Raw genomic sequence first — 276,789 nt, 5'->3', positions numbered from 1 at the left:
TAACTCCTTCTTGCCAGCCCTCAGACACGTCCAATATTTTGAAATGGTAGAAAATGTGAAATATGGATAAAACATTTTTTTTTTTTTTTTTTTTTTTTTTAAAGCTGGAGGAAGTGGAGCTGCCAAGTGCCCTTCAACTCACTTACTCATCCCAATCCTGAACAAACCCTCCTCCAGGCAGGTGGGGTGCTCATGATGTCAGGCCCCATCGCTGATATCCGTTCTAATATCCCTCAACACTTGGCTGTCGCATCACCACCCACCATTAAGTCAATGCTTGTGTCCGACACAGGGGCTGATCTGTGTGCTCTGGCCCACTCCCAGCCCTGTGCCTTTATCACACCCCAACCTCTCTGTGACAGACAGGACTGATCTCCCCTGCAGCAACCCTCCACCCTGCCAGTAAAAGGACAGCAGTGGAAAAAGCCCCCTAGGGCCCACTAAGGATGGACTCATGAATCAAACATGCGCCCGAAGCTTCCTTCTTATCACTGAGGTCAGCCCAGGCATTAATACGCCATGGCTCGGGGGAGCTACCTACTGTGACCTCCCCCAGTTTCCCTGAACAGAAGGGCACAGTCCTCAGGAGCTGGTCCAGTGAGAGAGGGCCTCCCTCCAACACAGTCACTTCACATTACGTCCACACACTGAGAGAGGGGGCGACAGAGAAAGATAGAGATGGGAGAGAACAAAAAGAGGTGCAGAAATGAAGCATGAAAGATCAAATAGACAAAGAAGGAGAGGAAAAGAAAAACAATATTCCTCGGTGCAATGTTGGGCAGGGAGTAACACGTGGGTAAAATCGACTGTGTATACAGACCCTTTCAAACACCACCAATCTTCATTGGCCAGACGGGGTGTGATATATGTGACTGTCTGCCAGCGTAAATTAGGCAGTCCAGCCCGCTGTGTGGTAAAGCATGACGGGGCCGGACAGTGCACTAACTCAGGCGGCCTGGTGCCATGCACACCAGCTTCTCTCTGCTTTGCCGTGCCATAAATCACCAGCTGGGGGAAATGAATCGCTGTCCGTCCGAGCTGGATGCACCAGCTGGCACCGCCATCACCTGACCAGCAGGAGCCCATGCCGACACTGAAGCAGCTGAAATCAAGAAAAATGAGGCATGGAGGCAGACGGAGCCATACCCCTGCGCTCTCTCATTAGTCTCCTCTGGGCTTCCTCCACACTGAGCTCGTCTGAAGTGAAAGGGCACACAAAATATATTTCAGAGTGTCACCTGAGGGGAGAAAAAAAAAAAGGGGAGAAGAAATGATCACCCTTGGTCCCCTCACAAATCTATGTAGAACTGAACTGGCAGACAGTATTAGCGTTTCTGAACCCAGAGCTCTGGGAGACAGCAGGAGGGACTGCAGCTCGGGGGGAAAGTAGGGGCTGCATGCGGGGGACAGCTTTGTGTTCGCTCGCATTTAATGGAGTTATTTTACTGAAAGTAATGACTCAACCCAAATCGGGATTCCACTCTGCATTCAGATGTAGTTAACGGAAAAACATGTTGATGAATAGATTTACACTTTTCAATATTGCTGAGTTGCTGGTGGAGAGCCCACTTATATGCTGACCGCTGCGATTATGAGAAGCTGTGTGGGCGTCAGAACTGAGGCACTCATCAGGAAAACGGGTTGAAACTGCATCAATACAGCCACATAGAGAGTTGGAGAGATCTAAAATAATATATACTTGATCCTCTAGTGTGGACATAGGGTTGCTGTTTACTGCCGATGTCCGCGAATTATGGATTCAAAACATTTGCTGCATTAATCTCTACATCATGTTAGAGAGAGCAACAACTTTGCAGCGAGAGAGCAATCAAAATCAGACAGATACATTTGTATTATGAAAATAGGGCAGAGTAAATGAACAGATGCAGGCTCGATTGACATTAATTTTGAGGCTTGTGGTACAACACTGGGTTGCTGTGTATGATTGGCAAGGCCAATTTCCTGTGAACCCCCACAGCAGTTTTAGCCTAATTTCATCGGTCCTGCAGCAGTCCTGTGGAGCAGCAAGTCTATCACTGTCTCAGATATAGAGGATCAGCTCCTCCTTCCTGCTCAGATGAATTTGCCTGTCATGGCGTGGTGATGAATGGCAGGAAGGCTGAGGAAATGTACTGTGGGCTCATTGGAGGTGGCAAGGTGAAGTCTGACCTGGCAGCCTGCCCCAGGCTTCCACCTCACCACGGCTGTGACCCCCCACAGATGTCCAGGTGTACGTTCACATATCTGCTGCCAGCTCATCAGTCGGCTGGCCGGTCAGTAATAGACCACAGCATCAGTTTGACATCTGTTTTGACAAGGAATCCGATTCCATCAGCTTGTATCAAGGTCCCCGGATACAGCAGCAAGTGTCCACTGCTTCTCCTCCATCCATATGAAAAGGGTATGTTTAAAGGTCAGGCATACTTTAAGCACCTGCACCTGCCTCCACCTTAAAAGCGACACATTTGATCTTATGGTGGATAACAATCTATTGACATTAAAGCTCAGTTTAACTCAATCTTTAATAAAAACCGAGTCTTAATGAGAAGAAAACGTTATTGAAATGTAATTACCTCAAGCTCAGTTTTATTATACTTCTCACTGGTGTCAAGGTATCGGTTCTTTCTCATCAAAACATTCCCGTCATGCCTCTGTGGATGTGGCTCAATGGCAAGAAAAACAACTGCTCTCCATTTCCTGTCATCTTCTCTGCAGCTGTTACTGTCACCACCTTCCACCCCCAGCCCGACCCTCACCACACCTCCTCCATTTCAGCTGTAATCATGTGGCCATGCAAATGCTGTGCACTGAGAGGTTCATGTTGCTCTCTCCGGGACATCATTCCCAGCTGCCTGAGCCCTTGAGTTGACCACTCAGGGGAGGGAGAAGAGGAAGTCATTACTGCTATCACAGTCAGGCACAGTCCCTCCACTGCCAGACAGCCCCTCCAACTCATAAAGTCCTTGACGACTTCACTAAAACATCCAATTTCAGTCGGACCCTATTTATAATGACGAATAGAAATCAATCACTCCAACCGCTTCACACTCCTCCTGAATCTGTCTGCTTATTTGGACGCCCAAAATGGCACAGAAAAAAAAAGGAATCTTTTTCCCCTAACGCTGGTATCCTATCCACATCTCCGGGATATTCATAATTCATCATCTTCGATTCCTGACATCTGCCACTGATTGTGCCGACGGGCTGGCTGGAATTAGCCACTCCTGGGAGCGGCGTTAATGTGCTGGTGGGCCAGCACATGCACCCCGACTGGGGAGGGGTTGCTGGTTGGGTGGAGGATTGAGGCCGGAGCGGCAGGAGCCTTTCACACTCCTAATGTGTAATTAGGAGCCATTTTGGAGCGCTGCCTTCCTCCACTGAAATTAGCTGCCTTTTATTAATCAGGCAGACCAGTTCAATGGCATGATGGGTCTCCCTGTAATCTAACACAAAATGTTGTTTTTAATTACAGAATGGGAGAGACAGCGCAGAGAAGGGCTGTAGCTTCAGCGTGGTCCCCTCGGCTTCAATTTCTGAGCGGCAGAACGCAGGCAAATTGAACATCTACTGCAGTATGTATAGTCCACATGCTGTGATAAAAATAATAGTCAATATTTTGTCAATCATTCTTCAAACCTAAGCATTGCAGGCTGCATTTGGCATGTCTTCCATAAGGGATATATACAGCACATCACACCAAGCGCACAGAGAGCAAAACTCTCACAGTTACACAGTCCATGAAATCCATTTGCATTTGCCAAACGTCAGCTCCACTTGAATGAGAGATCATACATATTATGTGATTACAAGCACTGGTCCTCCTTTAGAGAGTTAAGTGCTGTGACCCTGACCGCGCTCATCAGCGCTGATGCCCTCATGACTACAGATGAGGACTAAATAGTTTAGTGTTCATCCTCAACGGTTGTGATTTTTTTTTTTTTTTTTCCGTCGTCTCACTTCCTATCTAATAAAAAAGATCACAAGTACACGAGAAGCAGTCCAGGCAGGAAAAATAATCACTGGATTCCTGTTATGTATGTAATGTGTGATTGGTTAAGACATGATACTTTAAAATGTATTCCGCAAGTGTTGAATCATTTTCTGCTAAAAGAAATCGGTAACAATCTCTTGAACTGTTAAAGTGATTTGAATTCATTATCACTTCCTCGAAATAGAATATGAATATATTTAACTGCAAAACACATAGCGGTGAAAGGAACAGAAGGAAACATGACATCTCAGTGTAGTCCATCAAAATAACTGAGACATTGTTTGTGATTTTCAATAAGACGGTAATTAAATTAATATTTGATGTTGTACAGATGTTTAATATGATCATAAAATGTCCTTGCTTTCAGGGAGACATGATCAGTGTGAAAATCATCTGCATTCTGATTTTCTTTTAACCGCTACATTTGGTTTACATTTTATAATCACATTATTATTTGCATTTAATCCATACACTATAATCTGAACACACAATCTTACAGGCATCCTCCACACTGATAAACACTTACACTTAAAAGTGTCTTGTTTGTTTCCAGTCCTAAAGAAATCCTTTCTTCCAAAACAGTCAGAGATTATGTTGGGCTAATCAAAGAGTTGATTCTTTAAAATTGCTTCCACCAGAATATTATCCTCCTGTAAGTGAATGTAATCATGCAAAATGGTCACTTCTGCGTTTCTAGTGTTTAACAAAGCCCGATGCATATTTATGAATATTGTTGTAGTGCCAGCTATCCCTGTAATCTTCTCGGAAAATGCATGAAAGAAAACATGACAAAATCCTTAAAATGGCTACTTGACAAAAGTTTCATTGGCGACCAAGGACCCTAACAGCTGATTAACAGACAATCATCACACACAGAGAGAAGACACACCACTAATTTGCCTTGGATGACAGAGACCCCTCCTCGCCTCCTGAAGGCACAGCAGCAGGACGATCACACAACGGAGGTCATCTCTCGCTGCAAGGCCGAGGTCGCTTTAGCATTCGACAGAGCGGCTGAATGAGAGGAGAGCCTGCCACTCAAGCCTTATTGATGGAATCCAGAGCACAAAAAAAAAAATAAAAATCTGATGTGGGGTCAGTGAGTGAAGGTCCTGGCCTATCTCTGCTCAGCTTGAAACGGTGTCCAGTGGAACAGCAGCTGTCACAAAATGCTCACACAAGCATGGACAGCAGTTCAGAGAAATGGGAAAATGTCAACACAATTTATGGATATGCAAGACCTGAAGGCCAAACTGTCACTGAATCATCATCCTCTAAACTTATGTAAACACAAACAGGGAGCCGGACTAAAAAAAAAAAAAAAAGCCATCTGAATTTAATAAGATCAAACATAAGTAACTAATTATCAAAATGTTATCAAGTCATAAAACATTTTTTTCCTAATTGACAGTATTAGCACTGGGTCATATGGTTAGAATTATCATAGCAATATGAAATATCACACCTAAAATAATCAAACTGATTCAAAGTGTCAGGAGCAAGTCTTCTGATCCATTAGAAGTAAATGCAATGCTTTAAATGTTACTTAGGCCATAATAGTGTATTATTGGAGTGTTATTATTGATTGTAAGCAGCATTTTAATTTTGCAGCACATTGAGGAGAAAACAGTTGGGTAGTTTCATCAATAGCAAAGAGTCATATCTTACAAGAAGATCTTGTTTTGTTCTATCCAGCAGAAAATGCTGAGACTAAAGTGAAGCTGTTCTTAAATATAATACTTGTGTAAATGTACTTCATTACTTTCCACCAGTGTCCACTATGATGCATTACATGAGACGGGACTCTTTAAATCTGGAACAAAAACCTCACTGTCTAGTTTTGTTCTAGGTTTGTTTTTTGTTTTTTATCAAAACTTTACACTGAACTAATCATTTGGACAAAAGTAAAGTTGTAGACTAGTAAATAAATAATTTGACATGCTATAACTCACTAAGTTTTTGGTTTCTTAGGTGATGTACGTCTAATATTCACTCTCCTCTGAGCTCTGCTTTTGGTCTTCTTGAACTCCTGTGCCTTTGGCTGCTAAATGCTCCGCTATGCTCACCAGCTAACTTCATCTGCCTGCTGTTGCTGGTCAGGTAGTGTTCAGTTGGTTTTTCACTAAAAACAGCTGCCTGATGTGGATGAAAACAACACTAGAAGAGTGATAAGAGTGAACCAAAACAGTACGGGTGCAGGCCGTAAAGCCACAACAGTGAGCTCAAAGACATCATTTGATGCATTGTTATTGGAAAAATGTTCAACTGCTTTAAACTGTTCATCATCAGCTTTAACGCCCCATTACCTACAGGGATCTAAACAACACAGCGTCAGTTCTCATCCACCCTATGCTGAAACCTTTTGACCCCCTCAGCAGCATCAATCACTGAATTTAGGGACATGCCCTACTTCTTTGTTTCTTACAGAAAGAAGCAGCAGAAATAGTCATAATGGTGGTAGAAGTAGCAGTATAACAGTTGGGGTGTTATAATTAGCATTCAGAGTGAAAGCAGGATCATGTGACCGCTGGCAGAGTTTCTAAGTTCTGGCCCAATGGACAGAGAGTAAACTCTACAGGGGATTCCCCGGGGAGCGAGACATGCTGGGTTATTGGACTGTGCTGTCTCTCTGACTGTAAGCCACTGGGGACCGGAGCAGAGGTGCCTGATGGTGCACTGAAGCCTGAGTGTGACACCTGGGCTGTCTGTCACGGCCACAAACACAGACAATGTGACACTTGACAGGATAGGAGCTGAGGCTGCAACACCAGAAGCCAAGACCCAGCTGACAGTGAGGATGAGAGGCGTGCAGTTCAACTCAATAATTTCCCTGACACACTTAAATCCAAGCCTGTTTGTCTCCTTCCTCCTTTCTCCTTTCTTATCATTTCTTCAGTGTTCATGGCCCTTTAAATAAATCAGGGTCCTGAGGAGGCTGAACCCATCAATTAGAGTCGTCTGATGAGACTGTGTGTGTATTAATCAACAGTATGAGGCGTGTGACAGGCTGAGAAGAGACAGGATGAAGGGCTGCAGTGCCAGAGAGCTTTAAGAGGAGCTCTGACGAACAGGCTCTTAAGATGAATTTCCTAGTATGTATCGCTAAACTAAACTGATATCCAATTATGTTCTCCACATCGACAAGCTCGCGGAGCAGCTGTGAGCAGCATAGGCTCGCAGTGTCAGAATTGGCCAGGCGCGAGGCAGAGAAACCCAGGACCTTGAAGGAGATGTCACAAGGAGGCCGGAGTCAGCCGCTTGAGTGAGCGATGGTCCACACGCTTGCCTGAAAGCATGACATTGCCGAAGGGGGAAAAACACCATTTTATCATTCAGTGCGGTTCGCACCCTCTCTCCCTGTCAAACATGCCATATGTCCTCGTCACAGGTCGTCTTGCTGGCTTATCGAGTGTGACAGGGCTATTCACACACTGCTCCCAATCAGACACCATCTCCTGCAGAAAAAAATCACCACCATAGCACAGTGACAGGCTGTCAGGCAGAGGGCAGCAACCTCCACAGGGCCTTGGTTGAGAGTCTGCCCATCTGGGGGAGGGGGCAAAGGCCAAGGGTTACAATGGGAGATACAGCGCAGGCATCCTGACATGCACACACCTCATTCACACTCATACTTTTCCTTCGTTATTCAATCAGTGCTACGGCAGAGCTAAAATTCAAGTCCATGCACATCAAAGCATCCGACAAAAGCTTTAATTAAAACTTCTAGCAAAGCTTTTATGTATGAGAACTTTTAAGTTTAAAAAAGCAGCGCTGTTTCATGTTGAGTCTACATGCTGCTCTCAGCAACATTAAAACAATGACAGTTGCACTGCTCGCACTGTTTATAAAACTCTCTCTGAAATGCATTTGACTTGACGTTTCACTGGATGATGTAGATCATTGTTAAACAGGTTATTTGCCTGACAGGAAACTAAAGTGGTATGTAAACCTTACCTGGGACTTTGCACTGCGACCGGCCACCAGCCTATTTTCCTAACCACTAGACCATACGAGCCCCTCATGTGTTATGCCAATCTGAGGCTACAAGTCAGGACAAGCAGAGGTCACTAAAATCCATATGTAGGGCTGACAATCTCAGAGGTTGGAAGATTTGCTTTTTTCATTTCACTTCTGGAGTCTGCAAATGTTTACTTTGATGCCAAAGAATCTCGGTGGTACTTTGGAGCCACTTGGCTCCAAACACAATAACACTGCAAATGCTGAATATATTCACTAAGTGAGCAATCAGTTGCAAAATTACACTTATCCCCCCCCCCCATGACGATATACATAGAGAAATAAATCAGAGAGCAGGGGAGGGAGCAAGGGGGCAAGGGGGAGAAGTGGTATCACCTGATCTGTCTTATCTTAAATAGCGGCAGGATGTGTCACCTCAACTCTTCAGAAAAAGAGATAGAACCCTCCTGGCACATTTTTATATGAAAGATTTCTGTGAAATGATTGCTAATCTATGCAAAAAAGCAATCAGTGACTCATTCATAATGCATGAGCAACGAGATACCAATTTTGCAACGCTTTCGGATTATTAGATGTTATCGTGAATGCAGCAGATGAAATATGAACACTCCTACCTGTCCCGCTGTAATTACATGACTGCAGTGGTCGAGAGATATACTGGGAGAGGGAAAAAAATGTGAAGAAATAAACATACAGAGAGACAGACAGACAAGCAGATAGAACATCCATTACTATCTGACTGCAGATAGCTCTAGATGGGAATATTTGTTTCTAACAGCTTTATGTATCCATTTGTGCTATGATTTATCAACCTAAAAGCTGTGGTTTTAAGTACATCTGGCTGACATTTTAATGGTCCATCAATCACATGGTGTCATTTGATAACATTTGGAGATCATCCTCCTCCCCGAGCCTCTGATGAAAAAAAAAAAAAATTGAATCCAATAAATTGGCTGCAATCCCAGGGAAATGATGAGAACCTATTTCTAATTCAAAGCAAGTTCAAAGTATGAATGTTAGATAAGCTGCTTCTCATATTAATGCAAATCAAATTTCATTTAGGATATTTTTGTTCTATATAGACCTAATGTACTGAATATATTTTTGAGCCAGTTTCTAAACTGCAGTTTAAAGCCTGACAAAAAGAATTACCATTCCTGTTTGGTTTACTGGCTTCGGATTATTCATGCAATATATTATTAAAGTATAATGTGATTCTTTTACCATAAATGTCATAAATGCATACACATCACAAACAAAAGACTGATTTAACATATCTCCTCTTGGATACCAAAAAAAATAATAATAGAAAAACACTGATAAACCTCTGATTTATCCCAAAATACTGGACACACCTTTTTTTCTCCCAAAATTGGTTCATCTTTACAAAAACAATCCAAACAGGCAGAGCTACAGTGATGAACTTTGACCCGCCCAGTCTGATCGGGGTGTTTACAACACCACCTCACATTTAACTAGTCCCATATGAGATTGAGACTAGAGATAGAGACTTGCAGAATGTAGCAGCCCACCCCCTTTTTCTGATTAAATGTTTTAAAAAAAAAAAATAAAACACACAGAAGCTTAACTTTTTAAACGTCACCGTCAACGTGTCTGGGTTGCACCTGGAAGCCTTGTGAAAAGCGTTGACAGATTTCATACTTTTACATTCTGGGCAACTTCGACACAAGGGATTTGCTCTTAAAACTGAGCACAGCAAGGATGAAGGGTGGTATAAAAATCAATGAGGCTCTTCAAAGGCAACAAGAAAAAACAGCACCTTAGCCTGCAATTAAACAAGAGCGTTCGTGGCACCGAGGGGATGACAGAGTATGTTGCAGGTGCCCTCAACTTCACAGGATCAATTACATGATCAATACAATGACATGATACAATTCCATGGAAAACGGGTTGTGGATGGGAGTCGGTCTGTGTCATGTGTTTCAGATGTTTACACTAACACAGCTCAAGCAGGGCTACACGCTGTGGGCCCATTTTATAAACATGAAAGAATCCCAGTTCTAGACCAAACAGATCCTCCAGGTGGAAACCTCATTTGAAATATTTTGTCTGAGGGTAGGAGTTAAGAAGGGGGTCGTGAGCACCACAAAGGGGATTGCAAAATAAATCTGAGGGGTCAGAGATGATTAGCAGGACGGGAGAGAAGAAAAATAAAAAACCTTCCCACACAAAATCACTTATTTTTTGAGTCCTTCCTCTAATATTTGTTGAGTTTGTTTTTTGTTTTTTTTGCCTCACAAGCATCATGGTTCTAATGTCAGCCTGTCAGTCAGCTTGTCCACCCTTTAATCCAAACTGAAACATTTCTCAGCACAGACATTCATGGTTTCCAGAGGCTGTAACCTGCAAGTTTCTCCTGTAGCACCACCATGAGGTTGACATTTGTGGTTTTGAATCAAATGTTTCAAGAACTGTTTTTGAAATTTTAATTGACACTTTTTGTTTAGTGCTAATAACAAATGTCAGCATAACACACTAAGCTACGATGGTGAACATGGTAAACACTATACCTGGTAAATGTCCATGTTAGCATTGTCAATGTGAGTCAACTACTGGATGAAGTTATTATTCCAATAAAACAAAGAAAAAAGAAAATATTTCTTTCTATTTCTTTACAACCAGTAGACATAAGCAACCAGTGACTAGCAGACACTGTTACTTTAGCTGTAAAGCAGCTACTGTGGCCACAAACCGCAACTACAGGATAATAGTAAAATGCTAAAATGTGACAAAGCACAAGTTAAGAAAAGTCAGCATACTGACTCAGTGATGTCAGCAATATTTCTCGAAAATTTGGCAACATTAATAGTCACTACAAGCCCCTGAGCAAGTATGGCTGCAGCAAGTCCCTTAGTGAAGCAGTGATGTATTTTATTGCTCATGAATCTGTCATTTGCTTGCTGTGGAAAATAAATAAATAAATAAATAAAAGCCCCTTTCACTGAATAAACGCAATTTTAAGAGCTGGCACTATCGGAACAATACGACATTTCTCCCTAAAACTAAATCCTCTGAGTTCTTTGACAGCACCCTTGTACCCCGCTGGCTTAGTCGGACCCCTGCTACTAACACCAGCCGCCACCCCCCACTTATCGAAAGGGCAAACACCCCCAGGAGGATCATACAGCCCATCATGACAGAGAGGAGCTCATGATGTTGATGTTGCCTCTGTCAGTGTGTCTGTGTGAATGCTGGGAGAGGACAGTCGCAGTGATCTTCCCCGCTGCGGCCAATTCCACATCCTCCTTTGACACAGATATCATGACATAAAACACAATCAACCCACAAGTAATTTTCCATAATAACAACCAACGACATACTGTGATCCAGAGATCCTATTTATGTAAATGAAAATGCTCACTGTAGGAAGTCATACACACACCGACTCCCTGTTAGTAAAACCAGTGGCCATGAGCAACATGATATCTTGTCAGTCAAGTCTAATTCTGTATTCAAACTTAATGGTTCCTGACAAGCATTTCAAAAGTCGACTGACGGACCAGAGGGACTGTGCCACAGTGAGCATGACCACTCAGCAAATTCACATTCAACATTTCCTTCCTCCTGCTTGGACAAAATGAATTATACATCCTTGATTCTCCCGCATTGATCCATGCAGACGAACTGTCTAAATGTTAAATGTTAAATGATTTGTTCATCTCCCTCTTCACTCTTGGGACAGCACACTGTTTTCACTGTATCCCTCTGATTCTGACATTCTCCCTCTATCCTTGACCCCCTTTCCTCACTCCCTCTGTTATCTGAAATAATCTCAGGGCCTCCTTAGATTCTATTCATCAGAGCAGAAAGAAGCAGGCGCTGACACTGATAAAAAAAAAAAAAAAATACCATCTGTGCCTTCCAGGGGTAAAAGGAGTGAGAGAGAATAAGACAGAAAAAGAAAGAGAGGGGCTTCAAATGAAACGGGCTCTGTTGTCTCCCTCTTGTCCCCCCTTGTCAATGCCATTTCAATGGAAAAGCGCAGTGGTAATTAAATTCCAGCAGGGGTTAGGGGCAACTGTGCAGTGCGCTGACGGGGGGCTGCCCTGACATAAAGATGACACAATTCAAGAGGACAGAGGGGGCGCCAGGCGGAAAAGGAGGGAGGGTGACGAATGTCATTTATTCACGTACACTGCCAGATTTGTACTACTCAATCTTCATGACATTTAAAAAATAGAAAATGAAATGGATATTCAAACTCAACTGAATCCCACAATGACCTTTTCCCCAAATCAGGCATATTCTAAACAGATCCGTCTTCTGTATCTGCGGCATTTGCAGAATATTTTGTAATGCTTAGGAGGATGAGCGATTAGGTGGAGAAGAATTTGGGAAAGCTGGAGTGAGTGTGAGTGAGTGAGTGTGTGTGTGTGTGTGTGTGTGTGTGTGTGTGTGTGTGTGTGTGTGTGTGTGTGTGTGTGTGTGCGTGTGTGTCAGCACAAATGTGTGACTCACAGAAGGACGCTGGTTGTTGTTGATTCACATTATAGTGGCGCTAATCCAGAGGCTCCAGAGAGGCCACACACTCCTGCTGTCCCCCTCTCCCCATCCTCTACTAGCACAACAAATCAGCCACTTACTCTTTAACTGCAGAAATGAACAACGCATAAAACTGAAATAGGAAGAATATTTTACCAAATTATTACAGATCTTTAAGATAGAAAAGAGACTTGAATTTAGTTTTAGCATACATTTACATTTCAACATATCTACATGTTAAATTTGGAGCAAAATTGAAGAGCAATGCAGCATTACACAGTAATGTTTTTAAGTTATGTTTGAAGCAGTCTTGATAATGATAATTCATTAGTGTGAAGTCTGACATTACATGTGAATAATTCTCTGAATATATTCATGACATTATTATTTCCTGGCTTTGGCTTATTGAGAGAAATATTCTCACCATCACTGTTCATGAGAAGAGAAATATCAATGTACAGTTACTTTCATAAATCTCTTTGTAGAACTATGAAGAAAAAAAATTGAATAGTAGTCATTGTGTTTTGTTAATGCCCCTGATCCCTCCAAAGAAAATTATTTCATCAATCTTTTCCTCCATTGTTATCATTATTTATGAAATAAATCCTACAAAATGATCACTTTCACAATAGCTGTTATCCCACAACACTTGCATGATATAATGTCAGGAGTGGGTCATTAATGACTGACGATCATCTAATCCATTAAATTAGGTTGGCCCTGCTACTTTAAACATGGATGAAAATATAAATGAATCCTGCCAGTGCTTCACTTACATATTCATCAATTTTAACAGAGCCTCTTAACATAACTCCTGTTTAATAAAAAAGCACTTGTGCAACTCTGCTGCCATCTAGCGGACAAAGAGCTCAGCACACGGGTTTGCAGCCCAGTAAATTTTACAAGCAAGCACTCAACACAGTTGACTTGTTGTTTTCTACACTTTAGATTACATTGTTTTTCAGTCAGGAAAATCTAAGATTAATCACTCCAGGCAGCTCTGTCCAGCTCTGCTCAGTGTCAAACGTCCCTTGGCCCACTTCATTAGTTCAGCACACCTCAGGTCCTGACAAGGTACCGACAGACAGTCAAACAGCCCGTCTGTCCTCTTGTTCAGCCACGGGTGAGTGTCAGTATTGGTTTAAAATCTCCAGAACTTCCTCCTTAACAGACAAAGGAGCGTGCTGCTGGACACCCGGTCCCCCAATACTTGTTTCCCAGCAGTCAAAGCCGCAGTCTCTCAAGTCCTGCACTGTACTCTGGACAACGACGGAGTCCGTTTCTACAAAATAAACAAGTCATGTCAAGGTGGGCTGTAGTTACACATAAAAAGGAAAAAACTGTATTACAGTGGGATAGATGCTGTGGACATTTAACAATGAAATCAAGTTGTTATGACTGAATGTGCTACAGTGGTGCTTTCAAGGACAGAGCATAAGGTTGTCAGGACTCAACTTGTAAAGTCTCTGTCACTAACTGCAAAAGGACAACACTGGAGCCACTCAGACAACCCCCCCCCCCCCCCCTTACCACTTTAACATACTGTATAAACTCTCTAAACGTAGAATAAAAATTGTTCTGCAGCTCTTCAGCTCAGCAGGGAGGACACAGCTGCACAGCAACACTCATGCTAACCACAGTTGAAAATTTAATGCTACAGCAGCTTTTAACGTAATGATAAAATAACTTAACTTAGCGCTTGTTTAAAAAACAAGCCTTATCACATAGACTCTCTGAGAACATTACAGAAGACAGATGCTAGGCAATCTATTTGAAAATAGCTGCAATTCACAGAAAGGGAAATGCTTGCTGAGAAAACAAATAAAGAGCATTTTGAAATCTATTTGAAGGATTTTAAACTTATTAAAATTCTGTATGCTACAGGCTGCAGGCATAAACAAAGACTCAGCTCACAGGTTCTTTGCTTGTTTGCTTTGTCAAAGGGAGGATGATACAAAGTTTCCTTATAACCAATTGCATTGTAGTACCCACACACCAAAAGACCCTTCTTTTGCAGCCTTCTCATCATTTCCTGCCACTCAAACTGTTGTTTCAGAAAGGAAGAGTGAGGGAGCGTTTGAGGAAAAACTGAACAGTTGTTGTCAGCAGGAGTCTGACAGTTTGGCTCATCAAACTTCCTTCATCAAATTGAGTTCATCATAGGACAAATCCATCACAGGAATAGCGGTATAGCCTTGACTAAATGAGGGATTCATTTCATTTATATGCATCACTTAAAGTGGAGAAGTAATTACAACAGCAGGTACAGTATGTTCCTTTGGGAAAAAAAAAATAGACAAACCTTTGACTTTACCCTTTTTGCAAACATTTAAAATGCACACTGTTATGACATTCACAGCACAGCGATTGGCCAACAGTACCTGGTCTCAGAAGTGTAATGCCACAGCCTCCACCCCCTGCACCGGTTAGCTTGCTGTGGAGCCCTCTGGTCAGCGTGACCCGACACAGTGTGTCCAGGGCAGGGTGTCCCACCCCCATCACATTCAGATGGTGCTGGTTAATGTCAATGAGCTCCTATAAATCATATGACATTCACATACCTGTTGTTAATACCTGTTGCTCACTGGAGGGATTTGCTGCATGAAAATGAATATGGGGTCTTTGAACTATAAGCATGCAATTACATTTAACCATCTCGACAAATTATCTACAATGTGTAGATGTATGTAACGTACAGTGTGCACAATGTGTTTTACACAACCTATAAATATAAGGTACCTCTAGAATATTGTAGTGCTCTCCTGTGATGGGCTCAGAGGTCATCTCTGAAAGGACTTTCTCACAAGTGCAGGAAACGGCATCAACTGAGTCAAGTACAGGGGTCATGATTGAGGGAAACTGCAGGGGGGAGGGGGGACAAAAAGAAAAGAAATCATCATCTCCAACGTAGCAGCAGGTCTCCATAAAGCCTTTACTGCAGGTTATATGCAAAACAAGTGCCTGTGCCTGTTTGTTTAAAACATCCGAACAGGTTTATGATGGATAAGCTGTATACAAATACAGACTGTAAAATGTCAGGTTTGACTTTGGCTGTGTTCCAGCCTGATCACAACACTGCCACAACACCATCCAGGCCTATCTATGTCTGAGGCAGGAATCTGCACACCTGCTGGTGTCACCAAGGCAACAGCACACAGGGGTGCTGGCTAAGAGTTTAATTTCAATATTTTATGAAGGCACTCGACGCCAGACTCTGGAGTATCTGCCATGCAAAAGCACCGCCTATTATATTAATTACAGTGTCGACAAGTAACACACGGGGGAGGAAGAAACCATTTAGTACCTTGTTAATTTTGTCCTTCACCCTGGCAACAAGTACCTTGGTGCTACGTGGTACTTTGGTGTTAGTGAGGAGGATTCTTAATAATGGCACCCTGGAAGTAAAGTGGAGAGATCACAGAGTTCATACAGACATATTATTCAGATGCACACATTTTATTCAGATTATATTTGTTTTCTGTGAGCAAAAAAAAAAAAACTGATTTTATTAATTCACTTGCTTTAAATTAAATAAAATTAAAAACTGTTCATCAGTGTCAGTACCTGCTCAGTGGTATTATCTTCCCAGCCAAGAATCTCAGCATGCCCCCTACATAGAGGGAAATCAAAATCATTAAACAGATAATCATCGGATGATAATGAAAAGTGGTGGTACAATACTCTGATGATTCCACTAAAGAGTGCCGAGAGTCCACAGAGACGAGGGGAAGTATAACACCATATGTACTGCCAGATAATTTCAGACCTCACCCCATGTTCCTACAGCGTTGTCTACTCCTGAAGGATTCCCGTGGATGATCATTTCCCCTTGAAAAGCCCAGCTGTTGATCAGCTCCAGGTCCTCCTGACACCACCTGCAATCATTTTAAAATGAAAGGAAGAGCTTTAAAGCCCAAGAGACTCTCTGACCTGACCTCTACCTTCCACTCTATCACCTAACCAAACACTGGTATATGGGCCAGACTAGGCATCTCACAAAATGCGGGTGTTGACAATAATTTCTGCAAAGTCCTCTGTTACTACCAAGAACCAAAGAGGAACAATGACAAGAATTTATCTAAAATGTGACATTTTGGGAGGTACAAATGGAGTTACATACAGGGAGTTTACAAAATTGAGCTGTGAAGTGAAATATCTTAATAAAAATCTAATATTTGATGCAAAGCTTTTATGGCTAAATAAGGAATTAATAAAAACAAAATAGTTGACACATTCATTAAAGATGTTACATTATACACTTCTAAAAGATAGTATTTATTGACCCCCAACCACGTATCAATGTTTGTACTAATTATAACATGAATCAAAGTCTTTAATTCTCCATTATCTTTATTCGGGAAAGGCTGTTTACATAATCTGGGAAATGTGAGAAGTAAAATCACCTCTGTGATTAAATATACTGGTTAGTTTTTGTGTCTTTTTAGAGCATACTGATCAGGCCTAATGATTCTTTGTGTGCAGAATTGTCTATGTAGACTGTATACAGACTGCTACACAGCTGGAGACCTTTTTTTTGTCGTTGTTTTTTTTTTTTTTTTTTTACCTGCCAGTGTGATCCCACTCTTTGAGAGGAGTGGGAATGGCTCCTCTTGCACTGAGCAGAGCTGCAGCTAAACACACTGAGTAGGCAGCACTCGAACCCAGTCCCGCTCCAGTCGGAAGCTCCGACCACACAGACAAGGTCAGGCTGGGCAGCTCGCTGAGAATAAAGTATAAACATAAAAAACAAACATAAAAATTGGGCTTCTCTTTGTACATAAACACTTAAATACTGCATATATAACTTATTACGGTTATTAAGAGATGAGTGCAGATGATTGTGATGACTGATGATGGTGACAATATAAAAGTATTTACTGCATGGGCCTTTGGAATTTGTAATTGTGTCCACAACCTATGAGCATTTTTACACAAAAAAATGAAGTAAATAATGTATCATGTCCTCTTCTTTACATTTACATTAACTGGTACAATAACTGTTTTTCATAACTGTGTCAGGCACAACAATCCATACACTACTATATCTAACAGAAGAAACTTGCTTGACACTGACTGTCCATGTCTGTCAGGGAAGCTGCTTTTGGGCAGACAGGAGAATACTCTAAACTAATTGTCCGGCTCTTCTCTCAAGGGGAAAAACACATTCAGACTTGTTAAAGGCTGCAGTGTGGCCCAGTGCCAGACTCTCATTAGTGACCATACTGTCAGAACCCATCACCTCTCTCAGACACGCCAGCACCGTGTCAGCGCCGATTAAACCTCTCGACAACCTGCAGCTCTAATGTTCCTGAGCATCTTCCCTGTTCACAGCTGCTCGTGCCGCTAACACTAACATCCGGCCTTTCTGTCTGTTTCTCTTTAATATCTTCGTTTGCAAGTGGAGGGATTTTTTTTCTGCTTTTTTCCTGAACACATCTACATCAAAAAGGAGCACATTATTGCAAAGCAAGCTTTATCAAAAGAGCTGCAAAGAGTAACGACATAGAAAGTACACTGAGAATGGGACTGCATGAGAGCAGTGTAATAAACCTTCAGATGATGACAAGTACTTGTGACCTTTGTTGTTTTACGTAAATGTTGTTTACATTTACAGCTTTTAGTTGACACAAGAGCTGAACATTACAGCATCGTTTCAGTTCAAAGTCACAGTGCAAAGTGTAAAATGTCTACGGTACACTACAGTTCTCATCACTTTACATAATGCTACACATGAGCATCAGCATGGCATCATTTAATTTGAACTGGCTGTAGCTCATATGCAAAGTTACAGTCTCTCAAATTCAGGTGTGGCAGACAGAGTTTCCACAAGGTGGAGGTGTTTTGTCAATATACAAATTTCCTGCACCACCTACACTACAGCCACATAAAGTTCTCACTGCTGCAGTTTTAACAGTTGCACCAACTTCAGCCAATGAGTGTTACAGCTTCATTTTTTTTGTCTCTCTTACACCTGTTTTTTATTCTATGTGTGTCTTTTAGATTTTTACATCTTACACTTGTTTTAGTTCAAATAAAATGCTAGAAATGAAACATCATTATGTTACACTATCCTCCAGAGGACATAAAACGAGCAGAGGACTGATGATGATATGACCAGAATCCACACTAGCCAATATTCAGTAAAAAACAAAATCAAATCAAATTCTCTAACACATACTCACAATCATTGGCTATTAAATAAAGAGATGCAGCTGCAACACTTTTTGCCTGAAGGTGATGGAAATGTCAAATCTACATTCTGTTGCTTCCCATTGCCTGTTGATGGAGCACATTCAAACTGCTAGCACCACATCTCTGCAACTGGATGATATGTTCTGGGCCTCGTCTCTGGTTTTCCTTTTATACCTTTTTTTGGAGTCATCCTAGCTAACAAGCTGTAATACTAAAATGAACAAATGCTTAGAGGAACAGTAGTGCTGTCTCACCTTGATCCAAACAGTGAGAGGTAGAGGTAGAGGAAGGATAAGGTTGCCATGTTGCAAGTATCCAGGTTTCCATTTGTTACACCGACAAATTCACGCAGTCTCTGCACAAGTTCAGGATCCAGACGTTTCATCTCCTCCCCCTTAGCTGCTATTAGATACAATAACAAGACAACAATCAACAACACACACTTTAATATGTAGATGTGTGAGCAACATGGACATTTTTCAGTATGTGCTGGACTATGTGACGCATGACATAACATTAAAAAAATCCAGTGTGTGTAGGCGGTTACAGCCTCCAGCGCTGCATCATCCCTTACCACAAGAATAAGGAAGAAGCTGCTTCAGCTCTGTCAGGTTCCAGCAGAGAAATGTGTCGATATTTGGGAGGTTGATGCACACTTTGCCAGTAGTAGTGGTCTCCAATCGTAAATATGTTCTCAGGTTCAAACTGACAGCAAGAGCCACCTGTGCAGGAGCAACAACAGAGGTCAAAGGGTTATGAAAGAATCACGATGATCAAGTTTTAGCCTAGGCTAGTATTAGCTGAAGTTTATTTTTCAATACTACCAGATTGCTCCAAGGTATACCATGGCTTTGTGATTATTGAATGTGTTTTCCATACAGTGCAATAGCAAAATTAACATGAACCACTGGCAGTAGTAGTAAGAAGAGACATCCTCTGGGAGAGAGGCAAATAGCAGTAAAATACACAACACACAAAGGTTTTTGTGTGGTATCTGGACAACTGTCCTGCAAACCCGTGGTTCTACAATTAGTATAACATCGTAGTTTCTGTTGAAATACTTACAACAGAAAAAATCTCATAAACTCCTTATCTTGATTGTTAGCAGTACACTTTTCCTCACAGGTTACCTTTCCATGCACAACTGCATGCTCTCCGTGGAGGATCGCCTTCCCAGGAGCAGACACGAAGAAGTCATTGGCTGGCATTTCTGTGACAAAGTGCACAACGTGTCTGGAGCTGCTTCAACTTATCTCTGACAGTGTTGTTATTACAGGCTAGCTCGGCCACCTCTAGCTAAGGTTAATCCTCTACAGCAGCAACAAGCAGTCGACAGCTCTGCCCAAGAGGTCTGCGCTTTTCAGGAACGCTCGACGAATATAAGGGGCTTAGCAAAGCTAGAAAAAAACTTTTACGGTCTAAAACCAGGGGGATGCTCTAAGATCACACTCCTTTCAGCGCGGCGTGATAAAACCATGTTAAAAACACAGCTGACACACCAAGAGCAAGACAGGTTCCGTTTCCAACATCCAATCAGCGCCGCAGCTACTTGAACATATATTCTTCTGTCCAATCAGCGTCCGGAGCTCTTCCACCACCCGGTGAGTTGACCAATCGTGCGATTAAAAAGAAACGCCCATAAACTACGGACACCACGGAGGGACATACAAGTATTACATATCATCCGTCTGCCTTAGCTGTTAGCCATTAGCTTGAACATGGCTTCGTTTATTATCAAATCTGCCCACCTCCGCTGTGTTGCAAGGACAGGCCGGCTCATAAGCGAGCACCGGACAAGGAAAACGTTGTGTTCAGACAGAAGGTAGTCGTGCATCCCTGCTCTTTGTCAAAGTACTTGTGCAAAGTGTTGAGCCCTGATAATGTCATTCATGTAACTGTCAATGTACTATAGCAGAGTGATAGCTAGTTAGCTGCTACACAGGGATACACATGTATACATGTAGATAAAATAAAGGTAATTTTAGCACAAATGGCATTATTCTTTATACTGACCCGCTGTCCTTTTCCCCTACAGTTATGCCACCGAGGTAGACAACAGGGTTCCCAAAATATACACCAAAACTGGAGACAAAGGTAGCTACAGAGTTTTACTGGGAAAACAATGTTACAGTAAATAGTTCTTTAAAAAGTTGACTTGATTCTTACTGCACCCCTTAAAGGTTTCTCAAGCACATTTACAGGAGAAAGGAGGCCAAAGGAAGATCATATTTTTGAAGCCCTAGGAAATACAGATGAGCTTTCATCAGCTATAGGGTAAAATCTCAACTATTCAAATGTCACAGGTCATTTTAAAGCTTCTGCCTCACCCAAGTTGATCATGTTGAACTGTACATTACAGCTTGGCCAGAGAATTTTGCCTCGACAAAGGTCACACGTTCACAGATCAGTTGGACAAGGTTTGATTTTCATGTTGCATTTATTAACTTCTTGAGTGCTGCAAGTTTTACATTCAGCAGAAATCAGATTTCTGACTTTATTTTTGCAGATACAGTGCATTTTACAAGATGTGGGCTCCAATATCGCCACCCCTCGATCATCTGCAAGAGAAAGTCACATAAGTATGGACATGTTGCAAATCTCATGTAGTGAAATTGTCATTTTACTATGTCTTGTGTGCTTCATGTTTTTTCTCTTCTGTTCTCGCTAGAGAAAACCAAATTTACTGCTCAGCCAATCACAGACCTGGAAACCTGGATTGATAACTTTACAAAAGAACTCAGTCCACTGACCAACTTCATTTTACCTGTAAGCCCATTTGTGCTTCTGTATATATGGAATTCTTGTGTGTGTCCAGGTTTTCCTGTTGCACTAACATTTATACTTTGTTTCATAGTCTGGAGGGAAGAGCAGTGCAGCTTTGCACTTAGCTCGGACAGTCTGTCGGCGAGCAGAGCGCAGGTCAGTTATAGCATGTTCCTAGGTTGTAACATTATCTTGATTGACTTAAATGTATCCATTTGTCTTGCTTCGCCAGTGTAGTTGGCTCTGACAGCTCTTTGCTTTTGTCATAGTGTTGCTCCAGTTGTGCGGTCAGGGGAAGCCGATCCAGATGTTGCAAAGTTTCTGAACAGGTCAGTCTATTGCTTTAAAATTAAGTATGAGAACATGGTTCCTCCTCCACATGTCATTAATGTCCCTACATTTTCACTCAGATTGAGCGACTACCTGTTCACTGTGGCCAGATATGCAGCCATGAAAGAAGGCAACGAGGAGAAAATCTACAAAAGACCCCAATGACCAGTTTGTCACATGAGGATTACGACAAAGTTTGATTTTGTTATGGTTGATGCAGATACTTCAGTTATATTGTAAATATATAAATAAATCATAATGGGGTCCAAAATTGTTTTCTGGTTTTGATCCAACTTTTTTCTTAGCTTAATGTGAGAATGTAAGTCATAATAAAGTAGTGGCTAAATCTTTAACCATTCAGTCAGTACATATGTGCATCCAAAATACTGGTATCCAGTCATTTAATTTTGCACAGATAATGTTTCAATGTACATTCAGTTGAGATAATGTACACAAACATTAAATAATTGAGATTAACCCTCGATGTTGTTGGTCCCACATAGTCGTACCACACTGAGATTAAACTACTATGGATATCCTCTGTTAGACATGGCCGTAGATTTTGCTCTCATCTCTTTTTCAATGCACTAGTAATACATTTGCATGTAAAGACTGTTCGCAACCTAGGGGGCACTTGCTTGTCTTCCAACATGGCTCTGCTACCACCCTCCCACACAGTCACAGGATCTGGCACCAGCCCTGGCTCTTCTGGGACAGGCTACTGGCCCATGTCATTAGAGACAGATTGCGGTCCTCATAGGGCGGATAACGCAGATAGGTGACACAATCGAACCGTGTGCCTCTTAGCAGGCAGGATTTCCTGTGAGAGAAGGTATCAAAGCTGTAGCGGCCGTGGTAAGAACCCGTTCCACTGGCACCTGTCAAAAGAAAAATGTTGGGAGAGTGGATAGATTGCTGGAAACATACCAGCACTATGTTTGACACATTTTATACAGTGACACAACAGACTTACCTACTCCACCGAAAGGCAGAGCCACCATCAAACTCTGCAGGACGCTGTCATTAGAGCAAAAGCTTCCACTAGACGTTTCACTCATTAGTCTTGAAATAACCTGCAGCGCCAGGAAGGCAAACCTGGTCAGAATGCTTGTTGGCTACCCAAGGCGGGGTAATTCATACAGAGTGTTTTAATGTTAATTGTTGCCATGTACCTTACTGTTGCTGGAATATGCATACACACAGAGGGGTTTCTCTTGCTTATTAATGAAAGCTATTGCCTCATCCACATTGTTCACAGTCAGAACCGGGAGAATTGGGCCAAAAACGTCCTGTTGCATAATGGGGTCTGATTCTGCCACCTCTGTCAAAATTGTTGGAGCTTCAGATAGAACAAAATAAAAAAGTGAGTAGTGAGTTTACAACACGATCAGATAGTTTGCATGTATTTGCTGGCTTTATTTTGACAGATCCAACATTGAGGATTCTTACCAATATATTTCTCTGCTTCTATCACCTGCCCACCCACAGCCACCTTGCCAGATCTCCACAGCATGTCTCTTGCGCGGTTAAAGATCTCCAGATTGACCATGCGGCCAAGGCTGCGGGATTCTCGGGGATCAGAACCGTAGAATTGCATCAGGCAGCATTTCAGGGCCTGCACGAGCCGTTCTTTGACATCCGCGTGGCACAGGATGTAATCTGGAGCCACCAAGCTCTGTCCGGCATTGTGGAAACGAGCCCAAGCAACGCGCTGTGCGGTGGTGGCAATGTCACAGTGTTTGTCCACGTAACATGGATTCTTGCCTCCCAAAATCAGGGTGACAGGTGTAAGAGTGCGAGCTGCAGCCTGAGCAATTCTGCTTCCCTCCCCTCTGTTTCCTAGGGATCGATAGCCATCCTTTTATACATTAGGAATAATTCAATAAATGTGCATTACATTTGTTTTGAGTGTGATTTCATCTTTACCTGTGAAGAGGACATGATCAAATTTGAGCTCCACAACTTCAGGCAAGTCATTTGTGCCTGCAAGAATCACATGGAAGCATTCCTTGAGGAAAATAAGAATTTTAGATCAGATCGTTACATTTTAACTGGAGTATTGTAGTACATCTGCAAAATCATAGTTTGAGAGTCAGATCTTCAGTCAGTCTTGGATAACAAAAAGGTGGAGGTGTCCATACTTCCAGATTTGACAGTATCCAACCTCTATACAATCTCATGTCACATAAATCTACTCATTTGGGTCAGAACATATGACCCCCTTGAAAAGCACACAGACTAAAAGGCGTCATTTTAAGTTTTTAAGTAAATGAGTCATTAAGCTACCTTGCTGGAATCTACAATTAGAGTGGAGGGTTTTGCTCTGATTGCAGCCACCAAAACTGACAGTTCTCCATTTATCTGACCTCATTATTTGTGATGAGAGGAATCAAAATACAGAACCACCTAATCCATTAGATTATCTACTTAAGACTCAACATTAGATCAAAGAAACAAATGTTACTCTTTGTGATACATCAAGGGTCAAGTGTCACTTGCAAAATTGCACCCATTGGAGCAAGCCATCCTCCCTGCTCACTTGAAACTACTCACATTGTCCAAGTAAAAAGGAATGAGACGATGGAGGAGCTCTGATGCGTGAGCGGTGCACTCAGACGGACTGATGATGGCGCAGTTTCCTGCACAAATGAACCAAACATCATTAGCGTCTGTCAGATCCTTTCGAAGCTCATGTAAAGAAAAACTGAATGATTGAATGAATGCGTTTGCTGCACCTGCTGCGATGGCCCCTACCAGCGGCACCAGACACATTTGGACAGGATTACACCAGGTCCCCATGATAAACACCACCCCCAGCGGCTCACTGAGCACCAGACACTCGTCCAACGTGGTGGACTAAACCAATCAGACAAAATGAGGTTAGAGGTGAAACATGACACTTAGGAATTTATCAAGTTGAAAGAGTTGATCAGTGCACAGGTTGACGAACAGAGAGGAGTAAAAGGCATCAGCCCACCTTGTTCATATAATAAGGGCAAGGCAACTTAAGTTTTAATCTGCTTTGGCGAGCTCAGCACAATACATTTCTTTGTACCAGCAAGAAGGAATGTGCTCTCGAAAAAGGTTGTGCAAATCATGAATAATCCCAGTATTATTGTGAAGATGTTTTTGGTAAAAATGGGCTTTTCAAAGTGCATAGTCTCACCAGGTTTCTTTCTACATGCTGTGGCTGCATCCACTTCTTCAGATTGTTAATGGCATGAAGTGCTTCATTCTTCACAAGCATCAGTTCTGACACAACTGTCTCAAACCTTGGCTGATTAAAAAAAAAGACAAAAGTGCCAAGGAATTACTGTTTGGATCTATTATGTCAATACTTGGGTATAAAAATGAGATTATTACACAGCACATACACATTTCCTCTCCTCCTTACCTTGTGAAGGTCCCTTCCAAGAGCATCCACAAAGTCACACTCGTGTTCCTCCAGCATCCGCACCATAGCCTCCAGCTGAGCCAGTCTGAAGTTCTCCTTGACGGTGCGGCCAGCTTGAAAGGCAACTCTGGCCCTCCTCAGTAGATCCACACACTCCAATGGATACGTCTTCAAACACGGCTCCCCCAGCCTCGTCCTGGAACAGTAGCCAAATCACTCATTTTACTACTCTACAAGGCAATTCAACACATTCTCAGTCCATTTCTTATCACAATACCTTCTGCATGTTAACCGGCCATTCCTCTGACAAGCATTGCAGGCCCTAACTTTTCCACTCATGCTTATTCCAGTCAAGATTTCTCCAGTGCTGATCTCTCTGAATGGAGTTACTGTGCAGTTAAGCCTATGCACCAGTGGCAGGGAGGATAGTGAAAACCCCAATAACTCCAGCCAGTCAGGTGATGCACATACACTAACAAGTCTAATCTTTAACCCAGCTCCTGCAGTGCATCGTGCAGAGGAGGACCACAACTGAAAAAATTACTTGGCTGCTTGTTTTGCAAGTTTTGGTTATGTCATTAAATTCAACAAGTCATTTACCTGCGTAGCGCTTTGAACCATCGGGCTGGAGATGGGCTCGGCGGACTGCTGCTCATGGATATTCTGCAGGTTCAAGTTGACACAGCTGAGACAGTTGCAAATATTGTTGTGGGAATCCTCACAACAGCGGCCGGTCACCTCGCAGGAAGAGTCGCACAGTGCAGGGACCGAGCACAAAGAGAAAATGACTCAGACGTGCGCATTTACACCATAAGCCGCCCTGCACGTTCTTCAGGAAAACCACAAACTTTGGTGTTGCGAGACATTCCCAATCCCACAGCCTCTTGTTAAGGTTTCAAACTAATTTCTAGAGCAATAAAATACTTGAGTCCCGTGCGTAGCTCCACAGTGGAGTTGTGAGCGTCCTGCCCAACTCAGCAGGTGTTTGCAATAAACTAATTATTTTTTTCAAATTAAGAGTTGAGGCAGTGTCAGTTTGTTCTGAGAAAAGGAAAAAAAAACCACCCATTATGTGTGAATAATTTAAAGAAAATGATTTATAGAATACTGGTGTACATGATTTAACATTACAGGGGGGGAAAAAAGTATCTTACACATGGACAAATCTTACATGAGGAATCTCCTATTTTTTTTTTCTTTTAACAACACACTCCATACTGTAGTGCAGCCAGTTTTAAAGACACTTTTAAGAAGAGATGAAAACTTTCACAGGGAGGGTGGGAGCATTTCTATGATCATTTTATTTTTTTTATTTGTACTAAAAGAGAGGATATCCAAAGTCAGCATCAGCGGTCCATACTGGTACATTTAAAGTCTAGCCTACTCTTGACATCATTTGAAACAGATGAGTGACCTCATCAGACAACACAGACAAGCTTGTGAGGTATCTTTCATCTCTCTCGCACATGAACACACGCTCAGTGTTGTGTGTGTCTTGTAAAATCCATTCGCAGTGTTTCATTTCTTGCTTGATTGGATTACTCGGAGGAGAGCTGAAGCAGGATCCTCCTGACTGATTTGTCAGATTTAGCTTAATGTCATTAGTAGACTGCAGGTAAATTCTATACAACCAGTGTTATAATATATATATATACATATATATTTATATATATATGTATATATAAATGGTTGCATTTTAATTATAATCATTTTTTGGTTAGTGGCCATGATATCACTTAGAAACATGGCAACAATGACCAGTATGTTCTATAGCTTGTTACTTATTAACAAAAGTATTCATACTCATTCATGACAGAAAACATTTTTTTGCATAATAAAGAACTTGGTAAAGATATTTTCTTTTAACCCTTTCTTTGAAAGTTGCAGTCATCTTTCTGGTAAATGACTAAAAAGTCTCTTCCTTAACTGTATGATGTAATTGAACCCTGTGTAAAGTGATATTTAGGCTTTTAAGGTAACATTCACCCTCACGTCCCTTTTCCCTAAAGCCACAAACAGCAGAAACGTGCGCAACATTTCCATCTAAAGGGAACATCAGATCGAGCAGTCACATTTGGTTAATGAACCAGTCCATGACATCATGTTGAGAGGTTTTTACACCTCAAATTCTTTTCAGCATGGCTTAAGAAGTCCACAGAGATCGGAGAGCGTCATAGTAAAACCCTCCTCGGTTGACGTTGTTGTAGTGTTAGTAGTGTTTGGGTTTCTGCATCTTGTTAGTAGTAGCAGAGAACAAGTCCAGGTAAAAAGCCCCCCGTTGTATGGCTTGTTTCCAATATACGTGGTTACTGGTTACAGCTGAAATACAGTCAGAGACGTGACAGCGAGGGGGAATGGTAACACATGAGGCACTCAGCATTATTGAAAGGTGTAGTGAGAAATCTTCATTTTTACATTAAGTACAAAAACATCACTGATTGTTGACTTTACACTGTAGGCCAAGAATTCGTGTGACAGGCTCTGTCAGCTCTACTGGGCAGATACAAATAGGGACAAAACATTTCCAGTTCCAGGACACCTTTTCCTAAATCAAACAACAGCATTGTCAGATTTTTTTTTCACGTCAAGAAATCCTCTGCTGCTTCACCACAACTGAGGCAGATGTTTGGTTTTCAAACATACTGAGAACACACGAACCAGCGGGCAAACATTCCTCTCAGGTGACCGCAGTGTCTTTTGGTGGCAAGAGATGGAATGAGGTCAATGTGATTTTCTCAGAAATGGGACATAATGTAATCAACACAGGATTACTGTTATGAGCCGCTCCTCCTTCAAGGAGGCTGAACACAAGACATTGATTTGTCTACCATTTATAAAAGATGCATTATGTTCAACAAAACATCCAATATCAGCTAAAAGTTGCTTGGATAATGGAGTCCAAGCATATAAGTATGTTAACAATGCATCGCTTGGTTTCACTCGAGTGAGTCAACCACGTGTCTGATGGCTTGCATTGCATCTGTATTGCTTTCCAGTTCGCTTAAAATGGTGTGTGTCAGGTCCGAGAATGATTTTGTTAAGCCTGAGAAACTGATCTAGCCACTGTATATCCGACATATTGAATTTTTGGAGTGGCAGAGGGAGATGCTTAAAATTGGATTGTGCTGCAGAAACAGCATCCCCTTTGATGTGGGGGGTGGGGGGTGGGGGGGGTGAGCTGTAGTAGAGCAGAGCTCATCCAGTTTTAAAGAGACAAAAGGAGACTTTGTAGTTCGTCATCATTCCCCTTTTGTTCAGATGATGCCCCTTTGACGTGACAGGCTCTAGTCCAGGTAAGCCGAGCCTCTTGCTTGGTTCAGGCTGTTCAACACAAGCTTCCTGTGCAGATTGTCCTGATGCATATGAGTTAGGAGAGCTCAAAGCCTGTGTTCATACTGATAGCGTAACGCAGCTTGTCACGCAGGATGCTCTTCTTGCTGTAGTTGGGCAGCTTGAGCAGGTTGAAGCAGGTTGATGAAGTGGGAAGTCGACCACCGGGTTCCTTCTTGCGGATGGTGAAAAAGCCCCTCAGAACACTGCCGAGGGTGTCTCCGGTGTCCTAGGCACAGGAAATGCTCTGTTAGTAAAAATGTAACACAGCGATGCCAGCTACAAGACAAACGCAACAGCTTGTAAGCAGCGTTAGTTTTCTCCATCTTCATCCTCACCTGATCATCTGAAACTTCCACACAACGGATGGAGAAAGGTGGTTTGAGGTAGGCGAAACCTAGAAGAGGTGGCCTTGAACAGCTGGTAACAAACTGTAAACATACATGAAAAAGTGTAAGAGACACTTAAAGCACCTCGTGTTAGAAATGAAATGCTTTTGAGTGTGACAAACAAAGGACAGCTTACTTTAAGGAACATAGCCCTCTCTTCAGCATTGAAGTCACTGGACAGGATATCCCACAGCCAGATGATGACACGATGGCTGCTGTGAAATCCTCCATAGTAGACTGTGTGTTTCCTGAGAAAAGGAGGAAAACATCAGTGATGAGCATCTTAAACTGCCTCTATAAACAGATGGATGAATGAATGAAGAAAGCATCCCTATTTGTCTTCAGTAGACAACTGAAGTAATGGAAACATGTTGCTGTACTCGAGGTACATTTACTAACGAAATAATCAGTATAAATGTTGTGGTGAGAGGGTACAGTATGAGACTATACCAATCAAATTAAACCATCCATATTAGAGACATGTTGAACGAAGACAAAGATGAAATGTTACGTACTTGAGGTCATCTAGATCAATCTCAGCATTGTCTCCTGAGACAAGGCGCTGAACCTCAGGTGTGGAAAACATGTGCAGCCACTCTGGGTTAATGATGCTGCGGAAGCCTCGAATGAAAGCTGCAGTTTGCTCCTTAATCTGCGTGTGCATCCGGAAGTGAGCCATGAGGTGGATGTAGCTGATCCTATAGGAGATGGAGAGCTGAAAGTTAGATGCTGATTTGTATTGAGTACACAACAATCAGCAAAAGATCCAACATTTTAAACTTAAGATGGTTCAGTACCCTACTATTTTTTCACATGCATCTGTATTTACATACTTGTTTTCATTGGTGACTGGCATTGTTTTCCCCCCAGGTATCAGCTCATGACAGACAAGCTGTTAGGGAACACAAGAAGTAACTTTAAACTAATGATTTTAAATATTCAACTACTTATTCATATCTTCCACGTCCATCCTTACCTGCCCCATGACATCCTCATCATAGGATAACGTTAGTCCTAGATCCCCTACATCTCCATCATAGCGCTGAAAAATCAAATATAAGATGTCCGTTTGATATTAGAAACCACATACAACAGTGTGAGCTTGAGATGAAAACTTGGCAAATTGAAGTAAAAATAATAAGTGACAGTCCGAGTGTAATGTTTCTCTGACCTTGATGGACGTGAGGTTCTTGTAAAACTCAGAGTCCAGTGAAGGAAGCTCGTCGATGGAGCTGTAGAAAGTGCTGTGGTGGTGACCCAAGACTTGACTGAGGAAGAAGGAGGCAAACGGGACGTCCACAACGATGCCCTGAATACACAGAGTTAATGAAGATATAATTGTTGAAGATCATCTAAAACACTTCATTCAGAGTGAGAACAAGAAATGAGGCGTTTATTCATAAATTAAATGTACCTCGTAGACAGCTTTCCCAAGCATCTTCCCCACAAACTCAAACAGCTGCAAATGGTTCTCATGGATGTAAGAGGTGGGTGAAGGATACAGCCTTTCATTTCCACTGGTAGTCTATGGAAAAATAAACATCATATCATACAACACATATATAATCAAAGTCAGCAGCAGAGGTGTGCTGGTTTAGAAGTAGCACACTATTTGCCTTAATTACCTTGAAGAGGTTGAGAGCAGGATTGAACACTTTCTTAATGATCTCCTCTAGGAACTCTTTGAAGACACCATCCTGGTCGATACCAGCCTCGTCCACTCCCAGGTCATTAACAAACTTCACACGAATTACGCCTTTTATAGAATTCACTGGCAGCCGACGGAGCTGGTCATATCCATCCTGAGAATAGCAAAGTAAGCATTATTTTGGGATGACCAATATAGTATAACACATTCAAACTCTGCTCTAAAAATTGATTTGTTTGTTACCTCCAACATCCGTGAGCGACGAATGGTAATATGGGTGACATGTGGTGAAGCAGAGCTTGTTTCTACCAATCCTAAACTTTCTTTTTCCTTTGTAACGATGTTCCTGAACAGCAGCACCCTCTAAAATGAAGAGGCAAAGCAATTATACAACTGAAAATGAAAATGACACTGGTTTAAATGAAAGGATCCTGTTTACTCACGTTTTTATGTGGAATGACGTGTGGGATGTACTGCAGTAAAAGCTGGGCTCTTTTCTTTCCTTTCTCCAGCTCTTGGAACAACAGACTGGGCTTCAGGTCCCTGAATTCAACACCACAATGACATAAAGGTAAGATTTCATCACAGAGCAGTCTTTCCTGAAACAGAAGGCTGGTGGGTTGTAGGACATCAACAGCTATTCTGTGTTTCAGTGTTTGTATTTACTTGCGTAGCCAGTGGTCATCAGGGGTGAACCTTCGCCTGCAGTCTCGCTCATAAAGCACCATGAGCCAGCCATGAACACTGTGGAACAACTCCAGTTTCTCTCCCTTTGCATTTTCTATTAAACACAAAACAGTTTTTCAGTAAAGAAACAGCTACAATCATCATAACATTCGAGATTCAGTGAGGTCACACACTCACCTAAGATGCCATCCCATATCATCTTGTACACAAATGTGTTCAGAAATGAGGAGATAGTGATGAGTTCCTCTATCTTGAAAGATGTTTGTTCCTCATAGACTTCAATGTCATCCAGAATTCTGTAACATGTTTACAGTATGTCACAAAAATGTGCTGTTGAAATTGGGCATCTTATGCACAACACAGTAAAAAAAAAAAAAAAAAAAAAAAAAAAAGAATCAGTGAAATTACGTGATTAGGTGCCGTGAGCAGTCGCAGAAAAGCATAAGCATAGACAGGAGCTGCTTGGACTCTTCAGTGTCATTGTTCAGACACTCCATGAAGAGTTTAAGGCCTCCCTGAGGACCAAGCTCACAGATGAAGGCCCACAGTTTGGGCAAAAGATCATCAAGATGTGTCAGACCTGCAAAAAAACAGAGTACAGTACAATGTACAGTGACAATGAACTTTCCAGGAGGGTGTTTCAAAATACTGTATAACATTAAAAACAAATGTAAGATTCTGGGACTGACCAGTGAGGATCTGGAGGCGTATTTGTGTCAGCGTAGACAGAGCTGTCTGGTAGAGCACACAGATGCTGCACACCTTCTGAACTTCAGCAGAGTCGACTCGTTTCCCTCCTACTGGTTTCAGGATGTTTCTCACAGAAGCCGACTTCTGAAATGCTCGCTTGAAGAGGTCTATCAACACACAGACACAACACACAGGGGATACAAAGGACCTTCAAGAGACTTTCAACCTTTTTTTTTTTTTTTTAAAAACCCAAAAGATTGTACTAATTTTAAAACATTAGAGTAGGTTTGGGTTTATAACTCACTTTTAACTGGTAGATTGTTTTGTGATGTGCTAGGCTGTGGAGGTGGGGGAGTGGGCTCCTGGCTCTCCAGCTTTTTAGAGAGGACATCACTGAAGAGCGTTCGAATGACAGAAACACCCCACAGGTACTGAAGCTGCTTGGTGACCAGCGGCATCGACTCATTCAGGCTACGGAGAACAGAAGAGGCAGAGAGGAGACAAAGTCACGTATATCTGCCATTATTCTTTTAACAAAAGAAAAGTGAGCTGTTCCCCAGGAACCATCAGGCAGCCTGATGCAGTTTATTAAGCCATCTTTGTAATATACATCTTGAAGTGTTATATTTGTCCAATATATTAAGTTAAATGAGAGTCCAGCTTATTATTTAAATAAACAATATCTCTTTTACTGACCCGTAGTCCACTGTTTGTGAGAACCATCCCAGGACAGGATGCCAGTGGGTAAGGTTAGACTTCTTTTGGGATACATATCTCTGGCAGTAGGACAGCATGTCAGTCAGGTCCTTCACAAAATGACTGGCCTCCTCTTCAAGGACTTTCTCATTAAGGTAACCCAAGTGAATCAGGTTGCCTATCAAACATGAGAAAGACACAGTAACAAGGGTAAAGGGACACCCAATGATTCTCTCATCTGTACACAACTAGATCAGATCGGTGAAAGTGCAAGCCCATATTTATCCAAAATAATATACCAAGTAAGCAGAGTGTGTGGCTCCCCTCGAGACAGACACAGATGTCCGAACACTGTTCTTCCCGGCTGAGAAACAAGATGAACTTCCGCAGGAGGTCATGCGTCTGAATGGACGCCATACACTGTTGAGACAGAGCAGATGTTAAAACCTCCCTCTAATAGTTCAAATGATCATAAACGTTGATATGACATATGACAGGGCTTTTACCTCTGGAGTGAGCACATTGAGGTGGTATACAACAGCTGGAACGGACATGATGTGGATGAGGAATGATCTTAGCAGGTTATCGGAGAAGTGAGCAGCGATGACAGGCCTAAAAAATATTAGATGTAATTAAAAAAGCCAGCAAATAAAACCTTGAAGACACAAGACACTGGATATACCATGTCTCCTGCACTTCATGTATTAAAACTGGAATATACAGGGGTTTTTTTGCTTTTATTTTGAAAAGCAGTTACATTGGTGAAATCACTAGCTCCTGACTCACCTTAATGACAAAGTGAAAATAGCCGTTAGAGTGCCTTTGGACAGAGATGGTTTAGAACGAGCCAAGCCATTGGTCAGCAAGATCTAAATAAGAAAAATTAAAATGACATACAACATGAATTATTAATAAAATTACAGTTGGCACTGAGGAAGAAAATGGGTAACACATTACTTAAATTATTCTCTTGATAAAATTGAAAAAGTATGAGCTGTAATACTGAACCTGGAGTATTGAATAGAATCCCTTTTGATTGAGATGGCCCATGATATTTTCACAGATCCTCATCAATGCAGGTCTGAGAGCTTCTCCTGAAATAACGAGGGGAAAATTTCATGTTTTTCTTTGCCATGCCCCACAAAAACAAAAGATATGTTCATAACAACAACCTCAGCTTCACGTGAGACATACCCTTCCCTCGGATTATCCGCCAGGTTGAAGTGTCCGTGAAGGTCACCAGCACAGTGAGGTACAGAGTTACCAATTTATTGTCCTGAAGTATGTCAGGCTGCAAATCACAAAACGCAGAGTGATCCTATGTACCGTGTATATAATGAGATGAATGTCAAAAACACATTTTCCACATCGAGACTAACCTTTAAATTTTTCAGTAGCTGACAGCAAGTCCACAGTACATCTTTTATCTGCTTGAGCCAGGGAATAGTGAGGTCTTTGGAGAGAGCCAATGAGACATACCAGACCTGACAGCCAAATGTGAAAACAGTCACTGAGACAAAAATTACATACAAGTGTGATTAAAATGTGGAGGGTAAAATGTGAGCACACTCACTTTAGGCTCATTTTCAACCTCCATGCTGGCAAGAATAGCACGACAAAGCTTCTCGAACCTCTGTGATGTACAGAATTAGAGTCATTCAAGTCAAATAGCCCAGTACCAGAATCTAAGCTATGACCGTCATGTTTAAACAGTCTCCCCAAGCTAGAGTCTCCACAAAGGATGAGGAAAAACATTTTTATAAAATGAACTAACTTGTACTAATGCTAACCATTGTTATTATTAATGTCTTAACCAAATCAGCATAGCTAGTAACTCACCATCTTATCCTCTTGGCGATATATGAACAGTAATTTCCGAGCAATTCTGAAAATTGAAAGTGCATTTCTTTTTGACGTCCCAGTTTCAGAGGCATGAAAATAGTCATCAACCTCTTTCCTGGTGAGACACAAACAAAACATAGAGCCAATGATAATGCAAACATAAAACTGAGCTGTAATAGTTCCATTACAACTTAATATTTCTTAAGTCACTCATGATCATCACAACAAACAGATCAAAATCAAAGATCTTCAAATCACAGGTGACTAGTATATCTGAAATGAAAAATAATGACACTACCTTATTTGCTTCTGGAGTCTGCAGCGACAGAGAAATCTCCTGACCAGAGCTTGGATGTTGATTGCTGCCTTCTCCTTGTCCTTCTGCCCCTTCCTCTCCTCCCTGGCCTGCCGGGCTTTGTCCAGGAACTCGGACTTGGAGCTCTGAGGCACACCGAACATTGTGCACCCTAGAAGAGAAGACTTTAAACAATTTGGCTGCTGTACAACAAAACTGTAAACTGATAATCCGCTTGTTTTTATTGATAACATTTTGACAGCGGCTTTAGAGCAATTGTCTGTGCTTTGTGAAGACTGTGCCTGGGATAAAACAGCATCCTAGCAACTGCACATCTTCACATTGTTTTGAGTAAACAAAATAGTAAACTTACCTGCGATATTCCTCAAATGAAGATCTTGTCTGGCCTTCAGGCTCACCTAACGCTATACCTCCTCAGTCATTTGGTTGTCCTTGAGATCGGAGCAGGAGGAAAGCCAACTGAAACATGAAGACTAACTTGCCATCGCTGGATAAACGGGGCGATACAGTAAAGATGGAGCTGGGTTAGTTAGCATACAGGGCTAGTTCGCTGCTTGTCGGCTTGATACTGCCTCGGGGAGAATCTTTTCACATTAATTTTGTGACATTTATAGTCGTTGCGATGTTATGTTTGATCCTGTATCAATGACAGCCTCGAAAACACAGAGAACATACCGTTTCGAAATGTAAACAATGAGAGGAGATCCGTACATTGACTGCAGCCATTAATCCAAAGTGTCGCATTAAATGATTCCGGGTAGGGTCTGTCCTCACGTATAAATCGTTAAATTAGACTATTTCGCTTTAAAAGGTCTGGGATATGACAAGCTATTTTTGTTCGTGTTGTAACTATAAAAAACTTTGGATTTCTGGTGATAGATAAAGCTTTGAATATGGGTGTTTGGCGAGAGGGACTGTTATCACTGTTACTCCTTCAACAGCGGAAATGGGCAGGCTAAGATTAACACAATTAAAGCAATTTTCTTCAACAAGTGAATTAAAAGTAGTAGGACAGAAAGTGGGCTGAAGTAAGGCGCTGCATTGTTTCCTATGTGTCATTTACTTCGTCTTGAACACTCCGTGATTCTCTGTAACCTTTAACAAAATTATGTGAACTGTCCCTTTAAACACAGCACGGGATAGTTGACGTCATTTTTATAACTGCGCAGCGTTGACCGGAAGGAAGTGGGTGTTAGCTGACTGACGTTAGCGAGCTACATTTACGAAGTCTGCTGCGGCTTCTATGGTAAATATACTTATGTCTTAACAAAAGCCAGATACAAACACACTACTAACATTAGGCGGAAAAAGCTTTAATAGTCAGTGACATATTAGGTCTATTTTTGGTAGATTTGTAATAATAAAGGTAAGTTTAGTTAATGCTATCTAGCTAGCTAGCTCATTAGCCGTGCTGTCTACAATGAAATTACCACTGACTGAGCTGAGAGAGACGGTTCAGTGTTTTACTTTATATCTAGAAAAAAAAGCCGCCAACAATTCTACAAATGCAGTAACGCTGTTTTTTTGTTTGTTTTTTTTTTTAAAGAAAGTTACCTTATAGACAAAAGTGTGAAGCATTGTTTTTGAATTGTCTCTGCCCTGTTAGTCTTTCCATAGCTTTATCATGTCAAGCTGAGCAGAAACACTACTTCTCATCAAATTGTACTAAAAGTATGAAAGTTTAAAGTCCGTACTTTTCATCATAGCTGTTTTGTACAAGTGTGTTAGTTTATGCCACAAGAAAGCTATTATATTAACAATTGCATCCGCTATTGTAACAGTCTGAGAGTTAAAAAGACTTGCTAATAAAATACATGAGTCACTACATATGTCATTTTGTTCCTTCATCACAATGAACATGCACACACTAACTTATGCTGAGTCAATATACTTAAGCCTTTTTTTAAATTAAACTCTGTATTTGTGGCCTTATTTTAAAAAGTAAGACGTTAAATAATAACAAATGGATTTGGGACTTAGGACCACAGACTGGTTAGGGAAGTTCAAATATACTGAGGGATTGGTCAAGGGATTTGGATATCTTCATTAACCCTTAAACAAACTAATCCAGTGAGATACTACCCCTGATCCAGGTGTCATTTTATTCTTTATCTTGTTCTTTCACAGGAAGAGATGTCAGGAGAGAGTGTGGTGAGCTCGGCAGTGCCGGCAGCTACAACCCGGACTACATCCTTCAAGGGCTCCAGCCCCAGCTCTAAATATGTGAAGTTAAATGTAGGTGGGGCACTGTACTACACTACAATGCAGACTCTAACCAAACAGGATACAATGCTCAAAGCCATGTTCAGTGGCAGGATGGAGGTCCTCACAGACAGTGAAGGTGAGCTGTTAGTGAAAATGTTATAAGATAAGCAATAAGATGTGGGGTTTACGTCATCTCTTCGCTGGTCGTAATCTATTACTAAGTAATGACTCACCATTTCATATTTATAGGTTGGATCTTGATTGACCGCTGTGGGAAACATTTTGGAACAATCCTCAACTATCTTAGAGACGGGGCAGTGCCACTCCCAGACAGCCGACGGGAAACTGAGGAACTGCTCGCTGAGGCCAAGTATTACCTTGTCCAAGGCCTAGCTGATGAATGTACAGCTGCCTTGCAGGTACCATCAATACAGAGGGCTGTCAGTTAGGCGGGGAAATATATCAGTTCTTCATCTACTACCATGTCATCATTGTTAAATTAACTCCTCAGAACTAATACTAAATGTACTTCCACAGGCTAAAATACAGGTGTAAATCTGTTTTTTGTTCTTTTACATCATGATGGACATAAAATCTGTGCAAGATTAATTTTAAACCAATCATTTCTTGGTGACAGTTGGTAACTGAAACAATGAGCCGTAATCATTTATGGGTTGCATGTCCTTCATCATCTTTGTTACTCTGGTCCACCTGGTGGCTTCCTTCCTCTTATTATATGTATTTTGCAGTTTGACATGTACAACTCTTATTTTTTAATGGAAAAACTTTTTTTTCCCTCCAGAACAAAGAAACTTATGAGCCCCTTTGTAAAGTGCCTCTGATGACATCGTCTAAGGAAGAGCAGAAGCTTATTGCAACATCTAATAAGGTATGTTACGATGTTTTCTACATAACATGCTGAATTTCAATTTTTAATTTCTGTCATTTAGATTTTTCTTTGTCTTCACAGCCTACTGTCAAACTGCTGTATAACAGAAGCAACAACAAATATTCATATACCAGGTGAGTTCTCTTCAACTAAAATCAGGGGCCAGCATATCTAATTCAAGAGGAAATATAATGTTGTGAAATCTTAATAAGTTATCTTAATAAATGACTGTCCTGTAACTCATCCCCTTCCAGCAATTCTGATGACAACATGCTAAAAAATATTGAGCTGTTCGACAAGCTTTCATTGCGATTCAACGGTCGGGTCCTCTTCATCAAAGATGTGATTGGGGATGAGATCTGTTGTTGGTCATTTTATGGCCAGGGGCGTAAGATTGCCGAAGTGTGCTGCACCTCCATTGTTTATGCCACAGAAAAGAAGCAGACAAAGGTACTTTTTTTTTTTTTGTTAGTTGGTTGCTTTCTTTTAAGCATACTATATGTTGTTTAAATATCTCTAATCTCTTGTACAACACCCTACTTCTCTCCTAGGTTGAGTTCCCTGAGGCGCGCATCTATGAGGAGACCCTCAACATCCTCCTGTATGAGTCCCATGATGGGAGGGGTCCAGACAATGCCCTGCTGGAGGCCACAGGAGGCGCTGCAGGACGATCTAATCATCTGGATGAGGATGAGGAGCGAGAACGAATTGAACGAGTCCGTAGGATTCATATCAAACGACCTGATGACCGCACACACCACCACCAGTGACCTTCCTCCCTCGACCCGTCAGCCTGTGTCTCTGACCCTGGACAGTCTTTGCACCACGCTTGTGCCTTACAACACCCAGCGCCTCTCTGTCTCACTTCTACTCTTATTTTACCAGCTTTCTCTTGGAAACTACTACGAAATGAGTGTCATACAACAGTGTGTAGTGGTGAAGTGATTTTGTGCGTGTTTGTGTGTCCACTTGTCATCTTTCTTGTGTGGTCTCACAGGCTGTAATGTTTGTTAGTCATGATAACTCCTATCACTGTTTTCTGCTAGAGTGCAGAGGCCCATAGAAATGGATGTTTGCATTCAGCACTGCGGGTGACCACAGTTTCACCTGAGTGTGTGAAGAAAACGAAAATGATATTGTCAGTATACATTTGTTAATTGCGCTCGTAACTAGATTACATCCGGGAGAACAAGAATTATATAATGTAAGCAGCTAAAAATTGATGCACATCATTTTTGCTTCTCCTTTCGAGATCCTGACGGGTCCACTGTAAGTTCACCAGTGGATGAACTAGGTGTTGTACACAATGGGGCCACATGGTGGCACTGTTTTACTCTTAGAAGATGTTACCATGGCTATTTCGTAGCCTGCAGATAAGAGCAATTAAATCTTTTTAAAAAATTTAATAATTTTTGATACAGTAAAGATATCACAGGTGGATGCAGCATTTCACTGTAGTGCTTCTGCTATATTTAGTTTTAACATTATGCATTTTCCCTTCACTTCACTAAATGATTATTATTTTCAGTGGAGGCAACTTGAGCTATGACCTGAGGTGTTAAATGTACTGGGGTGATTGACTGATGGATGCTGAGGTTGAAGTGAATGACTGTAACCAGAGATCTCACAGGCAGGAAGGGAATCCTGTCTACAAGCTTTTAACAGGGAGAGAAATTAGACCTGTCCTTCACCACAGCATTCATCAGAGAATGTACCGTTTGCACACAATAGGTTTGAGTTGAAATATGTCTAACAATCGCAGTACTTGTAGGTCTGTTGTACAGAAGTGAACATATATGTATGTTTTATATTTATACCTACTTTATCACAAATAAATTTCTACAAACAGTCTTTTGTTGTGTTTAATTCTCATATTCACATCATTTGTGAACATATAAAATTATGACACATATGGCTTCATTGTTCAGAAATCAGAATTACACATTCTTTTAAGCAGTTATTGAGTAATGTTGAGTGTTTTTTACATTAAAATAGTTTTGTAGATTTAAATTTGATAGATTTGATTTACAGTCCAGTGTCAGCCTTTGCTTTGAACTGTAGTGCTAAAAACAACAGAGACAAACCCTTAAACATAAAATGATGCTGAAACTATCTTTCAACGCTATTTAACATTTTCCAGTGGAAAGTTAGTTTGATTAACTGCAATGTTGCTGTCCAATAAACAGGCTCAACCAGGGTTCCTAAGTGCAGTTCTTTCTGCTCAGTTATAGACATGTTGATCCTCTCTTTAGGGGTCTCCTGATAAAATATGCAGGGGCTTCTTGTGTGTCTCCTCAGCCCCACACGTTACCGTGTCCGGGCCCGAGTGGCAACCTGTTGGGACAAATAATTTGATTTAAAGTGGTATCTTTTCTTCCTTTAATTCAACCCCTTTCAAAATCTGCACAAAATAGTTTGAATATCTGGGATTCTGGATTAACCATAGCCTAACTATAGACTATAAGACCTCACCAATGGTAACTTCCTGCCCATGATAGCTGGTCTGAAAACAGGACACATTGTGACTTGCTGCCCTTTTCTCTGAGTGGAAGGATCAGTATCATCAAGATCAATGTATTACCTAAGCTCCTTTATCTGTTTTAAAATCTTCCTATGTTTCTCTAAAATCTCTCTAAAATACTAAAGGTGTCAGTCCCCCTCTTATTGCTTTATTTGGTGTTGCACCACAGGGTGTGCATCTAAGCGATCATAAGTGCAACACGCTAGCCTTTTGCACGTTGTTGGCTGGTCAGCTCATACTGCTCAGATGGAAAGACCCTTCCCCCACCTACATCTTATCATTGGATTAAAGATATTATGCAACATCTCAGGCTAGAGAATAAGATACTCTCCCTGTTGTATGCAGAGAATGTAACCCCATAATATGTATGAACATTTGTTTTTTTCTCATTTGTGTGTTTCTCCTCTTCAGAAAGTGCTTAAAATGTGGTGCAGGTCTGGTGGGTGTGTGGATGGAGAGGTGGGTGTGCAGGCTGGGCAGATACTTGGGATGAGAGTGGACACAGTTTACTGCTTGCATTTTGTATATTGTGAAAATCTTAAATAAACAGACTTTGGTCAAAGTGGCATCTCTTCATCTGCAGATTAATTTTATATCAGAGCCTCAAACAGCACATCACATAAATTCTTCATTATTACAGGACTCAACTCACCACCATGAGGTGTCCATTCTTGGCCTTGTATACCATGGGCTCCTGTCCGGTGCTGAAGTCCACTGCACTCTCTTTCCCTGCCTGGATTTCAATCTTGATACTAAGAATCAATGCAAAGATGTCAACGTGTTTTAGGTAAATGTACTCATGAAATTTAACCTTTACATTTGTTATATAGATACACGCTCACCTGCCCTGGACCACTTTGATTGCACTTTGTTTGTTAGCGATGACACTGAGTTTGGTCAAAAACTCAAACAAGTGGTCACACTGCATTACCAGATCCCCCTGAAACAGCCACAGAGTAAAATACAATCAGACAAATGGCCTTGAATTAAAAATACCATTTTGTATCTGGCTTTTAAGAAACTTCCAACTGAAAATCTTTGAAGACTGAAATGAGCTGTTTAATTCAAGTGGTTTCTGTATCTCTATGAATCTATAGTGACAAAACACTTTTATAAAAATGACAAACCCAAATATCTACTGAATATTGTATATCTACATACCTTTTCTTTAGGGTCCTCACATGTTATGTGGAATACAATCATGCCATCAGTCAAATTACTGACGGAAATACCTGCATTGAGTCAAACAAATTTTTAACCAAACATGAAAACATCCCGGATGGCAAGTAAAGTGTGTATTAACATACTGATCTGACCTTTGAGGAAGGTGTAGAGCACTCTTTGTTTGATCTTGGCTTCCTCTACCACATAGGCAGCTGCCTGGGTGAGGATGACCTGTCGTGGCCTCGGTTTGAAACCATTCCTGTCATACTTGATTACGGGGACGCTGTACTACAGAAACACAGGATGCAACACAGTGAGTTGTGTTTGATGCGTTGCTGTATTTCCTCTGGGTGTGTAATGACATTTTATTACCTTGATGTGCTCATTGCGAATCATCTGGAGAACCCTCACATTTATATCTTGTTCACCTAGAGATATTAAATGATGTAAAAATGATTGTTCAAAAATAACACGGCATTGTGGGAATGTATACGATACTTAACTGATTCTGGTGTCTACAAACGGCTGAGCGACACTATGTGGATAAGTGTCCTTCTTGCCCTTGAAGATGGAGCTGGTGACAAGCTTCAGTTGAAGCTGAAGGGACAAAAAATCGAAAGCTGATCACTACAAAAAGGACATATGATGATCCGGTCTAATACAACGTGTTTGACATGTGAGGTACCTGCGCTTTTTTCTGGGGTGCGATTCCTCTCACATACTTCCGCACCATAAGACGGTAGTGAAGCTTACGCAGGATCTCTGAAGTCTGACGAGAATGAAAAACGTGCACCGAGTCTAAATAAAATGTCAGCTTGCTTTGCAATGAATCTGATGAATCATTGTACCTCTGCGAGCACAGCTGGTGGAGCTTGCCAGGAGGTTTTATCCAAAACGGTCTTTGGCAGTTTTTCTTTAAGCCGGTTCAAGTAATTTTGCCTCACAAAGGCCAGGTACTCCGAGTTATCTGTGGTTTTTGCTTGCCCTCTGGTCATGTAACCTTTGATGAATCTGATACAGGTTGTTAGATATTGAAGTAGTAAAAATGTGACACTAACCTTGAGAGGAGCTGTGTGATGATATTGCACGACTTTTCATCTTCTGTCTCACCTCTTGATGACTTTTACAGCCCAGGCTCTTCTCTCTCGCTCCTTCCTCGCCTGCACTCCTCTCCAACAAGTTTCAATCTTAGTGGCTGAGGGGAAAAAAATATAATGAGATGTGCGTGTAGAGGGTGTGTAATTTTCTATTACGTACATGGCAAAGCAACATAGAACATCCTAATCTAGATCATGTGTTCTGACACTTACCAGCTTCTTTTTGTTTTCTGAATTCTCCTTTTGCTTTGTATCCTTTGTATTTGGCCTGGAGTCTTGTAGCTGAAAATTTATAGCATCAAATGAAATAATTGCGCAGGTATCAGTGATGACTGAAATATTTTCATAGCGGATTTGCACTCACCCAGTTCATGTTTACATTTCTCATAAGCATCCTCTGTGGCATAAAGTGTCCTCGGATGACGGATGAATATTTTGGTACTACAAAGGGGAAAACATTTTTTTGGTTATTCTTGGCTCAAAGGACATTTGCTTTGTTGAGTTTAGGAAGTCTTGTCCTCACCGGCCCATTTTGTATTCATTTGGCAGGTAGCCCAGATGTTGAACCAGCTCTTCCACTCCATCAGCAGGCATTCCTCTCCAGTGAGGCCAGGTGGCCGGGCACAGCGGTTTATATCTGTAGGAAGCAGCAAACAACCCACTCAGCAGAGTGACTGTAGCAGAATGGATTCACTCAATTCAACATTTAAATTTAATTTAAAGAGGATAAATCCCAGCCTCTTTGCTCCTGCGTACCTCTTTAAGAAGACCTCATATTTGCGTCTGTAAGCAAAACCAGCTCGTCTGACTCTGAGGTGCTCCATCAGCCCCAGGTACTTCACCTGGTGCCTGATCAGTGCTTCGTCAAATTGACCTGTGATTATGTGGCCGAGAAAAGGGTGAAATTCAAATGACTCCATCATGTTACCAAAACAGCTACACGTGTCATCTCTTGATTAAAGTACCTGGCTGCTTGGACTCATTAGATTTAAGACAGCGTATGTACCAGGCCTCTTTAGCCATGAGGATCTCTGTCAGCTTCAGCAGGCTGCTCTTAAACTGGGTCGCCACCTACGGACACAACATGAGGGTCATAATCCCCAACAGTTCATCTGTCAAATCCATATGGCTTAATGATGACACGGTCAGACTGCTATTGACTTGTTTAAAATGATTTGTCTTCGTCTCAGTGGTCACTCTAGACAGTATAGACCACTTATTCATTTGTAATCTCTACATTGTGCACATTTTTGCTCTTTAAATGCATTGCAAGAAATGTTAAAATGTGTATCACATATTATATATCACACAGTCCTTTCTTAAGTACAAACGATATTTTGGATGCTTGCTCCTTTTTTTCACTCTGGATAATTCACATGACAAAATATTCCAGGCTTTTGGCATATATATATATATATATATATATATATATATATGGCATGTAACTCTAAACTATAGCGCAGTGCTGCTGCTTACGAGGTGTAGTGATACAGTTGAGCATGGTGAGCACTCACTGTTTCTGGTCTTCGCCTGCTGTCTGGATCCATGTTGGTGAAACACTCTCTGACTATGGCATTTTTAGACTGACACATCAGCTGTGAGAAGCAGGGATAACACACACAACACACTAATTTAACATAATGTTGGTATCTAAACGTTCATCCATTACCCTCTTTAATATTCAAGGAACTAAGCCTCCTCTCCAGCGCATATTTTCTGTCTCACATAGCAAAGTACAAAACTGTAGACTTACATCTTTTATGTTTCTGTATAAGAGGTCATTATTTTTGTCCAGGAAACCTAGAATGTCACAGCAACAAAAAAAAACAAAAAAAAAGTAATTGGGCTGTTTGGCAGCTGAAAGTGAAAAGATTTAGATGTTTGAGGGCCTGAGATAGTGATTCCTTTTACCCACAACACAGTAGGTGACCTCCCCGGCATAATGTAAAAGACGGAAATCTCCCCTCTCAAGAGTCTTACGTGTCATTTTGTCAGCCAGTTTGTGCCTACAGTCAAAGAGGTGGAGATAGAGACACAGGGATGAAGAGTGAGAGGCTTTGTAGACGAATCCTAATCCTCCATCTCTATCGGCTCACTGTCGGCTCGCTCACAAGACACCAGTCAGCACAACATTGATACTGGCACAGCGTCGTTTAGATGGAGTTTGTATTTAAAACAACTGCTTCATTAGCAAATGTGAACGTGACATAATAAAAAAGTATTCCGTGGCCAAATAGTTTTAGGTTTTTATCTCTCAAAATACAAATAAAATGTCAACATACTCTCGTGTGGATTTGTGTTAGATAGTTTGAGTAGATTAAGTCAACTCACGTGACAAAGTGAGGGTGATTTCCCATCTTTTCTTCCAGTCTCTCCAGGAAGGTGAGGTCTGTGGCATCTCCCGGCCTCAGACACTCCTCGTCCTGCAGGATATTTATTAAAACACTGACCATAGTTTCACGTGGCAATGTTTTTTTTTACAGTAACAGTGTGTTTTATAAACTGCTGGCCAGGCTTCAAGGTCTATTTCAGTGAGTACACACCAGTATTGATATGATTCCTCTGTGTTTCTCCTCAACCAGATCACAGATGATTTTGTTATTGAAGAATTGCACTGGCTCCCACTGGGGAAAAGTGATTATTATTTAATGCAAATTAATGTAAACACACTTTTATTCCTCCCGAGTTTTTGTTTTTCAGGTTAACAGGAGTACCTCAATATTCTCTGCTTCATATTCTTCCTGCTCGGCCTTGAGTGTCAGCTGGATGAAAAGCTGCTGCAGCTTCTCATTGCAATAGTTTATACAGAACTGCTCAAAACTGAGGGGAAAAGTGAACACAAACAGCTCAGGTAGAATATTCAGAACTGGTAACATTTTCCCCATGAAAAACAAATTGTTATACTTGGTTACAACAGCCCTGATCACAATATGAAGCTGTGACAAAATGCAGGAAAACGGAGAAAAACAACTTCCTACCTGTTTACATAGAACACTTCAAACCCATATATGTCCAGAAGCCCTATCACAGTCTTTCTTGAAGAGTCCTGTCAGGAAAAAAACAAACAGATGAGTTAAGTCAGTATAGTCAACTTCACCACCTTCACTTTGTGATTTGTTGCAAACGCTTCCTCTCACCTTGTTCTCCATGGACCCATTGATCCTGTTGACCAGCCAGGTGAAGGTCAGTCCATAAATGGCTTTAGCCAGGGCATCTCTGGCATAGATGGCGTGATCGATTGTGAACGGGCTGAGGACCTTTACAAAGGGACAAAATCATAGCTGTTTCTCAAACACAACGTTGGAAAGTTTAAATCATAGATAAATAAAACTTTAGGACATTTTGACACGTTTGCACCTGATCTTTGTTGGCTTCTATCTTCCTGAATGTCAATCCCTCTTGGAGAATGTGAGCATCAACCCCTAGCAGCTGCAAGGAAGAATAACATTAAGATATTTTGTTCTGTGACTTTTTGTAATAATGCTACATATCTGGAGAATACCACAGCGCTATTTTCTTACATTTGAGACCCAGCGTAACTCTGCGTTGTTGTTCAGGAGGGCCTGGCCTTTACTGTCAGAGTCAAACTGAACGTTCCCCAAATGGAGGACGCTCGCAACAATCCCAAACAAGTGCTGCACAGAATAAATATTCATAAAGCGATGCAAAACTACAAGGGAAGAGTGAGTGCGTCAGTAACAATGTCCAACTTACATCAGTGTTAATCTCATCGACGTCGATGACTTGCAGTGCATTTTTGACTGTTTTCCAGTCATTTTTGTCATTAATGGAAAACACAATGGCACACTCTCCCTGTCAGAAGAAAGTAAACACGGTAACATAGTGTCAAAGTGTACAATTATCTCATAAATTGAATTCATTAAAACGTGGTCACATACTTGGGTTAGATAGTTGTAATGCAGGGAGTCTCTCTCCAGGCCCAGCTGGTGCAGCAGGTCGTCCTCTCCTCCCTCCACTAGCTGGTAGAAGATGTGGAAGTTTCTCTCCCCATGATTCTGATGCACGACCCTCGACTTCTCCAGCAGGTAATTCAGGATGTGGCCTCCGACAGCATCCCCCTATGGGCATCATGATCCTAAAGACAGCAGCTCTACAACTTACAGAAAAAAACATAGCCTATGGTCCAGTGGCCAGATTTAAAATATTTTTCTAGGATAAATGTTTTTCCTTGAAAGCTACTTCTTCAGTCCCATGAAAGGAAAGTTAATACTCATCAATTATTTTTGCTGAACTTTCTCCTGGCTGACCAAATTGATCCTTGAGCAAAGTTGTGCAATTTGTGCCGTAAGTAATTTTTAGGCTTCTAATTTATTTTTACACATTTGTACAATTAAACCGAACATTTAAACAAAACATTTTATTGTTAAACTTAGATTACCAAATACACCGAGTATTTTTTTCTCCCAGTTTTTTGAGTAAAGTGCAGTGGGTTGCAGCCCACGAGGCTAGATTATGGCACACTTTTAAGAAGAATTTAAAACAGGAGAACTGTACTTAAAGGGTCTCTCATAAACCTCCTGATTTTTTCTTTCTCATCTATGATTTATTGATATATTTGTCAGAAGCACCTCTGTTAATTTGCCTGATTAAACTGATTCTCACCTGGCTGTCAAACTGAATGTCCATGTACTTCCCAAACCGACTTGAGTTGTCATTTTTCAGCGTTTTGGCGTTCCCGAAAGCCTGAGAGAAAACACAACCATATCACACAGAATAATTAACAACCTGTTCTTTGATGCATCATTACAAGGATATAACACTAAGTAACGACCAGACCTCGAGGACAGGGTTGGACTTGAGCATTTTGTCCCTGACAGTGTTCAGCAGAGTGGTGCTCGGACAGCTGATGGCGTAATACTGCAGAATCTTCTTGGAGGCCTCCGTCTTCCCTGCACCGCTCTCACCAGAGATGAGGATGAAGTGATTGTTGAACTCTGTCAGCATGGTGTGGTAGGCGTTGTCTGCCAAGGCATAGCTACAGGGTTGTACAGCAATCACAATATTTCACAAATGAACTTGGGCTACAACAAGAGTTAGATTATTGTTTAAGTCAGGTACATGCACCCTCAAATTCACATTACAGATGCAGATTATACACTCACATGTGTGGTGGAAGCTCAAAAAAATTGACACCCATGTAGATATCCATCTGTTTCCTATTGTAGATGTCCAGCTCTTTATAGGGATTGACAGACACTAACAAAGTGCCGATGTAGGTCTAAAAGAAAGAGTCAAAAGTTGTCATATTTATTGTGAAAATGCACATACATTTGTTGACAGCAGGGTTTAAATAGTCCCTTCCCAGACTCACATAGATGAGATCCTTGCTGAAGCGTTTATTGAGGTTGCTGAGGAAGGCTGTCTCTGTGGTTTCATCCAGAAGGACAAAATCCTGGATTCCCACCCGGTCCCTGGCAGTCAGGGCACCCTCCATATCCAGCTGACCCTGTGCAACAAGTTGCATCAACCATAAGGAAGCTAAATGCACAGCCTCAGAGATGCAGAAATATCTTTTAAAAGTGTAAATTCTTGTTCCTGTTGCACCATAATCTGCAGATCTCTCTATTTCTAAAACACCTTTTCAACACCATTACACATTCAATGTTTCACAGTTATACATTTTGTTAGAGTTAATAACTTTATAAATGTGTGTATTAATCAGTTAGATTAATCCTGATTATTAGAGGAAGCAAACTCTGCCAAAGTAACAATAACAAAGTGTAACACATTTTTACATGCATAACAATGATATCCAAATTCTCAGCCACGTATTTTGACAAATGCGGCCGGATGAATGAATGTTTGAATAAAAAGCTCCATGGGGGAGGACGACGCTGAAAAAAGCCCCCAAAAAAGCACAAACATGGTCCCTGTTAGTTCAATTGAAATAAGAGGTCTAGAGGTCCTATGTGTCTTTGAAGCAAAGCTCTGTGATTGTGCAGACGAACAGACAGAAGCTAATGATCACTACACAGCACACAGGGACCTTGGCTGGCAGCCCACAGTTCACTAGAGCTGACGCACCAAGCAAACATAACACACTGTGCAAATGGACTCGGGGTGCCCAAAACAGCGGCACATTTAAGAAGCATAGTGGGAAAAATTCCACCAATCTGTTTTGCATTCTCAGCACCAACACTTAGACCAAAGGTTTTCACAGCTTTTGTTGGTTTTGTTTTTTTTCTCTCTCTCTCTCTCTCTCTCTCTCTCTCTCTCTCTCCTTTGGAAGCAGAAGTCCTTTGATTCTCAACTCTCTCTGTAAAAACATTAAAAAAGATAATCCATTGGATCTAATTGACACAAAGCCCTCCGTTCCCCCTCCTCCCCTGCTTCTATCCTCCGCCTATGGCCCTCATTTCTTCTGAGAAAGGCCAAGTGTTTTTGTCCTGTAAATACCACGGAGCAGAGACAAAAAAGACGTCTTTAAAATGCAGTCTACAATCCATTACACATATTCCCCCTGCATATCCATTCAGTAATTATTCATTAGAAAACATTTAACGTCACAGTGAATTTCACACTAGGCAGTCGAAACACAATAGAGGAGATTTGGCCTATTTTGGGGTGAGGAGTTGGGGAGGGGTTGGCTGTACAGAGGAAGGGTGAAGGCGAAGGAGGGAGGAGGAGGGGAGCAGTATTTGTCTGATCTGAGAACCTCTGAAACGGGGCCATCTTGAGACAACGGGACAGACTAAATAGTGCAGTAACGGTCTGTGCCCCGCTGCTTGCTGTGACACTCATTTAGTGTGCCCCGAGGGGGAACAATAGAGGCTTGTTCTTAGCAATCCTGTGCTGTAATTTGGACTTCATTACTTTGCTCACACAGGGCCCCATGGAAGGATAGAGGAGGCTAGTCAGATGAGAGTGTTTTTTTCCACCTGTCAGCCCCACACCCCCAGTGCTCTCACCCCTCTCCCCAACAATACCCCTCACCCCGTGTCCCCACCAATAACCCTCACCCGACCCCCTTCCCACACCCACCCCCTCCCACCCACCCACTTTAAGCCAATGAGACAGGTGAACAATATCATTGAAGGAACCCTTTTTTGGACGTCAGAATCAATCTGGCGATGTAATGGTAGTGGTGCTGGTGTGGGGTATCTGTGACACCCCCTTTCTTCATGGGAACAAACTTCTCTCGGGGCAGCACAAGCAGACAATATGCTGGGACAGCGTGACTTAGGGATCTGCCATACAGTGTTACAAGTAATAACATGAACTGATAAGCCCCTGTCAAGAGGAGGATTCATGAATTCAGTGGTTATAATAATGCCAATGTCTTAGGTTTTCATTCAGTGCACTGACGAAATCTAAATGTTTGCTGGTTTGCATTCAGGTTTCCTCTGGTGTCCTGTAGGTATTTCTTTTTAAGAAATCCCTCTGCAGCATGCAAACGTGTTTCTAATGACACTGTGCTAGAAAGGCCGAACACTGAATGGGCGTTCAGACTCTCTTGTCCAGGACAACAAGAATAGTCTGAGTTGAATAAAGCACCTGACTATAGAAAGAAGTTTTTCTTATGCATGTGTTATTCGTGGCTTTGTATAATACAAAGTGGACCGGATTGTAATTGTAGTTATAATTAAACAATCGACAGCCCAATCTGATGCACAGCGGAAAGAATGATTATGTAATGAATCCACTAAGCCACTGTCAGATCAGGTGAATTGCCTTGCTACCTCAGAGCACAACCAATTGTATTTTAATTAAGAGATGGTCCCTCATCTTGGTCTAGAGTGTCAGTGTTGCCTGAGACAGAGTGACCTCATCTGTGTGAGAAGAAGAAGTAGCTTTAGACCAGGGAGGGAGGGAGGGAGGGGGATATAGCAATTTACCAACTAAGTAACAGGAAAGTTCTCCCTCTCCCTCTTAAAGAGGATTCTGCCTGATGATCTGGTACATTAGTAAAATCTCCACTTGACCCTAAAGGTCTTCATTTGTCAGTACAACTAGAAGTTACTTCCTTTACTTCTGCATAGTTTCTACTGTTTCCCTTAGTTCAACATTTTGGTAAATGTGCTGATTCACTTTCTGGCAGAGTTCAATGAGAAGAGTGATACCACTCTCATATCTGTACATTACACACATAACAATCAAACTAAACTTTCAAGCTCTGAACCACTTTGACATACTGCATTATGATATCTGAACTTTGAAAAGCAACAAAACAAGAGGACGAGAAATCTGAAATTTGTATGACACAAAAGAAAATTCAAACCTGCATATCTGAAGCCGTCTTATTCTGCTGCATGATGAAGAATCTCAATGAGGATCCACTCTGCAACAAATGTCCTTCTCTCCAGAGAAGCTAGACACGAATAGTGTGTCCTCCTGTGTCTGCTTGCATGGAGACAATCAGTGAACCTATAAACACCAGATTATTGACAGTGGTCCAGATTGATTAATAATACTAATGAAAAAAAACCCCAAAAAAACACATTTACTGTCCTCTCTGCTCTGTCTGGCGGTTCACTCATCCAGCATGCTGTAGCAGTACAGTGTTGGTGAAGTTGCATCCAGGCCTGTGCGCACATATGCTTCTCCACAGCATCCTGACCCAGGCTCAGGCCACTGTGGGCTAGGTGCTTAATCATTCATGTCGTGGGAGGTGAAGGGACAGAGATCTTATTCAGTGCTTACCTGGGTATCTACTGCTCTACTGAGTGTAACATAACGATACAGAAACAAGATCCAAACCTCACCAATCCAACCATCCCCCTTCCCTTCTCTCCTTTTTCTCCGTCTCTCCTTCTCTCTACCTCTAAGCTCCATTACATCAGAACCAGCGGCAAAAAAAAGCCCCAGTTTCTTCCTCCTTGCTGGCACAGTCTAGGTCTGGTTACTGATCATTGATTAGGTGGTCACACTAGCAGCTCAACTGAGCTTTGAGCTGAATGCCGACATCAGCATGCTAACATGGTCACAACATAAATGCTAAATTGCTGATGTTTATCAGGTACAATATTTTCCATGTTCACCATCTTAGTTTAGCCAGTTAGCATGTTAACATATGATAGCACCAAAAACAAAATGTAGTTACCAGTAGCAGACAGCGTGGTTTAAAGTCTTTCCTCTAAAGTATGTATTTTATAGACAGTAACTGTTGCTTTCAACCAGGTGCAAGTCACAGGCTGAAATTATTGATCTCAATATTTTCTAAGGAACCAATAGTCTGTTTTCTTCTGTGTACAAACATGACCATGCCTTAAAGTAGCTGCACCTTGTGGTGAGATCCTGGGTGGGAGTGTGTTAACCTGTGTAACCTGGTAACCACCATTAGAAGACACACAGTCTCCAAGGTAACACAGGTGTCCATTTTCTCAGCTCTGGTGACCTAAATGTGAGAAAAGCTCAGGTTTCACCCATTTTATGGGTTGATTAATGTTTGGAAAGCTTTCAGTCATTTGTCTATTAGGGGTGACCAGTTGAGTGTTCAGCATATTTGAATTATTCACTCTCCACTCCAGAAAAGTTGTCAAGGTTACCTCTGCCGTCGTCCCACCTCTCCCCCGGCCCAGCGGCCCAGCAATGCTTGTCCAATCTTAACAAGCTTTGTGCTACCCACTGGGCTCTGATTCAGCACGAGACCCGGCAAATCCAATTACACAGGAGTCAGAGAGGTTGATTTTCCCATTATAGATTCCATGCTGAGAATGAGAGCTGATGATAACACTCACATCACACCACTACTGCCCCCTCTCCCTCGCTCCTCTCCTTATTTTGTCTCCATTTCACTGTGTCCCTCCCTTTATTTCTCCCTCTCTTCCTATCTAATTCCTCTTTTCCCAAAGACCGTCTTTCTTCCCCCTGTCCCTTTCTTTGGATCTCTCCTTCTTTCATAGTCCATGATTCTAATTTTTCAGAGCAGCGTAACGAAGGCTGGGACCTGTCATCATTTCAGATCCAAAGTGCTGGGTCAGTGAGGTTACTTCATACCCCACATTGGATATTTTTTACTTCAAAATAAGAATAATGTACATATAACATCACTATGTCTCCCTCGTAATTGTGATTTTTACTTTTGTCTCATTTTTTATTCACTGTTGCTTTAAACATCTAACTGCAATTGACTTATTTCTTAACACAGTACCCAGCAGTTCGTCAGCCTGGATAACCTCAGAAGGGTCACTGCAAAAACTAAATGCAAAGCAAGTTAGACAACTTGACTTAGGGGTGTCTGAGTGCCATCCTTAGGGGACGCCATGTGCCTGCTGTGCCACATAAAAAGTAAATGAGAGCTCTTTTGGAAATGAGGCTCTTTTACATTCAATCGGCTGTGAAAAAGAAGAGGACTTTTGCTCCATCTTAACCCTTTAGGATACTAAATAGGACTGACCTCGCCTCAGACCAGAGGCTTTGGTGTTGACACAGGCCAATCAGAGATCAATACCATTGACCCCTCTAAACCCTGAAGATAGGGTGCTCTGTGATCCTTAGGGACAATAGGATTGGGAAGTCCAGCAGTCCAGTCTGTCCAGAGAAGTCGTCTGATGGAGAAGATGGTGTGATGGGACCAATACTGACCAATACCCTGTCAGTAGTATATCTGCTGCAGCGCACCCTCTCTGTTCTTCAGTTCGATGCAGACAGAGGCTGATAGTAAAACCTTGAATTAGAAGTTGAAGTATTCAGATTCTTTACTAATGTAAAACTAACAATAAAACACTGTGTTGTTGTTGTTGAAACTATACTTCAGAAAAACTTTGTAAGTATTTTCAGTCTAATCAAAGTATCACAAGTGAAGTATCCATAATGCAGGAAAATGGACCCTGTCACAGCAAAGCTATTATAATTTACATGTATATTTATATATAAATGTTTTAATTAGTTCATATATTGTTGGATAATATACAATGCATCATATTTTATAAACTGATCATAAGTTTTGTATATAAACTCTTCATCTGTGAAGTATCTAGCAACTGCACCTGTTATTCAAAAAGAAGTGTAAAGTAGAATGAAAGGGAAATACTCAAATAAAGTAGAATAAATGTACATTTCAGCCCTGAAGACTGATGAGTCAGCAGCATGCTGAGGGACAGTTCATCAAATCACAAAAAACAAACAAAAACACAAACAAAACACATTTTCTTTCTCACTCCTTGGGGTATCCACAGTATTTGCCATCTTTGTATTGTAATCTCCACTACAGTTTTGCCAGTTTTGACATCTGTTAAAAGATGTTAAATTTTGACATGTCACATTGGGTGTAAATAATACGGTTAATGATGGCTGAATTCCATTTAGTTGCTTCAGGTTCAGGGTCCTGGTATTGTGCATGCATGGCTTACTGGGACATTTAAATAGAGCTGAGCCATAATTAATGTCATTACTAACACCTGAACTTTACCTGCTATGACAAGTCAAAATGTTTGCTGCGAAAAAAAAGGTCTATTTCAAAACTAAATTCCTATTTCGAAATGAAGTTACACCTATAGTTCTCTGTGACAGGTGATGTCACAGTGAATTAGCCATGGGAATAAATGTTGCGATGAGAACAACACCTTTCACCTCCACTTTACTGAGTAGCAATGTAATAGCATGAATTTTTATCTCTGTTGTATTTAATGGCAAAAATCTCAGCAGTGGACCTGAAAATCTCCCCAGATAAAACTAAAAACCTGGGGTTTAAATGGTGAATTGGGTGAGCTGACCTCAGACCCGGCTTGGAGCTAATTATGCAAAACACCAGGTTTATTATATAATAACTACAGTAGTGTTGAGCTGCACTTAGGGTTTAAATGTTCAGTCTCAATTTGTACCTTTTAAAAAAAAGTTAATTCCACTTACAATAAAGATGTAAAGTGATGACACACAGGTAACATTAGATGCACAACTTGATAATGGTGTTGCCATTATAAATTTGTTCAGTTTAATCGTTGCTCTGCCAAGACTTCCCTCTGTGAGGGTGTAACTACACTGAAACTTCTTGTAAGTCATCTCTGACTGTCTGACCTTTGACGGGGCAACCTGAAGCCTGACAGTCTGGACACTCTGCTCCCTTCGGGTTGAAGCCTCGGTGAGAAAACAAAGTCTTTGGCAGGACACTGATGCTGCTCCTTGGCTAAGCATGGCTGACGGCAGCTTCCTCTGTGTGGCCAGAGGGTCACTCTGGGTGACATGCTGTTCTGGGGGGACACTGTGTCTCTGCCTGCAGAGGAGATTAGAGGGGTGAGCTGACCTCGTTCTCAGAGGGGCCGATGTGTTTTGAGTAAACACTTGGTGCAAGACAAAAACACAGGCTAAAAACACAGGCCAATCCTCAGGCGGTGATCCCATTGTTTCACAATTACTCCTGAACAGGCATGAGAGAGGAGAGCAGTCGCTCTGTGCTCCTGAACTGCAGGGAGTCCTCATGTCTCTCCTGAATGCAGCACTCTCAGAGCCATTACCTTAATATTCCTACACATGCCACTACCTGGCCATATATAAAGTAATTAAGTAATAAAGTACGGTGTTTCTTTTATTTTGTTGGTGATGTTAGCATGATGCATGATGGTGATATTATCAAGATATTTCCTGATGGCCAGGTAGTGACATTTTACGACTTTCAAATTGAAAAGACTGTATGATGTATAAGTGACCATTACATTGATTTGAAATCTTCTGTAAAGCTCATCAAAACCAGTAAATTCAGTTAATGAATCTCTCTAATCAACTAATCAATTCAGATCTATGTGTCTGTTATTTTGTCCACCCCTGCAGAACAACCAATGAATGAACAGTGGGTCAGTGTCCTGCTCAGGGACCTTTTGATGTGAACCTGTGGCACTTACCATCACCATCACCTCACTGCCCCACAGTGCCCCCCCCCCCCCCCCGTTTCCAGATCCTAACCCTGCGGGCTTTAGGACCTCCAGCATCTGCTCTCTAAGGATGGTCTTGTTTTTGTCCGTTACGTTCATGCATGTAATCATTGATTGAGCCCATTGTGACAGGCCGATTTACCATCTGTAGGGTCCCATGGGCCTGATACTGCTGTCACTAGTCTCCCTAAAGACTTTTAGGAATTCCCCTTTAATTTCCGGCCGCAGATTTAATCTCAAACAGGTTTCACATTTAATCCTGGTGTTTAAAAGACCATACCTGCAGCCTGTTCATCTGTACCGGTGCACAAACGTTCACTCACAGCGTCTCGTAGCTCTTCATTAAGGTTTTTAATCATTGTCGATGTCCTATCAAATGGTAAAACAGGTTAAAGTGAGACATCATTTGGAAGACAATCAATTTTTAATTAGAAAATGCTGAAATGTAACTTTTACCTTGCTGGGAGCTGGAGCCCCGTGGGTCCTTGAATACGAGAGTTAAACCTATTCATTCCTTTTCCTCAGAAAGTGTGAAAAAATAAACAAACAAACAAATAGCCTCCTGATGCTGTGAGCTGCTTCTACAAATTCATGAGTCACTTATTTCCTCAATACTGGCAAACGGAGAGGGTATAGATCTTTTTCCGCCTTGAGTAAAATAAATTCTTTGCTATTGTAGCTACAACTCAGTGAAATGCTTACTTATGAAAAACAGCAGTTGGAATTGGGATTTCATTTTATTAAAGCTTGAGTGAGCAAATGATGACACAGTCATTTCTTATCGCGTTACCAACCCAAGACACAACTCCTTCATGCCACACTTTTTTTTTCTTGTTCTTTTTTTTTTTTTTTTTGCAAGTGGGCTTGCTCTCCAGACGAGTGTGAGCCTTTGCCGCCTCCTGCTGTAGCCCACCCGGCGCCCTGCCCTCCCTACGCGCCTCCCCGGCTCTTTTTCCCACTGCTGAGAGGAGCAGGACGCGGCCATAGCGGCGGGAAGCAAATTATCTACAAGCACTTCCCAAAAAAAAAAAAGTTCACACTCACATACACAGATGCCACCACAAGCAGCGACTCACATCGTCTTAGACCCGAACGAGGGAGCTTACTAGGAATAACCTGACAGGAGGATATAGTGGAGCAAAATGGATATCTAATTATTATTCTTCCTTTTTTGTTTAATTCTATTTGTTTCTTTTGCTTTTATTGCGCATTGTCTGGTTCAACTATTTTAAAATACAGAAAACATTTTTTTGCTCTAAATTAAATATCCTGAAAAGGAATTAGTCCAGAACTCGTGTTCTTTTGTGTTTTATTAAGACGCACAGGGCGCACCTGTGTGCCACTGGTTGGACAAGCGCACAAGACGGTGTAAGACAGACAGGGAACTTCCTTTCAATACATCAACTTTATCCCTTCAATAATCATCCGCCAAGAGGACTACAATGTCTGGAGGGAGTATGGCCTGACTTTTAACGCAGCAAACGTGTGTCTGGCTGCTGTTGGACGCAGTGGAGGAGCGCACCACATCTGCACTTTGGCACCAGAAAGTCCACAGAAACTGAAAAAAGCCAAATAAAATCTCAGCATCGCTACTTCTGCGCTTGCCGTGGGAAGTGTGGATGTTGTCGGGACTGTTAACAGGCACTGCATTAAGAGCAGCTGTCAAACTCATGGGGTCCTCCTGCCCCCCGGGCCACTGCTGAGCTCTGCTGAAGTCTCCACTGCGCATGTCAGAGCGCTGGACAGCTCCAGAGAGGGAAATTTAAAAACGGTTTTTGGAGAATCAAGTGCAACACAGTGAAATACAGTACAGGGGCTCACGACCGGCTCTCACACTCTTCAGTATCATCCAAAACAGGTGAGTTTTTACCACTTCTTTCTTTCAGTATCTCAGTCTTTGTCGGACTGTTCATTTTTATTAGGCATTTGACGTTTGAATGATTTTAAGCCTTTAAGAGTAGTTTCACTGCAAGCAGGCTGAATGATAAACCATTTATATCTATAGGCTGAGTAAATGTGACCAAACTGTTATGTAAACATTTGAACTGAATGCTTATTTATTACAAACTTTATTAGTTTAATCACTCAATGCATTTTTTTAAGCTACAAAAACTCAATTATTGAGAGTTAAGGGCAACAGAAACCATTCAAACAGTGAAATGGGCTCCAGCTACAACAAAGACATACTGATGCCAAACTGAAATTTTACAAGCTGCTATCAATTCATGTTTGAATTTGCTTATTCTTGTATAAAATTCTTACTGAACCTTAAATTTGAGTTTAAAAAGTTTGCCTGTGATTTTATATTTTCAGAAATAGCCCATGCTGCTCCACCATTTACTAAAGAGGACACTATTTGAATATTTACTAAGACTGTAATAAACAGGCTACTTCTACATAGCTTGTTTACTTCTGTTTGAATACTCACAGAGGACAAAAGCTAAAGTGTGTTCATTTGATTCATTTCAGTGCAGAGGCACCACATATCCCAGGAAATGATAGAAGGTGGAATTACATCCAGGATGTCAGGAATAATTGAGAATGCTGGGCATCATCCGTCTCCACAGGACTACAGGTGAGACTTCTGACTGAAAACTTGTTGTATTATATCAGGACAATAGTTACACAATCTTTTAAGGATAAACAGTGCATATCATTTTTGTTGCATATTGTCAAAAACACTCATGATCAACTCTGAGACGCCTCAATAGATAAAAGGCATATTTATATGAATCAAATCCCTTGAGGTGTTTTGCAAATAGACATGGAACAAATTGTCTAACCCCACTATGTTTAATCTAAAGGTAGATGGACAGCTCTTTTTGTGCGTGGGGGGTTGCATGAAAAAGGCGAGAGGAGAAAAAAATCCTGGAGAATAAATGATTTTCAGTCTGAATGGATCTGTCAGAAACCATCAGCTCTGTTTACACTCCCGCTGTCGGCACACGGAGAGCCTGAGCCTCTTGGCCTGCCGGCTCAGGGGGAGATGGGGCGCTCTGGGTCACCAGTGTGCACAAGTGGCTCCCAATTAGAAAAGGAGGGAGGTAGGGAAGGAGGGAGGCAGGGAGGGAGGGAAGGAGGAGGTGCAATATTTAGTGTTGTTGAACCTCTGGGAAGGCTCGGATGATACATGGAGACACCGGTTCAACATGTTTTGCATCAGTGAGCAATTTCTATGCTGCTGGTAGAAAGAGAGGAGGGGAGGTGGAAATCCCCCCAGCATGTCACCTATTCTATGGTTTCTATCAGCATGTATTACACATTTATCATGAATGAACTGCAACCTTGAGTAGATTTGTGAAGCAAAAGTGTAAAAGACCAGCTACAGCAAATATTGTACTATGATTTGATTCGCTTGGAGTGTATGCACATCTACTTTTCATGCATTAAAAAAAAAAGCATCTCTGTTTCAGTCAACAATCCATCAGTTAAAGTTCTCTGATTGTTATGCTTGGACAGTATTTCTTCATTTTGTCACAAGTAAAAGAAAAACTCAGAGACAGAAAGGAAGAATGAGGGCTAGTCTCACAAAGGCACACTAACTTCAAAAGCTCCAGCTGTGATATTGTGATACTTTAGAGGGTGTTAAATTCACATTGCCACCCGCTTCTAAAGGATGATCACTCAAAATCATTTACTGGCACATGCAAGGTGTTTGAGGATGTGTGCTGCTGATTCCTGGCTGCAATGATGTCACCCGTTCGGACGGCAGACACAGAGCCCTGACCTCAAACTACATTTGCACCCCCTCTGGCCCGAGGCTCCGTTGATTTCCCCGTTTAGGGAGGACGAGGGGAGGGGGGGGGCCAGAGGGTGATGGAGGGGGAGTTGGGGGCGGCAGTGAGGATAGAGCCTGGAAAGGGATAGGGAAGCAGATGGCATCCTATTTGTCCCTCTTATGTGAGGGCTGTCATTCCAACAGATTAATGCAAGGGCTGGGTAAAGAAAAGAAACGACAGAGACAATCAAGGAAGGGTCTGGGGAAGACAATAGAGCCACGTGCCACTGGGCAGATTTGTCGTTTGGGACACAATAGGTGATCATTTTTCAATGGACAAGGCCAACTGTTGCAGGCAACATGTGCTGCTGTCCCATGTTTCAAACGATCTCATGCGTTGTTTACTTATGATTCAGCCAATGGTTACGGCCAGACCGTGGTCACCTGACACAGGGTTGATTTTTTATTAGGAGATTTGTAGTGTGTGTGTGTGTGTGTGTGTGTGTGTTTGAAGGGGGGGGTACTCCTACACTGTCAACAGACCCACAAAGTAACTGAATAGTATGTGTTGTCATAGCGACCCCAATTACTAAACCCTTGCCCAGTAAGTGTGTGTGTGCCGAGGAGACTGGAGAGGATTCAAGAGGATTCCTCCCTTTTCTTTCTTTCTCTTGGAGGCTCTCCACATAACAGACGAAATGACTGAAAGCTGATTGGTACTGGCAGTGCACTGGTTAAACAGAAAACCTGCATCTAATCCAGTTTATAGCACAACATTTATAAAATTATGGGTTGTAAAAAAAATCTTTAATGAAAAATCATTTGTGTAAAATTAATTTGCTATTTTTTGTCTATTTTATTTTTTATATTTGTATTCACAATTTACAAAGAAGCAAAAATTAAGACAAACAAAGATCAGTGTGGCACTAAGGAAAAAAAACAATAATCTCAACAGATGATTTACTCTGAATGGAAAGCTTGTTTAACTCCCTCATTGTTGATTAAAACTGTCACTGCTAAATAGCACTTGTAGTTAATCTTCTTATGGGAAATCCTGGATGGCACAGCTAATACACGGCTTCACCGAGCAGCTTTCATCTCTGCTTCCCCACATTCACACACTTTACAGCGGGTTTGACTTTGAAGGACAAAATTTTCTAAGTGTTTACATTTAAATTCCACTTGTGGTCTATGTGTGTCTGTGCTGACAGCCGTGTTAACCCCTCAATCCCCCCCCCTCCCTCCCCCTTCCAAAAAAAAAAAAAAAATCTCCCCCTACCCCCTCCTCTCTTGAAGGCTTCTGACCACGGACCCCTCCCAGCTGAGGGAGGAGGACCTCCCTGGGGACCTGCAGTCTCTGTCATGGCTCACCTCTGTGGATGTGCCCCGACTACAGCAGATGGCTGATAGCCGAGGCCACAGTAACGGGCCCTCCCAGGGCAGCTTGTTGGAGCAACAGGCAGGTGAGGTGACAGGGAGGGGGACAGTGCAACATTCAAAAACCGCATCATCTCTCTGATTGGATAAATCAGGACTGCTGGATTCTTCTGGATTTCTGGCCCTTGCAGATATGAACACAGTTTTATAGGATTATCCTCAGAGATAACAATGAAATGGACGATGTGCTCTTCTAACCATTGGGATTTTTTTCTATCATAGCTTAGGTTTCCAAACATAATGAAAAGGTTATTTAAAACACTAATCCAGATACATTATATTGAACTATTTAATTTAATTCATCTCTGTCACTGTGCAGAAGAAGTCTGTAAAAGTCTATAAATGTCATGTGTAGTCATACCATCCTGTTTTTCATTCTGTTGCTGAACTTATTACAAGTTTCTACTGAGCATCAATGTATCATAAGCCACAGCAAATATCTCCAGACATGAAAGATAACACCACAAATATCTGGATGAATAGAAAGCACTCCACGTATAAATAGTTTAAATAGGTTTGTTTGTGTTTTTTTTTTTACTTTAAACTAAGATGAGTGTGGATGTTCATCCTTACAGCTCAGCTGAGCAACATGACGATGACAGCGGGACAGGGCTCCATGCTCCAGCTCCAGACCAACATGCAGCACAGCCCTCTGGGAATCAGCATCATCAACACCCACAGCGGAAGTGTAAGTTTCAGCAGAACTACAGCAACAAATCTTTTATGTTGTATGACGCTTAGATAGATAGATAGATAGATAGATAGATAGATAGATAGATAGATAGATAGATAGATAGATAGATAGATAGATAGATAGATAGATAGATAGATAGATAGATAGATAGATAGATAGATAGATAGATAGATAGATAGATAGATAGATAGATAGATAGATACTTTTTTCTTTTTTTTCTTTTATATATGTTTATATATTTTTATATGGTTTAATGTAAAATGCCCCTGCATTTGTTTCACAGATGTCTCCATTCTCCATGAATGGGCTGCCCTCTCCAGGATATCAGTGCCCTACCTCAGTCTACCAGCCCACACCCCAGCAGGTGTACTCTCTAACCCAAACCGGACAACAGGTAACATACCTAACGACGAGCCTGATTTTATCAACAGGAAAATGTGATGGATAAGGTCCTAATTATTCTCTTCTCTCTCTCTTAGTGTTCAACAGGTGGGCTTTATAGCAATGTCTCTTTCAACGACCAAAGTCTATTCACACAACCTCGCCTGGCTCCACAAGACCAGGAGCTGCAGCCCAAGTCTTTCCCCAAGCCAATCTACTCCTACAGGTCAGGACACAAATATTTGGCTATTAAATAAAAATATCCACCAAATGTATTTCACCCCATCTGCTTTGAGCTGCATTCGAATAAAAATGTAATCTTTTTTTTTCTTCAGCTGTTTGATTGCCATGGCTCTGAAAAACAGCAAAACTGGCAGCCTCCCAGTCAGTGAGATTTATAGCTTTATGAAGGAACACTTTCCTTATTTTAAGGTATGATATTCTATTAATATTACCAGCAAGGACTAAAAGAGAAGATAGATAAAGAACGTGACTGATAATACACTGCTTCTCTCCCTGCAGACTGCACCTGATGGATGGAAGAACTCCGTCAGACACAACCTGTCCTTAAACAAATGCTTTGAGAAAGTGGAGAACAAGACGAGCAGCTCATCCCGTAAGGGCTGCCTGTGGGCACTGAACCCTGCCAAAATCGACAAGATGGAGGAAGAGATGCAGAAGTGGAAACGCAAGGACCTGCCAGCCATCCGCCGCAGCATGGCTAACCCTGGTCAGACACGTATTTGCTTACTTAAAAGTTAAAGGTCTAATGCTTAGCCAATGTCTAGTAAGTCTGATTATCTGTCGTGTTCCCTGCAGATGAGTTGGACAAACTGATCACAGACCGTCCAGAGAACTGCAGACGTAAGGCTTTAGAGCCCGGCATGACCCGGCTGCCCAGCTGTCAAACCGGCCTCCCGCTGCCCGTCCCTACCCAGATGCAGCCGCAGCCTATAGTCACGCTGTCCCTGCCATGTTTACCCATGCACCAGCACCACCAGTTTCAGGCCCAGCTCCAGGCTCAAGCTCGACTGGCCCCCATGTCCCCTGCCCCGGCCCAGACACCTCCCCTCCACACAGTCCCCGACCTTTCCCACAGTCCACTCACCCATCAGCCCAGCAAGCCCCCTGACGATTTCTACAGTGTGCATGGCGATACACACACAGAGGTGGATGCACTGGACCCAAGCATCATGGACTTTGCCCTTCAAGGTAAATACTTATTTTTTTTTGACAAGTGTCAGGCGTGTTTTTTGTTTGCTGGATAAGTGTTGTTGCAGCAGCACATTGACCTCTCTATCTATCTGCTCAGGTAATCTGTGGGAGGAAATGAAGGACGACAGCTTTAACTTGGATGCTTTGGGCACCTTCAGTAACTCACCCCTCCGACTATCAGACTGTGACTTGGGAACAGCTAGCCTCCCTCCTGCCTCCACTGGAGCGAACCTGCCACTGTCAGATGTGCAGGTGACGGGCCTCTACACCTCCTACACCACCCAGGATCCCCTGACTTCCCAGTACATGGGCGCACCAGCCAACAGCAAGCCCATCGCCCTGCTTTAAAGCAGCTAAACTGTCTCTAACAGAGTCAATGTGATTTACTCAACTGTCTGTGGATATCTTTGGACGCCGGCTGAAGGAGTCTGATGTCCGGTTTCTTTTGTGCTACTAAAAGTACAAATCACACTGCTTTCCTACAGTCACCTGGGAACTACCTGGAGAAGGATGTTTGAAAATCATTTCACATGCATTCCACAACAAAACTGCTCATTAAGAACTAAAACCGCTGATGAATTAAGATGTGGCTGTAAGAAAAAGTATGTAAGACTTAAAATATCTAGCTTTGCCAAGCAAAGACTCAAAGCCTGTATGAGTACAAGGACTCTATGTGGAGAAGTATGTGTATGTTAGCATCCACCAGATTTTCTACTGTTCACTCTGCATTTTAAGGCCCTTCCATACTGTAGCTCCCCGTCTCTTGTCTTTTGTATTGTGCTAGACATTATTGCTGTGATGTTTTATTTATATTTATAAAAAGGCAGCTGGAGAAGGTGATGACTCTATCAGTCTTTTGCTGTATATATTTGAATGTTTCAAATTGCTATCGCCACAGAAAAGCTTTCTTTTGACTGTATTTACCCACTTCATTCCAAAATGCAAACGTGTGCCAACCCTTCAAGATTTTACACATTATTCTTCTACACACTGTGATTAACATGTCTGAAAGTCAGATGTATATTATGTTCATTAACTTGACCATAATAAAAAAAAATCAAATGGGTAAATAAAAGAGGCTTCTTTTGCCAAAAAATATATCAATGACATTTATTAACAACTGCCCTTGGTAGAAAGCCACACACTGGAAAGAGTTTATATACATTCAAATAAATGTCACAGTTGATATTTCTGGTTTTGTGATCAGAGGTAAGGCAAATCCACACATTATCTGGGGACCACTTTGGCAATTAATGTCCACCTTTGACAAAACCTGAGCGTTAAGAATTGCTTCTTTATGTCTGAGATATTCTGACAAAAATGAAAGAAACTCAGAAGTATCACATACAGTGTCAAAACTATCTCCTGTCAATCATACCATTGTCATTAGCACACTAAAACAAGACAGATAAACAGACTGAAAGTGACAATGATTGACGCTCGATTCCAACGTCAACAGTGAAATGACACAACTGGACTCATGATACTGATGTATTAGAAAAAATAAATTGCGCTACTGCATTACAATACTGATAAAAATTTTATATTTTTCAGTCCATGCAGAAATTAAACTGAAACTTTAATTCACCACTTTACTGGGTCAGGAATTTGACATATGTTATTTCTTTGTGTTTTATTTGAAGACTGATTAAAGAATTGATCAGTTGTCTGGGCTCATTTTTACATCAACTACATTCAAAGATGAACACAAACTCTCTATTTAATATCTTTAAATAAACGTTGCAACCAGCACCAAAATAAAATGAAGTCTCCCATTTCATGTAGCTTGTATAACCCTGACCTCAGTAGACTGCACAGAGCCTATCAAGACAGATTTAATACTGACACACCACTATGTACAAATGCAGCGGAGTGAAATGTGCGTTACAGCAATAGCTTCTGAACCAGAAAGTTCCTGGACTCGGCTGCTGAAATGACTGACAGCTTAACTCGCAGATGTAAAAGACAAGCAGTGGAACGGATTAGGACAACCCTGTGAAGACAGACAGAGCACTGTAGTGGTTTTGGGATCACTGAGGAATAAGTCACTTTGTGCATGTGTGCATTATTGCAAAGACCTGCCCCAACTATAATCCTTTAAAATCATTTTCAGCCTATACAATACAATCAAACTAGAACCGACCGTTTTGTTCTCTTTAGTATTATAACCTGAAGCTACCTAAAGCTTCTCAGCTTAACTGGTGCTGGTGCTGTCCACAGTTGCGAGCAGATGCAAAAGCTTGGCCCTCTGGGACGGAGTGATGTTCTGGCTCATGTGGATGATGCAGTCCATGGCTACGTCAGGGTTGGCCTGCACCAGGCTAGAACACAAGAGGGAAACAGTGACACAGACAGACAGCTTTTAAACACGCTAACACGTGAAAATGAAGAGACACTGAGACTGGTCTGGAAATTTTGTGTCCTGTCCACCGATATATCAGACACTCACTTTTGGTTGCCGACCACCATGACGCCTTATCAATATTAAATGAGTGTGCCAAACCCAGAATGCATCCCGGCGAGGGTGCAGCTATGAGCAGGACTCTCCAATGAGGAATATATGGGAATTCCTACAGGCAGTTTTAGCTGAACATGACTGAAGAGATAAAGTGACTCACTGAGCGATTGACTGAGTCATTCAGTTAAGATAACATTTCACCTTCACTGATTCCTGAGTTCATTAAGATGCAACACATCAATCATGCTGTTAATGGTCCACAAAACGTGTGTGTGTGTGTGTCTGCATACCTGCGGATGTGTTTCAAAGTGTTTTCACGTTTCAAGTACTTGATGTTCTCTCGGATAGCTGATCGAGTGCCGTCCTCTGTGGACAAATGCTTCTCAAGCCACTCAACTACTGCTTGGTTATTATCCCAAAGGTAAGCCTGGGAATGCAAACAGACACACCGTCAGATTTCTAATCAGTTCAGTTTTTAAGAATGAAGTGCTCAAAAATAAAAACTGGCTCATGATTTATGATCCACAACCTAAAACTGTCACTGGGTATGACCAAGACAAGCAACAAATCGGCTTTAGCCTTTTAAGTCTCTCAGTATGTCATGATTGCTGGTCATGTTAACAGTCACATACAGGGGTTACAAATAAGAACGACTTCACAAGTGTCATGGTAGATAAACATACAGTACCAGACAAAAAGCTATTCTCAAAACTATACTCAATACTTAAATTGCATGTTTGGCATTGGCAGAGAAAGTAACTCTTGGTGTCATTTCATACCTTGACTGTTCCCTCTGTTTCAACAAACCAGCGTCGCAGCATGGACTGCATGTGTCCGTCACCGAGGTCCTTGTTGGCCTGCAGAATCTCATATTTCACCACCTGCTCCAACAGGAGGCGACGCAGACGCCAGTAGAAGAAGGTCCGCACATTCTTCCAATCCAAAATATCCTGTCAAGAGGCCATTGTAAAATATGTTACAGCAGCTTAATTCTCCTCTGAGTGCAGTTTCATTTTCTGCACCTTATGTTACACACATATTCCCAGACTTAACATCAGTGTGTTCATGAAGTGTTCACTCACAGTGATGACACCCTTCTCCTGCATCCTCCCTGGGGTGTCATGGAGGTCTGCAAACTGCACTGCCACCTGGTGGTAGATGGGCAATAGGAATTCCTCTCTTGCTTTGAGCTTCGACTCCAGCTCTTTGCACTGTTTGTCAGACAGCTCCAGGGAAGCTGATGAAAATAGAGGAGTCACTCTGTGTGTATGAATATCCCAGCAATATTGCAATTATAAAGAAAACAGGGAAATACAAGTGGCTGCATGAGTTGAGCTTTTACCAAGCTGCTCAACCAGACTGGCATAGACTGAATCTAGTCTTCTCATGGTCTTCAGCAGGTCCTTCCTCCTGAATTTGATCTCCACTGTACCTTCAGCCTCCAGCACACCCCCTCTGGACAGAGAAAGCAGAACAGACAAAAAGACAAACTTGTAATCACACAAATCTGTTGTTTAGGTTGGAAACACAATTTTATAACTATTAAAACTCATGTACCTGCTCTCCCTGTCAGCATAGAGCTCCATACACAGGGGGTTGATGGTAGGGTCAATCACCACCCAGGACCCTCCCCTCAACTCAGCATGCGGTGGGATGTACACCAGCACTGGCTGGTGGAAACCATGCAGGGCATCAACAATATAGGCCCCAAACTTCAATATTTGGTCATACATATCTGAGGGAGAAATGGGCATAAGAAGTCACGTCAAGTCTTGTATGTTATACAGTTTCTCTGCGACATTTAGTATTCATCCTATACCCTTCATTCCCCCAGAGAAGCCCCTCCAGTTGGCAAACACCATGAGAGGCAGCCGTTCACGGTTGAAGTCGCAAATGGCCTGAGCTGTTTTAAAGGCTGAATCTGGGAACCACACCTGGCCCGCCTGCTGCAGAACCTGACGAGAACACACAAAAACACACGGGCAGAGGTGAAATGCTCTTCTACTTAGAATCACAGTCTATTATGTATGTGTATGTATGTTATGTTGTGTATGTATGACGTGAACATGTGGAGAGATTTACTCACTTTAGATTCTGAATCCAGGTTGGCTGGATCGGCAGGGACAGTGAACTCAACTGTGCGTGTTTCAACAGCAATGACACCGAGGGGGATTCCCCCTAGCCTGTATTCATTCAGGTATCATTCATTCATTCAGTATTAATAATCAGTTCAAGTGTAAGGTTTAATAATCATTTAACAAATAGTGTATACACTGAGTATAAAGTGATTTACCGTGCTCTTCCCACTACCACTGTCTGAGCCCAAGACTCCATGATCTCCATGAAAGAACCGTGGTCGAAGAATCCACTCTGCCAGGCACCTCTCACCGCTAAAGACACCAATAATGAATGTTCATAACAAGGAAATTTATTTGGTTCACTAATGAAAACTAATAGAAAAGTTTCAGAGTTTAGATCCTGCAACTCACTGGGGTGAGGTCTCCCAGCCAGAATCCAGCGAGGGTCGTACGGTGCTTTTGTAGGAGCGAATTCTATTTCTCTGTCTACTGGATCTGTAGTTGCTATAACAGGCACAGGGGAGTGTTTGTTCTGTGAGGAGAGAGGAAGAAGTTAGTGATGTGGTTCAGTTACTGCATGTAGATCTGGATGTAACAATATATGAACCTTTGGCATGTAGGAGAGCCACTGCAGGATAGTGAAGACGCCCTCAAAGTCATCTGGCACAGTGGTGTGAGTGACTCCATTATTGTGCATGATCTGGACTCCTCCCAGCTGGTTGTTAGAAGTGTAGACCTCTCTGCCCAGAACCTGTACAGACACAGGGACGTAAATGACCATGGTCATGGATTTCTTCAGTTAAAATACTGGAGTATAAAAGCTACACTATAAAGCCATTATTTGCCTCAAGCCTCAAGCAGTTTTTCTACCAACTGTCACTCATCTGGAGCTGGAATTTTGAAATACACTGCAAAAACTCAGTTCTCAAAAACAAAGGGAAAAAAGCATTAAAATGGGGAAAAGTTTGTTTTCACTGTTGCATTAAACTGCAACAAATCAGCCTAGTATGGGCTAAACATGGTGGCTGTGATGTCCACAACAAAATTTCCTTAACATAATTGAAAAGCCAATTTCTGGCAAACAATTTCTGTTTATTCATTAAAAACAAGACGGGTTAATCTAGCAAACCTTGTTCAGAGCGCCTGCTCCAGTCAGGATAATGTGAGAGTTTTCCACCTGGATCACTCGCTGTCCCAAACGGACCAGATAGGCTCCAATTCCAATAGCGCGACACGTCACCTGCAAAAGCATAAAGCTGCTTTAAAAAAGGTCCCAGAGACGTTGACTGGCCCTGGTGGCTGAAAGAAGTCAGATCCAGATTCTCACCATACTGATTGTAATAATCTCCTCATACGCCTGAGAAGATTCTCCAGCGATCATGCCAGAACCTCGCAGGTTCTCAACACCGAGACCTTCATCTTTCCCGATGATGTCAGTGATGATGTACCTGTAACGGATGGGCATGTCGGTATTATCAACAAATCTCTATTATCCCAAAGAGAAAAGTTATGGGTGTCATATATTTCAGTTAGCTGACAGTGTTTACTTCATAAGTATAGAGAATGTACCTGGACTCTCCACCTTCCTCTACATGGTGACAGTGAACAGCGTTGGTGGAGCTGATGCGTGTGTAGTCCTGAGGTGTCAGGTAGAGGTACTTGAAGCCCTGCAGAACGATATTGCCATTCCCTGTGGTTCATTTTTCTTCTACGACCACAAAGTGCAAATGTGATGAGAAACATATCTCAGAGGTTACCTTGTAGGGGTCATTGGGGTCAATCCACGCCACCTGGAACATGTGTTTGATTTCTTCAGCGAGGCCGATGCGTGCGCCACTGTTGGCTGCGATGTAAATGCGAGGGATGCCCTCAGCCCGAGCCAGCTCAGATGCCCTGAGGAACAGCTCATCCTCCTGAGGACCAAACGAGCCGATCATGTGAGTGATGTCATTACAGATGACAATGATGTCTCTGCTCTCTGGGCACTCTGGAGTCTTCATCTTCATCCTAAAGGCGACCATTCCCACCTGGTGGAGAGGTTATAGTGGTTATCAGTATCATCACACTGAGTGAGAATTAATTAAGAGTGTAGAAGTTCATGTAAATTGTTTAAAAAATATATCATACGTCATTATCTCCAGGCAGGCGGTTCATCTGCACCAGTCGACCTTGTGGGTCCAGAACCAGCTCAGTGCACATCAGCACGTCTTGAGGGCATTTGTCCCCTGGACCCCAACGCTTTAATAGTGCCTAAAAGAAGATTTTCAGTTGAGTCAGACACCTTTGGAAAATTAAAGAAAGAAATAAGTTTAATTCAGTGAGTTAGCAGTACTTGTCTGAACATCTCAGGGAAGTCATAGACATATGTAGTGCCCAGAGTTTGAGCCTGGAAGCGTTTGGCCTGCAGCAGGTCTTTGGTCACATAGGGAGTGTTGATCAGCATGCCATGCAGAGGACCCTGCTTGTCCCCATATGACTGGAACATGATCTGCAAAGGCAAAGATGATGAGGTGAATGAAGTTATTCATATGACCATAAAAAAGCAGTCATAAAAATACACACACAGAACAAATACCCTGCAACATAACATGAAAATCTTCAAATGGGCTTCTTCTGTCCACTGTCCTCACCTGTCCAGAACTTGGGTCGTTGACTTCCTTGTACAGGCTGATGTCCAAATAATAGCCGGACTCATTAGTGAGAAACAGGCGGATAGGAACGGCATTTCCTGTTGGCGTCAGGCGGATGTTGATCTTCAGCTCGGCCTGCAGGACACGCAGCTTCCAAAGACGGCTGCCATAGCGCATCACCATGGAGCGGACAGACTCTTCTATCTGATGGTCCCCAAGAAGAGAACGAGGATGTTAAAGAGACAACTGAGTGTTGAATCATATATATTTTTAAGATTCAATTAGTTCGATGAATGTGAACTTAGTTAAAATTAGTTACTTAGTTAAAATCCCAACAAAACATTAGCATCACATCTACTGTTTGAACAGTAAAAACATTTATAGGAGTCACACCTAAGGTATTAACCAAAAATAAGTGAAAGAAAGACGTGAAAATGTAGAGAATGTCGATATAAACGTCATAAAAAAAGACTCTGTTTTGCTGTAGATGAAATAAATTTGCCATGTATTCTGATAAAAGCAATTATGATAAGATTTGACTAAGTTAGCGTACACAGCATGTGCTGGACACTGACTTTGGAAGGGTCCATGATGACAGTTGGGACAAAGTTGAGGAAGATGTGGTTGCAGTCTGTGCGGACACTAGTGTTACTGAAGGCCACCTCCAGCTCATCCATGGCCTCCAGTAGAAGACGTTCTCCCTCGTTCTGAAGGTATTCAAAGGAGGCCTCCTGGTTGTGTATACAGGCAGATTTTAGTTGTGTGTTACTGCAAACATCAGGTAGAATCTTTACTCGAGCAATCAAACAGCTTACCTTTGTAATGAGATCTGAGTGGCGGATAATAGCTCGAATGAAGAAGCGGTAGTCAGTGACTTCAGTACCCTCCTGAACACGGGCAGCACCTAGGTATAAGTGCATCTTGTGGTTGGCACAGGGAACAGCTGTAAGGTCAAAGTTCCTCATGCGGTTGAGCTCCAGCTGAAACGCTAAAGCTGGCTCCAGATTGCGGTAAATGCGATCTTCCTGGAACTGAGGAGAAGCACAGAGAGAGGGCGGTCATCATCTCCTCAGACAGCAGCATGTCGGCTCATTAATTGTATCCAGGTTACTAAGCACTCACCCCGTCCCTCGCTCTGAAAGTGAAGAACTTGGGAAATTCTCTCTGTCAAAGTGAAATTTAAAAAGAAGAATAATGAGAGAGCAAAAAGGTACATGGCTACATTGTGCAGTGTTACTGACTGGGATATGGATAATACGATTCATAAAAGGTTGAGAGGACAGCTATGCTAGGAGCAGACTATCTGTTATATCTATTTTCATTAAGTTCATTAAGCTTTAAAAGGGTCGCCAACCAGCGGTATAAAGCAGCACAAACAGTTTTTAAAAGAGTAAATAAAGATTTTAATATTCTCTATCATGAAAGCTAGACGCATTACAAATGCATTGGAAGTAGCAGAATGTATAGAAAAAAACTTCAAATGAGACACTGATTCATTCTCTTTAGTTTTAGCACAGTAACAAGTAAGTTGTGTGTTTTCATATGAAGGCCATGTATGATCTACTGTACATCAAAAACACAAGTTGAAATTTGGTCAAAAACACTGAAGAGAAAAGAGCCATTTATGGCTTCATGGAGTTCTTTAAAAATGAATATTATATACATATGTACGGGTGATAATAGTGGGTCTAATAAAAATAGTTCACTTGCTGAATTACCTTCTGTGCAATCAAAAATGTGATTCTCCTGATTCCATACTCAAACAGGATTGCTCTCTGTAAAAAAATAAAATAAAATACATCATATTCATTTCATTAATACACAGTCATAAGAATCAGCCATGTGTTAACTTACATCTGGAAACTGACCTTTGACTGGGCGAAGGCAGTGAAGGCTGTGACCAAGGCGTCATCATCCTCTGTGTCTGCTGTTTTTATGGACACATTAATGATGTGGATTGGGTTCTCCTTTGTATTCTGTGGGGGATGGAAGAGAAACTAAATGGCTGCAGAGACACAGATGAAAACGGCCTTTTTATTCGTAAGCCAGTGACCTGTACTCAGCCCTCACCTTGCAGTTCTCCTCCTCATAGAGATTGGAGCAGGACTCTGAGAACGGAGCACTCTCCAACAGTGGTTCAGCGAAGCTGGAGAGAACTTCATCAAAATTCCTGCAAAAGAAAAAGTAACGCATCAACATGAAAATCTTATTTGTACTTTGATCTACATATCTTTGGCATTAATAAATAGTTAAAAGTGACCTTTTGAAGTCATCAAAACACTGGAAAGCCACCATGGCACCCATGCGTTGGCAGGGTGGAGACAAAGCTCCCTCCAGGAAGAGCTCACTGCCCTGCCGCCTCATTTTAAATTGGCCTGATCCATTCACTGGCACAGGAACCCTGAAAAAGAGACACACACAGGTAGTGACAGCAAGATAGGACCACTGAATGATCACATAGAAAGCTTTGCTTTAGGAAGAAACACTGAACAGCCAAGAGTACAAATACTGGTATAGAGAGCAATTAAAGCAAGTCTGGATTGTTCTTATCTATTTATATTATAATTACACAGAGGTGATATGTGCATTTCATGTATTGAATTGAAAGGGAATTGTGAATTGTTGTTATCGAGAACAATTGTTACCATATCCGACTGAGAGTTGCAAATCAAGAATCAAAATCTGGTGCTGGAGAATACAGGCTCCCCATTCGGTGGCAGTCATTTAAATCTCAGGCTTGAAGTTTTTAAGAGGAACATGAAATAAATAAAAGATGTTCCTGTCAAAAAGCTCAATATTGCTTTAAAAGTAGAAAGAAGCAACAAAAAATATGGAGAAGCTCAGATAAACAGTGAATTAGGAAGGACTTGTTAGAGGAGTCCTTAAGCAAATCTTTCTGGTTTCACAGGACGGAGGGAAAAAGCAACACAGTGCATCCAGCATGCATTGTACACACGATCGGGAGGTTTGGCTGGCTGGGAGGAGCTTTACTCTACCTGTTCAGAGTAGGGCTGCTCCCTCTGAAATAAGATGATTGACAGGTGAATATTAGCAGCGGATCAAACTGCACTTCTAGCTTTAGGCATTATGATTAGATATAAGCACTTTCTTATGCTTTGCACATTCATATTAATGTCCAGTGGGGAAAAAAAACACTGCACTCACAGTTAGCCATAAGCTGTTACAGCAGTGGTTTATAGATCGCCCTGCACCTGTACCACTATACTGAGGGTGACTATAATGTATACTGAAATAATGTTTAATGATAAGTCAGGACAATTTAAGCGAAATGATGCCTGAGAGCTGAGGGACACTTAATAAGCCTGGATTTCTTCATGTGAGCCTGAAAATGAACTATATATATCTCTTTATCTTTATAACAAGTTTTATTTGGTGTAATGAAAAGCTGCTCTATCAGTTAAAGCCCATTCTGTCATCACCACAAGTTAAAGGTCGGCAATATGTGTTGAAGCGATATGTGTCCAGTTCTGGTGGTCAATATAAAAATTAGATGATAATGCGCCATTCGTCTGTGGCTGAAGAGACTTTGCAGTTCAGTTTAGAGAGGGCAACATGTTACCTGTTTGGATGTGATGATGGCAACATGAACTGGAAGTCTACAGCGCACGTTCTATCCTGCAGCTGGTGATGCTGGATGCTATTTAGCTCGTAGGCGATATAACCTCTGCGCACATACACCTGAGAGTCAAGACAGAACACGTCATTCTCACTGACTGAGAGATAAAAATGCACAAGAAAGAAATCCATCGGTGTGAATCCACTAACCATACCTCCAAAGCAGCCATGCATACAACTTGATTGGCGTGATAGAAGAAATTGGGCAAAACATCAAAAATGGAGGTTTCGGAGAGAATGAGTTTCTGTGGGAAATGAAAACAAGTAGAATTAATTTGACCTGCTGCTAAAAATGGATGATCACAGTGAATGTGTTTCCATACACGGCTAACCTTCAAGTTCTCTGGGCAAAACTGGTGGCCGTACATGTCGATGGCTGACAGGAAGATGGATTCCACCTGGTTGTGTCTCAGTTCATATGATGGTAAATGGGAGGCAATCAAGACCTATGAGAGATTTATAAAGATAATATCAATATATACAGCAAGAATAATCTGACGGGAAAAAAAATTGTGTAATTTCTTTAAATTTCTCAAAAAATATCACTTAAACACAATTTGAGGTATCGCGCCTGGCAGATCATTGTGCTTAAACTATATATTCTAAATAAACAGCACATGTCTAAGTGAGATGTAGTCTTACCTGTCTGGCTCTCAAGGCCACCTTTGAATTTTCCATCTTGCTGAGCTGTGTGAGTTCATTCAGAATAACCATCAGCTCATCTGCCAGGGTGGGATCTCTTCCACACAGTTGGTCCTACACACAGTCAAAGACATACATCACATCACAAAGAATTCACGTAGAGAGAATGATCAATGCGTCCACGTCAGTGAAAGTCTTACTATGAGCATAGTGACCAGGACGTTCTTCTTGGAGACCTGGGCATGAGAGAAGATGTACTCCAGGACGGGACTCATGTCAGGTTTGTGCTGCTCTCTCAGGTTGATCACACACTTGTCATAGTGAGCTGTTTGGGAGAAAAAGAGCAAAAGTATTTCAACTAAAGCTCAACTGCACTCACAATAAAGAAAACGCCACATTTAGAGCTGTCATCTAAAACTGAAAGAGTATTAATGTCACCTTGCTGAAACTGCATCTCTACTTGCAGGTAGCGCTTCAGCAGATCGAGAACCACAGACTTCATATAACCACGGATTCCACTGCGATACCTGAACAGAGCATGTGTCAGTCAATGCAATACCAATATCATTCATTTATGTTATTACTGCTGCACAATCTGCATGTGACAAAAATGAAAAAACAAACCTCTGTACCAGCTGTACAATACTCTGAGTGTTCATGAAGAAAACCTCTCGGTCAGACTTCCTCTGTAGGGTCGCTGCATGGCTGTCTAGAATATTTGCAATCTGAAATAAAATAATATAATATAAACATCATTATAATACACTGGCAAGAGCCTTTAAAGAACTAGCTATGTGGCACAAGTTCAACCAGCACTGTGTTGTTGCGTGGCTTTTACCCTCTGACTGGGGAACTGGCAGAGGACAGAGGTGATGTTGCTCGCATACTGAGCCATGACTTTACGGATGTCTTTCTCAACACTCGGTGGAATACGACCGGCCACGCTGGTCATGATCTCCTGGAGTTCCAACAGCGGCAGGGAGGGGTCTCTTAGAGTCTTCATCAGGGTAGCCACCCACTGTTTCAGCTGCAGAGGTGAACACGCAAACCCAAACATGCTCATTGAGTCAATAAAACGTACTAATGTCTGTAGTTCAGAAACCTGCAGTGGCAGAAAGTCTGTACCTTGCTGCTGAAGTAAGGTTCTTCCAGGCAGTAGCCATCCATGACTTTAACCAGGTTTTCAAGCACACTGTGGAACACCTGGTGAAGCTTTTCCCCAACCATGGGCAACGGTTGCTGGGGTGGAAGTGTGGCTGTGTTGAGCTCCACCTATGACAGAGAGGGAAATGGGAAAGCACAAATATTATCTGAAATTAAAAAGAAGAGAATGTTTTTGTTCTCCAACCGGACTTAAACAACCAACAGTGTGCACATGCAATATAATATCTGAGTTAGATCTGGACATCAGAATGTGTTAGAAAGTGTTAGAAACAACTAAGATATCCAGTGATTTGGAATAATCTACCCTGTGTATACTGCTGGGGTCATCCAGGTCCATATGTGCCACCACACAGCCATGCTCCAGTACTGCTCCAGGTCTCTTGACAAAGTGGATGCAACCAGACTGCTGCACAGTCAGAGTCATCACCATCTTCATCACCTGAATCAACAGCACAAACAGCCAGTCAAGAAAATACCAAAAGACAAGGCATTGACTCATGAAATCACAGGCACTGTACATTTTGCCCAAATCTCTCAAAGTCACCTCAATCTCAGCATAAGTCTCTCCTGCAACGATATGACCCCCATCCTCAACTACGTACTGCAGCAGTTTGCCAGCAGAGGGCGACCTTAGCACCGTGGGATCCTTCTCCTTCTCAAATACACAGGTCTTATTGCCAACAGTGATGCGGTAGCTGCAGGGTTTAAGTAACATTAGAAACGAGTAAACAGATAAAAAAAGGAAGGAAGTTAAGAAAGTGTTTTGTACACAGTCACAGTCTTGCCTGTCTACTTCCTCTTTCATGTAGGTGGTGTGGCTGCTGCCATCGTAGGACAACAGAAGACCTCCGTCGCTCAGCCTGTGAACATCTATCTCAATGTTGGAGCCGTTCATCATGATGACATAAGTTGTTGGGGACTGGCGAGCCACCTGCAAGCAGAGACAGTGATCATTCATTGATTAAAAAAGGTAAGTGGCTGAGTCAAATGAGGAACTTGTGAAGGGAATAAAGCAGATACCTTGAGGCAGAACTTGACTCCTTCATATATAAGGTCCACATTGACAGAGTTGAGGAGACTGGCTGCAGGCAGGACTTGGCCTCTAAGGATGCAGCAGAGAATGTTCTTAAAAGTCAAATTATATGAGTAAGAATTGTTGTGAGACATTAATAAGAAGGGACTGTGTCTACTGACCTTTCCAGGGAATGTAGGTAGTCAGACATGCTCTTCCTGAAGCTGGCATCAGTAACATGCAAAGCCCCACAGACGATACCCAGCATGGTGTCTGGTCTCTCTGCCTGCAGAAAGAGCAAGGGGCTCAAATGATCCAATAAAACATAGAAACCACACAAAGGTCTGGCCATCAGGTTCAGTGTCTTACCTGCACTTTCTCTGCAATCAGATGATCCAGCCAGCCAGTGTCAATGTCATTGTTTCTGAAGCTTTCTGTCTCTAGTAACTTAATGAGGTATTCAACCGTTGTCCTGAAGTCACCTCTGATAGACAGCTCTTTCATAGCCACCACCATGTTCCTGAAGCATATGGCAAATGTTACACTTGATGAACAAATGTATAATGAATAATTTATAATAATGATTTATCATGTTTTAACTATAGAATTTAGCCAACGTTTCTTACACTTCCTTCAAAAAACATACATAACATATAACATTGTTATTATGATATGTTTTATGTTATTACTATGTTATTATAAAATATTTTGAATAACACTGAAAAATGTAAGACAACTGCATTAGTTGCAAAAGTATATAGCATTTTTGTCTTCTAAGATTTTATTGTATGATTGGCAGGTCATTGCATTTCAACATTTTAGTTTTATTACATTTTAGGGAGTTGCAGCATTGGAGCAGATTAGCTTTACTGCCTGTTGCCTCAGGGTTCACACCCAACAGCTATAATTTCTAAATATCATACGTATTGGCCTCATAAATTTTTTTTTTTTTTTTTTTTTTTTTTAAAACAGGCTTACGAAATGGCTTCTTCACGGTTCTCGCCCCAGGAGAAACAGTGTCCAAACTGTGAGTCTGCAAATTCATGCAGACCACCAGTCGCACCCACACTGAAATAACCCCACACGTTTTTACTGCTGCGGAAGTTCAGCTCCTGCACGGTGCCAGAACTAGGCTTGAATCCCTGTGAGTGATGGCAAAAGGATGACAAGAGGGTTTATGCAAGTTAAAAGTATGTTGACAAAACTGTGTTTTGAGTGTTGATGAAATTGGGACTCTACCTCATCAGGGTTCTCACTGGTGATGCGAGCAGCTATGACGTGCCCTCTTGGACTTGGTATGCAGTACGGAGTCTCAAAGTTAACGATGGTGTCACCCCATGGAGTTTCTCCATAAAACAAGCGGATGTCCTTAATTCTATGAAGGGGGATTCCCATCGCAATCTATCAGAGATGAAACACTGAGTTTTAACAGCAGGCTTTAATCTGTAGCTATATTCTTCTTAGATGCATGAGGAATAATTCTGCTGCTGTGGTATAATAATTGTTGAGCCAGTGTCCGCTGACAGAGGTTTACCTGAAGCTGGGCAGCAGGTAGGTTCACATCTCCGATCATCTCTGTACAGGGATGTTCAACCTGCAGGCGAGGATTCAGCTCCAGGAAGTGGAAATTTCCGTCTTCAGAGAAGAGATACTCCACAGTACCTGCACTCACATAGCCCACCATCTTGGCCAGACGCACTGCATACTGGCCCAAACAGGAAAGAGGAGACTAAATGTAAAGCTGAGTTAATTAGAATGGGACAAGACATGCATGCAGTGATGTGAACTAACCCGTTCCATTTGCTCGAATGTTGAGGGAGCAGCTATGGTGGCAGGAGCCTCCTCTATGATCTTCTGGTGCCTTCTCTGGATGGAGCAGTCTCGTCCAAACAGAGAGATGGCATTTCCATACTCATCAGCCAGTATCTGAACCTCAAGGTGTCTCGCATGCTGAGCCAGCTGCATGATGAAGATGGGTGACCCGGGTACCTCTGTCTGAACCTGAACTCAAAGGAATTAGAGAAGAATTACATCTAATTCAACTGTATAAAGTCAGGGCTAAATTACATAGAAATCAGTCATTAGGCTATAAAATGTAAACCAGAAACCTGTCTGAAGGAACTCGGAAAATCCTCAGAACTTTCTACTTTCCGGATACCCTTTCCACCACCACCCTCAGAGGCCTTGATAACAACTGGATAACCAATTATCTCAGCTCCCTGCAAAGAAACAACACATAAAATATAACTTATCAAAAGACACTTGCTTGAAGGGAATAATTTGAGGAAAAATGAAGCGAATGTGTAGATATTATTAAGATGACTTTGCTTAATATGCTTACTGCCAGTCCGTCATCTACATCATGAACACAGCCCTTTCCATACACCTCTGGAGGAACACTGATCACATTGCCCAGTCCTTGGTCCTCCTCCGCCCAGTTCACTCTCAGACCTGGAGCACAATGACACACCAAGTAAGAACATTAAAACACTGCCAGATGTTGACATTGAGTCTTTGTACTGTACAGACATACAACACATATCACATCGGGGAGTCCATACCCTGTGCAGACAGCACAATATGTCCTACCCCACATTGTGAAAGAGACAGTGTGTGGAGGTAAATGCATCACCTGATCCGCTCCATGGTAGTGTGGGAATGTCAGCACTCTGGGCCACAATGGAGGAAGCCACCTTATCCCCTAGAGCCCACATGGCTTTACTGGATGGCCCTGGCAGATACGTTAATCATCATTAAACAAAGAGATGTGACACAGGTATAAATGAGCCAAATAAAAATAATGCAAATATTCTGCATTTTAAAACATCTTTATATATATGTACCTAAGAATGATATTCCTGCTTTGTTCAGGAGCTCAGGCAGTTTGGGATTTTCTGAGGCATGGCCCCAGCCGGCCCACACAGCCTGTAAAGAGTAATAAACAAACCGACAGAAAAATCCTTTATCACAGTTTTTTATTAACAGGTCAAAGAGGAAAGGTTTAACTCACAGGCCACAAGACACAGATGTGTAAATGTTGAAACGTACCTGGACTGGGATTCTTTTTGCAATGTCCACTATGAGCTCTACATTGGCATAGTTGTTATTGTTGGGCCCACCAGGTACAGGCACATAATGGTCTGCCATTTTAATGTATTCTACAAGGGAAAAAGAGTAACACATAACAGTTGAATATTTATTCAGTAAGGGTTCACAGGGAATCACTTGAAACAGCTGACTCTCAGTTAAGACACAGTTTCCAGTGTTTTCCTCTAACGCACACCCAGATAACTGCTGGGTAATAAAAAATAAAAAGATAAGGCTCAAGCTAACAATTACCTGCATTGGCTTTCAAGTCTTCTGGGGTTACCATGACCACAAAGCGGATGGTCCTCTCATTGCGAAACATTTCATAGGACCAGCGACGGATAGAACGCATACATTTGACTGCAGCAATGCCATTGTTTGCTATCAGCACCTGTGACAGAGACAAAAGCCTCTTGAGTAGCACTTAAGACAGACAGAAATTGGAAAATTCTGCAATGTCATTAATTAATGAAAAATAAGAGATTCAAAAATACAGGAAGGATTATCTTTCTTACTTTTTCAATAACACGGTTGCCACCAAATCGGGTGACAAACTCAGCAGGAGAGGCCACAGTGAAGTCCCTCTGTAGATCCATCTTTCTGTGTTCACGTCCTTTTTTCACCAAGTGAGGACCTGACATGCTAGGCCTGGAGGGGAGAGCTCGTGGTTAGTTGTCCTGCTCAATAGCACAGCAAAACAGTTACCTGGGTCTACTCTGTTTTGTATATTAGCTGCAACATATATTAAATAAGACAGAAAACAAAAGCCTGAAATCATCCTCCATAATGCCACACCCAGACAAGCAAGACAGACACAGATTACAGTGCTCCTCAACAGCCATAATCGTGACCTGTTAAGAAGCTACATGATAACAAGAAGTAAACAAGGAGGACTCAAAATCAAAAACTCAAGTCAAAGTTCAGCCCGTCTCTGCAACAGGCAAACACAAACTGTAGACCATCCCATTCATTTCTGACCTTATCTTCAAATTGACACTTAACCACTGCTCTTCACAGGAACATGTAATTTCAACAAACTATTTGTGTCAGAAATTAGACCAATACTATCAGTCTTAGTGTCCCTTTTTATCAGTTGTTCACCACCGCAAAGTCAATAAAAGTAAATGTGTCATACAGACTTGCACCTTAGCCCAGTCATGCAACAGGTGTACAAGGCAGATTCCAACAGTCACAGCAGAAGTAATAATTGATAAACATATATTCAAAATTATTTCAAATGCACCAGGCAGGTTTAAACAGACACCTATATCCATGAGGCAGTATTAGTTATACATATTATACATAGCAGTCAGTGATAATAATTACTGATAATTATTGATTTCACTGGAGTCTACAAGTCTTTCTAACACTCGATACTGCAGAGACCACGAGCAAGGAAATGTACCTCTTTGTTGTGCTGGGTTTTAAATTCGGTATAATCATGTAATCACATAAAACAGCTCAAGCTGTTGGCAAGTTTAGGGCTAGAATCACAGGCTCCATTTTTATGCTACAAAAGTGGATTATCTAATGGTTTACTGTTTGACTATAGATTCTTGCAAGATTAAAAGAGCAGCTACATCATTAAAGTAGTAAAACTGAACACACTGGGGTGATTATTTTACCGTTTGAAATCCTTTACCATTACAAATACCACCAAGTTAAGACAATAAAGGCAAAGCATTTTTTCATGCTTTGCTATACACAAATTGAATAAATGGTGCAATAGCATGAGGTAATTTACATACCATCACTATCTGTCCTGCTCATTCCAATGTCTCACTGCAATTGCACCACAAGCCACTTGTACCTTCATAGTAATTCTGTGCCCTGTTAAGATATCATTGAGAAACAACTGCGTTGCATTGGTGAGCTATATTGTGGTGTTGGAGTGCAATTCTGCCCGGGCTGATATGAACTTTAAACTTAGCTCTGTATTGTACTGTTCACTGTGGAAATACAGATTGCACTTGGTTATTGAGCTAGTTTTTGATAACCTTTTCCAGGTCTGTGTCATGCACTTTCAGTTCACTTTTATTCTGATCTTTTTCCAGCACATGGTGCATGATGTGACAGGGTGAATTTTAATAAGACACAGTATCTAAGTATCTATTTAGAAACATGACTTCGGGACAAGTCAGTTGTGTTAAAACAGCCTTTTACTATCCCGTTTCATGATGTCACCAGTCCTCGGGTCTGTTTTACACCTCCCCCCACCAGCGAGTACACATTGTTGGAGCGTTTTTTTTTTATTTCCTCAAACTTATATGTGCCAAGACAAGCTCTGTACGGTTACATAACAACCACACAAGCGAATCTTCCTGTTAAAAAATATGTCTGCAGGAGTTGCTACGGCATTTGCTGAATTTTACCACAAAGTAACTGTGCATCATTTTGTGTTATTCCTGCTGCTCTGAGATAAAGCCTGTGATAACTGTCCAAAGAACAAACCCTGCAGCGAACGTATCAAATTACAAACAACAGTATGAAACATCTTAATGGGACTTGCCTTCGGAGATATGGGAACAAGCTGAGACTTTGGCAGTCTTTCTCCTCCATGATACAGCCAACCTTATTGTTCTTCATTAGTTAGTAGTAAAAATTAATTTCAACATTTAAGGCCAAAAAAAGAGACTGTTAAAAAGTGCTTCCTCTGAGGCGCTCCCTCCCTCTCCCCTCCCACATGTGCAGCAAAATATCAACAGATCCCCTGTGACAGATCACAGGCTGTTCATTACAAATACACACACAGCTGAGGCCAACACCAGCACAAAAGGATTCATTCTACTTCATTTACAAAGGAAGGAAACAAGTATCCAGACAAAATCTGTAGTCAAAGATCTGGATATGGAAAAACTAAAACCTTGCACCCACATACAAACATTTCTTTTATTTTTTTTTTAAAGGTGCATATTCCTTTGAACTCCGGGAAATGCTTCTAACCTGCAGAGGAAATTCTCTTACCTCTCTGCCTTTCATGATGATTCCCACAAGTCAAGCCAGCACACATAACTTTATGCACGAGTCAATCCAACTAAGCCTGTAAAGTTGAACACGTAGCTGTGTGCACTAAACAAATCCTCTGATCCTCCATCATATCGTATACCATCACTGGGTTTAAAAAATAACTCAACTATGCCAACCGTGACCAAAAATAACGAGCAAAAAAAATTAGTGTCTAAGTGTTTTTGTTTGCTGTGTTGTGACCTGGAGTCACACCACAGGTTTCAAAGTCACTGGTTGAAGTTCTTGTTCCAATAATAGAACCGAGGTGTTTGGCATGTGACAATAACACATAATGCAGTCAGGTGATAATGCACAGCTCGTGGAGACAGGGCAAGTAGAAGCATTTCACCTATGAATAGTCACATGACCTAGTGCTGAAAAAAGGCCAGGCCCTAGATAGTTGACATTAAATTTGCTTAAATAAAAACTTACTTGATGCCTGAGGAGCTGGACTGCGGGACTGCAGAGGACGCCTGCTGAGGGGAAGTTTTCAGGGTGGAACTCAGAGGCTGAGATGTACCACTTGGAGGTTTGGTGACAAGAGGCTCCTCGTCTGAGGAGTTATCCTCTGATGCTCCAAGAATGAACTTCAGGCGTTCCCTCGCCTGGGGCCCTGAGCTGAACTTTGGCACATTGGATTTGTAAGTTTTCTGGGTGGCCGGTGGCAACGATGACAGCTCTGAATTTACTTCAGAGGAAGACTGTGGAGCCTCAGAGTCCACTGTTTTGATGTCAAGACCTGCAGAGGCACTGTTAGCCAGAGGACTGTTGTTCTCATTGTGTGTTGAGGTAGTGGGTACTATTGACAGGAAATGTTCGTCTGGATGAGGAGTGTGTGTAGCAGACATGTCTTCCTCGGCTGCTGGGGGACCACAGCCAGACAGAGATCCCTCTCCTTTCACATGCATCACTACTGTCTTGGTATTAATCCTCCACAGCAGCAAAAATATCCATAGGATTAATCCCAAAACTGCGAACGGGAACATTCAGACATCCTCCTGTGACTGCAACAAGAACAATAACAATGATTATAATTTATACCAGAGATGAAAATAACATCTACACATCTTAAAGGGAAACTCCATCCAATTTACACAAAATTTGTTCACAGGTCCTACTGCTGCATATGCCATAAAGACTTTTGTGGCTCCAGAGGGAGCTGTGCAAAATCTGATAAATTGCCTCAAGTGATGTCACTTGAGTCAGCATTGGTTGGGCTGAAAACTACAAGTTTGAAAACAACCAGACCTCTGTAGCCTGCTCCCCATCTCTGCTTGAGACCAGCAGCTCAAAACAACACATCGAAATCTGTCGAATGGCTTGAGTTGAGCTGTATTGTGGGTAATGTAGGCGTAAGGTTTTGATGAGGAAGAAGAATGTGTTGAATAAAAAAAGATGAAATCTCTGGTGTATGGATTACTTTTTTTTTGTAAAATGCACATCATGAGTCTGACAATGTCATGGGAGTACAATACTAAATCAGTGGATTACTCTTTAAAAAGAGCAGGATAACTATGACATATCTTTTTGACCACACAAAAAACAAGAGTACTGTAGGCAGAACTCAATATATCGATCCAGATTAATTTATTGCAAACATATCAGTAATGTCGTATTATCAAGTAATAGCTTGATATGCTAATATGAGTGAGCCTATTTAAAACTGTCATCAGTACATACTTTGCATGAGTATCGACCAATATATGCATCTTTATCAGATGTTTTTCAATTCGTTGTCTTTGCCATTAGAGTTAGGTGAATTGAGAAAATATTATGGTATATAGCATTGCTCTCAGTGTACTATTCTAGTCCAAGGACATTTATCTTGAGGTGAGGATCAGAAGCCCTCTCAGGACAGGGGCACTCTGGGTAATTTGAGATAAGATCTGTGGGTTAGAAAAAAGAGAAAAAACAGACAGAAGTTCTCACTTTTATATCAGTTCAATTCTAAGAGGACAACATCTATACTACTAAAGTGCAAAAAGTATAATATTAATTATTAAAAAGTAAAGTAATATTTAGTAAACCAATTAAAATCATATAATGACCAATGATTAGAATTTGTCATATTCACAGTCTTCTTGACTGTGATTCTTACAAATCAGTGAATCAAGACAGCTAAGCAGGTTACTGTGCCAGGAGGACCTGGCAGGCTACATGTCCCACCCAGTGTCCCATAAACAGCCTGTCTGTAACAGCTGACATGAGAGCCAAGTGTGGCTGCTTCATATGGGGTAAAGGTCAACACTAAGGGAATGAAGGCTGAGGAGGAGGAGGACGCAAAAACATCCACATAAACAGCATTAATGAGCATCTGGAGGCACCCAAATCAAGAAGTAAACTTAAAACACCTATCAATGTGCAATCCATGTGAAACAAATACAGATTCCTGACGTGATTCAAAGTCCACATATCAAATAAAAACCAAAGATAAATTCATATGCAGCCCATGTGAAAGAGGCAGACAAGGAGGCATTTGTCCTCCGCAGCCACTTTGACTTTGAGGCTTAACAGAAACAAAGGAAAGGCTGAGCAATCACTTTCCATATGAAGCACATTATTTTTTATGTCATATGGTATTTTTTTTGTCATATTATTAAAAGGCACTGCAAATGTTTCCTTTATAAGCAATCAATACTTCCAGTAATTAATACTGCAAATTTGAATTAGAAGGTAGTTATTCCACTAATTCATAAAAAGGATAAATTAGATTAAAGTGTGATGACATTAGCTCCATGCTGACCTCAACCAACTGTCAAACGTACAGTGTTAACAGACTACATGTGGTTTATCACCTGCAAACTGAACTAAATACATAAATGCATGTGCTGTTCTTTTCTCACAAAACTTATCGACCTGCATGACAGAAAAAAGACTTACAAAGCAAAGCAGGATGTTAAACGCAGGTCAGTTCTGAGAGAACAACTAGAGATTAATCCATGTTTCACTCAACAGGAAAACTAAGCTGCTTGTAAAGATTAAACGCTAGGTCCGTTTGTATCAGCGAGATGCAACTGAGGTTTAAATGGTAAAAGTGAACTATACAAGCGGTATTTAACTATAAAAACATGTAACTTACACTCACCACAACAGATAAAAGACAGCATTGCTCTGGCGTTGTTGTTGTTGCTGCTGCAACGACACTTGGCTAGCGAGCTAGCTGACAGGAAAACCACTGAGTATTCTTCATAACTTCACACTAGTCAGTTATTTTGAATTAAAACAATTTCTTCACAGTCTGTTTAACTCGACCGACAGTTCAAACTCCAACTAAAGTGAATTGAGCGTTGTTTACGCTTTTAACAATTGTCATGCCAGCAGCAGCAAATGTCAAAACCACCTACCACCAGTCCAGTCTCTGAGCACCTCAGCAACCCACCACTACCACCACCACTGTCCACCTCCTCACCCCCTCCTCGCTGAGATAGTAAACACACGCGGGGGAGGGGCTTAGGAAGAAGAAAAGATCGTGTATGTGCAAGATGTATCGGTCTGTGTTTAAAATCTGTGCTCACAGACAGTACCAATAACAGTGTTCAGGAATATACACATGGACACACAGAAAAAAGGACATCGAAGATAAATAAACATAAATGTATAACAATAACGTACAATCAAATAGGTGAAAAATAAAGAAATTAATTCTAGTCCTTCCAATTATGCCAACACTGCGTGAGCGCAGCATAACATCCTCAAAGATCCTCCGGATTTTCTGTTTGAGTGATTCAACTGTTGAATAAACGATCTTCGTTCTTCCTCCTCTCTGCGCAACACTCGCGGGAACTGCAGTAACGCGCCAAAATAAGAAAACAGCCCGTGTCAGTGACAGTGACAGAGAAACGTAGGAGACAAATAACTTAAAAACCTGTTTCAAATGCGGCTATGTTCACTAACTTATAAAAAACTGAGCGGGTATTTAATTTATCTGGCCTCGTTGTAGCCTTTAGCTCGCGATAAAAGATGGTTCTGCAAAACAGTGGACGGTACAGAGCGGACCGAGGGCAGAGTGGAGGAGATCAGGAAAACCAGTAAGTTCACCTTATTTTTTCACACTTGCTTTCATTTACTCTAGAGTCTAGACATATACATAATAGAGCAGATAACGCCTTTTAAGCAGGTTAGTGGATGACAGAGAGAAACCATGTGTGTTTGAACCAGGGACGATGGATCCGCGATGTCGGCTCTCAAGCGGCTGGAACGCAGCCAGTTCACCGACGAGATGGACACCCGCTTCGGCTTCGACAGGATGAAGGAGCCGGGGGAGAAAACGGGCTGGCTGATGAACATGCACCCTGTAGGTCCACACAGTGTAACGTCAGGCCTTTTGGAAGTGCTAGTGGAGGAGAAGTGACACTAACTATGATACTGTTTTTTTTAATATTTGTAGACAGAGATCCTGGATGAAGACAAGAGGATGATCAGTGCTGTGGACTTTTATTTCATTCAGGAGGATGGAAATAGGTTTAAGGTGTGTTGGAGAAAAAAAAGCCCAGGGCTGTGAGACAGTGAGGAAGTTTATTCAAACTGGTTACCAGCTTTACAAGCTGGGTGCAGTTATTATAATTATGAAAAATGTGCAACAAACCTCTCGCCTTTTCCACTGTGCTAACATATTCCTCCTAATATTTAATCTGTCTGCAGGTGGCTCTCCCCTTCAAGCCATATTTTTACATAGCCACTAAAAAGGTTAGTTACCGCCTGTCATTTTGTTCTCATGCCATGTAAACATATTCTCAAACTCCTTCCCTGAAGACAACTGTATTTCCAGAACTGTGAGAGAGAAGTCATCTCATACCTGTCTAAGAAGTTCCAAGGAAAGGTGGCGAAGCTTGAAATTCTCCCAAAAGAGGATCTAGACCTGGTGAGAGTTTTGTTTATAGTATCCTTTTGTTTAATGGAAAATAATAATTAGTTGCAGGGTTAATTTGCGCTACAGAATAGGAAAGTATTGACCATGCTAACGTGTTGTCTTGCTCTCCCCAGCCAAACCATTTAGTCGGACTGAAGAGAAGCTACATCAAGCTGTTGTTCAACACCGTGGACGACCTTGTCAAAGTAAAGCGTGAGATCGCCCCAGCAGTACGCAAAAACAGAGAGAGGGAGCAGTCCAATGATGCCTACACTTCAATGTTATCAAGGTATCACCAAACCACCAATCGCATTACCTTTTTTTATCATCTTTACTCAGTTATTTCCACTTTTATATTGATCTGTGGATACCTGTGTTGGTTTTTCAGCGCCTTATCGGGTGGCAACGTGACCTCTGCAGATGAAGATGGGATGTCAAAGAGTATTTCAGACCAGTTAGACAACATAGTGGACATGAGAGAGTATGACGTGCCCTATCATGTGCGAGTGTCGATCGACCTGAAGATCCATGTGGTAAAGACAGATTTCTGTTACTCCTGTGTTTCAGAAATCCTCTAAGATGCATGTGCTGTCTGTTCTTATCTTTATTGTCTTTATGTGTCAGGCTCACTGGTACAATGTTCGATACAGAGGCAGCGCTTACCCACCAGAGATCGTACGGAGAGATGATCTTGTGGAGCGACCAGTATGAGGATTTTGTTCTTTAGCTGTCATTTAGTCAGAATTATCTTGAAGGCTTCACCTGTGACAGTTTCCATAAAACATTGTTTCATGTTCTTTTAGGACCCTGTTGTTTTGGCTTTTGACATTGAGACCACCAAACTTCCACTGAAATTCCCAGACGCAGAGACAGACCAGATTATGATGATCTCCTACATGATAGACGGACAGGTGAGTTTTATTTACTTTAAAAGTTCATGTTATTTATTTTCTGTTGATACTATTACTTACGTTTCCTACCTTTCTTTTTAAAGGGGTTTCTAATCACAAACAGAGAGATCGTCTCAGAGAACATTGAGGACTTTGAGTTCACTCCCAAACCTGAGTACGAGGGGCCTTTCACTGTCTTCAATGAGGATGATGAGGTGTGTAGCTGCATAATAGTAAATATACTACAGTGTAAATAAATATTAAAGCACTTGAAAATGATTTCATTCCTATAAATGTGATGCTCCATTTTTGCATCAGTGCAATAACACGTGTTAACGTGACTTTGGCTGCAGGCGGCCCTCATTCAGAGGTGGTTTGACCACGTTCAAGAAACCAAGCCAAACATCTTTGTGACGTACAATGGAGACTTCTTTGATTGGTGAGCTGTTGTCTTGCTGTTTCTATCAAACGATCACATGTATTACTCATATTCTACAATGTTTACCTTTCACCTCTCCTGCTTTGTTTCCTCAAGGCCTTTTGTTGAGACTCGGGCTGCCCTTCATGGTCTGAGCATGCACAGGGAGATTGGTTTCCAGAAGGATAGCCAGGGCGAGTACAAGTCCAGCCAGGCCATCCACATGGACTGTTTAAGGTCTGCACATCTCAGACACTGTTACGATGACATCATTATGGTGTATGTGAACATACACCTTAGGGCTAATTTTAGGTTTATTAATTTCAATCATCTTTCAACCTGTTTCTCCTGTGGCAGGTGGGTAAAAAGAGACAGCTACCTGCCAGTGGGAAGTCATAATCTGAAGGCAGCAGCGAAAGCTAAATTGGGCTACGACCCAGTGGAGCTGGACCCAGAGGAGATGTGCCGTATGGCAACAGAGGAGCCACAGGTACAGAAATAGACTTCAGTTTTTACAGCTCTGGAAGTAAGGAGGCAAATTGTTTTGAATTGCGGCTGCAATTTCATTGACTTTTTTCTTTTTCTACCTTTCTGTCAGACTTTAGCAACCTACTCTGTGTCAGATGCTGTGGCCACGTATTACCTGTACATGAAATATGTTCATCCCTTCATCTTCGCTCTGTGTACCATCATCCCAATGGAGCCTGATGAGGTTTGTCTATTGTGTTTGTTGTAATGGAGGCTGAAAAATAACTTGCATTTTGATAGTTACTCATCTATAGGTCCATCTGTTACCAGGTGCTGCGTAAAGGTTCGGGGACTCTGTGTGAGGCCTTGCTCATGGTGCAGGCCTTCCACGCCAACATCGTCTTCCCCAACAAGCAGGAGCAGGTCTTCAACAAACTGACAGATGACGGCCATGTTATGGACTCTGAGACCTATGTGGGCGGCCACGTGGAGGCGCTGGAATCTGGAGTGTTTCGCAGTGACATCCCCTGCCGTTTCAAAATGGTACAGTCAGTCACAGTTGTACGTCATGGTTACTCCTTACTTTCATACTTCTATGATGTTTTTAATGTGACGGTTCCATCTGATCTGTTGACAGAACCCAGCTGCATTCGACTTCCTGCTGCAAAGAGTAGAGAGGACGATGCGTCACGCCATTGAGGAAGAGGAGAAAATCCCCTTGGAGCAAGTCACAAACTTTAATGAGGTTTGATTTGTCATTGTTTCCTTTGGTGAAGTCGTGCCTTTCAAAAGTCGTGCCAACTGTTCTCAGCATTCTCAGCTTGAAGATATAAAACATGCCTGGTGTTTTCTCAGGTCTGCGATGAGATAAAGAAGAAGCTGACTTCCCTGAAGGAGGTTCCAAACAGGATCGAATGCCCCCTCATCTACCATCTGGACGTCGGGGCGATGTACCCCAACATCATTCTTACCAACCGCCTGCAGGTAAAAAGAAAACAAAAGACATGAAAGTGAGCAAAAGTTATAGTAAAGCATTAAACTCAATACCTTATTTTCTGTTTTTTTTAAAGCCATCTGCAATGGTTGATGAAGCCACTTGTGCTGCCTGTGACTTTAACAAGCCTGGAGCCACCTGCCAGAGGAGAATGGCCTGGCAATGGAGAGGGGAAATCAGTGAGTTAATATGTTTATTGTGTGTTGCTGTGGGTATGGATGCATCCAAGCAGACACAAAACTGTAATGCTGACCAAATAGCTGTGAGTTTTTATTTTCTGTAAATGTGAACAAAATTCTAAAAACATCTTTCACTTTAATCACACTTGTTCAATTTGTGAAAGTTGTTGACTTAAGACAGTAGCACCTCATAACCTCTTCGGATTAGTATTTTTATCGAAGAAATAAAATGTCAACATAATGTCATATTAAAGGCTTATCTAGCTTTATAACACGTAATGAAGTGATCTGTTGTCTCTATCTGCAGTGCCCGCCAGTCGCAGTGAGTTTCACCGTATCCAGCAACAACTCGAGTCTGAGAAGTTCCCGCCGCTGTTCCCAAACGGACCGCCTCGGGCCTTCCACAACCTCAACAGAGAGGAGCAGGCCAAACATGAGAAGAAACGTTTGGCAGGTACTTAATTTTTTTCCAGCCTTTATAAAGGTTTTCAGTAATTCTGCTGAGCCAGCTTGGTTCCTTTGGTTTCCGTTATGATTATAAGTTGTCAAATTTACTGGGAACCAAAAGTTGACTTATGTATTCCTTGTCTCAGACTACTGTAAGAAAGCCTATAAGAAGACACACGTCACCAGGCTGGAGGAACGAGTCACCACCATCTGTCAGAGAGAAAACTCCTTCTATGTCGACACTGTGAGAGCTTTCAGAGATCGGCGATACGAATTCAAAGGACTCCACAAGGTACATTTTGGTATCATTAGCAATGACAATAATAATCATCCCCACACAATTTGCAGTTCACACACAGAAGTTCAAACACATTTCACTTGAAATTGTCTCGTCTTGCCTGTTAAATGCAGTTATTTTCATGCTCCTTTGGTTAAGGTGTGGAAGAAGAAGCTGTCCTCAGCTCAGGACAGCGGAGACGCCGCTGAGGCGAAGCGCTGCAAGAACATGGAGATCCTGTACGAGTCTCTTCAGCTGGCTCACAAGTGTATTCTCAACTCTTTCTATGGCTACGTCATGAGGAAAGGGTAAGAGTCAATTACTGTGCAGTTTTCCTCAGGAGATTTTTTTTTTTGTGGTTTTATAAAATGATACGATATCATCTTATACTGTGGACCTGATGTTGTCGGTTCGGTCTTTGTGTTTCCATCAGGGCGCGCTGGTACTCCATGGAGATGGCTGGCATTGTGTGCTACACTGGAGCCAACATCATCACTCAGGCCAGAGAGCTTATCGAACAAATAGGGTGAGTGATTTGATAATTTGATAATTATTTTCTCAGTCAGAGCGAGGGCAGCGAGAGTGCAGGGTCAGCACAAAAGGAACAGGAAGGGATCCACTGATTTGTTCAACCACGTTTTATGAGCAGATTCCTGTCAATATGTAGGAATGAATCTAGCTCCGACAGCATGGTTTTTATTTCTTATTCTGAATTGTTGCCTCTTGAAATGCACTAAAGTTGCCATGGAGAAGAAATCAAGGAAATTCCTAACACGTAATCTAAAAAATGCATTTTTCACCTCTGCTTCTCTGCGATTCAGGAGGCCTCTTGAGTTGGACACTGATGGTATCTGGTGTGTCCTCCCCAACACCTTTCCTGAGAACTTTGTGGTGAAGACGAGTCATGAGAAGAAGCCCAAGGTGACCATCTCCTACCCAGGGGCCATGCTGAACATCATGGTGAAGGAGGGATTCACCAACGACCAGTACCACGAGCTCGTCGACCCCGCGTCCCTCACTTACACCACCAGGTCAGAGAACAGCATCTTCTTCGAGGTGGACGGCCCGTATCTGGCGATGATCCTCCCTGCCTCTAAAGAGGAAGGGAAGAAGCTGAAGAAAAGGTATGACAATAGTGGAAATGTAACATATAAGTCCTGTGGCCAGTGGATGATTTGTTTAGAAATTTAGGGAATCAGCTTCCTGGTTAGGAACATAGTAAATTATTAAAAAATAAAACTCTCTTTGTTTTAGGTACGCTGTGTTTAATGAAGATGGATCTCTTGCTGAGCTGAAGGGTTTTGAAGTGAAGAGAAGAGGAGAGCTCCAGCTCATTAAGATTTTCCAGTCATCAGTGTTTGAGGCTTTCCTCAAAGGTACCACTCTGGATGAGGTCTACGCCTCTGTGGCCAAAGTGGCCGACTACTGGCTGGACGTTCTATACAGCAAGGTAAAGATCTGTGAACGGAGGTTATGAAACAGCATTCTAGTATTGCAAGATATTTACATCATGCTTTCAGATGTGTTTTGAGTAACTTGGATTAACCAGCCGCCTATCAGATTTGTTAAAATGCAGTATTGTTTGCGGAGAAAGCTCAGTCAAAATGTTGATTCCTGTTCTTGTCATCTTCACAAAGAAAAAAAAAAAAAAAAAAAAGCTTTATTTCACTGGTTTTCCAGGCTGCCAACATGCCAGATGCGGAGCTGTTTGACCTGATTTCAGAGAATCGGTCAATGTCCAGAAAGCTGGAGGACTACGGAGAGCAGAAGTCCACTTCTATCAGCACAGCGAAGAGACTTGCTGAGTTTCTGGGAGACCAGATGGTGAAAGATGCTGGTCTGAGCTGTCGCTACGTCATCTCCCGAAAACCAGAGGGTTCACCCGTCACAGAAAGGTGGGGCAACAGCTCTGAAAACACTTAAACTTAAACGTAAACATTTAATTATCCTATAATTATTATGGGAGTCCACGTTCAGCCTTGTGTATCAAAGACAGCAGTGTGTGCAGGTTCAAGGTGAGACAGATCAGAGGTGTGTGTGGCTGGTGTGGTCTCCATGTGGGACACATGTCAGCAGGTCGCTCCATAAACAAAAGCAAACATAACACAGCATGCTGAGCATAGATTTTGTGGTGTTAGCTGGACCAAATAAAGTGAATTGTTTTCCCAATGTTAAATGTTTGTTGAGAAGAAGCACTTTATAATATTACCAGAAGTAAAAGCCTTTAGTGTGACACTGATTGATTTGTGTTTCTCTCCATCAGAGCCATTCCCCTGGCCATCTTCCAGGCAGAGCCCAGTGTCAAGAAGCATTTCCTTCGTAAGTGGTTGAAGATGCCCAGCCTGCATGACTTGGACATCCGCTCTGTGAGTTTTTGTTTTTTTGTTTTTTTTAGAAACAAATGCACTCAGATTCAAGCCTTTGGTTTCCTGTGTGAATTTGCTCGTGTGCTCCATCTGACATTACAGTTTGTGTTGTGGGCCTTTCCAGATACTTGACTGGAGTTATTACATAGAGAGGTTGGGTAGTGCCATCCAGAAAATCATCACCATCCCTGCAGCTCTGCAACAGGTACAAAAAAAAAAAAGTGCATTTAATGTGTCTCAGTATTTCCAAAATTTATTTGAAGTTGAATTTTAGTTGGTTCATTTCATCATTAGGTGAAGAACCCAGTACCCAGAGTGAGGCATCCCGACTGGCTTCACAAGAAACTCCTGGAGAAAAATGACATTTACAAGCAAAAGAAAATTAGTGAGCTGTTCACCAGTGAGGGAAAGAGACAGGTAAGTTCACCTCACAGCAAAATATCCTGTCAAGCTGTCAGCACAGAAAGTTTCCTCTGCTCCCGTCTGTGGATTTATTGTGTAGTTTAGAGATTTCTTTGAACCTATTCTGTGATATACGCTGACTTTCCTCTGGTGGAAGGTCAGGCTCTTTAACTCACTCTGACACCCCATTATACACTTCGCTAAATGACCTCTTCTCTCTCAGGTTGCCCATCAGCCTCTTCAAGCAGGCCAAGCCGCAGACATAGAGGACTTTGGGATGCCAGCCAAACCTCTGCAGCCGGCCATCCTCATAAGCACCAAGCGGAAGCGGACTTCTCAGGGAGAGGACAGCCAGGTGGAGTCTCAGGATGTGGAGCTCACACAGTCCTGGAGAGAGATCCTGGGACCGCCCCCACCTATGGGAAAGACACGGGTAGGAAAACAGCAAGAACCACAGAGTCTTGACTGTTGTGTCACGGTGTACTGGTTCCTACTCAGCCCTCGTTGGTTCCACCATTCCCCGAGAAATATTACATTTACACTGGATCTTATTTTAACCACTGTGTCTGCATACAGGAGGAGCGTCTTGTGTGGCTGCGCTACCATAAGAAAAAGTGGGAGCTGCAGCTGAGGCAGAGGAAGGAGAGAAAGAAGAGGAGGAGGCTGCTGGATGGTGAAGCTCAGCCCGTAGGTGGAGGAGTGATCAGAGGTGGCCCCACCACCGGCCTGGGAAGCTTCCTTCGCAGAACAGCGCGTAGCATCCTGGACATGCCATGGCAAATTGTGCAGGTGGAGTATTATTGTTTCCACCTTCTGCTCCTTTAAGAAATAATTGACATGATACATAGAAAATTTTTGAATATTAGACACTGAATTCTAGTCTTATCTGATGTGATATCCTGCTACCTTCCTCACAGATTGCAGAGACTAGTCACCCCGGTCTGTACAAGTTGTGGGCTGTGATTGGGAATGACCTCCACTGCATGAAGCTCAACATCCCCCGTGTCTTCTACGTCAATCAGAAAGTGCCAAAACAAGAGGAGGGAGCCACATACAAAAAGGCACGCAAAAAGAAAATGCGGTGACTGTAGATTTTAAAAGTTTGAAAGCATGTGCTGTCATAATAAATGAACCTTGTAAATTTTAACATTAAATCATTTGGCTTCAGGTGAACCGCATGCTGCCTCGCTCCAACATTGTGTACTACCTTTATGAGTACTGTGTACCAGAAGACATGTACCAGGAGCACATCAATGAGATCAACGCAGACCTCTCTGCACCAGACATTGAAGGAGTCTATGAAACACAGGTATCATATATTTATACACCTCCAGTATAACGTATAATGCGTGTGTGAAGTGGGTTTATCTAATAGTGCATAAATGATGCAGTGTTACTGTGATTGTCACTCTTTCAGGTCCCCTTGCTGTTTCGTGCTCTGGTGCAGCTTGGATGTGTGTGTATGGTCAATAAATATGTTGTGAGGGATCTGGCCGGCAGGGAGGCTGACACTTTCGACCTGGAGCATTTGGAGATGAGGTCTCTGGCCCAGTTCAGCTACTTGGAGCCCGGTAAGCGCTGTCTCACACACTGGTCATCTGGAATTGATGTCAAAATGGATCCGAATGGGATTATAGTTTAGTTTAGTTTTTTTTTTTTTTTTTTTTTTTTTTTACCAATTTCTTTACCTCTAACCTATAGACATATTTTTATATTATTTGTCATGGTCAGATTTTTTATTTTCAGCTAAATGTTATTCTGAGTGCTTTAATGGGATGCCACAGCTTAATGCCAGCCCATCTAGAGGTGTTTTTTAGCTTCTCAAATGAAACATCTGTGATTGGACACCCTCATGTGGAAACACACGTATTTATAGAGACCTAAATAAATGTTGGACTATTTGATTAAGTTTTCCAGTGGAACAGCGCAGTGTTACATAGTAGGATTTTGTGATTCCCTGGGCAGGACTATGGATTTTTGTTCTATGTTACAAGTTTTATATAATTGTTATGTTATTGTTACGTTTGCTTTCTCCTCAGGGAGTGTTCGCCACATGTATTTGTATCATCACCGCCAGGGCCACAAGGCTCTGTTTGGCCTGTTCATCCCCTCTCAGCGTAAAGCCAGCATCTTTGTCCTGGACACAGTAAGAATAACGCGACTCTTTATTTCTTCCACTGCCTTTGTGTTCTCATTTCACAACACACATCTTACTGTACTGTTGTTATTTCACTCTCCCTCTCAACACCGTTATCAAAATACTTTCCTCCCCAATTTATAGAGAATAACACTTCATTAAATGATCTTCTTTTTTTTTTTTCTTAGGTTCGAAGCAACCAGATGCCCAACCTGAGTAACCTTTACACAGCTGAACGCACTGCCCTCCTAGAGAAGACTACAGAGGAGCTTCTGCCTCCAGAGAAACACAACTTTGAGGTCCGAGCTGAAAACGACGTGAAGGCTATCTACCGTGCACTGCAGCGCATACTGCTGAACTACAAGGTAAAATACTCTGTTCCTATTTAATACTTTTCTTGTCCTGTAATACATTACATACAGGGACATTACTAATTATTTTCATGTGACTAAACTGGCGAGCGTCTGCTGTGTCTGCCGCTGTTTACAGGAGGAGCGTCGTGGGCCCACCCTCATCGCTGTGCAGTCAAACTGGGAGTTGCGACGATTGTCGGCAGGGATGCCGGTGCTTTCGGAGTTCCCGGTCGTTCCAGTACATGTGGCTGATGAGATCAGCTATAACGTGCTGGATTGGCAACGCCACGGTGCCCGGCGCATGATCCGCCACTACCTCAACCTGGACAGCTGCCTGTCGCAGGCTTTTGACATGGCCAGGTACAAACTACATACTCTCTGTGAATCCTTTCTTATTTTTTATTTTAATGACCTGTTTTAGTCAGAGGTTTGTCTAACATGCTCTATTTGTAGCTGCAGCTGTATTTTCAGTCACTAGTTAGTTTATTGACAGCATTTTGTTGCATGAAATGTGAGCTTTTCATACTCACATAATGTCTCTCACCTTCAGGTATTACCACTTACCTGTTGGGAACTTGCCTCAGGATGTGTCCATCTTTGGTTCGGACTTGTTCCTGGCAAGACATCTACGGAAACACAACCACCTGCTGTGGCTTTCACCCACGGCCAGACCCGACCTCGGAGGAAAAGAAGCTGATGACAGCCGCCTGGTCATGGAAAGTGATGACAGGAGCTCTGTGGAGATAAACGCTCAAGGATGCTATTCCACAGGTACATAGACACCAGGAACTCGCACCGGAAAAAGCAAAAGATCATAGAGCAAGTCGTTTTTGAATTGTCTTTCTCTACGTTTATGGATTATCCTCCTTCCTTCAGTGTGTGTGGAGATGGACCTGCAGAGCCTGGCGGTGAACACCATCCTCCAGTCACAGCATGTCAATGACATGGAGGGCGGAGCCAGTCTGGGCGTCAGTTTTGATGTGATCCAGCAGGCCTCGTTGGAAGACATGATGTCAGGAAACCAGGGAGCGACCGCTCTCGCTAGCTACGATGAGACGGCTCTCTGCTCCAACACCTTCAGGTGTGTGAACATCTGATGTACACTACCATTCAAAAGTTTGGGGTCACCCAGACAATTTTGTGTTTTCCATGAAAACTCACACTTTTATTTATCAAATGAGTTGCAAAATGAATAGAAAATATAGTCAAGACATTGACAAGGTGAGAAATAATGATTTTTATTTGAAATAATAATTTTCTCCTTCAAACTTTGCTTTCGTCAAAGAATGCTCAATTTGCAGAAATTACAGCATTGCAGACCTTTGGCATTCTAGCTGTTAATTTGTTGAGGTGATCTGTAGAAGTTTCACCCCACGCTTCCAGAAGCCCCTCCCACAAGTCGGATTGGCTTGATGGGCACTTCTTGTGTACCATACGGTCCCACAACAGCTCAATGGGGTTGAGATCTGGTGACTGCGCTGGTCACTCCATTACAGATAGAATACCAGCGGCCTGCTTCTTCCCTAAATAGTTTTGCATAATTTGGAGGTGTGCTTTGGGTCATTGTCCTGTTGTAGGAGGAAATTGGCTCCAATCAAGCGCTGTCCACAGGGTATGGCATGGCGTTGCAAAATGGAGTGATAGCCTTCCTTATTCAAAATCCCTTTTACCTTGTACAAATCTCCCACTTTACCAGCACCAAAGCAACCCCAGACCATCACATTACCTCCACCATGCTTGACAGATGGCGTCAGGCACTCTTCCAGCATCTTTTCAGTTGTTCTGCGTCTCACAAATGTTCTTCTGTGTGATCCAAACGCTTCAAACTTCGATTCGTCTGTCCATAACACTTTTTTCCAATCTTCCTCTGTCCAATGTTTGTGTTCTTTTGCCCATATTAATCTTTCCCTTTTATTGGCCGGTCTCAGATATGGCTTTTTCTTTGCCACTCTGCCCTGAAGGCCAGCATCCCGGAGTCGCCTCTTCACTGTAGACGTTGACACTGGCGTTTTGTGGGTACTATTTAATGAAGCTGCCAGTTGAGGACCTGTGAGGCGTCTATTTCTCAAACTACAGACTCTAATGTACTTGTCTTCTTGATCAGCTGTGCAGCGGGGCCTCCCACTTCTCTTTCTACTCTGGTTAGAGTTTGTGCTGTTCTCTGAAGGGAGTAGTACACAGCGTTGTAGGAAATCTTCAGTTTCTTGGCAATTTCTCGCATGGAATATCCTTCATTTCTAAGAACAAGAATAGACTGTCGAGTTTCACATGAAAGTTCTCTTTTTCTGGCCATTTTGAGAGTTTAATCGAACCCACAAATGTGATGCTCCAGATTCTCAACTAGCTCAAAGGAAGGTCAATTTTATAGCTCCTCTAACCAGCAAAACTGTTTTCAGCTGTGCTAACATAATTGCACAAGGGTTTTCAAGGGTTTTCTAATCATCCATTAGCCTTCTAACGCAATTAGCAAACACAATGTACCATTAGAACACTGGAGTGATGGTTGCTGGAAATGGGCCTCTATACACCTATGTAGATATTGCATTAAAAACCAGACGTTTGCAGCTAGAATAGTCATTTACCACATTAACAATGTATAGAGTGTATTTCTGATTAGTTTAATGTTATCATCATTGAAAAAACAGTGCTTTTCTTTCAAAAATAAGGACATTTCTAAGTGACCCCAAACTTTTGAACGGTAGTGTACATGGCTATTTTAACCCTACACTTACACAGTATGACCTAAATTGGCGGTGGGTTTTTAATTATGTTCCTCATTGTTTGCTCATCTTACTGTTTCCTCTGTGGTGTATGAGCAGGATCTTGAAGAGCATGGTGGTTGGATGGGTCAGGGAGATCACTCAGTACCACAATGTGTATGCAGACAACCAGGTGATGCACTTCTACCGCTGGCTGCGCTCCCCGAGCTCTCTGCTCTATGACCCCGCACTGCACCGCACCCTGCACAACATGATGAAGAAGGTGTTTCTACAGTGAGTTCAACATCATTCTCCACACTACAGCAGCCATCTGTCATTTACTTAGTCACGTATTTAGTCTTTGTTTTTGAAACAAAGGTTAAATCTCTCTGGTTTATTTTTTTTTGTACAATAATCTCAAGGTAGCTCTGTTCCCATCATTTGGTGACATGCTCAAGCTTTTTTGGAAATCAGCTGTGTCCCTGCACTCAACAAAGCGCTTGAATGAAATTAATTGTTGCAATTAAATATAGTAATGAACACAATTGGACATTTTTGGTCCATCTTTTGTGTTCAGTGTATTATTAATGTTTGCTCTCATCTTTGTTTCTTGCACTGATTTATCCAGATCTTCTGTTAAATGCATAACTTCTACAGTGTCCTGTCCCTCCATTAATCATTCCCTCACTTTGCTGTCAGGTTGGTTGCAGAGTTCAAACGTCTTGGCTCAACTGTGGTGTATGGAAACTTCAACAGGATCATCCTGTGTACGAAAAAACGGAGGATAGATAATGCCATCGGCTACGTAGAATACATCACCAACAGGTCAGACATTTACCCTCTGCACTCATGTCTCTGCAAGACCTTGCATTGTAAAGGGATATTATCACTAAATCTCTCTCTTTATTCATTCCCCAAGCTCTAATTTATTATTTGACATAAATCTTTGCATATGTAGATACACTGATTTAAAAATTGTTAAATGCAGAAGTACCTGCATTCAATTTTTAAAGAACTATGTATTAACAGACTGCTCAGTAAGGAAACAGCTGAGTCAATAAAAAAGGGGTTGTTTCTGTCTTCAGTACTAATCATCCATTTGACCAGTTTGATGTTTGCCAGAGATGGTGTTGAAGTTCCTCTTGAGAAAACTTAAAAGAGGTGCACTGCCCATTATACTCACAGGAGAAAAACTAAATAGTTAAGTTAGGCCAATGTATAAAAGAATAAAACCAATACTGTAATACAGAAGTGAAATATCTCTGGGTTTGGCAGTATTGTTGTGGCTACCTCCAAATGCTTTTCTGGTCTTCGAACAAACAACAATACATTTAACAGTTCAGTTGTTGGTTTCCGCTTGAAAGCAAAGTAGCCATTACCTACATATTACATTCTTAATATTAAGATCCAAAAAAAAAAAATCTTTTCAGTCTCTCTTTCATATTCTAAGTTGATCCAATACCTGACAAATCTCCTCCCTAACTCTTCTTCTTCAAGCATCCACTCCAGAGAAATCTTCCACTCTTTGTCCTTGTCCTTCTCCCGATGCTGGGAGTTCCTGCTGTGGATGGACCCCGCGAACTACGGTGGTGTGAAGGGCAAACTGCCCTCCAGCCTCTTGTATGGAGAGGTACCTCACACTGAAACTTCTGCCTTACTGTTTATTTGCTTTAATTAAAGTTTATCAAGCTGAATACTGAGAACCCCCCCATATGGACATTTTTAGGAAGGAACCAAAAAGAAGAAAAACAGACAAGGTGACGGCGATGAGGACGGCAGCGAAGATGAAGATGAGGATGAGGCCGATGTTGAGGAAGAGGATGGTGATGGAGAGACGGATGAGGTGGAGGAACTGATTGAGAGCAACTGGAACATCATGCAGTATCTACCCCAAACTGCCTCCTGTCAGAAATACTTCCTCATGATTGTCTCAGGTAAAAAATAATCTACACAAAACAGCTTATGTGCTTTTAATTGGCTTTTCTCTCTACCAACTCTTACACACACATCTCCTCCACCCCAGCCTACATTGCAGCAGTCTACCACAGCATGAAAGAGGAGCTGAGACGTAACGCTCCTGGAGCAACACCAGTCAAGAGACGTGGAGGCAGCCAGGCTTCCCAGCAGGCAGTGGGGGACTTGAGTGCTCTTCCTGGTAAGATGCTGTTTGGGAATCCGCTTCAGTTACTAAAGACTTAACTTGTGTCTCTCAGGAACGTCACATTACTCACATTAGAGTCACTACAGACTAGTGTCTGTTACACTTGAATCATTAATGGGGAGTTTTTAATCATATTTAGATAGATTTCCTCTCAGGTGTGTTTTTTTCTTTAACTCTCTGGCACAGGAATGATCTCCTTCTCCCAGGAATATGTGTCAAGTGAGCTGACACAGAACTTTTTCACCATCACTCAAAAAATCCAGAAGAAGGTGACGGGCACCAGGAGTGTGACCCAGCCCTCAGAGATGTTCCCCGTCCTGCCTGGATCCCACCTGCCACTCAACAACCCAGCACTGGAGTTTATTAAATATGTTTGCCAGGTATACACCTAAATGCCACATGACTGGTAGAACATGTCAGGGGCTGGTGTTGTATGTAGTCATGATTTTTCCCTTTGCCACACTGATTTTGCAGGATTTGCAACTGATGCAGATTTCTCACTGTCTTTTCCCCCCTCAGGTCCTTTCACTGGATGCCAACATAGTGAACCAGGTGAACAAGCTGAAGAGAGACCTCCTGCGTCTTGTGGACGTTGGAGAGTTTTCGGAGGACGCCCAGTTCCGTGACCCCTGTAACTCCTACATCCTACCAGAAGTCATCTGCCACCAGTGCAATTTCTGTCGTGACCTCGACCTCTGCAAGGACCCATCTGTGGCACAGGTAAGAGCTGAGCAAAAGAAGAGTAGCATCTGATGATAACAAGACTAATATCCCTCCTGTTTGAAGCTGCTTTATTAAATTGTATTTCAATTCCAGAAGAAATCTAAATGATATAAACTGTGTTTTCCTCTCCTCAGGATGGGTCTGTCTTGCCTCAGTGGTTCTGCTCCAACTGTCAGGCCCAGTACGAGACTGAGTCTGTTGAGATGGCTCTGGTAGAAGCCCTGCAGAAGAAACTGATGAGCTACACGCTGCAGGACCTGGTGAGTAAAAAATTCAGATTTTCATACTCAACAGATAAAACTACGTAGTCCTAGTGGTTAATACATATAGCGTAAACTGTAATGTCCCCAGTTCGATTTCAGCAGAGGAGCTTTGTTGTATGTCACCACCCTCTCTGTCTCTCTCTCTCTCTCTCCATGTTTCCCGTCTGTATCTCTCTCTTTATAAAGCAAAATGCCAAAAATAATCTTTAAAAAAAAAAAAAAGTCTCAAACAGCAATATAACTCCTCTGTTGCAATGGGTAAGACCGTGATTTCATTGGTGTCATCAGTGTCACAACATTAACAGCAGAACATCGTGATGAAAATGTGCATAAGTTTCACACACTTTCCTCTTGTGTGATTTTAGGTGTGTACCAAATGTAAAGGGGTCAAGGAAGCAAACATGCCCCTCTACTGTGGATGTGCAGGAGACTTTGACCTCACTTTCTCAGCCAAGGTTTCTACTCTTAAATACATTACATCGTTCAGTGTAGTGATGAAAGTGTATGATCGTCCCCATTCGACACTGTTCTTACAGCTGTTTTGTTTTGCTTCTTTCTTCTATTTAAAGCGCTTCTCTGAGCAGATCACCGTTTTTCGGAGCATAGCGTCCCACTACAACATGAGCTTCCTGGAGGAGACCATTGACTGGCTGCTGGCAATGAGCCCACAGATCAGCCAGAGCGCTCACTAATGTGACATCTAATGCAGAGGTCTGACACTCCCTCAGCTGCATCTGTGGCAACTGTTAATTCTGTTCAATCTGGAAAACACTCAGCACTGAAGCCTTCCCAGCTGATGCAATTGATGATGTCTGTTTCAGTGCTGTTTGATGTGCTGTGTGCGGCAGGTTGGAAGAGAAATGTCTGAATTGTAAATATGTTTGAATTCCTTATTATGTCAAATTAAGAATGTGTATTGATTTCAGCTTTTTACTGTCAATAAATGGTTTTTAAGTGTTTTAACTGTGAGCCTGTTTGTTATTGCTGCTCAGTTATTTGACTCAGGGCTGTAGTTTGGACTGCAGCCCTGCCACAATGGAAAGAGCATAAACATCCTGATTGCCACTTACTCTGGGGACCCTCATTAATCGGCAGTCACTAACCATCTGAGCTTCCTCCTCACGTAGCTGCTAATGTGTCTGCGGCTTGTGCACAGCTTGTGACCTGAACTGCCCCCACTTTACCCCCACCTTCTCTGGCAACTTGCAGTGAAGTGCATGAGACATGTCAGATGCTGCTTTATTGCAACTCGCATAATAGCTAACTGTCAAATTTTACTTTGTTGTGGCAAATGAGAAGATGATTTTGTTTCTCTTGCTGTTATTGATTTTTCTTTGAGGAATTGTGCAAATCTGAACCCTCAAGTTCATCTGGTGAGAGTGCGTTCCTTCACCAGATTTCATAGTGATGACATGAAAAGATGAGGTGTTTCTGAGGTGGGTGGTTAGTGATTACTGCGAGCAAGCCAGCATCACTATAATCTTAAATCATGCACCTCCATCTCTTTAACCTCATTGCCCCACAGATGACTCACTTTGCCTGCTGAGACAAAGTGAGTCAAGTAATCACATTTCAGACTCTGAACTGAGGCACAATTAGATTGGCTGCTTGGAGCTTCCCATTGACACATGCTGTAGATGTCAGTTGACGAATGAAGGTCTATTAGAAGGACAGTGACTAAATCCTTTACATTTTCACTTGTTACCTTCTCAATGCATCGTAAACTAAAGACTATGAGCTTAGTAGTGGAATAGATTAACATAACCACTATCCTTTTAAGATATAATACACTAAGACTTTTCAGCTCTTTGTCATGTCATAAGCGTAATTCCCAAACTGACATGTGGCTGTCCATTGTGCTCCTCCATCCATCATGGCAGATATCAATCCATTAGAATTGAGTCTTAAGTATTTTTTTCTCCACTGACATTTGTATTGCTCTCAGGCATTCAGATGGATTCACACTTCCCCCACAATCTTGTTAGAGAAACCATCTTATGGGAAATGTCAGTGTTATTTGATTACTGCTCATTGCTCCCCTCCTCGTGGCTTCCTCTTGTGTCTTCTCGTTATGCTGTCAGGTTGAAAAACGAAGGAACAGAATCAGAGTTGCACAATCTACTCTATTCTTTAGTGAGATGATGTTATAATAACACCCATGTCTGGAACACAAGTTAGTAGATGACTTTTTATTGTTGAATTAAATGCAATACATGGGCAAAATTTGTATTGTTTGTAAATCTGTTTCTCATGACAAATATTTTTCTGCTATGAAATACTGTTTGGTTTGTTTTCATACTGAGGAAAAAAAACACATCTTCTAAGTGGAGTCGCTGTGGTCTGAGAAACGGGTAGAGGTCCATCAAGGTTTGAGACGATAAATGTCCACTGCACAGGCAGGAGGCCAGCTGATCGTGTCACTGTGGTGCTCTATCAGTATATTCCCATTGACACCAGCAAAGCAGTCAGTGGTAGTCCATCACTGAGCTGCTGCAGACACCTGAGAAACCACTCAGAGTTGTTGTCTTTGCCACAGTCAACTGACTTTAGGAGAGTCCATACACACACACACACACACACACACTTGGCCGGTGAGGACTGTGACGACATCACAGTGGTACACCGTCTGACAGGTCTGAATGGTTTGAGCCATAGCTGCTGATGTAGCTGAGCTCTGTGGGGATGGGCACCGTGGGCTCCTTGATAACCTGCGAAGAACAAATATCCTGCATTTAGAGAGGACGTTGTTCACCAAAGAAGTTCAAACTTTGCCCTGAACATGTTTACACCATAGCTCATTAAAACTTTATCTATAATGCTGCAGAAACAATGACCAGTGTTGTGCTTTGTGGCACAGAGCAGCATATTGATTTCTATGGAGGCGGTTTCAGACATAATGCAGCAAAATACCTTGTATATTTAAAATGAATGTCCCCTCTCCTGTGTTACTCCTGATCTGGTTCTGGCAAATAAAGAGCTAACGGTGATGAGACAAAACTAACAAACAAATTAAGTAAAACTACACAAATTATTCAGAAACTTTTTGAGATTGTCATAAGTGAGCAAGTGAATTAAAAACTCAATAGCTACTTTGGTAAGATGATTTACCATTTTTTGGCACAAAATACGTACTGGAACGGAAATAATGAAATAATGAATGAAGCGTAGTAGAAATTGTGATGTAATTGTTAGTTTTGTTCTAAATTATCATTGTCATCACCAGTTAGATTTTCCCCTTACTTATTCCATGATAAGTACTAACAATTTCACGTACCATGTTGTAACCAGATTATGTACTTAGATCTGTAAGTATTCTTAAAAACAGATTGTTGAGAATGTTTGAAAGTCATCTTATCTATTCTTTGTGAGATATAAAACCTTTAATGATCAGTATCTCAAAGCTGCCGTGAACACAGATGATACCATGTGTTAAGATTGAATACACAATGCCTCTTGCTCACTTCATCAAACTTTCTCTCACTGTAGACTTCATTCTTGTCAATAAACGTCAGCATGATCCAGTCACAGATAATGGTACACTAGAGGGGGTGGAATGAAAAGAAGAAACAGTTTGTGGCGCAAAGAGCATTAGCTGTCACATCAAAGTGTCAAGATTAGAAAGGAGTGTAGTAATTTCTCACAATCCCAACTGAAGTCATCGCAGTCACTGTGCTGATGATGGTTGGGATGGGACTGAATTTACCAGCCTGCAAAGAAATGACATGCAAATGTTATAATGACAGTCACCAAAGTAAGCATAAAGTAAACTGTAGTGATGCTTTGATGCACTTGCATGTCCGTGAACAATGACATCCAGACGGATGCCATAGGCCTTGATAAGTGTCCGAGACTCTACCCCATCCTTGCTGTAATATTTGGCAAATCTGGACAGTTACACAGAAATAACAGGGGTAAAGATTGACCACGAGCCAAAGTAAAGACCACAGTTTAAAATACTGAATGAAAAAGTCAGTGTTTGGTGATGTAGCTCACCTGTAGTAATATCCAGAGTTGGCCTCATCCTTTCGGAGATCAAGACGTCGGAAGGAATATGTAGGTTTACAATTTGAAGGATCCAGGTCCAGGTTACACTTCCAGTTAATGAAAACCCCAATCACTCCTCCCTGAGCAAAAACAGCAGAGATAATCCACATAGGAAGCAATGCTGCACTGTCACAAAGTAGGTCCTTTTTGAACACATCTGTGTGCCAACTTTAAAACATCATGGAAACAGTATGTGCTTTGCAAAATAAGATAAAAAGACTTGTTTCAACAATGTACACATTTTTAAAATCAGACATCTTCATTAATCAAACCATTTTGTGATGCAGAACTCATACTCACAGTCCTGCAGAGCTCACTGAAATTCTCCCTGGCTTGATCTGCGATGTAGCCCAGGCGGAAGTTTGGACAGTAGGGCTCTTTCTCCTCGTCGTAATGACACTTACTGAGGTATTTCTGCATGTCACGCTTATTTGAGGCATCTTTGATATTTCCCCTGCCAAAGATAAGAAGAAAAGTTCTTCTGAATTTCTGCTGAAAAGGCAAAAAGCACTGGCTCCAGTGTGTGTGTGTGTGTGTGTGTGTGTGTGTGTGTCTGTGTGTGTGTGTGTGTGTGTGTGTGTGTGTGTGTGTGTGTGTGTGTGTGTGTGTGTGTGGAGGTACTTTACCTCAGCACTTTAAACTTTGGGAAGTGGATAGAGTTCCTGATGAACACTGTGAAGTTGACGGCCTCCACTAATGCTGGTTCACTGTTGAGGACATCAAATAACAGTCACAGTGATAATCTGCCACCATCAGTTTGTTTCATTGTGTTGCTAAGCAACCACAGCTGGCAGAGTTCCACAGCAGTTTAACTGATATTCTTACAGCCACCATTTTGTCAGATCAGTGACCAAGCGAATATTAACAGACATCTTTTGTCCACTCATCCGTGGGTCTAACTGTTGTTTGTGGCAGTGGCTCTCATCCTCTTTGGCTTGCGACCCCTTAAAACTAAGCTGTGTCTGTTTGTGACCCCTCGTCACAGGTTGCATACAATGGCCAATTCAACCAACCTTTCCTTCTCAAATTGTCTTTTTTTAAAGACTTTGTAAGGGCCTGAATGTAAAAACAGCCAATCATTCAATCAATCATCATCAATCAAGAAGCAAATACTAGAGAAAACTTTGAAAAAATAAATATAATTTTGTGAAGCAGGAATTTGATTTTCAGATTTTTTTTTCTGTTAATCATTTGAGATGGGCCTTTGATCAGATTTAATGTGTGACCCTTTTGCGGGGTCCTGGGAACCACTGGTTTATGATGTATCATCTTTTTTCTGATTTGTAATCACTATCACTGACACAAGGGTTTTCTTATTTTGTTTGTGCATGAAGGTATTTGGGGACTTTTCCTGGTCTTCCAGGTCCATTGAGACCTTGTATGGACTATTGGATGATCCAAATAAACCTGAGTTTAACCAATCAACCGGGTGGTGATTAAGTGTCACCTGCCTTACCGTACTACTGCGTACTCCTCAACAGGACACCAAGTTTGGATCTCACAAGTTTTGAAGGTGTGGTTATAGTATTGAACACATTTGCCCGTCCTTCTGCCTGTAAGAAAGTGTTAAAACAGAGAAAAACTCAGGCAAATTCAAGCCAACCAGGCATGAAGAAAGATTTCCTGAGAAATAAAAACCTTACCATGGCCATCAAAGTCAACCTGCCCCTGGACACAGTCAGAATCTGTTGTACAGTTCGCATTGGCAACATTGAAATACTAAAGTGAAATAAGACAGATGTTCAGTCATAGGAAAAGAAAAGGTGTCTGAGTTACTGATACACTTATTCAATCGTATTTTACTGCATACTAGGCTTTAGTTGACCTCTCACCTCAGCGCAGGTCCCTTGCCTCTGATCATACGTGACTTCTCGTCTCAATATTGTACTAATCACATCACCACCCTATGTAGAGAAAATGTCAACAAAAATACTCAGTGGCGTTTACTCCAGCATGAAGAGATACTGAAATGATGCTGACAGAGTATATTTGGTGAGAAGTTTCTTGATCATTCTGCAACATTTATTCTCAATTCACCTCTGAGGGTCGAGTGTACTCCACAGTGTCCAGGATATCATCTCCATGAACTGCTGTGCCCTTCATGAGAGTGTAAACGGAGCTCTCTGGACGGGTTTCACTCTCTTGATATGCTTTCTCATTTATAAAGACATACCTTCAGGATGATAGAACAGACAGAAGCAATATCAGATTTTGTGTTATGACGTCAATTTTTATTGGAGGTATCACGTTACCCTGGATCTGTTCAGCCCTCTTCGCTGAAGCCAAGAAGAAAAAGGAAAGATGACGCACACTTTAATCATATAACCACAGACATCTAATCTAAGAAATAATTTAAGATCTGTAACAACAAGATGAATAATAAAATCTTCACAAATTCTTAATATACTGAAATTGCTCTCCTCAGATCAAACATGTCTGATGATAGAGACTCAACCACACTTGTTGTCATCGTTATGTTTCCATCAATTTTGCTGTTTATTTTTCTTCAGGTAATTGCAAATGGGAAGTATTTCCTCCCCACAAAGCTGCAATTTATGGGTTTGAGAATTTAAAGTCACAGTGCATTTTTCCTAATATGATCTTTTTACACACAAAAGCATATTGTTGGCATATTAAGATTTTAAACTTTACAGTTATTCCTAAAAGAAGCAATGAAATTAACATACATCTGTTCATATGTAGAAAAATAAATAGATTGAAATTACCAAAGCCTTTGAATTTCATAGGTTGTCCCTTTTAACACATAAAGTGGACATGCAATTACACAAACATGAAGCTTACCAGATGAAATAGGTGATCACAAGAAACTGAACGCCTCTGTAAATGACTCCAAGAGTTCTGTTTTTAACCACCATCACCTTTGGTGTCTCATAGTCCCAGAAACCAAGAAAATAATCCTTCATAAAATCACGTAGTCCCATGATGAATTTATGAAATGTTTCACACATATTTTCAGATGCCCCTGTGAAGTCTAGTTTCTATATGTTTCTGTCTCTCTGTATCTAGCCTTTTTTATGTCTCTCACTACTTCTTTTTCTCACTCTCTGGTCCTGCTCAGCTCCAGTCTGCATCTCTCTCAAGCATCCCTGGCACCAGTGAGGGTGGAGGAGAAGAGAAGGGGGTGGGGTTCAGATGTGGTTAATTCATGCATTTTCTTTTATGTCACTTTACTCTGATGACAACAGCTTTGTAATGTTTCTCGTTGATCACACTTAATATCTAAATCAGGTGCTTATAGTTCTGCACAGGAATTCATTTTGTGGGCATTTTAAAACCTTTGCCTATGAATAGGTTGAAAATATTTTTATCATATTACTATAATCTTCTTGTTTTAAAATTCCACTAAAATTCAAAACTTATTTTGGAGTCATTTCTGCAGAATAACTAAATGTAAGGTAGAGCATTGTGTCGATACATATGCCATGTCAAATTTAAAGAGATTTAGCAAAACGGGTGTGAGTTTGCATTAATATATAGCAATGGTTTAAAGAACAGTGACCGTGGCTTTGTGTTTATTGGCTTTATTTTGAGCAGGCGGACACACGGCCTGCCTCTGGGTCCTGCACACTGCTCGCACCGCCTCCACAGCGCATGTCAGACGACACGTGCATCGCCTGCTGATGGTGGTAGCGAGCATTGTGTACGCCTGTGTACTGCATAATTTGTAGACAACTCAATTTCCCTAAACTTGTGAGGAGGGTCGCATATTGTTTGTAAATGGGGGGTCTTCAAAAGAAAAAGGTAAGAGCTGACGTCGGGCTAATGTCAGGCTCAGGCACATTAACACCGATACCAACCAGGCTAGCTAGTTAGCAAACGGAGCTAGCTGAGGTTTGTTTTTCTGCATTGGCGTTGGTGCAGTTGAGCATTTGAAGTATTTTGTTAGCCCGTCTATGAAATAAGGTCATTGTGGGAGTATAATATGGACGTCTGTTCTTGTGTTCCAGTTTGAGAGGGGCTCTGCCACCAACTACATCACCAGAAACAAGGCTCGTAAGAAGTTACAGCTGAGCCTCCCGGACTTCAGGTAACGTTATAGAGCTCAGTGGTTGTATCACAGGGCTGTAATGTCAGACCACGTTAGTTTTAGTTAGGTGAAACTAATATACTGGCAGCTGGATGTAGACTTACAGTTAGTACATACTCTGTTAATTTAATTGAAAAGCCATGTACAGACTAAATAAACTAGATGGGAATGTTTGTTTGTGGCCAATCATGTGAATTAGATATTTATGCAGGAAAACTAAAGAAAAATCTCTGATGGTTGTTAAATTTCTATTAGCCCATGGTATTAGGGCTGCAAACAAAGATTGAGTGTTATTTTTCATTAATGTCAGAAAGTAGTGAAAAATGCTCCTTACAACTTTTGGGGAAAAAAAGAAAAAGACACATCGACACATCTTCACATCCACTTAATCCGCTGATTATTTTTTTCAAAGGCGCATCACAAATTTTGAAAACCCCAAATTTAAATTGATTAAAAATCCAACAGTCTAAAACACGACTAAAATTATATAAACCAGAGAAAAGCATCACCACACTTAAGAAGTTGCAACCAGCCAATAGTTGGATTTTTTGCTGGCTGAATTGATCATTGTTAGCCATTATTTTTCTGTCATCAATCCATTTTAAGCACTACATAGTATATACATGTATATTATCAAAACATCTAAATTACTCTTGAGCACATAAAACGGTTCAGAATTAGTTCCATATCACGAATCCTGGTTGGCAAGACACACTCAGAAAGCAGCTGTGTCACAGACAAATAATTCCCCATCTCTCTCTCTGATTTTCAGGCGACTGTGCATTCTCAAAGGCATCTACCCTCATGAGCCCAAGCACAAGAAGAAAGTGAACAAGGGCTCTACAGCCCCAAGGACTTTCTACCTGCTCAAAGACATCCGCTTTCTGCTGCATGAGCCAATCGTTCGAAAGTTCAGAGACTACAAGGTATTACAGGCATTTTTTTCCCCTATTTTTTAAATTTCAGCACCAATGTATGAACTGTCATGAAAGTAAGAGTTGATATGTTTTGCCATTTATGTAGTTTGTTTTGGTCCCTGTTTAGCAGTTTATCGTTGAAGTTCCACTGAGATTTTGTTTAATAATGGTATGGAGTACGAACCCTTTTTTTTCAGTTGTCAAAATGTTTTGTCTTAACAGGTATTTGTTCGCAAACTTAAGCGGGCTTATGGAAAAACAGAATGGTCTGCAGTGGAGAGACTGAAAGAGAACAAACCTACCTATAAATTGGACCACATCATCAAAGAAAGGTGAGATAGTCTTATTCTCCACACTCAACACAGGAGGGCAGAGTTGAGCTGATTTTCTCTGTCAAATTAAATTAGATCATATTAGTAGAAATTACTAGGTAACTACAAAAGAGCACAATTAACATGTTTGAATTTGTTTTGGCTTTTTTCTAAGAGAAGGGATAAAACAATCACATTGTATGAAGTTGTATTGACTCACTGGTGCTCTTTTTTGTGACAGGTACCCCACCTTCATTGATGCCCTCCGTGATATTGACGACGCCCTTTGCATGGGCTTCCTCTTCTCCACCTTCGCCCGAACGGGAAAATGCCATGTGCAGACAATCCAGCTGTGCAGGCGCCTCACTGTGGAGTGGATGAACTATGTGATCGCAGCTCGTGCTCTCAGAAAGGTGCCAGTGCAACTGGGGGGGTATATTGATATGACTTATGTGCAATGACCTCTGTCCTGCAATGCACTAAACATTTATCTGTTCCTGATAGGTTTTCATCTCCATCAAGGGAATATATTATCAAGCCGAGGTGATGGGACAGCTCATTACATGGCTGGTGCCATATCAGTTCTCCCATGATGTAAGTGCAGAGTGATGAAATACAGTCCATGGTGATTATGCTAATAATAAGCAGTCATGTTATTATTATCGAGGGATTGCACTGAAGGTTGACACAGCTCTTTCAGACCCATCATAAAGTCAACAAAATAGTGCCTCTGTCAATACACAAACAGGTTATGTCAGTGTAGTCTGGAGGGGGTTTACTCTTTTGTATAAAGACTGTTCAAATTAGTTCACTGATACCCTCTGCTGTTTGTGTTCCCTACAGATCAGAAGTTACTTTAGATATTGACTCTCAAATTTATAGATTTTACCATTGAGACTTAATTTAATGCTGGTTTTTGCCTTGGCAGCACCCAACAGATGTTGACTACAGAGTCATGGCAACTTTCACAGAGTTGTACACCACTCTTCTGGGGTTTGTCAACTTCAGACTCTACCATTCCCTCAACCTGCTCTACCCACCAAAGGTATCTTGGACTCTGAAAATGTCACAAGGGCTTTTCTCTGTATATGTACATTCACACATTTATATATTGTTATATTTATTTTTATTGTGACAGTGTTATAGTTTTGTTACTTAGAAATAAATTCAAAGCTCATATTCATTACATTGATTCAAATGGATATTTTGTATTTTAGACTAAAATCTTTCTAAAATGTGTGGATTCTCAAGTATTTAAAATCTATTGTGACAGATTTCAGTAAAATTCAACTTGTGGTGATATCGAGTTATAAACAATGATACTGCATGATTACAGGTTTATGGCTGTTTGATCACCTGTTGGCAAACCTGTGCTCTTTTAATGTCATCATTCCTTTTGCAGCTGGACAGTAAAGCAGAGTCAGAGCTGAAGGACGAGAATGAGGACGACTATGCCATGAATTCAGAATGCTACTTAGAGGTGAGCCTCATTATCTTGAATCCTTTTAAAGGCTCCATTAAACTACTCACTCTTTTCTCTAGTGGTTTTTATTTTTTAAATATATATTTCTTAGATATCGGTCCTAACCTCATCACAATGAAGGTGGTAGAATATTGTTTATGGTCCTCATAGCACTGAGAAATCACAGTGTGGTCCGTCAATCGTGACATTAATTCTTCAAAGACTCACTTTTCTGGAATGTGAGCAGCACAAAGAAAGTTCTACTCACCCATTGTATTGAGGTGGAGGCAGAAACCTGGGAGTCATATATGTCAAAAATCTGATGAATAAAACTAATACTATCTGTTTGGGGAGATATTAGTCAGAAGTGACAAAATATTTTTGTAACTGGGAAATTGACCTTAAGACATTGACTGTAAGTATTTATATATTTTTGTTATAACTACAGTCCAGACCACAAGTATTTGGACAGTTAAAAATATTTTTTTTATATCTTTCGGCTGTGTGCTTCAGCACATTCAAATTGAAATTAAATAGTGCCTACAACAATAAAGTGCCAAGTCTCTGCTTTAGTTTGAGTAGTTTTAAATCGATATGAAACTGTGTGGGAGATGTAGCCCTCAAGACATGTACCATTCCTTTTTTTACAACTCTAAGGAGATAATCATATTAATCATTTTAATCCTTAATCAAATCAGAGCTTTTTGATAGATGATATCTATAGGTATGCATGCATGTGTGTTGTATGTAGTATGGATGATGGGTGGGTTGGTTTTTGTTGACAGGCCCCTCTGCATCAGCACCCCTGCTGTGCGGTTGCAGTGGTTTCCTTGAAATGAATGAGGGAGACACATTATTTCATACAGTGCTGTCTGTCACTGTTTATCACTGTTCTTGTTCTCTCTGATTGCATTTGTTGGTTTGATGCTGTTCCTGTGCCATGTGGGACATCCACTAAAACTGATGGAAAGCAGTGTTTCTAAACACGAAAAGTGTAAAAATGCATTCATCAACTTTGAAAAACAGTACACACATGGTCTTTTATTTTGAAAAAATAAGATATTAGTATGTTGCGTACCACAAATTCCTCTGGTCATAACAAAGAAACTATGTAAACTTGAAGTTATTCACAGTAATGACGTGTTAGTGTGCATATAAATAACAAAATTTGGAATTGTTGCTCCAACCCTGTTGTTTTTGACTTTGCAGAAACTCTCAGCTCTGAGTGCCAGTCTGTCACGGGTGGTTTCTTCTGCAGAGGAGGAGGAGGCTGAACTTGACCAGTTTCCTATTGAAGGGGTAAGAAAATCATTTCTGTGTATTTTATGTTTTAAATGGACTAAGAATTAAACATCACTGTCATAGTCATAATACTAAGATGTGTCAAAACATGCAGAAAAACAACATAGGATAAAGTAATTGGTCTCTGAAGGAAGAGGTAAGAAGTCACATGGTTGTCAGAGGATTCACAGATTTTGGAGGTGTGAAACTGGGGATTACAACCTTCATGTTTGGTTGCTAAAGACGAGGTGTCTCCACCCTGGGAAGCTTGTTTTACCCAACAGGTTTTTAGGTGCTAAACTATTGGCCCTGTTTGACCACAGGCACTTTCCAAGAACCATGAAACGTTACCTGCATTTCAACAATATGTGCCAGTTCAAGTTTTGGTTGACAGGCTCCTATTCAACTTTTTGACTGTCCACGAAAATGTAGGGTGGAGGTTCCTGACGAGTTAAATGCAAGCATGAAGACCTGCTGCAACCTGTGTTCATCATTCTTTCAGACTTTGTGTAACAATGAATTCAGAGAGCTACTAAATGGCTCCAACAAAACTTTGGCTTTTAAATCCATCATTGATCTGATTTCACTCATTTTCATGGTTCTGCAGAAGTAATGGAAATGAAAGCCCAAATGCAGTAAACAGACTTTTAGTCCGAGTTGAGCTCCAAGAGTTTATTAGTTATTGGGACAGGATGAATGGGCCATAACTTTGGTTGTATTTCTTTTTTTTGATTATCTTTCTTATGAAAGGACTGCCATCATTGCAACAATTTTGCTTTGTTGTTATAAGTCTTGCAATAATCTTGTAATCATAATTTTATAATGTTTTTATGGGATTATTGGCAGTATTTGCATCCGTGGAAACAAAATAAATACACAAGTGTCACACTATTTATCCTTTCAATGTTTTTTCTTCAGGAGGACATTGAAAAGATGGAGGCAAGAGAGAAGGAACATACACAGCAGGAAGCCCAGAAAAAGCTTTTTGAGGGCCTCAAGTTCTACCTCAACAGAGAGGTTCCCAGAGAGTCACTGGCTTTTATCATCAGGTGAGTGAGATGTGCTGCAGTGAAACTCTGTCAGAGCCCTTTACAAACATGAATAAACATTATATATAATGTTTATTATAAACCTAAAATTGATGCAAACCCTCTTTAAAATATTGTGTTAATTGCTGCTGCCTTCCAGGTGTTTTGGTGGTGAGGTGTCCTGGGACAAGTCGGTTTGCATTGGTAGCACATATGAGATGACAGATGAGACCATCACACATCAAATTGTTGACAGACCCAACATCGACAAACAGCACATCAACAGGTAACATCATCTTGCTTTTCAAAGATGCAGAACACATCACTTTTTATTTTGGTTGTCAATTCTATGAAGTCCTCTACCTGTGTCTGGTCCTTAATTACTCTCACTCTAATGTGGCCCTTTGGGGACAATAAAACAAACTATCAATTCATTTTTCAAAAGAAAAGATCATTCACAGCCACTCCAGTACCGAATTTCTTTTCCCATCCATTTGAAACGGCAAATATCTACTCTCTCACACAGGAATGGCTCAGGCTCAGTTTATGTGACCGAGATATTGCAAAGAAAGTAACGCCATGTATTTCTGTATGTACTGCTCTTTATGGGGCCCAACATTTGCAGGGGAAAAGTACACGAAAAGCTTGTGAATGAAGCATAAAGTACACAGAAACGGAGAACTAAAGTAATCGCAGCGTCACATACCTTATGTTTACATTTGTAAATATATTATTTGGTGCACTACTTAACTTGCCTCTGATGGCATGATTGATATATGTTATTAGTATAGATTTATTCATCACAAAGCATGTAATTAAATTTTTTGGGGTTTATTTATTTATTTTGATCGCTCAGCCGCCCTACTTTTTAAACAGGAAACGATAATTACAGTGTAGCTCTGAATCCTAAATACAGGAAGTCTCTGCAGACTGTGATCCTCTCTCTTTGTACATTACCATATCCTTTACAATGCATCCTTTCAGAGTCATCTTTCTGCTCTCTTGCCTCAAAGCAACCCCATTCATCGTGTTTGACAGACTCTGTCCTCTTTCTTTGGCAACTCCCTCATCTATTACTTTAGCAAACAGGAAAAACCTCCTCTCCCCAAACACTGAGATATTTGCTCATTATTTCATATTAGGACAGAGAAATATACAAAACTTGTTAGCTTCATCAGAAGCTAATATCATAACTTTTACTTGATGTTTCAGGTACTATATTCAGCCCCAGTGGGTGTATGACTGTGTCAACGCCAAAATCCGCCTGCCTGTGGAGGACTACTTCCTCGGAGTGACTCTGCCCCCTCACCTCTCTCCGTTTGTGGAGGAGAAGGACGGCGACTACGTGCCCCCCGAAAAAGTGAAGATCATGGCCTTACAACGGGGAGAAAAGCCTGGTACGAACTGAGGCATTCCTCTGACGTCTCAGCTTTCATTCTTTATAAAAACTTTTTACTCGCTTGTTTTTTTTTTTTACAACATTGAATCACAGTGATTGTAATTAGGATTTAGATGTATTTGGTGGTCACACCTTGATCACACACAGGTGAGTGCTATTCAGTTATGCAACTTCTAAAAGCAATTGGATGCACCAGTAATAAATTAGGTGCATCATTGTAAAGGGAGTGAATAGATGTGAAATCAGTCATGTTGCGTTTGATTTTTGTGTTAGATTCAGATCAGTTAATAGAAATGTGATACTAAAGAATGTTTTCTATGAATAAGGTGAAAGATTTTTATAGGGACAGTGGATGCAGAGATCATGAACACAAAATTTAAATATTTTTTTTCCATCATAGCCCATGAACAGGAGGATGACGATGAAGAAGATGAGGAGGGTGAGGATGAAGAAGAGGAGGAGGAGGAGGATGATGATGATGATAACAACGATGATGATGATGAAGAGGCAGAAGAGAAAAACCTAAAGAAGATGGAACAACAGAGATCCCAGGGCAAGGTAAGAGATTCCTGATCCCCCTTTTTTTTTTTGGCAATTGTGTCGTCTCCTGTTTTTATAAACTTTTGTGGAGCCTTCATCGACTCATCTCCTCCTTTTAGTCTCTGCAAGTCAAAGTGACGCCTGGAAAAGTGAAGGTAGAAAACACAGTACGCTTGGAGCAGGAGGAGAAAGCAGAGGAGAAACGTCTTGCCATCATGATGATGAAGAAAAAGGAAAAGTACCTCTACGACAAGATCATGTTTGGAAAGAAAAGAAAAATCAGAGAGGTCAGTTTCATTTTTCTATTGATTGAGTATGGATTAACGTGTAGATAACATAGTTTGTGCAGCTTTGTGAAAAGATAACATTGTGACATTTTTAACACAGGATTCTTTATTTTCTGTATCTGGCCTCTTATCTCCGGCCATGAATGTTTAACAGTACTGTGTGGTAACTGTCTAGAGAACAAGAAAGCCCAGAGATGACCTGTAAAATGCTAGTGCAACTGGTGCTGAGCATCTGTTCATTAACTGCGTTCATTCTATTCTTCTTACAGGCTAACAAGCTTGCTGCCAAGAGGAAAGCCCATGATGATGCAGAAAAAGCAAAGAAGAAAAAGACACGAAAATAACTCGTGATGATGTCTTCTTCAGATTGACTTTTTGTGTATTTAACTTCATGAGATAGAGTGCATTGCAGGTTGACATGTCATGAAACCTGAGCGTGCATTAGACAGCCCTGTGAGTGAGTTACATGCCCCATGACGTGGGTGTGATAACCTCTGCATAATCTCCAGATGAAATGCAGGATGTGGCATATGCTAGTTGTGTAATTATTGATGTAAAAGTGACTTTGTCCTCATTTTGTTTGTATGAATTCTGCTCTACTATTCTACATTACACAATGTATTCCACTTTTAAAATCTGTACTTAAAACCATCTGAATTTTAAAGTAAAGACATTATGTTATTACGCCTGTTAATTGTGATCTTGCATTAGATGAAAGTTTTATGACTGCTGCTAAATTGCTATGTTTCTTCACACTGCGCCACTGGTTGGTATATTCAAGGATTATATATGGTTCAAGCAAGCCATTAGTCTCTTCATGACAGATGAGCAGCCGCCGGTGTCACGTCCCACTGGATCAGAAGAGATGCAGAAAATACAATGTCCCACAAGACCCAAGAGTCCACATTCATGCAGTGGATGGAGGCTCAGGTCACTGCGCTGCTGTTGGTGGGTTGTCTCGACTGATTGGTCCACACATAAGCAGTGGGTGCTGATGACGAAGGAGCATAGATCCCTCTGCCCCCTGAGTTGCTGCTGTGATCTTGGCGGGCCAAAGGCCAGGCCGGTCATGCCCGGCACTCCTCAATCTCCTCATTCAGCCTGAGACACTCCCTGCCCCCTCTCACACCTCCCATCGCACCCTGATCTGCATTCCACGCATGCCCACCCAGTCCAGATCTCAGCCTGGCACTCTGGGTGCCTGCAGGCAAAGGCACGCTCTGCTCAACAAAAGCAGCAGTGTCATGCTTGAGCATGACGACTGTGGGATGAGCCGCACAAATCCAGTGTGCCTTCCAGGAATTGGGGCCACAGTGTAGAGAGAGAGAGAGCGAGTTCACGGGTACTGTAATGGCTGAAGCATTATGACCACATATTGCTACATCCTGGCACGCAGAGGCAAATTGACTTGTCACTCGTGGTCGAATGTTCATTTCATTCTCTATTGAAGTCTGTGCTGTGTTGCACAAGAGAGTCTACTTACTGAGAATGGCACTTAAGCAAGCATAAGATACTGGCTGCTGTGTCATAATTTACATGTCTGACATATTAAAATATTGAACGCTTTTAAAGCACAAACTGCAGAAAAAGATTTTTGAGGAAAAAAAGTTTAATTCCTTATAAATAAATGAAATATTTCAAGCATATACACTACTGTTGTGTGACAGCTTAGGGTGTGTAGTGTTTCTCAGTTTGTCCAGATAATTGTTTAATTGGTGATGCCAAATTTAATAGCTGTCCTGTGTACATTCGTCCTCAGCACATGTAGACACAGCTTGCTAAATAAGCGTTTCAAACAATACACAAAACAGTCTTGATCAAGTGGTACAATTAGAGCCTTTGTGCTTTGGGTTTCTGCATTTGTTCTTTTTATGCTGTTTTGTACCCCTCCTATCAGCTTGCAGCTCAGACTCCAGTGTCTGCACTCAATAGCCCTCTGTATGTAGACACAGAATAGGGACTATACAGCCTCTCTCCCACCCTCCCCTCCTTTGCACTCACTGACAAGTGAACATCCCCTGACAGTCCTTGACGTCACTGGAGGCTAGATGAGCCTCCCTGCGGTGCTTTATTCAGCAAGAGCAGTTTTGGAATTGAAAGTTGAGGGGGAGGCGGCAGGTAGCCCGAGGCATCAGGTGTGCATGCAGAGACGTAGAGTAAAAGAGAAGAGGACCAGCAACCAGATGCATGAGCTCCGCGGCACCGGACGTGTGATAAGGGGAGCGCAGGACTGTGCTGGGTCTGAAACAGTATGTGTATGTCGAGATCAGACATAAGAACAGCTGTAGGAGGGAGAACGACTTACATTAGGGATCTGGAAGTGGATTGGAAAGGAAGAAGACAATGCAGCTGGACAAGAAACACTACCATTAGTTTTTTGTTGGATTTATGTATGAGGGTAAGAACTCCTTCTCCAGTCTATTGAAAGTTTTCTCTACAAAATGATCCTTTTTGTGCTTTGTAATATTGATAATTGTCTTTATGATAAACAGGAATGAGACGTTATACTTGCCAACACCTTCAGCTATGTCACAAAAATGCAGACAAGGAAACCATGTCAACATAAGCCTGAATCCAGTTGTGTTTACTCTTGCTTAAAACTCAATTTACTCTTGAGTTCCTATTATAACCAGGAAAGCAAATAAATCTGTCTTTGGGTTTGGTGTGGAGCTATACAAAGCCCAGGGTAAACATTTTCAGGCTAAATGTGGCTTGTTACATTGCATGTAGTTACTGAGTAGGTGGAAGGACATTTCAGAATAATGGGGAAAGTTATACTAATATATATCCAGTAAGGACATACATTAAGGTTACGTGGCACTTTGGGGGAAAACTTGACCAAACAATGACATCTGCTAGCATCAAAAATAACAATGCCTTTCATTGTTTCAAGAGGACCTCAGGTTTTGAGGTTATTACTGGAAAATAATATTGCTTATGTAAAAAATCACTCCACATTTGCAGACCAAACTGTTCCACCTGAATTAGCCTTGTCCTCCGAATGTTTCTCCTCAGAGTTGGTTCTCATGGCAGAGAGAAAGCTCTCCCGCATGTCTCCATTATAGCCTCTTCATGGAGTCCAGACGAAGAGCAGGAATAGTCCATTTAGCTGTGTTTGGAGAGTAATGTTTGTATAATGCTCCGATAAGACTGAACCTAAAATGTAACTCTACGGCTCATAGGACCAAGGCACACATAATAACTCAAGCCAGCATGAGGGTTTGAGACATCTACCTCAAGCCACAACCCCAAAGCTGGACTAAATCCAAACATGAAAAATAAATGACTCATGTCTGGTCTAAAAGGGCTATTACATTTACAATTCAGCCTGGATTCATTAAAACTGGTGTGTGATTTACAAACATGATCATGGCTAACAGTATTTTGACTTCAGGTATTATCCCGAACAGAAAAGGAGGGAATTGCCTCAAATAGCATATCAGATGATGGACAACACACCCAGCTTCAGACACAGAGACACACATGGGGAAAAAAAGAAAATTTGGCTTTAATTTGTAGTTACTTGCCACATTGCAAAGATTTTTACCAAACTTTAGTTTTAAAAAAAACTGTAAAATACGTATTGTTTGAGATTAAACCACTAGTTATGAACCTCATCAGTGAAGAGACATTTCCCCTCTAAACTTCTCAGATTGTTTCACTTAAATAATTGGTTTGAGGGGTAAAAAAAATAAAAATAAAAATCTGTTATTTTTCAAAAAAGCAAAGATTAGAGAAAAGTTTGAAGAATGAATTGAATTTTTTGTGTCTTAACTTTGGTTTTTCATCTTCCCTCTCCCCTTTTCCATCTCTGTTCAGATTTATCTGGTGACCCTTCAGACAGGCCCAACCCCAAGAATGGGTTATTACTGTTAATAAACTATTTAAAACTAGCTCCACCTCATCTAGCTACAAAAGTATTAAGTATAGGAGTATAGTATATCAGGCACAGGGGCCATTTGACAGCAGAATGAATACTCTTAGTTTTGATATTTTAAGTATGTTTTGCTGATAATAGCCGTCTTCTGTACTTTTACTTCAGTAGCAGAGGACTTTTACACTGTAGTACTGGTATTTTTTATTGAATCTGAATACTTCTTTCACCACTGGTTGTACTAGGTCACAAGTCCAACAAATACGGAACAAAGACTTTTTGTTTTCTGAAACTGAGCTTTAATTGATTTTAACCCATAATTTTGCTCTGTTCCCTGCAGCAAAAGGACATTGTTCATCCTAGTTCAGTGATCAGGGTCCTCTGGTGGTGAAGTTAGCTCAATATATCATTCTTCAGATAGAAACTGAGCACTAAAAGTTAGGGAAAACTCAATGCATTTGCTGATTATGTTGCAGATCAGTTTCTGCTAAATTATAAATACATGTAAAAACAGAAATGTTACATCGTTTATTCAAAATACGTATTGATATATTCTCTGAGTTTTTTTTTTTTTACTTGTAAAAGCCAATAAGAACTGAAAATCTTCACAGGCTCTGCTCTGTATTGGGGTCACCTTGGGTCACATAATGTCACAAATTCCAGGTGGTGAGTGTCACTTTGTGACTTGTATAGCTGAGTCAGCGGGTGGCTCGTCTTACTGCAGTCTGCAAGGGGGAATGCAATATCACTTTCCACGGTGCTGCATTATTCATCTTATGGGGCAGTGGAGAAACACAGGGTTGGTCATTTCAAGTTGCAAGTGTGTCATTTTGTAGTTCACCATACAATTTTTACTACACCCGGTGTTTAAAATGTTTATGGGGAGGACAGCCAAATGAAATGAGGTTAACACAGAAACTGTGTCAAGTAGAATCTAAGTCCCTGTGGTAAAATATTCTTGAGCACCTCAAATTATGGTCCACCTGATGACAATAGTGTAATACTCTACACAAAGATTACAGTTCTTGGAGCTGCCATTAGAGAATCACTTTTAGTTGTTTTACTAAAATAACAGGTCATGTGAGAAAATTCTCAACCTCTCCTTCCCTGTCTGTCGGAGTGAGCCATACAGGAGAAGTCCAGTTCATAACAGAGTTTAGATTGCTTATATAAATGATTTTGGACAAATTAATTTAATATGTTGTTTGTGTTTAGTAGTGTGCATCCCCACCAGAGCAGGGTGGTGGATACAATTAGATTAACACCAAAAATAAAACGCAATCCAACATGAAAGCTCTGCATTAAATACTACCTTTTGTGAATAACAGAGATAGTATAGTATAGAGATACAATATTGAACCAACATATCACAGACTATTGCATTGGATTAGTTTGTATTTTACAGCTGTTTATGTTATTGTGTCCACTCAGAAACCAGAGAAGATTGTAATCTATGGAGTCACTTTACACTTCAATTTATTTCCAAGTTACCATCTAAATAAATGATTCACAGTCTTGTCCACAAAGCAGAGAACAATCTAGAAAATGATGGCCTACTTCTTGTAGAGAAGACTAGGACAACTAGGAACTAGGATTCTTAACCTGATGATGATGATGATGATGATGATGATGATGATGATGATGTTCTGTATTTTTAAGGTAATCCTTGAAACTGCTGCACCATGACTGGCAAGCAAGGGAGGCAGTGGAGGTCCATGTGCAAAGGCCTGGTCCTGGGTACCCTCCTGACCAGCTGCATGATCCTGCTCTACTGCCTCTCCACACCACAGATCCACTTCAGTCTGCCTGAGTAAGACTCATCACACTGATGACTGTGAAACATTCAGTATATCAGGTTTCTTCAGTAATAACTGTGTTTTAGAGGTGAAGTCATTCTTCAAGAAAAAAATGCCAAACCTTTTCAGACTCTCAAATGTGATGGTTTGCTGATTTTCTTTATTTTGTGTGGGAGTAAGCATTATCAACGCATTTATCATTTGATTGTTCTCCCTGTTTTCCTCTCTGTAGGGTTCCAGTGCCTTACTCCTGTGCCCACCGTCCATCCCATCTCCACCCTAAACCAACCACAAACAGCTCACACCAAACTCATGGCCAGACCTGCGCTCCTAAAGTCGATATAATGTTCATGAAGACCCACAAAGCAGCCAGCAGCACCTTCCTCAACATCCTCTTCCGCTTTGGAGAGAAGCACAGGCTCAAATTTGCCTTTCCTAACAGCAGAAATGACTTCTTCTATCCATCTCTTTTCGAGCGCTCCCAGGTAAAAGACTACAGACCTGGAATGTGTTTCAATATTATCTGTAATCACATGCGCTTCAATGCACCTGAGGTGGCCAAGTTGCTCCCTATGGACACTTCCTACATCACTATTCTGCGCGACCCAGCAGAGCTTTTTGAGTCGTCCTTCCACTACTTTGGCCGGCTGGTGCCTTTTACCTGGAAGATACCAGGTGATGACAAGCTGACTGAGTTCCTACGTGACCCCCATTACTACTTTGATCCACAGGGCTTCAACTCTTTCTACCTCAAGAATCTGCTGTTCTTTGACTTTGGACAGGACAACACTCTGGAGCTGGATGATCCTCGGGTAGAAGTAGGAATCAAATCCATCACTGACCGTTTTCAGCTGGTCATGTTGGTGGAATACTTTGAGGAATCACTCATCCTGCTCAAGGATGCACTCTGCTGGGAGATGGACGACTTGCTCTTCTTCAAGCTCAATGCCCGCAAGGGATCCACTGTGTCTAAACTTACCCCTGATCTGAGGGCCAGGGCCCTCAAGTGGAATGCTATTGACTGGAAGCTATACCAGCATTTCAACCAAACCTTTTGGAAGAAAGTAGATGCATATGGACAGCGGCAGATGGCTGAGGATGTGGCGGAGCTCAAGAGAAGGAACGCGGAGATGGCATCCATCTGCATTGAGGGGGGTCGTGCTGTGGAAGCTGGCAGCATCCAAGAGACAGCCATGCAGCCCTGGCAACCCATCGGAGAGAAGTCCATCATGGGCTATAACCTGAAGAAGAATGTGGACAAGGCACATCGGAAGTTGTGCCGTAAGATGTTGATGCCAGAGCTTCAGTACTTAACAGAGCTTGGGGTGAACCTGTGGATCACCAAGCTGTGGGGCCATGTCCGAGATATCATTAACTGGTAACTAGACATGTAAGAGCAAGAGGGGCCAATTCAACTCTGAAAGACTGTCTTCAAAGAAGAGAAATCTGACTGTGTGGCTGACAGAGAGCGGTTAATAGCTTCTGTCACATTTCCTGTCTCATTTTGTCGCAAATGTATTTGCATTTCATATGATCGTGCACTGTAATGTATCTGATGGGTGCTTGAGAAAAAAAAAAAAAACTGTTGACCACACAATCGACAAATACTGAACCAGTTTACTACATGCAATTGAGGCCTAGTATTGTTCTCTGTGTTTATGAGTCAAATTTCAGACATTAAAAAGTTCTTACTTTCAGATGTGACCTTGTCCTAATGGAGCAGTTGATTGAACTACAAAGTTGAGGACAAAATTTTATAAGCCCTTTGATGGAATCAAGGCCCATTGTTGCCATCCCTGCCAAATTGTTAAGGTCGTTTGAAGACATGGAAAGAATCATACTTCACTTTGAGCTAAATGTTGTCCAACTTTTTAGTGTCCATCCCCCAAAGTTGAAGCATTTAAATTCTGAGAGTCCCTTCTAACAGCTAAAATACAGATGTGAAAATAGTGAATGTATATTTAAGTATTCCATCCCACATTATTGTCTATGGAGGACAAAATCAGCCATCATTAAAAAAAAAAAAAAGATAGGTGAGTAAACACTGACATTTCTAATAACACTTGTCACTCGTCAGAACAGGGAAACCACAGGTGCAACTAATAGCATTAACGATCACTCTGTTCCACGGCCCCAGAGCTACATCATCTAAATCAAATGTGGCCATAATTATTGTTATTAATTACACCTGTGCTTGCCCTGCAATGACATGACAAATGAAAAAGGTCTGATGAATAATATGCAAAGAAGTGAATCAATTAAATACAGAGTACAGCACTATTCAATCAAGAATAAAAATAATTTCTTTATTCATTTACTTTCCTTATCAGTTTTTTCAGAATATGAAATATTAATATTATGTTATTATTATTTTGTTTTCTGCTATATTATATAACATTTTTGCTGTTGTAGCCAATTCTCCTCTTTCTCCTGATATCACAATGTTAATCCTAATAGCCTTCGCCCTTGCCAGGTGTCGTACAATTGGTAGGTACAATGATGATGTAGTGGGACTTTGTTGTGTAGTGAGCCAAAAAAAAAATCATTGTCAGCCAAGTAGGGTAAATCCTTTCTAGAAAGGCACTATGACAATGACTAACAGCATTAGACACCACCTACAAGTGTTTACACAGCATCGTAATCATAGCCTGCAGAAATAAAGGGAATTAAATTGAGAAATAAATAGATGTTTTTCCTGATAATGCACTGTATCACTTATTTATTTCTTAATTTGTGCACATTCACCTACATATTATTTTTGTGTATTCTAGGCATTTAATATTTTGTTTATAGTCTTTTGTATTCATTAATGGATTCAGTTATTGATTAATTTATCTGTAATTTACTGATTTTGTCCTCCATACATTTCCCCATCGCTCCCAGCAATATGTGATAATCTTTTTATCCTCAAAATAAAGTGAAAATTACATGTAATACTGCATGTATTAAATGTCTGAGTCATAAAGATTGACAGCTTCGTTTCTCTCTGTCTGTGATTTCATCCTTTAGATGTATAAAATTAGCAGGATTGTTCTTGATTTAATATGTATGAAGGTAGCCTATATGACATCCCAACATCTTTGAATAAATAGTTGGGTCTCTGTAAATAATAAAGAGAAGGTCTAGACCTGCTCTATTTGGAAAGAGCCTTGAGATAACTCATGTTGTGAATTGGCGCTATACAAATAAAAACTGACTTGACTGAGTTGAATAAAAAAATATTGAAAGTATGGGCCAGGATAAATGACCCCCAGTTCTTCAGTAAGTATGTTAGCAGTGCCTATTGGGAATGAATACGTAACAGGATTGTCTTGTTAAAATTTGTTTGTAACGCAGATATTATACCAAAGTGGCAAAGCGGCATCAGGAGTTCCCCATTGACCCATTACATTTTTTTTTCAGTATTAGAAAATCCTAATTACACCCACTGTAATTTACTGTTGTAAAAATAAAACATGAAAAATCCAAGGAAGGGTGAGTATTTTATATGCAACAGTTTAATATGCTTGGATTATGCAAATGCCTCTGAATAGTTAATACAGAGCTGTAGAGAAATGCACCAAAAGTCATGTATTAAATAACAGCTTATCAAAATTTACATCTGATGACCTGAACGATTATGGTACAAACCCTTTGTTAGTGACTCGCTAACAAAGGGTTAGGGTCACTCAATTTCAGATAACTCAAGTTTGTCTGATGGACTAGTCTACTAGAAAATGGGAGACCAGTGACTGAATGAACTCATTATCTAGGCTACATTCAAAAACTGTTGATTTCATGGCTTATTGGAGATGATGATTTTGTTGCCCTTTATTAACGCGTTGCACATTTGTGCAAAAAACGCATACTTACTTCTCTTGCCCCTGTTCAGAGTGGTAGAGAGGCCGAGCAGCAGTTGTTACCCTGACTGTGTATTGTGTGAGATACACAAGCAATCATTTCTCAATATAGACGAAATCACAGCACAGTCTTTGTCCTTTACTTATGTGTATGGTGATTTTGTCAGACATACTAAATAAGGATTTTCGCAGAGCAGAGCAGCAGAAATGTCTTGGAAGTTAACATTTAGTCTTAATGGGCTTGTTCCGTTGTCTGACAACATAAACAGCAAAACGTGTGAATGAAGTGCAAACAGCTGTATTAAAATAGTCGCAGTGTTAAACAGTATGTGTGAGCGCAGAGAGCAGGAAAGCAGCAAATAGATGAAGAGTTGAAACCAGCTAACACTAGGCAAAAAAATCCAAATCGGATAAAGTCATGTTCCTCAATAGTTTTCAAATACCTCCTAAATTTCACACCTTGAGCATAGCGGCCCAGCCATGTACTAGATTTCTTGATTTTACATAGAGGAAGTGAAGTACTCACCAGGCTCACGGGGGCGTGGTTGGGCAATTGTGCGCTTTAATGTCAATCAGCACCGTTGTTTTGCCAGTTTAGTCTCGGAGGCTAATGCCTTACAACGACTTCATTCAATTATTGTACATACCAGCTGGATTTTTAAAAGGTTACGGAGGCATTTTAGTGTAACGTTAGTCGCTATAACTTTTCATTCGCTGTTTTTGTTTGTCTTGAAGCTTAGCAGTAGCATAAAGCTAGTTAGCTAGTCAGGGCTAGCCATGTTAGTTTTTAGCATCGCTAGAAGCTAACTGTTAGCCGGAAGACCACGGTGCTCTAACGTGAAATACGGACTGTAGTTGAGTAAAAACAGGCAATACAAATGCCCCACCTAAATTAGAGGTGGCAGAAACATTAGCTCTCACACTGGAGGACTGACATTGACGATGGCGTTAATTGTGGACGTCCCAGCAGATGAGTGGCCCTGAGAAGTGATTCAGCCCGATGAGTTAGCAACAATGTCTTGTAAATCAACTAAAGTTGCCCCAAGTGTTGATTTCGACCACAGTTGTTCCGACAGTGTGGAATATTTGACGCTCAATTTCGGCCCATTTGAGACTGTCCATCGCTGGAGAAGGCTCCCTCCGTGTGATGAGTTTGTGGGTGCAAGGTAATATGTTGACAGATGAGTAGAAGCAGCTTCACTTAACCTGGCTATTTACTGTCTTATATTCACCATATAATATTATACTCTTATTAAACTCGCGCTGAACTTTATGTGGATATTTGCAGGCGCAGCAAGCACACCGTTGTGGCATACAGGGATGCCATCTACGTGTTTGGGGGAGACAATGGGTGAGTACTAATGCACTGTGACATGCACTTTTACTTATTGTCCACTACATGCAGTTAAATTCTGTGTCACCCAACAGGAAGAACATGCTGAATGACTTGCTCCGCTTTGATGTGAAGGACTGCTCATGGTGTCGGTAAGATTGCAGCCTCTGTATTCCAGTAACTATAATATATGAAGTATAGTATAAATATAGAACATGGCCTGATGCCTTCTTGTAATATATTTTACAGAGCTTTCACCACTGGAACTCCACCTGCTCCCAGATATCACCATTCAGCTGTAGTCTATGGCAGCAGCATGTTTGTTTTTGGTGAATTTTTACACTTGTCATCTTCAATATCAGTTGTCATTCATTCTGCGCTTTTCAAACTCATGTGATATTGATTGTTGTATTGTTGGACTTTAATATGTTCCAGGGGGATACACTGGAGACATTTACTCAAACTCAAATCTGAAAAACAAAAATGACCTTTTTGAGTACAAGTTTGCCACAGGGCAGTGGACTGAATGGAAAGTGGAGGGGAGGTAATGTATTTTTTAAAGATGTTTAAATGTGGTAGTTTATTTGTATTTAGGGTAAGGATGTGTTTCGGGTTTTGAATATTAAAAATCAAGGGAAATGTATTAAAAATGCTATTTAGTATTTAGTAGTGCCACCAGAAGTTAAATTATCAACATTAGCTCCCTTTGCATATTCTTTCGAATGGAGCACAACCACTTTATTTATTCATGTTCTGTCTCTGTTTAAGCCTACCAGTGGCTAGATCTGCACATGGAGCCACAGTCTACAGTGATAAACTGTGGATATTTGCTGGCTATGATGGAAATGCCAGGTATTTTTAAATTTGTTTGTGGATGTCTCAAAAGATAAAAACACCCACTTTGTTTTATTGCACATAATAAAAGATATTTTCCCCACGTGCAGGCTGAACGACATGTGGACCATCAGTCTGCAAGATCGGGAACATGCATGTTGGGAAGAGGCTAGTATAACGAATTTCCATAGTTAATGAGAAGCTCATTATGAGTAAAATGCCCAGAAACACGGTATATGTTTGTGCTAGTATCTTTGTCTTTGTGTCCATCAGATCGATCAGAGTGGTGAGATTCCTCCATCTTGCTGCAACTTCCCTGTAGCCGTATGCAGAGATAAGATGTTTGTGTTTTCTGGTCAGAGTGGAGCCAAGATCACTAATAACCTCTTCCAGTTCGAGTTCAAGGGCCACATGTGAGCAAAGCCTTTCCTTGCATACTTCTGACACTCATCCCTGAAGTTGCCAATGTTACATGGCACTAATCATTGCTGTTACTCCATCTTCTCAGGTGGACACGTATCCCAACCGAACATTTACTGAGGGGCTCCCCTCCGCCACCTCAGAGACGATATGGTCACACTATGGTTGCTTTTGACCGCCACCTGTATGTATTTGGCGGTGCTGCTGACAACACTCTGCCCAACGAGCTGCACTGCTACGATGTGGACTCTCAGACCTGGGAGGTGATCCAACCCAGCCTGGACAGTGAGGTACAAACCAAATAAATTTCAAAAAAGTTTTTAAAAACTGTGTCAATAGATAATGAAACCGGCTGAATTATATAAAAAATATGATTAGGCAACAGGCTGAATTTTAAAACAACTTGTACTCCTGCATTTTCCTGCATTTTCTAATGAATGCTAACTTTGCTCACTTTGCCTCTGTTTGCCTCCTCAGATGCCCAGTGGGAGACTCTTTCATGCTGCTGCTGTGATTCAAGATGCCATGTACATCTTTGGGGGGACAGTGGACAACAATGTGCGCAGTGGGGAGATGTACAGATTCCAGGTTAGTGTCTTAACATTGTTGTCACTGAAATATAAAAAACTTTAGCTTTACATATTTGGCATAATTTCAGCATTGTGGTCAAAAGCCTCCTAAAAGGAAAGATTGTGGGCTTGATATACAGTACATGATTCTTCAAGCTTGCTTGGAGAATAGATATGATAGTTACTCCAATTACTCCTAAAACAATAATTTTCTTCTTCTTTGCAGTTCTCATGCTATCCAAAGTGTACTCTCCATGAGGACTATGGCAAACTGTGGGAGAACCGTCAGTTCTGTGACGTGGAGTTTATTCTCGGAGAGGTAGGCTTTTTATGTGACAGTAGGATTACACTGATATGCAGCTGAGAAAAATTAGAAAAATTTCACATTACTCTACTAACATGTTTTGTGGCATTATGTTTGCGGGTTGTCCATCCATCCATATGTCCATCCTTCTCATTCTCGTGAATGCAATATCTCAAGTGAATCCCTTTAAAATTTGGTACAAACATTCCCTTGGACTCAAGGATGAACTGATTAGATTTTGGTGGTCAAGGTCAAGGTCACTACAAATTACAAAACACAAGTTCATACTCTAATTTTGACACAATATAACACAAATGTCTTAGTAGGATAAAATTATGAAGTGATGACATTTTATGTTCAAATGGTCCAAGGTCAACTTCATAATGTTCTACAAAAACACTTCTGCCCATTATTAAACACTGCAGCTCCGGAAGGGGACAAGATTTCCTGAAACTTGGCTGGTTGGCTGAGGCATAAAACTGCTAGGTAGTAATTCTGGTTTCCATCTGTCTGACTCCTTCTTTGTTTTGTTTACAGAGGGAGGAGAGAGTCTTGGGGCACATTGCCATAGTGACTGCAAGATGTCAGTGGTTGCGTAAGAAAATCCTGCAGGCTCGGGATAGGCAGCGACAGGTCAGAGCCACACAGCAAGTACACCCCATTTCTGCTGAGACAAAGGAAGACTGTCAGTGTTGTCAGAATATGTTTATACTCATGAAACATTTGATAAGAAAAGTCAGACAGAGGCATTTCTAGTTCATGTCACTCAACTATCACACAGACCTAAAGACGAGGAAAACACAAATTCACGCCGTATCATGAAATAAAATATCATCAAATTCACAGATGATCTCTAGTCACATATCAAAAGACTGATGACATACTGATATCATTCTTTTGTGCAAAACAGCAATAACAACATAATTTATGAGGGTCACACATGCTTGTATGTCGGATGCAAAATCAACATAGCTACTATTAGAGCACTAAACATTTCCATATAAACAATGGTAACAGTAAGAGGTCATTGGTGTATAGAGCTGGAATGTTAAACAGAAAGAGTTGCATAATTTGCTGTCTCTCTGTGCAGAAGACTAAACAGGAAAACAGCGAGGAGAATGATGAAGGGGCAGCTGGAGGCCCGAGGGATATCCCAGCAGGCAACAGGCCATCGGGCACACAGCCGATGCTAGAAGTATCCATCAGGGAAGCGGAGGCCCAGCCTTTTGAAGTCTTAATGCAGTTCCTCTACACAGACAAAATCCAGTATCCGCGCAGAGGTAGCTCTCTCCTCATGCCTGTCATGTTTGGATGGGGCAGTAATCTCAAAGAGAGAGAAAAAGTATTGATTATTTGTTCTTGTCTCTACCTGTTTACATAGGTCATGTCCAGGATGTTCTCCTGATCATGGACGTTTACAAACTCGCTCTTAGTTTTAAGCTTTCCCGCCTGGAGCAGCTGTGTGTGCAGTACATTGAGGCATCTGTCGACCTGCAGAACGTTCTCAGTGTTTGTGAAAATGCCAACAAACTGCAACTGGACCAGCTCAAGGTACAACCAGACAAATGAATGAACACCAGCTGCAAATTTCATTTTTACTGCCAACCAGTGGTTGAAGTTCAGAGTGTCTTTAGTACAATACATTTATACTTTCAATCAAAATAGTCAAATAAAGATCTGCAGTTCTGTGTTACATTACTTTTTAAAAACGTTGATGCTAAGGAAAGAGAAATTATCATTTATTTCAACATTCACTATATTTTTTCTATATTTTTTTTTTTCCCCTCAGGAACATTGCCTTAATTTTGTAGTGAAGGAGTCACACTTCAATCAGGTGATCATGACAAAGGAGTTTGAGCATCTGTCCACCCCTCTGATAGTGGAGATAGTGCGGCGAAAGCAGCAGCCTCCTCCCAGGTTGTACTCAGACCAGCCTGTGGACATTGGGACCTCCTTGGTGCAGGACATGAAGGCTTACCTGGAGGGAGGCGGCCTGGAGTTCTGTGACATTATTCTACTGTTAGACGGACACCCACGACCTGCACACAAAGCCATACTGGCAGCCCGATCCAGGTAGCGACAGCTCAGGTTTTATGATCTGCTTTGTGCACATAGAGCAGCCAGAGCTGTTTTTGTACGTTTTGCTTGTAAAAACCTACCAACCACATAACCAAGTATTCAATCAGACTCAACTCTCACTTTCATCATTTATGACAGTTTACTTAAACTAATATGTACTTGGTCCAATATGAGGACAGGGATTACCAATAAATACATTTTACATCATGTGAAAATGTGCAAGAATCCAAGGGGGATGGCTGCATTATCAGTCATTATAGTTGTAGACACTGGTCAAGTTCAGTGAAGTGATGATTCTGACATTTTGTACTTTTTGCACCTGTGTTCCTCAGTTACTTTGAGGCGATGTTCCGCTCCTTCATGCCCGAGGACGGTCAGGTTAATATCTCTATTGGTGAGATGGTTCCAAGTAAGCAGGCCTTTGAGTCCATGCTGCGTTATATCTACTATGGCGATGTCAACATGCCTCCAGAGGATTCCCTGTATCCTTCTCAGATTCAGACAGCCTTACTTTCATGCCTCTCCTAGGCACAGCCCTCAAAATAAAAAAATAAAAAAACATCTCAGAAATTTAATCAAAAGAAATTATGAATGAGTCGTTTGAAGGCAGTTCCTGAGTTGAGACGCTGCTTCTATTCCTTAAGCCAGAAAATACACATTTTGGTAGCAGAGTGGAGCTGTGGTGAGGTGGGATGAGAAAATCTTAACCATAATGGCTGAGTGTGATAAACCTGTCAATCAAGGTTTTGTCTTATAGAAAAAACGTCTTGATTTTGTTTTTGTTTTTACTTCAATGTGTTAAGTTTAGGTATAAATTTGGAAAAGGACATGTTTAAGTCAAGATGGGAGGAAGTTTAAGAGGTAATGGTTTGGCACAGTTAAGTTTAGGTTCACTATAGGTTGTCAACAGTCACCATCTAGTGGCCGTTATAGAACTGCATCCTAATGCACCGCTGCTTTGGCTTCAACTTCAAGGCATTGTGGTTGCTGCTTGTGCAGGATACAAGACACGAAACAAAGTATAGCTTTCACTGGTTTTATTATCATCATTATCACCTCAAGAGATTTGCATGAGTTGAATGAAAATCAATTTTTTTTTTTATTGCATTGTTGCATAGAGAGAAAACTTTTCTTTCACTTCCTTGACTCTTGCCAAAAACAGCTATCTGTTTGCTGCACCATATTACTACGGGTTTTCTAATAACAGGCTACAGGCTTACTGCAAGCAGAATCTGGAGATGAACGTCACTGTGGAGAATGTCTTGCAGGTATTTATATTTTCACTCGGGGGGGGGGGGGGGGGCAGTGACTTAATGTGACAATGCTGTCCCTTTCTTGAAGATTTTTTTTATGCAGGCTGAATCATTTCTTCACTCACTTCTCCCTTGATATTTTCCCCCTTTAGATTCTGGAGGCAGCAGATAAGACCCAGGCTCTGGACATGAAAAAGCACTGCCTGCACATTATTGTCCACCAATTCATTAAGGTGGGTGGGCTTGTATCCGGAGCCCTGGGTGTTTGCTGCCCACTCACTGCAGCTGAGCTAACCCTGTAGCCCCATCGTCTTAGTGGGAGGCCGACACCTTTGGCCTCCTAGTGGATCACTCTCCATCTTCTACGTAGAAAGGAGACTGTTTACAGTCCAGCCGGCTGTACAAGCACCTCATCACATACCGATCAGGGTCATAGTATCACTCTGATTATTGTTTGTTATTCAAAGAAACAGCAAAGCACTCAATTCTCACCCCACTTTGCTGGAGTGTTAATATTTATGTTAAGCTTCTTTCTGTTTATCTTCATTTTTTGTGCATGAGCAATCAAGTGCTGCTTATTCCTCTGTTTGACTCATCATTGTCTTTTCTTAATTTATTGCTCATTTTTTTCTTTTGTTTGCTCTCCTCCCCTCCCAAAGGTATCCAAGCTCCCCAACCTGCGGTCTCTCAGCCAGCTGCTGCTGTTGGACATCATTGAGTCTCTAGCTACACACATATCAGACAAACAGTGTGCTGAGATGGGCTCCGACATTTAGGATGACGCCGAGAGCCGGGCTCTTTTGTCCTCTCACAGAAGCCATACACCTCTGCTCCACCTACTTCTAGTCATTCCCTCCTCCCCAGCAAACATTACTTACCTTTATGTTGGACCTCGCATGTCTCGACCCTCATACAGTAGATGCCTTTAATACATGCAGTATCAAAATTGTTCTTGTTTCTCAGTCTGCATCTCAGTGAGGAGTGAAACTAGTGAAGAAACCAAATTCTAGCTCAATGACAATTGTTAGTTGACCTGAAAAATCCCCTTTATGTTTAGTTTGTAATTTATTAATTTTGTATACACAGAACAAAGCTTTAGCAGGTTTTTTTCTGCTCAGTATTGCTGCTGCATTTTTAAAAGATATGCAGTGCACTGTAATAATTCACACTTGTGACACTATAGAAAGTTCAAGTGTTGCTCTCAGCTGTCCTGAGATATCTGCTCAGATACATTCTGTCATCCAAATACAACTTAATCAAAGTATACCATTAAATGGATTATTTATCTAAATATGTATTCATCACTTGTATTATTCGCAGCTCTGTCACAGTTAACAAACCTGCCGTAAAGAATCAAGACCATTATATGAAAATAATGAGAATGTATGTCTGTCTTACAGCTGTTTTTGTTTAATATTCTTGTCATTGGCACACATCTTTGTAATACTAATCATCTCTTACCATCACTAACAGACAAGCTCTCTTCTTCCATACGATATAGCAATGATCATTTAGTGACACCAGTATGCTGTTGTTAAATATTTACCCACACAGGTTTCATATATTTAAAGCCTTAATAAATCTTATCATACAAAATAAGTCATAATATACTGAGTCTTTATGTCCCCCCCACCCTCCACTCTAACCTTTAGTGCCTCTTGTGAAATGCAGAACCAGTCGAGTCTTAACTCATCTTGATGCCCATGCGGAAGTCTATCATTTCTTGAATATGTGCCTCTATAACTACCTAGTATATAATTACAGTTTTTGCATATCCATCATTTGGCAGTTATCATTACTCAGCAAAAACACACCTTGAAGTTGCCTTTAAATTGTCCTGCAATCCTGCAAAGAGCAGGCACTGGCTTGACCCAGCCTCATGTCTACAGTGTATCAGCTCAGGCTGAACTACAGTACGATGGCCGGCCACCCACTGGCTTGATAGGCAGTTCCATCTGTTCATCTCAGTAGTGCCTCTGTCATCCCTGCCTTGTGGTATTTATGATAGCTTGGATTAAAACTGGAGGTCTCAAAGTTGTAAACAACTTAAAGATATATGTTTTAAAAATAAGCAATTAGACTATTTCTTCGGAAAATCTCAATTTCCAGTGGAGTATTCGCAAATGTTTTTGTATGGAATAGTGGCACAACTCTAAAATTCTTATACAGACCCCTTGGCTTAATTAAAGCTATTGTAACCTATACACTATGTGAAAAAGCTGAAGGTTAAACCTTGACCTTTCATCAAATTAGCCATGTCCTTTAGTGGTTTCAGTTTCCACAGATCTGTGGTTGATAAGGTCAGACAATGTGCCTTGTTTTGAGAGAATGAATTCCTTCAGCTTTCTTGAGGATTATTGAGTGAGATAAATTAATATTTGTTAGGTTAATTGCAACCTCTTCCAACTTCCTTTTTTTAAAATGCTTGTTCTCTTTAGGCCTTTTTGACCATTTCATTTGGAAGACGTAAAGTAAATTGTGTCCATGGGATTAAGAAATAAAGGTTGACCTAAAAGCTGAGGCATTAGACCGGGTTTGCAGTTAGCTGCAAGATCTGTAGAGACCCGCAGTGGAATTCACAAAGTGTTGGACTATTTTGGATCCGAAAGAACCGTTGCAGTGAGCACAAAGTGCTATTCATAGCCCAGATACCTGAGACACTTGGCAAATAAAGAAGCTCTGACTTGGATTTCTTTAGAGTGTAAAGGTCTTAACTAAAATAATGCCTGACTCATCAGTGATACTCATCTGAAATAACTGCAACTTTAAAAGATGGAGTGAATTTCACAGCCACACAGAAACAGGTCATTATACTCATGCCTGGGATAGTGTTTAATTATTCTTTATTATGTGTGTACCCCCCATGCCCAGCTTGCTCATGTTTCATTCATTTAAATCCACTTTCGTGTCCACACACACAGCCCAGAATCCCACTGGACGTATCCAGTTTCATGTAAAAACAGAGTTCATTGTTCACCTTGGTGATATTGAACACTGAAACAAAACAGTATGTCTGTTGTCTGGATTATCTACCACTGGTGCCTTTTATTAAGGAGGCTGAATAAGTGGGCTGTTCAGGTTGGTCCAGCTACCTCAGGAGGTGGGACGGGCTATACGGAGGCACTCTGGATCTCCCAACCTGTAACATAGACCTGAGCAGAACTGAGTGTGTATACACAGAGGCAGAAGATGGTTTTTCTAACAACTAAAATAATGCAAAGGACTGCACTCTTTGTGACGTTCGGGGGTTTGGTTACTTCTCTGGTCACCACCTTCCTTCCCCTGTGGAAGACAATGAACTCTGACCTGAACGAGGTGGAGAACTGGTACTCTGGGTTGTGGCACACCTGCCTCTACACGGAGGAGGTGGGAATTCAGTGCAAGGCCTACGAGTCCGTCCTTGGACTCCCGATGGACCTGCAGATCTCCAGGGTGCTCATGTCAGTGTCTATAGGTACAGGAGGTTTAGCCATGTTTGCTGCTTTTCCAGGTCTGGAAGGGGTTGAGATGTGTGTGGGGCAGCCTGGCCTGAAGAGAGGGCTCCTCATACTCAGCGGGATGCTGTCCTGGGTGTCGGGCCTCACCACTCTGGTTCCCGTCTCTATTGTGGCCTACACGACTGTGGTGGAATTCTGGGACGAGGGTTTTCCCGATGTGATGCCACGCTGGGAGTATGGAGAGGCAATGTTCTCTGGATGGTTTGGAGGTCTGGCTCTGGTCATCGGTGGGACCCTGTTCTTTGTAGCGGTGTGCATGAGGGACTACGAGCAGCGGCCACCGAGTGTCCCAAACAGCCCGCAAGTGAAGCAAAGGACACAGCACTACCTGAAGACAGAGGTTTTATAGATTTCTTATTGTCAAATGTGTGTCATCTGCACCTTGATGTACTTCATATGGAAGCCTGTTGGCTTGTGCGCTTGAGTGATGAGATAATGATGTTACTTGTGAACTATTTCAATAGCTCTGACAAGAACAACATATTTCTGACAGAAGTGACATGGAGAGCAAAAAGATTGTCCCCATCAAGTGATGCAACTGTGATGAGAACTAAGAAGTTTTCACAAACTATTAAAGTAATCTGAGATGATGAGCGACTGAAGTAGTTCTTATTCCTTTAAAGTCTTCAGTGTGTGGATATATAGGATAAGATGGCTTTTTGTATACCAGTATACATGCACCGTGGTGCAGACTGAACTATTCTTGAAATAAGCTGCAATGCAAAAAGCAAACATTAACATTTAATATTACGTATTTATGACCATGGAAGCAATCCATTTATCTGTAGGCTGATTTAACAGGAACAACCCATCACCCAAATTAACAGGAGATGCATTCCAGTGCTGCAGCTCCTCTGTGTTGGAGTTTGTTTCAGGGAGAGACTTGGCACCATCAGCTCCTCTTAGTCCTTAATGCACAGTTTGGCTTTGGTGTACTGCTGTACATTGTGGTGATTAGAACTGATCTGAAACATTTGTGTCAGCTTTTTTTTTGAGAGAATAAATGACTATTAAATGATATAATGAATATAAATGAATAAATGTGATCAGTTTGTGTCATATCAAGCCAGTTGAGTTTAACATGCCCATTTGCTTAACTGGCACTGTTTAAATCTAATTAACAGTCAGCTTGAATCTCCCCCAATAACTTCTGACATTAATATTTTGGCAGGCAGTTGATTGTTTTATTTTAGCCAATGATGACATTCACTTCTCTCGCTTCGCTTAATCTGGGTTTTTGGATGCTGCAGCCCTCTCCGGTCCCTGCAGAACAGAGCCCCCCTGTCATTCAATTAAACTGAGTGATGTGTGAGTGATGTAAGGCGGCCCTCTCCACACACTGGGAGAGTCTGATCACTCATCTTGTTGTACATGTGCTCGCCGCCCACTCTGGCATCCACTCAAACATGCTTTTACATGTGCTCGAGCACACGCAGAGAGCAACACAAACATACTGACACTGGAGCACATGTGCACGTGTCAGCTGTCAGTACACTGTAGAAATACAAGTACTCAATGTGGTGAGTGGAAATCTCTTATAATTGTTTTAACATCTTTGTTATTTCATTTGGAGACAGCAATCTGAAAACAGTGTAAAAGTTTTCGATGCTGCATCCTAATCATCATCCTGTGTCAATGCTGTCATCATTTCCATGGAAACGAATCTGAGATTATAAGGTGAATGACCTTGTCCCAGCAGTTATTTAAAGGAGAAGCACAGTTGCTCCCACAGTGGGAGCATAAGGAATGGAAATATCTCGGGAGCTCATTTCTATAATACTCAGTATACCTTTTTAATCCTGCTCCACCCTACCCCCTGACTGAAACTGGGATTTACTGCACCAACTGCACTTTCACTCTCTCTCCCTGTGCTGCACACCCTCGAAGAAGTGTAGCACACACATTTACAGCTTTCATCAGTCTGGAGAGTATTTTTCAGTGTCTCCTGGGAGGTCAGTATAAATACAATAAATGTCACACTGCTGAATTTTAACTAGAGCTGATACTCCTGCAGCAGCACAGGCATGCAGCACAATGCATGCACAGTTAGCAGGCAGTGTGATAAGTAGGCAGTCAGACCAGCCAGTGCAGTGGGGAGAGTAGCAAGGTTTTGATCAGGCTTAACTGGCAAGTCAGGTCTTTGACATTTGAAGGGGAGGCTGGACGGATCTGAACAGAAAAGCAAGAGAGAGAGAGAGAGAGGTGGGGGGGTGGGGGGTGGAGGACGAGAGCAGAGAACGGTGAGAATTCCTGCTGTGTTAGCATCCCCTCAGCAACTCCATCAATACTGCATACAGCTGAGAAACTGGCAAAGGTCCCCCGTGCTGCATTTTCAGGCTCGGCCAGCGAAAGAGTGCAACTCCCACGACCGGTCGGCTCAAGTCTGCTGCTGGGGGGTGGGGGGCTCTGCAAGGGGCAGTGCGCACGCACGCGCGCCCACACACACACACACACACACACACACACACACACACACACACACACACACACGCACGCACGCACGCACGCACGCACACACACACGCACCAGAGCCTCTGCTGCATCAAGAGGCAGAAGAGGAGAGCGGAGGAGGGTACAGAGGGACACACAGACTGGGAATACTCCAGAGGACAGAGCCAATCCCGGAGAGAGACTGGACTGTAAGGAGACTCATGTGCTAATATGCTACCGTGTCCCGCAGGGGAAGCTGAGCACCGGGGAGTTTGACAGGATCTCAGTGCACCTGCTCCATGCTCACCGGTAAGCTGATTTATTCCTTTTACAGTCAGGGAAATGTAGCTACTTGTGATTTATTACCATTAACACGGTGTGTTTAGGTGATGCTGTCTTATTTCTTCAAGTGGATTTTGCCTGCATTGGTGCACGGTGCACACACACAGCACTTGAATGGAAGTTGTCTCAGGTACCAGCACTCTTCCCTGGAAAGCCATGTACTGTGGTGCAGTGTAATAACTGAAATCACAACAACAACAACAACAAAAAAAGACTGAGCCATGATACATGGCAGGCTGTTAATCTTGTATCAAATCTGATCAGTTCTGCTACACACTTATGAAACGGGATCAAACACTCCTTCTACAGAGCTGGCCAAGTTGTTAATAGTCAGTATACATCAGTAGCTCATTAAGATGCTGAAAAACAAATTAAAATGCTACAAAGCACACCTCAAATTTTATTTTTTGCTATTGGTTTTGACATCAACTATGTGTGTATTTGTTGTTGTTGTTGTTGTTGTTGTTGTTGTGTGTGTGTGTGTGTGTGTGTGCGCACTGAGAAAGTGGTCAATAGCAGAACTGTTGTATGGAAGCACAGCTCCTCTGTAGGGGGGTACACCCCTCTATAAACCACAATTCTAGTTTTCCATGACATCATGGAGAGGTTATCGCTCAAAGCAGCAGCAAAATGACCTGACACACGTCGGTAGTGCCGTTGTTAACTGACTTTAGCTTCACAGACAAACATAACATACAGAGGTTTGGGTCAACTTGATGTATTTAAGCAGCTCGATTTAACCTGCTGGATGAACTCCATTGTGTAAGTCAGTAAACAGTGAGGTGTGATGGTATCATCTTTGTTGTCTTCAGCCACGTGGCATCTACAGTATGTATTATTTTATTCTACACTTTGTTGCTGAATTCCTTTTAAAGCTGAACTACAACCTCTGATAATAAGATAAAAACATGGTTTACATTACATTCAATCCTTCGAGACGACAACAGTAGGCAAGCCTGGTAAGAGGGCACTTTTTCTCAACAATTGTATTACACAATCTGGGGATGATTCCTTGGGCTTATCTTGCATTTCACAAACCAGGAGAACTGAGTGAAGGAAAGAGGCGTGGTCAGATATTAAGACTTGTGAGCACTTGTCCTTTATCAGCTGAGGATCAGAGAGTCCTAATCATTAACCACAGGTTAACATACCCACCAAGCAAGTGTCTGAATTAAAACAGAGATCACCAATTTGGATTGTAAGGAGGTGAATGAGCCACTAAACCAGCAGCTCTTCTTTAGCCCCGGTGGTGCTGCCTGTCCAGGGCCTAGGCAGTGCTGTAAAGTGACATGTAATGAACAAGAATTGATTAAATGTCCACTGCATTTACTTTATGTAGATGTTGCGGCATCTGCTCCTCTGCTGCTGATGTTTATTGGTGAGGATCCGGTTTGTTTCTATGCATGCTGCTGTGAGAGGATCATGTAGAGCAATACAATTGGTGTTTGCACTCGTAGAAAGAAGTTTTGTTGAAAGTTTGATTCCAATTTTGAGTGATGGAGGCGAGCGCAGCCACTTTGCTGTTTTTTCTCCCTCGGCCTGTCTATAGATCGGCCTCCTCGCCACCGACCAGGAGCTGCATTTTGCTAATTCTCCCCAACATTCCAGTAACAAGTATTACATTTGTAGGGGAGTGAGTGAAACTGACAGCTTGTTTGCAGGCAGGATTATTAGCACTGCTTGGGGACAGGCCCAACAGTGAGAGAGCGGGATCTGCGTCATATGTTGTGAGGACCAAATCTGCTTAACCTACTTTAGTTTTGCACAAAATATCTTGGACTTGCCGGAGCTGTTTGCGATCCAATTCGTTATTCATCAAATTTTCAGTGGTGACAAATAATTAAAGGGACAGCATGTGAGAGTGAGGCGACACTCCTCATGAGCCTTCACCGCCCCTCTGAGCAGAAAGTGATTTAACATGTTGCTCTCTGTATTTAGTCAAACACACAACATCAAAGGCTCTGCTGTGTGAGCATGGCTGTTTACTAAGTGCTTGGCACAGAGACTTGGATGAATAATGCAGGAATACAGCCCAAAAAGTGGCTTTTCTCGCTTGTGGGTGATGCTCAGTTTGTTAAATCTTATTTTGACTTCATATTAGTTTCAGCAACAACTTGTTCAGTCTTAGTTGAGTTTATTCCAGTGGCTCAGGGGTCACATCCCTTTAAGGGGTCACAAGATACTCTACTTATATTTGCAGTTTTTTGTGAAAATATTGCATATATTGCATATTGCATGAAACCATCAGGGAAGTTTAGAGGGAAAAATGTCTCTTTGGTGGAACTGCTAACAAGTCACAGACACTTGAGATGTAACAAGGCGACACAACTGCACATTGCTTTCTGTAAGAAGTCATGAAAGAGGTTGGGAATCACTGATTTAACTTTTGACAGTGTGTTGATATTTTTAAACCTTTTTAACCTAATCTATAAAGTAGCATAAAAGGAATATATTTAAGTGCATGTACCTCAAAACTGTACCTGTATAGTACTTGAGTAAATGTACATAGTTGCTTTCACCCACTCCAAACAAATACATAGTTTAGCTTCAACAACTTAATCTCAGCTGCAGCGTTGCGGACCAGTCAGAGGAGATCTTTCCATTTCTCATTTGTTCTCAGGAACTTTTTTCTATGCAGCGCTCCATTCAACACTGCACACTTTTCTTTTTTTTTTTCTCTGAAGTTCAAGGACGCTAAGATGTGCTCAGAATATCAAGCAGTTCTTTTGGTTGTACCTCAAAAGGATAATTTGGTGATGGATTGCACCACAAGTGTTATACCTGCCATCCTAGCAGCCAGTGCCCTGTGAGTAACTAACTACTGTACGAGAGGGTGAAATACCAGAGCTGGCAGAAATGTGAGGGCAACGTGGCAACAAAACAAGGGGGATTTTGAAACTCAAGGGGCCCCTGCTTCCTTTTAAAGTGCAGTGTGACGAGAAAGTTAATAGGTGTCGGAGCGCTGTTAATATTTAACGGTTTGCCATGCAATATGCATGAACAAAGGTAACAATGTGTGTGGAAATGTTCCTAATTAACACAACTGCTTCCTTTTTACAAGCACTAACATGTTACACACACACACACACACACACATCACAAATGATTTGAATAGCTCTCCTCAGAACTTGAAGTCTGTGTCTTTCTGACACTTAAGAGCAACACCAGGAATTTTTTTGATAAATAACACAAATACAATCACTGTTCATAAATCAGGACCTTAAAAAACAGACGAATGGATTAGAGATGTGAAACTGAAAGCAGTCAAAAAGCAGACATTTCTTTAAAATCAACATAAACATAGAAACACACATCTTAACCTTTTATATCATGACAACACGACTCATCCTAATCAGACTTTACACTCATGTAAACCAGTGAGTCACATCAGTGTGTGTGTGTGTGTGTGTGTGTGTGTGTGTGTGTGTGTGTGTGTGTGTGTGTGTGTGCATGTGTGTTTGCGTTGTTGTTGACGATGTCGTTCCCTCTGTCCATGCAGATTATGTGGAGGAGCTGATGTGTGCGATGGCCAGCTTGGACCTGCAGGTTCTCATACACACAGTCCTGTGTTGTCGTTACCTCCCAACCAAGCAGCCCAGCCCGAGGATCTGACCGCGCCTCCCCTCCCTCTCCCCCTTCCCTCCCTCTCCCTGGGTGTCCCTCGATCCTGGGCCCACCATGGGAGGATGCTTCTCCAAACCCAAACCAGGTAACCAACACGTTTTCCTATGCTCGCTCCATCTGTCTCTCTCTCCTTCACCCTGGTTCATTTAGTCTGAAAGGAAACATGCACCAATCAATCTCCATAGCAGCTTGTGAAGGTGAGGATAAAGAGGCATATTGTACTGTAATACAACAAACTGTAATGTTAAATCCTTGTTAAAATGGGATCAAAAAGCTGCTGAAACACCTCTGTGGTGATTAGTTTACTTGTGCTGTTGTGGTAGTGGATTGCAAAGTGCTGTAAGTTGTTATTTTGTCCTCCCTGACCATGTCATCTTGCTGTTAGAATTTCCAGTGCGGACGCTGCGCGATGCGGTTGAAACCATTCTCACAAGATTTCCTCTTATCCATATACATTACAATATATAAATGTAAATTTCCACTCCACAAAATACTGTAATCAAAGTGATGTTTACAGCAATGAACAATATTTAATTATTTATATCCTTCTCAGACGCTTCATTAACTCAATTTGTTCATCTTACTCCGAAACATTAATTTGGGAAACAGACATTAGCAGAACAATCAGACGATAACATCAAATCATCACATTATGATTCCCCTGAAAGTCCATAAATGATAACATTGAACTATTGCCAAGCCTGTAATCTGCAGCATTGCTAGAATTTTGTTTTAGGATTGAACCTGGACAGAAGTGTTAACTGTTTGTAGATGAAAGTTTAAGTCTGATGAATAGTTCATGTTAAATATGTAGAGAGCTGATGGTTTGAGAGAGTGTTTTCTTGCAAGTCCTCTCTGCTGTTGGTGTATTGTAAAAAAGAAAAAAAAAGGTTTTCATACACTGACACAGAAGTCCATGTAGTTGTAGTAAAGATGAGGTACAGGAAAATATAGGTGTAATACAGTGATAATATTGATTTGTGTTTTTTTGTTGTGATAACTAACGTGTTTTAAAAAATATATTTCAGGACAGTTTGTTCAGTTTGACTCATTTTCAAAGCTTCCTACTGCCTCCAAATCCTGTTATACACGTCCTCTCAGCCGCCTCTGTTTGCACTATAGCGTTATGTGTGGGAGGAATTTTAATGCTCTCTGTGGTATCTTCGGTCAAGAGGATTACATACTGACACATGAATATCAAATTTTGACACTGTGTGTGGATCCATTTCAGTGTTAGCAAGGCCGGGGGATTAGCTATCATGCAGTCTTGCAGGTGATAATCGCACACTGTGCTGCTCCATGTTCATCTTTAGTGACACACAAAAGCTTTCAGACCAAATCGACTGTTCAGTGCATCACGTGGAGGTGAAGTGAGAAAGATGAGGGTCGAGATGTGTGATGCAAACGACAGAACAGAGGCTGCTGCCAGTCAGGACCAAGTGTCTGTCACAGTGTGACCTCCAGCTGCTAAACATCTGTGACAAATCAAACTTGACAGGAGTATCTATTAAAGTGGTCTTTCATACAGTGGGAAAGACAGTTCTTCTTTATAATTTATAGATTCACACAAGGAATCTGTTCATAGGCATGAATTCTGAAATGAGCCACTAGCACCAACAGTAAGTTCATTTTCTCTGTCACGTCAATCTTGTGTTGCTGATAAAGACGCTTTGAGGAGACAGTGGAAGCTTGTTCAGTTTACCATACACGTGCTTTACTATAATGTCTGGAGGAGCTCGATCAAGCACCTCATGATTTATGGTTCATTATGGTGTGAGGAGAGATTTTGTGAATGTTCAAAATGAATTCTCAAACATTTGAAATCCAAATTGTTGAATGTAAAACATACACACACCTCCTAAAAGGTCTTTTTGTGATACTATTTTATGGATAAACAAAGATGTTTATGTTGCTTTGCTAAGGAGAGATGTGGTGAATAAATCAGGCCAACATCCACTGTAGGCAGTGACTACAGGCTCAGTCTTACAGTGAGTCATTTTGTCATTTTTCTGGGTTATGTACAACTTGTGATTATTTGGGCGAGGGAGGACATGGCAGTCACCAGTCCAGGGCTGGAGTCACTTATAGGTTTGAATTGTAGTCTTAAAGCATTAGATTTAAAAACATTACATTCACATATTTCCTTAAAAATATAAAAGCAGCCCGTTCTGAGACCTTAAACTGTGCGTGTGAAGTACAAATGTAGATTACTCCCACTGAGTATACTGTAAATATATAGTTACTGTGTACATTGAAGTGTTAAGTGGGAGTAAATTGGCATGGTGACAGGCTCTATGAGGGAGGGAGAGCTCGTAGACATGGCACTTTGCCCTCTTCATTTGCATAAAAATGTGAAGATGTGTAGAAAGCTTATGAATACTGCAAAATTATACATAAGGGTGAAGTGATCACATAAATAAAATGTCTGCGTTATAGCTCTTAACATTGAAAAAATCAGAATAAAAGCATAACATAAAATGTTCTGGTTCTGAGCCAGATCACTTTTTAGTGCTGATCAAATGAGGCGTCAGTGTGGTGATGTCTCGTTTACTGCGGCAGCGTCTAGAGATTCTCTTCAGCTGTGGAAAGCTTTCTCTTTCTTTTCTCCGGCAATTGCTCTCACTATTATGATTTTCCATTGATTTTAATTAAGACTTGCTCAGCAGGAGAAAATTCCAGCCAGATTACTGTGTAAGAACCGGATGATCAGCACATTTTTCCAGCCCAACAGATAAAGCCTGCTGCAGTGAAAAAGGAGTTACACAACCATTTTCTTAAGGTTCAGAAATATAAACCCGACAGCAGCGCATCACATGTCATCAAGGAGAACTGAATGTCTCCCGAAAGACAGATTAATATGCTCCACTCAGTTATAGTCTGTTTTCTTAACTGTCTCTGTAGGAAAGCAGTACTTATATGGATTTTTTTTGTCTTTATGTCAGTTTCTTTAACAGAAATCTCATTATTAATGGACATTATTATGACTGCATTTAAAGGCATTATTACCCTGTCAAAACCATATTTTCCAACTTAGTAAGATAATTTAGGTCAAGACAGAATGAGTAATATGTTAATTGTTAAATATTTAATGGCAAAATGTTGAGCTATCTTTCTGCATTTTTGTGGATTTTCTGCACCATAAAACTGGGGAAACTAATATGAACAGCAACAGTATTAAAATATGTCTGCACAGGAATGATTTGATTGATTTCCTGCTCTTTAGAAGACAGTCGTGGTGTGTTTTTTATAGTATTTAGAAAATCTGTATTCATATTGAATGTTGAAGAATCAAATGATAGCTGTATTCATTAGAAGGTAGAAAACAAAACAAAACAAAGCAAAAGAAAAAAGCAAAAGAAAAGGAGGTAGTGCACTTCGACAGTCCTCCCTTCACACGCTGCCTGCTTTCATTTGTTTCAGTTGTGGAGTTGTCGGACTCAATTCGTCCCAATGTTGTAGACGTTTCTCTGTGGGGGAGGCAAATTACTCTTTCAGGCAGAAATAAAATAACAGAGGATTGATGGAATATAATGCACTGGTAATTAGTAGCAAATATGACATCAAACTGATTTCTATTTGAAAGCTTTGCAGCATCATTGTGACATTTTTGTGTTCAGACATTTTCTTAGTGAGATGTGTCTGTGTTGTGCAGTTGAAGTTAAAGTGGAACTCTCTCTCCTGGAAAAAGAAAAAGAGGTGGACGGGCTGTCACCTAATGGTAAAGCGAGTCCCTTTGCTGACTGCAGACCTAACGGGGCCCTGGGACACGGCTCTGATGACGACTCCACCCCGCTCCCCCCCTACCACAAACCACGGGACTACGTGGAGGCCTCGGTCTGTCATGTTAAAGATCTGGAAAATGGACAGTAAGAATATGAAAAATACAACTTTGTTTTTTTCTCCTCCATACACCCTGAGCACACAGTCTCATGCACACATGCAGGCAGAGATAATTAAACAGTTGCGTATCCTTATGATGCACATCACGCCAATTTTATTTCCAGGATGATCAACTGAAAAACATATTCAAGTGAAATCAAGCTCAAGAATCCAGAGGGAAATACGCTCATATGTTAAAGGACCAGTTCACACAGAAACACAAATAAACCATTTTTTCCTTTATCGACTCATAAGAGACTCATTCACATCAGTGTTTATGTTAGATTATTAGTAAGAGGACATTGCAGCAGAGAAATACTTAATATATGTTTGCATTCATTTAGAAACAGTGGCAGGATTAAACAGTCTTTCCAGCAGGAAACACTGAGAAGTTCAGTACAGGCTCTATTACAGCAAGACAAGTGATTGTTCTTCAACAGCAACCACCGTATGGGATAATGCTGAAAACTAAAAAGTACTATGACAGTAGCACAATAGAGAGGAGTCATAGAGTCAAAAGTTTCATAAAGTCTTGTTTTACTTGTCACTGTTTTTTAATAAGCTGCTTTTTTTGGTGTTTTTGAGTGAACTTTCCCTGTAAGTTATTTGACTCATCGTTGCTACCAGAGCGTAGCTTAGATAGATGGATTTACATGCTGAATTGCGGAAGGTAAGTTGTGGTCCTGATGCGTCAAAATGACCTCTGTGTGTTTCTTTGGAGGTTTTAATCAAAACATAGCGAAGAACACACAACACCTCTTTGCTCTTCTGTGTTTGACAGGATGCGAGAGGTTGACTTGGGAAGTGGCAGAGCTTTGTTGATCAAAGAGCACGGGGAGTTCTCGGCCATGGGCCACAAGTGTCCGCACTACGGAGCTCCCCTGGTCAAAGGTGAGTGATATGTTGTCGGTCATGATTTTAACATATACTTATTAATACACTAACATACATTTGACGGACTTATCCATTTTCTGTCATGCCAGGTGTGCTGTCAAAAGGACACGTGCGCTGTCCCTGGCACGGTGCGTGTTTCAACATTGCAACAGGAGACATCGAGGACTTCCCCGGTCTGGACAGCCTGCCTACCTTCCAGGTGACCTTCCCCGCCGGTGCTGTCTCTTAACACATTCCCTGCCTTATCATGTCTCTAAGCACCGTCAGAAAGTGTACCCATGGCTCATGTCTGTTTGCTCCAGGTCAGAGTTGAAAAGGACAAGGTGATCATTCGTGCAAACAAGCAGGTAACAAGAAAAAGAATGTGGAGAATTTATGCAGGAACATAAAAGCGACCACCGGACTGATCTGAGAACTTTCTCAAACATTTCCAGGCTCTTCAGTCACAGAAAAGGTCAAAGCCCATGGCTCGATGTTCAGCAGTCATTAACTCCAGCACTGGCTTCAGCCATGTTCTCATCATTGGCTCGGGTCAGTGTGTTTTTGTCCCTCCTCATTCATTTCTATAACAGGGATGCAGTTCTATCTGTTTAATGTCTCACATTTAACCCTTGATATCAGTCAATTACCTCTTTGTTTTGATAAACTGGTGAATGTGTCTGCAGGTCCGGCAGGTCTGGTGTGTGCAGAGACTCTGAGGCAAGAGGGCTTCACAGATCGCATCGTCATGTGCACCATGGACAGACATCCTCCCTATGACAGGCCTAAACTGAGTAAGGTTTGTACACAGACCCCGACCACTTAAAAGCTCAGACAGAACTGACTTTGCCAAGAAAGTTATGTAACAAGACTGCAGAGGTGCTGCTTCAGTCAGTAGTGCTAAAGCAGGAGCTGTTTGGGGAACAGCTACAGCAGCAAAGCTTTGAAGTGGCTTGAGCAGAAGGAAACAGACATTAATAGATCAGAGGGAATATGAGTTTTGCTTGAAAAATACTGTTTTGGATTTATTTGACATCATAATCATAGATTATTATTATTACAAATGACAGTTAAATATCACTTGGTTCGTTGTTGGACTTGGTCCACTCAGTGCCTCCCCTGGAGCTTTCGATCGTACCAAATGATCTTCCTCAGCAGATGGAGTTACCCACTGTTCATGGAAATATAGATATTCAAATATCCCACCTTTTTCAGAGCACTGAAAGGACTCCTCGTGCATGTTAGCTTAAAAATTGAGAAGGACAGTTCCTGCTTGACCTTGGCAACAAAGTTGACAAAAAAAGAAAAGGAAGAAGGTTTTTGGATTCAGTGGTTTTTATTTTATTTTTTTACTGATGTGCTCAGCACTAACTCGCTCACCCTTAGTCCCTAGACAGCACAGCAGAGCAGCTGAGACTGCGCTCCATGGACTTCCTGCAGGACCATGACATTGAACTGCTCACAGAGAAAGAGGTGAGAGGTGGTAAAGACTGATTAATTATGGTTAATGATGTAACGATGGGTAATGGTAAATGGTATAGCCTAAGGCAGTTAATTAATCAGTTCAATTAATGATTAATGACGGCGTTTTATACTTTTTATTCTGAAATCTGAGCTAAAATCAAACTTGTATGACTGCGTCTCTATCTTGTTTATTCGAGGCTGTGGCAATAGATGTGAAAACACGATCTGTGACCTTTGAAGACGGCTTGAGGATGGAGTACAGGAAACTCTTTATTGCTACAGGAAGCAAGTAATGAAACACTTTTATTTTGCATGATTATCAAGAAGCAGAGATACATTTATAAAAAACTGACACCTGACTGCTTTCATTTCCTGCCTGAAAGACCCAAACCAATGAACTACAAAGGCAAAGACGTCAGGAATGTGTTTCACCTCAGGACGCCCGAGGATGCTAACAGTATAGCAAGGCTGGCCAACAACAAGAACGCTGTGATTGTGGGAACATCATTTGTTGGTGAGAAAAAGAAACATTTATAAACACATATTTGTCCCGATTAAGGTGGGTGACAAAGAAAAAAAACAGAAAGTGAGTTAGTGAAGTGTCAGTGGTTCAGAAACTTGAAAGATATGTGAATTACACTAATTCACACTAAGAATTACACTTAAGACTGATCTGAAGAGCCTTTTTAAAAAAAGTTATTTGCTGAATGTGAACATCTGTAATTTACTTTTTATTTCTTTGAAATCCTTACTATATCCAGTTACAATGAAAATGAAATTAACGACAATCTAATATATAGTATTTATAATATGAATATAGAGATTTGAACGAAATAAAATAAAATTGGCTGAAATGGAAACAAAAAGAAAACCCAATTCTGCTGCTGGTAGACAAGGTGCGTGACATTTACAGTGTTTTTTAGTAATAAGACATTTTGCTTGTATTCTTCAGTTTGCTAATAGGAGTAATGGTGACAGATATTTTTTTTAATTTTCACCTTCAGTTGTTTGATAATTTCAAGCCCCGGTGATAACAAAAGCCATAATGTTTCAGTCTCATCTAACCATTGAGTGACCGCTGTCTGCTCTGTTTGGAATAATCTGCATTTGTTTTACGTCTTCACTCGTGTTTCCCTAAGCTTTTTTTAAAAAACATTTCACATTAACTGCAACACACATTAACTGTTTTTTGCTGTGCTGGCAGGTATGGAGGTGGCTGCAGCTCTAACTGACAAGGCCCACTCGGTCTCTGTCATCGGGATCGAGTCAGTCCCCTTTAAAAAAGCTCTCGGGGAGAAAGTAGGGAAAGCCATAATGAAGGTAGGTACGCACTCCTGGGAAATCAAGCTTTTCAGAACATGAAGCACCTCCACAATACTGTCATCAGCACTCTTCCTGAGAGGGAGAAAAACTTACTAGTTAAAATGCAAATTGTGCATTTCTGGTCAATACTGCAGGACCCACAAAGGAGAATGTAAATCTTCTCATTAGCAGTGATTGATCATGCAGACACAGTCCAGCCGTGAACCCCCCCCCCTTACTGTTTTCATGTGTTTACTGTGGCTGTGGTGTGTCTTGTCTTTGCAGCTGTTTGAAGCAAACAGGGTGAAGTTCTACATGTTGAACGAGGTGTCCGAGATGATTGGCCATCATGGACAAGGAATTCAGAAAGTGAGAGAAACAGCATGACATGATGCTCAGAAGTGCTATCCTATCCTGTTTAATGTAACGAAGAAGATGAGCCAGATAAGAAATAAGAATATTCACCAAAATTAAAGCCATTTGAATTGTGTGCCAACTTTAAATACCCTTTAAATTTGGTTTCAATGTGCAACAGAATTTAGATTTTGAAAAGAAACATCCCACGTTTTATTATTATTAAGAGTTTAAGAGGCACAAAGTCTGCTTCGTCAGGAGTGTGTGAGTGTGGTTTGATCAGATGTAATTCCCGTTATACACAGCTGAAAGAGGTGGTTCTGAAGAGTGGAAAAGTCCTGCGGGCAGACGTGTGTGTCATCGGAGCAGGTGATGACAAACGTGTCCTCATTATCTGCAGAGACGTATAATTACAGCATATGATGAAACTCCCCATTTGATGACTTTCTATTTGTGGTTTCCATGTTTAACCTCCTTCCTTCATGTGTCTCCTCTCCTGCAGGAAGTGTTCCTGCAACAGGCTTCCTGAAACAGAGCGGTCTCCACATGGACTCCAAGGGCTTCATCACTGTCAACAAGGTAATCTGCAAAGTGCTCTGCTCAACAAAAAAGCTGCAAATGATCCCAAATCCCCGAACTTGATAATTGTTATCCGCTAAACTTTTTCCCAGATGATGCAGACAAACATTGATGGGGTCTTTGCGGGAGGAGATGTGGTGATGTTTCCTTTCCCGCCACGCAACAACAAGAAGGTGAACATCCCTCACTGGCAAATGGCTCATGTACACGGTGAGTGTGTTACAGATTAAATCTGACAATATTTCACCTGCATATCTAAGGCTATTATACTTCACTGCGGTGATGACGTACATGCTAACATGTTTTCAACCTCACTGACAGGAAGGGTGGCGGCGCTCAGCATTATGGGCCGAGCCACTGAGATCAAAACTGTGCCTTACTTCTGGTCAGCCATGTTTGGGAAGACCATACGTTATGCAGGTAAGTAGGCCCTCCACCTGTCGTTAGTTTAAAGCAGTGGTTCCCAACCTGTGGGCTGGGGCCCAATGGTGGGCCATGAAGGTATTGCAAGTGGGCCGACAAATCATTTGCAAAACGGTACAATTTTGGTGAAAAGAAATAAAAATATATCTATTTAGATCATGTTTTCAAATGTTTGAAAATGAATTGATATTTAAGAACATTAAATTTTAAAAATGCTAAAAAATTATAAATAACTTTTTTTTCACTGTGGTAAGCCAATGATAGGAACTGTTGTGTTGTTGCCGCCGGACCACATTTTATACTTGTTTGCTATCTCAGTCTGATTGCGTGCTAAAACATTACATTCATGGCAACAACTGGAGTATCAAAATGGACAGCTGGTGAGCAACAGGAGGAATTAAAAGGAAAGAGTCAAGAGGCAGATGGTGAATCGACAATTGATGTCTGCTTTCAGTTCAGTCCTGAATGTTCAAATTGTTATCATTAAAATAAAAAGAGCTCTGAGAAGGCATTATTTGGCCTGGTATTGTTATGGGATCAGACATGGGCCGCCAATATTTTTGAGATTTTCAATTGGGCCATGAGTTAGAAAAGGTTGGGAACCGCAGGTTTAAAGAGTTTTTGCTTCATGGGGCAGAAAGAAAGAAGAGAGAAAGAGAAAGAAGCGTTGCCACAATACTGCCATCTAGTTGTACAACTGAAAATAAAAACACAAATCAAGAAATTAAGCCTGAATTGGATTGGGTTTTTTTTTTCTATTTGTGAAGGTTATGGTGATGGATTTGATGATGTCATTATACAAGGAGATCTGGATGAGCTGAGATTTGTAGCGTTTTATACCAGGTAAAGTTTATTTACTGTTGATTCTTAGTTTATTCTTCACAATACACTGGAATATTTAAAATAAAGATGCATTTGGTCTTAATACATTATTTTCCAATTCTATTTGTGAACTAATTATAATCTTTTACTGTGAGTGTTCATCTAGTTTAATGATAATTTCTCATTGTTTCTTCCTCCGGTCGGACTAAAGGAGTGAGGAGGTGGTTGCTGTCGCCAGCATGAACTATGATCCCATTGTATCCCGAGTGGCAGAGGTCTTAGGATCCGGAAAGACGATTAAGAAACGAGATGTGGAGTAAGTCTGCTTCCCAGACCTAAATCTGGTCATGGTCACAATAGCCGTTATGTTCTTTATGTTTCTCAGGTTGACAAATGTTTATCACTCTGACAGAAAACATGACAAGTTGCAGAGCTTGTGACTTTAATCACATGGAAAGTATTACACAAGTATTACATATACACATAGTATTATACAAGCAAACACCTAAGATTCCTGTAAAGCAATAGCAGCAGTTGTTTTTTTGCAGGCTTAACTAAAATGGTAACACTTTATTTTGTGGGTAACATAATTTCCCACTAATTTCCGTAAATATTTCTTGGAAAAAACTGTCATTTAGCACTAATTACCGGAAAAAACGAATTTATTTGCTTTTTTAAGAAAGAACTAAGAAATTATATAGTAATTACACAGTTGTGTAGTGCTCATAATTAGGTAATATTTTTTAAAAGAATTGCTGATAACACTTCACTGTTAATAAGCAGATGTATATAAACATGTAATAGTTGGACCGTTTAACACACTTAAAGTTGTGAGCAGACATTGAAAAAACTTTTTTCTTTATTTTAATTTAATTTCAATTTTATCCTTAACAGGTGTATAAACAGTAGATAGATGATAAATAACAATAACAATAACAGTGCAACATCGCTGTTCCTATAAAATACTAAGAACATAGTGTTAATATTATATTGTCATTCAATATCTGTTTATGCACAAGCCAGTCATGAATTATAGCTGTTGACAGATACATTCATAAGTATTTAAACTGTCCTTATATCTGCTTACACCTACATTACAGTGTATGGTGGTGTGTTAAAATTGTTTATATACTCCTAATAAATGCTAAAGTGTAAAAGCTGATAAAATAAAGTGTTGCCTTCTCCATATCTGTTGAAATACTCACACACAGAAAGTTTGCATGTTCAGACTCTCTTGGCTTTGCGAGGAACAAATTCATTTTTTCTATTATTAGTACCAAGTTACATATAGTAGTCTTTTTTAATAGAACCGTTTTTAAAGTTTACATCACTGTTTCTTGACTGTTATTACACTAGTATATTATTACAGAACCGCTGGACCTGTGGTTTTAAGTGTTACTACGTTATAATGTTGCTGTTGTTGGACACATTTCTGTCTGTTGTGTCGTTGTGTTTTTGGTCTAATTTGACTGTAGTGTTTTCCATGTCTTCCATGTCTTTCATTTCTAATAATGCAAACCAAAAAAATCGAAGGATGTTAGCACGACTTGGCAAGTACGGAAAAACATGAGCTTCTCCTCTTTTCCATTTCACTCATACTGACCACCCACTCGTTGGGAGTTGTCACTTATCGACTTGATAACCTGCATGTGTCTGTGTCTCAGGGCTGTTTTTCTTTTTTGTTTTTTTTGTGTTGCAGGACTGGAGACATTTCTTGGTTGATTGACAAAGGCTCTCAATGACTTCACATCTGAAGGTCCCAAAGGACACAGATAAAGTCCACTGGACACCTCAATATGGACACTTATGGTGCTGAGACACTGAGCAGCTATCCCGGTCTGGACACACACACACACGCTCTCTCTCTCTCTCGGACACACACACACACACACACCCTCTCACTCTCTCTCTGTCTCTCTCTCTCTCTCACACACACACACACACACACACACACACACATTGGGAACAGGACCGTGTCTGTTTGAGACACACTTCCCTGAGGACGACTCTGAAACTTGCTTTTGTTCCTGAGAGACACAAACGGAGCCATACACGGTCTGAAAACCCTGAATCACTGTGTTGGCAGGTCTTTTATGATCATGTTGTGTTATATTTCACAACAAAGCAATACTGGTTTCAGCCTCTGTTCTGCTGCAAGATGTATCTACCTGTACACTTTGTTTATATGAAGCCAGGGATGGGCATTGGCATTTTTTTTGTACAAATAACATTGTATATAGCTATAATCCTGAATGCACTGTAACAACATAAGAACATACAATTTGAACTGAATTTTTCTAAGTTTTAAATAACAGATTTGGTTGTATTCTTGCATACAGACCTTAGATCTGCATGGTATAACTTTACTATAACAGGAGTTTAAAAAAAAAGAGGCCCCAAAACAGAGATATGTCAATGTAGATGTATCAGCAAATAAATCTTTAATCTGCAACAAGACAAACTGCATAATCACCTCAGCAAAACCTTGAATGCAGCTTTAACCGACTCACTAACACACACACACACACACACACACACACACACACATACGCAGCTTTAATTTGTGATGAATTACAATGTTTAGGATTACAAAATACCTTGGTTGCCTTGCTAGTAGACTGCACAAATTAAATTCTAATCATACTTTGATTGTACACTAGTGCTTGCACAATAGATTCATGTGTTTTCTAACAAACAGATCACTCCTTTAGACAAATCCAATAGTAGCTTAAGGTTATTTTTGATTTGATTTTACTGTCACCTCCATAGGGACATTACTTGTTACTAACTCAGGGAACTGAGGTTTGAGGCCTGGGCTTACTGGGGTTATTGGTCCTTTTGCAAGCAGAAATGAATTTGTTGCTTTAATATATATTTTCCCATTTATTGTAATTTCACTGGTTCTTTCATTTTCATTCAGAAATGCTTGTAATGTGCTTTTGGGATATGAAGCAGATGCTTGATTACATCCTGGTGTGCTGACGATCCCGAAATACTTGAGCCCTGACACAGCATTTTAAAAAGCATTGTTCTTCCTACAGAGACGCCTGGAATGGCATTTTTATAACTAAAACTTTGAAATAAAAGTCTTCCAACAATAACCACTCACTGCTTTATAAAATCGTTCAATCTCCATGTTACTTCATCTGTTGTGTGCGTGTGCATTCATTAACCAGGAAAACAGAAAAGAGTTACAAGAGTAAAACTAAGTAGAAAATATTTAATAATTTCCAAGGAAGTGACAGAGCATAGTTTGCATTTCATTCTTTGAGTCTTGTTAGCTTAAAAAAACAAAAAAAAAACTCTAAACAAGTCAGTGGGATCCAGGTTTCAGACAATGAAAATCCTTTTTGGAAAAATGACAATTGATAAATTCACACACAAATTTCACACATTTATAAATGAAATATCTCATAAAAACAGGATTTCTCTAATGAGGACACACACAATACAAACTGACAGTGTTTACAATAATATTGCAAGCACCCTGCACATGATTTTCAAAATTTTGGGGGGTAAAAAGTAGGGATGCACCTTTTCCTCTTCAGATACAATTACCTAAACTCACGTTCCCCTACCGAAACAGCTTACTGATCCAAGTGCTCTTTTTTTGGACCAAATTTGAAAGCCAGTGGGTGACCATAACTCAATGATAATGGAAACACTGAATACTATAATGAGACTGACATAGTAAGTGTAGATCAGGCAGGGCGTTTCTGATACCCAACCCACTTCAAAAAAGGTCAGGTCAGAATCAGTCAGCCCTGATACGGATCTGGCGTATCGCACTGGCACATCCCTTGAAAAAAGCACCTTAAAAACACCTAATAAATATATCTACAAACATCGGAGTGAAGGCATTACATGGTGTTTGTTGTTGTAACACGAGTTCAGTGGATCCACAGACAGCATGAGGGGTTCAGCGTTCATTAACACAGCTAGGAGATACACATCAGTGCAGTGACAGACTTACACTCACCAGTTTTACTGCACTATTGTGGTGCTTAAAATCACCAGTCTTGACTCTATGTAAATACACTCACATGACAACGGTGGCTTCACAGATCACACAGCAAAACTGTCTAAATGTAGGACAGACTCTTTGGAGGCAGGAGAAAGCTTGCAGTCATTAGTCTTATTGATTGATAAATTTCCGACTATAATGCCCAAGTGTTACTGTAGTTATTGCTGACAGTCATTTATCAAGACAAGAGGACAGACTTGAGGACGGTGCAGTGTGGACAACATGAGAACAATGAGAACAGACTTCAGAGAGGACATTCGTAGAAACGTGTTTGTTGGTAAAAACGGCTGCAAGTTACTCGTGGAGAAATCAAGAAAAAGTCCATTTGTAAACACTTCACTTCCTTCTAGCATCATTTATGTAACACAACAATGTAAAAATCTGTTCACATTATGAAATTAGCTTTTATCAAACAACTACAATCACAGTTTCTCCCAAACTCAACGACAAAGGCACTTTGTAATTTTTAGTCAGCTCTTGAGATGATAATGATGGCGGAGATCCTGGCTGCATCAGAGGTTACACGACTGAGAAAACTAAAAGTCCTGATTAATTTGGTGGATGATCATCTGTCCCGCTGATTCCAATAAAAACACCAAATGACGCTTTGATGAGAAGCTTATCAACAAAACCTTGACCCAACACGTCAACAAACATGTGTAACCTGTCTTCAGCTTACCCTGGGGTCAGAGGTCATACTCAGCTGCACACTGCTGGAGGTACCATTCATACAATTTACCCTGTGGAGCAAAATGAACAGTATGAGATTTACACTGAGATTCTGATACAGCAGAAAGAGATGAACACATATCACTGCGGTGTTAAGGACTAAGCAGTTACCATTAAAGTTGGGGGTCTTAAATATAAATCGATGAACTGAGAGATGCTCTAAGAGCACTGTAGAGTTGAGCTGACTGCGTCGCCATTAAGGGCACTTTCTGTATTACACTTAGTTATTTGACCCCTTGATCATATAAAATATCCTTTAATGCAGCTTTAATGTTTGTCCTATCTGAACGAATAAAAATAATAAGAATCTAACCTTCTTGTTTTTGACAATATCCTGGATATAATCACTGTACTCTGCCATCATCCTCTTCTCTTTCTTCGTCAGAGTCTTATTCCCTTGGCTGAGAATGAAGAAGATCACAACAATGGTCGATCAGAATTTCAACAATCACTTCTTCTCTCTCTGTGTGTGTGTTTGTGTGTGTGTGTGTGTGTCTGTGTGTGTGCGTGTGAGTGAGTGAGTGAGTGAGTGAGTGAGTGAGTGAGAGAGAGAGAGAGCATGTTTTATCTGCATCTGCACACAAACCCTTCTTAACTTTATTTAGACATTTAAGGGCTAAGGAGGATTAAGGTTATTAATTTTAAGTAACCTGGTTCCCACAGGTGGGCATGTGCACATCTGTAGGCTGCAACAATTATTTTCATTATTGATTAATTGCTGAATATTTTCTTGATTAATCTTTTTTTTCAAGAAAACATTTGAAAATACAGAAAAATGTCCATCAGAACTTCTTAAACCTGAAGATGACACATTTTCATGTCGTGTTTTGTCCAATCATCTGTTCAAAACCCCAAAGATATTCATCTTACACAGGTATGAAACTCAAAAGGCAGAAAATAATCACACTAGAGAAACCAATACATTTTTGGCACTTTTTTTTCTTTTTTGGAAAAAAATCAAACAAGTGATTAGTCGATGAAATGTTCAGCTCTTTATGTGTGTACATGTGTGTATTGTAAACACTTACCCTGCAAAATACTTTGCTAGGAAAAGCAACAGGTAGCAAAAAGCGCCAAAAAATATCACAAACACTACTTGTCCGTCTTCTGGTATCCACTCCCATAAATACATAACTCCTCCCTGTGAGACACACGTTGAATACACAGTCAGACAAGCAGGCACACAGCTGGCAAGTAAAAAATATTGAACATATTTATATTACGTTGTAGTGTTATTTGTCCTGTCAGCTGTCACTCTCTTCAAAGCCGTCAAAATCTCACTTGGACTTACCGAGAACAGAGTGAGGGTCCGAGTCGGGCCTTCACCCAACAGCTCAACCAGCTGCTCTTTGGCGAAAGTGTTCACAATGAAACTGAGGATGAAGAGGCCAGGAAGGAAAACGCCCAAAGCGCCACACAAGAAGGAGTGAAGACGGACCGTTTTTTTATAAGCAGCGTCAGCCCTGCATGTGCACACAGAGGAAATCTAGTTTTAATATTTACTGCAGCGTATAATGATTATTATCTCCTCCATACACACAATAAGGTGTATTTACTCATGAGGGTAAATTAACTTCAGCAATCATTCAAACACAGTATCATGTGGGTCGAGAGGTCAAACCTGTCCTGCTCTAGTTTGCTGCTGATGGTGGAACAAATGAGGTCACAGTCTTTCTCCAGCTGATCCAAAGTCTTCTGAACGGCCTGGCTGATGGTCTTCTCGATGGTCTGACAAACTCCATCAATCTGGTTCACACACCTGCTCGGCTGGACAAGACAAAGGCTCATAAGTGCATCAGTTTTGGAATCAACGTACAAACATATCGTGCACCTCTATAAAAAAGGACTGAAAAACTTCCACGAAAAATCCTGAGGGTATTTTGACTGACAGCCATGTGCACTAAGTACTTAGACGATCCACTTGCTCAGCAATAATAAATTGGAGGTCGGGAGGGATGCACAAATCTACCGTGCCGAGTACAGCTTTGGGGTTGTAGATCACAAGATGGTGCAGCAATAACTCAGGACTGGGGCTGCCGTTGTCAAAGGTGGCTGAGCAAAGGCCATGGTTTACAACCCCTGCCCCCTCCCCAGAGTGGATAACTCTCTCAGTCATCATATTGCAAAATTAATCACTCTGTTCCCAGCCATCAAGAGCCACCAGGAAACAAGGAGCGGATAATTTACATTCAAGGATAATCAATGGCTGCCCAAGGATTGCAGAGAGCTTTAAATCCAGACCCAACACCTGAGATCTGAGGAAAACAGCTCTACAACGCCCCTGCAAGGTGGGAAAATAGCTGTAAAAACGACATGCTGGAAAATAACCAGTACAGGAGAACACAGTTTATTTACCCTCTGTGGGTTGGGGATGTATATTGTCGGCATCTCAAAACCACATTTGTTGAGACCTGGACGGCGACACAGTTCCTGGACTATCTGCATCATCACCCTCTGCCGCAAGAAAAAAAGAAAAAAGGTGATTTCCAACTTGACTTTCTTGGAGTCAAATCAATCAAAACACGTAAATATGTATAAATCAAGTGAACTTACCTGTCTGTCTGTTTCCTTCCCAGCTTCATCCGCCTTGCTGAGGTAGAACAACAGCTTGTCTCCGCATTTCTCACTCAGATTCTCCACGATGTTGAGCGTGCGTTTGCACAGCGCCTGGCCCATCGGGTCGAAGAAGACAAATATCAAGTCGGCCTGTTCTCCTGCACGGAAAAAACAAAACATCCATTAGAGAAAACACAACAGCTATTGTCTATCGGCACTGGAAAGACAACTAGCAGTTGTCATGACATACCCAACCAGGTGATGGCGCTGTTGACGTCGAAAGGGTAGATCATGTCCCCGTCCACCAAACCCGGAGTGTCCACAAATGTCACCAGGCTGAACTTCTTCTGTTTGGAGGTGGAGATCTCAGCGGACAGGTAGTCCATAAGCCCTGGAATATACAGAAGCTGTGTGTGTACAGGAGCCGCCTCCAGGATAAATCCAAAGTAACAAAGATGCTAAATAAAGAGTTGAGTCCCTCTAGGATGCTTTCACCTCTAATGACTTTATTATTATGTGCTACTGGAAGCCACAGTACAGTCAATACTTGGAGACCTGAGGGAGGCTAGTGGCTTTCAGCTTTGTAGGGATTGTGCATTTGCAAACATGCTCCTGATAAAGACATGTATGTTAGCTGTGAACGTGCATGAAAACAAAACTTAGTAAATTCTAGTTGTGTGAAGCACCGTCAGCCACCAAAGCCTCACACATTAAACTTTAATGACATGAAAACATTTGTTACATCTCAGTTTTGTTGCCGTCCCCTCTGCGGAGAGATCTGTTGTCATGGTTACACACAACAGCTCTTCAACTGGCAGCTTTAGCGCGGGGCGTGGGACATAAAGCTAGCCAGTGAAGAACGACTGTGAGGCAACGCACTGAGAGGTTATGAGACTCCACCACAGCATATAGATCACTATTGAGACATATCCCCCACTCTTGACTAAATAAACCCCACCCACCACCCCATCCTCCCTCTACACACACACACACACACAGACACACACAGAGAGGCCTAGGATGACACTGAGGCTGTTTCATAGGAAGAGGCAGGTGTTAACAGCCAGCACAAATCACATCCTTGTGCTGCAGCGAGCAGCACAAGGATTCCCTTATTAGCATTCCCTTATGTTTCTCTTACATCAGCATGACCACAGTATCAATACATCTGCCACCTATCACATCATCTTAAAAGTGTATTGCCATTGTCTAGCAATATTGAGACATCCCTGTTACGCAAAAGGTAGCTGAGACTTTCATAGAAAAAAATTATATATATCAAGTAGTTTCATGTTAGACCTCTAGAAAGCTGCTGCTCTATACTTCGGTTAGTCAGGATTGTACAGAACATACACATTCATGCATCTTTGCATTACTAATACGATAAAAAAAAAGGCAATTATGCAAGTCCATTAAACAATAAATGAATCAAACAGCCTTGATACAGATCTATTCATCCACTCTAGCTGAAGAAAGTCCTTCGAGTCTCCTGAAAGGTGAAAAGGAAACAGGAGTGATACTCGCCGATGGGTGCTAAGTTCCTCAAGTGACTGTAACTGAGAAGGCTACACTGGAGATTCTGTGCACAAGGAAAAGGGCAAAGGCTGCAATAATGCTGCATCGACCAAAACTTAAAAAGAACCCATTTGACTAAACAGGTCAAACTAGACGAAAATGGGTAAAGAACAGCCGAAAATCTTTGCACGCAGTCACAACAGAAACTCTTCACAACAGGTTGACAAGATAACGACAAAAAGACAGTAGAATATCCTGTATGCAAGTCTAAAACAATATAACAAAGTATCTCCGTGCATATCCCAAAGAAGACCAAACTGTATGATAAATAGCTGCTCCCACATAAGGATATATGGTGCTGTTCTGATGAGTCATCCACAGTCGCTGTGACAGGTAAACAAATGCCTGATATAGTGTATTTCCAGAGGCGGCGATGAAGTTCAAATAAAAAGCCTGCTTGTATTTCAGCAGCAGATCGTTGGTGTTGCGAGGCTCAGGCCTGCAGAGTGGAGCTGTTGCTGCTGGAGTCTGGGCTGTGCCGTCTCTAATGGCTGTGACATTTCTCAGCAGCTCCTCCTGACTCCACTGCACTGCTGTCGATGGGGCGTGTGACTCACACGCCATACCGTGAGCGCTCCGGTCCGCACCCAGTGAACCCTCGCTCTCTGTACACTCACTGTCAAAGCACACCACACACATACATTACTGCCCACCCCCACCCCCACCCCCACCTCCACCCTCCCTCACCCTCACCCCTCCATACGGATGCTCCCACTCAGACAGCAGGCACACCCAGACTTTCTGCACGACCACCTCAACATCCACAGGCTCCAGACCACTGCACAGAGAGCTGAGACCAATTCTCTTAAAACAATATGCCACTAAACACACCTCTTTTTTTTTCATCCTCTTTCTTGTGAGAGTAGAAACAAATAGCTCAAACGTGAGAGGCAAACGGGAGTCTGGTCCGATTTATAACAAAAACTTGATACGTCGATGCTATGACTCAGTGTTGAATCATCAAGGTGAAGCATCTAAAACTGACAAAAGACAGGCCTGACCTGTGATAGCGAGAAACACATAAATAACCCATGGATACCGCTCCTGAGCAACACACAGTATTCAACAGCCAGGATTTCTCTTGATGTTGTGGATGACATAAGAGTTTTAAATGGAGTTTGTTTTATCTAAACTAGAAAAACGTTCAACTTTTAAACTTTCAAACTGCGTCTGTAACGTACATGAGCAGCCTCCAGAGGGAAATATTCACGGGCCACACAGGAGAGCACTATCTTAAACCTCAAAGAACCGATCTCTGTCTGCAGCTCACGATTGCATTCATCTCCTGTTCACTATTCCTGTAGTGCTGGTGGACTAAAGCTGCATCTCCCTGCTGCTCCATAACACTTTACACTCTCTCTTTGCAGGGTGCAAAGAGAGATGATGTGTTGATGTGTTGATGTGTTTCCATCATGATGCCAACAGAAGAAAAATATCAGCAGAATCCACAACCATATGCATTTTTTTTTTGCGCAAACACCACAGAGGTGCTCGCATTCATCCGAGTCTGTAGACAAGTTAATGAGACCGTGTTGTGCACTAAGACTGCAGAGCTGATTTTATCGTTGTAATAAAAGGGGTTTCAATATCAAAGGGAGGAAGATGCGAAGCCACTAGATTTAGTGATTATCCTCACGAGGAATACATAAAACATGCACTACACTGTTCTATTATGCGAGAGCTTTAGAAATGTTCCTGTTGTGTGATGCGTGTGTGATCACATTAGGAGCTGTGCGAAATCTGCATGCGCACGCCACATCAGACACAGGATAAGTACAGAGTAGAGAGGCCTGGCTTTTCTCTTAGCAGCAATATTACTGCATGTTAAGTACAACCACGGCAAATCGTGTTAAGTAGTGCACTTTTCAGAAACCCATTATGAGTTTCTGATGCTCAAACAAGACGAAAAAAGTCTTACCTTTGAACTCAAGGAGTGGTCGAAAGTGCGGGTAGAGATGTAGCGTAGCATTCCCCTGTGAGAAAGGAAAAAAAGACAATGTGAGAAAGAACTTGATGAGACAAATATTAATCTGCCGCTTTCCCTGAGCTCCCAATCCTCTAAAACAGAGTCCTCTCTCTTCTCAGTACTTCGCACTCCGTCTTGTGCTGCAGCTCAGTACGCCCGCTTTAAGCTCTTCCTGTACATACGAGATAATCCTTCCACTCTGCAGTCCTGCACTGCAAATATAATATTCTTCTTCATCACCTTCACCACACCAGAGGCAAAGGGGAAGGATGAGAGAAGACAGAGAGACAGGTGTCTCCCGAGTCTGTTTATATGCTCTCTCTGTATTTGTGTGTGTGTGTGTGTGTGCGTGTGTGTGTGTGTGTGTGTGTGTGTGTGTGTCTACAACAAAACCCCTCACTGGAGCAGCATACAGAATGAGAAATCACCACTGACTGAGGGAGTGCCTTCCATACACCCTGACATGGAACGTATCGCTTCATCAACCTTTATGACTGGCTGCAGCTTCACTTCCCATTACTGAAGTTAAAAAATTCAAAACATCCCTCATCCACAAACCTGAGAGCTGCTGCCTGAATATGAAATACCGTGAGTTTACACACACGGATAAGATTTGTTTAAAAAGCAGTAAAGTGGAGCATGCAACTCAAAGCTGGCTGTAGGAGGTAGCTATCTATGTTCACAGTTCAAGTGTTAGTTGATGCTTCTTCACATCAGATCTCATACACACTGATGTGACGGTGCTGGAAATGTTGGCTGTTTTCATGCTCTTCTTACCGTCAGTGATTCTCTTTTGCGGCCACTTGTGATGAATTTAAACCCCTGCGTTTCAATGGCAACGCCTGTTGTCTGTATGTGCTCTTCAACGTACCTAAAATGACAGCAGTAGGCATCAAATGCATCAAAAACTTATTTTTTTTCTTTAATATTGCCTTTATAAGCCAGCTAACAATTATTTCCATCATCGGTTTATCTGTTGATTATTTTTGCAGCTTATCATTAAATAGTTTAGTTTTAAATGTCGGAAAATAGTGAAAAAACACTGAAAAAATGCTGAATTTTTATTATACATTTTCATATTTCAAGATAATTTTTTTTAGTTGAGTTACATTTTGTTTTTGACACATGATTGGGAAATCCTAGTGCCCGCAAACCAGCCATCATGGAGAGCAACACAATGAAAGTTCCTAATAGAGATGTATTGTAATAGTAATAAGAGTGGCACGCAGTAGGGATCACACCTCCGCCAAGGCCAAACAATTCTACACATGAAGGAAAACCCCTGGATCTGCCCCTTTAACCGGATCTGCACCAAAATGAAATAGGTCCTTCCCCGGCCTGTATCACCCATCCCTCCACCGAGGTGATTGCAAATCAATTCAGTACCTTATGCTAACAAACAAACAGACACGTGAAAACATTACCTCCTTAGTGCAGGTAATAATAATAATCAGACTCGACTTAACTTGATTCTCACCACAGTAACTTGAGACTTGCTTGTGACTTAATCCCACTGCTGCTCCTCAGTCAATGAATTTTCTGTCCATCAACTAATCAATTAGCTGTTTAGTCATTTCAGCACACTCCAGTTTGTGAACCTGTGTTTCCTGAATTAACGCCTCAGGAGCAACAAATCCCACAGCACACTGTAAAAACCTATTTAAAATATACAGACAGCCAGATAAAACAAACATTTATACACTCACCGCTCACACAGCCTGCACACCTTCATGCTAAAAACACGTGTGGACCCCGTTAGCTCTCCCCCAGCTCTAAATATGTGACGTCAGTGACTGTTGATTGACATCCGTGCTCCTCATTGAGGTAGAGGAAATGAATGCTGAGGGTAACATTTCAACTATAACAGACACAATTTCCACCCTTAAAACAAAATAATAGGGTTGTGTGATTTAACAATTTCCCCATATTTCTATGTTGTATTAAGCCATTGGGCAGTGTTGTTATCAATTAGTAGGAACAAAGATGAACTGTGTTCAAACCACAAAGCACTAAAAGTCATGTGTGAAGATCATACTCCTGTCCAGAGGCATTGTTAGGATCTTGAAACACTGGGGGCTTGGCCCTGTTCAGAGAGCTGAGAGCTGCACCATTTTCAAGTTATTTCAGAGAACAAAACCAAAAAAAGATGTGAGGCACAGTGGTCTACTGAGAGGTTCTGGTCTGGTGCGTAGGCTGGCTTTTACAACATGAAATCAGAATAACAATCTGAGTTCTTATTCAGCTTTGTTATTATTTTTATTTTCAGCAGCAGGAGTAAAAAGCCTAAGAAAAAAAATAACAAGCCTTGTCGTTGATGAAGCAGCTATATACTAGTTTGTATGTTGTCTGAGTGAATTAGCAAGCTAGATGCCTACAATGACAAGCCACTCCTCCTGTCACCGAACTCTCCTTCACACATGGAGCAGAGCATGTGAAGGTCAGGCAGCTGAGTGGTAGCGCGGATCCCGTTAAAAATAAGATGTATTACCAGTTAATGAAGGAGCTCTTCCCTGCAGAGTGGTTACCCATTATCATCACAATGATTTTCTTTCTGGGAGGCAGGAGCCGGACTCCGAGGCTGCTGGCGATCTTCACCAGGCCTGAAAACACACATGTACACATGCAGTAAGCAGAGCATGTAGCAATTTACAGTAAGTGACATCATCACAATGTAACACATTCATCTGGTCCTAAAATGTAATAAAAAAGACGTAAAGGTAACACTTTATGAAAATGGAGACAGTGTAGCTCTGATATATTTCCAGTGAATTAATTCCAATTAGTAGTTCTGGGAACCTGAAGGGTTTTCTAGTCAGTGCAGAGCCGGTTTGTCTACAGGAAAGCGCAGAATTGAATATGTATGATGAATAAAGTTTCTAATAGTAACGTGGGTTTGTCTGTTTAACATTAGTCATTATTTTCTAGGGGATTCAGAACAATCTGTTGTTGACAGGCCTGTTTCTCTCTTATCTGTTGACTAGAGTTAACCAACATACTGTAATAACCACGACAGGACACATGGTAAGGCTCCTCCTCAAAGTGCATTAAGAGCAAAGTCTGCACACACATAGTGATCAAGTGAACTACACAATATCATGGAGGGACTGCTGAAGCACAGGTCCAGGGGGTAAGGAGCCTCTGTCTGCCTGATGACATTTCTTTTCGGAAAGTCAATCAAACAACTACAGAAAGCTGCAAATTGACTACATAGAAACTCAAAATGACTACAAAGACATGCAAAGTGCCAACAGAGAGATGCAAACCAACAGGAGGACTCAAAACTCCAACAAAGAGACTCAAAAAGACTACAGAATATTCAAAATGTCTATAAGGAGATGCAAAACAACTACAAACAGACTTAAAGCGACTACAAAATACTCAGAACTACAAATAGACTCCAAATGACAACACAGAGATATAAAATGACAACAACAAAAAAGAAACAAACAACGACCGCAGCTCTCAGTCCTGTGTCCTTGCGCCTACGTCGGGACGCAGGGGCTTTGGATTTTACTTCAGGGGCTCATTATCTCATAATCCGTCCATGCACCGCGCACAGTACAACAGAATTATTGTTGAGGACAGAGAGAGAGAAAAGCAGGACCATAAAAGCAAGAAAAACATCTGTCTGGTTCAATGTTAGCGTCATGTGTGAGGCACGGGTGTGGACAGGTCCAGATACAGGCGCTGAGCTCGGCGCAGCCGAGGAGCCACACCAGTGTCCAATGTCATGTGTTTGACACTGACAGACAGCTGCTGCTCAGCACCTCCTACTTTACATATGAATACCAGCAGCATTTCACTGTTGAGTTCACTGCAAACTTCAGGCCGAGTCCCACTAAGCACTAAGTTACATAACATCACAACTATGTGTGTTTGTATCTGCTTCATGCTCCTAACAAGGCTGCAACATTGACTCAGTATAAACCCGGGTTACTGATTATTTACCGTTTTCGTTGTCGACATACAAACTGTGGCATTCTTTCAGTATCCTCTCACTGGGTGTGGTGATCGCAGACTCCAGGGGGTTTGCCACAGACCGGGGCTTTCTGGACGACATTATGCACCCAGCCACCAGACGTCTCTCTGCTGTTTCCTAAACCACCCGGGGGAAGAGTTTCACGGTTGCACAAAGACTCTCATGTGCGGATGAAGCGCCCCCCTGCGGCCAATGGCTGATTGGTTGGTATTCAGATTCCTACTCAAGTAAAAGTACCACCATGTCAAAAATGTGCCTGAATTCATTCTGCTACTCAAGTAAAAAATATCAGCAGCAAAATATTCTATAATATAATATAAGTAGGCTCTCATCATTGAGCAGAGTGACCTCTGTCAGGTTTATATCATTAAATATCTTACATATCACTGGATTAACACATTAGTATGTAAGCAGCATTTTAATGTAGTTTAAAAAAAAAAAAAAGGAGCTATAGGCCTTTAGCAAAAATTTTATATTTTCTTGAATCCCAATGTTCAAAGTAACTAGTAACTAAAGATCAATGAAGTGGAGCAGAAAGTGCATTTTTTCATCTGGAAAAAAAATGCACTTGTTTTTTCTTTTTTAAAGAAAATACACGTTTCCTCTGAAACTCGTCCCCTCACTGGTTTTTATCTGGAATATAGTGGAGCAATGGTGGAAAGTAAATGGTGGGATTTAATGTAACATCTGATCAATGAGCAGCACATATTCAACCCACTGTGGTGCCCTTGAGCAAGGTCCTTAACCCCACCTGCTCCAGTGGAGCTACACTAGTGATTTGGGGGATTCATATTAACAATATAACATTATAATCAACAAATAGATTATGATGTGTTATTATAGGTTAGGCTAAGACATTACTGATCCCTGCTTGGAAATTCACAAGCCAAGTAATTTACCAGTGGCAACATTAAAGTGATGTACACATCAATGGATCAATAACTGTAATATCATAATATAATGCATATCATTCTGAAATGATCCACTCTGCAGAAACAATACTTTTATCTTCAGTACGACACATTTTGATGATGATACTTTTGTTCCTTTACTCAAGTTGTCAATGCAGGACTTAGACCTATACTCGACCCTCGTACCTGCCTTGAAACTAAGCCTAAAGTAAATGTTAGCCAGGTTCAGGCTGCGTTCACACAGTACAGAGTTCTTAGTTCATATGCTTCAGTAAAATACCACAATATAAACCTATTCCATCCAAGTCTCACCTGAATAGAAGGACAGAACATTACAGAAGTAAATGTGCTTAAAGTGTCATAAACAAAAGTTCAGCAGAATGGTGCTACATTATTGTATTATTGTATTATTATATTGATGCATTAACTTAATGTTTAATGTCATGTTTTAATGTTGTAGATTGTCAAGGAGGAGTTAAATTTATTTCCTGATAGGTTGTTTAATGTTCAGTATAACAAGTGTACATATTTTATTTAATATATCTGTAAAATAACCAACGATGGCTCTCATATAAATGTAGTGTCAAGTGTAATAAAAAAAGAATTGTATGTAACCTACAATCTATGTTGTAGTGCCAAGAATTCAACTCTCTCCTCAGGTGCACCCTCCGTAGACTACGTTTACAGACTTGTAATTTCATTTGTAAGATCATCATTTTTATTTTTGATATTAAATCCTGTATTTTATTTGGATTTAGTGCCTCCAACTGTATTTTACATGGTGTTCCCAGAGATTCAACAACTATTGTCACATGAGTGTTTGTTTTATCTGCTGGCTGTGCAGCAGCTCCAGGATATGTGTACAGATAACTTACTCACTATCCCATGTCTGCTGCTCACAAAACTAAAACAGAACTGTAGCTTCATTATTAAGAAAATAACCGGCTGGGGTCAATTTAATGCTCAAATGAGCGTGCTTAACAGTGTGTCCTTAAAAGCATCATTGTAGTTATGTAGTGATGTTGGCAGCAGCTTAAGGCAAGAAAGTTTTTCAACCCTCGTCACAACCATTAATGTGACTGAATAATCTTATAAGACCATGGTAAATAGAAAAATGCATTTTTTTACAATAATGTTTTATATAGTTATGAATGAATTTTGATTTCCTTTTACATTTTCTGCTGAATTGAAAATAAATTGTTTTCAGAGAACTTAAAACAAGCTATGTATACATTTTTCTAATACATTTTTAAACAAAGTAATCTTTTACATACACTTAAATAGATTGTCCACAGGTATATCAGATCAAATAAGTGTCCTTCAATTTAGACAACAAAGGGTCAACATTAATTCAGTATTTGGGTCAACAATCCCATCATTACCCAGGGGCAAGCCTCAGCACCATGGAGGAATGTGCTATAATGAGTCCCCCACCCCCATTAGAGCTGAGATTATATGCTGCACCTTACAACAGGCTGCCATTATCTAAATTCTTCGACTGAAGAGGAACATCCATTATCAAAGGTTTATGCAAACATTATTTCGCAGAACCCTTCAAGATGAGCCTGACTGAGGGATCTGGTGAATCCAGGAGAGAAGTAAGTTTAATATCCAGCTTCTAATTTGATTTACATGCTGAATAAAGTTTAAATTAAACTCTACCAAGTTTAATTTGGGGAGTGACACTGTGGACTACAGCAACATTTCTACACAATTGTTTGTTTTTGTGGAGTGAATGAGAGCAGCATGACTGTGAATGGAATTTAGTTACGCATTTCTTTCTAACAATTCATCAAACACCACATTTCCCGACAACCACGCTTCCATCAAACAGTGCGTGGTTTTGCAACAGTGCACTGTTTGTTTTTCACAGCAAGTTTTGGATTCGCGTTGTGGGTTTTATAAACCACCCGAGACGTTTTGAACTTCAGCCAGTTTGCTGTTTGCTCTCCACACATTCAGTCACATTTTATTACTGTCACAGACAGCAGTAAGATAACAAAGGTATATGTGCAGGTGGCTGTGAAGTATGTAATCAAGTATCTCTGTAATCAAATGAGGTCTAAATTACATCCTACTCTCTATTGGGGCACCATTGGTTAACTGAACTGGCTTTATCAATAGTTACTAATGTTTTATAGATCAGTAAGAAGCCATTAATAAGAACAGGTTTTGGGTTGCCAGGTTGTGAAAAATGCCTCCGGTTGGTGTTGATCGTTACTATTTGATAATAATACAGTTACAAATGGTTTCTCACTTTCCTATCATCCACCATGTCTTCAAATAAAGATATTAACAAGCAGGTCGACAGGAACAGCCTTCATGATGAAAAAGATAAAGTGTCCTGCTGGAGGAGGATAAAAAAACACCAAACATTTATAAAGCCCTGATAAAGCCTCAGATGGTATAGGCTACCATTTCATCCATCCTGCAGAAATAAATAAGAAAGCTTTTAGAATATGGAGCAGTTCATGAAGTTTGACTGTTTGCCCTTCCCCACTTAATCCATTCGCCTTTTATCTTTTAACTAAGACATGAAACTGAAGCTGCTGCAGAAACTGTTCAAGTCACTTCACCAACTGCTCTCACAACCTCTGAAACACGGGGGGAGCCAGTATTCTGCATCACGATGAGCCTGTTCAGTTATCACTGTGTGTGCACTCTTGTTTTCTCTGTGTTTTTACATCAGTATCTAACAATTTATAGGGCTTAACAAGAAAAAAGCAACAAACAAGCAGTACAGGTTTTTTAGACAAAGCACCTCCCTCACTTCTGTTTGTGACTCTGTTATCCACAGCGAACGAGCAAAACCTGCATTCAAGGTTTTTCTTTTTATCTTACTATTTCATGTCTGTTGGAAAATACTGACTCCCCTTCTTTCTTTCTTTCTTTCTTTCTTTCTTTCTTTCTTTCTTTCTTTCTTTCTTTCTTTCTTTCTTTCTTTCTTTCTTTCTTTCTTTCTTTCGAAGAAACAAACCCAATCTGAATCCAGCATTTTGAATGCTATGAAATCTTGATTAACATGGAATAATGTGGTCGATTTACCACACCTTCCACTGCCACTTTATGACAATAGATCAATTGTATTCATTCTCAGGATAAACTCATCCTCTCGTCAGATTTAAGTTGAGTCCTGTTGGGAGGAAACTCTTTTACGTGTAGGATATTCTGCACTCAGCAAAACATCAGCGACAAAATGACAAAAGATAATTTGGATGAATATCAACCTCTGCTTATTAAAGATATCAGAGATAGAAAGCAGCCAAAGGTATGTGGAGTTTAATGCCAAAGCTGAGCGATCAGATGCAGCTTTCTGTCCATGATTGTAAGAAAATATTTGTTTTGAATGACTTGCATCTTCTGTGTCTGTTTTATTTGCAGTTTCCAAACAAATCACTTCTGCTGGCTGCCTGTGCGGCTTGCATAGGGGGAACCTTTCAGTATGGATATAACATATCTGTCATCAATGCACCCACAGTGGTAATAACCCTGCTGCCTCTCACTGGACCTTTTTCTGCACGATATTTCAATTGAATCATTTGAATTGCTACCAGTTATGATAATGTTATGAATGGGAAGTGGCCAGAGCAAAGTCTTAAGCTCACAGATGCTCTACAACATGCGATATACAATACAGCTGTGCAGTATTTCTGCATGAGTGTGGACACTTTTATACTCATGCTACAAAGACATATTTTCCCATCACCAATACACAGCACATCTCCACTATTGTGATGTCTTATGCATGCAAATATATATCTTTGTGGTATGTGCATTCTTCTTCTTCTTCTATTTCCAGTATGTGCATAATTTTATCAACCAAACCTGGAGGGAACGTTACCAAACTGGTATCTCAGAAGATGTTCTCACCCTGCTTTGGTCCACTATTGTGTCTATATTCACCTTAGGAGGATTAATAGGAGCAACGATCAGTGGGACATTGTCTGTGAAGCTGGGGAGGTATGGACAAAAAAAAACATGCCGAAAGTTGTTGCTTTACCTTCTGTTTTGCATTAAATATTTACCATTGTGATGTGTGTGATTTTGTTCCAGGAAAGGGACACTGATGATCAATAACACATTTGCATTAGTGGCCGCTCTGCTGATGGGTCTGAGTTACCCTACAGGATTATTTGAATTACTCATAATTGGACGTTTTTTCACTGGACTAAATGCAGGTAAATAACTCAAGAACACGTTCAAAAGCTTCACTTTACATATTTGGTGTCAACATTGCTTGTCAAACATCTGAAACGTGGCTTTAATCATGTTTGGTTTACTTAGGCATTGGCATTTGCGTTCAACCTCTGTATTTGGGGGAAATAGCTCCAACTGCATTTCGTGGCACCATGGGAATGGGAACCTCGGTTTTCATCACTGGTGGGATTTTGACTGGACAAGTGATGGGCCTCAAGTAAAGACTGGTCACACAGAGTTCATAAAATATTAACCTTTCACCTGCATTGATTAAAGATTCTATGCCATTCAAAAGGATGTTGATCAGACATTTCGCTTGTGATTTTAACAGAGAGCTCCTGGGCAGGGACGAGTACTGGCCCATCCTTCTCTCCACTACGTGCGTCCCAGCGATCCTGCAGCTCCTGATCCTGCCCTGGTTCCCAGAGAGCCCCCGCTACCTGCTAATTGACAGAGGTGACGAGGAGGGGTGCAAGAAAGGTAAACTGACACAGCAAACTCTGCATCGTTTCTTCCCTTTCTAAATCAGTGTGATGTTATCTGCAGAGATTGATTTAATGCACATGACACTGTAGTTGAAAAGGCTGAGGACTCCCTTTGTCTGGCATCACCAGAGGCAGAGACATTTTGTCTTCATGGCTTTGAGTTCAAGCATGTGATCACATTCTTCCAACAGTTATGTGAAAAGAAACTGGTTCCAGACCCTCTGATAAGACCCTCAGAAACAGACTGATCGAATGAGAAGAATGAAAGACTACAATCACCACGTGTGTCATGTGCTTTCCCGCATGCAGCCCTAAGGCAACTGTACGGTGTGGAAAACTGTGATGGTGAACAGGAGGATATCCAGAGGGAGAAGAATAATTTAGCAGGTTTCCAGGCCAAGAAACCCTGGGAGCTCTTTGCCGATCGCAGTGTGCGCTGGCAGCTTCTCACTGTCATACTGCTCAACATTGCACAACAGCTGAACGGCATCAATGCTGTATGTACATTAGTTGTCCTGCTTCTCTCTCAGAATCTATTCCTCTATTCCCATAGTGACAAAAAAATGTTTAATTTGTATATTGGTTTTCATGTCTACACTTCCTGCAGATTTACTTCTACGCAGGTTACGTGTTCAAACAATCTGGTATTCCTGATGATAAAATACCATATGTGACTGTTGGCACCGGCGCCTGTGAATGCATCACTGCTTTAACATGTGTAAGTATGAGCTTCACATTACATTTTTAAGTATGCTACATGCTATAGCAAACTGATGAATAAGGAGAGGGGCACAGGAAGTTAGATAACTCCTGAAACAGAGAAAAACAGAATAGTCAGAATGGCTTTACTTTGTCTTATATAAAAATATAAAAGTTGTTTTACATAAACATAAGAACACTTAACATAATAAATGTGGTTAAAGGGAAACTGTTAAAACATAACACACAGTAAAGAAGTTTAAATAAGTTGGAATAAAATTGCTAAAACTGGACATGACATGTGAAAACCTAAACCAAAAATACTGTACAGCAGGATCTGACATAACAAAACACAACATCCCATGAAAGGTCTGAGCAAAGTCAAGGGAAGGTTTTTTTTTCCTAGAGTATCTCTGGTCTTGTGACATGCTGTGTGTCTCACAGGGTTTGCTCATTGAATGCCTGGGAAGGAAAGTGCTCATCACAGGAGGATACACACTGATGAGTATCTGCTGCATTTTATTCACGCTGACGCTCAGTTTTCAGGTAAGACCAGACGTGGTAAAAAAAACAAACAAACAAACAACAACAACAAGAGAAAAAAACATTGTTTCATGCATTTTCATATTATTCCTAATTTGTGTTGACACTTATTTTGTGTGATTTCCTTTGCTCCTAGGATGCCAGCCCAGTTTTTCCGTACTTGAGCATGGCGTGTGTTTTTGCTTTTATCCTGAGTTTTGGCTTAGGACCAGGTAACTGACTCAATTAGTCTCTTCTTCTCACTTTGAAGACTTTTCCTCTGCAGCTGCTGTCACACAAGTGATTTCTTTTGTTGTTTCTTCTTCTGTGAAGGTGGCGTGACTAACATCTTGAACACTGAACTCTTCACACAAACCACACGTCCTGCAGCGTACACGATCGCAGGGTCTGTGAACTGGTTAAGCTTCTTCTTCATCGGCCTGGTCTTTCCTTTTATTGTGGTGGGTTTTCCAAAATGATCGACAGTATATCTTCATGTACCTGCTGCATTTAAAATACAGATGCAAGACTTGAATGTTTCAAAGATTTGGGCTCACTTGTGTTGTATTTGCACAGATCGGACTTCAGCAGTACTGTTTCCTGGTGTTCTTGGCCATCTGCTGCTCAGTGGCTTTGTACATCTGCCTTTTTGTTCCTGAAACCAAGAACAAAACCTTCCTCGAAATCCAGAATGATTTCCAGTCCGCCAGCAACAGAAGGAGTGCTGACGTTCCTGCAGCAACACTATCATCAACTGCTATATGAAATGAAACATGAAATGTAACCCATGACCCATGACACATTTATGTCACAAAAATTAGTAGTTTCCATGAATATTTATGATCCAAACACATAACACAATACATGTGTTTAGGCAAATATATCATAACACTATATGATAGTGTAAATGATGGTGCCTTGCTAGAACTTCAAAGATGCACTGGGTTGTCATGATTGCATCTTTATAGTTCACCTACAAACATTAATTAAAGTGAGCCATATATTTAATATTTTGGTATGATACATTTTGGTTTGTACAACTTTTATAATGGGGGTTTTACTGAGATTTTGCAATAAAGAACAATTTATGGCAAACATTTCATAACAAATGTCTCACGTTTATAGCAGTGAAGCTGTCTGATTTCAGTTTTAATGGACAGCCTGACCTTTCAGCATGACCTGCAGAACAAAGGGATCGTTGAAGCATGTGACAGGGGGAACGGCTGCACAAAAATATCATGCATGTCTTCGCAGGTGTGGTAAGAGTATCAGAAAAAGTCGAGCTATGGTAACATGACCTACATATTATTATTAAGCAGAAAAAAACATTATATAGGTGAAAAAACTAAATCAGCTCTTATGACCATCCTTTCTTTATAAGAAAGTTTTCTTTGAGGATTCAAACCAAACTTAACTGGAATATCCTCCTGATTGTACCATAACAGTATCACTGTAGGCTGCTGTCATTTTTCACAGTTCCAAAAATGGGACAATATTTAATCGAAAATCTATTTGAGTCCAAATAAAATTGTTTTTAGATTGTAATTAGATGTACAAGCAAGCAAAGGAGGCTGACTACTTATTTACAGTAATCCTACTGAGTCCTGGTTGTGAATATTTGGTAAAAATTCCCAAATCTTATAATAGGCTTAACTTTAAAACTAAGGTAGCCATGAGGAAAGTGTGATAAGACCAGATTTAAATATTGTATTGGTATTTCTCTCATTGTCAATTGTCTTTGTCACGAGCATTGACCATACTGGATTAACCAATGAGGGGAAACCAAGAAGATGTAGGTCGCTGTTCAACATCCATTCCTCCTATTATCTGTGCATTGTGTAGGTGCTGTGTACCCCCTTGTCTTCACATGCAATACACATAATAGTGTGCTTAATTATATTTTTTCTAGCTCCAGAAACAGCATACTTAGACTGCAACACTACATGGCCCAAGGTTACACACTATACGCAACACAAAAAACAATAATAAAGGTCTTAATATAAAGTTTTGATGCAGGTCCCCTAAACAAGACAGGGCTTCAAGATTAGGTAATGATTGAGGACTTGATTTAAGGTGTTTATCATTTCACTTAATATTGGTTCTTAGTGGTGAATAAATAAAATAAAATAATGAAATAAAATTGACAAAAAGTTGGCATACAGTAAACCTGGGATTTTCAGGTGTCCCCTGCGATTCGGCCTCGTATATCCAGTGAATTGCCCCTAATTTACACAGTCAGAGTTGTTTACACCTTGGGTCTATCAATAAGGCACTGCTGCACTTTCTGCTCGTAGGATTTTTGCACATAAGGCCGCGTAGATCTAAAATCCTCTGTTTATATGTTTAGATTGATAAATTCATTTTCAGTAAAGCCATCTAGCCACTCAAGGAGAGATTACTCAGATGCGCCATGTCCCTTTCCTTCTTTAACTAAGTTAAACTAGCAATACACCACAAAAATACACTGTAAAATTTGTGTTATGGCCATGTCACTTGTATAGGTGTGTACTTATATGTACTTATAGAGGTGAGTTAATTTGTGTAGTGTAGCATCATTAAACAACAAGACAATTCAAAGTAAAAGCGGTCTATTTAACCTGCTGAAAACTGGCCTCTGTTACACTATATTATATCATATGACTGAATTATTCTGACTGAACCATTAAAATGCAACTACTATTTTACTGTTGTAGCTGGTCACGGTGGAGCTAACTAATTCACTACTTGAAAGACTCAGGTTTTTTTTATAATATGGGTCTATTTGTCTCCCCCCCACCCTCTTTTCTAATACTCCAGTCCAGCAGGTGGCAGTAATGAACCTATGAACTACATGTCAACCAATCTAAAGGAAGAAGACGAAGAAGAACAAGCCCCTCCTACTCAACATGGCGACCTAGAGAGGAGTCCACGCTCGTTTGTTGACATTTATTTTAAAAACCAAGTTTATGCTTCATTAGTGGATATACAACTACTGTAACCATGTCGAGACTCATCGTCAAAAACCTTCCTAACGGGGTGAGTAACCTGCAGGGTCAGCAGACAGTAACGGTCGCATTTCGTTTCAGCCCACCTGAAGTGTGCTGTCTTGTTATCTGTGTGTCTTGTGTGCAGATGAAGGAGGAGAGGTTCAGGTCGATGTTTGCCGCCTTTGGCACCGTGACAGACTCCTCTCTGAAGTTTACCAAGGACGGCAAGTTCCGCAAGTTCGGCTTTGTGGGTTTCAAAGCGGAGGAGGACGCGACCAGAGCTCTGAAACATCTAAACAAGAGCTTCGTGGACACATCCAGAGTCACGGTGAGGTTTCAGTCTCTCTCCCCCCCTCCTTGCTGCTGTTCACCTTGTTGTTGTTGTTTTTCCACGTGTTAACCCATGGGTGCCGTTTATTCCAGGTGGAGATGTGTAAAGCGTTTGGAGACCCCACTAAAGCAAAAGCCTGGAGTAAACACACTCAGAGCTCAGGCCAGGTCAAAGCCTCCGCTCCTGCTGACACTGACAGCAAAGAGGTACCAGCACACTCAAAGTAACAGGCAGGGAAACAGGGAAGAAATCACGTGGAAGTCTTAACATTATCCCCAGAGAGGAACAAGTGAAATAAAAGTAATTCTGAAAAAAGTACATAGAGCTTAAGCTTTCTCGTGTTGTTACCTGGATAGCCACAGTATATTAATTTGTTTTGGTGTAGAACAATGTTAAGTGTTGTCACTTCTTTAAAAAATTATTGTGCCCGTCTCTTCGATTCTGACTTTAGAAAAAGAAGAAACAGAAAAAGGAACTAAACAGCCGTCTTGGAAATGTGAGTAAATGTGTCATTCATTGTTTGTCTGCTGTTAAATGTTAATTATATCAAATCTGAATGTGGATAAAATGCAAATAATCTAGGGCTGATTATCACACCTCAGTATTATTTTGGTACCAACAAAAGTGTGCACATAGCATGATATATAGATGTCGGTGCACGTAAAGTCAGAGATCTTGTTTGGTTATTCTTTAATCAAATAGATCCTGATTTAAATCCATGTTTTAAACATCTAACATCTTCGAACTTTAGCTGTTTTTTTTTAACTGTTTTGTAAACAAAGCAAACCTTAAAGAACATGTTTGCACTGCATTTCTTTAGTAACTTATCAAAAAAGTATTGTTTTATTATCATTACCATAATTTATTTCAGCGTTGTCCAGTCTGATCTGTATAATGTACCTATAATAATTTCTTGTTTTGAGGAGTTACAGCATTATTTTTCTCCTGTACTTAAAACTCCCAAGTTTATCTATCACAATCGAATAAATCTCTGTCTGAGAAATGTGATGATTTGTTCTCAAGTGAGTTTTTTTTAATGGCACACAGCGTTGTATTTTTATTTATGTGATGTTTAATCTTTGAATGTTCACATTCTTGTCTCATTTCAGCTGGAAGAGGACCAGGGCTTCAAGGAGTTTCTGTCAGTACATCAGAATCGAAGCCAAGTACCAACCTGGGCAAATGACACTGCGCAGCAAGCGACTGGTCCTGACAGTGGACAGACAAAAACTCAGAGCAAGAAGAAGCTTGCTTCAGATGATTACCTCAACTTTGATTCAGACCAGTCCGAGGATGAAGACGAGGAGGAAGAAAATGATGAAGATCAAGATGAAGGTTGGTAATGGTGGTCTAAGTGTAGGTAACTGAAAGCTGTGTCCCATTTCCAAGTTTACAACCTGGCATTTTAGGGCCACTTTCTATTACTAAACCTGGAAATATTTGACTTCACAGTCTCGTTTAAGGAGGAGTAGATGGTTCAGTTAAGCCTCCAGGTCTTTTCAAGGGCCTATGTTTGTGGACCATGTCCTTTGGAGGCTGCAGCCCCTCAACTGGATCTTCAATATGAATAATAAAATAAATATATACATAGTAAATATGAATGTATACATATTGTTGTAAAGATATGCTATGTATACATAGTAAAATACAAACATACTCAAATAAAATTGAATAAAATAGATTTAGAAAAGAAATTAAAAGAAGTAAATTGTGCAGCTGAGGTTATAATAGATGGATGAAAGTGTGAGGTTACAGTGCTTCAAATTACAAGCAATGAATAAATTTGCATCTCTGTTACTATATTACAAATGCTACATATTACAGATGCAGAAATATGCAGTGAAGGCAAACTAAAGCTTGACTGGACTAAATATGAGTTTCATGTTGCTTTCAGGTGCCACTAAGGAAGCACTGAAGTCTGGCTTGTCAGATATGGATTACCTGCGCTCAAAGGTGGCACAGACAAACGACACCATGGTAGAGAGTGGAGAGGAGGAGGATGATGGTGAAGGGGGTGATGATGATGATGATGATGATGATGATGATGATGATGCAGAAGATGAGGACAATGGTCCTGTGCAGCACACAGACAGCGCCTATGAGAGTGGTGACAGAGAAAACAGCTCAAAGATGAAAAATTCAGTTTCCTCTGAGGATAACAAGCAGAGCAAAGCCAAGAAAACTGCCACGCAGGAGGTGATCTGCAGTTATACATTACAGTTCAGTGCAGCATATTGTTTGTGTTCAGTTTCCACCTGTTAACACCCCCGTCTGTTTGTTGCAGATGGAGCCGACGACAGACTTCACAGTGAAGCTGAGAGGAGCCCCCTTCAATGTTAAAGAGGTGAGTGAACATAAGATTTCTGATTTCAGGGATACAGTGAAGAGGCTCTGCATTCTGTGTATTATAGTGTCTGCATCTTTAACACAAACATTTGTTTTTATGTGTGACCTCAATAGCAACAAATTAAAGAGTTCATGACCCCACTGAGGCCCGCAGCAATCAGGATCGGAAAGAACGAAAGTGGAAATAGAACAGGTATGTTACTGAAAGCATTTGAATATAAGCTCCTCAGCATACTGTGCGTTAAACATATTTGATAGACTGAGTGTGCTGTATAGCACATATCTGATTGTACAACAGTCCTTATAGTATATGTAATGCATGTGTCTGTGTAGACTGTATACAGGCCCATGTATAAGCACTGCGTCTTATGTGTCTCAGGTTATGTATATGTGGACTTGCGCTCTGAAGAGGAGGTGGAAAAGGCCCTGAAGAAGAATAAAGACTACATAGGTGAACAATATTATGTCTCTTTTTTTTTATCTCTGTTCTTAATATTTTTATTTTCCTCGCTACCTTTTTTGTGTGCTTTAACATTCGTTGACTATGAAGGTAACTTCCACTTTTAATTATTGTGTAAATCGTGTCATCCAGCTTTTAAACTAAATCACAGCTCTGTAATTGAGCAGTAATCTGGTATTTTTAACCTGTATTTATTTTGTATAAACATTAATGAATACACATTAGCCCAAGAAGTGCAAAATGACAAGTATAGAGAAATATAATGTTTTTATGAAAATGCTTCAGACTGTTGTGATATGTCATTTTGTCTGCGTCACAGCTGGCTTGGTTCGAAAGGACTTACGTTGTGCCTGTGTTTTCAGGGGGGCGTTACATTGAGGTCTTCCGTGTGGATGCCTCTGGGGGTAAGGGCAAGAGGGACAGAAAGGACAAAGAAATTGACAGAAACTTCACCAGGAAGCTCAAGGAGGACGAAGAGGAGGAAGATATTGCAGAGTCAGGTCGACTCTTCATCAGAAACCTTCCTTACACCTGCTCCGAGGAAGAGATCAAAGAGCTGTTTGCTAAACACGGTGAGTAAAAAAAACAAAAAAAACATGCGTATATACACACACAGACAAGCATTTATCTGCAAAAATAAATTGATTTTGTCCAACTTCATTATAATTTTGCAATCTTTCCAGGTCCTTTATCTGAGGTGCTATTCCCTATTGACAATCTCACAAAGAAACCTAAAGGATTCGCTTTTGTAACCTACATGATACCAGAGAATGCTGTGACAGCTCTCGCTCAGTTGGACGGACATATATTTCAGGTATTTGATCTCTGACTGATGTTCGAGATGTCTCTCTACCCTATAAGTGTGTGATTGTGTAATGTATAATGTATAATTTAGTAGTGCAACTTGATTTGCAGGTTAAACTGAGGCTGATTGGAAACATTACTTTTTCTCATGCTTTCAGGGCAGAATGCTTCACCTGCTTCCCTCCACCTTGAAGAAGGAAAAGACTGACTCCGCAGATGCCGGTGGTCCTGGCTCTTCATCTTACAAACGACAAAAAGATGCCAAGAATAAAGCTTCGAGCTCCAGGTATACATGATCCCATTAATCTGCTGCTTCTCTGTGTGTGGTTTTATTTAAATTTACACGTAAGATTTCTGCTTCTTTCCAGTTCACACAACTGGAACACCCTGTTTCTTGGCACAAGTGCAGTGGCAGATGCCATTGCTGAAAAATACAATACCACTAAAAGCCAAGTTCTGGACCATGTGAGTGACACTACTCCCCGTTCTTCTATATTTCTGCTCCCCTCAACATACTTCTACAGCAGGTGTGGTTACAGCAGCATGTGAATTATAAAGCATAATACATATTAAGCATTCAACTTCTTTGGTCCTTGCCCTCCTCTGCAGGAGTCCAAGGGAAGTGTTGCGGTGAGGATGGCTCTGGGAGAGACGCAGATCGTCCAAGAGACTCGACAGTTCCTATTGGACAACGGTGTCTCTCTGGATTCCTTTAGTCAGGTAAGTTTAATATAAACATCCTTACTTTCTGCTTCACAGTGCGTCGGTTAAGATTGTTTCCTCCTTGTGCACTCCGGTGTACAGGCAGCAGCAGAGAGGAGTACAACTGTGATCCTGGTGAAAAACCTTCCAGCTGGAGTGACGGTGTCGGAGCTGGAGGAGCTCTTCTCACCTCATGGCTCTTTGGGTCGAGTGTTGCTGCCACCTTCAGGACTCACCGCCGTCATCGAGTTCTTGGAGCCAACTGAAGCAAAACGAGCCTTCACAAGGCTGGCCTACAGCAAGGTGCGTGTCACTCTTCACCTGCATAACCTGTCCATATAGTATGTGTTGATTGGGGGCACTGAAGACTTGTATGTATCTCTGCAAACTCAGTTCCATCATGTCCCGCTGTATTTGGAGTGGGCACCTGTTGGGGTTTTTATGGCAGCCAAACCAGAACCAGGTAAAATCCTACAAACACAAATACTCATAAACATGGCGAATTACAAATTTCAAGTTTCGTATTTTTTTATACATGAAAGGGATAACATAAATAACTAGAATATGTATTGGATCTGTCCAACCAAGTGGGCAAAGAGGAGGCAGCGAAAGAAGAGAAGAAGGAGGAGGAAGAGGAAGAAGATGAGGAGGAGGAAGAGGAGGAATCCGCTCCAGGTTCCACACTTTTCATTAAGAATCTTAATTTCAGCACAACAGAGGAGAAACTACAGGAGGTAGGTCGACTCATAAACACAACTCTGTTATGTTTAGTAACAGTTAAGGTGGGTTTAATCATGCACTGATGTATAATATTGTTTTCAGACATTCTCCAAATGTGGCAAGATCAAATCCTGCACCATCTCCAAGAAGAAAGATAAAACAGGTACTAAACATTGAAAGTAGGATCACTAATCTGAAAACGGACTGAACATTTATATTATATATAAAGATTTATAGGGGTTTCATTTGTGAGAAAATTGTTTTTGATCTGTTGATTATTTTTATTATCTCTGTTGAATTGATGATATGAACTCACCTGTTGTTAAGTTTCAACTATAATTTACACTTTAGATCAAGTATTTCTGTAGATGTATAGATACACCAATCTATCATTATTCAATTGATTATACACATTTTGACAGTGATGTTTTCTAGGGCTCCTGTCACAATTCACTTTACTTTTTACTGAATCATGAGAGAGATTAAAAGGGGGAAAAAAGTGACACTCAACTGTGCTGTCGTCACACAACGCCATCAGTTTAGTGCCACACATCATTTATCTAAACAAATGTGATATCTGCTTATCTGGTGAGTTAACCGCCCTGTGTTTCTTGTTTTGACTCCCAGGAAAGATGTTGTCCATGGGCTACGGTTTTGTCCAATATCAGACGCCAGAGGCAGCACAGAAGGCTCTGAGGCAGCTACAGGTACGGCTCCATTTCCTCATCTAAACTCTCACAGCCTTTCTTCACAGCCTGGTTCTGGACTAATGTGTTCTCTCCCTCTCCACCAGCACTGTACTGTGGATGATCACAACTTAGAGCTGAAGATTTCTGAGAGAGCCACAAGGTAAGATTAGGTTCAGAGGGATTTTATTGAACATTTTTGAATAAGTGTATCAAAAGTAAAGTAGTAAACCCGGGCTCTTGCCTTATTAAATGTTTCAAGCATCAGCACCTGGCAACACAGTTACATTATAAAATGTTGTTTTTCATTATTTTAACATATTGACTGAGGGTTTGTGGGGCCTGTAAACCTCCTCTGTTGTCACTATTCATTCAGTCTTTTTCCCTGTGCGCAGGACTACTGAGGCGTTACGCAAGAAGAAGCAAGTTGAGAAGAAGCAGACAGGATCTAAGATCCTTGTGCGCAATGTTCCCTTCCAAGCCAGTGTCAGGGAAATTCGAGAACTCTTCTGGTAGCGGCCGCATACACACAACTGCTTTTTTTATTCACACTGCATGGAGAAGGTTTAGAAAGAGATAATTTAATAATGCCACCATTTCGTCCCTCTTTTTGCTCAGTACATTCGGAGAGCTGAAAACAGTCCGCCTTCCAAAAAAAGCAGCTGGTTCAGGGAATCATAGAGGCTTTGGCTTTGTTGATTTCCTCACCAAACAGGATGCTAAGGTTTGTGTGTGATTTGATTTAATCTGTTTTTCGTAGATAATGTGAGCACTCTGATGCAAGAGTCCTCTTGTACTACAGTGTAGTATGGTGAACAGTATTATGCTATGATCATAAATTCTGTCTCTCTACAGAAAGCATTCGCTGCACTGTGCCACAGCACCCATTTGTACGGGAGACGTCTTGTGCTGGAGTGGGCTGATGCTGAGGAAACAGTGGAGACACTGAGGCGGAAAACAGCCGAACATTTTCATGGTAAATCTACAATTTTTTTTTAACATACAGAATATGATCCATAAAATGAAAATAAAATTGCTATATATATATATATATATATATATATATTAATTTCTTACATCTCATTTATTTCTCATATCAGTTGCCTCCAAAAAGCAGCGGAAGGCAGAGGTTTTGGAGGGAATTATGGAAAAGATGGAAACTGATGGGGGCGCGGAAGACTGAGGTCCCTCGACGCTCCTGTTGGCGTGAAGGCCTTGATACAATCCTGACCGCTCCCATGATTTTCTGTGTGAATAGGACTGAGAAGAAAATATGGACCTGACCCAGATGTGCAGATGGAGCAAATTATGATAAATTTATCACCTTATTGAGTTGTGTGAAAAACTTTGAAAACTTCTGTATTTCTTTACATTAGTAAGTAAGTTTTGTATAGAATGATCAACCTCAACATGATGGGACTGATATCAGTTTTTATATAAAATTTTATTTCATGATATAAAAGCTGTTAGCGTCACTTTATGTCACACATTGCGTCTGTTTGAGTGGCTGGAATAATGAACATCCATGAGCGAAGAGGATGTAGTCTTTTATTTTGAAAATACACTCGAGTACAGTCATGTGACCAGTCGCCCGCATTATCATGTGACTCGTTTATGCGAACATGGCGTTCAGGTGTGGGACGTCGGCTGTGGGAAGTTTTACAACAGTTTTGAATGTTTTAGGGATTTTATACGTGTTGTGTTTTATGTGTGCGTCTGTTCGAGCTGAAATACGAACCGCGGTTATTGACAAAAAGACCGGGCAGCTGTCTGTCCTGGAGGGATATCAAGAAGATTTTGTTGCTTGGGCGAACTTCACTGATGACATTAAAACATCAGGGTGAGTGGACGTTAATGTGTCTTTTAACTTAGAGGGGATCACATACGAAACTATTTTCTACCTGGACCCCGAGTTGGGTAAGGTTAGGACTGCAACTAAAGATTATTTTCATTTTCATTTAATCTATAATGCATCATAACAACAAAAAGCTGTAAGTGACACGTAGAGAACCAGGTATTTTGAATTTTCAGTGATGTTGCAAAGAAAAAAGAGCAACAAATCATCACACTTGAAAAGCTAGAACAAGAAAATGCAAATGAAAACAGACAACAGAAGTGAAACTCGTGACAGGAGAGGTTAAGACAGCCATAGACATAAAGTAGGCCTGTGAACGAATTAAAAACCCAACATAAATGCATGAATAGTTTAAATGAAAATACATAGAGATTAAAAGCAAATAGAGAAAAAACACAACACATAGCAACAACATAACATTCAACACTAATACAGGGAGTATAGTACAGGGTACAGGAAAATAAAGCAGCAGAGAATATAATAACCAAACGGTAGACAAGAGTAGTTATTGTTACTCCATATTCCATATTACTCCATTTTATTATTCCATATCTGGGCACCATGATAACACACGCCATACTGGCCATGGCTGGTTTCATAAAGAGGAAGGTGAAAATGACATGACACAGCAGTGATTCCCAAGCTCGGCCCCAACAGTAGTCTTGAAATTGCATCTGTCTCGTCCTTGCCAACTTTACGTTATTCCAAGCCTGCACACAGGTATTATTTGTCATCTTTTTCATTTATTCATATGTGCTCTCTTTTCAGCTGGTCTTTCTTGGAGGTCACTACCAGTAGTCGGTACAATGACAGTATGCAGGCTTACGCTGCAGGTGCAGTGGAGGCAGCAGTCACATCTCAGGTCAGCTTAAAGCTTTATTCTGCAGGCTTCATTGTGCAAGTAGTCAAAATGTTTTATTTACTCGCTTTACATTTCAATTAATTTGAACTCTTGGTAAATATGCGTTTTAGCTCATCTATAAGCACTGGATGAACACTCTAATGAATTACTGTGGGCCCTTCACGAGTCAGACCGGTTACTGCGAGCGCCTTAAGGCTTTCATCACAACCAATTTGCAGTGGGTTCAAGACCAAATACAGAAGAACCCAAGTTCACCCTACTGGTACCAGGTACGTAATGAGCATTTATAGGATGCATAAAATCCCTTGCATGGAAACAAAAACGTTTTAAGGCCAGAGAAAATATATTCCACAATCTGTTTGTTCTTGTCAGGTGCGTCTGGCCCTGCTGCAGCTGAAAGGTCTAGAGGACAGCTACAATGACGAGCTGTCATTTCCAGTGGGGCCGCTCTCTTTCAACCCATTTGGCTTCATGTAAGTAATAAATCAAACATGTTTCCTCACTGTTCCTGAGAACATGAAGTTTTTTTATTTATTTATTGTTGTCTCACATTCTCCACTGCTACCCTGTCCAACCAGACTTTTCCAGCTGGGCGGGGATCTTGAGGACTTGGAATCAGCTCTGAACAAATCCAGGCAAACTCGACCTCTTGGATCTGGTTCCTGCTCTGCTCTCATTAAGCTGCTGCCAAACAATAAGGAACTGCTGGTGTCGCATGACACCTGGAATACTTACCAGTCAATGCTGCGAATTATGAAGAAATACATCTTTGCTTTTAAAGTCTCTCCTTTAGGTAGTGTACTGATACGAGTGCGTCTCCTGTTTTACACTCCCTTATTAATTACACTAAAGCAATACTTCAACATTTTGTGCAAAATGCTTTATGCTCTATTGGGTTAGATGAGACAATCAATATCACTCCCATGTTTGTACAGTAAAAAATGAAGCTACACAATTTATTCCCAAGTTTGAAAGACTCAGCAACAGACTGGCAGCATTGTTGCTGTCTATAACATGTGAATACAGGTTAGTCTAACTGTATTAATGTGCTCTAATTTCTTTCAGACAATCAGCTTCTTCCTGGGGGAACACAGGCATTCTCATCTTACCCTGGATCTATCTTCTCTGGAGATGACTTTTATATCCTAAGTAGTGGCTTGGTGAGAACTCTTTGTACTTGGCATGACAGAATTGAGTGTTCTGTGTTATTATTTTTCTAGATGGAGTTTATTGTTCTTAATACGTCTTGATTTCTGCAGGTTACATTGGAAACAACCATCGGCAACAGCAACCCTGCTCTCTGGAGGTTTGTTCAGCCCACAGGAACCGTCATGGAATGGCTGAGGAACATTGTTGCTAATCGACTGGCTGTGACTGGCAAGGCGTGGGCCAGTATCTTCAGCAAGTACAACAGTGGAACGTGAGTTTCACACACCAGAAGGAAACAGGCTCTCATTACTTTTTAACCAAAGTTATCAACACTTTGTCCAGATGTAATCATCTGAGCAGCTTCAAGGCTCTGTTGTCTGCTGCTTTTTTGTATTGTATTCAAAATTCACACTGATGATGAGATAAGATACGATGTTGTGTGATCTCAGACTGATGTGGAGTGAGAGGAGAAAAAGGCAGCAGAAGAAGGCCTTTTACAGTATTATCAGGAGTCACATGAGAAGTCAGCTGGGTGATACAGCTGTAATGGGGTCATTGTGCTGAGTTTTTGTTGTGAATTGATGAGTCAGTTATGTCGATTACATAGATGTACAGGAAATAAATAAAAATGAGTAAAAGCTAGTAGGCTAAAGGTGTTATGCTCAGTTTTGACTGTGTGTGTGTGTGTGTGTGTGTGTGTGTGTGTGTGTGTGTGTGTGTGTGTGTGTGTGTGTGCGTGTGTGTGTGTGTGTGTGCGTGTGTGTGTTTTGTAGGTATAACAACCAGTGGATGATTGTAGACTATAACCACTTCACTCCAGGGAAGACTGATATTAAAGAGGACCTCTTTGTTGTGCTGGAGCAGATTCCGTAAGTCTCTGCAGTTGACCTTTAATCAAAAATAGATGATTAAGTCAGTAATTCTACATGTGACACAATGAGACACAACTCATTCACTTCGAATAATCTTTTCTTATCTTGTGATGCTGCAGGGGGCTCGTTATTTACGCTGATAAAACTCAGGAGCTGCTGGAGAAAGGGTATTGGGCAAGTTACAACATACCGTAAGTATCCAGATTAGAAACAGGGAGTTTTATGTAACATGATTGCATGTTTTCTGATTGTATTGTGTGTAAATTATTTTTCCTTTGTTCAATCATGCTCATGTGTAGGTACTACGTGGACATATTCAATGCCAGTGGCTGCAATGAGCTTGTTGAGAAGTTCGGCCCGTGGTTCTCGCTGGACCAGAATCCTCGGGCTCAGATATTCAGAAGAAACCAGACAGATGTCACAGATGTGGACTCAATGATCCGCCTCATGAGGTATGGTCTGTTTGTTGCACAGGCTTGAGTTGGGCTTTTTCATCATGTGCTGGTTTGATCGGCATAATTTTAACATTAGATTTTATATTGTTATAGGCTATTGAGCAAAATGTCATTTTATTTATGAGATGCAGTGTCTCTCCTCAGGTATAACAACTTTAAAGAAGACCCGTTGTCAAAGTGCGAAGGCTGTAATCCCCCTGCAAATGGGGAGAATGCGATCTCTGCTCGTTCAGACCTGAACCCGGCTAATGGAACATATCCGTTTGGTGCCTTAAAGCAGAGACCACATGGGGGAACAGACATGAAGGTTTTTATTTCATTCTTTTTTTCTCATTTATTCACCTTTAATTAACTTTCCATCGCCCATCATTTGACCCACCATGCTCACCAAATCTTTTGTGTGTTTGTCTCAAAATAAACTGACAAAATCTAATGGATTGTGATCTGACGGATTGTGTGTGTTGCTCTGCAGATGACTTCCTACGAGATGTTTCGAGAGTATGGCATCGTGGCAGTTAGCGGACCAACCTGGGACCAGGTGCCACCCTTCCAGTGGAGCACTTCCCCTTACAAAGACTTGATACACATGGGTCACCCTGACACTTGGGCATTCAAGCCTATAAAAGTCACCTGGACTCCTTAATTGTTATTATACTGTATATACAAGTGGTATGATTAATAGCGCCATCTGTGCTGTTTGAAGGTTTGACAAAGGGAAATGGTTCTTTAATGTAGTGTGATATGACTTTTATGAACATAATAGTCATGTTATTGATTCTCAGGTCAGTGGTGATAATATTTTAGCAGTATTACAGTATTGCACTATTTGCATAATTAAAGCTGAAAAGGCTAAAGAGAGCTTTGAATGTGAGGCAATATAACAGAGAACAACTTCACAATCTTGTTGTAAAGTGGAAGCTTCCACATTAGATTATATCTGATTTTCATGTTTTGTTCTTAAAATTTTGATTTTCTGAAGCTAAATGTGTGAAAAATGATCTCCATTCTGATGGCTTAACTATTTTGTGCTGTGGTAACATTTTTCCATGGAACTACAACCTTCTTCGGAGAAATCGCCAAGTACTAATATTGATGCAGATGCAAATTTTCTTTAACACTAATGGAAAATTAAGTAATTCTGTTATGATACATTTTATGATTTTTTTTTTTTAATTTCTAAAATGTTTTCTAAATAAACAGTGCTGCGATCGTACCCTTTTTTAAATATAATTTTGTATCGCTGCTCAGTCCATGTAATGGTTTGTTTGTTAGATTTTCCATACTATAAAAAACAATAACAGAAAATTGAATTCAATGTTTTAAAATGTTCTTTTTCTTTTCATTACGTCCATGTTAAATGTTGGTCAGTACCAGTCATGCAAATAGGAGTATGTATAGAACTGTGAAAAGTTTTAGCCACTTTAGATGTTTAGATTGTAATTGATCCACACAGTACAATCAGATAAGCGTCTGATTGGTCACAAATTTTATTGTGCAGCATGACAATGACCCATACAGCCAGGGTCATAAAGAACTATCTTAGGCTCAAGAACAAAGAGTCCTTTAACGTGGTATGGCCCCCACAGAGCCCTGATCTCAGCATCATGGAGTCTGGGATTACATGAAGAGACAGAAGACACTGAGACAGTGTACCTGTTAAGTACCTTGAAAAATGGTGCCCCTTAGTGTACTTTAGTAGAATAGGTGGTGTTTCATAGGCAAAGGGTGGTCACACCAAATACTGATTTAATTAATTTATTTCTGTTTTCTGCACTTTGTATGAAGTCAATTGATTAATAAAAACTGTTCATGGTATTATTTTTCAATTTACTTTTAGTGCATAAATGTTTTAGTCATTCTTTCATGGATAAAGTTGATTATTTTAATTTAAAAAAAACTGATAAAATAACCCCACATATAAAATCCATATGAATTTCCCAGTTGTGGGATTAATAAAGTTAATCTAAAATAGTAAAAAGTGTCCGGCTCCAACCGTCATCACGTCGCTTACGTCATGGCCGTCGTCATGGCAGTGCACTCTCGTAAACTGACAGCGCTGTCGTACTGTTATTTTTGCGGCGCCGTAGCTGAACTTTAAACTATTGACAATTTGGAAATCCGGTTTACAACCAAGATACTCAGGTTGTATCGCGTTTTAACAAAACCGGCGATGTGATCAGACAAGACTTCGCAAACTCAAGGTATGAAGTCATCTTTTAGCTAGTTAATTAACCACACTACTTTGACAGTAACCTAAACGGTACTTTATCAGATCTGGTTGATGTGAAGTTACACGTCTCCTGTGGCTCTGTAGTGTTGACTAAATGTGATTCGTCCACCGTACTGCCAACATTGGTTCTTTCAATCTCGTATTGAACGCTGTAACACTGTAAAAGCGCTACATTCACACAAAGAAAGTGGAAGTCATTTTGGGAATCTTCAGTCCTTCTGACTTAGAAATGATAAGTGTCTTAGTGAAATTGTCCTGAACATCTTGCTTAAATTGATCAGATGTGTTGATCCAGTGTAAGTTATACATAGTAAGTCCACCAGCTAGCTCCAAGAACAAACATTACAATAGGTACTGTGTTGGAAAATAGCTGTCAAAACTATAGTACTAACCGAAGCGACTTTCTCCTATTTACAGATTGACGCATGATGGGTGTCTGGCAGCCAGCGACTAACCTTAAAGATTATATATCCCATAATCCTCCAGGGGTGACATTTTTTCTATGTCTATTGACTCTGGCTATCTCCTTCATCTGCCTCAGCTCTTACAGCTACACTCACACTTTGCCTAACCCTGACACAGCAAAGGTAAGGACTCATTTATCCTAATTGAGTTTGGAGATTGGAAATTGTTGCAGAAAACTCTGTGTAGTTTGGAAAAAAGTTAATTCACGACTGCACGTATGCATGTGGTTCTGTGTGTGTGCACTAATCTGATATTGATGTTCAAATCGTGTGCTTTATTCTTCTCTTAGGACTGGAACCATCTACTATCCTCCTTATCACAGTTCCAGCTGTGTGTGAAGTCAAATTCATCTGAGCTTGTCTCACCAGTTCCCTCTCCTCTGATGGAGCAGGAAAAGCATATAGAAACTTTAGTTAACTCGACAAAGACTTCTTCAGTCACCCCTTTGCATCTCAAGGTTCCTCTGGCTGTGACTGCCAGCTCAGCCAGTGGCTCTATGAAAGACTTAAGTCTGCAGACTACCTTGGAAGCCAGTCAGCTACATCTTGGAGGTCGGTATTGCACTGAAGTGTTTGTGTTGTGAAATAAAGTCAAGTGTGTATAACCATACATTCTCACCCATGTGTATGTGTTTTACTCCCCAGGAAATGAGATTGTTGATGTGACTTTAGAGTTTTTACCTGGAAATAGTACCCACACCTGCCTCACCATTAGTGCCCCAACACACCTTCTGCCTATGAGCCTGTAAGTTCATTCATCCTCAAAAGTGTGTGTTTCTAAGCTTCCTTAATTTAAATCACCAAATATTAAGAGTATGTCTATCAACCCATCAATTATTTTTTTGTGTGAAGACTTCCTCCGGAATGTCCTGCATTTGAGAAAAATATTTCACCCATCCGTGTGGAAGTGAGCAACCAGCTGCCTACAGCATCTCAAACCTGCTACAGTTTACACTCCACCAATGACCCTATGCTCACAGTCATGTTAACACAGGTATAGTCTGTCACAAATGAACAACATAACATTTGACCATAATACTGATGTTCTCTTGTCACCATGTTAGTCATTCTCTACTTTTACTCTTTAGGAGGAGCAGACTGTGGCAGTGCACCATCTGTTGGAAGTCAGTGTGTGTCTGCTCGGAGTTTGTGTGATGCTCTGTTTAGCTGCTAGTCTTACACGTTCACTCACACGCCGCTACCACTGGAATGGACTGGATCTACAAAATGTAACTTGCATTACTATCCAACTAACAGTTTAGACTGCTTAGTCTTTTGGAATCTGCTTATATTAACCAGGATTTTTGTATACAACATCTAGATGTCTCAGCATTTTGACAAATGTGCACTGTTTAATCTAACCTCACTGTTTTACTTAATTTGCAGGACCCATTGATTGACACCTGAACATTTCTCATCCTCTGCATCTTGAAGAGATCAGTTGGTGGCTGAGAGAAGAGCCATATGTATAACTGCTTTTAAAGGGGCCAACTTAATGACTGTGCAATACTAAATCAGTGGAGCATCCCTGTTAGATATGAGAAATGTGGTTGTGATAAAGAAGGAATATATTTTGTTATTGGACCATGGTGTAATGGGAACAACTCTTCAGCTGCTATTGGCTACACTGTTGACTGGTGATACATTCACTCCCCAGTCTGTTATGTACAGTTCATTCCAAGAGTCGTTTGCTGTCTGAACTGGCTCGTTTATTTGAGTTCCTACATTTCCCAGAATTATTTTCAGTAACTTGTTGAAAATGGATATTACATGGTTGGATTCGACTGAGTGAGGACTTGATATACCGAGAAGTGTTTGTCTAGTTAAAAATCTAAATTTAATATTGTTTTAAACTCAAAGTAGTAGTGTAATACTGTATGCTGAATTCCTATCAGCAGGTGTACTATGCTAGTATTGCATATTTTACCACTTTAATTTACATGTCTGACATTGAAACCTCATTCAACCTAGATGCCAGAGCTACAGATCCACAGTTTTAGTGGTGTTGCAGATGAATCATAATTTGCATAACAGTAGAAATGTTAAGAGTTAGCGTCTAAGAAACATTGAAATGTTTCTAGCTCTTGCTGTTTATAAGCCACAGATGGCATTCAAGGGACAAAAAGAAAATGGGCTTAACAATTGTTGAAGCTCTTATGACACGGGCGATTTGTTAAATAACAAAGAGCACACTAAGAACACTAAAGTGTGTGCAGTGTTATGAACTGACTGGTCCTCTAGACACAGTGAATGTTTGAGTCCAGGATTTTCTGCACTAACAACTCAGGAACAGGTGATTGCTTTCAAGAAGGCATCTTAACGGTTTAGTAGTAGTAATTAAGTAGTAATTAAACATTAATGGTGAAAGATATAAATACTAGTTTCCTATTGTGAATGTGACTGGAGTTAATGGACTTTTTTGGAGTGTGCGAGTAACTTAACATCTGTTGTGTCTGAGTTTCTGCCCGGTGAAGAAAAGCAATTGATGTAACACTTTAGACTTGATGCACACACACGCGCATGCAAAACTGGTATTAATAAACATTTGCAGTCACTGGTTTGGATAACAATGAACTTTTAATTATTGACTTGGCTTCAGGAGCTAGGACCAGCAATCAAAGGAGATGGAATTTACATGTATCGTTTTCATTTTTTCTTCTAAGAGACCAGAAAATAAATACCATAATCTAAATGCCTATTCTACTCTTCCAAATAACTGCTTATGTAGGTATTAGAGTATTGTTTTTCTGTGTTCCTGGCAGGCTTTGGTTTTTGGTAATTTCGGTCCTCCATGGTGCCATATGGAAGTGAACTTGTAGAGACTTGGTAATTTGCTTCACATCTCCTCATGAACATCACGCCTGGTTTCAATTTCTCAAAGCTACATTAGTGTGTAGGAAAGAAAAATGATTTCACCACCAAATCTTTCAACAAAGGATTGAACAACAAAGGTTATGGTGCTGATCAGGAAGAGTTAAACAGGCCTATATTCTCAATTATGTTAAACACACAATAAACATTTTGATCATCTGTAAGTTTTTTTTTCAAATACACAAATGAATATACCTGTCATTTTATGATTCAAAAAGTCGTCACAAGAAATTCAGTTTATTTAATTCAAAGACACCATTGCACCGGTATGTTATCCGGTCACGTAGCAAGACTTATCCTCCAATCATCGTCCAGAATCTTTACATGGTACTCTCCTATTGGAGTTAGAAAACCAGAGGCGGGATTTCAGCAGACGAGAGGACTGGGTAGTTGGATTCTACACGGCCTGGCGGACTGTTTCATGTCAGGAAAAAGGAAACGAAAACGTTACAAAATTATACATTCCTCATTGTACGGATTATTACACTAGCGCGGAGCCACTACTGAGTCGCCGTCTTGTGAGAACGGTTTGCAAAGTTGGTGAAAATTAACGTCCACTCCATGTTTAATCAGCGTGAAGCTAGCTAGCTGTTGTTAACTCATAAACACTCAATAGAAGACGCTAATGTCCGCTAGCAGCAATTAGCCAAATATTAAACGTTAGTAACAGTTGCTGTGCATAACGTCTGAAACGGTTATGTCGTGTCCTCGTCACTAACGTGACCGGGCCTTTCTTCACAGTTACCTCGCTAGCTAGACCAATAGCTGTTCTATGCATAAATACATTAATGTGTTCATAGCTAACACCTTGCCTACAGGCGCTCTTTGCTCTTAGCTAAAAAATTTGTTGTTTCCAAGCAGGCCTCCCACGTGGTACCCCCTTGTCAGGGGGCGGGGGGTTTAATAAGTTGTGGGTGTTATCTTGGCACCCAAACGTAGTTGTTAAGCGTCCACATTAGCTGATGTCGTGCGTTAGTTAATGGAGGCACTCTTTAGGTAAATGTACAAGACCCATGATAGTTTTCTTGCCTACTAGGATGAAACCTCTGGACTAGAGCTTGGTTCATCAGGAAAAAGACAGGAGACCAGGAAGGAAACAGGAAATAATTGTGAGTGGCCATGGCCTACTCCAGCTACAGCAACCTGAGCAGGGCTCAGCTTACCTTTGAGTACCTGCACACAAATTCGTAAGTACCGGCTTGCTGGGAATTAATCTGTGAACAGAATTATTATAACTAATGTTACAGACCACCAACTTGATACAGCATGCCAGCTCATCCATGTAAATATTTTGTGACATTAATGTTTGTACAGGTGGACCTGGACGCTATAAATATTCCATACACCAACCTAATCCAACCTGAAAAGTTGTTTTGAATTCTTGAATATGCTCCAGTTTCTTTGTGTGTCTGTTTGCATTTAATGATTTGCATCCAAAAATAGTTTAAGTCTGCATGGATCATTTAATTTTAAGTTATGTCATACTTTTAATGTATATCGGCTAACATTTACCAAAAAAACTCTGTTGGTGTGTATTATGTTTGGAATCGGAAATCTGTGCAATTTACTTGCATCAATTGCTCATGTGGATTTAGTCAGAGACTGTTAATGCTAAAATGTTGCTAGTTCATGTAAGAGTTCACCTGAATCTCTTGTCCATGCTTGAATACTCTGTAGTGCCATAAGGGATTATGGACAGGTCAAGGGAGGGTTTAACCACAAGAGCAGGACTGAAACAATTATTGTTTGAGTAATTTACCAGATAAAATAGCTGGTGATGTTGGTTTCTTGTGATGGATATTTGTTATTAAATGTGATTCTTGGTGGACTAAATGATTAACCAGGTAATAGAAAAAAATGACACGTAATTGTTTAATGCACCTAGAGAAGAGTATTGAATACTTAAGAATAAGTGTGATTTATACTCATGGAAAGAGTACCCGTCGTCATTTGTTCTGTCACAACAAGACATTATCAGTATGTGATAATAAAGAAGAGGCTCAGGTACCATATATATTGGGGGTCCAAACAGATGGTAGGATCCTTTTTACAGGATGTGAAAATTTGTGGTTTTCAGTGAAGCAGTAAATGGAATCCTCTGTTCTGTTCACACTGACACACCTGTCTCAACAGACTAGAGAAAATGCAATAATAACCTTCCCAGAGAATATTAGTGTGGTGTTCAGATCAATAAGTCAACAAGTATCTCTGACACATCCACTTTCTCTGTCCACTTTGTCTGTTATCTCATAAAATGCCTTTAAATAATCAATTATATTGTCTGTTTTCAGGACAACCCACGAGTTCTTATTTGGAGCCTTGGCAGAACTTGTGGACAATTCAAGGTATCCTAGATAACTTACATTAGCCTGATATTTCCCTATTAGTACTAAAAAAGTCTCACAGTTGGTTTATTTCTTTCACAGAGATGCTAATGCCACACGAATAGACATCTACACAGGTACACCTCAGAATAACTCACCCAGTTTCACACAAATTGAAGCATATATATTCATTTGTTGCTCCTAATATCTGTCTTTCACCTTCTTACTTTTCCAACAGAAAAAAGACCTGAGCTGCGGGGCGGCTACATGCTCTGTTTTCTGGATGATGGTATTGGAATGGACCCGAGTGAGTCACTTTATTGCCAGAGAAATCACTTCAAGCTACTCTTTAGTTCATGTTCAAGTTGCTTTGTGTGGATCCATTGTGAGGTTTTCTGATGGTTTATGTATTTTGTGTGTGAAATATAATGCCTCTATATCACCTCTTTTTTTAGATGAGGCAACCCATGTGATTCAGTTTGGAAAGTCCAGCAAACGGTCACCTGAGTCCACTCAGATCGGCCAGTATGGAAATGGACTCAAATCGTAAGACCTTAACGCAATTCTTTTGTAATTACAATATTGTGCGGTTTGTACACTAGTGTTTTAATAAATAAGTGCATGATTTAAAATGTGTTATTTTTTTCACAGTGGCTCTATGCGTATTGGCAAAGACTTCATCTTGTTCACAAAAAAAGGCAATGCGCTGACTTGCCTTTTCCTGTCGAGGACTTTCCATGAAGAAGAAGGGCTGGATGAGGTCAGAGTCAACTGTTAGACAAAGCTCTTAAATATTGGATGTCATCTTTTATTAGGGATGAGTTTGATTAACACATTAATTGATTACTAATTGGATATGTCTAATTGATAGAATTATTATAGTTAATTTCTATGTATTGTGCGTGCACAATAAATAAGTGATGGATATGAAAACAAAATAAATAATTCATTAACAATTGCTCCAATTTACATAAGTGATTTTTAAAAGTATTTTGGCAAAGTCAACAAACATGGTGTAGTAGTTGTAGGATACTTTAGTCTGTTTTATTTTAGGATTTCCCTGTAATCCCACCATGGGAACACACTGGTCTTTTGTTGTAATTGGAGCTTTTCAAAGATCTCTTGATTTTTGTATTTATGGCTTTTAATCATCTCTTTTCAGGTGATAGTGCCCCTCCCCTCCTGGGATCTGAAGACCAAGGAGCCGCTGACCTCTGATCCGGAGAAGTATGCCATAGAGACCGAGCTGATCTTCAAATACTCACCTTTCAAAAATGAACAGCAGCTGATGGAGCAGTTCAACAAAATAGAAAGCAGCAGTGGTAAGCATATTAATTTGTGCCTTCATATAAAGAGATTAATCTTGAGATGTCCATCAATTAGACAAGTTCATTGCCACTACTTCCAAAAATAAAACGTTAAAATGTCTTTGTCAATAACGTTATTTTTGTTGTGTCAATACATTTTTTTTTTTTTTTATTGTTTTGGGGAATGACATGGTGGATATTGATTGTGATGTTGACTTTTGTTTTGCATTTTGTTGAAAGGTACTCTTGTGATCATCTATAATCTGAAGCTGATGGACAGCAGAGAACCAGAGCTGGATGTAGAGACAGATCACCAAGACATATTGATGGCTGGTACACCTGTTGAAGGAGTGTAAGTATAGCCATTACTATGTGGGGTTCACAAAAGTGACTCCATTTAATAAAACTCTGACCCATGGTGAAAGGAATTATATTTTGCACATTACTTTATTTGATGTTGATTTCTCGCCCCTCTTACATAGGAAGCCAGAGCGGAGGTCATTCAGGGCGTATGCTGCTGTTTTGTACATCGACCCACGCATGAGGATTTTTATCCAGGGACATAAAGTCAGGACTAAAAGACTGTCCTGCTGTCTTTATAAACCAAGGTAATGTAATAACACAGTTAAACTTATAACTATAACCTCTGTATTCCAGTGACTAAACTTTTATTGGTGTTCTTGTTTTGTTGACAGGGTTTATAAATACTCATCGACTCGTTTTAAAACTCGTGCTGAGCAAGAAGTCAAGAAAGCAGATCATCTCGCTAAGATAGGTGAGTCTGTGGTGTATTTATTCACATTTTTCTTTAGTTGTAGTTGACTTGACTGAGCATGAGGGTTTTGTGTCACGTATTTCAGCGGAGGAGAAAGCCAGAGAGGCGGAGAGTAAGCGCCTGGCCCTAGAGGCCAGATTAGGAGAGGACGTGTCAAAAGATTCACGGGTAAGCCTAAAATTATATATTGATTGATTTCTGAAAAGCAAATGTGGGTGTGTCCATGTAAACAAGTTTGCAACTTGCACATACATTTTTGTCTAACAGCTTCATTGTAATTCGAAACCCTTACTTTAATCCAAACTTGTTAAGATTGAAGTGGGATTTGAGAGGGTCAGCAGTGGAATCGCACCTGATGCTCAGGTATCAGGTATGACAATCCATGATGTGTCTCTCCCCCTTCTCTTCCTCTAGGCAATTCTGAGGAAGGTTCAGGATTCAGCCATGATGCTTCAGCGTGATGCTGACATGAAGAAAAGGATTCTTGAAGCCAAACAGAAGTATGATAAACACTGTAAAACTTGATTTCTCTTATGTATAGATTCATAAACAACTAAAATCAAGTATTTGTTTCACCCCCCCACCCCATGTTGGTAGTATCAAAATTATAATAGTTACTGACCAACATAAATAATGTATAATGTTTATAGGAATTTGTCAGATATGATAAAGCACAGCTATATGTTCTTGTATGTAAAGAAAGCAGTAGTTTGTACTATAAAAAAAAGTCACCTGACAGAACTCTTCAAAGCACTTTCTTTTTGCTGGGCTTTGTTTTTGTTCCTCAGAGCATTAAAGGAGCCCAAGGAGTTGAATTTTATATTTGGAGTAAACATTGAACAGAGGGACTTGGACGGGATGTTTGTGTACAACTGTTCTCGTCTCATCAAGATGTACGAGAAGACCGGACCACAACTGGAGGGAGGCATGTGAGTAAAATATACAGAGTAAAAAGTGACTATTTTTGAATGACTAAGAAAACTGTTTTACAGTTATATGATTTGTGTGTTTTAGGGCTTGCGGAGGTGTGGTTGGAGTAGTGGACGTCCCATATTTAGTTCTAGAGCCCACTCACAACAAACAGGACTTTGCAGATGCTAAGGAGTATCGACATTTACTGAAATCCATGGGGGAACATCTAGCTCAGTACTGGAAGGACAGTAACATTGGTGAGTTTCTTTGAATTGTTGTATTTCCTTTAGTTTGCAACACGTGAACTGCACGCTTAAAATAGAAAAATCATCAAATCTTAGGTTAGTCACCAATTGACCAGTTGTCAGGAGTCTGTATTTAAGCATTCAAATCATAGGATACTGAGACTTAAGGTGACTTGGCCCCAGCCCAAACTGCAACCAAAGACTGTCCTGTCTGATATAGGTGGCATGAGCAAGTCAGACATCAAGAGAGGGAGAGACAGGGATAGAGTAATGTTTGAGCCAGAGCAGAAGTGTAAGTAAATGTATTGTCGCAGGTCCAGTAAGGATCAAGTAGGAAGGTGTTCACTTCATAGATGTCTACTTTAAACATTTACTTCAGTATAATATTTTTTATATATTTTCCGTGTGCGCCCTGCAGCCCAGAAAGGCATAGTGAAGTTCTGGGATGAGTTTGGATATCTGTCTGCCAGCTGGTCTGCACCCCCATCATCAGAGACAAGATACAAGAGACGTCGGGCCATGGAGATACCACTTACTATTCAGTGTGGTTGGTACCAGATCCATACACACACTCATACTTGCACTGTATCTCAACAAACTAACTTATTACCACATACACACTCTGTTTTCAGATAAATGTTTAAAGTGGAGAACGCTACCTTTCCAGATGGATGCTGTGGACAAACGCTACCCAGACAGTTGGGTGTGTCTCATGAACCCTGACAGCACTCAGGACAGGTACACACTGAATGTTGTTTTATTGGATTTGTCTTTAATTTTGTAGTTCAGGTTATATTACAGTACAAGTATTTGTGTAATGTATGTATTGCATGCTAATTGTGTCACTACATTGCTTTTTTGAGTACACTGCAGCATTCCTACATACTACATAGTTTATGTATATTGTGTTTTAAGGTGTGATGCTCCAGAACAAAAACAGAATTTGCCATGTGGTATTCTAAAAAAAGACAAGTTGTCGACTGAAGACAAACAGAAAGAGCTGGCAGAGAAAATAAAACACCAGCAGGAGAAACTAGAGGCCTTGCAGGTAACTTATCCCTCTCTCACTATCTCTTTCTGTTCTGTTTTGTGTACATCAGGACATAAATATTGTATTTTCCCTACTTAGAAAACCAGCACGATCAAATCTGCAGCAGATGTAAAGAAGCTACCACTGGAAGTCAGCATGAAACCAACAGAGAGCTCCTCTCAGGTACAAACTCTACCTACCATGTGGAGGACTGAAACTGCAAAAATGGATAAATAACTCAATAATGACTCAATACATAAAATTACATGCCATTAAATGCACCAAAAATTAATACAGGCATTTATTACGTAATAAAATATGACAGACTGATATTTCAGTTTTTTTATTTTCTTCTGTATTTATTTACCTTTGTATTAATTCCCCTATTTACTTTCCCATTTAAATTTCCATCATGTTCATTTATTTACTTATTTCCAAGAACATGCAGTGTAGACAACACTGCTTGAACTTTTCAGACCCCTTTAGCAACCTTTTTTTTTTTTTTTTTTAAATACCCAAGGACAAATCTAGTGACCTTTTGGTCAAACATTAGCTACTGCTCCACTGGAACACGTCTCTATGCGGATGTAAATGAGCTTCTAACTTTCTCTCTGAGTGATCATTTTATACCCGAAATCACATCACAGCCATTGTCCTTAACTTTTTTTTGTCAGAAGCCGTTGCGGTTATAAAATCATCAGGATTTTAGCAGTGCAGAGCAGCAGCAAAATGTGCAGAACAACATGTAAATGGCAACAACTTTATTGGAAAATTCAGCTGTATTAAAATACTGCACATGTGAGCACAGAGAACAGGAGAGACGCAGAAGATCAGTTTAAACTGTTCCTGCATTTTATGTCCCCACACTTTGAAAAGTAGTTTCTTACCGTCCTGCTCAAACATTGTTCATCATAGTTAGTACTCTATTACTGATGGAAAGTGAAAGGAAAATTTCAGAGAAAAAAATACAAATGAGCATTACTTACTTATTACTTGTCAGTGTGCTTTTTGCTGTTTTAAAAATTCAAAATAAACATGTTTTTTAGATTTTGGAAAAAGAAAATATGGACAAACTAAAAATTAGTTTTGTCTGGTGCATTCACAATGACTTCTCATACTCAACATGTCCTAGACAATGTAGCCCACTAACGCTGCTGCTGGCGGTGAACTTGTTTTTAATTCATTCTCTCCTTTTAAATGTTGTTTGTTGTCTCCTTTTTCTGTGTTCTTGGTGCAGGCAACTAGATCTTCAGAGAGGACCATAACAAGGCCCCGCTCTCCACCACTCCCAGCTCACCTCAAAAATGCCCCAAGTACCCCTCCATCTCGTGCCGCTTCTCAGCGGCCCTCCCGGACACCTGCTGCTCCTCCACCACCATCCAAAGTTGAACCATCCAGGTCTAGAGCTGCAGCAAAGCCTCCTCCACCTCCAGCAAAACCCTCACCCAAAACTACTGCCAAAACACCTCCACCCAGCCGCAGCTCACGGGTAAGTTACACGCTTTAGGAAGTACTCAATTAATTCCACAGTACAAAGGCCAAGTTAGAGAAAGTTATGAACATATCTAACAGTTAACACCAAAAACTATGTGAAAAGTGATATCTGTAACCCTCTATAGATAAATGCCAAAGCATCATCTGCTGGACAACGCAAGAGAATTATAGAGCAGGAGGACAGTGAGGAAGAGGAGGAGGAGGAAGAGGAGGAGGAGGAGGAAGAAGAGGAAGAGAGTGAAGAGGAAGAACCACAGACAAAGAAATCCAAGATGGCTTCAGCAGCTGGTAACTCTGGGAAAGTGGTAGAGAAGGCCCCACCTCCCAAACGTGGCAAGTTGGACGAGGTAACTGCACACTAGAGTTCACGCGTGTGAGTAGATTGTTCTTGGCATCAGGTCAGAAACACAGTCAAATTTCTAATCTTACTGAAAATACACCAGCAGCAAAAGCAAATGTTTAACACAAAACTCAACAGAAGACAATGAACTTGGTTTATAAAATGAGAATATTACCAACTTTACTTAAACCATTCGCTTCATTTGTGTGAATTGGCCTGAGTGTGTCAGTCTTGATTTGTGGTGCATTGTGCAACTTGCTGTAAGGACTCTGCTGTGAATGTATGTGCTGCAGTCTCTTCTTTGTCTGCTAGCTGTCATGCCCCCTCAGTACTGCTTGTGTCATATGTGAGCTATGATAATTCCATGAAGTGAATAAATGAATGAGAGGAGACAGATGTGAACAAAACTGATGCTGCTTGCAGCATCAGTATGTGTGCATCCATTAAACCTATTGGCTTATAAAGGTTACTCAGATTCCATCCACCCTTTTCTTTATGGTATCTGAACATGAGCAACTAAATTGCAATAATAAAATACATGCCGCTCCTCGTGTCCATAAATAGGCTGTATTTACCCTTTATCTTTAAAGTTTATTTATTTGGTTTTTATTTCTAAATATCTATATTCTGTATTTATTTACCATGTTGCTTATCAGAGCAGAAATTGAGCTGTGTTCATCCTTAAAAACATGAGCACAGCAACAAAGCCTCAGGAGATCGTGGCATTTGTGGCACTAAGACATTTTCTGATTGGACACGCCTGTGTTTCCATGGGCAAATCTTATCAGGGGGCTTTGAACCAAACTGCAGTGAGCACTGCTTAATTGTCTTCCGACAGTATTTGGATGGCTGGCAAGATGGTGACGTTGAAATCAATTTCAGCCCCATAAAGTGAAGAAAAGAAGGAAGTACAGGCTTTCCTGGGTAGATACATCAGTTACTAAACCTTCAATCAGAGCCCATCTGCTGTTGACCTTGCAGGTTAAAACACACTCCCAGGCTGAGAAGAAAGGGGTGTCTACTCCTACACGGCAGACACCAGCCTCTGTCCCTAAATCCATTACTACACAACAGCATGGGGCTAAAGCCAAGGTAGCTTCAATCAATCCCTCTTCTCTACTACGCCCAAATAAAGCAAAGCTGCATCCGCTCTCACAACTTATAATATATAATATTTAAGCTGATCTGGGTTTTCTGTCGGATAATAATTTTCCCATCTAACAATCCTCTCTTTAAACAAAAGTTTGTCTCTAACAGCTCTCTGAAATCAAGCATGCAATTCTCAACCACAGATTGACGTCACACTGGGGCTTTCACTTCTTCGATCAACAGTGATCTTTTAACCTCACTCAAACTTTTCATCAAATGATATTTCTGTGGCTGGTGTGGTGATTATGGTTGTTTTGTTTGCAGACACCTGAGAAGGCTCCACAGCAGGAACCAGAGAATGACACTAAAAATGCTCAGAAAGGTGAGAGGATGGACTGCTCTACACTAACATGTATCACACATAACTGGAAAAAGAAAGCTCTAATTGTTACCCGTTTTTACAGATAAGGGTCTTCTAGTTGAAGTTCGTGTCAATAAGGAGTGGTACACAGGCAAAGTCATTGCTGTGGAGGCAAATAAACAGAGTGTCCGCTGGAAAGTGAAGTTTGACTATGTACCTCGATCCACCCCTAAAGACCGATGGTAAGATACTGTGTCTGTGTTGCTGCAATCATTGCACGTTCTGTTGACATGCCAGATAATTAACATCTTATACATACATATATGTGTGTGTGTCTGAAAAGGGTGTTCAAGGGTAGTGATGAAGTTCGGTTGATGCGGCCACCATCTCCAATCTCTCAGACACCTGACACCCAACAGGAGACAGAGAGGGGGCTGGCACCCATGGAGCCAGACACTACTCAGCCAGGAACCAGTCGAGAGGTGACAGACAGCCTGGTCACCATGTTGAGGTGAGCTGGATATAATGACCTGGTGCTGTTACCACACACTTTGTAAACACTGATAGCCAGGACCCATGAATCACTCTTCATTAAAGTGGCATAGCACCGTGGTGTGTTCACTGTGCTGTTTATGTTTCCAGGACAATGCTGCGTTACTTCTTCCCTCCTGCTTTTCGGATTCCAAAGGATGATGTTAACAGCATGACGGCTGAGGAGTTAGTGGCCTTTCCCTTGGTGAGATAGATGGTAGATGAGTTGATAAATAGATTTTTAGCTTAATTTTGACCTTAAAATGAATATGTAGTTTTTGAAATAATACTTAACAGAATTGAGAATATGTTTATATATTTATACTATTGTGTTTCTTTGAGTACAGATTGGTGGTATATTAATGTGTTTTTCCCCTCCATGTAGAAAGAATATTTCCAGCAATATGAATCTGGTCTCCAGTCATTGTGTAACTCATACCAGAGCAGAGCTGATGCCAGGGCCAAAGCTGTGGAAGAGAAGAACAACAGCACTGAGGTAAAACTGAAGGAGGCAGACGAGAAACTCCAGAAACTACGAACAAACATTGTAGCACTTCTGCAGAAAGTACAAGAGGTAAGATTGTTTACTGCGTTATCTGTACTGCACATTATTGGTGGCTCAAACAACATCTTTTCTTCAAAATAACTTTTTTTTTTTTTTTTTTTTAATCACACTCTTAGGACATTGACATAAACACAGATGACGAGCTTGACGCCTACATAGAGGACCTCCTTACCAAGGGTGATTAAAGAAGACAGAAAAGAAAAATATAAAAGAGAAGACATGCACATAAACAGACTGGCAGTTTTCATTCCAGCCATTACTTGCTGATGGCCCTCTGAGGACTAATGCTTATGTGCAGTGTTGGCTGTGAATATTTAGGAATATTTTCATTGTTGATCCTTCCATATGTTAAATCAGATTGTCATAAGTTTGATCTTTGATTTTGATCGTTCCAGCGGTTAGGCAGCACCAACATAATCTTTGAGTTTGGGCAAGTTCTTTGGTGTTTCTACATTGTCTGATAGCCCTCTGGCCTGTGGTTTTCTTTTTAGTCTTTTTTATATTATTCCTTATATACTGTATGTTAAGCTATGTTTAAGCCATCCTGTCCTGATTGACCTTTGAAATGATTTGTGTAGGTTTAATAGAATTTAAGCTCCATTTATATAGTCAACTAATTCTGTGACAAACTGCAGACTACATTTGTTCCAGACTATATTTGTTTTGATCCATCATTGGGTGAGAATTGGAAGTGAATCAAGACTTGGGTTTGACTGGGCTGTGCTCTGCACTGTAACCTTTACTTAAACATTAACTTTTAATTTTGTACACTAACAACACATCAGTGTTGCCCATTACCTTCCTCCATCCTGGTCTGTCTATCAAGCAAACCAGATAAATCTTTTAAGGTTGGGTGATGTACCACACCCACAAACAATAACTACTTACTGGGTTTTATCAGTATGAGTATTCCCTTAAATCCCTCCTGCATTTGATCTATGACTGTTCTGTGTTTATTTTTGGAAAAAAAAAATCTCACTTTAATGCAAAGGTTGTGTGTTCATAATTATTCAGTGCCTGTGTTCTTCCTTTTGAACAGATTTTTAACATGTCATGGAAATGTTTTATTAAACAGTGCATGCTTTCAGTCTTTTTGTTCTGGTTGGAACAAAGGATTCTGTATTTTTGACAAATCTTTACTTAAAACAATAAAACAGGCTCAGCAACACCTATGATGCATGTATGTCTGTTATGTTTATGTCTATTTGCTAAATAACAGAATGTTGGTTGTGGGAAATTAACATTAACATGAATGTTAAAAATGAAGTGATTAAGTGTTAGTCTCAAAAACTTTCTTTTAAGGTTTCTGTCACTGTCCCACTGAAATAAAGGTAAATGGAAATTTAAGTTGTTTAACTCAACAATGTGTCTTTTATGACAACCCATGAGTTTCAGGTGTTGTGAGCACCATAACTGCAATTCCCTTCACCTTAACTGTATTGGATTTAAGGCATAAATCACATAAATGTATGCAAATAAAAGCTAAACTACCTGCATACCACTTCAGTGAGACACATTTTTTTTAATACTTTTTTTTAATAATAATTAATCTGAAAGTATTTCTATAACATCTGTCCCATATACGTGACAGAGTTTTTATATTAGTGTTGGATTGCTCTGGCTGGTTTGTCCACGGTAATGCGAGTGATGGCCGGCTTGACCACAGTGGTAAGTACCTACTGGTTCATATTTCTAGACGGTTGATAAAACTGCAATATACAGTGCAACAATGAGAATATCTCTATTACATTATCTAATCGATAATAATTTAATAGACAATGCATTATAATCTCTGACATTTTCATTTGGCCAACAGCGTTGCCAACCTGTTGCCAACACGTCCAGAGTAGGGAGAAGGTGGACCACAAAAACCACACCACAGACCACTCACTAACTGGTCCGGACCGCCACCGTCAGCGCCCCCTGGTGGTAGTAACCAGTGGTCCGTTTCAGCGACCATGGTCGGTGGAAGAGACCGCTGATTTGGCTACAACCCCTGCGGATGTAAACACTGCCGGTGTTAGGTAAGAGTCTTAGTATTTATTTTACATATGCAAAGACTTAAGTTTTACTTGCAGATAAGTCAGTTTTTATAAATTGAGTAATTGGTGTGAACTAGTACAAAGTCACTGAAAACGAATACAGAAAAGGTTAGTAAACTGTTAGCTTGTTAGCTTGTTAGCTTGTTTAGCTGTTATGGTTATTGCAAAGTGAAGATTGTACACAGTCGAATGGAGTAGGGCCAGGCGAACAGTGGGGCTGGTATCTTGTTACCTGTGTTAACCATTAGACTATAATTAAATTACATAAAAGTAGGTTACTGATTCAAATGTTAAACTAGTATCTGCAAAAAAAAAAAAAAAAAAAAAAGAGCAGCGGAATCGAATGAACTTTAACCCAGTTTTGTGAACTCCAGTCTGGTTGTTCCCTAACCAAGTTACTTTGAGTTTAAGGTTTATTTTCACATATATTCTTAATTAACTAGACACAATATTCTCTCATTCAGTACTCTCTGGTAGATATCACTGAAACCCATTATTTGGTTTGTTTTTCCTGTCAAGTTGTGGACAGAAATAGTTTGCTGCTATATTAAACTAATTTAACAAGAACATACAATGTTCTTGATCAATTGAAATTAGCGAACTAACTGCATATTTAAATAATATATTGAGTAGAAAATTTTAGCACTTCTGTTATGAATAAAAATATACTATGGATTCAAATACAGTCAAGCGTAATATAAATACATGTATATGTTTGTACAATTCTGTTAAAAAATATTAGAAAATATGGCTTCATAACAGTTGAATGGGTACCAGCACTGAGGAGTGTTGTAGCTCAAACCAGATTGTTATGAATTATGATGTTAGCCTAAAGTCATAGTCAGTAAGAGCAGTTCACATGAGTGTAACACTGGTAACAATGTGTGGCTTTGCAGCAGTGTTAGTGAATACTGCTTGAATTCTAGGGGTGTGATAATTGTGATTAGCCTTTAAAAATGTAAATAGTAGGCACATTTTTGATTGTGATCTGCCTGATTGCCCTTTCATGTATGTGCTGTTGCAACATTAATGACTTTTTGGTAGAAAAAAATAAAACAATATACGTGAAGTATTGAATTATCCCCAATTATCTAGCCTTAACATTGATGGCTTCAGTGTATTGGAGTATGATGGGAGTCTCAGAAATGCCAGATATTGTATGTAGAGGAAAGAGGAAGAGCTACTGCCATCCAAAAACATGAGCAATAGGAAAACACAGCAAGAAACATAAGCTCATGCTGAATAATTCTATTGAAAAATATGTCATTAACCTATAAAAAAGTTTATGGTTTAACCAAGACACACAATACTATATTTTGGATTCCTGTTAATGACTGATTGAATGAAACCAATAATTTTCCCAGAATGCTGCATCTCATAACACTGTGCTGATATTCTCACCTCAGACTGCAGGTCTTGAACCATGTCCGTGCGCACAGTCCTCCTGAACCGCCGTGTAGCTGGAGGCTGCAGCAAGGTGTGGTGTGGTGTTCCTCGACCACTCGTGCACATCAGATCAGCCAGTGTAGCTGAGCCAGGCACAAGAAGATCTGATGAAGAACACCTCTGGGAAGCAGCGAGCCACATGCCATTTTCCAGAGCCAGGATAGGTTCTTTCTTTCAGGAAAGGTCTGTGCTGAGGAATCCTTTTCTGGAGGACACCTTGCTCAGAGGATACCTGAGGAGACACCTACCCCAGGAGGTGAGCACAGCTGTGTCTTCATCTGGTTTTGTTCCAAAGTTCATCTCAATCGTATTCCCAACTAAAAGCATTTAAATTTGTGTAAACAGTCAGGCACGATCTATCTTGTCAGGCAAATAATCTATGTAAATGTATATGTATGTACTTCACAGGCAGCTCTCTCAGACTTGTGTGCATTTGGAGAGCGCGTGGTGAATGAGGTAGACGAGTGGGGCAGAGAGTGTGAGGTTACCCCACCACGGCTGGTACATTTTGACCCCTGGGGTTGCAGAGTGGACCACATCGTGACCTCCCCGGCCTGGAAACGCATGAAAGACCTGTCAGCGCAAGAGGGACTGGTTGCCATTGGTTATGAGAGGTCATTTGGGGAGTGGAGGTTAGGAGACTGTTGTGCTTCAGTTCAGTGAACAGTGTTTCCAAATGAGAAACTAAGAAAGTGTGTGTGTGTGTGTGTGTGTATGTGTTGTTGTTGTTGTTCCTCCTCCAGTCGTGTGTACCAAATGAGCAAGCTGTACATCTTCTCTCCCTCCTCTGGTCTCTACACCTGTCCTCTGGCCATGACTGATGGAGCTGCTAAAGTCATCCAGGTGTGTCAGAAAAACAAAGCTTCTGACTAACATCATGTGCTGGGTGTCTTTAACCAGTACCATCATTACATGTACTTAAGTAATGACAGAGCTGGGTGATGGGAAAGATCCTTCTCAGTTGCTGTATCCCAAAATTCAGAATTAGACTGATTAGACAAAATGAAATTTACAGCAGTACATGTAAACGTGTTCTTATTTCTACCTGATTTCTCCCATCAACCTGTTGTTTTTGAGCTCAAGAGTATAGTGAGTGATTGTCTGGCTGTGTATGTGAAGTCCATAGGTGCTTCGTGGCCAGTAGATGAAGCCTACAGTCGTTTGACCACGCGTCAGCCTGAACGTTTCTGGACATCTGGACAGTGGATGACAGAAAGACAGGGAGGATCTGATGTGGGTCAGTACTGACACTCACAGTTGAACCAGCATCAACGTCATCCTATAGATTAGAAGCTACTTACAGCAGTGGCTACTTTCCATATTATGTTCCAGTTGATACTTCATTTTTGTTATCTGTGGAAGAACTTTTTTCGCTTTTTGGCTTTGTTATGCAGAACAAGGGTAACTGTAACTTGTAATGCGCCATGAGTTTCTTCTCAATGTCTTGCATGTCATCAGGCAGCGGCACAGAGACAGTAGCTGTTCCCCAGTCAGATGGTTCATATAAACTTCACGGCTTCAAGTGGTTCACCTCTGCTACAGACGCTGACATGACTCTCACACTGGCCAGAGTGCAGGACACAACGGGTGCCACCACAACGGTACAACTCACTCCTCACACCTGCACTTCTTTATCATCAGTTTGTCTGTGAATCACTTATAAAGTGCTTCCATCGCTCTGTGTGTGTATGCCTGTGTCTGTCCCGCAGGGTAGCAGGGGTTTGTCTCTGTTCTATGCAGAGGTGAGTCGAGATGAGGGCGGCCGACTGAGGGGTATAGAGGTTCAAAGACTGAAGGACAAGCTGGGCACACGACAGATGCCGACTGCTGAGCTACTGCTGGATGGTCTGCCAGCACACAGGGTCAGTTACACATCACTCATTTATAACAGAAATTATTAACAGCGGATCCCTTCTCCTTTTTATGCAGATCTAATGGATGCCTGTGTTACAGCAAAGCTAAACAGGGTCGGGTACAGCTCACTATGTTAATACTAAAGGTTTGTGCAGTGGGAATAAGATTAACCTTTCTGGTGCTATTCTGCCAAGTGGAAAATTCATAGTGATCTTGTTTGCTAATCTTCTATAACAAAGAGGTATTTCCTGTTAAAAGGCCTAGAAGTATACCAAAACCAACCAATGACTTTATATGGAGGGAGTCAAATTGTCCAGAAAAGTTGACCTGAAAGCAGTCGAGAGATGCATAGTATTGCAGTAGTCATTGATTAGTGTTGATATCAAAAATGCTTCATGGAACTCTAACAATGAATGCCTCAAAATGTGCAACAATTTTCTTCTAATGTATTCTTACATGAAAACTATGACAATTACATTTTTAGTATTAATTTATAGTGTAACAATAAATACATAAATACTACATGCTAATACCTTACAGTATATATTGCATACTTGTCATAGTATACTGTGTTAGCAGTTAGTATATGAAACATCATCTTACTTTACCTTTTTATACCAACAGGAAATGTCTATGATAATCACTATGACCAGCTTCTCTTACCTCATACTCCATTACGAGAACCATTTCTATTTGGAAATACAATGTTACCTATTAAGGAAACAAGACACATGCTGAAATGCCTTTGTGATTTAATCGTTCTGTTGAAACGACAGACAGTTGATTTGTTCATTTGTGATTACATGAATATGTCTAAATCCTTGACATCTTTATTCCCTCTCTACATGAACAGCTCTCAGAGGAAGGGAGAGGTGTGGCCTCCATAGCTAACATGCTGACTATAACCAGGATCCACAACAGCGTCTCTGCTGCAGCCGCAATGAGAAGGCAGGATGCGACTTATACTACCGCACAGCACTAATTTCTAAAAACATGCTACAAATAAGCTGATTAATAATAATAGGTGTGATTGTGTGTGTTCACAGGGTGGTCCAGTTAGCTCGTGACTATGCCACCCGCCGCAGTGCTTTTGGAAAGCTTCTTAAAGACCACCCACTGCACATGCAGACTCTCGCTAGGATGGAGGTAAGCTGACGGGGTGAACAAACTACACAAACTCTATACAGTGTTTCCCCTCACGCCTCACCCACGCACCCTTCTGTCATGGACAGGTGGAGACTCGCGGAGCGTTCCTCCTTGTGATGGATGTGTGTCGTCTGTTGGGCCGAGAGGAAAGCGGCATGGCGACCCAGCTTGATACTCACCTCCTGCGTCTGCTCACTCCTGTGGTCAAACTGTACACTGGGAAGCAGGTGCACGGCTTATACAAGTACGTTTTGTGATTGTAAACTGTCGTTCGATATTGCTGAAAACAACCATTGGTCCTTGTGTTGTTTTCGTCTCAGGCGGTGGCTGTAGTGTCGGAGGGTTTGGAAAGCTTTGGTGGACAGGGCTACATCGAGGATACCGGGTTGCCTGGACTGCTTCGTGATGCACAGGTGAGATCAATACCGGAAAAAACTATAGTATTTCACACTTTGTTTTTTTTAAGCTTACGCATCTCTTTTTTCTCTCAGGTGTTGAGTATTTGGGAAGGTACAACAAACGTTCTCTCTCTGGATGTGCTGCGCTGTGTGGCTCGGAGCTCAGGAATGGTTCTCCACGCTTACTTCACCCATGTTAAGGTACGGGGTCAGGAATAGATCCGGTCAGATAAGTTTAGTAATTAATCTATGACAGAGCTGATCAGGAATGAGAGGTGCACTTTTCCTCTTCTTGTAGTCCCTGCTCGCAGGTGCATCAAGTGTTTCCTCTTTGGCCCCAGCAGTGAATACAGTAGACGGTGCTCTCTCCGAACTGCAGAAGTTTGTTGAAGTAGCAGCCACCAGAGCACCCAACTACCTGGAGCTGGCAGCCAGAGACCTGGCTTACAGCTTGGCTCGCATCTACACTGGTATGTACTGAACAAACAAACACATAATATTAGACCTGCAACAATCGATCAAAAAATTATCAGCAACAATTTTAGCAAAAATTACACTCTTTGGTGTCACCTTCTCAAACATGGAGATTTAATGTTTTCCTTTGTCATATATCGAAGTGAACTAAATATCTTTTTGTTGTAGACTGATATTTGAAAACATAGACAGTATACATTTTTTTCACATTTCATAGACCAAATGATAAGGCGATTAATCAAGAAAAAAATCAGTGAAATCCGTTTTGTAAGCCCTGTGCAAAGTCACATTTTACTTCATACACCTGACCCTCTGTGTACACTGACTGCATGTCAACAGGTGCCCTTCTCATCGACCATGCTTGTTGGAAAGGAGCCTCTCCATCTGACACCTATGCAGCTCTCAGGTTAAACAAACATTAGAAAAAGTCAATTTTCACTTATCGAATGTTTAAAAAGAGAATGCAAATGTTGCATTCATTCATTATATGTTTTTATTTTCCTTCATCAGATGGTGTGAACAGGATTTGTGTCCTGTGGTGACTAAACAGGCGAAAGGCTGCTATGATCCCAGCACTCCACCACTTGATGCTGCGCTGGTGTACGACCAGCCGACATGAGGCTGAATGTGTCTCTTGGTCTGCCATTTCTGTGCCTCACTTTAATTCTGTGGCAGAACTCATCACTTTACCCCACAGGTTTTTGACTGAGACCCTGCGTTTATGAAAAATGAGAGTCCACTTCCCAATAAGCACATCAGTGGAGCTAAAAATGAAGCTTCTACTACATTGAATATGTTAATGTGAAACATTTATGTGGTTCTGTGTTTTTGATGATTACTTATGTATATAAAGTATTTGTATTTTTGTCTGCAGTAAATATGGAATTATGGATACATGATTTTTGGAGGCCTGTGACGTGATAAATAAAACATTTTCACATTCACAGTCATAATTACTTGCATAGTTAATAGACTCAAAAGGCAAGCGTACCAAAAGATCAACAGATCAACAAATTAACTAGAGCACAGGTCAGAGGCAAGAGGAGCCCTGACTGACGCAGATGCAGCAGGGACTGATACATGGTGCCTTCAGGAACTGTCGGAAAAATTATATGTAGCTCAAAACTATGCAAAATATGTGTTCTTTGCAGTTTAGCACAGTTAATATGCTACCTCATACTTTTAAATCGTGCTGGGATTAATACTCTTGTATATTTACTGTATAATTGTGTCTTGATTGTGTGCATCTGTATGGAAAAAAGGCAAAGGGTGCTGACAATGGTACCAAGTGTCATAAAATAATCAAAATATAACCCGTGAAATATAATTTATCCACTCTTCTACAGTTACTTAGTAAGTTAGTTCTATAGTTTTAACAATATGTTACATAGTTGAAGACCTGTTCAGTCCCGAGTTTACGACGAGTCCGTGAACGCGGCACACGCTTGGTTGGAAAAACAGTGGGTGGGGTTTCAGGCGAAGGTGTACAGAATGTACGCGGACATTGAAACAGGGCAGTCAAATAAAGAGCCTCCAACAAACATCGTCCGTGTTAAAGTGAAGCTACAACTGCAACAGCAAAGAAGACGTGTATTTTGAGAGTATTTTGGTGTAGCTTGTTTTGGGTGTAATTTAATCTGAGAGGTCCGGATTGCAGGACGAAAACAGCCCACCACGGTTCTGTCACCAGAATGGACACGGCTCCAGGATAAAGTGAATCATGTCTTCTGCTGTTTTCCTGTCACTTTTGCTGGTGTTGTCGTGTCAACAGCAGGCGACCTCAGGCTCTCATGTCCGCAGCAACCAGTCTGGTGTGGGATTAGCCGGGCAGCCCTCATCTCACCACACACTGGCCATGATGTTTCAAAACAGCAACGACGAGGTCAGTGAGATTGAATCGCTACAGGTGAAAGAAGTGAACTGTGAGAGTTGATGGTCAGGTGTGTGTGTGTGCGCGTGCAGTTCATTTGAAGCTGTCAGGTTGTCAGCAGATTTTTTCAGCTGTCACATGATAAGAGACCACGGGCTTTAATTAAGTTTATCCGATTTATTTAAACTGATGTGCATTTTCACATGAGGGCAAACTCACTCCAAAGTATCAAGATCCTCCAGATACAGGTGGAAATGCAAAAGTGTTGTTTGTCTAAAGTCTATACTAAGGGATGCACAATATGACGGTGTGTGTTTTTCCTTCCGTCATTTCTTGTAATGACTGAAGTTATAGCCAAAACTAACTAGTGCCTTCTTTACACTCAATCAGTTGAAGGCCTCGAAGATGTTTTTTGAAATAAATCCAGTATTCAGTCAAAAAATAATGAATAATTCCCATCACACACACAGTTTACCAAACCTGAAGCTAACGTTTGCCCTGGGGCACCAGACACTCAGGACCCCCAGAGGCACCAGTGCCACTGTGTAGCAGCTGACCTGTGGTAATTTGACCAACTCTGTGATGTTTGAGAATATGTACCACTAAAGTCTGATAAAAACGGAAATAGTAAAGTCCCCCCCAATGCTCAGTAATATACAGTCCAATTCAACACCACTGCGATCTACAACTTCAATAATAAACATATATATTATTACCTGTCTGAGTTCAAAACTGAACATTATTATCTTTGTAAAAGATTTAAGACTGAGCTATTGTATTGGATTACATTATATTTTACAGGTGTGTCCAATAAAGTGTCCTCTGAGCCATTACAGGCTATGTTGCAAATCAATGAGCCACTATAGCCATTTTGGATTTTTATGTGATTTTATTTATTCATTTATTTAGTTTTTGCAAAAAACAAAAATCTTTTTTTTCCCTTTTTTTTTTTGCAGGTATTTAGTTTAAGAAACGCAAAACAGACACTCCGATTTGGTTATTTGATCCATGAAGAGCTTTTCAATAAAACAAAATATACCATGATAGATTCTATCCTTTGTGACCTCTCCTGATATTGTTGATATTATGCTTATATGCAGCATGTCCCCCAACACTTTTATGTTTGATCAAATTACTTTAAACTAATTTCCAGCTTTGCAGTACTGGTTGATTTCTTGGTTTCGTGGGAAAGCTGCTGCATGCTTTCTGTAGTGTGTATTGTACATACACAATGTGAATATGGGGTCAATAGGGACCTGCTGAACAGTTTTGCCCCACTGCACACTGGGATGTTTTTCTGGCTTTCTATAATCACTATAATGATGAGAGAAAGAGACGCTCAAATTTTGTTAAAAAATGTTTCTAATTTGAATCTGCCTGTATTAGGTAGGGAAACTAATGCCTGTGTGTGTGTGTGTGTGTGTGTGTGTGTGTGTGTGTGTGTGTGTGTGTGTGTGTTCAGTGTGATGTTGTGATGAACCTCAGTGCTGTAGACCGCTGTGCATTTGTGAAGAGAACCCCAGACTGTAAGATGGAAGATGGCTTCATCAACTACCTTTATGTGGCCTTCTGTCTGCTTCCTCCCAACCTCACACCTCTCACCATCACTCTCTGTGTAAGTGTGTGTGTGTGTGTGAGAGAAGCGTGAAACTCTGCAGCTCAGCAGCACCAGCTGATCATTTGAGGAAGTTGCTGTGGGAAAATCAGGGATGATCAAATATCTGAGTTACCAGGCTCAGTCATTTCACTCTTTGCTGAATAATGGATTTTCATAAAGATGTATGAACTTCTTGAGTTACTGATCAAACATGTTTCTTCTGTCTGTGTAAAAAATTAATCATCTGCGTTACAGATTAGAAACAGTAGGATCATTGTATCCAAATAAAGCCGTGTTTATCAGGCTCAACTTATTCAACCTAATTTTCGTTGATGGAATGTTTGTCTGAGTGCGACAGCTGAAAAAATCTGTCTGACTCTTACTTTCTTCTGCTTCTCCACAGATTATATGGCTGCTCTTTCTGTTTGTCATTCTTGGACTCACAGCATCTAAGTTGTGAGTATTTTAAATTGTTGCCAGTGTGAATATGTGCCCCACAAGTTCCCTTTTATGCGTCAGGGCAGTCCCTAGCAGTTTGCATAAAATATTTATTTTCACTGCTTAGTTTCAAGTGAAAACGCCTCATTTACAGGCCCCACACGTGCAGACTGAACACACACACACACACACACACCCTCAGCACGGTCAGCTTAAGTCACATGAAGAAGAGTCACATGACTGCAGAGAGTTTTTTTTTTTTTTTAATCAGTTTTTTACTGTTGTAAGATTGTGAGATTTCCTCAAAGGAAGCCTGGTTTGTTCTGCATTTCTACCCACTCACCATCACTTCACACACTGAATAAACACTAGTGCACTACAGTAGCTGGATGGTAAAGAAGCTGTTGTATGTTTGATCTGAAGTATCCTGAACTAGTGAAGAATATTTGATGTTCTTCGTTAACCTCTGCATTTCTCCGGATCACACTCACTTATTGTTTGTTCACGATTTCTCCTCAGTTTCTGTCCCAACCTGTCGGCCATCTCCACAAGTCTGCACCTCACACACAACGTGGCTGTATCCTTTATCCACTTGTTATGATTTTCTGACATTTTTTCTATCTCTTAGACGTATGTCAGTGAGTGATATTTTCTTTGACTTGTGCTGAGGGTGTGACATTTCTGGCTCTTGGTAATGGAGCTCCAGACATCTTCAGTGCCATGGCAGCTTTCTCCCACCCACACACTGCTGGGCTTGCTGTCGGAGCCCTATTTGGTAGACACACACACACACACACACACACACATACACACATATATCAAGATAAATAAACAGATCAAGCTTTTTGATATGAAAATCTGACTAGACTTTCTCTGCTCTCTCCTCAGGAGCTGGTATATTTGTTACCACAGTAGTTGCAGGCAGCGTGGCGCTGGTCAAGCCTTTTGCAGTGGCCTCCCGTCCATTTCTGCGTGATGTCATCTTCTACATGGCTGCAGTGTTTTGGACTTTCCTAATGCTGTACAGAGGAACCACCACACTGGGAGAAACCCTGGGTACACACTCACACTCACACTCACACAACAGAAGGGAGAACCAACTGTGCCTCTGTCCCTTTGTTCTTACCATTCTTGTGAATGCAATATCCCAGAAAAACCTAGGGGGAAATCCTTCAAATTTGGCTCATACGTTCAATTGGACTTGAGGATGAACTAATTAGATGTTGGTGGTTAAATATCAAAGGTAAAGGTCCCTGTGAGCTCACATCCATCCCACTTTTGTGAGCAAAAATACAAACAATCTCTTTTATTCACTAAAAAAATTTTTGCAGCCTTCCCGTGTGGTGTGTCTCTTGAGTGTCTTTGTCTCTGTGTCTCTTTCTGGTGCCAACATCAACAGTCTCAGGCTGCAGTCTCAGCTATTTTCTCAGTGAAAACAATCTCAGAATGCAGTTCAAAGAATCACCCACTCATACTTTTCTGTAAAGGGCAGCAGCCACTATGAAACTCTAAAAATGTGTTGGGAGTCCATCTGTTCATTGGTGAATACATTCAGCATTTTTTATTTGCAGTAACATAACTTTACTTATATATTATGTAGAGAAAACTTGCGTAAACCAGTTGGAAATGCTGATGTGGGTCTTTTACAAATTCACTATAGTCTGTAGACTATAAGACATTGAATTTTATCAGTCAAATTAGAAATGTTTCATAATAATATTTTGTTAATAATTGATTAATAATATTATGACTAAAGAGTTGTAAATTTTTATAGGTGCCTCTGGGTTTTAGCTTTATACTTTTATAAATTAGGCAAAAGAGAAGTCAGACTGAAAAAGAGAAATAATATATGTGGAGTAAGGACAGTTTTTGCATGCTCACTGTCATTACCATCTATGCATTTTTAGGTCTGTACACACATGCAGCAGACTGTATATTCTGCCTATACAGCCACTGTATCAAGTTTCAACTGCAATTTTTATTCCAAGCTCTCATTATTTTTAAATTTTGAACTTCACTTACTTTGCTTCATTTCCTTTTTCTAGGGTACCTGAGCCTCTATGTGGTGTATGTATTGACCGTTATTATCAGTGCATGCATCTACAACCGGCAAAAACATTCGATGAACGCGAGTGTCCGGAATGTTGCACATATTCCAGGTCAGATACACATTTACACGTACACACAGACAAAAACCGTTTCCATAATTGCCAGGGATTATATATATAAATATATATTTTTATTTACTTCAGAGTTTCATTCATCCGACTCATCTGATGATGACATTCCCTGCCTGACTCCTGGTGGGACCATCCAGCAGGAGTATGGTAGGAATGCAGCAGCGTTCTGTGAATATAATGTACACCAGGATTTTTCTGCGTGATCAGGACTATGACATGCACGTGGGTTTATGTTTTTGTGGGTGTTTCAGAGTCAGAGTACAGGCCACTTCTGCCATACTCTGAGTCCACAAGTCAGATCCTGCTGAGCTCTCTGAACCCGGTGGACAACAGGAAGTGGAGGAGGAAATCATGGAGGTGGAGAGTGCTTAAAGTACTGAAGGTGTGTGTGTTTAAAGAGCTTAGTATCCAGACGAAGCTGGCTGGAAGTCACCGCTATTTAAAACTGTTCTTTCTTGTAATTGTGTCCTACACTCATCAGACACCTCTAGAGGTCCTGCTGCTGCTCTGTATCCCTGTAGTCGACCCCGATAAAGAAGATAAGAACTGGAGACGCCCACTAAACTGCCTCCATCTGATCACTGCTCCACTGGTGTGTGTGCTCACCTTCCAGTCTGGAATATGTAAGTGCATTACCTGTCAAGACAAACAGTTGCAGCCATAATGAGATGAAATATATGGTTAAATCATTACCCTGCAATATCTTCCTTTTTTCTTAACTAATGTTTAGATGGACATCACATGATCCAAGGGGAATTTCCAGTCTGGCTGCTGACTCTGCTGCTGGGACTTTTTCTGTCTGCTATTGTCTTCTGCACCACCACCAATGACTGCCCTCCCAAATATCATCCAGTGAGTATTGTGGATATTACAAATGAACAGATTTCGTCCCAAATACGCAGCAGTGTTTAGCATGTTAGCATGATGGGAATGTCATTAGTTTTGCAGGTATTGGGTCATACATTTTTATATAATGATGCTGCTATGTGATCATTATAGGGAGTAGGATTCATCCTCTGGGGACCATGAATGTCTGTAAACTGTTGTTGTGTAATCCATCCAGCAGTTATCTCGATGACACTGCCATCCTCAGCTAGCATGGCCAAAAATATATACTGTATGTATTCATCATAATTCATCCATAATTAGAATCACTTTTCCTAAAACTACTTTTTTTAACCAGACTAGATTTATGCAGTGTTCATTTTCCATGCTGTGATGGGGAAACGTGTTTTGTACCAAGTTTGCATGCGATTCTAATTTTGTCTTGTTTTTCCTCTCCCCAGCTGTTTGCTCTTTTGGGCTTTGTTGTGAGTGCAGTGTTGATCAGTACAGCAGCATCTGAAGTGGTCAGTCTTCTGCACATGCTCGGTGTGGTGCTTAGTCTCAGCAACACTGTGCTGGGGCTGACTCTGTTGGCCTGGGGCAACAGCATAGGAGGTGATATTTGTGAACCCAGCTCTTTTATCCAAAACATGGACAGATATATGCATGTACTTAAAATCTGTAACACATGATGTGTATGCATCTCTTGTCTTCAGACTGTTTCTCCGACATCACCATCGCCCGGCAGGGTTATCCACGGATGGCCATATCTGCCTGCTTTGGAGGCATCATTTTCAGTATCCTTATTTTCACGAGAGCATGTGCATCAGTATAAAAACATAATGTAAAAGCATCCTTGACTATATTTCTTTCAGACATGCTGTTTGGAGTGGGTTTGGGATGTCTGATGCAGATGGTTCAAACACACTCTGATGTGCAGGTAATAATCTCATTAAACACACAAATGAGGAGTTCTGGTCAAATGTACAGAGAAAAAAAAACAGTTACACAAGACTTGTTTTTGAACCCATGAACATGATGCATCTTCGTCTCTTTCACCTCCTCAGTTTGAGCCAGAGGGTTTGTTGACGTGGATTCTTGCAGGATCTCTGGGTTTGTCTCTGGTCCTGTCCTTTATCATTGTTCCACTGTGCCAGTTCCACTTGGGTCGAACCTACGGGATCTTCCTGCTTGTCTTCTACGCCATCTTCCTTCTCATTGCACTGCTCACAGAGTTTGGTGAGATCCGCATTGTATAGACTTGACACTGAGGCCAGTCTGAAACGAGGGCCGTCCTCCTGTAATGCAAAATGAAAACACTGGAACAGAGACTGTACTCAGTGCAGACAAATGAAAACTTCTCCTCCACACAATACTGGTGCAGTATTTATAAAAGAATCAACAGTATACCTGTCTGCCACCCAGAGCCATGCTGTAGAGGGTTTGTGGAACCACGCGGGCAAATTAACGACAAACTACAGTTTTCTGCTCAGGGAGAGCTGAAACTAATCACACTGTGCCTTTATTCAGCTTCTTGTTTGTGCTGATTGGAGCTGAGATGGTACTTTTTGAGTCTATAGGGAAAACACAGATTGTAGAAATTTGTACTTCAAAACATTGTGAATGAACCAAATGTACTGTAAATCAAATTGTTAAAATTACCTCGTACAAAGCTGCTTTTGGAGAATTAAATACTTTTGGTTTGGTATTTGTATTTACAGGTTGTAATAATGCTTTGCTTTCTCTGTTAAATGATACATTGTAAGTAAATAAGCAGTTACCAGCAGTATTACAGAACAGGAAAAATACATCAATGCACTTGACAATTCGAACAGTTTATTAAAATCCCTTATTAACTAACTCAAATACATTACAGAATAAGAAGTTATATAAAAGTAAAACACTTTGAGTCCATTGAGACATTAGTTAGGAGATACACTGTAATTGTTTTGAGCTAAAAGGAGTGTAAGTCTTTATACTTTTGGTCTTAGGACAGCTTAGTAGTGTCTGTGTTAATACTGATCGGATGAGCCATTAAACTAAGGCATCAGGTTTAAGTACTACATGATTTACTAGAATTCACAAAAGGCCTACAGCAGTACACGTACACAACATACTGTGGTAGTACAGGCTCCCTCATAACATTTGCGGCAGTCTTTAAAAGGCCAGAAAAAAGGGGCAACGCTCAACGCTCCCGTCAGAGCAATAGACCTGTACTGCTGTCTTCCTGTCTGCAGTGACATTCACTCATCTCCCTCTCACATCAGTCCGAAAGACCCCGGGCAAGTTTCTCACTGTTGCAAACAGTGAGTGTGGGGCAACTGGAAAAGACCTGGAGTGATGGGGTTTCTTAGCATTAATAAAACGCTGAGATGGTGGTGTGTATGTACCGCTTGCAAACTGCGTTAGTTGATGCTGTGAGGTCCAGTCTGTGAGTTGAGCTGTGGCTCTGGGAAGGGAGACGGGTCAGAGACAGGACTGTCCAGATTCCGCTCCAGGCTTTGGTCTGGTTGAGGCAGGTTTTCCCTTGAATACTCTGCATACCACTCCTGGAGAAACAGGACGTAGAAAAGGTCAGTAGGTCAGGAAAGACCAACTGACTGCTGTCATGGAATTCAGGATTATTTCTTCAGTTTCTTACCTGCATCTCTTCCTCATACATTTTCATGCTGAGGTCACTCTTCGTCCTAGACCTGCGACCTAGGTACACCAGAGACGAGTGCTGTACTCGGCAGAGCAGGAGGGAAAGCTAGTTAGTGGGACTTTATGTGCAGATCAGAGTAAAAGGAGTTTGTTATGTGTTATTATGTGTGTGTGTTCTTACCCCACTCCTGTCCATAGCTTGTAGGACTCCCTGTAGAGAGCTGAGGGATGACTGTCCTGGACATGTCTGTTTGTACAGCTCTAGAGTGGCTAGAGCTTCATCTCGACTCACCTCTACTTCAAACACGATTCCGTTCTCATCTACACACACAGAAATTAAAATGACTCACCGATCTCCAATTCATACTAGAACGTCCACACAATACTCGCAGATATATAAAATCAAATCAAAGCATTTTATCTGATTATCTGTTGAAATAGAATAAATATTCAAAAGTACATGTAGGTTGTTCTTAAGTGCTACAGATTCTGTAAAACATATACACAATATCCACACACACACACACACACACACCACACACACACACACACACACACACACACACAACACACACACACACACACACACACACACCACACACACACACACACACACACACACACACACACACACACACACACACACACACACACACACACACACACACACGGTCCCACCCTCTGGGTTCTCTAGTGGTTCCCGGTTCTTGCGGCTGTAGTTCATGCGGAACACAAACGCGTCCAGAATGAACGCCACAATGATGGTCATCACCACCTGGAGAAGGCAGAGACAAAATATCACATACATCAACGGACACATTCCCACGCACAGAAAAAGACGCTCATACGACCACGCAGGCCTCACCATGGTAACTATGTAAAAGGTCATGAAGTACAGACGGCTCCAGTGGCTTGTCATAGAGGTCACTCCTTCCTGTGGCAGAGTGAACACAGCAGCAGTCAAACAGTGACACCTACTGATCAATGACAACGCTGCAGAGTGGAGATTGATAAAAGCACAACTTGACTTGATCTTACCATGGTGATGTACCAGTTATTGACCACAGTCAGTTCAAACAGAGTCACTGGAGGAAAAACAAAACAAGAAATAAATGCACACATGAAAAAAAAAACACACACACACACACACAAAAAAAAAAAAAAAAACTGGAAAATTTACAGACCTGGAGACAAAAAGCTTGTAAGCACCACCTTCACGTCAACAAATCCCAAGACAAACCTAGTAACAAGATTTGTCTGTGTAGCTAATGATATAGTTTATTCTTCTGTTCCATATATTATATCTCCACTGTTGTCCAAAAACTATAAAAGACAGATGTGTAAAGTCACACTGATCCACTAGGCGACATATTCCTTCATTAGCATAAATGCGACAACTGTAGTTTATATAGTTTATATAGAGTCAATCCCACATACACTGCCCTGCTGCCATAAATACTCACTACTGCTACCACTCCACAGCTGAGAATAGTCCCCAACAAATGCACTATTTATTCGTGTTTAAGCAACCTTTTCTAAAAACTGCAGTGCCCAGCTGTTTTAGGGAATTATTCAGGTTTTTTTAAAAATGTATTATATATTCATGAACTTATGTTCTCAGTAGGAATGAATGTGCTTGCGGTCTGCAAGTCACAGATGAACTGGGGAATATTTTGTATTGGTCTTTTCATGAGATTTGTAGTAGTATCCTACTCCGATATGAGATTATTTACCAAAGCTGCTGAGGATGTTGTTGAAGTTATTGAGATAATAGTAGCCTTCTTCCAACACTGTTTTATTGCCATATGTGACGTTGATCTGTCTGTAGGAGTCTGCGACTGTGCTGGTGCTGAGAAAAAAACAAATGCATGGAGTGACAAGAAGTGAATAAAAGTGAATATAATTTATATAATTTATATATTTATTTATAGGAGAATGCAGGAGACCAGATACTGAGATACCAATAATAAGAATAAGGCAAAACTCACTTGCAGCAGTTGGGGTAAACCACATCTGCAAAGAACTCCATTCCCACAATTGCAAAGGAGTAATAGAAGATGATTAAAGTCAACCCCAGACTTGCCATCCTGGGGAAGAGCTCAAACATGGTATCCAAGACATTACGATACCTCTGCTTTATCTTAAACAACCTGTCAGAGACGACACATGAAAGTTTAAATGAAAAAGAAAATAGGAAGTTTAACATTGCCTTATTTAAATTGTCTGCTGTAATTTTAAAAGTAGAAATGAAAGCACACCGGAGTAGCTGAAGTGGTCTGAGCACTACAATAAAGTAAAATGGCTCCATATCGAAGGCAAGTGCAATGAGGCCCAGGAAGGCAAACACTGTCACTGAGAAGTCAAACCTGGAGAGATGATCAAAGTCAGGATTATCACTTAAAATACAGAACCAGTTTTTGGTACATGTTCAAATCACTTTTAGCCATAATTTAGGTTTTAATTAAAAAAAAAAAAAAAAAAACATTATTACTCACAGATTCCACCCAGAGCTGAAATAAGCCATTGGCCCCAAACCTGTTATTTTCAATAACACCTCTACACCATAAACTAAAAGTGGGAGGACAGAGGCAGAGTTACCATTAGTGTAAGTGTATGTAAACATCTTTAATTAATTATTGGGGCTCTCTATGAACAGCTTTACAGCATATGAACACTGTTATGAGTTTCTATGTGAGTGGGAGACAGCATGTGTCCTACTCACTGGTCAGGAAAACAATGTAACTCCAGGGAACAAATCTGGACCAGGAAAATCCACCTGGAAGAGGAGAGAAAGGTGAGATATCTGGATCTCAAACACATATTCCCTCAGTGTTTCCATGTTGTCAAGCGAGAGCTTACTATTCAGTGTGTACGTCTCCACTAGGATCCACACACCATTGATGGCCACCACCACATCTGCAGTCATGAGAAGAGGTTAAAAAGTTTATGATGAGAGACTTTGCCTCAATATCTTTGAGGACAGCTGGGAAATATAATTGATTAAACTTACACATGGCATATTGGAAGGCTTTAGACTTCACCAGCAGGTTGATCCCTATTAAAGTAAAGAATGAAAGTACTGACAATAAAGAACTGAGAGACAGATTTGTTTAGTCTAATAACCAAAAGAGGAAAACCAGCTTGCCTTTGAAAATGAGGAAGGTCGTGTGTGGAAGGTCATCAAACCAATGTTCTCCACTGCGTCGTGCCTAAACAACACGCATATATACGGTACATATTTAAAACACAGCACAAAGGACACAAGAAAGAGTAAATTATAACCACACAGTACAAGTGTAAGGCTACTTACCTTCCATTTAAGGCCAGTGACCTCATAGAACTTATAAAAGTCCTGTAGACTGTAGCAGAGCAGACATGAAAATGCAACAGTGATATTAAATGCAGAAGGATTCTGAGTGAAAACAAAAGTGTGTGTCAGGCCGTTACCTGAGCATAGGAGCCCCTGAGGTGTTAAGAGCTTTATAGGTGAGGAAGCGGTCTCTCGCAGACATGCGTGGTCGGTAAAAACGCATCAGACCGTCAAACTGTTTCAGCGACACACCCATCGGCCTCTGGAGAGCAAACAGCAGTGACACCAAACACAGAGGCTTTGTACCAAATATTTGTACCAAATATACAGTGCATTACACTATATGGAGCAGTGAGGTCATACCTGTCGGCTAACTAACAGCTGGAAGGCATGGTCGATAGCAGAGCGTTTGTGTAGCAGAAGAGATTTAAACTTCATCTTCTCAACGTCATTAAATGTATCAAACACGACTGCCAGGAGCTGCAGAGGGAAGGAGATAATGACAGTGTAGTGAGGCTGATGAGCAATCATATAAAAAGGACTAATTAGATGCCATGCTATTTTCAACAGGAGTCATATAAAAGTTGGTACAGACAGTTGCCGCTATTGCACAGATGCATCAGGCTGGACATTTGAGAGTGTTGAAGTGTTAGAAGAAGGTTATTTGTACCAGGTTCATGATGAAGTAAAGCTCTATGGAGAGGTAAACAATGAAGAAGACGCAGGACCAGCGGTTCTTGGAGTACGCTGGCATCATCACATCAGGGAAACTGTGAGAAAGAGGATACCAGGAGAAAAAAAAAAGAAAAACTGTAGGATCAGCTGAAACACACACATAGTGGGTGAAAAAATTCATGCTGAGATCTAAAAGAAGGAAGTACCACTTGCATGCCATGTGTGTAAAAAAACACTGAACTGTCCTACGTGTACTGCTGTACTTACTTTGCTGTGGTCAACAGCACAAAAAGACTGACGAGGCTGTTCTCCAGAGTGTTGAAGTACTGCGGAGAGAGGAGAGGATATAAGAAATCTGACCAAAACTGAAACAAAAGACAGAAGAAGCACCCAAGTCCCCAGGCTTACATAATTCAAACAAACTAATGTCAGGCAGACTAAAGACTCAACGTACCGGGTCAGCAGTGTTGGGAGAGAAAAGGCAGAAACCTGGAGGAGACAAAAGGCAAATCAAACGTTGAGTAACAGAAAAACTGATCCCTAACTTAACTTCTAAAGAGGACAGAAAATAAGCAGCAGCATTTATGTAATATAAATTTAATAATTATATATTCTTACCCAACATAGCAAATATAACCATGAAGAAAAGCAACAGCAGGAGGATGTCAATAAAAGGTGGGAGGGACTGGAAGATCTGACGCAAGTTTCTGATCGAATGAAAGAAACTGTGTCAGTGACGAGTGCGTTCAACAGTTAAATCAGTTGTGTCTGTATGTACAAAGAGCGGGATAAAATAATACAAAAAACATGTAAAAGAGCACATCATCTATGAGGTAACTGACTCACAAAGTAGTGACATTAAAACTAAATGTCAGTGAGCAGTACATGTAATTTCTGAAAGACCCGACTGTATCAATCTGTGTGTGTGTGTTTGTTTAGGTCATTATGTACCTGCGCACGGCACCACAGTATCTGCAGTCCACCAGGAATATCGGCCTGAGAGCTCTGGTCACTCGCACATGAGACGTCTGTCTGATCAGAACCACTATGGCCTCCACAAACTGTAGCAGCAACACACACGTCTGCACGAGGAAAAGTGATAACATGAACAATATGCAGTAGCAGGATCTGAATTACTGCCATCAGAAACTATCCATCATGTATGAGTTACCTTCACCATGGTCCTCTTGTGTCGTATGAAGGTGTGGAAGCCTAACCAGCGGAGTTTCATGCATAGCTCAAATGCTACCATAACCAAAGCCAACAGCTCCAGAGTGGCATGGACCTGCAGAGGTATCACGTACACAGGAGCTTTTGTACAGGAAACTGAGAGTACAATCTTGTGGGTGTGTGAGTATGTTTTTGGTGTAAACATTCACTCACGTATACATCCAGGCGCAGTGAGGGCACAGCGGGAGCTTCGCACAGTGACAACATCATCAGCAGCAGGCCTGTCAGCAGCTCCATCATGTAGAACAAGTGGTTGTGGGCAAACAGGTACGCTGCCAATGCCTTTGGGTTTCGAGGGTGGGTGAAGAACTTATCATTGTTCTCTCCTTCCTGCATATGAAATTCAAAAGACACATAGAAGCCACATACTGAGCAAGAGAATGTGAAATATTGTGTTGCCAGATTCAACTAATGTCCCGACACTATGGAGCAGTACCTGTGGTCACACAAACACACAGCAGTATCTGAAGTTAGATTAATTCATCATTAATGATATTAGTTACCTGTGCTTTTCCTGCTATGATAAGTCAATGTATCTGAAACACCTGGTTGACAATTGTCTTACACAGATCAGACTTGAGACCAGCTATCAAAAAACAAACCTTTTAAAGGGAAAAGCCTGCCAAATACACATCATCCTTTTCACAAGGTCCACATGTTCTTATTACTGTGTCCGCTGAATGTAAACATCTACTGTATCTGTCTCCCTCCCTACCTCCCTCTTTTGTGACTTGCAGTTCCTTGTATATTAACACTTTTTATTACCTCCTGCAGCTGTTTATGATGTAAATATAGCCCATTGAAAAAGCACAAGGTTTAATCATCTACAAGTAATTGAGTATAGATGGTGTAATGAAAACCGTCTTATAAACGTGTTAACTCTGTTCTAGTTGCTCTGTACCTGCAGGTAGATGGCTGCCTCTTGGTAGTTCATCTCCCAGCTTTGCCGTAATGACACACTTTGGGCTCTATGGTTTTGTGGCCCAGGTGTTGAGATAACAGCATTGTTCACTATGTCATAGTTGCCTCCACCTCCGTCTGGAAGAAAACACGTAAATGTCAGTGTATTGATACAGCCCTTATTTATGCAGTAAAGCACGACAAACTGAAACAAAAATTAGCTTGTCTTTTCACTTCCATGCTTATTCTTTGTATAACACCACACAGTACATAGTATAGAGTACATAGAGTAGTATGCGCCTACCAATGCAGTCTAGTTCTAACTGTAAGGCATAGGCGGAGAGCACTACTGGACTCTCGTTATGGGTCTGATCTTCATGGGACACAGCTGCCTGTCCGCATAAGCACTCCATTGATCAGTCTGGATTTGTCTGTGTGCCTCAGTTGTGTGAATGTATTATGGTCCCTGAAGTCCACCACACAAGTGTGTGTGTGTGTGTGTGTGTGTGTGTGTGTGTGTGTGTGTGTGTGTGTGTGTGTGTGTGTGTGTGTGTGTGTGTGTGTGTGTGTGTGTGTGTCTGTGTGTGTCAATCACAGTATGCTGGTCTTGTTCCAGCATCCACACACATCTGGAGATACAGATGGCCAAACATTCCACTCAGGCCTGATAAAAACTCCAGAAATACAGTCACAAGTTGAGTCCTGATGCGAGTCCTCACAGATGCAGAAATATCCAGGCAAAGTTTGGGGATCAAAGGGCCACTGGAGACGGAACACCACTCAAAACAAAACAACTGAAGGTGCTTACTACAGTCAGTACGTCTTGACAACTGGTTGCTTCTTTTGGAAAAAGCGTCTCTTACAGTCACCTTGATGAGAGATACTGTAGTAATAACCAGTGAAATGTGACTCCTGCCTTTGCAGCAGAGTTTGAACTTTGAACTGAGCTCTGTCAGTCAATAAGAAAGTGCCGTGTTTGCACTGATGTCACATTGCCTATTACATCTCCTTCCTGCCACAGACAGGATACAGACATGAGACAGATAAACCACAGGAGGAATTAATCCTGTTCTATAAAACTGAGTGTGACTAACTTCAGAATACAGGGAAGACATCTAGATATCTAATAACAGTGCGACAACAGCATTCCATAACACTGAATTAGTTAAGGACTACCTTTAAAATGACACTAATAGTACCTTTTTCTTAAACCTGCACTGTTTACAAAATGAACTCAAAAGTACAATAGTAAAAGATGAAATCTGGATTAACTCAACATTCTCTGATAACCTTCATTTACAGATTAAAGCAGAATCTCACATAAATATAAATCATTGTTTTTTTCTTGAATAAGAAGTCCCTCCATGTGTCTTGTGCAGCTGCATTTTTAGTCCTGTGCAAGTCTATCTGGGTGATCTTCCCACACACTGTACATCACGTTTCTGCTTCAGGCACAACTCCTCGGAACAAAAAGCTGTGGAGACCATATGAGTCTCAGAAATGCAGTCACAGACGTTTCCTGTCCACCATGACCGCAGCAGACTGAGCTGAAGTGTGAAGATCAAATTCCAGTCCAGCGGCAGCCTGGCTGTTATCCTGACAGGAGTACACCCCGTGTCTGCCGTGTGCCATTCCAACCCCTCATTTGTTTGAGAACAATAACATGTTTGGAGCTCCCACTCAATAACACGGTGGGGTCAGGCTCACAGAAACACAAACAGACTCAGTCGTCATGAGTGTTTCTCCCAGGAAAAACAAAATCTAGCTTTGTGGTGATCTGAAGGATCCTTGTCGCCAGCAATAAAACTAAGCTCTAAACTACTGTCCAAGCATGTGATTTGTCACTGAGGTAATATAATGCAGCCTTCTTTCTCAGTGTCCAGGTTCAAACTCCCTCTCTTTCCAGAAAACTCCAACAGTAATCAGCAAGCACAGTGTGATACTTCCTCCTTGTCCACCACTCCTAGATATCCTGAAGAAAAAAACTCCTCTGCTCTTCCTGTTCACCTCCAGAGCCAGAGAAAATGATCCAGTAAGCTCACACACACAGACAAACTTACACACAGGCTACAGACATTCACACACACAACCCACACATGCTGCCCATGAGCAACAGGGAGGGGCTGAGGGGGTCCACTGTCTGCTGAGGCAGCAGTTTCTCAGATGGGTCATTTTGTAGCTTATATGTGAGGAGTACAAAGGGAGCAGGATTACTATGTTGAGTGGATGCATGGATACCCATGCATACTACACACACACACACACACACACACACACACACACACACACACACACACACACACACACACACGTGATCACAGGAGAGCCTGGTGGATAATCAGTTAAAGCAGTGTGGCCTGGAAGTGCAGGATGCATGCAGCTGACTGTTAACAACATCAAAAGGCTTCAGACTGCACCAGTGCAAACCTGGTAAGTAGATGAGTACGGGCTTCATATAACAAAATATACTGCTATAATATACTATGTACAATACTTTAAATACATATACAAAAACAATGCATCACCACTCAGGCAACAACGTGAGTTTCAGTATGGCATAAAGAAAGTGCACATTTCTGTCTTACTTTATACAGAAAAAACAACCACCAAGCTTATTCTCAGTTGGTACTAACATTCACATTTAACCTTCATGAAGATGGCACTGTTGTATTAAGAGTGCATTTTTAGATAATAGGCAACTCGTTGTATTTGTGCTATCTGTATGTCTAACACCATGCCATGACTAGTCATGGTCCTACATACATTCATAGTCTACAGAGCTCCACTGAGGATATAACAGCAACAACTTACTCTCGTCTCCCCTCTCTGTCTCCTCGTTGAGCAGACCGCTGTTTGCTTCGTCCCAGGTCAAGATGAGAGGCACATCGTCGTCAGACTCCATACTAGCAGATAAACAGGCTGCAACCCGCCTTGATTTGCTAGCGTTCAGTTAGAGATAATCTAAGCAACCCACACTAGCTAAATAACTACACGGTTTGTTCTGCAAACCGCAAGACAATTGCACATCTTGGGTGCTCACAGCTACAACGTTAACCTTTAGTTGTTGGCTAACAAACCGAGTACTTTTTATGCTGTGCTAGCCAAGATGATAGCTAAGGACAAGTTTAAATATCTCTGGGGCAGACATGCAACACAGGAACTAGCAAGTTGTGTGAGGTCTGCTGGCTGCAGTTTCGGTCTTTGTCCTGTCACAGATGACATCTGTCACGGAATCAACTGGTTCTCTGTCACCCTGGCTAACAAGCTGAGACAGTCCGTCTGTGTCCATTACGGCATCGTCACCGCACACCGGGCTTTCTGCTGGATAACAGACGAAGTTCGTGCTCTGGTAACATTTAACCGATACGTAAGTGCACTCGTTTTATATCTACCTTAATATTTCCACAAATAACAACACCTAACACTAACGACACTAGAAACGCAGATACTGGCTACTGCTACATCAACAAACTTTCGCGACACCAAAGCAACTCACGGCAGGCTCAGTGACCGCTGCCAATTTTTCAAAATAAAAGTCAGTGGCTGTATAACAGTACCGTAAGCGTAAAACGCTTAACCGAAAGTTATTGCATTCTTGCATTTATTCATTCCTTTAAAAAATAAATTATATATACATCCATTTCTTTTCTGCGTCATAAGCTATCCGCAATATGCTCCAGTGATTTGATACTATCACGCGCATTAGTGGTTCCTTAGCAACACAAATATAACTGTCAACAATGTTTTCTGCTTGCGGCCAATGTATGAGCCGAAAGGTACGTAGCTTATGACACATTTTTAACTTCATCTAAACTAACGTAAGTTAAAGTGACAACTGTCATACCCCGTAAAATTAACTCTTTCTCAACGACATAAAGTGTTTGTTTTTTAAAGGACTATGGTGTTTAAATTTAACCTACACTAATGCTTCCTTAATTTACCCCTGAACCTAAAACTAGCTGCTAATTCTGTCATTGATAGATAATTAATGACACATGTAATCTACAAACATAGCCTATACCTTTGTCATGGCTTTAATAGAAACTACTCTGGACCAATGACTTGGGGCTGCAGTGCATCAAATACTCAAATACTCAGTACCGAAAAGGGACCCCAACAATGGTCGCAAGACAACACAGTAGATCCCCTTCATGCATGCTCAAAGATATAGGCTATAAAAAATACACTGCCTTGAATGATAATTATTTGGATCTGATATGTTTTTGATCTGAATACTTTTTCCATGTCAAAAGTGTAACTAACTCACTGAACGATCATTCTCAATGTTGCTGTAATGCTTTGAGTTTCCACATCACCACATCACACTTATGTAAGTGGCTTACAAAGTATCTGTGACTCAGATGTAAGGTGAGCACAGAGAAACTTTCCACTTTCAGCAGAAGAATTTGAAAACAGCTTTCTAGTGTCAAACTCATCATTCTGTACAGTGAAGGCAGAGGCCCAAGTAAAAAAGGTTGGGGAGCACTGGTCTATAGACAAAAGCATTTATATGTAAGTACCTACGGTATAGAAAATAAAGTAGCTATATAAACAAAGTAACTATAGGTAAGTGGATAATATTTTAAGACAATATAGATAAACATTGTATGGTCATATATAACATATACAAATTTTACAGCATTGGTTTTTGTCATGGTTTATTCTTTTCCTACCATCCAGTATGTCTGCAAAAGGGGCAACTATGATGGCAAAGACCCAATCAGAGGATGCTCTGAAGAACCGTGACCTGTCACAGAAAAAGCAGCTCTCCTTTGAGGCTCAGCGCATCTCAAAAGTATTAGAAAACTGCATCAGTCAAATTGAGATTGTGGCAGCACTGCCAGCTATCTTCCACTTAAACAGTGCATCTAGTGTTGTAGACGAGGAGTTGAGTAGGGCACTTCACAGGCATCAACTATTAGATGAAAGATTGCAGACGCTAGAAGGTCTTAAGCAGGAGTCGGAGGGAGAAAATGGAGAAGCAAGGAAGAGAGCAAGGGCTCAGCTTGAGACGGACATCAAGAACTCTGTCAGGGACCTGCTCAGGCTTTTCCGAGCACATCCAGATGCCATTTTTGGTTTGAGACAGAGAGGTATGGAAGTAGGGGAGAGTGAGTGTAAACTAATTAGAGGGCTTAAGATGTTTCACAGCCTCATGGTAGTAAAGTTGCTGACCAGTCTGGAAGAGGAGCTAAAGCTGGTCCTCCACAAGCCAGAGTGTCCATCCCCTGCCCACAACATGGAGCGCATAGTTCTAGTAGAGGAAGAAGTAGCTACAACCAAAAAGGAAATAGATTCAAAGGTGAGGCACCACATTGTTTGTTGAAAAAGAAGCCTTCACTGAAAAGAGTTTACTCTGCCATGTGTAATTTGCTTAGATGCAGCTAGAGAAGAAAAAAAAAAGAATTTTACCAAATATATCCTCTTCTCTTGGCCTTTTTCCTATCGCACCTGTTGTTTCTTTTTGTTTGTATCACAGATTTCTCAGAGAAAAAATGAGATAAAAATGATGCAGCATTCTCTGCAAGGGATCAACACACTAGAAGCGGATATGTCTGCCAAGCAGCAACAGCCACTTATCAAGATATCAAAGAAACAGGCCAGTATGAAGCAGGAAATTGATCAACTGAACATTCAACTCAACAATTTAATCCTTGAGAACAGACAGGCAGAGAGAGTACTCCAAGAGGTAAATTTTGTTTATGTAGTATTTCACAGTAAATATTTCATATGTAGTTGGTAGTAACATATTTACTTTCCATTTAAACAAATGTTAGCTAATACTGTTTTTCTTCCTTGGCAGAAATACGAAAAAGTGGAGACAGAAATTGAATACTTGCTCCAAAAGTTTGACAATGAAATAGAAGAAAATCAGGTAAACACCACAAAGTGTCCAATGATACTGGAATAGTATATAGCGTGTATATTAGTTTATATACTTGTTAAGAATGTATTCAGGATGTTTAACGTGACAGTCTTTTGTCAAGGGGTCTTTTCGTCTCAGATGTAGTAGTTTAACAATTCTCTTAACACAGAGTCCATTTACTAGCATTTTCCAAAGCATTCAACTGCATCTCTTAGTCTTCAACAGTTGATGGAGTTTGGTCTAGTTTGAAATCCAGGACTGATGCATTCACACTTGTATAACACCTGACAATGTGTAACAGATTATCTATTTAATTTGTTTAGGCAAATTTCAGTCTCTTTTTTGCATACCATTGGTGAATTTATACCTTCTTACTGAATGGATTATTCCTCTCAAGATTTCAAGATGTTCAGTATCTGTGAAATGACCAAATATAAATGGGGTCTATCAATGTTTAGTAAAACTTATATTCTTTGGTCAGATTTAACTTCTAACTTCTCCTCTCCTCCTTTTTCTTTACTGCCCATTACTATCATCACCACTATTCTCTTTTTTCTGTCCTTACACACCTCAACATCATAACTGCCACCCTCACCTCTCTAAGGCTGACCTGAAGCTGAATGAAACTGATTATGAAAGGGAGGAGGAGGAGCTGAGGAGGCTGGAGAAACCCTTTTCTGTCCTAGAGGAGGAGTGCAAGCAGATCCAGGAGAAGCGTCGACTGGCAGAGGAGAAGAGACAGCAGGAGATGAGGGAGCTAGAGTTGAAGACCAAAGCTGCTGTTTTTGCCCAAGCCTGGTGGAGGGGCTATAGTACTCGCAAGGCCTTAAAGAACAAGAGCAAAAGCACGAAGGCAAAAAAAGGCAAAGGCAAGAAGAAATAAATTTCTGACTAGTTTCAACACACTGGTGCTACACCAACACACTTTATGAATATTTTTGGATGTTTTTTTTTGTTTTTGTTTTTGTTTTTTTAAACCTTGTTCAGCAAATACAATTATACGCCAGATTCAGTGTGCTTGTCATCCATGTCTTGTTTTTCAATAAAGTCTTTTATGTTTTAAACTATATTTTCTATTTGTGTGAACTACAGAATATGCACAACATTTAATATTTGGATATATTTTGATATTGTGTTGCTGCTGAAAATATAAAACTAATCATAAATGATGAAACAGCAGCAGATAAAGAAACATTCTTATTACTTGAAACCAATGGACCACCACACACCTGTGTCTGTGAGCTTTGTTGCACCTGTTATAAGAGAAAAACTTACACCTTTATAATTCTTACATGGAGTTTAATGACTTCAGCACATTTCCATCATACCTCTACTCAACTTTATACTGAAAACTGTCCAAAACAAATAAAAACTGAGATTCATTCATTGGGTATACCAGTTGCTGTGTTCTTTAATGGCCACATGGTGACAGTACAGGCTCTTACATTCTAAATGATCAATTACCTATATTACCTTGGATTCATTTGGTCATCATGCAGACAGCAGGAGCAACAGTATAATTCATTTAATTATGATAAATATACAGTATTTTTCAAGTTAAAATCAGTTAACTTGTATGTATAGTTACCACTTTCAGAACCAAATCAGAACCTATAATCAAGGCCTGTTAATTACAACGAGGAGCTGGTCTACAAACAACTTACCAGTTGCGTAAAGTCACTAAATATACTTACTCAAGGACTGTACAGTACAATTTCAAGGTATATATACTTTACTTGAGTATTTCATTTTACTTTATTTTTTCTCTCCACTACATTTCACAGGGAAATATTGTACTTTCTACTCCACTAGGCTCATTTATTTTACAACTGTAGTTAGTTACTTTTAAGATGAAGATGTTACACAATGGATACTATAATAAGCTTTTAAAATACAACACATTTTTAAAGATTAAACCAGTGGTTGATAACCTTTATGGCTTCTAACAAAAAGCAGAGTGTAGCCAGGGTCACATTTCAGATATCTTGTTAACAACTCCACTAAATTTACCTAATTACCTTACCTCCCTCATTTTCATTTCTTTTCATTTACATGTTGAAATTATCCAGAGAGAGAGAAAAGTACAAAAACTGAAAACAGATTTGTGTATCAGAACTTTGACCACTCAGATTTATATAGTATCCCTGTTTATAAAACTGTATATAAAGTAGTTCAATATACAGTAGCTTTACCTCCAGCAGCTACAATAAATATACATAAATAATAATACATGAATATTTGTCCATGGTGTCAAAAATATGGAGGTGCAGCAATTTCTCCTTTCTGTTTTCCATCTGATTTTCTGCTCTCAGTTTACATTAGAGTGAATCGGACAGTTGGATGGCACTCCTGCCACTTTGAAGGTCATAGTTCAAATTCAGTGAGTCACTGTGCTTTGGTAGACACATTGCATGAAAGAAGGCAAATTTGCCTATGTTCTGGGAAAAAATAATATGTGTAGAGAGAAACTTGTGGCCGTGAGGACGAGTTAAACTGAAATTTTTCAGATCAGTTAAACAGCTTCTCCCCACTGTTGTGTGTGATGTCACTCACTCTAGCTGTGAACATTTCATACAAACACAGACCAAGCTGGCTGCTGAGGGAGGCAAAAAAATAATAAATGTGCTTGTGGCAAAGAGTTTTTGTTTAAAAGAGACAGTGATTCAAATCTATGAACAAATGGTCACTGGTGAGGTTAAATACAAACAGTGAAAAAAGAAACGTTTGGTGTATGTCAGTATACAGATATAGAGAAAACTGTAAATTTCATGCAACATTCCCAATGTTTTACACTGAGAAATACAAATTTTGATCCTTGTAACCTTGTCACACACACAACGCCGCAGTTTTACACAACTTTCTGCTCTGTATCAATACACAGATGTTACCAAAACCATTTCTTCTTTTACATGAACCTTGGACTGTCACTGTGTAAAAATGAATAGGATTTTAAAGTTGAAAACAACCAAAAATGAAGGAAGGTTTCTGAACACACGATATTTGAAAAAGAGTGTCTCTGGTCAGCCACATAGGTCTTTATTCTAAATTCAAATCAGTACAACCAAAACCATAATTAGGACAGGTGCCCACTATGTCTATCAATATTACACCAAACCCTTATACTTTTTCATTACTGACAGAATAACAACAGTAATTGTAAAGCTGATCCAAATAGGAATCCTTGTCAAAATGATCAGTCAGGTGGTGACTGGTGCATTCCTCAGTGTTTTCAGTTTAATGAAGTTCTTTGTCATCAAGTTTAAAGTTCAGTTAACTCACAGAGTAACAAACTTTAATCAGCTATTCAATACTGGTTCAGTGAATTCTGTTTTAAAGCAGCATAGAAACTTATGTTTTATTTCAAAATGAAACATGTTTAGAGCGAGATGTGATTCGCACGTTTACATTGTCACTTTTCTGTACATCGGTGAGTGTGGAGAGGGTCTGATGTTGCGAGGGAGTTTGATGTTGTTTCACTACGTTTGCATAGTCGTGGATGAACACCATGATCTAAGAGAGAGGCAGTAGGAAACAGTGTTTTATGATGATCATTTTCTGTTGCTGTGGCTGCTTGTCAACATATCTGATCTGTCAGGTTACATACCTTGTCCAGCTGTTTCTCTGCATCATTCAAATCGACACCTTCATCTTCTCCTTCTTTTTTTTCTTCTTCTTCTTCTTCTTCTGATGATGTGCCACCTGTCATTTCAAAGAGGTTTAGGATTGCAATCTTAATTTGTCCCAGCTGAAGAGTCTTCTTTGCAGCAGTTTCCTGAATTTGGGTCCACTTCCTTTCCTGTATGAAGACAGGGAAACTGAATTTTGTACAGAGGATGGTACTTCAACATTTGATCTGGTCTATATGTTCTGACACTGGACTTGGGTTTGGGATTATGTGTGGTACCCAGAGTAGAGTTTCAGAGCGTGTGTCGTCCAGCTCGGTCTGGAGCTGGGACAGTTCATTGTTCTTTTGCAGCTGCAGCAAATGATGCTGGTCATTCAGTGCCACCAGTTCTTTTTTCATGTTGTAAACCTGCTCCTGCACCGCTCTCTCCCTCACAGAGAGCTGGTCTTTCAAGCGGAGAAGACTCTCCACATAATCCGTGAGCAAGTCCACATCTTTGAACTGTAACACAGACATACATTAGAGGTATAGCCCCAATATTAAACTCCACTATCTCCTCAAAACATGAGAAAACAAGTTTTCCATAGTGTGAGTTAGGACCACTCCTGCTAACATCACACAAATTGCTGCCCTCTTCTAAAATAAAACATTAACCTGTAGACTACTGTTTAAGTCATCAGGAGACAAGGTAAATCAAGATTTAGAGTGGCTTACCACTATGACTAAACAATTTCCAGAGTTCAAATTTTTCACTTAAACAGTATGATGTAATACTAAAGGGGTTGTGACGAAAGCCATTCATTGGGCATTTTCAAGCGTTTAAAGCAGCAAAAAGATGAGTTGTGTGTGATAGTCTGGGGAACATAAGCTATAGTTTAGGAATTGACATGTTAGGTGGTGATGTTAGGTGATTTAGTTTAATGTTTCTCTGCTATAGTAAATATCCTTGCAGTAGCCTACCTTAGTCAATTTCACCATTTGCTCCAGGATGTCCTGGTAAATAGTGTGACTCTGCAGGTCAAGTTTTAGCTGCTGACTCCCCTCTATAAGTTCAGCCTTTTCCTTCTTGAGCCTCTCTATCTCTTTGGTTTTTTGGAGTACCTCTTTCCTCTCCTTCTCTGCTTTCTCAACAGCTCGATCAGCATCTTCATTCTACATACAAAAGGAGATAGAACAATTTTAGTTAGTTAGGTTCTTGTCATCCAGTTCCAGCCATGAAACTGTAATCCAGTATGTACAGACTGATATATCTTACTGTACCTTGAGAAATGTATCGAAGCTTGATTTTAACTTCTGCACTTTCTGGTGGACCTTGTGCAACTCATCTCTGCACTGGTGCAAGCTCTCCAACTTCTACACAAAACACACACATCAGTCAAAAGTTAAAAGAATATGAGATAATTCTCAAATGCATGTTTTGTTTTCTTTAACGTTTTCTTTGCCATCTTTGATTACCAAAAGGCAGATGGAAGCATTTTTATATTAATCTTATTTTCTTAATTACCAGATTTTACAAAGTCTTCCAAAAATGTTAAAGCTATAAAGTCTTGGTGCCCAAGGGGATAAATAAAGTATCTATCTATGTATCCATCTATCTATCTAGAGATATCATTTACATGGTCATATTGCTCCTTTTGCCTTGTATTCTATGTAGCTATGTTGTTTTGCTTCCATCCGTGGTCTCTGTGGTCTGAGGTCCTTCAATAAAGTATTGAAAAACAAAGCTTTTAGCCAGTCCAGACCTGTTCGCGCTCCTCTAACGCTGCTGTGAGCCCCTCGTCCTCCCGGCGTCTCTTCTGTAGATCAAAGAGGAGAGTGGTCTTGTTGAATTTAGATTCCGCAGAGCCGCTCCTCTCAAACAGATCCCTGTTCACACACAACAATGTAGAAAGTTATTGACAGTGATCACTCAGATTGACTCTGGCTGACGGGGGAGACCCGCTCCACAGAAACTCACGGTGAAAGCTTGTGGACAGGTTTGGAAAGACTCATGACTCCTGGCCGTGTTTGAAGCTTCTCGGACCGATTTCACGATTCACACACTCTCACTCAAAAGTTTTAACTCTTCCTCCTCTAATCGTTGGTTGAAGTTTCTTTTCAAAGTGTGTTTTAGCAAGCGCCTCAAGCGTTCCTTCCCAAGTTTCTATGGCAACACAAATCAGCGACCTTTAAAGGTACAATCCGGCATTTCAAAACAGCACAAGAAAATACAGAGCCACCAACAGCTCTCAAAATTTTGATTCAATCTATAAATCAGAAATTATTAGAACTATGAACATTAGGCGACTGGTTAGTAAACAAAAAATGTGACTTTTTATGCCTTACTATGCTATGACTCTTTTAAATTGTTATTATACTTTGACGTTTTTTGCCTTACTATGCTGTGAAGTTTTATGCTGTTTTTATGCCTTACGATACTATGACGTTTTATGCCATTTTTAAGCATTACTATACTATAATGTTTTTTCACCTATTTATACCTTACTATACTATGACTTTTTTCACCTTTTTATGTCTAACTATACTATGACTTTTTATACCTTATTATACTATGACGTTTTATGCTGTTTTTTGCCTTGCTTTACTATGACGTTTTTTCACCTTTTTGTGCCTTACTATACTCTGACGTTTTATGCCGTTTTTATGCCTTACTATACTATGACCTTTTTTCACCTTTTTATGTTTTTATGCCTAACTATATTATGACGTTTTATACTGTTTTTATGCCTTAGTATGCTATGACGTTTTTTCACCTTTTTGTGCCGTACTACACTATTATGTTTTTTTGACCTTTTTATACCTCACTATACTATGACGTTTTTTCCCCTTTTTTTATGCCTAACTATACTATGACGTTTTATGCCATTTGTAATGTTTTTACACCTTTTTCTGCCTTACTGTACTATGACGTTTTATGCTGCTTTTATGCCTCACTATAATATGACGTTTTATTTCACGTTATGTCTTACTATACTATGACGTTTTATGCCATTTTTATGCCTTACTATACTATGACGTTTTTTCACCTTTTTATGCCTCACTATACTATGATGTTTTTTCACCTTTTTATGCCTTACTATACCATGACATTTTATGCCATTTTTATGCCTTATTATACTATGATGTTTTATGCCATTTTTTTGCCTTACTATACTATGATATTTTATACCTTATTATACTATGACGTTTTATGCCATTTTTTTTGCCTTACTATACTATGATGTTTTTTCACCTTTTTATGCCTCACTATACTATGATGTTTTTTCAACTTTTTATGCCTTATTATACTATGACGTTTAATGTTATTTTTATGCCTTAATATACAATGATGTTTTTTCACCTTTATGTGCCTTACTATATTATGACGTTTCGTACCTCAGTATACTATGACTTTTTTTAACCTCTTTATGCCTTACTATACTTTGATGTTTTATACCTCTTTATACTATGACGTTTTATCCCATTTTTATGTCTTACCATACTATGACGTTTTTTCACCTTTTTGTGCCTTACTATAGTGTGACGTTTTTTCACCTTTTTATGCCTTACTATACAATGACTTTTTATACCTTATTATACTATGACGTTTTTTCACCTTTTTATGCTTTACTATACTATGACATTTTATGCCAATTTTATGCCTTACTATACTAGACTTTTTTTTCACTTTTTTATGCCTTACTATACTATGATATTTTATATCTTATTATACTATGACGTTTTATGCCATTTTTTTGCCTTACTATACTATGATGTTTTTTCACCTTTTTTTGCCTTACTATACTATGATGTTTTTTCACCTTTTTATGCCTTACTGTACTATGATGTTTTTTCACCTTTTTATGCCTTACTATACTATGATGTTTTATGCCAATTTTATGCCTTACTATACTAGACTTTTTTTTCACTTTTTTATGCCTTACTATACTATGATATTTTATACCTTATTATACTATGACGTTTTATGCCATTTTTTTGCCTTATTATACTATGATGTTTTTTCACCTTTTTTTGGCTTACTATACTATGATGTTTTTTCACCTTTTTATGCCTTACTGTACTATGACATTTTATGCCATTTTTATGCCTTACTATACTATGACGTTTTATGCCGTTTTTATGCTTTACTATAATATGACGTTTTTTCACCTTTTTATGCCTTACTATACAATGACGTTTTATACCTTATTATACTATGATGTTTTTTCACCTTTTTATGCCTTACTATACTATGACGTTTTATGCCTTACTATACTATGATGTTTTTTCACCTTTTTATGCCTTACTGTACTATGATGTTTTTTCACCTTTTTATGCCTTACTATACTATGATGTTTTATGCCAATTTTATGCCTTACTATACTATGACTTTTTTTACACTTTTTTATGCCTTACTATACTATGATATTTTATACCTTATTATACTATGACGTTTTATGCCATTTTTTTGCCTTACTATACTATGATGTTTTTTCACCTTTTTTTGCCTTACTATACTATGATGTTTTTTCACCTTTGTATGCATTACTATACTATGACATTTTATGCCATTTTTATGCCTTACTATAATATGAAGTTTTTTCACCTTTTTATGCCTTACTATACTATGATATTTTAGACCTTATTATACTATGACGTTTTATGCCATTTTTATGCCTTACTATAATATGACGTTTTTTCACCTTTTTAAGCCTTACTATACTATGACGTTTTATGCCTTAATATACTATGATGTTTTTTCACCTTTTTATGCCTTACTATACTCTGATGTTTTATGCCAATTTTATGCCTTACTATACAATGACGTTTTATGTTATTTTTATGCCTTAATATACTATGATGTTTTTTCACCTTTTTATGCCTTACTATATTATGACGTTTTTTTACCTCAGTAGACTATGACGTTTTTTTAACCTCTTTATGCCTTAATATACTTTGATGTTTTATACCTTACTATACTATGACGTTTTTTCACCTTTTTGTGCCTTACTTTACTATGACGTTTTTTCACCTCTTTATGCCTTACTGTACTATGACGTTTTATGCCATTTTTATGCTTTACTATAATATGACGTTTTATCACCTTTTTATGCCTTACTATAGTATGACGTTTTTTCACCTTTTTATGCCTTACTATACAATGACGTTTTATACCTTATTATACTATGATGTTTTTTCAACTTTTTATGCCTTACTATACTGTGATGTTTTTTCACCTTTTTATGCCTTACTGTACTATGATGTTTTTTCACCTTTTTATGCCTTACTATACTATGATGTTTTATGCCAATTTTATGCCTTACTATACTATGACTTTTTTTTCACTTTTTTATGCCTTACTATACTATGATATTTTATACCTTATTATACTATGACGTTTTATGCCCTTTTTATGCCTTACTATAATATGATGTTTTTTCACCTTTTTATGCCTTACTATACTATGATGTTTTATGCCAATTTTATGCCTTACTATACTAGACTTTTTTTTCACTTTTTTATGCCTTTCTATACTATGATATTTTATACCTTATTATACTATGACGTTTTATGCCATTTTTTTGCCTTACTATACTATGATGTTTTTTCACCTTTTTTTGCCTTACTATACTATGATGTTTTTTCACCTTTTTATGCATTACTATACTATGACATTTTATGCCATTTTTATGCCTTACTATACTATGACGTTTTATGCTGTTTTTATGCCTTACTATAATATGAAGTTTTTTCACCTTTTTATGCCTTACTATACTATGATATTTTAGACCTTATTATATTATGACGTTTTATGCCATTTTTATGCCTTACTATAATATGACGTTTTTTCACCTTTTTAAGCCTTACTATACTATGACGTTTTATGCCTTACTATACTATGATGTTTTTTCACCTTTTTATGCCTTACTATACTCTGATGTTTTATGCCAATTTTATGCCTTACTATACAATGACGTTTTATGTTATTTTTATGCCTTAATATACTATGATGTTTTTTCACCTTTTTATGCCTTACTATATTATGACGTTTTTTTACCTCAGTAGACTATGACGTTTTTTTAACCTCTTTCTGCCTTACTATACTTTGATGTTTTATACCTTACTATACTATGATGTTTTTTCACCTTTTTGTGCCTTACTTTACTATGACGTTTTTTCACCTTTTTATGCCTTACTATACTATGACGTTTTATACCTCTTTAAACTATGACGTTTTATCTCATTTTTATGTCTTACCATACTATGACGTTTTTTCACCTTTTTGTGCCTTACTAAAGTGTGACGTTTTTTCACCTTTTTATGACTTACTATACAATGAGGTTTTATACCTTATTATACTATGATGTTTTTTCACCTTTTTATGCCTTACTATACTATGACGTTTTATGCCTTACTATACTATGATGTTTTTTCACCTTTTTATGCCTTACTGTACTATGATGTTTTTTCACCTTTTTATGCCTTACTGTACTATGATGTTTTATGCCAATTTTATGCCTTACTATACTAGACTTTTTTTTCACCTTTTTATGCCTTACTATACTATGATATTTTATACCTTATTATACTATGACGTTTTATGCTATTTTTTTGCCTTACTATACTATGATGTTTTTTCACCTTTTTTTGCCTTACTATGCTATGATGTTTTTTCACCTTTTTATGCATTACTATACTATGACATTTTATGCCATTTTTATGCCTTACTATACTATGATGTTTTATGCCAATTTTATGCCTTACTATACTAGACTTTTTTTTCACTTTTTTATGCCTTACTATACTATGATATTTTATACCTTATTATACTATGACGTTTTATGCCATTTTTTTGCCTTATTATACTATGATGTTTTTTCACCTTTTTTTGGCTTACTATACTATGATGTTTTTTCACCTTTTTATGCCTTACTGTACTATGACATTTTATGCCATTTTTATGCCTTACTATACTATGACGTTTTATGCCGTTTTTATGCTTTACTATAATATGACGTTTTTTCACCTTTTTATGCCTTACTATACAATGACGTTTTATACCTTATTATACTATGATGTTTTTTCACCTTTTTATGCCTTACTATACTATGACGTTTTATGCCTTACTATACTATGATGTTTTTTCACCTTTTTATGCCTTACTGTACTATGATGTTTTTTCACCTTTTTATGCCTTACTATACTATGATGTTTTATGCCAATTTTATGCCTTACTATACTATGACTTTTTTTACACTTTTTTATGCCTTACTATACTATGATATTTTATACCTTATTATACTATGACGTTTTATGCCATTTTTTTGCCTTACTATACTATGATGTTTTTTCACCTTTTTTTGCCTTACTATACTATGATGTTTTTTCACCTTTGTATGCATTACTATACTATGACATTTTATGCCATTTTTATGCCTTACTATAATATGAAGTTTTTTCACCTTTTTATGCCTTACTATACTATGATATTTTAGACCTTATTATACTATGACGTTTTATGCCATTTTTATGCCTTACTATAATATGACGTTTTTTCACCTTTTTAAGCCTTACTATACTATGACGTTTTATGCCTTAATATACTATGATGTTTTTTCACCTTTTTATGCCTTACTATACTCTGATGTTTTATGCCAATTTTATGCCTTACTATACAATGACGTTTTATGTTATTTTTATGCCTTAATATACTATGATGTTTTTTCACCTTTTTATGCCTTACTATATTATGACGTTTTTTTACCTCAGTAGACTATGACGTTTTTTTAACCTCTTTATGCCTTAATATACTTTGATGTTTTATACCTTACTATACTATGACGTTTTTTCACCTTTTTGTGCCTTACTTTACTATGACGTTTTTTCACCTCTTTATGCCTTACTGTACTATGACGTTTTATGCCATTTTTATGCTTTACTATAATATGACGTTTTATCACCTTTTTATGCCTTACTATAGTATGACGTTTTTTCACCTTTTTATGCCTTACTATACAATGACGTTTTATACCTTATTATACTATGATGTTTTTTCAACTTTTTATGCCTTACTATACTGTGATGTTTTTTCACCTTTTTATGCCTTACTGTACTATGATGTTTTTTCACCTTTTTATGCCTTACTATACTATGATGTTTTATGCCAATTTTATGCCTTACTATACTATGACTTTTTTTTCACTTTTTTATGCCTTACTATACTATGATATTTTATACCTTATTATACTATGACGTTTTATGCCCTTTTTATGCCTTACTATAATATGATGTTTTTTCACCTTTTTATGCCTTACTATACTATGATGTTTTATGCCAATTTTATGCCTTACTATACTAGACTTTTTTTTCACTTTTTTATGCCTTTCTATACTATGATATTTTATACCTTATTATACTATGACGTTTTATGCCATTTTTTTGCCTTACTATACTATGATGTTTTTTCACCTTTTTTTGCCTTACTATACTATGACTTTTTTTACACTTTTTTATGCCTTACTATACTATGACATTTTATGCCATTTTTATGCCTTACTATACTATGACGTTTTATGCTGTTTTTATGCCTTACTATAATATGAAGTTTTTTCACCTTTTTATGCCTTACTATACTATGATATTTTAGACCTTATTATATTATGACGTTTTATGCCATTTTTATGCCTTACTATAATATGACGTTTTTTCACCTTTTTAAGCCTTACTATACTATGACGTTTTATGCCTTACTATACTATGATGTTTTTTCACCTTTTTATGCCTTACTATACTCTGATGTTTTATGCCAATTTTATGCCTTACTATACAATGACGTTTTATGTTATTTTTATGCCTTAATATACTATGATGTTTTTTCACCTTTTTATGCCTTACTATATTATGACGTTTTTTTACCTCAGTAGACTATGACGTTTTTTTAACCTCTTTCTGCCTTACTATACTTTGATGTTTTATACCTTACTATACTATGATGTTTTTTCACCTTTTTGTGCCTTACTTTACTATGACGTTTTTTCACCTTTTTATGCCTTACTATACTATGACGTTTTATACCTCTTTAAACTATGACGTTTTATCTCATTTTTATGTCTTACCATACTATGACGTTTTTTCACCTTTTTGTGCCTTACTAAAGTGTGACGTTTTTTCACCTTTTTATGACTTACTATACAATGAGGTTTTATACCTTATTATACTATGATGTTTTTTCACCTTTTTATGCCTTACTATACTATGACGTTTTATGCCTTACTATACTATGATGTTTTTTCACCTTTTTATGCCTTACTGTACTATGATGTTTTTTCACCTTTTTATGCCTTACTGTACTATGATGTTTTATGCCAATTTTATGCCTTACTATACTAGACTTTTTTTCACCTTTTTATGCCTTACTATACTATGATATTTTATACCTTATTATACTATGACGTTTTATGCTATTTTTTTGCCTTACTATACTATGATGTTTTTTCACCTTTTTTTGCCTTACTATGCTATGATGTTTTTTCACCTTTTTATGCATTACTATACTATGACATTTTATGCCATTTTTATGCCTTACTATACTATGACGTTTTATGCCGTTTTTATGCCTTACTATAATATGAAGTTTTTTCACCTTTTTATGCCTTACTATACTATGATATTTTAGACCTTATTATACTATGACGTTTTATGCCATTTTTATGCCTTACTATAATATGACGTTTTTTCACCTTTTTATGCCTTACTATACTATGACGTTTTATGCCTTACTATACTATGATGTTTTTTCACCTTTTTATGCCTTACTATACTCTGATGTTTTTTCACCTTTTAATGCCTTATTATACTATGACGTTTTATGCCATATTTATGCCTTACTATAATATGACGTTTTTTCACCTTTTTATGCCTTACTATACTATGACGTTTTATGCCTTACTATACTATGATGTTTTTTCACCTTTTTATGCCTTACTATACTATGATGTTTTTTCACCTTTTTATGCCTTACTATACTATGACGTTTTTTCACCTTTTAATGCCTTACTATACTATGATGTTTTTTCACCTTTTTATGCCTTACTGTACAATGATGTTTTTTCACCTTTTAATGCCTTACTATACTATGACATTTTTTCACCTTTTAATGCCTTACTATACTATGATGTTTTTTCACCTTTTTCTGCCTTACTATACAATGACGTTTTATGCCTAACTATACTATGACGTTCTTTCACCTTTTTTTGCCTTACTATACTATGATGTTTTTTCACCTTTTTATGCCTTGCTATACTCTGACGTTTTATGCCTTACTATACTATGATGTTTTTTCACCTTTTTATGCCTTACTGTACTATGATGTTTTTTCACCTTTTTATGCCTTACTGTACTATGATGTTTTTTCACCTTTTTTTGCCATATTATACTATGATGTTTTTTCAGCTATTTATGTCTTACTATATTATGACTTTTTATGCTGCTTTTTTGCCTCACTATAATATGAGGTTTTATTTCACTTTATGTCTTACTATACTATGACATTTTATGCGGTTTTTATGCCTTACTATACTATGACGTTTTATGCCTTACTATACTATGACGTTTTATGCCATTTTTATGTCTTACCAGACTATGACGTTTTTTCACCTTTTCATGCCTTACTATACAATGAAGTTCTATACCTTATTATACTATGACGTTTTATACTGTTTTTTTGCCTTACTATACTATGACGTTTTTTCCCCTTTTTATGCCTTACTATACTATGATGTTTTTTCACCTTTTTATGCCGTATTATACTATGACGTTTTTTCACTTTTTTATGCCTTACTTTACTATGACGTTTTATGCCTTACTATACTATGATGTTTTTTCGCCTTTTTATGCTGTATTATACTATGACATTTTTTCACTTTTTTATGCCTTACTGTACTATGACCTTTTATGCCTTACTATACTATGATGTTTTTTCACCTTTTTATGCCGTATTATACTATGATGTTTTTTCACTTTTTTATGCCTTACTATACTATGACGTTTTATGCCTTACTATACTATGACGTTTTTTCACTTTTTTATGCCTTACTATACTATGATGTTTTATGCCTTACTATACTATGATGTTTTTTTTTACCTTATTATGCCTTACTATACTATGACGTTTTATGCCTTAATATACTATGATGTTTTTTCACTTTTTTATGTCTTACTATACTATGATGTTTTATGCCTTACTATACTATGATGTTTTTTTTACCTTATTATGCCTTACTATACTATGACGTTTTATGCCTTAATATACTATGATGTTTTTTCACCTTTTTATGCATTACTATACTATGACATTTTATGCCATTTTTATGCCTTACTATACTACAACGTTTTATGCCGTTTTTATGCGTTACTATAATATGACGTTTTTTCACATTTTTATGCCTTACTATACTATGATGTTTTATGCCATTTTTATGCCTTACTATACTATGATATTTTATACCTTATTATACTATGACGTTTTATGCCATTTTTTTTGCCTTACTATACTATGATGTTTTTTCACCTTTTATGCCTTACTATACTATGATGTTTTTTCACCTTTTTATGCCTTACTATACTATGACGTTTTATGACATTTCATGCCTTACTATACTATGACGTTTTATACCATTTTTATGTCTTACCAGACTATGACGTTTTTTCACCTTTTCATGCCTTACTATACAATGACGTTTTATACCTTATTATACTATGACGTTTTATACTGTTTTTTGCCTTACTATACTATGACGTTTTTTCCCCTTTTTATGCCTTACTATACTATGACGTTTTATTTCACTTCATGTCTTACTATACTATGATGTTTTTTCACCTTTTTATGCCTTACTGTACTATGATGTTTTTTCACCTTTTTATGCCTTACTGTACTATGACGTTTTTTCACCTTTTTATGCCTTATTATACTATGACGTTTTTTCACCTTTTAATTACTTACTTTACTATGAGGTTTTATGCCAATTTTATGCATTACTATACTATGACGTTATTTTACCTTTTTAAGCCTTATATATACTATGACGTTTTCTTCCATTTTTATGCCTTACTATACTAGTATGTTTTATGTCGTTTATATGCCTTACTATACTATGATGTTTTTTCACCTTTTTATGCCATACTGTACTATGATGTTTTTTCACCTTTTTATGCCTTACTATACTATGACGTTTTATACCATTTTTATGCCTTACTATATTATGACTTTTCATACCTCTTTATAACATGGCGTTTTATGCCATTTTTATGTCTTACTATACTATGACGTTTTTTCACCTTTTTGTGCGTTACTATAGTAAGACGTTTTTTGACCTTTTTATGCCTTACTATACAATGACGTTTGATACCTTATTATACTATGACCTTTTATGTGGTTTTTATGCCTTACTATACTATGACATTTAATGCCATTTTTATGCCTTACTATATTATGATGTTTTTTCACCTTTTTATGCCTTACTATACTATAATATTTTAAACCTTATTATACTATGACGTTTTATGCCATTTTTTTGCCTTACTATACTATGACTTTATTTGACCATTCTAAGCCTTATAAATACTATGACGTTTTACGCAATTTTTATGCCTTACTATCCTATGACGTTTTACGCCATTTTTATGCCTTACTATATTATGATGTTTTTTCACCTTTTTATGCCTTACTATACTATGATGTTCTATGCTGTTTATATGCCTTACTATACTATGATGTTTTTTCACCTTTTATGCCTTACTATACTATGATGTTTTTTCACCTTTTAATGCCTAACTATACTATGACGTTTTATGCCAATTTTATGCCTTACTATACTATGACGTCATTTGACCTTTTTAAGCCTTACTATACTATGATGTTTTATGCCAATTTTATGCCTTACTATATTATGACGTTTTGTACGTCAGTAAAGTATGACATTTTTTTAACCTCTTTATGCCTTACTATACTATGACGTTTTTTCACCTTTTAATGCCTTACTATACTATGACGTTTTTTGACCTTTTTATGCCTCACTATACTTTGACGTTTTATACCTTACTATACGATGACGTTTTATGCCGTTTTTATTCCTTACTATACTATGACGTTTTTTCACCTTTTAATGCCTTACTATACTATGACGTCATTTGACCTTTTTAAGCCTTACTATACTATGACGTTTTACCCCATTTTTATGCCTTACTATACTATGACGTTTTATTTCACTTCATGTCTTACTATACTATGATGTTTTTTCACCTTTTTATGCCTTACTGTACTATGATGTTTTTTCACCTTTTTATGCCTTACTATACTATGACGTTTTATGCCATTTTTATGTCTTACCAGACTATGACGTTTTTTCACCTTTTCATGCCTTACTATACTATGACGTTTTTTGACCTTTTTATGCCTCACTATACTTTGACGTTTTATACCTTACTATACGATGACGTTTTATGCCGTTTTTATTCCTTACTATACTATGACGTTTTTTCACCTTTTAATGCCTTACTATACTATGACGTCATTTGACCTTTTTAAGCCTTACTATACTATGACGTTTTACGCCATTTTTATGCCTTACTATACTATGACGTTTTTTTTCACTTCATGTCTTACTATACTATGATGTTTTTTCACCTTTTTATGCCTTACTGTACTATGATGTTTTTTCACCTTTTTATGCCTTACTATACTATGACGTTTTATGCCATTTTTATGTCTTACCAGACTATGACGTTTTTTCACCTTTTCATGCCTTACTATACAATGACGTTTTATACCTTATTATACTATGACGTTTTATACTGTTTTTTTGCCTTACTATACTATGACGTTTTTTCCCCTTTTTATGCCTTACTATACTATGACGTTTTATTTCACTTTATGTCTTACTATACTATGATGTTCTATGCTGTTTATATGCCTTACTATACTATGATGTTTTTTCACCTTTTTATGCCCTACTGTACTATGACGTTTTTTCACCTTTTTATGCCTTATTATACTATGACGTTTTTTCACCTTTTAATTACTTACTTTACTATGAGGTTTTATGCCAATTTTATGCATTACTATACTATGACGTTATTTTACCTTTTTAAGCCTTATATATACTATGACGTTTTCTTCCATTTTTATGCCTTACTATACTAGTATGTTTTATGTCGTTTATATGCCTTACTATACTATGATGTTTTTTCACCTTTTTATGCCATACTGTACTATGATGTTTTTTCACCTTTTTATGCCTTACTATACTATGACGTTTTATACCATTTTTATGCCTTACTATATAATGACTTTTCATACCTCTTTATAACATGGCGTTTTATGCCATTTTTATGTCTTACTATACTATGACGTTTTTTCACCTTTTTGTGCGTTACTATAGTAAGACGTTTTTTCACCTTTTTAGGCCTTACTATACAATGACGTTTGATACCTTATTATACTATGACGTTTTATGTGGTTTTTATGCCTTACTATACTATGACATTTTATGCCATTTTTATGCCTTACTATATTATGATGTTTTTTCACCTTTTTATGCCTTACTATACTATAATATTTTAAACCTTATTATACTATGACGTTTTATGCCATTTTTTTGCCTTACTATACTATGACTTTATTTGACCATTCTTAGCCTTATAAATACTATGACGTTTTACGCCATTTTTATGCCTTACTATACTATGACGTTTTACGCCATTTTTATGCCTTACTATATTATGATGTTTTTTCACCTTTTTATGCCTTACTATACTATGATGTTCTATGCTGTTTATATGCCTTACTATACTATGATGTTTTTTCACCTTTTATGCCTTACTATACTATGATGTTTTTTCACCTTTTAATGCCTAACTATACTATGACGTTTTATGCCAATTTTATGCCTTACTATACTATGACGTCATTTGACCTTTTTAAGCCTTACTATACTATGATGTTTTATGCCAATTTTATGCCTTACTATATTATGACGTTTTGTACGTCAGTAAAGTATGACATTTTTTTAACCTCTTTATGCCTTAATATATTTTGACATTTTATGCCTTACTATACTATGACATTTTTTCACCTTTTAATGCCTTACTATACTATGACGTTTTTTGACCTTTTTATGCCTCACTATACGATGACGTTTTATGCCGTTTTTATTCCTTACTATACTATGACGTTTTTTCACCTTTTAATGCCTTACTATACTATGACGTCATTTGACCTTTTTAAGCCTTACTATACTATGACGTTTTACGCCATTTTTATGCCTTACTGTACTATGACGTTTTATGCCTTACTATACTATGACGTTTTTTCACCTTTTTATGCTTTACTATACTATGACGTTTTATACCATTTTTATGCCTTACTATATTATGACGTTTTGTACCTCAGTAGACTATGGCGTTTTTTCACCTTTTTATTCCTTACTATACTTTGACGTTTTATACCTTACTATACTATGACGTATTAGGCCGTTTTTATTCCTTACTGTACCATGACGTTTTTTCACCTTTTTATGTCTTACTATACTATGACGTTTCATACCTTATTATACTATGATGTTTTTTCACCTTTTTATGCCTTATTATACTATGATGTTTATTCACCTTTTTATGCCTTACTATACTATGACTTTTTATGTTATTTTTATGCCTCAATATACTATGATGTTTTTTCACCTATTTATGCCTTACTATACTATGACGTTTTATACCATTTTTATGCCTTACTATATTATGATGTTTTGTACCTCAGTATACTATGACGTTTTTTCACTTTTTTATGCCTAACTATACTATGACGTTTTATGCCATTTTCGTGCCTTACTATACTATTACTTTTTTTCACCTTTTTATGCCGTACTATACTATGACTTTTCATATCTATTATACTATGACGTTTTATGCCCTTTTTGTGCCTTACTATACTATGACGTTTTTTCAGCTTTTTATGCCTTACTATATTATAACGTTTTATACCTTATTATACTATGACATTTTATGCCCTTTTTTGTAGCCTACTGCTACTGTTACTCAGTGTAAGGCTAAATTAGTAAAGCAATTTAGGAGTTTGACTGCTGAGTAGCTCTGCTCTGCTGCTTTAATATAATATGTCCTTCATTACAGGCATCCTTTGAGTGTGTGTGTGTGTGTCCTATTCTGTTTAGTACAGTGTCCTATACAATTTTATAAGTCAGTAGAGTGTCATTGTGCATTAGCTGTGGCTTTCGAAAAAAGTCAGCCTCTCCTCATCTCCAGCACGAACAAAATAATTATTCATGCAATTTTCAACCATGATTAACCACCATAATCACAAAGCACACAACTAGGAGAAACATGGCTCTGCCTACAGGGGGCTTTTATCTTTCAGACATTTGACTGACAGGTGTTACCACAGGGAGATGTGTGATTTTTCCACTTTAAGCACAAAAATCACACTTAGTATCACACCTATCCTCTGCTGACGCTTTGACATCGCCGGACAGTGCGTGGTTACACACCGTGTTCCTCACCATACATTAGACTGACAGACACAGACACACATGATGACACTTTGCGGTAAACATGTCAGAAGCTAGATCAGTTGTGTGATATTGTTCAGGCTAGGTCGGATCAAAATATGTAGGCATAACTTATGTGAAGATTTATTGGAGTCTGACAAGTTGTTTACATTCTTAAACATGTTTGGAAATAAAACCCCACTGACCTGTCAGTGGGTCATGCTATGCAGCCCAAACATCAGCACATTTTCCTTTTTTTTTTTTTTTTTTATGAGAGGCTGGAAATGTGGGAGGATGGTTGGTTATATAGTCTATTAAAATCCCTAAAGACAGCTCATCCTCTGAAGTGAGGCTCAAATTTTATTCTTGGCATTGGTAACAGCAGTTGACCTCAGTGATCATGATAGAAAGTGCCAGAGCAGCTACTAAATGGATCATGTGGTGAGACTGTTTTCTTAACTGTTGTTTCTGTGGTCAACAACAAACATTGAACATTGATTTTGAGCCAGTGTGGACGTGAGGTCCTTGTGTGGTGCAAATGAAAGAAATGAAAATTCAAAACAGTAAAACAGGACTAATTCCATCTGCTGATGAAGATCATGAATTATGATCAACAGCTCCAAAACAGCTACTAAAAAAGACTTTGCTATGGGATTGTTTTTTTTATTAATCTTGAAAGGCTTCATGAAAAAAGTCCGATGCTAGCTGTCTCTTTCGCCTACAGTCACATCATCACCAAATGGTGATTATTACCACTCTAGCAGGACATTCATGACTTTGTTCACGCCTGAAATATCTTCAAAGACTTGTTATCACCTTTAAGGAAGAGCTGTATATGATTGAGTAAATGGTAATCTGACATTACATGCTCATACTGGGAGCACAGAGCCACATGGTGACAGAGGAACGTGGTATTAGTGCACTTAATGGAAATGCTGTGTGCTGTTATTTTTGAATAACAATTGCCAGGTGTGGCAAAGATGGTGATGCTGACAGAGACGGCAGCAGAACCAGAAAAATGCATCTGATGTAAATGTGTGTCATGCACACGCGAACGCGCACACACACACACACACACACACACAAAATGAGCAGAGAGAGAAAAAGAGAAAAGGCATGACTAGAAGGCAGTGAAGGGGAAAAACAACAACACAGATGCAGGCAGAGATGATGCTGTATCCATTTTTGATGAATGAATGAATGGCTTGCTGCACATACACACACGGTACTTTATTAATACTGGAATGATGCTATTATAATAAAAGCATGTTGTGTCAGGTGATGGGCGCAGTGTGAGGCTCTGGATATGGAGGCATCACACTCATGTAAACACAGGCAGACCTTTTAACAGATGAGGAGGACAAGGAGAAGAAGATAGGTCAGAATCAATAATGGCAGACATGAAGCCCATAATTTTCCCCTTAAATGTCCCTTAAGTTGCACACACTGTATGTAGAATTGTTTCAGTGCATCACGAAAATCACATACATTACAAAAAACGTAAAAAATAATACTGTCTCTGTGTCATTTACAGTATACAAATCTTCTGTGTTTACAATTGGATTCTTTGGAGACCACTGGATCTTGGGTAATATTAAAATCAAATGTTTGTTGGTTTGAACAGCGCTTGTTTGCACAACACACAAGGATGCAGTGGGGCTCACCCATGTGGCTGTGGTGTTGAAGTTGAATGTTAATATTCACCATCTGAAATAAGTAAAAAACTCTGCAATGTTGAGTGTTCATGAAGCTTCTATTAAACATTTTTACAAGAGTGTAAACGTGATTTTATAATAGGATAATATGAGCATAGAGGGAACTGAGTTGTTCACAGTATATAATAGTATATGTTAATATTTGTCAAGTCATTTACTGTGCAATTACTCTGTCATTTTCAAACATTATATCATGTGACAATGAGTCAAGCACATTATAAGGTCACACAACAGGACATACAAATATTTTATGTGTAAATAAACATGAGTAACATCCAAGTGCAAAACGTTGATTTTTGTACAACCGTACAAAATAATAATAGTAATGATAAACACCTAATAACTTCCCAAAAATTAACGACCTATTCACCACCATTATTAACATTTTGTAACACATATACATATAGGTTGCATGAATGTTTTGTTTTTAGTGAAATGTGAAGTTGATGTGTTTTAAATGTTTTATCATATTTTTTAGATGTGTTGATTAATTCTGTGATCTCATGAGGCATGAGTAGTAAAAAAAAAAAAAAGAAAAAGCGATATGCCTTTTGTAGGACTTTTATGATGTGGTGATGTGTATGTCTCTGCACAGGTTTCTGACTGATGCTTCTTCACATGCAGATTGTTTGATCTCATTTGAAACTGTCAGTTGCGTCATGATGCATTGAAAACTCACATAAGTCAATTTTATATGTTTTGCCAAGTAGACTTGCATGTTTCTGTTTCTGCCTACTCTGCATATTCTGCTCCTGCTTCTCTAATTTATGTATTTATATTTCCTCCTTAGCACCTCAGATAATTCCTCTTTTGATATGGCTTTAATGCTCCTTCCTGTTTTCTTCTTCTTTTTTGTTGGAAAAATTATGAAGTACACAAAGTTGTATTCTGTTTCTGTTCTCATTGTCAAGTCTCTGTTTAAATAAACTCAAAGTAAAAATGCGTGATTGAATACCTATAACCAGTAAAAGACTTTCACTGGAGCTTGCAGAGACACACACACGCACTCATAGTTGAGTGGACAGGTAGCAAACATTTAGACATCCATAATTAAAGGTCAACAGTGTGGTGCAAACAGATATTGAGAGGAAGTCTGTGTTTATGCTAATGCCTTGTCAGACAGAGAGGCCAACGATTCTCTGACACCATCTATTAATAATGAGACAAGATTACAGAAGTGCATTGGGTATGAACCAAACAATGCTGCTTCTGGCAAAACAGTGGGATCTGACAGCGGCCTGAGTGAGTGCTATGAAATCGGTTCACGTGTGTGTGCAGTGTTCGGAGGGAGTGGGGTGTATGAATGGATTTGTTTGTTCATTGATGTTTGTGTTTTGTGTTTGTCTCACAGCAGTGGTCTTGTCTGGCCTGTTTGCAAACATGCTTGTACACAAGTGGCGACAAGCCTGCAGGAGGATGCGGGCAACCAAGATGCAGGGAGAGAGGAAAGCCTGTCAGGAGGTGCTGAGGCACATGAGGCCTCAACAAAAAGACAAACTAAAACATACTGTTTAGGATATCTGAAAACAACAATGTGTATGCCATTCAAATTAATTTAACCGATTTGAAAAATATTTCTCTAACTGGGGTCAGGACTACTTACAGTAACAGATCACAAAAACAATTTACCAGATAAATGTGTTAAATAAAATGATACCTGTTTCTTCTGATTCTATGTTTGCCCTTTCTTCTTGTAAAATACAGAAGTCTGTCACCTCTTTAGGCCACTAAACATCCTGAAACAATCCAAGATGGAAGCTCACTCTTTTGGTTTCCCCAAAGCTTCATTCCCCTTGTCAATTTTAAAGTTTTACTATCTGATCGTTTTTATGACTCTTGTAACTGTTTTAACTTTTTTGTTTTTTCTTCATTTTCTTTTTATTGTGATTGCTTGGCCTTTTTTGTACACTGTTGTTGTCTGAGATCTCAACCTCAACAATACTACCATATATAAAGATTCTATAACTGCTTATGATTTAGATCCACTCTAAAATGCTTTATCAAATATTACGTTAAATGGCCACAGACTGTAACATTCCTGTCTTCCTCAGGATGAATTATTGTAACTCAGGTCAAAATCTAAACTTGTCCAGTACTGTGGTGGGTTACATTTCCATCAGCCTAACAATACCTTGTGTTTAACGCTAATTAGCAAGTCTTAGCATGCTGACATGCTAAAATAAGATGCTGAGCATGGTAAAAATTACACCAACTAACATAGCAGTTAGCATTGATATTGTGAGCATGCTGACATTAACATGTAGCTAAGTGCAGCCTTGCAGGGCTACCACCAGGGCTGAAGACTCAGCCTTGTTCTTCTGAGTATTTGGTGAAATCTGAGTATTTTATAGAATGATTCCAGTATTTACACTATACTTAGCCTAAAACAGCTGATATTTGTGGCCACTTGGGGGCAGCAGAAACAAGTGAAAACAATATTGATAAGTGATCACTTTTTTTAAAGTTGATATGGTGAATTTGTAGCAGACAAGTGCATATTTACACATCCAGGAGTCACAAAGTAACATTATCATCACTGTGTCTGTCTGCTGTTTGGGTTTATTGAGTTTTTTCTCTGAAAACAACACTACAGGAGCAGTGAGAGTGAACCAGAAGAGTAAAGTTGTGGACCAGACAGCTGAGCTATGAGAGGAAATCACTGTAAGGCTCCATAAAGATGAAGGAAGCTGAAGATTGTGGTGATAATTCCTTCTAGGTTCATCAGTATCTTATTATCATTTGATACATTATTATAAAAACAAAATAATTTACAGCTGCTGTAAGGTCATTGAAACAAACAAAAAAAAAAATTTAAAAAAAAAAAAGGGGGGGGGGGGTGCATTGCAAGTAACCCTGGATTCTCATAGCCTGAGTATTTTTAAAAATCTTGGCTGTGGTCCCGGCCTGGGCACATGCACAATACTGACCTGACAATGTTCCTTTATTCAAAACTGGGAAACTGTGAGGGGCTGCAGTCGGTCTGTACAGTGAGCAAACAAGCAGAGCTGCAAAGTGAAGTCCTGCTGGTAGTGATATCATTATGCTGTGTGCCCTGTCTGGACAAGGGGACCAGACTGAGGTCAAGGGGTATGGGGTGTAATCTCTTCATAGAATAGGTTTGTGCGTGTGTGTGAGAATTTGTTTTTGTGCATGTGCGTGCATGTGTGTGCGTGTGTGTGCATGTGTGTGCATGTGCGTGCGTGTGTGTGCATGTGCGTGCGTGTGTGTGTGTGTGTATGTGTGTGTGTACATGTCTTTCTGTCTTGCTGGTTGTGTGTCTTTGTCTCCAAGAGAGCATATGTGTGCATCTATATTTGTGTGTGTGTGTGTGTGTGTGTGTGTGTGTGTGTGTGTGTGTGTGGAGGATTAGCGTGCCTCTCCAGTCCTCTGGCCGTAATCAGACGGGACACTGGCTCCATGACGACCCAAAACCCCCACCACCACCCACTGCGGGAGCGCCTCTATCCCTTCCACCCTGTCATGTGTGTTTGGCTGCCGATCTTGGGACCTTGGCGGTATGTTAGGAGTTAAAACAATTATTCTTGCTCACATCACTGTGTCCTTTCTTTAAAACGTAGCTTCCACTGGAGAGAGTGATTGGAAAATCAGGGAGACAAAGATCTTCATCTGGATCTGATCCTGGGACGTGACTACCGTGAGGCCAGTTCTATATCCTACATCTTCTTTAACATGATGTTTGCATGTTTATTTCTTTCAGAGGGATCAGCTATTCTTCAAAACTAGCATTGAGTTGTTGATCGGTTCTAAAAGTGAGAGTCCACATAAGAGGGAACGATAAGGAAGCTCCATTAGGGTGACGGTTTGAGGTTCGTCAGATAAACAACCATCACTGATCAGGTTAGTCTGAGCCCTCTGACCCTGGACTGGCCTGTCTGCTGTTAGTTTGACCCTTAACCTCTCCTTTTGTCTTTCAGACGCAACACTCAGGACAACCCATGCGCACCCACCCACAGACACACACACACAGACACACACAGACACACACACACACACACTTACTTGGCCTCTTATCCTTGACAGCTCTTATGCTCATATTAAGATCTACTTCAGTGATTTCAGGGCTGTTTCAGCAATAAACTCTCATTTAGGGGGAAATTAGCTTGGGTCTGAGTCTTGTTACTAAACTGTGCTTAACAGCATCAGACCATTCTTCTGGCTTTTAAATCACAGCAAGGATGGATAGTACCATTCAAATAAACCTCCACTATCCTACTTTGTTGCACCATATGTAATGGCCAAGCATCCATTGTTTTACATAATTGTGCGGCCATTGTGCTGTCCTCTTAGTGCCATACTGTGTTTATGGTTCTAATTACAGATACTTATGGTTTAGTATATTAAGATATGCTGAAAAAAATTGGTTTTATACACCCATCAACTCATTTTTCAATGATGTCTTCTCAGCTTTTCAATCCCACTTGGTCTGATGAAGCTCTAAAAACAGCAAACACTTACACAAACAAGCTTTGGTAAGATGTAAGCCATGGAGGAAAGGATAAATTATCCTACAGGCTCAGATACATGTCATTTTAATATTTATTTCCAAACATGAAACTTGTATAGATCCAAGCCTCCTCTGTTCTCTGTGGCATGCCAATGTAATAGCTGCTTTACTAGTACCAAGCTAGTCAGGAAGGAATAAGCTGTCTCCCTTTACTGCCCTAGAGACGAAGCACCATCCGACCCATGGAGACGAACCATAATCAACTTTACCAATTACACTCCATCTCAGACCACTTATTCCACACAAAATGGCATCACTAATGCTAGACATCACACAAGTGCCTCTCAGAGTTCTGCATGAGACTCCAAATACACATTTATATATTCAAACTAATAGTTCAGACTGTAATGAAATAAGCTTTAAATAAGTCTTTGATGTCTTTAAAAAAAGCTTGTTTGGCAAGAGAAATTGCTCCACATAGCTGCGCACTAACCTCAACATACAATACAGCAGAAACATAAGCCGTCCTCAGCAGCCCTCGTGGTTTAGCTAAACAAAAATTTAGGTCTACAGGCCAAATGAGTGACATTTAAAAATGTCAGTCTTTCTTTTTTTTAACATGTGGTGTCTCAACTGTGCACACAACACAAAAAAAAAAAAGAAAAAGATGTGTGTATGTGGTTGTCTGTGCTCTGTTCGTGTTAGAAACCATCATAAATTAGTAATTTCTGGATGAGAAAAGGAGAAAATGTAGAGGGCAGCCAGAGGGGTTAGTAGTGTGTGTGTTGGGGTGAAGGGCAGTGGCGAGGGGGGGGGTGGGGGGTGGGGGGGTGTCAGGGAGATAACGATAAGCACCACTTAGGCTCTTTGATCACAAAGGTTCATCAATCTACTGTCCAACCAGTATGTCTGAGAAAGTCCTCCATAGATGGATTACATACACACACACTCTCACACACTCTCACACACATACTGGCTGTGTTTAATATTACTTTACCACTTTACCCAAAGCTTTACTCTCCCAGCTAACTCCCAGCCATACAGAGGCCATCACAGAGCTCTGTTACTGTACAAGCAAGGATGAAGCGATGCAATCCATCTTCAAAGCAGGAGGCCCCTGAGATCTCGTTCTTTCTCCCCCTCCTCTCCCCCTCTCCTCGTCCGTCCAGGCCGGAGTTTGACTAGAGACGAAGGGTTAAGGAGGAACAGACCCTCTGAAGAGCTGCCTGCTTAACCTTTGACCTCATGGTGTATGAAAGAGAGAGAGAAAGGAAGAAAAGAGAAAAAGGACCTGACAACTTCTAACACACATTGAACTATGTAATTAAATGTAAATACACTGGGTTTGAAGTTTAATGATTTAACAACCTTCGCAAATAAATCTTTCTGTGTTAACGTCCATCTGTTCTTTGAAAATATGTGCTTTCAATACTCTCAGCAGGTGTAAGGTGTAATAAGTTAGCTTGGCTGTGTGAGACACGACATGAGATGCCAGGGGAGAGGAAGGATGGTGAATGGTGGCCTGTAGGGGAAGCTGAGAGAAAGGGGGGGACCACCAACACACCCCAACCTTTCTTTGTCCTCCATCCCAGCAGACCCCTCCCCTCCCTGGGCAGCAGGTCGTCAGTGAAGGGGTCCAGCTGGTGAGGACTGGAGATGCCAAACAACCTGTCAGAGATAAGAGGAGGCGGACAAGGTATACACAGCACCCCAGCACCCACACCACTCTGGAGGGTTTCACTGCTAAATGGAAGAGTTGGAGACACTGGGGTCCCTTATACTTGATAAGACAACATAGTACACACTGTTACGCTTTAAACAATACTCCAATATGTTGAATAAGATTGTCAGACACTTTTGGAGCATATATTTGTGAAAGGGTGCAGGCTAGTGTTGTTATCAGGTCCTTCATATTCATACATGCATTGAAACTGATAAGTTGCACTGCACTTAAAAGAGTTTCCACTCCCAAGGTGCTGAATGTACTTTAAATAACCCACTGGGAATGTTAATAGTTTGTCTCTGCTGTGTTTGTCATCTAACCACAAAGAAGAACACTACAACCAATTGACTTACGCAAAGTTCTCTAAAATTTATTCCATTTCTTCATATAAATCTGTCTTTATTTCCATAGAACAGAAAAAAATTTTGCTTATCACAACTATTTATCACCGTTTGGAGATGGAGGGTGAAACCAGACACAAACCTTCAAAGAGAAACAAATGTCTCCGAATGATACCGTCTTGTTTCACAAGTTAACAACAAGGTCATCTTTATAAATCTAGAGTAATAAATACTATTGGCAGGAAAAAAGTCTATAAAACACAAACATTTTCATCTTTACAGCTCACTGTCACACACATACTCACGCACACACATCAAATACATAACAAGGAATGATGAGGATCTGCTCTCTGCATCCTGGATGGTTTGCAGTGTTAGAGCACCTTCTCACATGTTACTGCATGTATAACACCTGGGTGGAAATATAAAAACTGCTTCATGACACAAAAATAAAAACAAAATCTCAGCTTGCGTGCATGAAAGGAGCCACAAATGTTTCTTTACAATTAGCTACAAGGTTGAAAGTAAAAACCCAAATCTGCAGGGAAATGCACTCAACCCAATCTAGTCAAAGCAATTAATGGAGTAATGGTGTATGGATATGACAGGGACCGATTTAGATTTAACTAATAAAGAGCACATTTACAGCACTGTATTTCTTTGTGTTTGCTGAGACATCCTTGCATGTCAAGAATCAACACTGGACTCATGAATAATTCAGAGACAAACAAAAATGGGCCATCACACACGCACACACATAGCACGCTACGCTCCAGCTCTGACTGGTCAGCTGGGGATAAAAGAGAGGTGCGTGCTCATTGGTTGGCTGTCATTGAGCGGAGAAAGCTGATTGGTCAGCTGGGGGTGACTGAGAGGACAGTGGTGACAGCTGCGTGACGCTGAGTTGTGCATTTACCCAGAATGCAGTGGAAACAGTGTTTACAGGTCTTTCAGCCTGTAGCGTGGTCTAAACAAACTGTTTATCTCCACGGTGCAGCGCCTGCAGCTACTACTGCCTGTCTCATTGGAAATTAACTCATAGCATCCTTGAGCTGAGCTGACATAGGCTTTACATACAAACACACACACGCACGCACGCACGCACGCAGAGACACACACACAGACAACTCATGCCTTTTCTCCTTCACTGAGACTGAGCATGGAGCTGTGTTTTGCTCAACTAAAAGAGAAAAAATGTCTCCCTCAGGCTCTGCTGTGAGAGCTGAGATTATTTTGGTCAGTAAATGTTACTGCCTGTTTGACATTGGGTCACTATTTACATCCTTGACAATGCAAAGAGCGGGAGTCATTGAGAGGAAAACAGCCTAGTGCTGTTCACAGTCTGGCCTTAACAGGGCTCACAGTGCAAACATTTGGATGACACCAGTCTTTGAGTTATGAAAAGATGATAAACTACAACTTTGATTGTGCTGCTTTTTTTTTTTTTTTTCCAAACATCTGAAACTTCATGGATGTCCAAGTCCAGTCTTCAACAATCCACCGCTCCATCCAGCACAGGGGAGAAACATGGCTAATAGATGAGACCTCTTCACACAGCACAAGATCACACTTTTCACAATTATGTTACAAAGGTAATATCATATTTAGTCTGTATACGCTGCAGCATCTTTCAAAAGAGCAGGAAGAAGGCTCACTGAGTTTGAGACTCTCTGTCCAATAATCAGTCTCTCAGGTACGTCCTCTGGTTCAGTTAGGAGGCTGCACTCCACTCTGGTACTCCACACCTGATGTGTGTGTGCGTCTCTAGTGTGTGATATAGAGGAGGAGACAGGTTGGGCGTGTAGCGAGGATACTCTCTTAGAGGAGGGCTGAGCTGCCTGCTGTGAATGTGTTGGGAGCTCTGAGATGGAGGTCCAGAGCTCTGGCTCTGATAGGGGTCGTGGGCGATGTGTTCTCCCAGCGGCGGAGAGCTCTGGTGGGTTATGGCGCTGAGTCGAGAGCCCTGAGGGCTGGAGCTGTAGGGAGGATGAGGGGTATAAGGTGGGTAGGGTTCCATGGGGGTCATTGCAGAAGGGAGCGGACAGGTGTACGACCAGGATGTACAGTTGAGTTCATCCAGTCTGGGCTCTGAGCTGGCAAACATGCACGCCTGACGCTGTCCCATGTCTGAGCTGTAGGGGGAGTCAGTGAGACCCAGGGCAGTGTTGTTGGACAGACCAGGTGGAGGAGGAGGGAAGGAGGAGGGGTGATAGTAAGACTCGCCCTCACTGGGTGAGCTACCAGTGAAGGGTTTCTTGTATGGGTGCTGGCGGTTTCCTGAAGGGCAGTTGTCCTCCACTACAGACAGACAGAGAGAAAACATTCTGTTGATTTTACATTTGACAGTAAGTGAGAACTGAGAAAGTTCCAGCGCAATCGTTCTGACTTCAGACAGTTCAAGCAACGGAGACGAGAACAAAATGTACACATGAAGAAAAGTTGAATTAGCATGGCTGATTTGAGAATACGTATGACATTAACTTAAATATAAACATGATGCCAGGATTAAAGTGTAGTTTATCTGTAATGCTGCCAGAAGAAAAGGAAAAGTGTTTTATCTCTTTACGACTTGGTGCCAAACAAAATGTGTCCAAATCACAGTTTATCATAAACCTTCAAATTATTCTGTGATCCTAGTTTCTGATTTAAATCATCATTTTACAGTTATAGTCTGTATGTTATTTACGCACACTGCTTGTATGGCTCCTTGTATTTAGACAACATTTAATATTTAAAACATTTGTCTTGCTTTCTTAAATGAAACAAAGTGTTGTGTTTTATGTATAAGTTTATATTTCTCAACGCGAGGCAATGACAATATATTCTTTTGCTCTTGATCCTAAAATGTAGGTATTTCCAATAGCATCAATAGTTTTGCAATAATAAATTTCAAACAATACGCACCCCCTATTAACAGGGGTATTATAGTCCAGATTGAAAAAGCCTTTAGTGCCTTGCTTGGTATGAAATCTGCGTGTAGAGACGAGCATGTTCATTTAATCTCACAGGCCTGAGAGCAGCGCTAACCTGACTCCTGAGTTAAACCCATGATTAGTTAGGTGATCAGTTAAGTGTAACACAAAGTTGACTTTAGTTACAGCCTTAGAAAATGTTTTTGGTATTTTCAGACGTTGCACGTTACTGGCTTTCTTTTAGTTGTTGATTCATATGTCTGAGTAGACCTATGTAAACATGTGTAAATAAATAAACAGTCATTTGTTGATGATGATTCCACGCAGCCTGCAAACACAAACTGAACTGAATGTCACAGCACAAATAAATGTCACTGTGGTCTTTGAGTTGATTTCCTACAATAGTACAAATAAATCAACACCTGCACATAGCTACAAACATAACTTTCTAAAATTCACCATACGCATTGAAAGTTGCCAAATTTGTTTTTCTATTTCCTCTTCATGATTTCCATTATTTTCAGGAGTTTATAAAAACAGCCTGAAGAGACTCAAAATCTGCCTGTAAAATAAAACTCAACTCCTTTTTCTTAGTTACATATTATGTATAGTAATTACATTATTACCTTTGCAGTTGGCTGAGAAACATCAAAATTTTTTAACTAAATTCATGGATACCATGCTTTAGATAATAGTTTATAACTTTTAGTTTATACAAATAACTGTAACTTTGTAAATTAGTAATCAATTGGCAAAAACATGTAAAACCACTGTAATGGTCCTTTTTGTGACCTGAAAACAGAAACTCAATTACTACGACATTTACCCAAAGCTGTTTATTGTTCATAAACTATATATCAGGTGAGAGAAACCAGTCATTATCAGTTTTACGGCTGCTCAGGGGAGATTTTCCTACTTGGTATAAGGAAACGTTAGGGGGTGTAATATCATTCACAAATCATTTTTAAAGTGAGATAAACACTGTTTGTTTCCACGTGTACAATAACTATTACAATAACTCGGTGAATGTCAAAATAAATGGGTCATAGCTTTGTAAACTTGTCTTTATATCTCAAGACTTCGGCAGTAATTCTCTGTCACACGGCGCAGAGCTTCCTCCTACCTTTCCTCTTGGTGCAGTGGAAGACCTGCGGCTGTTGGCCGTGCTGCAGGGGAGGATGAGGCAGGGTGTAATGCGTGGGGGGAGCGCTCAGCAGCTCCTGGGGACTGCTGCTGCTGTTCAAGCCGTTCTCACAGCTGTAGGGGGATCCGACAGCCTCGGGGGAGCCTCTCAGACCCCGCCCCTCCCCGCTGAAAGGACTCCCAGTGGAGCAGGCTCTCTGGCGGACGGTACTGCGGGGGACCACTGGGTAGTCCTTGCTGAAACAGAAAGAGAGAGGTGAGTTGAGAATAACAGCAGGAGCAACAATTTGCATCTGATGTTGTTATGGCCTCAGGTATGCTGCACAAAGCTCAAAACTGCCTTTCCTGACTCTGTACAGGTATTTTAAGGTAGATTAAATTCTGCAGGGTGGTTTGTGGTCTTTTTTCTTTTCTTTTCTTTTTCTTTCAAGTCTTTCATCCTTTCAGCTCTGATCTCTCTCTCCCTCTCCCTGTGCACACTGCCCTCTTGGTGAACTCTGTGGTATGTAGGGGACAGCAGGCCACATCTCCCCTCGACTCTCGCTGAGACAGTGACACACACTCTCACACACGCACGCACACACAATCACAGTCAGTGCTGTTGTGAGATAATTCGCTGCTCTAAAAATAAACATCCATCCGTGTGTCACTTCAGATAGACTCCTCTCCTCTCCTCTCCGCCACAGCAGCACAATAACACAGGGCTGCTGCGTTTAATACCACCCTCTCTCCCTCCTTCTCCTCCTCCCTTCTCTTTCTTCTCCCTCCACACAGTAACAGCCTCTCCCATTGGCTCGCTAAAATCTCTAAACTGCCTGCCACAACGGAGCTTGAATGGAGATTAGCTCAGCTCACAAACAGACACCATGTAAGGCCATCAGCTGATCAGCGGTGACAGACTAATAGACCAGCAGCAATGTGATCTATCAATGCAGTGCAGGAACTGATGCTCAGTGTTTGTGCTGCACGTTTTGGACGAGGTTTCAGGCTGAGATCAAGCTTCAGGTGACAATGGCTCACATCTCTTTTACCACTTGGCTCGGCTCGCTCGCTCGCACACACACAGACACACACACACACACACACACACATCTTAGACCATATGTACCCCATCATAACAACCCTCCCCTCTGGGTGAGGGAGAGAAAAAGAGAAGAATAGATTTTGTTTCCTATAAATGTTCACACACACGCACACAGATACTGGAAACACCAACACACACGCTAACAAAGCTGTGCTCACCCTTGCAGCTTGGCCATGCGGTGCAGCTCATTGTCGTCGCTGCCTCTGAAGCCCTTAGCGAAAGGATTATTCTCGATCTTCAGCTGCGTAATCTGAGGATGAAACACAGAAAACCTTTCACTTAGACACTAGTATTACACCACAGGACGCTCAGGCTCAAAAAAGACCCAGGGTTTCATCCATGCAAAGACACATATAGGTCCAAAGGCACATTCAGTCTTCCACTGTTCTCATCATTGACTGAAAGTCAATAGTTTACTATTAGTCAGAGGCCCTGCAGATGTTAAAAGCAGCCCTACTGAAGCTCTGCACGGCCAACATTCCTCAGCCACTGACGTTTCTAACGGAGTGGACAGTGTTCTCGCCAGCTGACACAGAATAAACTGTTTACCCAAACACTCGCCAGGTTTAAGGATTTCAGGCCAAAGCTTTTAGAGGTCCAAAGCTGAGAGCTTTGATGTTAAGTCCTCAAACTTTTCTCATTGATGTCATGGAGGGAAACCTTTGTGTTTTGAAGGATTTCATTTAGCTAAAGACCACGTCCATCACAGAGCAGGCGAGCGGACTGGAGACCTGACACGAGCTCAGGTCCAAACAAACTTTGAAGTGTCGATAATTCTGATATCGACCTCCGCCACACTATTTGCTCCACAGCTGTAATTTCTATACTGTACAACAAATGTGGTATCAGATCTACGTGTTTCTGTATGTATGATACAACTACAGAGTTTAGGATTTTTTTACGCAATAACTACATTGCATACACGGATGTAATGGTTCAGAAAATTTCAAATAATTAGCAAAACTTAAAACTAATTCACTTAATTCCACTTCTACTGATAATAATAATAATAATAATAATATAAGTATAAATTAGTAGTAAGCTTAAAATACAATATATATACAAACTTTTGATTGTACACTATTTATTATACAATGAATTAAAAATTATAAACACAAAGATTTGGTGAATTTTCTCAGGTGAGCAATTTTACTGACAAGATATATAATATGTAAAAATTAAGGAAAAGAATTGCAAAACTTTGTAGAAAATAATGTAGTTGCAATGTATTTATTCATGTTATTTATGATTCGTTATGAAATGTGATCAAATTGAAGCTACCCTGTGAAAAGTTTATCAGCAGAGTTCAAGGCTTATAAGGCCGCAGTCCGTCAAAGACAAAGACAAAGGAAACTGGACCAGCCAAGATCAAGGGAAAGAAACAGGTCATTACATACCAACACTTACATGTGCTCTCTCTCTCACACACACACACACACACACACACACACACACACACACACACACACACACACACACACACACACGCACGCACGCACGCACACACGCACACACGCACACGCACACGCACATAATTTATTTTTGGACATGTTTACAAATACTGAGTAAGGACACATAAACAAAGAACATGCAAATTGACTTTCTGGACACAAAATACAGACGGTAATACAAACAGAGAAAGAGTGTCTGTGTGTGTGTGTGTGTGTGTGTGTGTGTGTGTGTGTGTGTGTGTGTGTGTGTGTGTGTGTGTGTGTGTGTGTTTGTGTGTGTGTGAGGCAGAAGTTTGAATGTGCCCAGTGACCAAAGGCAAAACTTCATGCACTTGTCTAAGTGGTCACAGATTCTACAGTAGAACAGATCTGAAGACTTTGAGCTCCATTTGTTCCATTGTTTGAATAATCACGAGGTTGCCTTTAGCTCCAGCCTGTAGCAAATCAGTACACTTCATATTCAAACACCAACTAATGTATAAACATCAATTATTATTACATTCCTATCGGGACTAGCAGTGACTCACAGTGACCTTATTGTATTTATATGGTTTAATCCAAAATTTTATTGTAGTTCCATAAAGGAGGTTTAGGTGGCACCTCTCCAAAACATGTGGGTAGGATAGTTCCTGACCTTTAACACTCTCTCAGTAGTGTGCAAAGTCTACCTTGTGGTTCTGGTAGGACGTCACAGCGATGAAGGCAGTCTCAGAGAAGACGTGGGTGCAGAAAGCTGTGTTTTTAGAGCCGAAGCCGTTGTTCTCGTCCGCCTTGACGATATGGAGACGAGGCTGGTATTTGTGCATGGAGTTGAGTATTATCTGTACAGGGGAGAGATTGAGAAGGTGAGGCTGACAGAGCTGTCTCTGTGTTTCAAAAAAAAAAAAAAAAAAACACTGCAGCAGATGCTGGGACCTGGACTGGACTGAACTGGAGACCATGTGAAGGGTAGGCCCACCTATAGTCAAGATACACCAGATTTCTGGGCTGACATGAAACAAAGATTCATGCTTAACATATGAGCAGGATCAAACTGGTGTAAGTCAACATGAAAAACAAATAAGTGATTTTTGTTTACATGGCCTCCCTCCAAGACCGTAGCCAAATTCTGTGGGCATGAGTCCTGCATGAATATAGAAATAATATGATGTTTTTTTTACCTGCTCTGGTTAGAACAATTACCAAAAATGACTTATGAAAGTCTTTTTTTCATTTAAATGCAGCTAAAAAAAATCATACATGAAAACAAACTGATTAGTGAATCATATTACACATTGTTTATTTTAATCTACTGATCAAATATGACATCTGTGACCATTTTCTGACCCAAACCAAACAACACATAGTTATGTAAGATCTGAATCCACAGGACTGGATATTCAGGCCTAAATTTAAACTATATAATTTGATGTTCCAGATTTCCCACATTCACTGATCATTAACTTGGCAGCAACATTGGAAGCAACTTCTTGAAAGGTTAGTGGTGACTACTTATTACTGCAGCATTTCTAATGTCCACCTGCCTCTAACTTTGCTACATTTGGCCTGGACATACCAGTGATGTAAAACTATAACAACTCACGGTCTGAACTATTTCCCACGACACCGACAACTCCACAAGTGCTTTTTAATTGGACCACGTTTGTTTATCCAGGGGGGCTCAGTTTAATCGCAGTGACGTGTCCGCCTGTGACATGCATTAGCTAATGGACTTTAAAGCCACTGAAATCATTACCTCTAATTTACCAAATGTGAAAAGATGATGTTTCTGTTTGTTTCTGCGCGGACACACACATGGGTGCGCAAGGGTGCTGGCGCGCCGGTGCAGTTCATTGCGCCTAATGTATAAAGTAGTAGACTGTTACTATAGGCTGCGTGGTGCGTCAGTGGGAAAGCTGGGCACGGCGGGAATGAGTGTGTGGAGTCTGAATTGTGTCCGCTCTGCCCTAGTGGTGATTTGTGCTGTGTTGTGATGTCTGCTGAGTTACACAGTCTGTGCTGCCAGCTGAGGACTGAATGGGGCTCCTCGGGCTGAGCCTCTCTGCTGGACCGGACCTGTGACTGTAGCAGTTGTGCAATCATTCTTCTTAAATTAAAACCATTAGGCTACTCTGTTACTTATTTAAAATGCATATTATGGATATTTGATATTTAAATTTATGATTGGTGTCCTCACGAGCGTATTGTTTTTCAACGACTTTTATTGGAAGCAGCCTCAAACTAGAGGCCTATAAACACACTCCAAACGCTCTGATTCTATTTCAAACAGATAAACAACAAATTTCCTTGTTTTGTCTGTACATAAACAGGCAATCCACCACACTTGGGAAATGTTGTTAAGAGGGCTCACATGTCCAAATGGGTCCAGGTGGTTGTTGGTGAGTTTCAGCTTCTGAAAAGAGACGAGCTGGCGGCTCCAATGCGCCCCGGTGGCGGGAGAGTCCGGGTGGACGTAGAGTCTCCCCGGCATCGCGGGCTCTGCCTTTCCCGTTATCGACCTAAACGGCCAAGAAAAAAAATGGAGCAGACCACAAAAACAGTCAGTTAGACAATGACGCTCAGTGGGTCACAGTGGTTTGTCTGAGCGGACGTGCACACGCTCTGGCCGGCGCCACGCCGCGCAGGAGGCCTGAGCTGCCGCCGGCTGCAGAGGGTCTATCTGGTGCTTTAATTAGACAGACTCCAAATGCACCGCGTTTTGCTGAAGTTTACACAGATAGCCACATCTGGACCTTAGCTCAGCGGACTCAAATTAACTCGCTCTGCTCCCAGATTTGCTGTAGCCTCTGCTTTCTCTGCAGGAGCGATGTTGTTGATGAGGCGCCGGACCCGTCTGCTGAAATAAATCGTCACAAAACTAAAACAACAATCTGATCTGAGTGATCTATTTTCTCGCTTTTAACAGAAGGTAGTTAGTGCCAGAGACTCTGAAGCAAGGCCTAGAAGAATAGTGATCAAGTTCATGTGAAGCCTGGCCTCTGTTGACTCTGCAATGTGTAGCCTAAGCGTGAAGGTCAAACTAAAAAATAAATTGGCATGTATGATATCATATTTTACAGCCTGTTATATTTGAGGGGATTCATCTCCCCCCCACACACACACACACACACACACACACACACACACACACACACACATACACACACACACAAACTTTATCTCGGAAAAATGCCTTCAGGCTACAGCAGCAACTTCTCTCTATAAACACCCCGCGCCTCCATTGGGCCGAGGCTCTGAGCTGGGACTCCGTGTCACACTGGTTTATCCACAATCCCCGGTGTCCGGCCCGTTGCGTTGCAATGACCGAGTGTCTGATGCTGTGAGGAGGCAGAGCATTGATGGCTCTCACTGTAAGAGTCAGTGGTCTGCTCGGATTTTCCCCTCAGCACAACACAACAGTTGAACGGGAGACTTTAATCCGGTCTGTGTCGTCTGTCCGCCCGGTGAACCCTTCACACTCTGATTCAACCGGCGGGCAGACACTGGGGGGAAACACGGGGAACTAGGCCACCCCGGTCTGCAAGAGGGAGCCGACCTTTACCCAGTGCGCGCAGGCGGGGATGGAGCGGAGGGTATAAACCCACAACAACACGGTATAGACGGATTTCCTTTTACTGATTTATCAGACTCAAACATTCATGACCACATATGATAATAAAGTGGCAACAAGGTGACATGTGAAAATGTGGGGAAAAATAATTACTGATCAAGAAATTGATTTAGGTTATTGTTTTTTCCATAGCCAACGATCTATCATGTTATTTAGCATTCAATCCGTTAGCCCCCCCACCATAACAAGGTTAAATATTATAATAAACATAATTGTGAATCCATCATGGGAAAGCTGACCTGTACAGACATGGCTACTGCTGCACGGCATATTTGATCACATTAGCCTATCACAGGTTTCCGAGGGTGTGGTCCACTGAGTTTGGATTCAGACGATTACTCTGATAAATATGAAGTGTTGTCATATACGAACCATTTGTTGTCTGCAAATTTGTAGCGATGGTCATCCCCGGGGACAATGTCCATGAGGAGTATGTACTTGGTTTTTGGGTTGAGGCCTGTGACCTTCACCTTGTAACTGGGGAACATCCTCCTACAGGGCACGTGTTCAGGGAAAAACACAAGGAGATTTAGATTAGAAAAACACTTGATGTTAATAATACATAGGCCTTTGTGCTCCTCTGAGACAACATGTCCCTCGAGGGCCTTAATGCCACATGCATATGTTACATTATGTTGGGCCAGGACTGCGATTCATTAAAAAAATCATTCTTCATTCAATTCTCCTACAGCGTTTTAGTGAAATGCCTGGCTTCATAAAACACACACACACACAAAAAAAAAATCATGATAGAGTAAATCAAATACACCCAAAGTCAAAATCTATTTTATGTAGTCAACAGAGAGTTATTTTTTCCTCCTACCTTCCAGCCTTAGTGATGATCATTTCAGTTCCCACTTCATCAAACTTCGTCCAGAGTTCCCTGTCATGAAGGAAAACTTTGATTCCCTCCATCCCCTGCAGCAAAATATAAACAGTGCTCACTACAAATGCAGAGCAAGTCTTCTGGAAGTAAAACTAAAGCAGAACACAGGGCCTACAAATGAATAACACACTCGATTTATTTTTTCAAAATTAAATGCAGTTTATATAGTAATTTTATAGCGATTCGTATATTTGAAATAGGCTAATGATTTAGTGGTTTTGGTAAATTCAACAAAATAAAAATTTCTCTACTGCATCAATAAATTCCTTGTGCTTCGGTTTGTTTTGACAAAGACCGCGGACTTGAGGTCAGTTGAACTCAATAATGAGTAAATCCATATCTACATTAGGCTCCACAGTACCTGCTGGCTGGACGCTGTCTGCGGTGAGGCCGGTGAGTTTAAGGTGTAGCTGGGATTTTCCTGTTTGGTTTCTTTTGGGGAATCCATGCAGTCTGAGTCCGGACGCTCTGCAAGGCCGAACTGGTCCCCTCCGTTTGCCATGTCCCACTGAGAGAGAGAGAGAGAGAGAGAGAGAGAGAGAGAGAGAGAGACACACACACACACACACACACACACACACACACACACACACACACACACACACACACACACACACACACACACACACACACACACACACACACACACACACACACCTTTAGTCATTTTGATTTAGTAATAGTTCAGACTGAAGTTGTCGCTGAACATTTCATATTAAAGTTACGAGAAATATATTTTGAAACATGTCTGTTTTGGCAAATTAAGGTTAGTCTCAAACAAAACTCTGAGCTATGATACAAATATTTACTATTACATTTTTGCAATGGATAGGACTAAACACTGATGCTCTACCTATAATCTATAATAAGTAACCCAAACTGTTGGACGGTTGATATGTGGTGGAGAGTCTTTGCACAAAGTGTTAATGCTGACCTTTATTATGAAGGCTACAGACGTTCATTGATATTAGGGTGAAAAAACACTAATAACCTGTGGGTTTCTCTTTAGCATAAGGATAATGTCTCACATTAGCCCACTTTACAATGGCTTACACTGACTGATCCAATAACCTAATTACAAGCTTCCACTTAAAAGGAGATTAAATGTTCATGAACTTTAAAACTGTTTTCGAAGAGGGCTAAGGGATAGAGCTTGCTATTGATCATGCATTAACAATCCAGATATAGGCTATTTTATCTACAGTGGTTCATATTAATTGCACTACCATTCATATTTTGTAGACTATTTCAAACGCAATACTTAGTAACTGGAGCTTTAAATTCCAGGGTGTTAACAGTTAAAATTTGAGTTTAGCCTTACACGTGGTTTAAAATGTAAGCATCTCTTAAAGTGCATATCATTGACATCAAATGAGCTAACCACAGCCTTTATCATGGTGTGCCTGCGTGCGTGAGTGTGTATTTTGGATAGTCGCTCTGAGGCCCTTTACCTCAAACGCACTGCTCTGCTGTCCCTGCAGAAAACACGCTCATCCTGCTCCTGCGCGCTCTGCAGGCTTGATATGATTTCCTTGTATTATTATTATTATTATTTAATCCAACTGTCCAAATGACGCTGTGTAGAGAGGCTCTCAAAAATCCACCATGTTCCCCGTGCAGCTCCGAAATATCAACGGGTTGTTTGTTTCTCGCTGCGCTGTCCTGCGCGCAGACGGCGGCTCGTCCGCTCCGCTGCCTCCCGCCACCGCCGGCTACAGGCTGAGAGCCGTTCAAAGCGGCTGCAGTTTCTTCCTCATTTATCTCGCTCCTCTCCTTCTTGCCCTCCCGGACGCAGAGGGAGCCCTGATCTGAACCCCCCCGGATCAGACCCTTCCTTACAAATGGAGTCAAGTCCGCCTCAGATATTCTGCCCTCCCCCTTCTGCCTCCCCTGCGCTCCCATAGGTCTGCACGGTGCATCGGTATCTGCAGGCCAAATCGTGGCTGTGACACTGGCCAATCACACACACACACACACACACACACACACACACACACACACACACACACACACACACACACACACACACACACACACACACACGCACACACACCATGCAGACACAAACCCACACATGCACGCGCACTCGAACGACCATTGTTTATTTATCAAAAATAATATTATCAATTCTCATATTGTCTATTCGTCCCTGAAGCATTTATAGTTACTTTCTGCTTGATAATGTATCACGCAAACCCCAAAGTGACCGTTGACTACTTTTCGACCTGAAAAAAAATTGGGCCTATCCAGTTAACTGTGCTGGTTGGTCAGAGAAGTGGGAATATTTTACTCTTGCATTTTATTTAAACCCTTTGACCACTGATGTGAGGTGAAGACAACTACAAGTCAAATCAGTATGAAAACGAAAAGATGTTTTACCCAAATTCTGAGGTAATTCATCTCCACTTCCACAAAGCTAAAGAAAAATGTGTAACCAAAAGAAAAAAAAAGGGGGAAAAAAGGGTTTTATCTTTACTGGTGGAGAAGGCGCTGGAATAGTCATCGTTAGTTGATGCCAGTGCCTTATATGTGTTCATAAAACACAAATGTTCGGCTATCTGTGATCAACACAC

General features: G+C 40.4%; 27 protein-coding genes across 38 annotated transcripts; 17 read left to right on the top strand and 10 right to left on the bottom strand.

The window, feature by feature from the left end:
• Window positions 1–11,315: 11,315 nt before the first annotated feature.
• On the bottom strand, window positions 11,316–20,193 carry mvk (mevalonate kinase). Of its 2 annotated transcripts, none has more exons than XM_056375540.1 (10): window positions 19,795–20,193; window positions 19,239–19,386; window positions 18,919–19,066; window positions 17,037–17,192; window positions 16,244–16,347; window positions 16,037–16,082; window positions 15,777–15,867; window positions 15,212–15,331; window positions 14,854–15,007; window positions 11,316–13,754 (listed from the first exon to the last, which is right to left on the bottom strand). In XM_056375540.1, the coding sequence occupies exons 1-10, from the start codon at window positions 19,870–19,872 to the stop codon at window positions 13,603–13,605; spliced, it is 1,197 nt and encodes a 398-aa protein (XP_056231515.1). In that variant the 5' UTR covers window positions 19,873–20,193; the 3' UTR covers window positions 11,316–13,602. The 2 variants fall into 2 exon arrangements, with proteins under 2 accessions (XP_056231515.1, XP_056231516.1); XM_056375541.1 differs by having other exon boundaries at window positions 18,919–19,063.
• Window positions 20,194–20,326: 133 nt separating this feature from the next.
• mmab (metabolism of cobalamin associated B) lies at window positions 20,327–22,031 on the top strand. Its single transcript, XM_056375544.1, has 9 exons — window positions 20,327–20,486; window positions 20,700–20,758; window positions 20,845–20,938; window positions 21,024–21,081; window positions 21,171–21,243; window positions 21,333–21,430; window positions 21,519–21,583; window positions 21,697–21,756; window positions 21,838–22,031. The coding sequence occupies exons 1-9, from the start codon at window positions 20,383–20,385 to the stop codon at window positions 21,920–21,922; spliced, it is 696 nt and encodes a 231-aa protein (XP_056231519.1). The 5' UTR covers window positions 20,327–20,382; the 3' UTR covers window positions 21,923–22,031.
• Window positions 22,032–22,163: 132 nt separating this feature from the next.
• On the bottom strand, window positions 22,164–26,143 carry aldh3b2 (aldehyde dehydrogenase 3 family, member B2). Its single transcript, XM_056375539.1, has 10 exons — window positions 25,752–26,143; window positions 25,152–25,347; window positions 24,924–25,034; window positions 24,493–24,613; window positions 24,311–24,396; window positions 23,684–23,765; window positions 23,207–23,596; window positions 22,930–23,096; window positions 22,731–22,830; window positions 22,164–22,635 (listed from the first exon to the last, which is right to left on the bottom strand). The coding sequence occupies exons 1-10, from the start codon at window positions 25,805–25,807 to the stop codon at window positions 22,436–22,438; spliced, it is 1,509 nt and encodes a 502-aa protein (XP_056231514.1). The 5' UTR covers window positions 25,808–26,143; the 3' UTR covers window positions 22,164–22,435.
• A 286-nt stretch (window positions 26,144–26,429) lies between these two features.
• ube3b (ubiquitin protein ligase E3B) lies at window positions 26,430–35,779 on the bottom strand. Its single transcript, XM_056375537.1, has 28 exons — window positions 35,425–35,779; window positions 35,102–35,236; window positions 34,732–34,900; window positions 34,431–34,548; window positions 34,165–34,224; window positions 33,971–34,075; window positions 33,786–33,882; window positions 33,600–33,685; window positions 33,378–33,460; window positions 33,098–33,203; window positions 32,891–33,011; window positions 32,592–32,769; window positions 32,200–32,366; window positions 31,895–32,062; window positions 31,614–31,785; window positions 31,383–31,501; window positions 31,185–31,299; window positions 30,962–31,061; window positions 30,762–30,881; window positions 30,496–30,672; window positions 30,285–30,395; window positions 30,042–30,179; window positions 29,847–29,912; window positions 29,704–29,762; window positions 29,386–29,568; window positions 29,007–29,118; window positions 28,820–28,912; window positions 26,430–28,710 (listed from the first exon to the last, which is right to left on the bottom strand). Exons 3-28 carry the CDS (start codon window positions 34,890–34,892, stop codon window positions 28,519–28,521), a joined length of 3,207 nt encoding a protein of 1,068 aa, XP_056231512.1. The 5' UTR covers window positions 34,893–34,900; window positions 35,102–35,236; window positions 35,425–35,779; the 3' UTR covers window positions 26,430–28,518.
• A 104-nt stretch (window positions 35,780–35,883) lies between these two features.
• Window positions 35,884–39,694, top strand: kctd10 (potassium channel tetramerization domain containing 10). Its single transcript, XM_056375543.1, has 7 exons — window positions 35,884–35,995; window positions 36,877–37,090; window positions 37,204–37,373; window positions 37,757–37,843; window positions 37,925–37,977; window positions 38,098–38,293; window positions 38,395–39,694. Exons 1-7 carry the CDS (start codon window positions 35,993–35,995, stop codon window positions 38,611–38,613), a joined length of 942 nt encoding a protein of 313 aa, XP_056231518.1. The 5' UTR covers window positions 35,884–35,992; the 3' UTR covers window positions 38,614–39,694.
• A 120-nt stretch (window positions 39,695–39,814) lies between these two features.
• On the bottom strand, window positions 39,815–51,024 carry myo1ha (myosin IHa). The gene is made up of 32 exons (XM_056375538.1): window positions 50,865–51,024; window positions 47,958–48,092; window positions 47,749–47,864; window positions 47,423–47,621; window positions 47,249–47,329; window positions 46,525–46,704; window positions 46,340–46,438; window positions 46,147–46,260; window positions 45,983–46,054; window positions 45,763–45,882; window positions 45,604–45,671; window positions 45,340–45,445; window positions 45,169–45,249; window positions 44,957–45,048; window positions 44,537–44,631; window positions 44,379–44,425; window positions 44,140–44,220; window positions 43,591–43,696; window positions 43,382–43,499; window positions 43,149–43,262; window positions 42,990–43,066; window positions 42,839–42,907; window positions 42,639–42,723; window positions 42,377–42,539; window positions 42,214–42,297; window positions 42,032–42,125; window positions 41,901–41,956; window positions 41,681–41,816; window positions 41,526–41,596; window positions 41,207–41,304; window positions 41,017–41,116; window positions 39,815–40,177 (listed from the first exon to the last, which is right to left on the bottom strand). The coding sequence occupies exons 1-32, from the start codon at window positions 50,895–50,897 to the stop codon at window positions 40,151–40,153; spliced, it is 3,117 nt and encodes a 1,038-aa protein (XP_056231513.1). The 5' UTR covers window positions 50,898–51,024; the 3' UTR covers window positions 39,815–40,150.
• A 5,360-nt stretch (window positions 51,025–56,384) lies between these two features.
• foxn4 (forkhead box N4) lies at window positions 56,385–63,995 on the top strand. Its single transcript, XM_056376142.1, has 10 exons — window positions 56,385–57,310; window positions 57,922–58,027; window positions 60,467–60,633; window positions 61,183–61,295; window positions 61,585–61,695; window positions 61,781–61,908; window positions 62,018–62,114; window positions 62,205–62,412; window positions 62,502–62,894; window positions 62,995–63,995. The coding sequence occupies exons 2-10, from the start codon at window positions 57,948–57,950 to the stop codon at window positions 63,243–63,245; spliced, it is 1,548 nt and encodes a 515-aa protein (XP_056232117.1). The 5' UTR covers window positions 56,385–57,310; window positions 57,922–57,947; the 3' UTR covers window positions 63,246–63,995.
• On the bottom strand, window positions 63,994–86,020 carry acacb (acetyl-CoA carboxylase beta). Of its 3 annotated transcripts, none has more exons than XM_056376140.1 (54): window positions 85,955–86,020; window positions 83,043–83,614; window positions 80,120–80,252; window positions 79,857–79,995; window positions 79,566–79,675; window positions 79,361–79,442; window positions 79,150–79,248; window positions 78,859–78,968; window positions 78,626–78,736; window positions 78,309–78,518; window positions 78,052–78,222; window positions 77,757–77,918; window positions 77,496–77,659; window positions 76,887–77,037; window positions 76,700–76,803; window positions 76,526–76,607; window positions 76,291–76,436; window positions 76,050–76,200; window positions 75,810–75,944; window positions 75,467–75,613; window positions 75,180–75,368; window positions 74,966–75,066; window positions 74,780–74,868; window positions 74,542–74,666; window positions 74,342–74,455; window positions 74,032–74,145; window positions 73,855–73,944; window positions 73,644–73,762; window positions 73,060–73,083; window positions 72,324–72,464; window positions 72,134–72,233; window positions 71,932–72,039; window positions 71,782–71,838; window positions 71,186–71,227; window positions 70,879–71,094; window positions 70,639–70,794; window positions 70,064–70,267; window positions 69,766–69,921; window positions 69,561–69,683; window positions 69,191–69,460; window positions 69,003–69,100; window positions 68,761–68,881; window positions 68,563–68,673; window positions 68,041–68,184; window positions 67,845–67,965; window positions 67,649–67,745; window positions 67,442–67,538; window positions 67,175–67,310; window positions 66,913–67,090; window positions 66,698–66,810; window positions 66,438–66,592; window positions 66,135–66,305; window positions 65,646–65,782; window positions 63,994–65,218 (listed from the first exon to the last, which is right to left on the bottom strand). In XM_056376140.1, the coding sequence occupies exons 2-54, from the start codon at window positions 83,594–83,596 to the stop codon at window positions 65,092–65,094; spliced, it is 7,305 nt and encodes a 2,434-aa protein (XP_056232115.1). In that variant the 5' UTR covers window positions 83,597–83,614; window positions 85,955–86,020; the 3' UTR covers window positions 63,994–65,091. The 3 variants fall into 3 exon arrangements, with proteins under 3 accessions (XP_056232115.1, XP_056232114.1, XP_056232116.1); XM_056376139.1 differs by lacking the exon at window positions 85,955–86,020 and adding an exon at window positions 85,696–85,936; XM_056376141.1 differs by lacking the exons at window positions 73,060–73,083; window positions 85,955–86,020 and adding an exon at window positions 85,696–85,936.
• Window positions 86,021–86,422: 402 nt separating this feature from the next.
• Window positions 86,423–103,199, top strand: pole (polymerase (DNA directed), epsilon). The gene is made up of 48 exons (XM_056375294.1): window positions 86,423–86,638; window positions 86,769–86,904; window positions 86,998–87,078; window positions 87,252–87,296; window positions 87,379–87,471; window positions 87,594–87,748; window positions 87,848–87,992; window positions 88,084–88,164; window positions 88,263–88,370; window positions 88,454–88,564; window positions 88,703–88,788; window positions 88,885–89,004; window positions 89,125–89,257; window positions 89,366–89,479; window positions 89,566–89,778; window positions 89,873–89,980; window positions 90,091–90,219; window positions 90,306–90,408; window positions 90,716–90,862; window positions 91,002–91,147; window positions 91,292–91,440; window positions 91,566–91,658; window positions 91,954–92,256; window positions 92,387–92,582; window positions 92,813–93,027; window positions 93,396–93,498; window positions 93,623–93,703; window positions 93,793–93,915; window positions 94,124–94,333; window positions 94,477–94,689; window positions 94,818–94,961; window positions 95,069–95,209; window positions 95,318–95,471; window positions 95,940–96,046; window positions 96,226–96,402; window positions 96,527–96,750; window positions 96,941–97,161; window positions 97,267–97,471; window positions 99,210–99,383; window positions 99,789–99,914; window positions 100,587–100,719; window positions 100,816–101,023; window positions 101,113–101,244; window positions 101,437–101,630; window positions 101,770–101,970; window positions 102,108–102,233; window positions 102,602–102,691; window positions 102,806–103,199. The coding sequence occupies exons 1-48, from the start codon at window positions 86,571–86,573 to the stop codon at window positions 102,926–102,928; spliced, it is 6,888 nt and encodes a 2,295-aa protein (XP_056231269.1). The 5' UTR covers window positions 86,423–86,570; the 3' UTR covers window positions 102,929–103,199.
• A 1,229-nt stretch (window positions 103,200–104,428) lies between these two features.
• Window positions 104,429–109,379, bottom strand: p2rx2 (purinergic receptor P2X, ligand-gated ion channel, 2). Its single transcript, XM_056376890.1, has 12 exons — window positions 109,083–109,379; window positions 108,318–108,453; window positions 108,113–108,184; window positions 107,924–107,999; window positions 107,737–107,833; window positions 106,907–106,987; window positions 106,581–106,734; window positions 106,230–106,360; window positions 106,030–106,120; window positions 105,878–105,943; window positions 105,698–105,775; window positions 104,429–104,944 (listed from the first exon to the last, which is right to left on the bottom strand). Exons 1-12 carry the CDS (start codon window positions 109,247–109,249, stop codon window positions 104,846–104,848), a joined length of 1,248 nt encoding a protein of 415 aa, XP_056232865.1. The 5' UTR covers window positions 109,250–109,379; the 3' UTR covers window positions 104,429–104,845.
• A 516-nt stretch (window positions 109,380–109,895) lies between these two features.
• Window positions 109,896–118,237, top strand: pes (pescadillo). The gene is made up of 15 exons (XM_056377467.1): window positions 109,896–110,042; window positions 110,249–110,328; window positions 111,101–111,254; window positions 111,468–111,577; window positions 111,798–111,969; window positions 112,061–112,150; window positions 112,485–112,601; window positions 112,959–113,036; window positions 114,228–114,317; window positions 115,218–115,348; window positions 115,488–115,613; window positions 116,540–116,724; window positions 117,127–117,284; window positions 117,386–117,553; window positions 117,823–118,237. Exons 1-15 carry the CDS (start codon window positions 110,019–110,021, stop codon window positions 117,895–117,897), a joined length of 1,758 nt encoding a protein of 585 aa, XP_056233442.1. The 5' UTR covers window positions 109,896–110,018; the 3' UTR covers window positions 117,898–118,237.
• A 1,349-nt stretch (window positions 118,238–119,586) lies between these two features.
• On the top strand, window positions 119,587–126,691 carry gal3st1a (galactose-3-O-sulfotransferase 1a). Its single transcript, XM_056377523.1, has 3 exons — window positions 119,587–119,951; window positions 123,087–123,237; window positions 123,456–126,691. The coding sequence occupies exons 2-3, from the start codon at window positions 123,110–123,112 to the stop codon at window positions 124,603–124,605; spliced, it is 1,278 nt and encodes a 425-aa protein (XP_056233498.1). The 5' UTR covers window positions 119,587–119,951; window positions 123,087–123,109; the 3' UTR covers window positions 124,606–126,691.
• A 907-nt stretch (window positions 126,692–127,598) lies between these two features.
• Window positions 127,599–135,453, top strand: lztr1 (leucine zipper like post translational regulator 1). 2 transcript variants are annotated; one of them, XM_056377058.1, is made up of 19 exons: window positions 127,599–128,228; window positions 128,351–128,413; window positions 128,491–128,547; window positions 128,645–128,724; window positions 128,831–128,939; window positions 129,164–129,247; window positions 129,340–129,397; window positions 129,503–129,642; window positions 129,738–129,939; window positions 130,127–130,237; window positions 130,445–130,537; window positions 131,060–131,155; window positions 131,616–131,802; window positions 131,904–132,073; window positions 132,312–132,595; window positions 132,934–133,083; window positions 133,764–133,869; window positions 134,007–134,087; window positions 134,514–135,453. In XM_056377058.1, the coding sequence occupies exons 1-19, from the start codon at window positions 128,077–128,079 to the stop codon at window positions 134,628–134,630; spliced, it is 2,340 nt and encodes a 779-aa protein (XP_056233033.1). In that variant the 5' UTR covers window positions 127,599–128,076; the 3' UTR covers window positions 134,631–135,453. The 2 variants fall into 2 exon arrangements, with proteins under 2 accessions (XP_056233033.1, XP_056233032.1); XM_056377057.1 differs by having other exon boundaries at window positions 131,613–131,802.
• Window positions 135,454–135,873: 420 nt separating this feature from the next.
• On the top strand, window positions 135,874–137,941 carry cldn26 (claudin 26). The gene has a single exon (XM_056377059.1). The coding sequence runs from the start codon at window positions 137,044–137,046 to the stop codon at window positions 137,698–137,700; it is 657 nt and encodes a 218-aa protein (XP_056233034.1). The 5' UTR covers window positions 135,874–137,043; the 3' UTR covers window positions 137,701–137,941.
• Window positions 137,942–139,586: 1,645 nt separating this feature from the next.
• On the top strand, window positions 139,587–156,544 carry LOC130168979 (apoptosis-inducing factor 3). 3 transcript variants are annotated; one of them, XM_056375358.1, is made up of 20 exons: window positions 139,587–140,090; window positions 143,623–143,832; window positions 147,436–147,613; window positions 148,408–148,517; window positions 148,610–148,719; window positions 148,823–148,867; window positions 148,955–149,051; window positions 149,186–149,298; window positions 149,886–149,972; window positions 150,161–150,252; window positions 150,347–150,477; window positions 151,168–151,283; window positions 151,551–151,634; window positions 151,925–151,988; window positions 152,122–152,198; window positions 152,291–152,408; window positions 152,520–152,618; window positions 153,389–153,464; window positions 153,655–153,759; window positions 155,143–156,544. In XM_056375358.1, the coding sequence occupies exons 2-20, from the start codon at window positions 143,802–143,804 to the stop codon at window positions 155,183–155,185; spliced, it is 1,776 nt and encodes a 591-aa protein (XP_056231333.1). In that variant the 5' UTR covers window positions 139,587–140,090; window positions 143,623–143,801; the 3' UTR covers window positions 155,186–156,544. The 3 variants fall into 3 exon arrangements, with proteins under 3 accessions (XP_056231333.1, XP_056231332.1, XP_056231331.1); XM_056375357.1 differs by having other exon boundaries at window positions 139,588–140,090; window positions 147,494–147,613; XM_056375356.1 differs by having other exon boundaries at window positions 139,588–140,090; window positions 147,400–147,613.
• Window positions 156,545–156,649: 105 nt separating this feature from the next.
• On the bottom strand, window positions 156,650–168,387 carry si:dkey-98f17.5 (uncharacterized protein LOC569123 homolog). 2 transcript variants are annotated; one of them, XM_056377246.1, is made up of 13 exons: window positions 168,242–168,387; window positions 166,782–166,893; window positions 165,071–165,164; window positions 164,246–164,300; window positions 161,003–161,143; window positions 160,750–160,910; window positions 160,552–160,650; window positions 159,818–159,963; window positions 159,488–159,659; window positions 159,225–159,337; window positions 158,510–158,597; window positions 158,147–158,207; window positions 156,650–158,044 (listed from the first exon to the last, which is right to left on the bottom strand). In XM_056377246.1, exons 1-12 carry the CDS (start codon window positions 168,351–168,353, stop codon window positions 158,154–158,156), a joined length of 1,347 nt encoding a protein of 448 aa, XP_056233221.1. In that variant the 5' UTR covers window positions 168,354–168,387; the 3' UTR covers window positions 156,650–158,044; window positions 158,147–158,153. The 2 variants fall into 2 exon arrangements, with proteins under 2 accessions (XP_056233221.1, XP_056233220.1); XM_056377245.1 differs by having other exon boundaries at window positions 156,650–158,207.
• Window positions 168,388–172,379: 3,992 nt separating this feature from the next.
• slc2a11b (solute carrier family 2 member 11b) lies at window positions 172,380–176,153 on the top strand. The gene is made up of 12 exons (XM_056376905.1): window positions 172,380–172,451; window positions 172,565–172,663; window positions 172,983–173,143; window positions 173,237–173,361; window positions 173,468–173,597; window positions 173,712–173,860; window positions 174,175–174,362; window positions 174,473–174,583; window positions 175,009–175,110; window positions 175,244–175,319; window positions 175,420–175,547; window positions 175,663–176,153. Exons 1-12 carry the CDS (start codon window positions 172,380–172,382, stop codon window positions 175,849–175,851), a joined length of 1,530 nt encoding a protein of 509 aa, XP_056232880.1. The 3' UTR covers window positions 175,852–176,153.
• Window positions 176,154–177,958: 1,805 nt separating this feature from the next.
• On the top strand, window positions 177,959–185,563 carry rbm19 (RNA binding motif protein 19). Its single transcript, XM_056376825.1, has 24 exons — window positions 177,959–178,101; window positions 178,198–178,380; window positions 178,476–178,589; window positions 178,835–178,879; window positions 179,493–179,718; window positions 180,278–180,579; window positions 180,668–180,727; window positions 180,844–180,922; window positions 181,109–181,180; window positions 181,552–181,761; window positions 181,873–182,003; window positions 182,152–182,279; window positions 182,362–182,458; window positions 182,603–182,713; window positions 182,798–182,998; window positions 183,089–183,158; window positions 183,284–183,429; window positions 183,518–183,578; window positions 184,043–184,122; window positions 184,209–184,264; window positions 184,497–184,613; window positions 184,720–184,825; window positions 184,957–185,077; window positions 185,202–185,563. The coding sequence occupies exons 1-24, from the start codon at window positions 178,066–178,068 to the stop codon at window positions 185,282–185,284; spliced, it is 2,835 nt and encodes a 944-aa protein (XP_056232800.1). The 5' UTR covers window positions 177,959–178,065; the 3' UTR covers window positions 185,285–185,563.
• A 121-nt stretch (window positions 185,564–185,684) lies between these two features.
• plbd2 (phospholipase B domain containing 2) lies at window positions 185,685–191,109 on the top strand. The gene is made up of 12 exons (XM_056376826.1): window positions 185,685–185,941; window positions 186,725–186,818; window positions 186,929–187,087; window positions 187,191–187,291; window positions 187,397–187,611; window positions 187,884–187,978; window positions 188,078–188,238; window positions 188,741–188,836; window positions 188,959–189,030; window positions 189,139–189,291; window positions 189,439–189,601; window positions 189,767–191,109. Exons 1-12 carry the CDS (start codon window positions 185,724–185,726, stop codon window positions 189,935–189,937), a joined length of 1,698 nt encoding a protein of 565 aa, XP_056232801.1. The 5' UTR covers window positions 185,685–185,723; the 3' UTR covers window positions 189,938–191,109.
• Window positions 191,110–191,344: 235 nt separating this feature from the next.
• zgc:158398 (uncharacterized protein LOC568894 homolog) lies at window positions 191,345–195,018 on the top strand. The gene is made up of 7 exons (XM_056376341.1): window positions 191,345–191,495; window positions 191,942–192,111; window positions 192,279–192,540; window positions 192,634–192,733; window positions 192,841–192,982; window positions 193,077–193,217; window positions 193,375–195,018. The coding sequence occupies exons 2-7, from the start codon at window positions 191,950–191,952 to the stop codon at window positions 193,393–193,395; spliced, it is 828 nt and encodes a 275-aa protein (XP_056232316.1). The 5' UTR covers window positions 191,345–191,495; window positions 191,942–191,949; the 3' UTR covers window positions 193,396–195,018.
• A 193-nt stretch (window positions 195,019–195,211) lies between these two features.
• Window positions 195,212–207,179, top strand: morc2 (MORC family CW-type zinc finger 2). 3 transcript variants are annotated; one of them, XM_056376337.1, is made up of 29 exons: window positions 195,212–195,395; window positions 195,896–196,046; window positions 197,151–197,204; window positions 197,286–197,320; window positions 197,422–197,490; window positions 197,639–197,729; window positions 197,835–197,943; window positions 198,346–198,505; window positions 198,731–198,842; window positions 198,973–199,098; window positions 199,186–199,265; window positions 199,351–199,433; window positions 199,680–199,765; window positions 200,054–200,194; window positions 200,280–200,434; window positions 200,643–200,714; window positions 200,841–200,969; window positions 201,055–201,160; window positions 201,338–201,470; window positions 201,552–201,635; window positions 202,690–202,941; window positions 203,072–203,293; window positions 204,268–204,378; window positions 204,700–204,757; window positions 204,840–204,978; window positions 205,080–205,247; window positions 205,379–205,472; window positions 205,653–205,841; window positions 205,949–207,179. In XM_056376337.1, the coding sequence occupies exons 2-29, from the start codon at window positions 195,979–195,981 to the stop codon at window positions 206,015–206,017; spliced, it is 3,195 nt and encodes a 1,064-aa protein (XP_056232312.1). In that variant the 5' UTR covers window positions 195,212–195,395; window positions 195,896–195,978; the 3' UTR covers window positions 206,018–207,179. The 3 variants fall into 3 exon arrangements, with proteins under 3 accessions (XP_056232312.1, XP_056232313.1, XP_056232314.1); XM_056376338.1 differs by lacking the exon at window positions 200,643–200,714 and having other exon boundaries at window positions 195,213–195,395; XM_056376339.1 differs by lacking the exon at window positions 204,268–204,378 and having other exon boundaries at window positions 195,213–195,395.
• Window positions 207,180–207,755: 576 nt separating this feature from the next.
• LOC130168934 (acyl-CoA dehydrogenase family member 11-like) lies at window positions 207,756–214,145 on the top strand. Of its 2 annotated transcripts, XM_056375291.1 has the most exons (15): window positions 207,757–207,856; window positions 209,281–209,576; window positions 209,729–209,952; window positions 210,064–210,163; window positions 210,440–210,557; window positions 210,779–210,921; window positions 211,030–211,182; window positions 212,028–212,122; window positions 212,221–212,320; window positions 212,407–212,547; window positions 212,641–212,733; window positions 212,812–212,919; window positions 213,017–213,188; window positions 213,532–213,598; window positions 213,703–214,145. In XM_056375291.1, exons 2-15 carry the CDS (start codon window positions 209,298–209,300, stop codon window positions 213,809–213,811), a joined length of 1,902 nt encoding a protein of 633 aa, XP_056231266.1. In that variant the 5' UTR covers window positions 207,757–207,856; window positions 209,281–209,297; the 3' UTR covers window positions 213,812–214,145. The 2 variants fall into 2 exon arrangements, with proteins under 2 accessions (XP_056231267.1, XP_056231266.1); XM_056375292.1 differs by lacking the exons at window positions 213,532–213,598; window positions 213,703–214,145 and having other exon boundaries at window positions 207,756–207,856; window positions 213,063–213,188.
• Window positions 214,146–214,669: 524 nt separating this feature from the next.
• Window positions 214,670–221,816, top strand: slc8b1 (solute carrier family 8 member B1). Its single transcript, XM_056376567.1, has 15 exons — window positions 214,670–215,074; window positions 216,525–216,677; window positions 217,063–217,115; window positions 217,617–217,674; window positions 217,767–217,872; window positions 217,986–218,153; window positions 219,143–219,256; window positions 219,350–219,424; window positions 219,529–219,659; window positions 219,759–219,900; window positions 220,008–220,129; window positions 220,564–220,717; window positions 220,819–220,899; window positions 220,978–221,042; window positions 221,170–221,816. Exons 1-15 carry the CDS (start codon window positions 214,913–214,915, stop codon window positions 221,359–221,361), a joined length of 1,776 nt encoding a protein of 591 aa, XP_056232542.1. The 5' UTR covers window positions 214,670–214,912; the 3' UTR covers window positions 221,362–221,816.
• A 102-nt stretch (window positions 221,817–221,918) lies between these two features.
• Window positions 221,919–231,963, bottom strand: tpcn1 (two pore segment channel 1). Its single transcript, XM_056376566.1, has 26 exons — window positions 231,672–231,963; window positions 228,862–228,998; window positions 228,114–228,290; window positions 227,902–228,015; window positions 227,682–227,812; window positions 227,349–227,437; window positions 227,185–227,219; window positions 226,998–227,056; window positions 226,726–226,825; window positions 226,419–226,535; window positions 226,193–226,317; window positions 226,056–226,104; window positions 225,891–225,954; window positions 225,756–225,800; window positions 225,605–225,661; window positions 225,468–225,521; window positions 225,241–225,313; window positions 225,004–225,111; window positions 224,734–224,895; window positions 224,479–224,594; window positions 223,784–223,830; window positions 223,611–223,679; window positions 223,424–223,520; window positions 222,927–223,066; window positions 222,744–222,824; window positions 221,919–222,651 (listed from the first exon to the last, which is right to left on the bottom strand). Exons 1-26 carry the CDS (start codon window positions 231,760–231,762, stop codon window positions 222,508–222,510), a joined length of 2,481 nt encoding a protein of 826 aa, XP_056232541.1. The 5' UTR covers window positions 231,763–231,963; the 3' UTR covers window positions 221,919–222,507.
• A 127-nt stretch (window positions 231,964–232,090) lies between these two features.
• iqcd (IQ motif containing D) lies at window positions 232,091–235,795 on the top strand. Its single transcript, XM_056376568.1, has 5 exons — window positions 232,091–232,227; window positions 233,541–234,162; window positions 234,340–234,549; window positions 234,664–234,735; window positions 235,331–235,795. The coding sequence occupies exons 2-5, from the start codon at window positions 233,542–233,544 to the stop codon at window positions 235,607–235,609; spliced, it is 1,182 nt and encodes a 393-aa protein (XP_056232543.1). The 5' UTR covers window positions 232,091–232,227; window position 233,541; the 3' UTR covers window positions 235,610–235,795.
• A 332-nt stretch (window positions 235,796–236,127) lies between these two features.
• Window positions 236,128–240,815, bottom strand: cfap73 (cilia and flagella associated protein 73). Of its 2 annotated transcripts, XM_056375500.1 has the most exons (7): window positions 240,309–240,812; window positions 240,094–240,217; window positions 239,612–239,704; window positions 239,312–239,503; window positions 238,631–238,852; window positions 238,331–238,522; window positions 236,128–238,236 (listed from the first exon to the last, which is right to left on the bottom strand). In XM_056375500.1, exons 1-7 carry the CDS (start codon window positions 240,341–240,343, stop codon window positions 238,087–238,089), a joined length of 1,008 nt encoding a protein of 335 aa, XP_056231475.1. In that variant the 5' UTR covers window positions 240,344–240,812; the 3' UTR covers window positions 236,128–238,086. The 2 variants fall into 2 exon arrangements, with proteins under 2 accessions (XP_056231475.1, XP_056231476.1); XM_056375501.1 differs by lacking the exon at window positions 238,631–238,852 and having other exon boundaries at window positions 240,309–240,815.
• Window positions 240,816–263,138: 22,323 nt separating this feature from the next.
• Window positions 263,139–276,121, bottom strand: tbx5b (T-box transcription factor 5b). The gene is made up of 9 exons (XM_056375352.1): window positions 275,668–276,121; window positions 274,578–274,724; window positions 274,154–274,248; window positions 273,703–273,822; window positions 272,071–272,218; window positions 270,389–270,541; window positions 268,428–268,519; window positions 267,166–267,422; window positions 263,139–265,428 (listed from the first exon to the last, which is right to left on the bottom strand). Exons 2-9 carry the CDS (start codon window positions 274,716–274,718, stop codon window positions 264,842–264,844), a joined length of 1,593 nt encoding a protein of 530 aa, XP_056231327.1. The 5' UTR covers window positions 274,719–274,724; window positions 275,668–276,121; the 3' UTR covers window positions 263,139–264,841.
• Window positions 276,122–276,789: the final 668 nt, after the last annotated feature.

The sequence above is a fragment of the Seriola aureovittata genome, chromosome 5 (assembly GCF_021018895.1).
Source record: "Seriola aureovittata isolate HTS-2021-v1 ecotype China chromosome 5, ASM2101889v1, whole genome shotgun sequence".
In the NCBI taxonomy this organism is placed as follows: domain Eukaryota; kingdom Metazoa; phylum Chordata; class Actinopteri; order Carangiformes; family Carangidae; genus Seriola; species Seriola aureovittata.
Note: the sequence above shows the minus strand (reverse complement) of the source record. Positions and strands in the feature narration are given on the sequence as shown.

Excerpts from the sequence above, each read along its gene's own strand:
- myo1ha (XM_056375538.1), bottom strand. The coding sequence starts at position 50,897 with ATGCAGCAGAATAAGACGGCTTCAGATATGCAG. Across the intron at positions 47,865-47,957 it reads TCAGCAAGGATCTCATCTAT|ACCTACATCGGCACTTTGTT; the intron begins GTGAGTCTGGGA and ends TCTTTCTTTTAG. Across the intron at positions 41,117-41,206 it reads ATCAAAGTGGTCCAGGGCAG|TATCAAGATTGAAATCCAGG; the intron begins GTGAGCGTGTAT and ends ATTGATTCTTAG.
- cldn26 (XM_056377059.1), top strand. The coding sequence starts at position 137,044 with ATGGTTTTTCTAACAACTAAAATAATGCAAAGGACTGCACTCTTTGTG.
- aldh3b2 (XM_056375539.1), bottom strand. The coding sequence starts at position 25,807 with ATGAGCAGCAGTCCGCCGAGCCCATCTCCAGCCCGATGGTTCAAAGCG. Across the intron at positions 24,614-24,923 it reads AGCATGTAGAAAGAAACCTG|TCCACCACGTTGGACGAGTG; the intron begins GTGAGACTATGC and ends TGATTGGTTTAG. Across the intron at positions 23,597-23,683 it reads TGATCATGTCCTCTTCACAG|GAAACAGAGGGGAGGGAAGC; the intron begins GTAAAGATGAAA and ends ATCGATCCCTAG.
- morc2 (XM_056376337.1), top strand. The coding sequence starts at position 195,979 with ATGGCCTACTCCAGCTACAGCAACCTGAGCAGGGCTCAGCTTACCTTT. Across the intron at positions 198,843-198,972 it reads GGTACACCTGTTGAAGGAGT|GAAGCCAGAGCGGAGGTCAT; the intron begins GTAAGTATAGCC and ends CCTCTTACATAG. Across the intron at positions 200,715-200,840 it reads GTTTGAGCCAGAGCAGAAGT|CCCAGAAAGGCATAGTGAAG; the intron begins GTAAGTAAATGT and ends TGCGCCCTGCAG.
- pes (XM_056377467.1), top strand. The coding sequence starts at position 110,019 with ATGGGGGGTCTTCAAAAGAAAAAG. Across the intron at positions 112,602-112,958 it reads ACCTGCTCTACCCACCAAAG|CTGGACAGTAAAGCAGAGTC; the intron begins GTATCTTGGACT and ends TTCCTTTTGCAG. Across the intron at positions 114,318-115,217 it reads ACCAGTTTCCTATTGAAGGG|GAGGACATTGAAAAGATGGA; the intron begins GTAAGAAAATCA and ends TTTTTTCTTCAG.
- zgc:158398 (XM_056376341.1), top strand. The coding sequence starts at position 191,950 with ATGATGGGTGTCTGGCAGCCAGCGACTAACCTTAAAGATTATATATCC. Across the intron at positions 192,112-192,278 it reads CTAACCCTGACACAGCAAAG|GACTGGAACCATCTACTATC; the intron begins GTAAGGACTCAT and ends TTCTTCTCTTAG. Across the intron at positions 192,734-192,840 it reads CACCTTCTGCCTATGAGCCT|ACTTCCTCCGGAATGTCCTG; the intron begins GTAAGTTCATTC and ends TTTTGTGTGAAG.
- ube3b (XM_056375537.1), bottom strand. The coding sequence starts at position 34,892 with ATGTTCGGTGTGCCTCAGAGCTCCAAGTCCGAGTTCCTGGACAAAGCC. Across the intron at positions 33,883-33,970 it reads AGCTACTGAAAAATTTAAAG|CCTGACATACTTCAGGACAA; the intron begins GTTAGTCTCGAT and ends TGTGATTTGCAG. Across the intron at positions 30,396-30,495 it reads CTGCTCTCAACCTCTTCAAG|ACTACCAGTGGAAATGAAAG; the intron begins GTAATTAAGGCA and ends ATTTTTCCATAG.
- slc8b1 (XM_056376567.1), top strand. The coding sequence starts at position 214,913 with ATGTCTTCTGCTGTTTTCCTGTCACTTTTGCTGGTGTTGTCGTGTCAA. Across the intron at positions 219,660-219,758 it reads GAGTGCTTAAAGTACTGAAG|ACACCTCTAGAGGTCCTGCT; the intron begins GTGTGTGTGTTT and ends TACACTCATCAG. Across the intron at positions 220,130-220,563 it reads GCCCTCCCAAATATCATCCA|CTGTTTGCTCTTTTGGGCTT; the intron begins GTGAGTATTGTG and ends TCCTCTCCCCAG.
- lztr1 (XM_056377057.1), top strand. The coding sequence starts at position 128,077 with ATGTCTTGTAAATCAACTAAAGTTGCCCCAAGTGTTGATTTCGACCAC. Across the intron at positions 128,548-128,644 it reads AAGGACTGCTCATGGTGTCG|AGCTTTCACCACTGGAACTC; the intron begins GTAAGATTGCAG and ends TATATTTTACAG. Across the intron at positions 132,074-132,311 it reads TGCAACTGGACCAGCTCAAG|GAACATTGCCTTAATTTTGT; the intron begins GTACAACCAGAC and ends TTTTCCCCTCAG.
- tbx5b (XM_056375352.1), bottom strand. The coding sequence starts at position 274,718 with ATGGCAAACGGAGGGGACCAGTTCGGCCTTGCAGAGCGTCCGGACTCA. Across the intron at positions 270,542-272,070 it reads ACCTGGACCCATTTGGACAT|ATAATACTCAACTCCATGCA; the intron begins GTGAGCCCTCTT and ends TCCCCTGTACAG. Across the intron at positions 267,423-268,427 it reads CGCATGGCCAAGCTGCAAGG|CAAGGACTACCCAGTGGTCC; the intron begins GTGAGCACAGCT and ends TTTCTGTTTCAG.
- pole (XM_056375294.1), top strand. The coding sequence starts at position 86,571 with ATGGTTCTGCAAAACAGTGGACGGTACAGAGCGGACCGAGGGCAGAGT. Across the intron at positions 87,472-87,593 it reads CAAAAGAGGATCTAGACCTG|CCAAACCATTTAGTCGGACT; the intron begins GTGAGAGTTTTG and ends TGCTCTCCCCAG. Across the intron at positions 91,659-91,953 it reads GAGCTTATCGAACAAATAGG|GAGGCCTCTTGAGTTGGACA; the intron begins GTGAGTGATTTG and ends TCTGCGATTCAG.
- tpcn1 (XM_056376566.1), bottom strand. The coding sequence starts at position 231,762 with ATGGAGTCTGACGACGATGTGCCTCTCATCTTGACCTGGGACGAAGCA. Across the intron at positions 225,955-226,055 it reads TCACTGGCCTTAAATGGAAG|GCACGACGCAGTGGAGAACA; the intron begins GTAAGTAGCCTT and ends CGTGTTGTTTAG. Across the intron at positions 224,595-224,733 it reads GTTTACCCCAACTGCTGCAA|CACCAGCACAGTCGCAGACT; the intron begins GTGAGTTTTGCC and ends TTTTTTTCTCAG.
- mmab (XM_056375544.1), top strand. The coding sequence starts at position 20,383 with ATGGCTTCGTTTATTATCAAATCTGCCCACCTCCGCTGTGTTGCAAGG. Across the intron at positions 21,244-21,332 it reads TGCAAGAGAAAGTCACATAA|AGAAAACCAAATTTACTGCT; the intron begins GTATGGACATGT and ends TGTTCTCGCTAG. Across the intron at positions 21,431-21,518 it reads TGACCAACTTCATTTTACCT|TCTGGAGGGAAGAGCAGTGC; the intron begins GTAAGCCCATTT and ends TTTGTTTCATAG.
- rbm19 (XM_056376825.1), top strand. The coding sequence starts at position 178,066 with ATGTCGAGACTCATCGTCAAAAACCTTCCTAACGGG. Across the intron at positions 182,999-183,088 it reads CAAGGCTGGCCTACAGCAAG|TTCCATCATGTCCCGCTGTA; the intron begins GTGCGTGTCACT and ends CTGCAAACTCAG. Across the intron at positions 183,579-184,042 it reads CAAGAAGAAAGATAAAACAG|GAAAGATGTTGTCCATGGGC; the intron begins GTACTAAACATT and ends TTTGACTCCCAG.
- kctd10 (XM_056375543.1), top strand. Across the intron at positions 37,374-37,756 it reads AATGTACAGCTGCCTTGCAG|AACAAAGAAACTTATGAGCC; the intron begins GTACCATCAATA and ends TTTTCCCTCCAG. Across the intron at positions 37,844-37,924 it reads TTATTGCAACATCTAATAAG|CCTACTGTCAAACTGCTGTA; the intron begins GTATGTTACGAT and ends TTGTCTTCACAG.
- LOC130168979 (XM_056375356.1), top strand. The coding sequence starts at position 143,802 with ATGGGAGGATGCTTCTCCAAACCCAAACCAG. Across the intron at positions 143,833-147,399 it reads CTTCTCCAAACCCAAACCAG|TTGAAGTTAAAGTGGAACTC; the intron begins GTAACCAACACG and ends TGTGTTGTGCAG. Across the intron at positions 148,518-148,609 it reads CGGAGCTCCCCTGGTCAAAG|GTGTGCTGTCAAAAGGACAC; the intron begins GTGAGTGATATG and ends CTGTCATGCCAG.
- mvk (XM_056375540.1), bottom strand. The coding sequence starts at position 19,872 with ATGCCAGCCAATGACTTCTTCGTGTCTGCTCCTGGGAAGGCGATCCTC. Across the intron at positions 19,387-19,794 it reads ATGCAGTTGTGCATGGAAAG|GTGGCTCTTGCTGTCAGTTT; the intron begins GTAACCTGTGAG and ends GCTCCTGCACAG. Across the intron at positions 15,008-15,211 it reads AGCACTACAATATTCTAGAG|GAGCTCATTGACATTAACCA; the intron begins GTACCTTATATT and ends TATGATTTATAG.
- plbd2 (XM_056376826.1), top strand. The coding sequence starts at position 185,724 with ATGGCGTTCAGGTGTGGGACGTCGGCTGTGGGAAGTTTTACAACAGTT. Across the intron at positions 187,088-187,190 it reads GTTCACCCTACTGGTACCAG|GTGCGTCTGGCCCTGCTGCA; the intron begins GTACGTAATGAG and ends TGTTCTTGTCAG. Across the intron at positions 189,292-189,438 it reads TCAATGATCCGCCTCATGAG|GTATAACAACTTTAAAGAAG; the intron begins GTATGGTCTGTT and ends GTCTCTCCTCAG.
- iqcd (XM_056376568.1), top strand. The coding sequence starts at position 233,542 with ATGTCTGCAAAAGGGGCAACTATGATGGCAAAGACCCAATCAGAGGAT. Across the intron at positions 234,550-234,663 it reads CAGAGAGAGTACTCCAAGAG|AAATACGAAAAAGTGGAGAC; the intron begins GTAAATTTTGTT and ends CTTCCTTGGCAG. Across the intron at positions 234,736-235,330 it reads ATGAAATAGAAGAAAATCAG|GCTGACCTGAAGCTGAATGA; the intron begins GTAAACACCACA and ends CACCTCTCTAAG.
- slc2a11b (XM_056376905.1), top strand. The coding sequence starts at position 172,380 with ATGACAAAAGATAATTTGGATGAATATCAACCTCTGCTTATTAAAGAT. Across the intron at positions 173,362-173,467 it reads TTTCACTGGACTAAATGCAG|GCATTGGCATTTGCGTTCAA; the intron begins GTAAATAACTCA and ends TGGTTTACTTAG. Across the intron at positions 175,111-175,243 it reads CGCTGACGCTCAGTTTTCAG|GATGCCAGCCCAGTTTTTCC; the intron begins GTAAGACCAGAC and ends CTTTGCTCCTAG.
- p2rx2 (XM_056376890.1), bottom strand. The coding sequence starts at position 109,249 with ATGTGTGAAACATTTCATAAATTCATCATGGGACTACGTGATTTTATG. Across the intron at positions 108,185-108,317 it reads AGTACACTCGACCCTCAGAG|GGTGGTGATGTGATTAGTAC; the intron begins GTGAATTGAGAA and ends TTCTCTACATAG. Across the intron at positions 105,776-105,877 it reads CGATGACTTCAGTTGGGATT|TGTACCATTATCTGTGACTG; the intron begins GTGAGAAATTAC and ends CACCCCCTCTAG.
- LOC130168934 (XM_056375291.1), top strand. The coding sequence starts at position 209,298 with ATGTCCGTGCGCACAGTCCTCCTGAACCGCCGTGTAGCTGGAGGCTGC. Across the intron at positions 209,953-210,063 it reads AGGTCATTTGGGGAGTGGAG|TCGTGTGTACCAAATGAGCA; the intron begins GTTAGGAGACTG and ends TTCCTCCTCCAG. Across the intron at positions 212,920-213,016 it reads CTTACTTCACCCATGTTAAG|TCCCTGCTCGCAGGTGCATC; the intron begins GTACGGGGTCAG and ends CTCTTCTTGTAG.
- foxn4 (XM_056376142.1), top strand. The coding sequence starts at position 57,948 with ATGATAGAAGGTGGAATTACATCCAGGATGTCAGGAATAATTGAGAAT. Across the intron at positions 60,634-61,182 it reads CTTGTTGGAGCAACAGGCAG|CTCAGCTGAGCAACATGACG; the intron begins GTGAGGTGACAG and ends TCATCCTTACAG. Across the intron at positions 61,909-62,017 it reads AAGCCAATCTACTCCTACAG|CTGTTTGATTGCCATGGCTC; the intron begins GTCAGGACACAA and ends TTTTTTCTTCAG.
- gal3st1a (XM_056377523.1), top strand. The coding sequence starts at position 123,110 with ATGACTGGCAAGCAAGGGAGGCAGTGGAGGTCCATGTGCAAAGGCCTG. Across the intron at positions 123,238-123,455 it reads ATCCACTTCAGTCTGCCTGA|GGTTCCAGTGCCTTACTCCT; the intron begins GTAAGACTCATC and ends TCCTCTCTGTAG.
- acacb (XM_056376140.1), bottom strand. The coding sequence starts at position 83,596 with ATGTTCCCGTTCGCAGTTTTGGGATTAATCCTATGGATATTTTTGCTG. Across the intron at positions 78,969-79,149 it reads ACTACCATGGAGCGGATCAG|GTCTGAGAGTGAACTGGGCG; the intron begins GTGATGCATTTA and ends ATTGTGCTCCAG. Across the intron at positions 76,201-76,290 it reads ATGAAAGAGGAAGTAGACAG|CTACCGCATCACTGTTGGCA; the intron begins GCAAGACTGTGA and ends TAAACCCTGCAG.
- cfap73 (XM_056375500.1), bottom strand. The coding sequence starts at position 240,343 with ATGAGTCTTTCCAAACCTGTCCACAAGCTTTCACC. Across the intron at positions 239,705-240,093 it reads CGTTAGAGGAGCGCGAACAG|AAGTTGGAGAGCTTGCACCA; the intron begins GTCTGGACTGGC and ends TGTTTTGTGTAG. Across the intron at positions 238,523-238,630 it reads GCTCTGAAACTCTACTCTGG|GAAAGGAAGTGGACCCAAAT; the intron begins GTACCACACATA and ends GTCTTCATACAG.
- si:dkey-98f17.5 (XM_056377245.1), bottom strand. The coding sequence starts at position 168,353 with ATGTCGTCCAGAAAGCCCCGGTCTGTGGCAAACCCCCTGGAGTCTGCG. Across the intron at positions 160,911-161,002 it reads CAGCGCCATCACCTGGTTGG|GAGAACAGGCCGACTTGATA; the intron begins GTATGTCATGAC and ends TTTTCCGTGCAG. Across the intron at positions 159,964-160,551 it reads ACATCCCCAACCCACAGAGG|CCGAGCAGGTGTGTGAACCA; the intron begins GTAAATAAACTG and ends TGTCTTGTCCAG.